Raw genomic sequence first — 288,358 nt, forward strand, 5'->3', positions numbered from 1 at the left:
CGACAATTTTATATTGTAATGTGGCCATCCCATGCTTCTTTTCTGCAAAATGGCGTGTGACTGGTTGGTCACTCTTGCCAGATTGTATTGCTGTCCTGTGCTGCGCCATGCGGGTCTTAAACTGGCACTCAGTTTTGCCAACATAATATAACCCGCATGGGCAGATGATGACATAGACCACATATTTCGATGAGCAGGTCAACGGCCATTTAATTGGTATGCGCTTGCCAGAGTGTGGATGCAAGATCGTGTCTCCTATAGCCATGTAGTTACACGTTACGCATCCTAAGCAGCGGAAGCACCGACCGGAACACGTTGTTAAGCCACGACAGTTTCCACCCCATAGCCACCGTCAAGGGATTACCATACTCCCAGTTTATCAGAGTGTGCAGGGCTACTAGTGAGGTAGAGGAGAGAGAACGTCAGTTGGAACTAATGGTTACAAAATTCCTGCAAAGAGGGTATCCCCACAAGGAACTTATGTGTGCCAAAGCTAGGGCACAGGCACAAAACAGAAAAGATCTATTAGGGGGACGACAGGAGGATCGAAACACCAAAATGATACCTTGGGTGCAGGAATACAATACCAAAAGTAACCGGGTCAAGCAGTGAGCTAAGATCCTATGGCCCATTCTTACCACTGACAAGGAGTTGCCTTTTACTCAGACCCGATTGGTCCCCAGTTACACCAGAAGCACCAATATCAAAGATCTAGTGGTGAAAATGGATATAAGCAGATTTAAAAATCCCCAGGCACAACACTTTCTAAGTAGAAAGAATGGGTGCTTCCGCTGCTTAGGATGCGTAACGTGTAACTACATGGCTATAGGAGACACGATCTTGCATCCACACTCTGGCAAGGGCATACCAATTAAATGGCCATTGACCTGCTCGTCGAAATATGTTGTCTATGTCATCATCTGCCCATGCGGGTTATATTATGTTGGCAAAACTGAGTGCCAGTTTAAGACCCGCATTGCGCAGCACAGGACAGCAATACGGGCAGCAATACAATCTGGCAAGAGTGACCAACCAGTCGCACGCCATTTTGCAGAAAAGAAGCATGGGATGGCCACATTACAATATAAAATTGTCGATCAGGTCCCGGTGAACATCAGAGGGGGCAACAGAGCGAAGAAACTACTGCAAACGGAGTCTCGGTGGATATTCCGCCTAGACACAATACACCCCAGAGGGTTAAATGACTCCCTGGGGCTAATCCATTTTCTGTAGAGATGGGCAGCATGTCAGTGTTTGAAGGATCTCAGTGTTGGTTATATACATAATATTTATTACTGTTAAATGGGGATATATGAAAATAACCATTAAAGCCTGACTTAGTATAATAGCAGCATAGGTGCCACATGGGCAGAGCAGCTCCCTCCAGAGCATAGGACAGTGGGGACAACACAACAACTTCTAGAAACCCCTGTTTTTTAACAGTGATCCGTATATTTCTCTCTTTTTTGCATATAGTCCCGAGATATTTCTCGGACCTAATATTTAAAGCCATCTATTTGAGTATACTGGTTGCAAGTGTTAGTCTGTCTAAGCCCATGTCTATTGAGATGTGGGTGTTTATGTTTTTTCAATGTATTTTTATAGCCTTTTGCTTGGCTCTATGCCAATATGCAAAAGGTATTTTTCACGTTTTTTTAGAAAGCATTGTCACTTTAAGTAAAGTATAATTCTGTGCATATAGGCACAGTCATCCAGTCACGAAGTTTTGAAATGCACCATGTTTGTGATAACCTCATAAAACAATATTTTAGCGGTCTGAATATGTTTAATGCACGCAATAGCGTTTTTTTATATTTATATGTTCTATATTCAAAGGTTCTCCCCAGGTGCGTTCCTGAAGCCCGTGGTAGCCATGACAACAGCCGGGTGCCGGCTCTGACGTAGCCGCCGGAAGTGACGCGCCGTAGAGGAAGTCGGGGCCGGAGCACGCTGGGCAGGATGCCAGCCACGGAGGACGGGGGAGGAGACGCATGGGGTAAGTGTATTTAATGTGTGCAGTGTATCCACTTGTTGTATCCTGACGAAGGGGGCTAGACGTCCGAAACGTAGATTAAAAGTTTGTACTAAGTACAATCGTTTGGAGTCCCTGAGTGCCGCCGCCGCCGAGGAGGTTATACAAGTGGAGATTCCACCACGGAGGGCACCAGGGCAGGACACCCCAAGTGAGGGGCAACAGAGTGCCGGGAGTGAGACTGTGTGTGTGTGTGTGTGTGTGTGTATATATATATATATGTATATCAGTCCAGACGGCGGCACTCAGCAGAAATAAGGTAAATTCAACCAGGTAGATAATCAATCAACGTTTCGAACTTTAACTGCCAGAAGATTGCAGCAGAGCAATGTGGTTAAGTCGGATGTCGCTTTGCTGCAATCTTCTGGCAGTGAACAGTTTTTGGGTACACGTCCAGGCTGCTTTAAATGCCTTAATTGTGTAACCTGTAGATCTCTGATCACAGGTGACTCATTTTGTCACCCGTCCAGTGGCAAACGTTATTTCATTAGGCATCGCTTGACTTGCACGACACGATACATTGTGTATTTGATCTCTTGCCCCTGCTCCATGTACTATATTGGAAAAACTGACAGAACCCTTAGAGAACGCATGGCCTCTCATCGTTATTCTATTAAATTAGCACTCGAGAAAGGTGCCAGCGACCAACCGGTGGCCAGGCACTTTCTCGAGGCGCGTCACACTATGCCAGCACTTCGTTATATGATCATTGATCACATTCCGGCTTCTGATCGTAGAGGCAACCGCTCGCTTCAATTGCTGAAATGCGAGGCACAATGGATTCAACGCCTCAACACTATTGCTCCCCGTGGCCTCAATGAGTTCAGGGGTTTGCACTGTTTTCTGTGAAATTTATGGTACCACACATTAGACCTATTTATGATATGCCATGACATTAGCATCTTCCACATTGATAGCGTTGATACTTGCTTCTATATAGCTATTGATTTCTTTGTTATTTTCTTGTCATTTATTTGCGACTGGTAATAGGTAGTTTTCTCTCAGCTTAGCTCTATTGATGCTACCTTTAATAAAATTATGATAAATTATGATATATCATAATGCTAAGGCTTTGCTATGCCATATACAGTCGACTCTGTCTATTTACCGCTGTTTTTAAAAAATTTCTATCTTTATGGTGTATTTTTTCACTTAATGTATTGTTTTTCACTTATCATGTAACTATAGCGATGCTTAAACAACATACTTTTCTTATGTATTATATACTTAAGTTACCATTGCCGTATGTATACGTCTTTGGCTGTGAATTGCATCATGTAGCTATGGTAACATTAGCCTCCCAGGCAGCCCATACGGGACACGCCGGCTGACACATTGTATGTGCGCCAGTGACGTAGGCGTGGCTGTGTGTCCGGCGGCGCCGTGATGGGAGGTGAGAACGAGGTGTCCATTATCTGGTGTGGTGTATAAATGTAAGTTTGTTTTTTATGTCTTGTTATATCCTGATGAAGAACTGATTAAAGTTCGAAACGTTGATTGATTATCTACCTGGTTGAATTTACCTTATTTCTGCTGAGTGCCGCCGTCTGGACTGCTGTATGTACCCCGTGGGGTTTTGGAAGGCACCGAAACAAGTACATTACTTGTCAAGGTAGTGCTGCTCCACTTCTGGACTATAATATATATATATATATATATATATATATATATATATATATGCACACATAGCTGCTTTGTTGATTTAAATACCATTCCTTGAAGATTTTCCCTGTGTTTTAAGTTTCCATTGCAGTAGAACCTTATTCCTTAGAGTGGATGGTTCTGCTGTCTGTTGCAGGTTCCCTAGTAGAGAGGTGGCGGGCTGGGATATAACCTCTTTGAAGATGTCTGGAAGAAGACTTACTACTTTTTATTATTCTAAAGAAAAAAACAAGTTGTGTAGCTGAAATTCTATATCCTTAATGCATCCTCAGCTCTTGACTTGTCAAGCTGCCTTTTCATAGAACAATGCTGTTAAAATTGGGGGAAAAAGTCTTAACAAGTGTAAAACAAATGGAATAAGTTTATTTTTAGTAAGCCGGTTTCGGTAAGCTCATAATTGATGTTTAGAAGGCGGTATCATGTCCTCAGTTTCTACCTCTCAGCATAATTTGAGGCTATAACGTTTCGTCTTTCTATAGAATATTAAAAGACTGGACTGTCGACAAAGAGTCTCTTTTCCAAAATTAGCAGTGGAGCCCTTTCATACGTTCCAACACTACTGGTGTGTTACAGTCAAACCTGTATCATTAGGAATGCCCCTACAGAAGTAAGAATACAGTTAAGAAAAAGTTTAATTGCTAAGTGCAACCTCTGAAAGCCCATTGCTCATGTAAGGTCCACCAGTACAGAGGCCGCTAAGCCATCAGTAATACCTAGTGGTCACAAACTAGCACCAGGAATTTCCCGTTGTTGTCGCTAAGCCCGTTGGTCAATCAGCACCAGTCGGCAGTCTGCGTTGAGTTGGTCAGCCGGCAGTCATCCAGTAGGGCAATTTGTGTTCCCGCCACAGGCTGGTTTTCTTTAAGGACATCAGGAATGTTTGCCATTGTCTGACCGGTTCCCCGGCTACTTCTTTGACTGTACGATCCACTGCTGTTCTTAGGAGACACTGCCTGCCCGCGATACACCTGCGCCTGGTGTTCACAGACACCAAACTTACTAAGAAGAATGAAGACATCTCTGCGGAAAGCCTTGGTGAAAATAGCATACAGGAAAGGGTTGGCGCAGGAATTAAGTGGGTAGAACAGCACCAGCAAAATCTTGGAGTTAGACACCGTGATAAGGGGTTTGTTCATAATGGCGGACAATGCGTAGAAGGAAATTGGCGCCATGCAGAGGAAGTCGGTGAAGATCAGGACTGCCATACGCTTAGCGATCTTGGTGTCTTTGTCTCCAGATTTGTAGTGAGGATTTCTGACCGTAACATAGATCTTAATGTAGCATGCGCAGATTATAATAAACGCGATGATGTTGAGCATCAAAACCAAGATGATGTATGCCTGGGAGAGCGTCGTTTCTGTGTCCATCGGTAGGCAAATGCTGACTTTGATGTAGCTGCTTATTCCAACCAGCGGCAAAAGAGCGAGAAAAAAGCAAAAGACCCAACCACCCAACATGATGAACGAGGCGTGCCTGAGACGGATTTTGCGGTCCAGGCGCATGGCGAATGTAATGGCGTACCAGCGCTCTAGAGTTATGATAGTCAGGGTATACACCGACAGTTCGCTGGCGAACACGGTGAAGAATCCTGCTGTGTTGCACCCCGGCCCTGTCTGCCAGTTAATGGCGTAGTTGTAGTACTCGGAGCGGGTGTGGAGGTCCTCGGAGGCTATGAGGAGAAGGTAGATGCCCATACAGAAATCGGCAAAGGCTAAGTTGCACATGAGGAAACGAGGCACTGTGAGTTTGTAATGGCTGGTGATGAGGATGAACAGGACAAAAGCGTTCCCCAGTATGGACAAGAGGTTGACGAACCACACCACAATGCGCAGGAAGTTGTAGCCCATGATGTCCTCACAAGGGTTGAACTCATCAGGCTCCGGCGTGCAAACCAGTTTCTCGCTGACGCCGCAGAGGACATAGTCGTAGTAGCTGTCAAAGGCGGGGGTGTATTGTTCCTGCACGTTCTTTATCTCCCGCCCGAAGCCCACTTCTTCGTCACCCTGTTCCTCAAAGAAAACGGAAAAGTGGCTGCTGCTGAGAAAGTCGGTGGACTTGGAATTCTCCGCCTCGGGATCTCCGTCCATGTAATCCTGGTAGTAGGGTCCTATCCCTACAACGGTTCTCAGAGAGCGCTTCTTGTGGGAGTTCTGTATATAGGACTGATTGCACATGATAGGTTCCAGATCGCTGTGGGGGGGGGGGGAGATTGAACAGAAAATGAATTAAATTGCACAGCAATAGGGACAGCACAAATGCAAAGCAGTATCATGATTCAGTGACGTGCTGGGGATTATACTGGGCAAAAGTGCACTCAGAAGACATGGGGCCTGATTCAGAGTTGATCGTAAAAGCAAAATCTTTCTCACTGGGCAAAAACCATGTTTAACTGCAAAAGGCCAGCGCTAATTCACATGGGTGTCCATTAAAACAGGTGCCCCTCTGGATTTTTAGAAGGTCAGTATTGACCCCCACTGCAAACTAATCTACAATGCCATAGCTGCCTTCTCTGGTGGTTATGAAAAGTTTGGTCAAACTTTACATACTCCTTGTGTTTATTGTCATTGCCGGAGTTCAATCTATGGAAATGTTTTTGGCATGTGTCAGTCGGTGCCGGTGGTTACTGACCTTTTCTTTTTGGTCCAGTTTGTGAAGGCACAGCAGTGGCTGGGGTAAGACAGTTCCGCCATCTCCAGGTGGACGAAGGTGTTTAAAGGGGGCAGTTTCTTCAGGTACCATGTGCTTCGGGCCTGAAGATGCTTCAGGTATTCCAGGCCTTTGGTGGGAAGGGAAGCCACTGCTGTCTTTGAGATGTCCCTGAGGAAACATGATGACATTGTTATGCCCCGTACATCAGGAATGACTACGATCTACAAGTTAAACCATGGGGCAGATGTATTAAGCCTTAACAAGAGATAAATGCAAGGGTGACCAAGAGAGATAAACGTCCAGCCAATCACCTCCTTACTGACTTTTTTCAAACACAGCCTGGAACATGGCAGTTAGGATGTGATTGGCTGGATGTTTATCTCCCTTTATCTCCTTGCATTTAATACAACTGCCCCCATGGGTGGTAGATGTATCACAAGATGAGACGTTGCCACTAGCACCCAATCAGTTCCTATCATTTTATAGAATGTGCTAGACAAATGAAAGCTGCAAGCTGATTTGTCACAATCTCATTTCATTACAGAATCTAAATCCGTAATTAAGGAAGTAAATGGGTGAACACCCAGGACTTGCTCTCAGATTGTAATGCAATTTTACAACGAAGGAAATGCAGACAATGCATTTAAATAACCAAATGTATTTTCTATTGACTCATGCTTGCCCTTAGACACTAACAATACATACACAGTAGTCATTTAAATCAGTGGTCCACGGCAATGTTTGAGGGAGCAAAGGCCCTTTCCTTCAGCATTGCCGTGCACCAATGTTCCATCTGCTGCAGATTTCATCTGAAGACACTTACAATGTGGTGGGGCCACTAAGAACACCAAAAAACACTTCTTCGTGGAGGCCGGCCAGACGCTCGTTGTTGTGTAAGTCCCTGAGAGAGGGAGAGAGAAGAGAAAACATTTGTTTCTTGGATCTGAGGACTTGTTGTGGTTAAAGCACTAACTCCGCAGCGGGGGGATGTACTTAGAAACCAAGCAGGGTGTTACCACTGGCTGTCTTCTCCTTAAACTCGTTAAAACCTATGCAGGCATGTAGCATTAGGATACAGGTCACGTGTTACAGACTTAATTGGTGCAAAAAAAAAAAAAAACCACAACCAGATTCTGCCAAGTTCTCCAAGTTCCCTCTGCTGCGTGATACATAGTACCAGCCTGGCGTGGAAGAGGTTACCCGGATTTGCAGACAGAAGAGAATTGCTTTAGCGTGGGAAGAAGGAAACTTAAAAAAAACAAAACCCCATCAGCCTGGCAAGTGCACGCCTCGATCAATTCCCTGCCTTTAACAAGCCACCTACACCCTCGCTCCTTCCTGGGTTTGACTCTCAAAGATTTGGAGTCTGCAGAAAAATCCAAATGTTCTCAGGCTGAGAAAACAGAACAGAGATTTTGGGGTCTCGTCGACACTATTATTATAATTCCCGGTATAGCTGGCGGGTTTGGTTGCTGTTTGCACAACCTAAAATAGTAAAAAAGTTTTTTGGGTTGATACACAGGGACGTATCTGTGCAGAACAGAAAAGGTCAGGAGTTCCCTGGAGCTCGGGCCGTACTCGAATGTCTGACAGGCAATGTCTAGGTATATGTTGACACCATATGGTCAACATATCTGTTGAAAAGGTTGCCAACTGTCAAGGCTTGAAAGGTCGACATGAGGTTTTGGGGGAATTTTTTTTCATACTTCACCATCCATATGGATTGGGCCTGCGTCTGGATCATGTATGAAACGGTCTACCGGGGTTGACCATCCCAGGTCCTTGAACTTGCTCGCTAAGCTTTTCTTGTGACTTAAAACCAGGATTGACAATCCGGATTAGGGGCCTAATTCAGCCTGGATTGCTAATTCGAAAATTTGCAAATTAAAGCGTACCATACAAATGTGCGAGGGGAATTAGCGGCTGAAAATGTTTATGGATCGTAAAAGCAATGTGGCCCAGACTTTGACTGACAGGAAGCTGGCGTTATTGGGGAGGGTGTGTGATGTCAGCAATAATCACGCCTACACTGTCTCGGTCGCAGATTAGTGGCAGCCTCAGACTTACTCACAATTGCAGAGACAGTAAGAACTCTTCAGTGTTCCGGGAATTGTGCATGGATTTGCATTCGCAGTTCTCTCGCAATTTAACAAGGAGTGTCTGCTCTTTTTGTATCGGTGTCATATTTCCCTTCGCAGTCTACTGCAAAGTCTCACATTAACGATCCATGCTGAATTAGACCCTAGGTCTTAAAGGTGCAACCTGTGTCTTAATGACCTGCGTCGCTTCGAAGAAAGAAATTGATTGGCCGGTGGCAGTAGCACCTTTTTTTTTTTTTTTCAGCCGACATGTGCCAACAGGCGTTTTTTTCATGCCCTGCCATCCAATAGCAATAGGGCGTGGGGGGAGAATTAAACAGTGCCCAAAGCATGGCGAGAACCCCCTTACAGAGTTTTTTTACGGGGTTATTACTCCTGTGTGTGGATGCGCGGAGAAGGGCGGAGGGCCCTGTGTCTTACAGGGCTATCTAATAACGCTCTATGTTGCTGCAGATGCCTGTTGGCCTGTAATCTCTCTCACACATTTTAAGCAGAGATCAAAAAGACAACCTGGCTCACTCTAATGGGGTGAGGAGGCGCAGTAGGGGAAAAGACTGTTCTGCCTATACCGCCTCCTCCCTGATGTCTTACAAGAGGGGGTTGGCTGGGCCTTGTGGTTCCACAGCAGCTAGCATGCTGCAAGTTCCCTGCTAGTTTGGAACAAGAACATAATCAGGCAGCAACAGCAGCTCCGGTCTTGTAAGGAGCAGTGTCTAACTGGGCATTTTAGAGATGGATGCTTAAGGCCAGTTTTCCAGCCTGTGTGATCAGCGTCTGTTTGTTCAGTGCTGCGCGGCGTGCAGCGGGGGTCAGTACAGGCATTAACTGCAGACAGGGAACGTGCAATAAACGAAAACAAGATCTAATCCCGGTAATCTCTCCATTACCTGCTTCTGCACACACGCAGATTAGGGGGAATCCGAGGAGCAGGCGCTTCCATAAACACTGCGAATCCACGCAGCAATTACACGGGCGCAGAATAACAGCCATGTTTATTTGCCCCGCGTGAGGACAAGTGTTTGGTTTCTGTTATTACAGAGTCTTGTTCTCACACTCATCTGCTTTAGAATCTTCGCTGCATCGGATCTGACGAGTCAGGATGGAACGTTGGCGGGCACCCATGGCACAGTGGCCAAACGGGCTCATGTCTAGGCACTGTCCCAGGTCACTGGGATAGGACCCTGGGGTCATTGTTAGTGACTTACAAATACTTTTATTACATTTATCAATTGATGAAAAGCCTTATTCTGTTTTCTGTGCAGGGTAAATACTGGTTACTTTTGCATGTAGCCCATGAACGTTAAACCGCTGTATTTTTAGGCTGCAATTTAGATTTCAGTTTGAACACAGCCCATCCAAATCTAACTCTCTGCACATCCATTGCGGCTGCCCCGTCTGCAGTGCAGCATGGTCTTATAACCAGACGCCGCCCTGCGAATACCAATACGCACCCCCCTCGCACGTTGTGTACGTTTGCAGGGGATTCATTCGCAGACCATCGAATGATGTGGAAGGCCCAGGCACATCTAAGGTTACTCTGAGGTAACCTTAGATCTGCATGGACATTTGGAAGGAAGTGGGCGGGCAGCTGACATCCGGTGCCCACGTTACCGGGAGATTTCCATGGGAACGCCCTGCATTTTCATGGGAATGCCCATTCGAATGATGTGGGTGTTCCTATGGGTGTGACTATCTGCCGCCCCCCCCCCCCCCCCATCCGACAATCTGTTCGTGTGGCCATAGGCACGTGGCGTATGTACATATGCCGAACATCGGCCCCATGCAATTGAGCAGCCGCTATGAATGGACCTAAATAAAGTCCTATGTGTACTCTCACTTATTACTTACAAATCAGAATCAGGAGCATTGTGTGGGCTGGGGTTACATAGTATATGATATGCTGGACGTCAGAATACCGGTGGTTAAAAAACAACGTCGGCATTCTGTTACGGAGAATCCCAACAGGGGCTCCATATGTACCCTAACACTCTCTCCCTAACCCCCTTGCAGAAGCCTAATACCCCTCCTCCCAGCAGCCTAACCTTTACTGACCCTTCTGGTGCCTGATCCTAACACCCGTACCCGCCACCTAAACCCCACAGCCTAACCCTAATTCCACCTTCTAAGATCCCAAACCTACCCCCCCCCCCCTCCCGCAGCCTAACCCAGCCACCTAAAGTTGGGGAGACTCTTGACCCTTAGTGTTCTGCAGTTAGCATGTCTGGCAGTCCTCGTTGCTGTACCGAGGAAAATCTATTAGGACTTTTGTATTTTCCAATAAATGCTGAAGCACAAATTGCGCCAAGTCTTGGCAACATTTCTCAAACAAAACTGCAAAACTTCCAGCAAGTCCAACAGCGATACACAAGGGTTATATTGTCTCGCTATGCCAAGGATTCAATATAAAAGTTAACCTTTGTATTTGCCATTTTAAGACTACTTAGAAGAGTTTTAATACAGTCCTGGAGCGCAGCAGCCTAGAAGCAGCCCTGTCAGCCAAACGTGTGGCCCCTGGTTCTCCTGTTGGACGACATTCATTTGTAATAGTTTTCAGACCGCAAACACAGTTATGTCAGAAATGCTCCCCTCTTTGAATAGATTTGGAAAGAGCTATTAGAGATGTCTGCAAGGCTCATGCTTGTAGCTCCGAGTTCTAAAGGACTTTATAGTCAGTGTAAGCACGGTAGAAAGGCGTGCCCACAGGGTACATTGTACGGCTGAAACGTGGCACCTTAGCCAGAACAGAAGTATCCGTTCCACTGAGGGCCTGATGCAGGGACTGGGTATGGGAAGACTGAGCATCCCAATGCTGAGGATCGCAACACCTCGTAGGTAAGTATCATAACCCTACCCCCCGAACCCTCCATCCTTAGAGCCTAAACCATACCCCTCCCTCTGTAGTGCCTAACCTAAACCATACCCCCATAGCGCCCAACCCAAACCATGCCTCCGTAGTGCCTAACTCAAACCATACCTCATTAGTGCCTATCCCGAACCATGCCTTATTAGTGCCTCCGTAGTGCCTAACCCAAACTGTGCCTCCATAGTGCCTAAACCATAACCCTCATTTCATAACCCTCATTTCATAGTGCCCAACCCAATCCATGCCTCCATAGTGCCTAACCCAACCATGCCCCCTTAGTGCCTAACCCAAACCATGCCGTCTTCATGACTAACCCAAACCGTGACCCCATAGTGCCAAACCCAACGCCTCCTTAGTGCCCAACCCAAACCATGCCCCCTTAGTGCCTAACCCAAACCAAGCCCCCTTAGAGCCTAACCCAAACCATGCCCCCTTAGTGCCTAACCCAAACTATGCCCCCTTAGTGCCTAACCCAAACCATGCCCCCTTAGTGCCTAACCCAAACCATCCCCCATTACAGCCTAAACCATAACCCTCCCTCCATAGTGCCCAACCCAAACCATGCCCCCTTAGTGCCTAACACAAACCATGCCTCCTTAGTGCCTAACCCTAACCATGTCCCCTTAGTGCCTAACCCAAACTATGCCCCTTAGGGCCTAACCCAAACCATGCCCCCTTAGTGCCAAACCCAACGCCTCCTTAGTGCCCAACCCAAACCATGCCCCCTTAGTGCCTAACCCAAACCAAGCCCCCTTACAGCCTAACCTAAACCATGCCCCCTTAGTGCCTAACCCAAACCATGCCCCCTTAGTGCCTAACCCAAACCATGCCCCATTACAGCCTAAACCATAACCCTCCCTCCATAGTGCCCAACCCAAACCATGCCCCCTTAGTGCCTAACCCAAACCATGCCCCCCTTAGCGCCTAACCCAAACCATGCCCCCTTAGTGACTAACCCAAACCATGCCCCCTTAGTGCCTAACCCAAACCATCCCCCATTACAGCCTAAACCATAACCCTCCCTCCATAGTGCCCAACCCAAACCATGCCCCCTTAGTGCCTAACCCAAACTATGCCCCTTAGTGCCTAACCCAAACCATGCCCCCTTAGTGCCAAACCCAACGCCTCCTTAGTGCCCAACCCAAACCATGCCCCCTTAGTGCCTAACCCAAACTATGCCCCTTAGTGCCTAACCCAAACCATGCCCCCTTAGTGCCAAACCCAACGCCTCCTTAGTGCCCAACCCAAACCATGCCCCCTTAGTGCCTAACCCAAACCAAGCCCCCTTAGAGCCTAACCCAAACCATGCCCCCTTAGTGCCTAACCCAAACCATGCCCCCTTAGTGCCTAACCCAAACCATGCCCCCTTAGTGCCTAACCCAAACCATCCCCCATTACAGCCTAAACCATAACCCTCCCTCCATAGTGCCCAACCCAAACCATGCCCCCTTAGTGCCTAACCCAAACCATGCCCCCCTTAGTGCCTAACCCAAACCATGCCCCCTTAGTGCCTAACCCAAACCATGCCCCCTTAGTGCCTAACCCAAACCATCCCCCATTACAGCCTAAACCATAACCCTCCCTCCATAGTGCCCAACCCAAACCATGCCCCCTTAGTGCCTAACCCAAACCAAGCCCCCTTAGAGCCTAACCCAAACCATGCCCCCTTAGTGCCTAACCCAAACCATGCCCCCTTAGTGCCTAACCCAAACCATCCCCCATTACAGCCTAAACCATAACCCTCCCTCCATAGTGCCCAACCCAAACCATGCCCCCTTAGTGCCTAACCCAAACCATGCCCCCCTTAGTGCCTAACCCAAACCATGCCCCCTTAGTGCCTAACCCAAACCATGCCCCCTTAGTGCCTTACCCAAACCATCCCCCATTACAGCCTAAACCATAACCCTCCCTCCATAGTGCACAACCCAAACCATGCCCCCTTAGTGCCTAACACAAACCATGCCTCCTTAGTGCCTAACCCTAACCATGTCCCCTTAGTGCCTAACCCAAACTATGCCCCTTAGTGCCTAACCCAAACCATGCCCCCTTAGTGCCTAACCCAAACCATCCCCCATTACAGCCTAAACCATAACCCTCCCTACATAGTGCCCAACCCAACCCATGCCCCCGTACAGCCTAAACTATAACCCTCCCTCCATAGAGCCTAACCAAAACCATGCCCCCTTAGTGCCTAACCCAAACCATGCCCCCTTAGTGCCTAACCCAAACCATGCCCCCTTAGTGCCTAACCCAAACCATGCCCCCTTAGTGCCTTACCCAAACCATCCCCCATTACAGCCTAAACCATAACCCTCCCTCCATAGTGCACAACCCAAACCATGCCCCCTTAGTGCCTAACACAAACCATGCCTCCTTAGTGCCTAACCCTAACCATGTCCCCTTAGTGCCTAACCCAAACTATGCCCCTTAGTGCCTAACCCAAACCATGCCCCCTTAGTGCCTAACCCAAACCATCCCCCATTACAGCCTAAACCATAACCCTCCCTACATAGTGCCCAACCCAACCCATGCCCCCGTACAGCCTAAACTATAACCCTCCCTCCATAGTGCCTAACCCAAACCATGCCCCCTTAGTGCCTAACCCAAACCATGCCCCCTTAGTGCCTTACCCAAACCATCCCCCATTACAGCCTAAACCATAACCCTCCCTCCATAGTGCACAACCCAAACCATGCCCCCTTAGTGCCTAACACAAACCATGCCTCCTTAGTGCCTAACCCTAACCATGTCCCCTTAGTGCCTAACCCAAACCATGCCCCCTTAGTGACTAACCCAAACCATGCCCCCTTAGTGCCTAACCCAAACCATCCCCCATTACAGCCTAAACCATAACCCTCCCTCCATAGTGCCCAACCCAAACCATGCCCCCTTAGTGCCTAACCCAAACTATGCCCCTTAGTGCCTAACCCAAACCATGCCCCCTTAGTGCCAAACCCAACGCCTCCTTAGTGCCCAACCCAAACCATGCCCCCTTAGTGCCTAACCCAAACTATGCCCCTTAGTGCCTAACCCAAACCATGCCCCCTTAGTGCCAAACCCAACGCCTCCTTAGTGCCCAACCCAAACCATGCCCCCTTAGTGCCTAACCCAAACCAAGCCCCCTTAGAGCCTAACCCAAACCATGCCCCCTTAGTGCCTAACCCAAACCATGCCCCCTTAGTGCCTAACCCAAACCATGCCCCCTTAGTGCCTAACCCAAACCATCCCCCATTACAGCCTAAACCATAACCCTCCCTCCATAGTGCCCAACCCAAACCATGCCCCCTTAGTGCCTAACCCAAACCATGCCCCCCTTAGTGCCTAACCCAAACCATGCCCCCTTAGTGCCTAACCCAAACCATGCCCCCTTAGTGCCTAACCCAAACCATCCCCCATTACAGCCTAAACCATAACCCTCCCTCCATAGTGCCCAACCCAAACCATGCCCCCTTAGTGCCTAACCCAAACCAAGCCCCCTTAGAGCCTAACCCAAACCATGCCCCCTTAGTGCCTAACCCAAACCATGCCCCCTTAGTGCCTAACCCAAACCATCCCCCATTACAGCCTAAACCATAACCCTCCCTCCATAGTGCCCAACCCAAACCATGCCCCCTTAGTGCCTAACCCAAACCATGCCCCCCTTAGTGCCTAACCCAAACCATGCCCCCTTAGTGCCTAACCCAAACCATGCCCCCTTAGTGCCTTACCCAAACCATCCCCCATTACAGCCTAAACCATAACCCTCCCTCCATAGTGCACAACCCAAACCATGCCCCCTTAGTGCCTAACACAAACCATGCCTCCTTAGTGCCTAACCCTAACCATGTCCCCTTAGTGCCTAACCCAAACTATGCCCCTTAGTGCCTAACCCAAACCATGCCCCCTTAGTGCCTAACCCAAACCATCCCCCATTACAGCCTAAACCATAACCCTCCCTACATAGTGCCCAACCCAACCCATGCCCCCGTACAGCCTAAACTATAACCCTCCCTCCATAGAGCCTAACCAAAACTATGCCCCCATTTTGCCTAACCCTAACCATGCCCCCTTAATGCCTAACCCTCCCTACCTGTATCCTAACCATGCCCACTTAGTTCCTAACCCTTACCACCCCCCTTAGTGTCTAACCCAAACCATGCCTCTGTAGTGCCTAAAATGTAACCTCCCACCGTCCCCTGCAACCTAACCCTCCCCCTTAGTGCCTAACCATCCCCTTGGTGCCTAACTATACCCCTTTAGAGCCTAACCCCCCCACTGCCTAACCTTAACACTCCCCCCTGCAGTCTAATACTTACCCTCCACCAACAGTTTAACCCTAACCCACCCTGTTGTGCCTTAACCTAACTTCACCCCCCACAGCCTAACCTGTTCAGGATGCCAACAGTCAGGATTCCGGTGGCAGCATTGTGAACAGTATCGGGATTACTGCATAGGTCTCCTGGCCAGTTCCATGATCCCGGTGGCAGTATTTCAAATACCAGCGCTGGGGTGTGGGGCAGGATAGGGCTGCGGCGGGGGCACAGGTAGGATTCCATTACTAGTGTATATAAATACTGTATACATACATACAGTATGTGAATGGGACACGTCAATCACTTACCACCAGGATGGACAGTAATGAATGCGTGTAATGCTGCCTTGCTCAGTAGATGGGAGTGATTTTCTGTAACATCTTGATGTATGTATTGGATTCTTATTGAGGATGACAGCAGGAGCAGTAGACAGCTGTTCTGTGGATGGGGTCTTATCCCCTTACCGACGCAGCCTGTTTTTGCCTTCCTGACGGAGGCCTTTTTTTCAAATCTGACATGTATCACTTTATGTGGGGATAACTTTTTATTGCTTTTACTTATCCCAGTGATTTTGAGATTGTTTTCTCGTGACACATTGTACTTTAAGTTAGTGGTAAATTTTGGTCGATACAGTCTGTTTTTTTTTTGTGAAAAATACCAAAATGTCGTAAAAAAATTGAACATTTTGCAATTTGCAAAATGTTAAATTTTCTGCTTGTGAGACAAATAATCATACCACTCAAAATAGTTAATAACTAACATAGACCATATGTATACTTTATTATTACATCATTATTTCAACCTGCTTTTCATTTTTTTGGACACTAGGGGGCAGCAGAGTCAAAATTATACACATAACACAGTAAACGCTGCTTTTGGCTGTTCACGTTTGAACAGCCAATCGCAGCGATCGCTGAGGGGGGGGGGGCATCGGTGCCCCCCCTGGGCAATGAGGGAAGATGTCTGCTGTCAAGGACAGCAGACATCGTCCCTCTGTCACCGCGTCTATAGACGCGGTGACAGTTTAAAAACATGACGTACATTTATGCCATGTGTCGGGAAGTACATCCCGACCATGACGTAAATGTACGTCAAATGTCGGGAAGGGGTTAATGGATTTTCAATAGAATATTCTGTCCCCACAGGGAAGTTATTATGCCACTGAATGTAGTTATAGAATGAATGTTCCCTCTCTGCTGCCCACAATTCATGGCTCCATATAAGATGTGATGGTCTGTCAGTGCTTTAAGTATGGTTCATTAACAGTGGCGTTTTTTACCTATGGGGTGCTACTGTAGTGAAGCCAGATGCAGTCTGTGAGACTGCATTGGCTTCACTGTGACTGGCAGTGACTTCCTATTGGAAGTCCAAACTGCCAGTCACCCAACTCAGTCCCATTGGGAGGTGTTCCCTCCCTCCGGGGCTGCCCCATTGGCGTCTATGGGCTGTAGCAGCAGCAGCTTATAGAACCAGGGGCATGTGCATGCTCAGTACCTAGGTTGGTACTGCACATGCGCCGATCCCAGTGCCTGTCATCTGTATTGTACAGGCGCCGGGATCGGGATTTAAGTGCAGAACAGCCCATAGAAGATCGGGGCCAGCGCATGCGCAGTACAGAGGTCAGTTCTGCGCATGCCCTGGTGCATGTGCATGTGCATGATAAAGTAGAGTAGCAGCATTAAATTGTGACTATCCCAACAATATGAAAATATTATTGTCATATAAACAAAACAGAATGTTAGCCAAGTGACCATAAAATATACAGGAGCTGAATCCACCAACAATTATAATGCGTAGTCATGGAAAGCACAAATATGGAATAATTCAAATATAACATAGTACGAGCATAGTAGATACAGAAATATTTACTTAGATTATAGTAGCACATAAAAAAAAAAACAGTCCGGCAAGCAGAGGATCCCTTGAGAAAGCAAAGTCAACTCAGATTAATCTGGCCAATATTCAGGACCGAGAAATGGCTTGACTGGGATAGGGATGGCATATCCAGGCACTCGGGGACACTCAGAAGTGTATCCAGGAAAATCAGAGTGTGAGATCCGAAAACGTGCAGCCGCAGCCAGGGAAAATGGAGGAATCCTTGAATAGAGCATAGCTTCAACTAAGCATGTAGATTTAGAATAACAGGAGCCCTCAGATCCAAATAGTACCCTCGCAGAGAGCCCAGCCAGGGCATGATCAAACGGAAACCCTGCAGGGGCCACAGACTCATAGCATAGTGGCAGATTCTTCTCATCCCCAGCAGTAGACTCATCCAGAGCAAAGGAGGTAGAGGGGGAGATCCCAGGCTGCACACCATCAAACTTATCATTTGTCGAGCACTTGAATAGGAAATACCACGGCATCTCAGATATAAATAGGTTTCTCTCAGAGCACACATCCAGGGTATGCAGAGACATAGAAACCGTGGGGGCTACAGCAATACGGCAGTCAGATATGGAGTCTTCAGACATCTCAACACAGTTCACACCGTTACAGTAGGGAGAAAGAATATCACTTTGCACATCCGCAAGCCTGCCGACAAGCCTGTCTGCAGTGGCATTAACTGGTAGAATCTGATATAGCTAGGCCTCCATATGTACTCGCGACACACACTCACTTGGCAGAGGGGGTCAGAGGTGCAGGAGTTTCAATAGAAGCTGACGACAGCTAGCACGTCACCAGCTGTGAAGGACAGACAGGTAGCTGCAATTCACCCCACACCACCTCCTCACAATGACAATCAGCAGGCCATGCTAAAAATACTGCTGAGACACATATAAGAGCCGATAGTCCCAGGGATCCTAGCGGCCCTCAGTAAGTAATACAGTCCAGACAAAGTTTAAGTAGGTCAAGATGACACTGGCTCCCCCCTGGCGGACCGCGGCAGCGAGTCTCTGCTGAGAACGCTTCCCACTCTCCCGCTATAAACTCAGGGAGATTACCAGCGCGCCTCACCCCGTTCAGCAGGAATAGGTCGCCACGCAGCAGGGTACCCCATATGATACGGAGAAGCAGGATAATCCATACACGTCCCTCCCGGGCATGCAGCAAGATGGCGCCCACCCAGGCCTTCAACTGACAACAGCGCGGCAGCTACCGCCGCAAATATCAGGATATCGCCTGCAACAGAATCACCACAAGTCACCCGAGGTGGTCTCAGTAGCTTCCTACACCTCTGTGCAAGGTTTGTGCAAGGCGAGCGCTCTCAGGATGGCAATACAGGATTTAGTTGTAAGGGAGCAACGGAGTTTAGCGGCCTCTACTTGTCCGTTGTAGCCACGCCCCCCCCAGGAGCCGCCACTGTTCATTAAATTGTGTATTTCCCCACAAATATCTGCTTCCGTGGGTTAGCTGCAATGTATGATTGACCGCGCCATATACCACGGGGGGGGTGAGCGCAATGAAGCTCCTTGTGGGCTTGGTGGCTGCGCACGCCACAGGATATATTCTCCCTCTGTGGGGGTTGTGGATGAGGGATAATAGCCCCGGTCAGTCAGGATCCCACTGTCAGGCATATAAACAGTCAGGATTCTGACGTTGGAGTACTGACTGTTGGAATACCTGCTGCCGGGTCGTCATCCGGTACCTGATTATTTAGGAGCCCCCATCCCTGTGGTATTTCATTGATACATGCCACCAACGTGATCACACCAAGATCTCATAGCAAATGCGATCAATGATAAATGGGCCTCTTACTGTGCTTCACCTAATGCTTAACGCCAGGTGGCAGTGCCAGCATTGGATGAGAGCAGGCGATAATACAGTAATAATGCCTGGAATGCCAGGTGCCAGCATTGAATGGAGCAGGAGCTGATAAGTAATAATGCCCAGAATGCCAAGTGGCAGTGCCAGCTTTGGATGGAGCAGGAGCTGATAAGTAATGCCCGGAATGCCAGGTGGCAGTGCCAGCATTGGAAGAGAGCATGAGAAAATTCAGTAATAATGCACAGAATGCCAGGTGGCAGTGCCAGCATTGGATGGAGCAGGAGCTGATACAGTAATAATGCCCGGGATGCCAGGTGATAGTGCCAGCATTGGATGAGAGCAGAATATAATACAGTAATAATGCCCGGGATGCCAGGTGATAGTGCCAGCATTGGATGAGAGCAGAATATAATACAGTAATAATGCACGGGATGCCAGGTGGCAGTGCCAGCATTGGATGAGAGCAGGTGATAATACAGTAATAATGCATGAGATGCCAGGTGGCAGTGCCAGCATTGGAAGAGAGCAGGAGCTGATACAGTAATAATGCATGAGATGCCAGGTGGCAGTGCCAGCATTGGAAGAGAGCAGGTGATAATACAGTAATAATGCCCAGGATGCCAGGTGGCAGTGCCAGCATTGGATGAGAGCCGGAGCTGATACAATAATAATGCCCAGAATGCCAGGTGGCAGTGCCAGCGTTGGATGGAGCAGGAGCTGATAAGTAATGCCCGGAATGCCAGGGGGCAGTGCCAGCATTGGAAGAGAGCATGAGAAAATTCAGTAATAATGCACGGGATGCCAGGTGGCAGTGCCAGCATTGGATGGAGCAGGTGCTGATACAGTAATAATGCCCAAGATGCCAGGTGGCAGTGCCAGCATTGGATGAGAGCAGGTGATAATACAGTAATAATGCATGAGATGCCAGGTGGCAGTGCCATCATTGGAAGAGAGCAGGAGCTGATACAGTAATAATGCACAGAATGCCAGGTGGTAGTGCCAGCATTGGATGGAGCAGGAGCTGATACAGTAATAATGCCCGGGATGCCAGGTGATAGTGCCAGCATTGGATGAGAGCAGAATATAATACAGTAATAATGCCCGGGATGCCAGGTGATAGTGCCAGCATTGGATGAGAGCAGAATATAATACAGTAATAATGCACGGGATGCCAGGTGGCAGTGCCAGCATTGGATGGAGCAGGAGCTGATACAGTAATAATGCCCGAGATGCCAGGTGGCAGTGCCAGCATTGGATGAGAGCAGGTGATAATTCAGTAATAATGCCCAGGATGCCAGGTGGCAGTGCCAGCATTGGATGAGAGCAGGAGCTGATACAGTAATAATGCCCGGAATACCTAGATGACGAAGACTGGGAAGAGATCCGCGATAACGCCGCCAAAAGTTCAATGTGCGTTCGGATCAAAGAAAACATATATAAACTCCTATTCCGCTGGTACTATGTGCCCTCACGACTGCATAAGATGTTCCCTGATTCTTCAGATAGATGCTGGAGAGGCTGCCCGCTAGAGGGTAGCTTCCTCCACATCTGGTGGACATGTCCGAGGCTAGCAATCATTTGGAAAGAAGTAGGAACCCTACTCTCAAAAATGTTCGGTATAGACGTCCCCTTAGATCCTAAATACTTTCTCCTCCCGCTAAACATCCCTACACTTTCAAGACACCAGAATAAGTTACTCCGACATGTCTCCTCAGCAATGACATGCCAAATTGCAGTAGACTGGAAAAACCCCAGCCCGGCCCCATTCCAGGCGATACTTTCCCGTGTCTGGTACGTCTATAAAATGGAATATATGACGGCACTAATACGCAATTCATTAAAATCCTTTCATAAGGTTTGGTCACCATGGCTAGATTCTCAAGACTCTCCCCCCCCCCCCCCCCCCCCGTATGAGCTATAAGCAAGATGGCCCGTCCGTCCCCCCTAACCCCCCCCTCCCCCCTTACTCCCCCCCCCCCACCCCCCGCCTCTTACTCTCCTTTCTTTCCTCTTCTGTCAGGGTCCCCTGACCCCTGTTATACCAAAAAGTTAAAAAGCACAATGATATAACAGAATCTCTTAGAAATCCGCATCATTTTATCATTCCATGTTTACAAAAGGTTCTCTGTTACTTCTACATGTCTCTATATGTGTTTTTCCCAATAAAGTGTGTTTTAAAAAAAAAAAAAAAAATGCCCGGAATACCAGGTGGCAGTGCCAGCAATGGATGAGAGCAGGAGCTGATACAGTAATAATGCCCGGGATGCCAGGTGGAAGTGCCAGCAGTGGATGAGAGCAGGAGCTGATACAGTAATAATGCCCGGGATGCCATTTGGCAGTGCCAGCAGTGGATGAGAGCAGGAGCTGATACAGTAATAATGCCCGGGATGGCAGTGCCAGCAGTGGATGAGAGCATGAGATAATACAGTAATAATGCCTGGGATGCCAGGTGGCAGTGCCAGCAGTGGATGAGAGCAGCAGCTGATACCTGTAATAATGCCCAGGATGCCAGGTGGCAGTGCCAGCATTGGATGGAGCAGGAGCTGATACAGTAATAATGCCCGAGATGCCAGGTGGCAGTGCCAGCATTGGATGAGAGCAGGTGATAATTCAGTAATAATGCCCAGGATGCCAGGTGGCAGTGCCAGCAATGGATGAGAGCAGGAGCTGATACAGTAATAATGCCTGGGATGCCAGGTGGAAGTGCCAGCAGTGGATGAGAGCAGGAGCTGATACAGTAATAATGCCCGGGATGGCAGTGCCAGCAGTGGATGAGAGCATGAGATAATACAGTAATAATGCCCAGGATGCCAGGTGGCAGTGCCAGCAGTGGATGAGAGCAGGAGCTGATATAGTAATAATGCCCGGGATGGCAGTGCCAGCAGTGGATGAGAGCATGAGATAATACAGTAATAATGCCTGGGATGCCAGGTGGCAGTGCCAGCAGTGGATGAGAGCAGCAGCTGATACCTGTAATAATGCCCAGGATGCCAGGTGGAAGTGCCAGCAGGATTGTGAGCATGAGCTGATACAGTAATAATGCCCGGGATGCCAGGTGGCAGTGCCAGCAGTGGATGAGAGCATGAGATAATACAGTTATAATGCCCGTGATGCCAGGTAGCAGTGCCAGCAGTGGATGACAGCATGAGATGATACAGTAATAATGCCCGGGATACCAGGTGGAAGTGCCAGCAGTGGATGAGAGCATGAGATACTACAGAAATAATGCCTGGGATGCCAGGTGGCAGTGCCAGCAGTGGATAAGAGCATGAGATAATACAGTAATAATGCACGGGATGCCAGGTGGCAGTACCAGCAGTGGATGAGAGCATGAGATAATACAGTAATAATGCCCGTGATGCCAGGTGGCAGTGCCAGCAGTGGATGAGAGCTGCAGCTGATACAGTAATAATGCCCGGGATGCCAGGTGGCAGTAGTGGACCCGGTCCCTTCCCCTACAGTAATGCAGATGACTGGACTTACACTGTAGTCAGGTGGGTACCATTGAATGCATAACCCTGGATCTCAGTGAAGCCATTGTTGTACAGTTTCCTGATGGGAGAGAGAAAGACAGAACTCTATGAGATTATATTTATCCTAGACTACTTATACAGAGCATTACATTATTACGTAGTTTGAGATGAAGAACCCACTTAGAGAAGAAGAATAATGTACTGATGTAACATTGCCACATCCTCCTCTGAGTTATGTTGGAAGGGATGCACCAGGTACAACGCATCTTGCCTGGTATCATACCCCAGAGATTTGCCAATAAATATGATTAGAATAATACATTGAAGATGTTCTGTGTGTATTGTGATCTCTTTTATGGTTAGATCTTCCCAACTCTGCAGAGATCCCTGGAACTTCAGCGTCTCATAGGATCAACCATCAATGATTTCAAATCATCTAGGATCTAAGGGCCTAATTCAGACCTGATCACTGAACAACTTTGTTCTCCAAATGGGTAAAACCATGCTGCACTGCAGGTGGTGCAGATGTAACAGGTACAGAGACAGTTAGATTTGGGGGAGTTAATTTGTTTCTGTGCAGAGTAAATACTGGCTGCTTTTTTTAGCACTGCAATATAGATTTCTATGTGATCACACCCCACCCAAATGTAACCCTGTCTGCACATGTTGCATCTGCTCCACCTGCAGTGCAGCATGGATTTGCCAATTTTGAGAACAAATTGGCCCTGTGATCAAATCTGAATTAGGCCCTATGACCAATGGGGAATCATTTTACCATCGATCGGGTAGACCCAAATGGTTTTCCTTCATCGATGGCACAAAGGTACAAACTGTTAGATATGCCCAATCCAATATACACACCCCCTTGCCCTGGGCCCCACATGTCATAAGTGCCCCGGACCCCCGTAATCCCTGGTTGTCCCAGCCTATCATGCAGACATCTCGCAGCAGGAAGCACTCACAGTGTCAGGAAATCGTTCCCCAGTCCTTGGAAGGCGTAGGCCGGCACTAAGGCCATGTTCGGGTTGTCAGCAATCTCACTGCATAGAGACAAGGCGATGGTTGTATGGCGGATCTGACAATATATCATTACTAAGCAGTACCAGTAACTATCTATATTGGGTTATTAACGGATTATAACATACAACACAGGCCACAGGCAGATAGTCACATGAAAATACAAATATTAGAGCCAGGTGATACAAAATCATGGCTTAAACACACAGAAATAACTTACAATACAGAAATACAGATGGAGCGTGGCCCATCTTTGCAGGGGATGGCGGAAGATTCGTCAGCCGCCATCCCCTGCCAGCCGCCGTAAGGGGATGCGCGCGCGTCCCCTTACAAAGGTGGTCCCCGCCGCCTCCCCGATGGTCGCCCCAGGTCCCCGCCGCCTTGCCGCACCCCCCCCCCCCCCCTAACCCTGTCCGTCTCCATGAAGCGGAGACGGACAGGGTTCCCGTCCCCCCGCCGACGGGAAACTGGGACGCACGTGTGTGTGAGACGCACGCGCGTCCCAGTCTCTATCGCCGGCGCTCATCAGTGCAAGGGATCTGCCGAGCGCCGGCCAAAGATGGGACACGCTCCATCTGTATGCATAGTGATGGTGGCAGCAGGCAATGCAAGGCAATAGCACAAATCCATTGACTGTAGCTCATTAATTATCATTGTAACACTGCATGGGTCATATGATTGATTACCACCATGGGTCAATCTGTGTGGAGTTTATATGTCCCCATGTTTGTCTAGGTTTCTACTAAATTCTCTGGTTTTCTCAGTTGACAAACATTATTGCATGGGAGGTAACATAGGGGCGCCTGTTGATCATTGATTGCAATTGCAGAATGCGATCACATCGCCGAAATAATCTGTCAGTCATGGCCATTTCCAGGGAGGGTTCTGTTGGCGGGAAATGCAAAGTGTAGACGACCATAGGTTACAATGTGATGGCGGTAGCTGAGGACACTACTCTCCGGAATGCGTCTCTTTACAGCACAGGTTCTCAAAGTCGGTCCTCACAGTGCATGATTTGCAGGTCTCCTCACAGAATCAAGTAATAACTAACTCTACCTATGGATCTTTTAAAATGTTTCAGTCAGCAATGTGTGCAGCTGTCGGGTGACCTGGAAAACGCGAACTGTGTGGGGTCCTGAGGACCGAGTTTGAGAACCACTGCATTACACACATTGGGAAACCTGGCCGCATCACACCAACTAACAAATGGAGATGAATGAAATAAAGATGGCGATGAAGCGAGAACCGCTTTATCGGAACTCACTGACTGTTTCTGGCTGTTGTTTCTGTTCTGCGCACATTTCTGCTGCGCTGAAAGTGTGTGACGCATCTGAGCATTTGTAACCGGAAACTAACTTTTGGCAGAGTATAGGAGGAGATCCCTCATGCTACTCTGAAGTCATGGGTTCTGTTCTAAATGTAAAAACATTTTAAAATATAGATTAATTTATAAATATAGTATAACTCAAAATATAGCAATGTACATTTATAGCACATACCATACCCAAGTGAGGCAGTGACTATAGAGGTAAAAATTCTCCCAAATAATTAAGATTAGTCGATCAACGAAATCTGAATAAAACCAGTTTATTGTAATCACAGGGGTATTGTGAGGGCAAAGCAACTACGGGGTTATTTAGACTTGATCGCTCTGCTAATTTGCAGAGCCCCGCTGTCAGTTAGCCGCCGCCCAGCCAGAACGAAACCCAGCCCTGTGCAAGGCTTATGAATAGTTACAAATCCATTCGCAACTCACTTGCCATCTAATGAGTTTCCCCGTAGGTGCAGTCTGTGCGTAACCCAGAACCTACTCGGCGGCTGCGATAGAAACCGGCTGACCGGGGCCAGAGCTAATGGGCCCCATACATCAGCAATCACAATTTATGGATTTTCAGATATTGGGATATTTTGGCCAGATAAATGGATTTTCAGATCTATCCGACTTTGCCCACACATTACAGTTTCTTTCAGTGATCGGCAGATTTTTCCATCTAAAGATTGCATCTTCATATCTGGAAATTGCCCCAATCGATTGTCATTTCAGCTGTTCATAATGTAAATAGATGAAGAAAACGAATTGGGAATGCCCACACATCTAAAAAAGATCTGCAGATAATACCAGATTATTAAACATGTTTAAAAACCTGATTAAGCAATCGATTGGCGATTGTGATTGGGATTGCCAAAAGGGGGAGCCCACACATCTAAAATTAATTGTGGCAATCATCTCCATATCTGAAAATTGTCACAATTAATTGCTGATGTATGGGGCCCTTAACGTCACATACCCTCTTAAAAATTCTTGGGCACGCCTGCATTTTCCCTGAAACTCACAGATATCGTCCGCTTACCACCCCCAACTGCCGGCTTCCTGTCAATCAACTTGTGAACGGCTTGCAATTAAAAAAGTCTTCTGATGAAACCGGTAATTTGCTATACCGGAGAAACGCATCAAGAGCCTCCTATTTAAACCACTGACACTTTGGGGCACCTTTATACCTGCTTTTGAAGCCACCACCAGCTGCTCCCTAGTCTGATTGCACCCAATTAATTGCTTGCTACCACAACCCTGCAAACCGTCTGATCCAGATTGCCGGGTGATACGAGCGGGTGCTGAGGCACATCAAGCTCTGCTCCACAACATTCTGAGCCAGAGCTCCGGGAGTACAAGCTGAGGTAAGGTTACCTGCGGATGGCAGGTTACAGCCCATACACACTGCTATGAGGGCGTGCTTTCCGTGCTGTACTAGCACGGATCACATTGCATTGCATGTGCATCCGTTGTGCATGCAATGCGATGCAATGTGATGAAACCTAAGTACAAAAAGTATGTGCTTGCACATACTTTTTGTACTTAGGTTTCTTCACATTGCATTGCATTGCATGCACAACGGATGCACATGCAATGCAATGTGATCCGTGCTAGTACAGCACGCCCACAGAGCAGCGTGTATGGGCTGCTTTAGCCTCCAGCTCCTGTACAGCCCCTCTCCCTCAGCAACTGTCCCCTTCTCCCCTCTTGGCCATTGCCGCCCCAAGGACACTGGGGGAACGTAACTATACCAGCGGCATTGCACATCAATACTGTGGACCTACAAATTGGGAAATCTCCTGGTGTGTGTGCACATCAGACCTTGGAGGCAATTTTATCGCACATTGGATTAGTTGTGTTGCTTTGCACCAATTTGAACAGGACATTAACCTACAAGGGATATCTGAAACCGTGGTTATTACTGGTGAGAATTGGCTTCATTATTGACACTAAGGAGGAAATTTACCAAAATGGATTCGTAAAAAATAGGTGTATTCGTAGGCAGAAATACACCTATTTTTTACACATTTGTATTTTCGGGATTTACAATCCCGAAAATACAACATTTCGTATTCCTAATGAATGCGCTCGCCACGCTTCGGGCTCGGTGGCTCGCTGCGCTCGCCACACTATTCTATTCTCAACTCCACGCCGACGTGGATAGTGGGGGTATGAAAAGGACGTAGGACGCGTACCGCCGACCCTCGCGGGCTCGCTGCGCTCGCCACGCTTCGGGTTCACGTTGATCGTGGGGTGGCGTTAACAATTGTGGGGGCCATTTCACACTTCAGGGTGCCTATTTGGCCTCTGTGGGCCATTTAACATTGTTTCCTATGGAAAAATCGGGTCAATTGAGACATTGAAAAGGAAAATCGGGTCAATTGAGACATTTAACATTGTTCCCTATGGGAAATCGCGGGCATCGCGTCGGTCGCGTCGCACCTGATTTTTTAGTGCATTCAATGCCCGCGATGGGCGCCGTGATAAGTAAAGAGTACCAAACTTTAATACATCCAAAGCCCATATATACTGATACTTACCTATCTTCATCTCGTAGGTAGCCCTGGTCCTGATGTCCTGGTCTTCTGGTCCTGTGTCGTCTTCTGGCTCCATGTCGATCGTCGCCATTGCCGTCCGGGTCTGACGAAATCCATGGAGGAAGCTGTGGAAGGAAACTATACTCACCTGTCCCAGGACGACGGCTCCTGATTGGCCGCTGGGCGGCCAATAACGGCATTCGGGGGCGGAGCCGTACGATGTACACACAGTACCGTGCGGCTCAGCTGTTCGTCTGGTTCGGCTTCTCGGTTTGTTTTTTTGCCAAGACCCCCTGGACTACGTCGCCCTGGGACAGGTGAGTATAGTTTCCTTCCACAGCTTCCTCCATGGATTTCGTCGGACCCGGACGGCAACGGCGACAGCGACGGTCGACATGGAGCCAGAAGACGACACAGGACCAGAAGACCAGGACATCAGGACCAGGGCTACCTACGGGATGAAGATAGGTAAGTATCAGTATATATGGGCTTTGGATGTATTAAAGTTTGGTACTCTTTACTTATCACGGCGCCCATCGCGGGCATTGAATGCACTAAAAAATCGGGTGCGACGCGACGTCGTAGGCAGTCATAGGGGAAATACTAATACGAAAAACTAGGTTTTTCATATTGGTAAATTTCCCCCTAAGTTTCTAAAAGCAACATATGAAATATTATCTCCAATGCTTTTTTGATCAATGTGCCCAACAGATGTCAGTGTTGATTAATATGATATATTTTATAGAGATTATATCTATGTGTTGTTATTAATAAATGTTATACCTTATTATAGTGTGACAACTGCGCTCTCTTTTGTTTAAAATTAAAAAAGACACCCCCGGATTTTATGCTTATGGGTCCTGAGCATGCAGACTACAAAAATGCAATAGCAATCAACTACAGAACCCTTTTAGGAAGGAATATGACATTTTTCTGCTATCCCATAATGTAACAAACTAAGAAGTATTTTGGCAGCAATGTGCCATGTACCACAGACTGATGGGTTTACTCACACAAAGACATTAACTGCCAGAGAGTGCACTCGGCTTAGATCCGGGAAAATGGACAGTCCCGTGTTTAGTATCAATCTGTAACAAAGAAATGAGAGAAGCGAATCATCATCACCATCAGCACAATGCTGCACCCATATGGTAGATTGTGCCCTCGGCAGCCAGACAGTATCAGTGGGGGATGGAATGAGATACCGTATCATGTTCTCTTGATACATTCACTCCTGAAATTGATAAAGCTGCCTGAGCGCAGCGAAATGCGTCTTTAAGGAGCCCAGAGAGGAGGATCAGCAGTTGAGGACCTGTAGGGCGCTACACCGATACCATCAGCCCGCCGCCTGACTGATATTTATCTGCGGCATTCAGGTCCCCACTGCATACACAGACAACCGGCTGGGAAGTGAGTCCAGCAGCCGCTGTCTGCACCAGTAGCTTGTGGTACTTATGCCAGCTGATTGATAGTGATTTGCGGCATTCAAGCCTATACTGTGCACGCAGGCAGCCGGCGGGGAAGCAAGTGTGTCAGCCGCTGTGTGCACTGGATATCTACGCTGTCCACACCAGCACACAGAAAGGCTGGGCTGGCTACTAATTCAGTGGAGCACAGAGTCCAGAGTCGGGCCACTGGCTACTGCAGCACTCGGACCAAAAGGGTGTTAAAATATATCAGGCACCTACTTGATACATCCATCGGGCAAATTTGCACCTGCCCGGGTGAGTGGAGGAGACAATACCAAGTACCATCAAGGAATCCCTGTGATATATACGGTGTGGGTCCGTCCTGAAAGCCCCAATTCCACCTGGAAATATCTATAAAATCTTGCTTACAACAAATCTGTGCGAGACTGTAACACCTGCCCACACCTGGCAATTTTTCCATCCAATCAGGAACTGGTAATTATCAATACCTCTCATGCTAATGCAGTGAAATGGCTTTTTAGAATTATTTTATTGAATTGTTGCATGCATGCAAATTACTGTTTTTTATTGTAATTGTATTTACTGTGTTTTTTGTGTGTTTTTTTGGTTTAATAAATTGATTTAGCGTACAGAAGGCGCCCACTGGTCCTTTGTTCTCTTTGTCTACCTTAAGTGAGGGCGGCATCCCTCTACCAGAAGGCAGCCATCTGTACGCAGCACAGTACACCTGTCCCTAGCGCTCAAATTTTTCTCTGGTACTTTCATGTTCTCTTGATACCCTGCTGAGAATTGTTGCGTTCTGCATCTATTGTTGCTCTAATACATAGAGAGAGATGAGAATGGCCTTGGTGACATCTACTCACAAGTAATCCAACATCGGGAGGTCATCAAAGGCTTCCGCTTCTATACAATTCAAGCTCATGAGACTGCGGATTTCTCTGCAACGGAAATAAAACAACATCATGTACAGAAGTGTCGGGGATTCAGCAGTCAATGCGGTTCTTTCGGTATATCTGCCCTCAGTATTAAGAAGGCAGATATACAGTATAAGACACACAGGTAGGCACGTGGCACCAGACAGACGTTCAGCCCTTACCGCAGTATGGACCAGATGCACTTCAAACAGCGATAAAATGGAGAGTAATAAACAGCCAGCCAGCCAATCAGCTCCTAGGTGTCATGTTACAGGCTGGGTTTGAAAAATGTCAGGTTGGTCGTTTATCACTCTCCACTTTATCACTTTTGGAGCTTGATCCATCTGGCCCCCTGTCACCTGGTGCACACACTCCCTCAAGGGAAACACTGAGTATTAAGTGGGTTATACACTATATGGTGTATTGGACCAACATATGAGGCACATCATCTAGTGCAGTGGTGGGCAACAGGCGGCCCGCAAAATGCTCATGACTGGCCCGCCGCTCAAACCTGTAGCACAATGACAAGTGGCCCGACGGGCTGAGCCACTTGTCATTGCGCCTAATCTGTGCTGCCGTGGCCGCCCGCTGATGAGGGAAATTTCATCCCTCCCCCTGTGAAACGCGCTGCGACCTTGAGATGCTAGGCGGCGGGCGGGGCCGAGCCAAAGAGCTAGTCTCCTGACTCCATATGAGACGCTGTTCGGCTTGCGGGGCGGTGCTGTGTGGCTTTGCTTGACGGTTTTGTGCTGGCTCTGCCCCAACCCCCCACATTGTGCAGCACACAGGGAAGATGAACAACAACCACCATTCCTGGACGGTTGTCCCTGGCTAACTTTTCCTCAGCGGTGGAGCACCTAGAAGACCAGGTCAAGAAGTGCGTATACTACTGTACAGTATATGCAGGTAATTAATTGCATATTGTGTAGTGGGGATCGAGGGCAGTTGTGTTAATGTAGAATTGCTGCTTCGTCCTGGGGGAGAGGGAATGTAAAATGGAGGTAGTTTTGCATCCCCTCTCACCCAGGATCCAGCAGCAATTTTACATTAACACATCTACTCCCGACCCCCACAGCACAAGAGGCAATTTACTGCATGTTGCCCACCCCTGATATTAAGACTAGGATTTGTACTTCCAATGGTGTAGTTCTGCTTTGAGACAGGCACTCATGCACCTCAGTGCTTCCAATTTATTAATTGAAGAAATATAGTTTCCTGCTGTAAAGTGTGAAATAATTCTTCATTTTTTAAAAGCAGAAGTATTGCTTTTGAAAAGGCTTTTCATAAGCACATTGGTTACACTGTGACTTACATTTATACAATTATTTCAGCTCAGTAGGAGGCACAGTATTGGCAAGAAATTACATTTTCAAATTCAGCTTCTGTCAGTTTGTTTTTTTTCAATAACCCACTCATGATTATTTTACTAGTGTCGGTACTAAGAAACATTCTACTTTTATTAGAAATTAGGCAAAATTCACCTATTATAGACCTGATCTATAGTTCAGATTGGATACATCACCCACATCATAACTAACAATATTTTAGCACATAATGATGCATGTTCCATCTGTTCCATCTATTCATTGCTTTGTAAATTACCTTATGTTGGGAATCACTGCATCGCCGACGGACGCCTCCCCCATAGGTTTCTATGGGAGATGTGAAGCTGCCTTATGTATCAACACCGAGCAGCCTGGCTTCACATCCCTGGGCTATCGCGATTCTGATATGGCGACAGCCCATTGTAGCCTATGGGATCGCACTGCTGCTGGGGCAGTGCAGTCACCAGGATCGGCGAGGGAGCAGTGTTAACTGAGCATGCGCAGACCCCCTGGCTTCCGGCTGAGTGCATCGCAGGGATGGGTTTCTTTCGGAGCCCTGTCCCTGCTCCTCAGGGATGATGAATCCCAGCGCTAGGATCGCATTTTACAATGTGATCCTGGGCAGTAATATTCCGCAATATTCTGCAGGGGGGGTTAGGGTTAGGCTGCAGAGTGGGAGGTCTAGGTTTTGGTAGATTGATACACGGGTTAGGGTCAGGCTGCAGGGGGGGATTAGGGTTAGGCACTTAATATGGGGGGGTTAGGTTCAGGCTGCAGGTGGGGTTAGGTTCAGACTGCAGAGTGGGGGTTTAGGTAACAGGATACAGGGGTTAGGCACTAGCAGGCAGGGTTTGGATGAGGCTGCAGGGGGTGAGGGTTAAGCACTTACAATGGGGGGCTAGGGTTAGGCTGCAGAGTGGGGGGTCTAGGTAGCAGGATACAGAGTTTAGGCACTAGCAGGCAGGTTAGGGTCAGGGGGGGGGGGGGGTAGGCTGCTTAAAGGGAGGGTTAGCTTGTGTCACAACATTCAAGTATTTCAGTGTTACCTGCTTGTAAAATCCTGCTGGTTTCAGACAGCTCTGTGTAGTTTGACACACAGACAGGAGCTGCCAGAGTATATGTTCACACCAGCTCCAGCGTTCCTGTGTCTTGTCCTTTACTAGACTCCTGATTATTGTGTTTGACCTTGGCTTGTTCCTGACCACTCTTTTACGTTAACTCCTTGTGTACCGCCACCATGTTCCCTGTGTATGACCTGGCCTGACTCTGACCATTCTCCTTCTTGATCCTTGGTACCTGACCTGTGTTATCCGGTGTTTGATCTCAGCTTGTCCAGTGACCATTCTGCAGCTTCATCCCAGTGTACTGTGAACTGTGCCTTCCTGTGTATGACCCAGCCTGAACTTGGACTTCCTTTGCCTTATCCTTTGGTACCTGCCTTGTCCATCTGATCTCGACCCGGCCAGCCGACCACGCTTCCATATTCCACAAGCTACCACCACTCATACGGGGAACCTGACCAGGGGGCCGCGACCGACGTGTCGGGTGCCGCCGAAGCCCATATGCCACTTGGAGGGGTCACTGGCAGAAAACCCCCGGCACGGTTAGACTCCGCGCCCCCTGTGTCAGGTCTAGCCAATCCCTGAGTGGTAGTGCACCCAAGTTTGTGACAGCTTGGTAACTCAGCCCATGTCAGGATTCCCTGTATCGGGATGCCGGTAACCCCACAGAAGACATATTTGTATGTATGCTGTGAACCAGTGACATCACTGAGAGTGCAGCTTATCAAGTCACTAGGAGCCAGTGACATCATTGATATTGCAGCTTATCAGGTCACTAGGAACCAGTGACATCACTGAGAGTGCAGCTTATCCAATTACGACAAACCAGTGACATCACTGAAAGTGCAGCCTATCCAATCACTAGGAGACAGTGACATGACTGAGATTGCAGTTTACCAGGTCACTAGGAGCCAGTGACATCATTGAGCGCAGCCTATCAAGTCACTAGGAGCCAGTGACATCAATGAGCGCGGCCTATCCAATCACTAGGAGCCAGTGACATCATTGATATTGCAGCTTATCGGGTCACTAGGAACCAGTGACATCACTGAGATTACAGTCTATCCAGTCACTAGAAACCAGTAACATAAGTTTCATTCTCTGGTTCCTAGTGAATTGAATGGATGAATATTGCTTCCTGTGACACAATGCTGCCATCCCCTCCTTTAGAGGTGATGGGACACTTACTGGCTTCTCCAAATACAGTATGTATTTGCTTAAACCTACGCTATTACACAACTCACCATAACTATACAAACACAGGGTTAATCAAGGATCAAACCACCACCATGCACCGCACATAACCCACTCCATATGTGTGCGGTATCTAATTCCTATCAGTATGATGTCACTAGGCGTAGCACAATACAGGATTTGGCTGACCCTCAGCTCAGACTGAAAGTGGCAGCAGGTTTAGGGCTGGACACACAACAATGTAAGATGAGCGTAAGTCTAGGTCTGGAGATGTCTCAGCTTTCGCCATGTACGGAACTCTTTTGGTATCTCATGTCTGTCCTGGGAGGGTCCCTAGAGACGGACATGCTAAGACTCAGGGGCATACATCTGTAACTATCTCCACAGACCAATCAATGCTCAGATGTCACATTGGTGAATTTCCAGACAGTCTGAACCAGAGCAGGTGCGTCGCATGAGAATAAGTGCAGGACAATGGTAATATGTTACATAATAAATAACATATCCAAGAACTACGGGCCTGGTTCAGAGGTGGATCATTTTGTGCATGTGCGAAAACTCCAGAAAGCCGCTAGGGTGCATATGTTCCTCCAGCTGTTCTAGAAGGTGCTAAATACAGTAAATAAGAAGTAGAATCTGATTGGTTGCTATGGGCAACTGTCATGGGTGAGGGACTGGGTGGTTTCGTGTGGAGCTCAGGAACCACTCTAGGACTCGCAGATGTGGGGTTGAAACGAGCTGGTTTAATAACCGATGGTTTCATAAATGATACAAATAAGATAACGTCTCTTTATAAGGAGGAAAGACACTCAAGTACTTCTTTGAGCCAGTGATTACTAAAGTCTTTAACAAAAATGAAAAAGTCCACCGGACCGGGGTTATCCCCTTGGGAGGTGGAGGCCAGGAATAATGGGATGGAGTGAAAGAGCTGAGGCGATGAGAAAGTCCAAGCTAGGATACAGCAAGTTACTCCAGGAGGCTGTGAAGGGGAGGACTGCGGTGACTCAACGGCTGTACAACCGAACCGGAATCTGACCCAAACAAGCAGGATAGCCACGGAGAATCGGTGGTACAAACGTGACGCTTGTAAAGTGGGCACGCCGGGAGGTCAGGGCCGGCGAGGCGGACTGAGGCTGGAGTTCCCGGACTGGAAGATTGCAATGCAGGACGCACGGAGCCAGACAAGTCAGAAGTCTAAAGCTGTGACGACTCTTTGTACTGACGCTGGTCTGCACTGGACAGCCTCCCTAAATCCTCAGGGAGTTGCTGCCATTGGCTGGACCAGCCCAGAGGGGCGGAATGCTGTACACTGGCGAAAAGGGCTATTTGCCCTGAACCAAGATGGCGGCACCGGCCTCCCGCCGGCACCGGAGTAGATCCTGCTGCGGAAGCCCCCGGCCTCTCCCGAGTCTCCTGCCGCCGACCGCATGCTGCCCATCACCCGCCGCCACACAGCAGAGCCGCCGGCGGGCACAGAGGGGTGAGTACTGCACCCGCTGTGTCCCGTCGCGGCTGCTGCTGACAGCAACATCACATCTTCAATAAAACTCCCATCTTAGTAATTTTAACCCTCCAAGTGAGCAGCCAGGTGTCACAAACTGAAGTCCTGTTACTACCAACTCTGGAATTGGCTCGACCTGACACAGGGATGCGGAGACACGTCGGTCGCGGCCCCCTGGTCAGGTTTTCCTTGTGAGTTGGAAGTAGCTTGTGGAATATGGAGCATAGTCGTCAAGCCAGGTCGGTAACAGGTGAGCAGATACGGTACCAAGGGATGCAGCAACGAATGGTCAGAGTCAGGCCGGGTCATACACAGGAAGGCACAGTTCACAGTACACTGGGATGAGACTGAAGAAGGGTCACTGGACAAGCTGAGATCAAACACCGGATAACACAGGTCAGGTACCGAAGGATAAAGCAGGAGAATGGTCAGGAACAAGCCAAGGTCAAATACGATAGTCAGGAATCTAGTAATGGACAAGGCACAGGAACACTGAAGCTGGTGTGAAAATATACTCTGGCAAAGTCTGTCTGCCAGAGGCTGCCTTTTATAGGAAGCACAATTAGCTGGATACTCACAGGTGCCTCAATCAATGAGGGCTGAGCATGGTCAGCTTACACAGAACTTCCTTGCAGCAGAGATTCACCCAGGTGCTGCAATTAATTAGCAGAGCTCAGATCACACAGAACTTTTTTGCAGCATGGAGCAGAGCTGAACTGACAGGAGAAGTCACAAACCAGGTAAGCACCAAACAATAACTGAATGTTGTGACACCAGGTCTGCGAGGTGGGGAGGGGGGTGACGTAGGGAAAGGGGGTTGGACTGGGCTGTGGTGGCCGCAATCGCATTGCTTTACCCATGCCCTGAGTTTCTATAATGACGCAATTCAGCCGGAATCGCATCATCGGCGCTGAGAACATCCATTTTACTTGTGGCAGCTGGGCAGGGGGGCCCTGAAAAATGGGTATACTTACCTGTCTTTCTAGTGGGAGGGAGGGTACCCCGATTTGTTAGAAGACTTCCGGCCATTCTAGGAAAGTAGTATTATTTGGAGACCGCCTGCAATAAAGCTGGTGGCGCACAACCAAGGTCGCGCCTGGGTGTCACAGGGAGGTGTTGTGACTGTTTGCACACTGAGGCCAAGTCATGAGCGTGTTACGGGAGTGTCAGGGGTGCAGGAGCGTGTCAGCAAGCTCATTGCCGACAGTGTGTATCAGATGTGACCTGCAGAGCTCACACTTCCGTGTCCGGGCACGCGCTGAGCCGGTAAGCAGTGTGTAATGTATCAGATGTGACCTGCAGAGCTTACACTTTATAGATGTATGTACAGAGAACTCGTCTGTTGTGGCCTTCTCTATAGAGCAGAAACCTCGCTTACTGCCAGATTTGCCTGAGCTCATTCCAAGCTGGAAGCTGAGAAGTGTTTGGAACTTCTGGTTTTCTATAATTGCCCCACACGCCGCCAGGTTAGTGCCTGATACACATAACCCCTCTGCCGCAGATTTATTTTCATCGTCTTCTCTTACACAAAGTTTTCACAGCCCAGCAGCTTGGAATAACATAGTCTGGCAATTAAGTGAAACGACTGGGAGTGCACCGAGCCTCTGGTCTGCCGAGATTTCTGTGTGTGAAGAACTTTAGGGCGGCTGTTCCGGGCTCAGACATCTGCTGTAGGACTACAAATAACAGCATTACCTACTGGCCTCTGATATAGGATTAGCAGTGCTAGGTGTGTACTTTAGGGCTATGCAGTTAGTTCAGATCTGGGTTTTCATCTGTATATTTGTACAGGATCTATCTGGTATATTACGGATGGTGTAATGGTTAGCATTACTGCCTCACAGCACTAAGGTCATGGGTTCGATTACCACCATGGCCCTAACTGTGTGGAGTTTGTATATTCTCCCCATAATTGCGTGGGTTTCCTCCTGGTACCCCGATTTCTTACCACAATCCAAAAAATATACTGGTAGGTTAATTGGCTCCCAACAAAATGAACCCTAGAATGTCTGTGTGCGTGTACATGTGGTAGGGAATATAGATTATGAGCTCCACTGGGGCAGGGACTCAGGTGTATATTCTCTGGAAAGCGCTGTGGAATATGTGTGAGCTATATAAGAAACTGACAATAAATAAATATTTTCGGTGTACTGTTGGTCTGTGTACTGGGCAGAATCCCCCACATGGAGCGCCACCATCTGTATTAATGCACCTTTATAAGTCCAGGTCAGGCGTTAACTTAATGCCTTTAGGTGTTATTTTCCTCCTCAATTCTCTACCTCTTGTTTGATCACTATCTGACCTTTCCCATATGAAAGGATTATATATTTGAATTGTTTAAAACTGGGGTTGCTAATCATTTCTAATATCCTTTGCATGTATGTTTTATATCTGATTCAGTGCTTTTATATATTGTGCTTTAATAAACTGTTTTTTTGCATGTATTGCCCCCTTTCTGGTGCCTACCCTAACCTCCTCATTCTGTTGGTTGTACTGTTTGCTCCCTGCCCTGACCTCCTCATTATGTTACTTATACTGTTCGCTGCCTGTCCTTCCCTCCTCATGCTATTGGTTATACTGTTTGCTCCCTGCCCTGACCTCCTAATTCTGTTGGTTATACTGTTTGCTCCCTGCCCTGACCTCCTCATTCTGTTGGTTATACTGTTTGCTCCCTGCCTTGCCCTGACCTCCTCCTTCTGTTGGTTATACTGTTTTCTCCCTACCCTGACCTCCTCCTTCTGTTGGTTATACTGTTTGCTCCCTGTCCTGACCTCCTTATTCTGTTACTAATACTGTTCGCTGCCTGCCCGACCTCCTCATTCTGTTGGTTATACTGTTTGCTCCCTGCCCTGACCTCCTCATTCTGTTGGTTATACTGTTTGCTCCCTGCCCTGACCTCCTCATTCTGTTGGTTATACTGTTTGCTGCCTGTCCTTCCCTCCTCATTCTGTTGGTTATACTGTTTTCTCCCTGCCCTGACCTCCTCCTTCTGTTGGTTATACTGTTTGCTCCCTGCCCTGACCTCCTTATTCTGTTACTAATACTGTTCGCTGCCTGCCCGACCTCCTCATTCTGTTGGTTATACTGTTTGCTCCCTGCCCTGACCTCCTTATTCTGTTACTAATACTGTTCGCTGCCTGCCCGACCTCCTCATTCTGTTGGTTATACTGTTTGCTGCCTGTCCTTCCCTCCTCATTCTGTTGGTTATACTGTTTGCTCGCTGCCCTGATCTCCTCGTTCTGTTGTAAACAAGAGAAGAAATGTACACTCTCTTTTTGGGGGCACAACTTTTACTGAATATTTATTCAAACTTAACTCTTAATTATATAGAAATAAAGCATAAAAATGACATACAAAGACATACCAACATACACACATAGAACAAATGGGTGACACTTATAAGATGTCACAAATACCCTCACTCAAAGTTGGAGGCGTGTGTTGTTAGTTTTATAGATTTTTAGAAAAACATCACTTTTAATTTTTGTACATTCAAAACATGGACACCAATAAGCATAAAACGTACACAGTGATCGTGCATAGTGTATCTTGAATTAATTGTATCATTACTCCAGTGTACAGAGGTTATCCAATGGTGCCATATTTTTTCGTATTTCATTATTGTGTTCCTACTTAAGTATACATATTTTTCAGGTCTAACAGTATAGTTAACCGAGGCCTTCCAGCTTTTAATATCCGGGCACTTGCTTGACATCTGTCACGATCCGGTTATCACAACAAACTTATTTACCGTCCAGATGCCTGAGAAGACTGGCGCTGTGCTCCAGACATGGTTTCCACTTGCGCCATGTCCGCGCTGCCCGAACTGTACAGCATCTGCAATTACCCGGTGTCGTGGTCTCAGCGATTGCGCTTCAATCCCTGCCTATCACTCCCGATGTTCAGCTTCAGCCTCCTGCGGCTTCCATGCCACCGCCATTACAGTAGCTCAGACCATGTGTCAAACAAACAAAGCCATGTCTTTCCTGTCACATGTTCCAGTTCCAGCCAATCCTGGCCATCTCTCAGTCTGGCTCAGTGCCCCACCTTACCACTTCCACTGCTCCCTATAAATAGGCTGGGTGAAGTCAGATCAGGGCCAGTGCTACTGATCTCATCCTGTTGGTGTGTTCTGTCTCCAAGCTGTGTTGCAGGTTCCAGTCCCTGAGGATTTCACTTCTTCCAGGTTGTGACATCTGCTGCAAGCAGCTGCCTGGCTTCAACATCAGTGCTCTGTCATCGTTCATCTCCAACATCGATGCTCTGACATCGTTCATCATCGTTCCTCTGCAACATCGGTGCTCTGTCATCGTTCCTCTGCAACATCGGTGCTCTGTCATCGTTCCTCTGCAACATCGGTGCTCTGACATCGTTCCTCTGCAACATTGGTGCGCTGTCATCGTTCCTTCTCATCATCGGTGTGCTGTCATCGTTCTTTCTCATCATTGGTGCTCCGTCATCGATTCCTTCTCATCATCGGTGCTGCCTCATCCTTTCCTTCTCACCATCGGTTCTCCGTCATCGAAACACCAAGTTCATCATTTGGGCTCTTCATCCTTCCACGTCACCATTGCTGTCATCCCATCACAGCTGATCACACAGGGACTTTCTACATCGATATCCATCACCATCGATAAATCACATCAATTGCTGCCATCATCGATGTTGTATCATTGACTCTCTGTGCTTTTCCGTGACTGTCCAAGAAGTGCCCATTACCTTCAATACCTTCATCCCGTGACCATCCTCCTTGGTATCCAGCTTCTCACAGTGGTCAGTATCCTTTACCATTTGCATTGCATACTATACTGTGGACTCCATCTGTGTTGTTACACAGCTCCTCATATACAATATGTCCTGGACTTCATTAGTGCGTTCAGCACTGCATCAGTTTCCTTCCATCTACATTATGTTATTGGACTTCATCAGTGCATACACACTGCAGCTAAATACCAATCTCACTATTGTCATTTATGCTATGCTTCTGCCTGTGATCTTCTGTGATACCATTCCTCAAACTTACCAGTTGTTTATTTGCTATAGTCAATAAATACTTTTGCTTTTATCCCAAGTGGTCACGTCTGCTACTGTCTGAGGGTCCCTGGCATGCACCACACCCTCATCAAGGCTCCTAGGTTCTCGTATCAGCCAAGCCCTACACCTGTGGATACTTCCAGCCGAGAGCTAACCACAGGCGTGACAACATCCATGTTCTGGCCACGATGACCTTGGCCAGCGAGCACATATTTATAACCTACAATTTATCCTCCGCTTTAAACCTACTGTCTCCCACTATTCCAAGGATGCAGCATTTTAAGGTCAGTTCTTCTTTAGCTATACCTGTGTCTATCATTATCTGTATAATTTCCCCACAAAATTCGGCCACCACCACCCGGGTCGTTGTTACATTTAGGGCATATATTTGATGTTCTACCAGCGAACTTTACCATCCTCGTCATAGACAGATATGACCTATGAAATATAAACAATTGCACTTGTTTAGTACGTAGGGAGTTTGTAGCATTTAATATATATGACCTAGCTGTATCCCAGTCAGGGTGTGGTATAGGGTGCCGACAGTCGGGATCCCGACTGGCCGGACCCAGACAGCATGGTGAGCGCAACAAAGCCCCTTGAGGGCTCGCTATACTCGCCACCTATTCTATTCTCCCTCTATGGGGGTCGTGGACCCCCACGAGGGAGAATAGCCCGTGGCTGTCGGCCCCCGTGTATTGGGGTTTTGACTGTCGGGATCCCGACGTCAGGTAAATGACTGTCGGGACCCTGTCCGGCACCCCCCAGTCATCCTCCCCCTATTGTTTGCATATTTAGTGCAATAGCATTGTGCGCTGGTATCTCCCCATTTCCCTACCCTCTTATACAACCCTCCTCATTCTGTTGGTACTATTTGCTGCCTTCCCTGACATCCACGTTATGTTGGTTATAGTGTTTGCTCCCTGCCCTGACCTCCTCATTCTGTTGGTACTATTTGCTGCCTTCCCTGACATCCACGTTATGTTGCTTATACTGCTTGCTCCCTACCCTGACCTCATTCTGTTGGTTATACTGTTTGCTCCCTGCCCTGACCTCCTCATTCTGTTGGTACTATTTGCTGCCTTCCCTGACATCCACGTTATGTTGGTTATATTGCTTGCTCCCTGCCCTGACCTCATTCTGGTGGTTATACTGTTTGCTCCCTGCCCTGCCCTGACCTCATTCTGTTGGTTATACTGTTTGCTGCCAGCCCTGACCACTTGCCTGACCACAGATTTCTCCTCAGTCTGACCCTAGTATGCTTAGTGAAACGGCAAATCTCATATACTGCTGCCAATGTCCTGCCTTTCCAACCAACCATATGCCATTCCTTACCCAAGGTGCCGCCATGGTGGGGTGCCATCAGGGAAGTTCAAAATTTCTTACAACGATTTCTGGGGAACTCCTGACACCATTTCCACCACGTGACATTTTGCGGTTTGCCGCACTCTTGCATGCCTCCGGATTTTGCTTTGTGCAGGTGGTGTGTTCATATATGTAGTACCCCTTTTCCACCAAAACCCAGCTCAGACCCCATTTACACCACATTTGACCCAAATGGCAGAGGCATGACAAAAATTATAATTGTTTTTTTAATTCTAATTAGTAATGTTTAAATAGTACACCTGCATTCTTTCTGTGTGTGGCACTAAAAGTCTCAGCAGTGTAGTACCTCTCATTACATGTAGTAGTTAGGGTGTGCAGCCTGGGGCCCTCCCTTTTATATCTTGTTGCATGTTTACGCCAGACCTACAAAGTATAAATGCAATCCCAGCTTCCTCTGCTCCACTATGACTAAACTGAAGGAGCGTTTGTCTGGGTTTATGGGCCCCGGCATCCGGGAACTGGATCGCACAATGCCTCGTCTCCCATACAAGAGCCCTTGAGAAGCTCGTGTTTGTAGCGCTCAACAACAGGACGTCTCCCCGATAAACAAATGAGGGGTTGTTTGTTTGAGAATGAAGAACCAGATGGGGAGGCTGCTGCGTGATCTGAACGTATCTGTCTCAGGTGCTTCTTCTTATACATCCCGTAATTCCCTTACTGACCTATATTCCCGTGCATTATCCTTCCGGCAGACAAGATACAAGTTCGTGACACTGCAGCCAATTATAGATACTACGTTATTAATGAGGCACAGGCACAGCTTGAGGAAAAAAAAGTCTGTTTTATCCGAGATACAATGCTCTGCTCATTGGTTTTGCGGTGTCTTAATAATCTGCGGTATAATATAAGCCATGGGTCTTCATACTGTGGCCCTCCAGATGTTGTGAAACTACAGTTTTAACACTCCCTTATAGCAAAACTGTGGCAAGGCTTGCTGGGATTTGTAGTTTCACAACATCTGGAGGGCCACAGTTTTAAGACCCATGATATAAGCCTTCTCAACTACAGTAGGTGTGCTCTGTGTGGGGTAAATTTTTTAATTTACTTAAATGAGAGTTCTTTTGCAGATGTGATCAGATTCTTACTATTATCTTTAAAAAGTTATCTGCTTTCTTCTGGGGTTGTGTGTCTCTGTTCTGCAGTGTCTGTGTGTCTCTGTTCTGCAGTGTCTGTGTGTCTCTGTTCTGCAGTGTCTGTGTGTCTCTGTTCTGCAGTGTCTGTGTGTCTCTGTTCTGCAGTGTCTGTGTGTCTCTGTTCTGCAGTGTCTGTGTGTCTCTGTTCTGCAGGGCCTGGGTGCAGGGGCGTAACTATAGCACCGCAGCCCCCGCCACCGCGGGGGGGGGGGCGCTGTGCATGTGGGGGCGCCGGGGGCTGCGGTGCTATAGTTACCCCCCCAATCCCCCGCAGACTTACGTATCTCGCTGGTCCCGGCGGCTCCGTTCTTCTGATGAGGACCACCACTGTCTGCTGTATGGGGGCGGCCATTTTGTGGTGGTCCTCAGCAGAAGAACGGAGCCGCCGGGACCAGCGCAGCGCGATAGGTAAGACTGCGGGGGAGGGGGTTAGCATAGGCGGCGGGGCGGCCGGGGGGGGGGGGTATGGGCGCCCCCCCCCCTAACGGCGGGGGGGCGCCCAAAACGTAGCTACGCCACTGCCTGGGTGTCTCTGTTCTGCAGTGTCTGTGTGTCTCTGTTCTGCAGGGCCTGGGTGTCTCTGTTCTGCGGCGTCTGGGTGTCTCTGTTCTGCAGTGTCTGTGTGTCTCTGTTCTGCAGGGCCTGGGTGTCTCTGTTCTGCGGTGTCTGGGTGTCTCTGTTCTGCAGTGTCTGGGTGTCTCTGTTCTGCAGTGTCTGTGTGTCTCTGTTCTGCAGGGCCTGGGTGTCTCTGTTCTGCAGGGCCTGGGTGTCTCTGTTCTGCGGTGTCTGGGTGTCTCTGTTCTGCAGTGTCTGGGTGTCTCTGTTCTGCAGTGTCTGTGTGTCTCTGTTCTGCAGGGCCTGGGTGTCTCTGTTCTGCGGTGTCTGGGTGCATAGGCGTGCGCAGCACATTTTATTAGGGGGTGCACCGTCAAAGGATTGTGCCTAACACCGCCAATCAGGAATGTCTTCCATCATCTATTTTATTGGCACTCGCTACGATATAAAAAGTCTCTCAGCCACACCAAAATCTCCTGCATATTTCAGTTTTAATCTTCTTACAGTCATAAACATATATGGATGATCTAGATATGTAGTGATATGACAATGGTCTAGTTCAATTAACAATGCAAACACACATATAATTGATTAATGGGCGCTTCTTCAAATGAAATACAGTTCAAAAAAGCAAAAGTCTTTGGTTAAGGGTATTCTTAAGGGTGGGGCACAGCATTAGGGGGTGCCTGTGCACCTCTAACACTCAAGGTGCGCATACCTATGTCTGTCTGTATCTGCTGTCCTGGGTCTGGGTGCCTCTGTTGTGCAGGGTCTGGGTGCCTCTGTTGTGCAGGGTCTGGGTGCCTCTGTTGTGCAGGGTCTGGGTGCCTCTGTTGTGCAGGGTCTGGGTGTTTCTGTTGTGCAGGGTCTGGGTGCCTCTGTTGTGCAGGGTCTGGGTGTTTCTGTTGTGCAGGGTCTGAGTGTTTCTGTTGTGACGGGTCTGGGTGCCTCTGTTGTGCAGGGTCTGGGTGCCTCTGTTGTGCAGGGTCTGGGTGCCTCTGTTGTGCAGGGTCTGGGTGCCTCTGTTGTGCAGGGTCTGGATGTTTCTGTTGTGCAGGGTCTGAGTGTTTCTGTTCTGCTGAAACTGATTGTCTCTGCTGTCCCGGATCTATGTGTTTCTGTTCTGCTGGGTCTGTGTATCTAAGCCCATTTTGGATTCTCTGTATCAGGATGCTGGAGTTGGTATTTTGACATTTGGTATTGGAGGTATAGTACAGGAATGTAGGGATCTCTTCAGGTATCAGCTATATCTGCTACAGTCCCTTCTTCATACATACCGGCGTTACCTGATACCATATTTGCAGCTCACCCCCCCCCCCCCCCCCCCAAAATGGGTGTTTTGGGGGAAATAGTTGCAAATACGGCTTGATAAATGGACCTCTTATCTGTCTGAAAAATGGACTTGCTAGCAAATCTGAATGGAGGCTTATAAGAGTACTTCCCACTAGGGGGAGCTTCAATCAGCGAAAAAGAAGGCGAGAAATGGTCTGCAACAGTAACGTACAATATGGTGCGATTTGGCACAGATAACAATACTGTACAATAGGGTTGGTGTACTAGGGTTAGGGTATAGGAGTTGGGGTATTAGGGTTAGGGTATAAGAGTTGGGGTACTAGGGTTAGGGTATAAAGGTTGGTGTACTAGGGTTAGGGTATAAGAGTTGGGGTACTAGGGTTAGGGTATTAGGGTTAGGGTATTAGGGTTGGGGTACTATGTTTACGGTATCAGGTTGGGGTATTAGGGTTAGGGTATAAGAGTTGGGGTACTAGGGTTAGGGTATAAAGGTTGGTGTACTAGGGTTAGGGTATAAGAGTTGGGGTACTAGGGTTAGGGTATAAAGGTTGGTGTACTAGGCTTAGGGTATTGCGGTTAGGGTATTAGGGTTGGGGTACTATGTTTACGGTATCAGGTTGGGGTATTAAGGTTGGAGTACTAGGATTAGGGTTCGTGTACTAGGATTACGGTTGGGGTACTAGGGTTAGGGTACCAGGGTAGGGTATTTGGGTTAGGGTACTAGGGTTGGAGTATTAGGGTTGGAGTACCTGGGTAGGGTATTTGGTTTGGAGTACTAGGGTTAAGGTATTAGGGTTGGGGTACTAGGGTTAGGGTACTATGTTAGGGTATTTGGGTTGGAGTACTAGAGCTAGGGTATTAGGGTTGGGGTATTACGGTTGGAGTACTAGGGTAGGGTATTTGGGTTGGGGTAGTTGGGTTAGGGTATTAGGGTTAGGTACTAGGGTTAGGGTATTTGGGTTGGAGTACTAGGGTAGGGTATTTGGGTTGGAGTACTAGGGTTAGGGTATTAGGGTTGGGGTACTAGGATTAGAGTTGGGGTACTAGGGTTAGGGTATTTGGGTTGGAGTACTAGGGTAGGGTATTTAGGTTGGAGTACTAGGGTTAGGGTATTTGGGTTGGGGTACTAGGGTTAGGGTACCAGGATTAACGTTGGGGTAGGATTAGCGTTACTTACATTTGGCTGATCATATGGAGTCCCTGAAAGGCTCCAGCTTCCAGCTTCTGAAGCTCAGTGTCTAATGTTATGAATCTATAGAGAAGAGACAAGCAGGAACATCACTATGTGTATATACAGTATATGTATGTATATATATATATATATATATATATATATATATATATATATATATATACAAAAAGAATCAGGGTGCGCTAAGGTAAATCATACAACTGATAGTAATTCAAAAGTACAAATAGTTAATAAAAATGCCACAAGAATGGCTAAAAATAGATAACATGCAAAGTTACACCATTATATCACACAATATGTTTACAATCTGAAGATAGGACCAACGCGTTTCGTCAACCACGTGACTTCATCAGGGGCGTTTGATATGTTGATTGAAAACTCGTGCGAAAGCACTTCTTAGAGCGGCAAATGTTAGAATATCCCAAACAAGCGGCAATTGTCAGAACATCCCAAACATGAATTGTACAGATGTATATATATCGCCAAAACACTCAAAGTGTTGGTGGAAATAGACAAAAAACAGGTAACTCCCCAGATATTCTGTATCTCCACACCTTTGTAAACTGGTGTTAACATCAAGGATCAACCAGAAAATAGGGCAGGATGACCAAGGTGCTCACTCTAGTGTATCCAAATTCAGCATTATATCCATTATCCATTCAGCATTTGGATACACTAGAGTGAGCACCTTGGTCATCCTGCCCTATTTTCTGGTTGATCCTTGATGTTAACACCAGTTTACAAAGGTGTGGAGATACAGAATATCTGGGGAGTTACCTGTTTTTTGTCTATTTCCACCAACACTTTGAGTGTTTTGGCGATATATATACATCTGTACAATTCATGTTTGGGATGTTCTGACAATTGCCGCTTGTTTGGGATATTCTAACATTTGCCGCTCTAAGAAGTGCTTTCGCACGAGTTTTCAATCAACATATCAAACGCCCCTGATGAAGTCACGTGGTTGACGAAACGCGTTGGGCCTATCTTCAGATTGTAAACATATTGTGTGATATAATGGTGTAACTTTGCATGTTATCTATTTTTAGCCATTCTTGTGGCATTTTTATTAAATATTTGTACTTTTGAATTACTATCAGTTGTATGATTTACCTTAGCGCACCCTGATTCTTTTTGTATTTCTATCTGTCCTGGGTTCCAGCTAACAGAGGACCTTCAGAGGTGCTGCTTTGGGCTATTAGGGCGCGGTGTTAGGTACCTTTTGTCTTTTCATATATATATATATATATATATATATATATATATATATATATATATATATATATATATATATATATATATATGTTCGGTACAAGTGAGCCGGCACTCCAACTTGTGAGCAACTGCCCCGGGTGCCTACAGTGAATAGTGGATACTGTAGAAATAACTGAGTCACTCCAGGGGACTTAGAATAATAATGAATAAGTATTTTATGCAATGCAAGTACTCATATGCAAAAAGGTCGACGTTTCAATACATTAAGTATTTTCCTCAAGACAGCATATGGGTAATAACCCGCACGGCGGCGGGAGTACAATATAATAAAGCGCACGGAGGCGCACAGTCATATATATACATACCAGCGTTTTCTTTAGACACCTAATCTGCTGTCGTTGTTTTATTTGTCACGCCCATTTATTCCCCTCTTTTAATCTCACGCCCATTTTACCCCTTTTTTTATATCACGGATTGCATATATTTTATTTGCGTGCCATTTTATTATTCCCTATTTTGTTCCACCTGTTTTTACCCTGCCCTCTGCCGTCATACAAGTTTGTCTCCATTATAAGAGCGCCCCTCACCCCGTTAAGCAGACGCCATTTAATTCGCACTGCTCTCGCCCAACTACACCCTGATGTGTCCTGTACTGTGATTCTGAAGGATGCCAGGGGGGGTCCCGACAGTCATTTACCCGACGTCGGGATGTTAAAACACTGACAGACTGGTTTCCACGGCCACTGGCTATTCTCCCTTGTGGGGGTCCACGACCCCCATAGAGGGAGAATAGAATAGGTGGCGAGCACAGCCAGCCCGCAAGGGGCTTTGTTGCGCTCGCCATGCTGTCTGAGTCCAGCCAGTCGGGATCCCGATGTCGGACTAATGACTGTCGGGATCCCGACTGTCAGAACCCTATACCACACCCGATTCTGAAAAGCAGATGTGCGAGCAGGCGGATGCCACATTCAGGGAGCTGCTTGAGAAGACAAAGAGCAGAGGATGTGTGCTGCAGCCTGCCGCCCACTCGAGAGAAGATGAACCGCTGTGCTGTGCATGGAGCCGGAGCCTGCTGCCCACAGGAGAGACGACGAGCTGCTGGGCTGTGCTGGGAGCCGGAGCCTACCGCCCACAGGAGCGAAGAGAAGCCGCTGCGCTGTGTATGGAGCCGGAGCCTACCGCCCACAGGAGCGAAGAGAAGCCGCTGCCCTATGCATGGAGCCGGAGCCTACCGCCCACAGGAGCGAAGAGAAGCCGCTGCGCTGTGTATGGAGCCGGAGCCTACCACCCACAGGAGCGAAGAGAAGCCGCTGCCCTGTGCATGGAGCCGGAGCCTACCGCCCACAGGAGAGAAGAGGAGCCGCTGCATTGTGCAGGGAGCCGGCAGCCGCTGACCTACCAGGGTGATCCGTCTGTCTCACACACACTTGGGAGACTTGTGTGTGAAGGAGTTGGGGGGGGGGGGTTTGCCTGTATACAGTCATTAGGTCGACACTATTAAGTTTGACATTCATTAAGGGCTTAGGTCAACATGGAAAAGGTCGACACAAGCATTAGGTCGACAGTGGGAAGGTCAATAGTTAAAGTGTTGACACGGTTTTTCTGAGCCGACTTGTGCTGACGGGTGGTATTTCATGCCCTACCTTCCACTAGGGCGTGGAGGGAGAATATAATAGTGTGCTGAGTGCAGCAAGGCACCGAGCCTGAAGCATGGCGAGCACACGCAGGGCACTTTTTGAGGGTCCATGTCGACTATTGTATGTCAACACTAGGGGCAAAGAAAGTCAAAAGGTCAACCTTCCCATTGTTGACCTAATGCATGTGTCGACCTTTTGACCCTGACAACCTTAACCATGTTGACCTTTTCCAAGTGTCGACCTAAGCCCTGTTGAACTTCAGTGGTCGACCCAATGACCCATACGCGTTTTGCCGGTGTGCTTACATTCTATGGGCAGTATTCAATGGGGATAATTCGCCCTGTTTCACGGCAAATTTGTGCTATTTTCTCGTTGGAAGGTGATTTTTTGGGTCAGAAAAGCGAATCACCATATTCAACGTGCACTTCTCGCCGTCTTTCTAAGTGATTTTCGCCGTGTGTCGCCGTGTAGCAAATCGCCATCTTTTCATGGTGAAGTGGAAAGTGAACTTTTAAAATAAAGTTGTTGTTGTTTTACATTTGGTGTAAAAAAAACAGGAATTTTATTCTGTGAAGGGGCATGCTATTTTTATTCATGTGCTTATAGCACATGAATATATATTTAATTAAAAAAAATATATATTTTTTTACACAGAACAGCCAGCAGGGGGCCGGGAGCCGATAGCCGCTCATTAGATATTCATATATTCACTGCACCCGATTATTACATATGCACAATCGGGTGCAGTGAATACCTGGTCCCCTGCTGGCACTCCCGGGGGGCAGCCTGTGCTGCCTGGCTCCCAGGGAGCCCACCTCCCCCGCACATACATTCTGGGGCAGGCAGGGAGACTTCCATCTCCCTGCCTGCCACCGTCCTCAGGCTCACCGCAGGGGTTCACACTTGCCGTCAGGGGCAGCGAGCCCCTGCGACGTTGAATTGGGGGGACAGCGAGGCTCCGGAACACGGCGGGCAGTGGCGACTGTGCAGCGAATCCTAAACACCTGCACGCCGTGAATATTCTCATTGAATACGGCCCTATGTGGGAGGTGTGCCTATACTCTATTACACAAGTTCTCAAACTCGGTCCTCAGGACCCCTCACAGTGCATGTTTTTCAGGTCTCCTCACAGAATAACAAGTAAGATAATTAGCTCCACCTGTGGATCTTTTAAAATGTGTCAGTGAGTACTGAGTGCACCTGTGCACCTGCCAGGTGACCTGGAAAACGTGAGTTGTGCGGGGTCCTGGGGACCGAGTTTGAGAACCCCTGCTCTAATGCATTTTATTATTTTTAAAGTTTATCCTTTTATTTATTTCATTAAATAAGCCATTCATTAAAAAAAAAAAAATCACTACCCGACACCCAGGTGAATAAAATGACAAGAAATTTACCAATTTTACATGACTATTAAAAGGCGTGAAACTTATCACCAAACATTTGAATACGAAGACCATTGAAAATCACTGTGAAGTAAAAGATGTTTAAAAAATGTCAACTTTTAAAAGACAGGGAAGAATTGAATAGCAAACTAATATCACGACATATAAAAGTTGTGAAAAAAAGGGAGAATAGGCGTGAAAAAAAAGAACAGACCAACATTTGAATACCCTCCTACATATGCAATAATCAGGCAATAATGCCCTGCTGTAATTACTGCACATGCATGCTACATGCATGAACAAATGCAGGAGTACAAATTGTGTTATTTATTAAACCTTATTTATTTTATAAGGGAATCTGCTGATCCTATTTATGAACATGAGGTAAAGTACCAGCCAATTTGCTCCTAACTGCCATGTTTCAGGCTAATAGGGACAAATGAAAAATGGGTACATCTACCTGGGTAGTATATACAGTCAGGGGCGGATCCAGGATAAAATGACAGGGGGGGCACCATGATAAAAAAGGGTTTGGGTGGGGGAGGGGCGTGTAAGTAGTGCCAGTGTACATGCTAAGAGAGCAGCAGGAGAGAGTGGGAATGGAATTAAAAATAGGTCCTGGCATTTAAAGTACGCAGGCCCACCATTGCGACAAAAGTGAAGGATGTAGTTGTGCGCGCGCCGAAGGCGCGCTCCAGAAAAGGGGGTGTGGCCGCTCAACAGGGGGCATGTCCTTGAGTGTAGTGTACAACACCATATACAACTTCTACACATTATGCAACAAAATACTAGACCCTATTATACTTGCCCCTTACACATGATGCCAAATGGAATGAGCAAAAATTGACATAATGCCACATGGATTGAGCCAAAATTCAAATAATGCCACATGGATTGAGCCAAAATTTACATAATAACACACACGGATTGAGCCAAAATTCACATAATGCCAAATGGATTGTGTCAAAATTTACATAATGCTACACGGATTGGAAAAAATTCACATAATGCCACACGGATTGAGCCAAATGCATAAAATGCCATACGGATTGAGCCAAAATTCACATAATGCCACATGGATTGAGCCAAAATTTACATAATGCTACACGGATTGGAAAAAATTCACATAATGCCACACGGATTGAGCCAAAATTCTCATAATGCCACATGGATTGAGCCAAAATTCACATAATGCCACACGGATTGAGACAAAATTCACATAATGCCACATGGATTGAGCCAGAATTCACATAATGCCACACAGATTAAGCCAAAATTCACAATACACTTCATAAACAGGGATATTGTCCACCAAAGGCGCGCATTAAACATTTACACCATAATGTCCATTACACGTTAAGTTACACGCCATTATGTCCATTATGTGTTATGCCAAACACCATAATGCCTATTAAAAATTATGCTACATAAGTGCTGCTTCTCTACATGCTCATTGCCAAGGGTTCCATGCTCATTGCCAGAGGTTCCATGCTCGTTGCCATGTGGGATTACATGCTCATTGCCAAGGGGGAATACATGCTCGTGGTAAATGGGGGACAGCCGCCGCCAGGCAGAAGTGATAGCCACTGACAGTGGCAGAGCCTGGCTGTATTCAGAGCACTGCAGGTCCCGGCTATTTGAAATAATACCCCTTTCACACCAGAAAATGCATTCCCAGGTTGGCCCCTTTTACACCAGCCTAGTCCCTGCATTTTCTGGTGTGAGGGGGAGAGAAAACCACCCCTCCCCCCTTTAACCAGTTATCTCATTTAACCGGCTATATCTTCGGAACCAACTGACCCATTTACATGAGACAAGTATTATATTGAAGAACTTTTGAGTGGGCTTTAAATGATTTTGGTCCAGTGAAACTGGAACGTTTGGTTCCAGAGTAATCTGCCCTCAAAATCATGAACAGCCATGAAATTACATTTCAAAAATAAAAAAATCGGTTTACACGCAATATCTCTAGAGCCGATTGACCGATTTGGACCAGTCTGGTATCATATTGAAGGCGCGGCGATTTGGAATTGAATGATATCAACCTCAAGCTTCTGTAATGCCAGGGCGAGAACTGGCAGCCGTCGGAACCGGGTGGGGGTCGGAATTGACGGGTCCCATATTATCCTATGGGGAAAAAACGTTACAGGTTTGCAAGGCGATATCTCCGGTTCCCGGGGGGCTAGAGACACGGGGCTGGGCTCGTTGGAAAGCCCTGGTCCTCAGCTACAAAATATATGACAGGGGGGGCATGTGCCCGGGTGCCCCCCCCCCCCCTGAATCCGCCACTGTATACAGTATTTGGGTAATTTTAGGGTATTTTAAAAAAGTGCAACCAGACCGATTACACCCACCTGAAAGTCTAAACACACTTATCCCTGTCTTTAGCACCCCAATATATCTGTCCCATATACCTTGTACCCCACTTTCCGGCATTTTGCCCTCTTTCACCCCAAAACATTATTGGCCAAATGATTGAAAACATCTAAGTGTCTAATTCGTCTTTCGGATCAGCGTGATGTTCATTGATGGCGGTGCTGATGTCAACCTATTTCATGTGTCGACTTAAGCAATGCCGACCTGCAGTGGTCGACACAATGTATGTCGAACTAATGACCATATCCCGTCAGAAGAGTATTTCTCTGTAAACATCACTAAATATATTAAGCTGATCCAAATGGAATTAATTTAGTTCATCAAGCCAGGGCATAAAAGCAGGGTTTCTGCTAAAAGGCTTCATATAGCAATTGATTTGCAGCTCCTGCGTCTGCACACAGCTCCCGGATCACTAATGACAGGAGACAATGTATCAGTAATCTAAAGCAAATCAAGCGTCTTCCCAGGCCGGGATCTGAATGCGGCGCTCTGCTAAAAGGCTCCATACATTATTCCACAAATAACAATTTATCTGCCGAGTCCACGGAGCTCTTTGGTTTATCAATAAATAGATAATCTCTGTTATATGCAACTAACTGAAACATCTATTGCAATAAGCCGCGTTTCTTTATGCCGAATTTCTTACGGCTCAGTCGGCTCCGGATCCCATAAATAGCATATTGTACTAAAAAGCAGATCCTGGACATTCTCAGCTGTTATTTTTATTTTCTTTCAGATACAGAATAATTCATGCGCTCCTCTGAAATGTATACACAGCAGTACAGTGAGGACAGTTAGCAGCTCCGTAACCTAGAGAATTACAATTGCATAGAAGCATGAATTAGACCCTTCGTACACAGGCGCTGTGTTAAAATACAGATGGGTCCACTTGCATCTAGCCTCCCTGCGCATGAAACGACTCTTCTAGGGCCTTATTCTACTTCACTCTTTCTGACAAAATCCTTCTTAGATGGACAAAACCATGTGCACTGCAGGGGAGCATATGCAAAATGTGCAGAGAGAGTTAGATTTGGGTGGGGTTTTACTGCAAAGTGAGATCTATATTGAAGTGTAAAAATAAAGCAGCCAGTATTTTCCCTGCACAGAAACAAAATTACTCACCCAAATCTAATTCTCTCTGCACATGTTACATCTGCCCCCCTGCAGTGCACATGGTTTTGTCCATCTAAGAAGTATTTTGTCAGAAAGAGTGAACCAAAATAAGGCCCATAATCACGACTCCGTAGCACTGAGCGTCTTTTTTGTGTGACTTTACCATTAAGCTGCGGATTATTTGCGTAATACTGAGAATAGGACGCACAAGCAGCTTTTGTTGATTGAAATGATATGCAGCTGTGTGCAACGGTGGCTGTATCTGCTACATGCAATAAAGCTGCGGTCTGCATGCGCGATTGCAAGTGTGCATTGGTTCGGACCCAGGGACATACATGCTGCACGTATGATCTTCATGTCGGACCGCCTCCCGATGGCAGGGAGCGGCGATCACATGCATCCTGCCACCTCGTATCACAGTTACTCCTGCCTAGGGAGTCATAGTCAGTATATTGGTACTCATTCTGATTGATTCGTTCGGTTACACATTCGCACATAGCCGTGCGGACGGACTGCACATGGACACGGGCAACGTAGGCACGCCCATAACACTGTCGAACCCGTTCGTTCGAATATATACACAAAGGGTATGGCGTGTTAACGCGTTTACACGGATCCTAGCCTGTCCGTTCGGACATCCAGCGGGCGGGCGAGCAGGCGGCCAAGCAAACAGGCTCTACGGGTGTTTCACACACCACAGCACATATTCGCTCGGAAGTCATTTTCAACCCATTAACCAATTAGTCTCAAATAATGCTGTTTATTGGATTCCATTAACTAATTGCCTTCCCCAATTCCACTACATGCATCTTTCTTGTGTTCTGAATGTGCCACTTTCCTATAGGTGCCCATACACGCTGCGATTATCGCATGCGTTTTGTACTTTTAAAGTACAAAACGCATTGCATGTGCGATAATCGCACCATGTACCTTCAGGGATGCGATGCGCGTCCCGGCAGGTACAATATTGTAAAGCACAAAAAGTATCTGCAGGCAGTACTGTTCGTGCTTCATTGCATCGCATCACATCAGTACAGGAGTACATGCGATGCGATGTCCATTAGTACCTATGAACTTTTAAAAAAATGGCTAAAATCGCATCGCACCCGCAAAATACAGTACATCACATCGCATCCTCCTACAAGTGCCAAAATCGCACGGCACAAGTACAAAACGCACAGCACACATATCGGTGCGTGTATGGGCACCTTAAGTACTTGTGTTTACTATTATCCCAACATGACATGCACACTTGTGTGTTAAGGTTGCAGATTTTGAAATGGCACATGAGAGCAGTTAATAATGCTGGTGCAATTGTGGGTAAAAACAATAAAATATATAAGAGACATGAATGCAGAGAAGTGTAAATGGTTAAACTGGAAAAGTGCTTTCCATGTGGCTGCCACATAGTTAGTTAATTGATTAATGAGAGAAACTTGTACACTGCATGGGTGTGTATTGTGTGCAGGTAAATGTAGTTTATCAATTGTGCATGTTGATCGCCCGCGTGAGACTTTTTTTACGGAGCAAATGATTTTGAACTTGATCAGTCCGAGCGCTCGCACAGTGGAGCCACCACCCCAGTATACGCCCTGGTTACCGCCCAGTTTGGCCCAGTTTTGTGGCCATGCCCATCAATACGCCCACATTACGCCTACTCTGCAAGAGTTCGTTCACTAGCCCATTTCTACTCGTAAGGTCACGAGCATGCACGGCTGGCCAAACCTGCACGTGCGCCTTGCGAGTGGTACTCATGCGCAGTGAGCTAAGAAACGCTCTGCGTACGAATGTGTGCGATTATGTAAAGATTACTTACATTCGGGATATGTTGGGAAGACTTGAGAATGCCGCTTTGGGAATGACGAGGATCCTGGTCTCCACGAGCTTCCTGAGAACACAACATGACATTAGTCAGCACGGTTGTCTATAGGGAATTATAACTCTCAGCATGTTACTGATGGAGACATCTTGTTGCGGTACTGCGCTGTGTAAGACATAACGCATGCACTGTACATTTCACAATTCATTGGACATGCACAGCTGGCAAATATCACTCCGCTGGGGTTGTGGGGACGGTGTAGTGGTTAGCGTTGCTGATTCCTAGCACTGAGGTCATGAGTTTGATTCCCACTATGGCCCTATATGTGTGGAGTTTGTATATTCTCCCCGTGCTTGTGTGGGTTTGCTCTGGGTACTCCGGTTTTCTCCCACACTGGTAGGTTATCTATACATATGTGTTTAAGGCAGGTTAGGTGTGCCAAGTGGTTCTTATCCATCAAACATGGACATCGTTATAGAGTGCCTCCTTGTGTCCAGCCACGTACATTTGTAGTGGTGAATCCGGTGGATCATGTGGAAGGGCAGTACAGAAAGGGCTCTATGTTCAGCTAAATAATCTGTGTATAGGATGGTCAGCCAATGATGACTGAGGTTTCTCTGCTCCAGTCGACACCAGGGGTGAGATTTAATAGGATGAGATATTCAGAAAGTGAGAGATTTGGGAAGAAATCTCCAGTTTTTTAAAGTGGAAATCATTTACACTGCAAAACCAGTTTGATTTTGAAGTGTAGATGATTGCCGCTTTAAAAAAACTTTCTTCCAAAATCTCTCACTTTCTGAATATCTCATCCTATTAAATCTCACCCCAGTATCCCAACTGCCATCAGAACACCGGCGCTGGACATTCGAAAGATATCAAAATGCAGATGGCAAATAATCGACAGCCCCATAATGATACAAAGTCAAACATGAAGAGACCAGTGGTAGCTTGTGCTTGGTGGACATGTAAAGGGCCACCAGCTACGTGGATCAGCCTTGCAGATTCCACCAGGGAAACATCACCTAATTGAAGCAGTTATACAAACCCTCCGAGTTCTAGCTTCAGGAAAAGAAAGCTGAGAACCAGGATAAACACAGCCCAGGAAATTCCAGCTGCATTACCACACAGATCCCAATTCAGCTGATGTAAATAAGGAAGGTATGGACATAAATGCTTCAAGGTGGCTAGCAATATGTGGCAAAGCAGCACCTGTATTGTCTGCCAGGCACTGACCAGATGGTGAGACCAAGATGTGAGAATGGGAGCCAAAAACAGGCACAGACGCTAGAACGCTCACAGACATCTTGTCCTGGGACCCCAAGTGTCAGGTGTCAATGTGACATTGTACTTGGACCACAGGTGTCAGTGTGACATTGTACTGGGACCCTGAGTGTTAGTGTGTCATTGTTCTGGGAGCCAGAGTGTCAGTGTGTCATTGTTCTGGGACCCCGAGTGTCAGTGTGTCATTGTTCTGGGACCCCGAGTGTCAGTGTGTCATTGTTCTGGGACCCCGAGTGTCAGTGTATCATTGTTCTGGGACCCCAGGTGTCAGTGTATCATTGTACTGGGACCCCAGGTGTCAGTGTGTCATTGTTCTGGGACCCCGAGTGTCAGTATATCATTGTTCTGGGACCCAGAGTGTCAGTGTGTCATTGTTCTGGGACCCAGAGTGTCAGTGTGTCATTGTTCTGGGACCCCGAGTGTCAATATATCATTGTACTGGGACCCCAGGTGTCAATGTGACATTGTACTGGGACTCCGAGTGTCAGTGTGTCATTGTTCTGGAACCCCGAGTGTCAGTGTGTCATTGTTCTGAGACACCAGGTGTCAGTATGTCACTGTGCTGGGACCCCAAGTGTCAGTGTGTCATTGTACTGGGACCCCAGGTGTCAGTATATCATTGTTCTGGGACCCCAGGTGTCAGTGTGTCATTGTTCTGGGACCCCAGGTGTCAGTGTGTAATTGTTCTGGGACCCCGAGTGTCAGTGTGTCATTGTTCTGGGACACCAGGTGTCAGTGTGTCACTGTGCTGGGACCCCAAGTGTCAGAGTGTCATTGTACTGGTGCCCCGAGTGTCAGTGTGTCATTGTTCTGGGACCCCGAGTGTCAGTGTGTCATTGTACTGGGACCCCAGGAGTCAGTGTATCATTGTCTTGGGACCCCGGGTGTTTGTGTGTCATTGTTCTGGGACCCCAGGTGTCAGTTTGTCAATGTGCTGGGACCCCAGGTGTCAGCATTTCATTGTGCTTAGACCCCAGAGGTCAGTGTATCATTGTTCTGGGACCCCAGAGGTCAGTGTGTCATTGTGCTGGGACCTCAGAGGTCAGTGTATCATTGTTCTGGGACCCCAGGTGTCAGTGTGTCATTGTTCTGAGACACCAGGTGTCAGTGTGTCACTGTGCTGGGACCCCAAGTGTCAGTGTGTCATTGTTATGGGACACCAGGTGTCAGTATTTCATTGTTCTGGGACCCCAGCTGTCAGTGTGTCATTGTACTGAGACCCCAGGTGTCAGTGTGTCATTGTTCTGGGACCCCAGGTGTCAGTGTGTCATTGTTCTGGGACCCCAGGTGTCAGTGTGTCATTGTTCTGAGACACCAGGTGTCAGTGTATCACTGTGCTGGGACCTCAAGTGTCAGTGTGTCATTGTTATGGGACCCCAGGTGTCAGTGTGTCATTGTTCTGGGACCCCAGAGGTCAGTATATCATTGTTCTGGGACCCCAGGTGTCAGTGTGTTATTGTTCTGGGACCCCAGGTGTCAGTGTGTCATTGTTCTGGGGGTATGGATCATTAGGTCACCAACATTATGGTAGACAAGCATTAGGTTGACACCCTTGGGTCGACATGCACTTAGGTCGACATGAGTTAAGGTCGACATGAGTTAAGGTCGACATGGGTAAGGTCGACAGGGTCATTAGGTTGACATGGGTAAGGTCGACATTAAAAAAGTTGTCTTTTTTTTAACCGGACTGTCAACACAGTTAACATAAACACTAAAACGTAGCACTGCGTCATCGCGTCTACGAAATACTGCCTGTCGGCACATTTTTGCTCAAAAAACCCCATGTCGACCTAATGACCTTGTCGACCTTACCTATGTCGACCTAATGACCCTGTTGACCTAATGACCCTGTTGACCTAACCCATGTTGACCTTAAGTCATGTCGACCTAAATGCATGTCGACCTAATGGTGTCAACCTAATGCTTGTCTACCATAATTGCTGGTGACCCAATGAACGGATCCCGTCCTGGGAACCCAGGTGTCAGTGTATCATTGTTCTGGGAACCCAGGTGTCAGTGTGTCATTGTTATGGGACCCCAGGTGTCAGTGTGTCATTGTTCTGGGAACCCAGGTGTCAGTGTGTCATTGTTCTGGGAACCCAGGTGTCAGTGTGTCATTGTTATGGGAACCCAGGGGTCAGTGTATCATTGTCCTGGGAACCCAGGTGTCAGTGTGTCATTGTACTGGGACCGCAAGTGTGGCCCCCCACAAGGGAAAATAGCGTGTTTAAGTTGACTCCGACTGTGAGGTTCCTGACAGTCAAGGTTCCGATGTCAGAGAAACGAACGCCGGAATCCTAACTGACAATAAATCATCCAGCACCCCCCATCGTGCCCATAATCAGCAAATGTCCCACTGTATGAATGTGATCGCCGTTATGTAACAGGGACGGAGAATAAAAAAATGTGATGTGTCCAAACCTTCAACGCTTATTCTAAATTTTGGGGGGGACATTTCAGAACATTTTCTGCAATAATTCAACATATGGAACATTTCTCTCTAACATTTAGAAGTTGCTTGTACTCTCTCTGTCCCAATATTTGAGGCTGAGCAACACATTTTTCCCAACAGTCCAGAATGAAAATTGCTTTCTACTGACACATTCTGTTTTCTAGAACATTCCAGAGTTTCCAAAAAAGCTCCATATCCCGACATTGAAGGATAAAACATAGAAAGGTCCCTGTTTGGCAGTTCACGAGTTAACTTCATCTTTCCTCGCAGTAGACACTCAGAAAAGTAAACACTCCACTAATAGCTGCAGAAGCACTTACTGCCAACCGCTTAGAAAACGCCAGTTTTGTTGCGGGAGAGAGAGAGAGAGAGAGAAAAAAAAAGAAGCTTTTGAAAATTTCTTTTTGCTTTCCGCCAGGACTCCAGCTACAAAAACAGAGCAATGGGTCCAGGTATAAAATGCAGCAGCGCTGCCAATATGGCCAGTAAAGAAGAACAACACAGAACCACTCAGTGCAAGAACACAGGCAGCTCCCAAATATCGGCAAGGATAAAGGAGCAGGAATGTGTCTCAATGAGAGTCCTAGGTGCTTAGCGGGAGAACACTAAGCACCACAGTGGCGACGTAGAAAAGGTCTATGAACCATATACTCTGGTAAAGAAAGGAAAACAACAGAAGCATTTAAAATAAAATAAAACAGGGTGAAACAAAAATCCCAAACGACTGTAGGAAGGGATCAGCTTGTGATCTATGTCTAGGGCAGGATGTCTGTATATATAGTGCGGGTGTTCCACCATGACAATGGTCTTATTCAGGGCTCGGGGCCTGCCGAGGTACAATGAGCAGCCAGCCATGCAGTCCAATCAGGGCAACTCTGACAAAGTTAAATAAACACCTCATAGACGAAGTAAGAATCTCCGGGAAAGGGAAATTTCAGCAGCCACAGATATTTCCCTCCACTTACAATAATCAGGCAGATAGAATATACAAATATACTGTAATGTGCTAAACATCATAGAGGGGTATATAGAAGGGACTGGGCATAAGAGGGATATATAGCAGGGACTGGGCATAGAAGGGACATACAGCAGGGACTGGGAATGAGCGGGACATACAGCAGGGACTGGGCATGAGAGAGACATAGAGCAGGGACTGGGCATGAGAGGGCCTTATCGCAGGGACTGGGCATGAGAGGGACATATAGAAGGGACTGGGCATAAGAGGGATATATAGCAGGCACTGGGCATAGAAGGAACATAGAGCAGCAGTGACTGGGCATGAGTGGGACATACAGCAGGGACTGGGCATGAGAGGGATATAGAGAAGGGACTGGGCATGAGAGGGCCATGTTGCAGGGACTGGGCATGAGAGAGACATAGAGCAGGGACTGGGCAAAATAGGGACATAGGCCAAGAGCATGGATCAGGCATTAGCGGGACATATAGCAGGGACTCGGTATGAGAGGACCATAGAGCAGGGACTGGGCGTGAGAGGGACATAGTGCAGGGACTGCGTGTGAGCGGGACATATAACAGGGACTCGGCATGAGTGGGACATAGAGCAAGGACTGGGCATGAGCGGGACATATAACAGGGACTGGGCATGAGCGGGACATAACTGGGACTGGGCATGAGCGGGACATATGACAGGGACTCGGCATGAGTGGGACATAGAGCAGGGACTGGGCATGAGCGGGACATATAACAGGGACTTGGCATGAGTGGGACATAGAGCGGGGACTGGGCATGAGCGGGACATATAACAGGGATTGGGCATGAGAGGGACATAGAGCAGGGATTGGGCATGAGTGGGACATAGAGCAGGGACTGGGCATGAGAGGGACATATAACAGGGACTCGGCATGAGTGGGACATAGAGCAGGGACTGGGCATGAGCGGGACATATAACAGGGACTTGGCATGAGTGGGACATAGAGCGGGGACTGGGCATGAGCGGGACATATAACAGGGATTGGGCATGAGAGGGACATAGAGCAGGGATTGGGCATGAGTGGGACATAGAGCAGGGACTGGGCATGAGTGGGACATAGAGCGGGGACTGGGCATGAGCGGGACATATAACAGGGATTGGGCATGAGAGGGACATAGAGCAGGGATTGGGCATGAGTGGGACATAGAGCAGGGACTGGGCATGAGAGGGATATTGAGCAGGGACTGGGCATGAGAGAGACATAGAACAGGGACTGGGCATTGGTGGGACATAGAGCAGGGACTGGGCATTGGTGGGACATAGAGCAAGGAGTGGATATGAGAGGTACATAGAGCAGGGATTTGGGCATGAGCGGGACATATAACAGGGACTCGGTATGAGAGGAACATAGAGCAGGGACTGGCATGAGAGGGACATAGAGCAGGGACTGGCATGAGAGGGACATAGAGCAGGGACTGGCATGAGCGGGACATATAACAGGGACTGGGCATGAGAGGGACATAGAGCAGGGACTGGCATGAGAGGGACATAGACCAGGGACTGGCCAATATGATTTATTTACAGTCTCTTATATAGAGCAGCAGATTCCGTTGCACTTTAGAATTATAAACAGAGATAAAACAAACTGGGTAACAACAGACAGACATGGAGGTTGGAGGGCCCTGCTGCAAGCTTACGACATAGGAGGGAAACACAAGGGCAGGCACCAGTAATAGCATAGATTGAAGGTCCAGAAGGGAAGCTATATAATACATAAGTGCCTCAGAGGGTTATGCGTATGGAATTTAAATATGATAGGCTTGCCTGAAGATGTGCGTTTTCAGAGAACGCTTGAAAGTTTGGAGGCCAGTGAAGAGTGTTATTGTGCGTGGAAGGGCATTTTATAGGATGGGAGAAGCCCGATGAAAGTCCTGTAATAGTGAATGGGAGTTGGTGATCCGTGCAGAAGAGAGACGCAGATCTTGGGGGTTATTCTTGTTCATTTGGTCCTCCGTGTTATGCATTTACCTTCCACATCTTTCGATGGTCGGTTAAACATTCATTCGCAGCCTGTGCGGGCGAACCCGCGCTGCGAAGGGGGGGGGGCGGACGTGAGGTTTGGTGGACTTGCAAGGCTGCTAATTTGCAGCCTTGCGAATAAACCAGAATAACCCCCCTTGTGCAGAGCGAAGTGGTCAATATGGGAGATATTTTGTCATAAGTAAAGAGATATATGCTGGTGCAGTATGGTTAATATGCAAGTAGAAGTGTTTTATATTGAATACGGTAAAACACAGGTAACCAATGGAGGGACTGGCAGAGCGGATCAGCAGACGATGAGAGTCTTGCTAGGAAGATCAGCCTAGCAGCAGCATTTCAAATGGATTGCAGTGGCGAGTGTCTGTTCTTGGGAAGACCAGTAAGGAGACTATTGCAATAATCAATGCGGGATATAATGAGTGCATGGATAAGAGATTTAGTAGTGTCTTGTGTGAGATACTGTAGGGTCGTATTTTGGATATGTTTTTTAGATGCATGTAACATGATTTGGAGACAGATTGAATGTGGGGAACAAAGGACAGTTCAGAGTCGAGGATGACCCCTAGGCAACGAGCTTGTGGGGTAGGGTAGATTGTCGAGTTGTCACCAGTGATGGAGATCTCAGGATAGTAACTGTTCTTAGATGGTGGGAATATAAGTAATTCCGTTTTGGAAATATTGAGTTTGAGGTGGCGAGAAGACATCCAAGATGAGATGGCAGAGAGGCATTCAGAGACTAGGCCCAAAATCACTAGTGAAAACTCTGGGGTTAATAGATAGTTTGAGTATCATCCGCATATAAATTATACTGAAATCTGAAAGAGTTGATGAGTTTGCCAAGAGAAGAAGTATAGATTGAGAAAAGCAGAGGACCTAAGACTGAGCCTTGCGGAACTCCGACTGACAGAGGTACTGAAGAGGAAGTAGAGTCAGAGAAGCGAACACTGAAAGAGCGATCACATGTGAACCAGGAAAGGGCTGTATCATTAAGACCTAGGGAGTGCAGTGTTTGTATGAAAAGAGTATGATCAACAGTGTCAAATGTAGCAGAAAGAAAAAATAAGTAGTGAGTAATGGCCTTTAGACTTGGCAGTTACCATATCATTCATCACTTTAGTCAGTGCTGTGGAGTGTTGGGAACGAAAGCCTGACTGAAGTGGGTCTAATAGGGTGTGACAGTTAAGAAAGTGTGTGAGGCAAGAGTAGACAAGTCTCTCCAGTAGCTTGGAGAGGAATGGGAGCTGAGACATAGGACGGTAGTTAGAGAGAGTTAGGGTCATAATTATGTTTTTCAGAATGGGAGTAATCACTGTATGTTTGAGCAGAGAAGGAAAAGTACCAGTAGCAAGAGAGAGATTGCAGATTTTAGTTAAGGTTGGGACAAGCACAGGAGATAGAGTTTTAATGACTTGTGCAGGTATAGGATCAAGAGGAGAGGCATGAGAGGGACAAAGAGCAGGGACTAAGCATGAGAGGGACATAGAGCAGGGACACACAGCAGGGACTGGACATGAGATGGACATAGAGCAGGGACTGGGCATGAGAGGGACATATAGCAGGGACTGGACATGAGAGGGACGTAGAGCAGGGACTGGGCATGAGAGGGACTCAGCATGATCAGAACATACAGCAGGGATTAGGCATGAGAGGGACATAGAGCAGGGACTGGGCATGAGAGGGACATAGAGCAGGGACTGGGCATGAGAAGGACATAGAGCAGGGACTGGGCATGAGATGGACACAGAGCAGGGACTAGGCATGAGAGGGACACAGAGCAGGGACTGGGCATGAGAGGGACACAGAGCAGTGACTGGGCATGAGAGGGACATTTAGCAGGGACTGGGCATGAGAAGGACACAGAGCAGGGACTGGACATGGGAGGGACATAGACCAGGGACTGGACATTAGATGGAAATCGAGCAGGGACTGGCATGAGAGGGACATAGAGCAGGGACTGGGCATGAGAGGGACATAGAGCAGGGACTGGGCATCAGAGGGACATAGAGCAGGGACTGGCATGAGAGGGACATAGAGCAGTGACTGGGCATGAGAGGGACATATAGCGGGGACTGGCGTGAGAGGGACATATATCAGGAGCAGGCACTGGCATGAGAGGGACATATAGCAGGGACTGGGCATGAGAGGGACAGAGCAGGGTCTGGCATGAGAGGGACATAGAGCAGGGTCTGGCATGAGGGGGACATAGAGCAAGGACTGGCGAGGGAGGGACATATATCAGGAGCAGGCACTGGCATGAGAGGGACATATAACAGGAGTAGGCACTGGCATGAGAGGGACATAGAGCAGGCACTGGCATGAGAGGGACATATAGCAGGAGCTGGGACTGGCATAAGAGGGCTTCCAATGGATTGGTTGTGACTGCAGCTGTACATAATGGGTGCCACAGTCCCTGCACAGTCAGACGCGCGGCTGTGCACCAGGGAAAGGGCTGATGGTGGCATTAGTGTATTGTCGCAGGGACACCTATGGCAAATGAGTCTACAGTGGCCAGAGCAGCATGCAACTCAGAATAAGCGCCTAAAGCTGTATACACAAGGACAACCAGTAAATAGGCCGATGATTGGGACCCCGCACCATGCTAGATTGCCGGTATACACTAATTGATGTAATAAATGGTGGAACACTACTGTGGTGCATCCTCCATTATACCACACCAGGCCTGCACAGCCATTAGGAAGATGTCACATGTGTCCGGAAGCAGCACTGGATCATGGGACGAGCCAGATTAAGCCTTCAGGGGGCCCGGGGCACTTTAGAAACGGGGACCCCCTCCTACTTGTCATTACTGGCTGCAAACTGCATGGGAGAATATTACACTGTCAAAACACAGAGTAAAAGCAGTATAAACTTGGTCAATGGTCAACTGTAGGGGGAAGGGGATTAATATAAACACACATATATATATATATATATATATATATATATATATATATATATATATAAAAATACCACATGAAAAGCCTCTGTCTGTCCCTCTGTACCTTACTCCATTACTCAGTAGGAGCCCTGACAGGCTCAGCGCTGCCTCTGATTAAAAACCCTCCCATGACAAAGCAGCTGCTGCTGCTATCCTTCATGGGCCTGAGAAGCATATGATGAGCTCCACCAAGCAGAGCTCAGCACAAGCCTCTCAGCCTCTGACCTCTTGCGCAAAGTGTTATGGGACTTAGTCAACTGACAGTAATGCATTGCACACTTGTGCAGACAGTGTGCCTTGACTCCTGATGCTCAGCACCATTAATCATTGTCACATTGACAGATAGGTGAAGCTGCAGCACTACCCCACTCCCATGTACAAAACAAAACAAAATTATTATTTTTTTGAAAAATACACGCCAATCACAGGGGGCCCCTAGATAGACGGGGGCCCAGGGGTACTGACCCCCTGTGCCCCCATTATAATCTGGCCCTGATCATGGGTACACGTTAGACAGCCTGATTTGTTGCCCAGATCTGACCAATCATGCCGATATCACAGGGTTGCCTACCTGACCCTCTCCTTCAGGGAGAAAATGCTCTGTTCCTGGGGATTGGGATCATTGGGTCGACCTAAAGATGGTTGACAGTCATTGGGTTGACACCATTGGATCAACATACTGGAAGGTCGACAGGTGTCTAGGTCAACATGGCACAATGTTAACAGGTGTCAAGGTCGACATGGGACAAGGTCGAGAGGTGTCTAGGTCGACATGGGTTAGGGCGACAGTCAAAAGGTCGACATGGGTTTTTTCACTCTTTTTTTACCCGACTGTCGACACAGTCAACATGGACAGTTTTAAGTGCACCACATCCCCTTGCATGGCTCGCTATTTTATTCTCCCACCACACCCTAGTGGATGGTAGGGCATGAAATACCGCCTGTCGGCACATGTCAGTTTAAAAAACTGTGAAAAACCCCATGTCGACCTTTTGACTGTCAACCTAACCCATGTCGACCTAACACTTGTGTTAGACACCTGTCGACCTTGTCCCATGCCGACCCAGACACGTGTCGACCTTGTGCCATATCGAACTAGACACCTGTCGACCTTCAAGTATGTCGACCCAATGGTGTCGACCAAATGACTGTCGACAATTTGAAATCTCTCGTACTGAATCTCCCATTATGAATCTCTGGCACAAATCTCTCTGTGTGTAGGGCCCAAGTGTTTAATTGTCATGTGTGTTTCATAGACTTCTGAGCCCAAATAAAGTACTGCATAAATGAGTCAGTGGGCTTCGGTAAGCGACCACTTTGTAGAAAACACTATGGGGGAAATTTACTAATATGGATTCGTAGAAAAAAGGTGTATTCGTAGGGAGAAATATACCTTTTTTTACGAATTTGTATTTTCGGGATTTACTATCCCGAAAATACAACAATTCGTAGTCCTAAAGATGGAACATTCGTATTTGTATTTACAAATACGAATGTCTACACCATCGATAGGATACGACAGGAATCACCATTCAAAAGAATGGTGGTTCCTGATTTACTAAGCAGCCGTATAGAAAATACGGCTGCTTTTGTCCACGAAAATACGGCAGAAAAATAGAACATCATTTTCCTGTCGTATTCTCGTTTTAGCCTGCACGGATCAGTCAGATCCGTGCAGGCTGCGGTGTAAAAAAAAAATAACAATAAAAAAATTTAAAAAAAAACGGCGTGGGGTCCCCCCCCACAGCCGAAACCAGCACCAGGCTGACGGAGCCTGGAGCCGGTAATTAAAAATCAGGGAACCCGACAAATAGGGGTTCCCTGATTTTTAACAACCAGCCCCAGGCTCCTGCTCTGGGGCTGGTTCCCAAAATACGGGGGACAAAATGACTGGGGGTCCCCCGTATTTTAAGAACCAGCCCCAGGCAAAACCAGCCAGCAGGGTAATGCCACAGCCGGGGGGAGACTTTTTATGCAAGTCCCCCCGGCCAAAGCATTCATCCCTACCAACCAGTCAGCCTGGCCAGGGGCCCTGGGGGAGTGGGGACCCCCCCAATGAAGGGGTCCCCCCCTCCAGGACTTACCTGACCAGGCTGAAGCCTGGTACTGTCCCCGATGCCCCTGGGTGGTGGGCATCGGGCTGATTATGGTGTAAAAAAAAAAGATAAAACTATTGTTTTTTACTGTGGCACTACAAGTGCCAGCAAGCCTCCCCAGCAAGCTGGGACTTGGAGAACCACAAGTCCCAGCCTGCTGGGCATTAAAGGGCCCGCTGGCACTTGTAGTTCCACAGTTAAAAAAATAGTACACAAAACACACTGACACACATTTTAAATAAAAGTTTAATACACACATCACAAACACACTGATACTTACCTATCTTGATCCCATCGGTAGGTCGCTGGCTTCGGTGTCGGCGGCTCCGGTGTCGGCGGCTCCAGTGTCGGCAGCTCCGGGTCGGCGGCTCCGAGGTCGGCGTCCTGTCTGAAGAAAATCCATGTTGGACCTGTGGAAGTAAATCCTACTCACCAGGTCCTCCATGGATGGTCTTCTGTCTTCTCTCTTCTTTTCCAGGACTTATTTCTTTATCTTCTGTCTTCTGTCTTCTTCTTTCTTCACGCTGCCGCCGGGACTTTCAGAGTTGGAGAGATGTTGCCTCCTCGACGTCTGGACTAAGAATGAATTCTAGCCAATCAGGAGCCGACTTTACTGGCTCCTGATTGGCCACTAGGTGGCTCCTGATTGGCCGACACCGGAGCCAGCGACCTACCGACGGGATCAAGATAGGTAAGTATCAGTGTGTTTGTGATGTGTGTATTAAACTTTTATTTAAAATGTGTGTCAGTGTGTTTTGTGTACTATTTTTTTAACTGTGGAACTACAAGTGCCAGCGGGCCCTTTAATGCCCAGCAGGCTGGGACTTGTGGTTCTCCAAGTCCCAGCTTGCTGGGGAGGCTTGCTGGCACTTGTAGTGCCACAGTAAAAAACAATAGTTTTATTTTTTTTTTTTACACCATAATCAGCCCGATGCCCACCACCCAGGGGCATCGGGGACAGTACCAGGCTTCAGCCTGGTCAGGTAAGTCCTGGAGGGGGGGACCCCTTCATTGGGGGGGTCCCCACTCCCCCAGGGCCCCTGGCCAGGCTGACTGGTTGGTAGGGATGAATGCTTTGGCCGGGGGGACTTGCATAAAAAGTCTCCCCCCGGCTGTGGCATTACCCTGCTGGCTGGTTTTGCCTGGGGCTGGTTCTTAAAATACGGGGGACCCCCAGTCATTTTGTCCCCCGTATTTTGGGAACCAGCCCCAGAGCAGGAGCCTGGGGCTGGTTGTTAAAAATCAGGGAACCCCTATTTGTCGGGTTCCCTGATTTTTAATTACCGGCTCCAGGCTCCGTCAGCCTGGTGCTGGTTTCGGCTGTGGGGAGGGACCCCACGTCGTTTTTTTTTTCCATTTATTTATTTTTAAAAAAAATTTTTTACACCTTGCAGCCTGCACGGATCTGACTGATCTGTGCAGACTGCTACAAATAATTCGTATTAGCAGCCGTATATACGGCCGCTAATACGAATGGTTACACCATCGGAGGGTTACAAAGCAGTCGTATATGACTGCTTTGTAATTTCCCCTCCGGAACACGACTTTGCATACGACTGAAACAGTCGTATGCAGCCGTAGGGGAAATACCAATACGAAAAACTAGGTTTTTCATATTGGTAAATGTCCCCCTATATCCCCAGCTCTTGTTTACCATATAGATGTGTCACTGGTTCATGTATGAGATCATCAACTGACTGCTGCCATCTGATGGTAGCAAGAGGTATTGCTCGTAGTGCTGAATTCTGTATTGGATGGGTGTGCTTATAAAGATTGTATGTTGCCCGTAGCAACCAATGCATCTTTCCATCACTTAGGGAATAACCCCAAGTAGGTATCTTTTCTTCACACTGGAAATCTTCCTACAATTCACATTCTTGCCTTATATAGTCACACTGCGTCTGCAGGGAACATGTGAATTCCGAGTAGCAGAAGGCTGGGTTGGTGAAAAATCAAATTTGCTTAGGGGAGTCTTCAGTCAGCTCCAGGCCTCTAATAGTTGAGCTGCCAGCATTTATCATACTGTAGACTCCAGGGGACTACATACCGGTACTTAGGATGCCACCGGTCATAACACAGACAACAACATACTGATAGTGGAAACCTTGACAGGGGCTGTAACGGCACCCTAACCCTCTCTCCTATGCCCCTAACCCTCCCTTGTTTTAGCCTATTGCGTAAGATGATCTTAGTATACGGGAAGGAGGGAATGACAGAGGAAGAATTCCCAGAACTATAAAGAGGGCAGGCAGTGTGCATGGTGGGGAGGCCTGTAGAGAGTCTATTGAAGGGGAGAGGGGAAAGAGAAAGCTAGTAAAGAATTCAAATGGGTCCTGGGGTGAAACTAATCACAATATTAGAGCCATATCTAAAAATAAACATAAATTAAAATGCTTACTGGCTAATGCAAGATGCTTAGTGAGTAAAATCGGGGAGCTAGAAACGGTGATCAGTAGGGACGACTACGACATCATTAGTATTACAGAAACATGGTGTAATGAGTCGCATGACTGGGCATTAAACATGGAGGGATATACACTCTACAGGAAAGACAGGGAAAATAGAAGGGGCGGGGGTGTGTGCCTATATGTAAATAATAACTTAACATCATGTGAGAAAAATATGAGCACAGACCTGGAAGAAGACAACTCGGAGACAGTGTGGGCAGAGATAACCGACAATAATAAAAAAACAAAAAACAAATTTATAATAGGGGTATGCTATAGACCACCAAATATAAACGAAAGGGAAGAGTCTCTTCTTTTAAACCAAATCAAACAAGCATCAAATCAGGGTCAGGTATTAATTATGAGGGATTTTAATTTACCCGACATTGATTGGGAAAATGAAACAGGTAAATCAGCAAAAAGCAATGGGTTCTTAAGCTTACTTAAAGACCAGTTTATTACACAAACGGTAGAAACTCCAACTCGTGATGAGGCGCTCTTGGACTTAGTATTAACAAATAACACAGACTTAGTTTCAAACACAAAAGTAATTGAACAATTAGGGAACAGTGATCACAATATGGTTTCACTGGAAATCAACTTCAGTAAATTACATCAAAAAGGATCTGCAAAAATACTAAACTTCAGAAAAGCGAACTTTGAATTATTCAGGGAAGCCCTAACAGGAATTGGGTGGGAAATGGTTATGGAGGGAAAAAATGCAGAGGAAATGTGGGATACTCTAAAAAAGGTGCTTGATTCACTAACTATTGAATACATTCCTAAAGTAACTTATAGTGTGTACACACGGTTCGATATGGCTTCCGATGTTGACGATATCGTCAACATCGGAAGCCATATCGCATACATATCGCATACTGATTGTATGCATTGTAAGGGCTTCCTAGCCCGATGCGCGCTCCCGTTTAAGGAGAGATCGGAGGGGAGATAGAGTGGGCAGCACACTCTATCTAGCACAAATCGCAAGCATATCGCATGCATCGTATGTGCCTTGCGATATGCTTAAGATGCGATGTGCTATACGATTTCCAGGGCCCTGTCAGTCATCCTGTTGTTAAGTCAAAATCACTTAGTCAAAATCTTAAGCAAATCTTAAGGCACATAGGAAATCGTATAGTAAATCAAATAGGAAATCGCATAGCAAATTGTATGGTAAAAAGTCAAAATCTTAAGCATATCTTAAGGCATATCTTAAGGAGTAGAGAAAAAAAGGGAAAAGTAAAAATCGGACAAAACATCGAATCGTACATCGGATCGCACAGAACATCGAACCGTGTGTACACACTCTAAAGGTAAATTCAACAAAAAAAAGCCACCATGCTTGGACAAAGAAGTAAGGTCAGCTATCAACAATAAAACCAGAGCCTTTAAATTCTATAAAAATAACTTGAATGAGGAGGCGTTCGCAAAATACAAAGAATCAAACAAAACTTGTAAAGGGGTTATCAAAGCAGCTAAAATATTATATGAAGAGTGCATAGCCACTGAAAGCAAAACCAACCCAAAGAAGTTTTTTAATTACATAAATAGTAAACGTTTAATTAAGGAAAACATAGGCCCACTAACTGATACTAGTGGAAAAATTGTTACTGAGGACAAGGGAAAAGCAAAACTGTTAAATGAGTTCTTCTCATCAGTATTTACTAAGAGAGAGCAGACTGTGGAACGAACATTTACCACAAACGGGACAAATAAGCCAGATCTCATTGTGGAGTTCACGCCGAAGGAAATAATACTGAGGCTAAGCAAACTCAAAACAAATAAATCACCAGGGCCAGATGGGATTCATCCGAGGGTATTAATGGAATTAAGGGATGAACTAGCTATCTTTAGCAAGTCACTATTGTCAGGTATAGTACCAAAAGATTGGAGAATAGCAGAGGTAGTGCCAATATTCAAAAAAGGAAAAAAGGAAGATCCTGCTAATTACAGACCCGTTAGTTTAACATCAATTGTGGGTAAACTATTTGAAGGATTTTTAAGGGATGGTATCCAGGAATATTTAGATCATCACAGTCTACTCAGTGCTAACCAACATGGGTTCGTGAAAAATCATTCATGCCAAACTAATCTACTAGGGTTCTATGAAGAGGTTAGCAAAAACCTCGATAATGGAAATGCTGTAGATGTGATTTTTCTAGATTTCGCTAAAGCATATGATACTGTCCCACACAAGAGATTGATTAATAAAATGGAGAACCTAGGATTGGGTGAAAATATCTGCAGATGGGTAGGGAATTGGCTATGTAATAGAGAACAAAGAGTGGTTGTGAATGGTGCCGTATCAGATATGATACCGGTACTAAGTGGAGTGCCCCAGGGTTCGGTTTTGGGGCCCATTTTGTTTAACATTTTTATTAACGATATTGGGATAGGGTTACTCCGCAATGTATCCATCTTTGCGGATGATACAAAACTTAGAAAAGTCATCAAATCATCAGAAGATGCTTCAAAATGATCTTGCAATTCTAGATGAGTGGGCAAAAAAATGGAAGATGAGGTTCAATGTAGATAAATGTAAGGTTATGCACCTTGGGAGACACAACCAGTGTGCAAGTTACAACCTTAGCGGAGAGCAGTGACGTGCGGTGAGTTCAGTGGCTGGTGAGGCACTGGCTAGTATCCGAGCCAGAGTTTGCGGGGGTCATCTTGGACTTAAGCTCCATACACACTGGACGATTAGGGGGGTCTTTAAAGATGCACAGGAGCACACATTGTTATTGATATTGAGCGTACACACTAGACTTTAAAATATTGTTTTCAAAGATATAGCGTAGAGGGCGATACCTTCTGAGCAATATCTTTTAATTGTTTTGTCTAGGGTGTATGGGGTATTATAAGTAGATATTGGATCATTTTAACAACATATAGCCCAAGTGCATACCATGTTATAAATGTTACTTATACAGGCGTATCTATCTATCTCTCTCTCTATCTCTCTCTATATCTCTATATATCTCTCTATCTCTCTCTCTCTCTCTCTCCATCTCTCTATCTCTCTATCTCTATCTAGAATTTCAGAAAACAACCAAGGGGCTGAAACATATGCTGCAGAACAGAGAATGGTACCTCCTTTTACAAACAATTTAAGGAGAACTCTGTTTTGTACTGTAGCATGTTATATTCTCCAGTAGCTACAAATGGGTAGGACACAAGCAGTACAACCTAGGAGGATTAGCAGGGCAGCCACGACCAAGCTGATATTTGGCTATGAGTGGCGATTACCCCAGAAGTCCCAGAGGCCTGCTGGGGGAAGCTACTCCACTGTGCCCAGTGGCTGTTGAGGTGCCCAGGGCATTTAAGGCAGAGGCCATTATGCCAGCACCGCACCTCTGTCTGGGCCTATGCCACATGTGTAGGATATATATATATATATATATATATATATACACATCTATATATATATATATATATCTATATAGATATATATATATAGATATATATATCTATATAGATATATATATAGCTTTTCCCACTGCCACCTTTTAATAAAATATAATTAATGACCCCCTTCAATAAAATGACCTCTCCCTGCGGGAGCACAGTCAGGCAGCTTCACACCTGCCTCACACCTGCCTCCAGCACCTCGGCATCGCAGACACTGTCACCTGCTATCTCTCACCGGCGCCTGCAGCAGCAGCAGCACAGGAGCAAGCATCACTGTAGCCCGAGGGTACAGCCACAGGTGCATGCCCTCGGGACAAGACTACTTTTCTTCCTAAGCAGCGCTGCTTGCTCCTGTACTGCTGGTGATTACTAGAAGAAGATGCCGGTGCATCAAAGATCAAAGATAGTGATTGAGAAGGGGGGAGAGACAGGGAGTGTAATGGAGAGGAAGGAGGAGAGAGGGAGTGAGAGGTAGTGTTAGGAAGAGACAGGGAATGAGTGAGAGAGAGAGAGAGAGAGAGAGAGAGAGAGAAGGTTTCAGGTTGAGAGGGGAGGGGGTATAGAGGAAGGAAAAGAGAGTGGGTGAGTGAGTAGAGGGGAGGAAGGGTAGGGGGAATGTGGAGAGGCTGGAGATTAGTGGCTTGAATGGGTTGCGACAGGCATATTCCCCCCCCCACCCCCCCTCTCAACAGGTCCCCACCCTCCCTCTCACCGGCCATCAGCGCTGAGTCTCCCTGTTCAGCAGCACTTCGTTTTCACATTGACAGCTCATTCTCTCCCGTGCGCAGCTCCAGCAGCTTTTCCTAGCAGAGCGTCTCCTGTCCTGTCAGCATCACAGACAGCCCCCGCTCTTCATTGTGCAGCATCTCCTGCTAGAGGCACATGCAGCTCCGTCTTTTCCGGATGCTGCTCTACTGTGCCCCAGCTCTCCTGTGTGCTGGGAATCTTTCCAGCAGCGCAGCTTACCGCTCTCCTGTGCGCCGGGTCTCCACTGCTGAATGGAGACCCGGGACAGCGGCGCATTCATCGTCCGCACCACATAGTAAAAAATTTAGAAAATTTACGCCACTGCCTGCAGCCATGTCACTTTCTATGTGGCTGCGCCTGTTGTAATTGCCGGGTCGGTCCTGAGTGGAGGTCCGGCACACTAGCAGTAGTCGGGTGGCGGGGAAACTCAGCTGCCTGTCCTCCCGGGGAAGACGAAGGGGAGTGGGTAAGTGGCTGCAGATTGCTCATTGTGGTTGGATGCTGTAGGATCATCTGATGCCCAGTCACATTTGCCTCAGTGACAGGGGCGTCCTTTCATAAAGGCAAAAAGCACTTCCCTGTCATTGAGGCATTGGTATGGGTGCCGCTTTTACAGCTTTTTTAATGGGCTTTTACAGCCTGGTGCTCGGCCCTGCCCCCTCCCCGCCCCCTCACTCTGGACCTTTTACATTGAGAGCCGGAGGCATAGCTCTCGATGCCTCGGACACCAAAAGAAAAAAAAACATTATGTAGTAAAAATGATTAAAATAATATAAAGCAAATACTTATAACACAGAATATGTGTCATAAGTATTTTCTTTGTATTTTTTAGTTATTTTAACCATTTATGACAGGGGAGGCTCTGCCTCCCCTGCCTCCCCTGACTGCACGTCCCTGGCGGAGAGGAACTGGGTAATTCCATACTTGAAAAGGATCTAGGAGTCCAAATAGACAGCAAACTGGGATGTAGTGCCCATTGTAATGTAGCTACAAAAAAGGCCAACAAAAGTATGGCATGTATTAAGAGGGGAATGGAAACTAAGGACTCATGGGTAATTATGCCACTATATAAAGCATTGGTGAGACCTCACCTCGAGTACAGAGTACAGTTCTGGGCCCCACACTATAAAAAGGACATCATAAAATTAGAAAAAGTCCAAAGGCGAGCAACAAAGCTTATTAGGGGAATGGAGAATTTAAGCTACGGGGAGAGATTAAGCAATTTGGGACTATTTACATTAGAAAAGAGACATTTAAGGGGGGACATGCTCAACATGTACAAGTATATCAAGGGCCAATATAAGGAACTGTCACACACCCTCTTTTCTACTAGAAAGGAATCTAGGACACGAGGAAATGAGTATAGATTAGAAGAAAAAAGATTTCATTCAGCTAGTAGAAAGAATTTCTTTACGGTCAGAACAGTCAAACTCTGGAACTCTCTTCCCAGAGAGGTGGTAATGGCTGGCTCATTCAAGGCTGGTTCAAGGCAAAGTTGGACAAACATTTACTGGAGAAAAACATCCATGGGTACAAATAAGAAATATAATTTGTCTGTAAAATACCAGAACCTACCAAATCAGCAATGGATATCTATACCAGGTTAAACTAGATGGACGCAAGTCTTTTTTCAGCCTTACCTACTATGTAACTATGTATGTGTCGTATGCAGGACTACCAGTACAAGCAAGCCCTTAATATACAGGTATTTTGGAGCACTTCTACAGGTATTCATTCTACAGTATCTAGATAGTCAGTTAATAGGTGGACACGCAAAAGGTCAACAATGACAAAATGACGACATGCAAAAGCCCAGGGCTGACCTGACCTTTTATAGCATCAGTTAGCTGGTCATCTGATCTCCATGCTTCTCCAGGTGAGGAGAAAGGAAAAGCTATTAATAATTAGATGTTCCCCATCAGCACAGATAACACGTGTGGGTAGAACATGTTACCATTAATGTTTCTGTGTTATCACTACTAATGCATCCGTGTTACTAAGTGCAGCGCTCCATTAAGCAGCATCTGTCACCAGCGGAATACTGAGCCCCTTCTGATGCCATGCATTAGTATGAACACAGATGTGCTGCACGCAACATGCAACTCACCTCCAAGGTCACAGTATACAGTGCAGAGAGGGGACACAGTATACGGTGCAGAGATGGGAGAGGGGACAGTGCATAGGGTACTGAGATGGGAGAGAGGGCACAGCATACAGTGCAGAGATGGGAAAGGGGGGCACTGCATATGGTGCAGATATTGGAGAGGGGGACACTGCACACAGTGCAGAGATTGGAGAGGGGGCACTTCATATGGTGCAGAGATTGGAGAGGGGGACACTGCACACAGTGCAGAGATTGGAGAGGGGGCACTGCATATGGTGCAGATATTGGAGAGGGGGACACTGCATACAGTGCAGAGGTGGGAGAGGGGACACTGCATACAGTGCAGAGATGGGAGAGGGCACACTGCATATGGTGCAGAAAGGGGACACTGCATACAGTACAGAGATGGGAAAGGGGACACTATATACAGTGCACAGATGGGAGAGGGTACAGTTCAGAGATGGGAGAGGGAACACTGCATACAGTGCAGAGATGGGAGAGGGTACAGTTCAGAGATGGGAGAGGGAACACTGCATACAGTGCCGAGATGGGAGAGGGGACACTGTATACAGTGCAAAGATGGGAGAAGGGGGACGCTGCATACAGTGCAGAGATGGGAGAAGGGGGAGACTGCATATGGCACAGAGATGGGAGGGGACACTGCACACAGTGCAGAGATCAGAGAGGGGGCACTGTATACGGTGCGGAGATGGGCGAGGGGGCATCCCTTCCCTGGGCTGAATGCATACAGTGACAGTGAGGGGCGGCATTCCCTGTTGTGGGGCCCATAGATGGGATGTAAGATAATACAGTAAATATACATTCCTGGTGATCCCGCAGGGACTGGTGAACCGGGGCTTCCAAGTGCTAACTATGTGCATGCTGCAAGCTGCTGTGCTCCAGGGATACGAGCCAAATATTCTGACATGCCACAGACACCCATTACCTCACACTGCATCCACACTATGCCGAGTACAGTGTGGTGCAGTGCACTGTCACATGACCAGCACTACCATTAGGTGACGATTCACACATCCGCTCGCATGCTAGTGCGGGGATTCAATCGGCTGGCCGTTTACCTGCTGGCCGAATATACACATCTTATTGGTCACTTAGGGCCTTATTCTAGTTGAATCAGGCCCATTCGTCAGTTTATCAATGGAGTTACTGACAACGCCTCCTTCTTGTGTAAGTAACGAGGAGCCTGTGAGGCTTCTCAGTACTTTCTTCCCATGCCTTTATTTATTAACCAGCTCCCACACATTACTGCACTATACACTAATACTGCTGTAATGTGTATTCCCGAGGCCAGCGACATGCAGCACAGATGAGAGAGTGTGAACGTTATAGGTGGGTGTTACTGGAATCTTCTGAGGAAGGAAAAGAGGATTTCAAAGCATCTGTTAACGCTGTCAATGAGACAAGATCCATAGTGACTGCTTTATAAATTAAGACATCCGAAGAGAAATGTTAAAGTCTGCAGTGAATTCATTTGAGATCTGGCGCTGAGCAGAAAAAGACTGAATGAGCCTCAGCGCCAGATGATGTGTCCCAGGAATGCCACCAGGATTGGCTTCTAGTCACTTAGGGCCTTATTCTAGTTCACTCTTTGTGACAAAATCCTTCTTAGATGACAAAACATGTGCACTGCAGGGGGCAGATGTAAAATGTGCAGAGAGAGTATGATTGGGTTTTTTGGGAGTTATTTTGTTTCTGTGCAGGGTAATAGATCTCACTTTGAAGTAAAACCCCACCCAAATCTAATTCTCTCTGCACAAGTAACATCTGCCCCACCTGCAGTGCACATGGTTTTGTCCATCTAAGAAGGATTTTGTCAGAAATAGTAAACTAGAATTTATCAATATGCAGCGATTAAGTGTGATGATTTTTTTTTTGTATTACCGCCAATCAGAGTCATTTCATAGGTATACGCGTCCCCTCGCGGGCTTTACAGGTGTCCGCGTCCCCTCGCCACGCTTCGGGCTCGGTGGCTCGCTGCGCTCGCCACACTTTCTATTCTCAACTCCACGCCGACGTGGATAGTGGGGGTATGAAAAGGTCGTAGGACGCATACCGCCACCCCTCGCGGGCTCGCCACGCTTCGGGTTGACGTTGATCGTGGGGTGGCGTTAACAATTGGGGGGCCATTTCACACTTCAGGGTGCCTATTTGGCCTCTGTGGGCCATTTAACATTGTTCCCTATGGAAAATCGGGTCAATTGGGACATTTAACATTGTTCCCTATGGGAAATCGCGGTCATCGCGTCGGTCGCATCGCATGCGATTTTTTGGTCGCATGCGATGCGCAGGGGTGTGGGCTATTGTAGGGACCACTGGAGATTTCTGAAGAGTTTGTATTATGCTGTGACACCTGGATGCTGCAATGCTGTAACCGTCCTTGCCGATGTGTACCTGGTATGCGGTTTACCTACGATTCATGGTCACAATAACAAAGCATTTTTTCATCTGTAATCGCAATTGTGAGATTACAGATTTGCCGCGGTGCCTCAATGCTTGTTACATAGGTTTCCCGAATCCCAATGCAAGGCAGAAGCTAAAGAGGCTCGGTGCTGGCTCCAATTCCGTGACATGTAAGGGCAGGTGATGGTGGCGGCTGTACCCCTGGAAGTACAGCAACGTGAGTATTCCATACAATGTATTGTGCGGCTGCAGATACGCTGCTCTGAACTGGCAGTCACCAATATGCGTACAGCCAACATGCCTGCATTGGCCGCTGCTGCTGTCTCAGAGCTTTTTCACACGGCCAATGTTTTCTTTTTTTCCATGAAGCAGATTTTGCTTTTGCAAGTTAACAAAAACAAGGTTCTTCCTGTCATCTGGAATTAGATGTGTTTTGCAGTTATCATTTGTACACCGCCCATCACATGACATCTGCAGAAATGGTTGCAGAGCAGGTTCACATCACATCATGTCACATGCAATAATGATAACTATGGCCGAGATCCACCAAAATCCTCAATATGTTTATTATCATTATTATTCTTGTTATTAATATTATTGCACACAAGGCTCAGTCCTAGGCCCTCTGCTCTCTTCTATCAGTACCACAAGGTTCATTCCTGGGTCCTCTGCTCTGCTCTATCAGCACCACAAGGATCAGTTCTAGGCCCTCTGCTCTGCTCTATCAGTACCACAAGGCTCAGTCCTAAGTCCTCTACTCTCCTCTATCAGTACCACAAGGTTCAGTCCTGGATCCTCTGCTCTCCTCTATCAGTACCACAAGGCTCAGTCCTAGGTCCTCTGCTCTTCTCTATCAGTACCACAAGGCTCAGTCCTACTAGGTCCTCTGCTCTTCTCTATCAGTACCACAAGGTTCAGTCCTAGGCCCTCTGCTCTCTTCTATCAGTACCATAAGTATCAGTCCTAGGTCCTCTGCTCTCCTCTATCAGTACCACAAGGCTCAGTCCTCGGTCCTTAGCACTCCTCTATCAGTACCACAAGGTTCAGTCCTAGGCCCTCTGCTCTCTTCTATCAGTACCATAAGTATCAGTCCTAGGTCCTCTGCTCTTCTCTATCAGTACCACAAGGCTCAGTCCTCGGTCCTTAGCACTCCTCTATCAGTACCACAAGGCTCAGTCCTAGGTCCTCTGCTCTCCTCTATCACTACCACAAGGATCAGTCCTCGGTCCTCAGCACTACTTTATCAGTACCACAAGGCTCAGTCCTAGGTCCTCTGCTCTCCTCTATCACTACCACAAGGCTCAGTCCTAGGTCCTCTGCTCTCCTCTATCACTACCACAAGGCTCAGTCCTAGGTCCTCATTTCTCCTCTATCAGTACCACAAGGCTCAGTCCTAAGTCCTCTTCTCTGCTCTATCAGTACCACAAGGAAAAGTCCAAGGTCCTCTACTCTCCTCTATCAGTACCACAAGGCTCAGTCCTAGGTCCTCTCCTCTATCAGTAGCACAAGGCTCAGTCCTAGGTATTCTGCTCTCTCCTATCAGTACCATAAGGATCAGTCCTAGGTCCTTGTCACGGCCGCTGCTAAGACGCGCCGCTCACCTGTTCATCTATGGTGGCCTGGCCTGCGGGCCATCCGTCCGGGTGCAGGACGGGGAGCACCGCGTCTGGGTCTCCCGGCCGCGACCATCTTCCTGGGGCCTGTGGCATGTGCATCCAGCACGGGAACCAGCCAAGGTGGTTTGTCTCCAATCCGTGCGCCGCCATGTTGTTGTAGTCAGCCAATGGTCCGGGTCCCCAGTTCAGCTCCTCCAATCAGGATCTGCCCTGGGGGATAAAGCAGAGCCCTCTGGGGCATACAATCGCCAGTGCTTTGTTGTCAATCCCTTGGGAGGAAGCTTCAGCCTGAGCTCCTGCCCTTGCTCTGTGAAGTCCTTGATTCCAGTGTTCCTTGCCTGCAGTCCACACCTGTATCCTGTATTCGTTATCTTTCAATCCGCACCTGTTACCTGGATCCTTGCATTTGCATTCTGCCTCCAGTCCTCACAGTTCAACACCTTTTTCCTGGACTTTGCAATTGCATCCTGCTTCCAGCTCTCTCAGGTTTGCTTCAGTCGTCTCCACTCCTGCTGTCGACCAGCTGCACCTGCTGCCAGCCCTCCGTGCCTGTTGACACATCTCCACTCCTGCTGTTGACCAGCTGCACCTGCTGCCAGCCCTCCGTGCCTGTTGACACATCTCCACTCCTGCTGCCTGTTGGCACATCTCCACTCCTGCTGTTGACCAGCTGCACCTGCTGCCAGCCCTCCGTGCCTGTTGACACATCTCCACTCCTGCTGCCTGTTGGCACATCTCCACTCCTGCTGTTGACCAGCTGCACCTGCTGCCAGCCCTCCGTGCCTGTTGACACATCTCCACTCCTGCTGTCCACCAGCTGCACCTGCTGCCAGCCCTCCGTGCCTGTTGACACACCTCCACTCCTGCTGTCGACCAGCTGCACCCGCTGTCGTTCATCCGTGCCTGTTGACAAGTCTCCACCCCTGTTGTCGACCAGCTGCACCCGCTGTCGGTCATCCGTGCCTGCTGACACTTCTCCACTCCAGCTGTCGGCCATCTGCACCTGCTGCCAGTCTTCGGTGTCCGTTGACACTTAACCTCCGCTGCCATTTGCCGTCCGCACCTACGGTCAGCCTCAGTATCCATCTCAGTAATCTGTCAGAGACTCTTGGACATTCCCTGTTATTGTGGACTTTCCCTTGTTGCCCAGCTATTCCACTGGGTTCTTCCTACTGCAGTTTCCCTAAATGGTCTTGCCTTCCAGTGTTGGTGCTACAATAAAGAGTTATATTAAACCTGCTGTTCTCCAGTCTCCTTGAAGCCGTGAACCCCCGACCTCCAGGTCTCAGACAGATCCACAAGGTACCCCTAGAGTGACAGTCCTCTACTTTCCTCTATCAGTACCACAAGGCTCATCACTGCATCCTCTTCTCAACTCTATCATTACCACAAGGCTCAGTCCTAGGTCCTCCACATAGTCTCTTCTATTATTACCACAAGGCTCCTGGGAATCAGCATAATGCATTATATGCTTAAGCCCGCCCCCAGAGACCTATTGGCCCGCGGCAGGCTTAAGCGTATACTGCATTATGCTGATTCCCGGGGCGCAGGGAGGTGTTGGTGATAGGCGCTTGCAATCCCCAGCGATCACCCTGACAACCTCCCCTGCACTCCTCCAGGTGGGGCAGATGAAAGAAAAATTTATCAATAAGGGCTATAAAGAGGGAGATTTTGAGGTATTCCTAGAAAGAGTAAAAAAATGGATAGACAAAATCTTTTAAAGGGTAAAAGGGAAAATAGGGGAAAACGTGATTTCTCATGTTCGTTTGTCACAACCTTCAATGACAAACATAAAAGCATAGAAAAAGTAATAAAGAACCATTGGCAAATTCTTTTGTCGGATCCAATCCTGAAAAAAATCCTCCCTGAAAAACCAGTGATGATCTATAAAAAAGCAGCCAATCTCAGTAAACATTTAGTGAGCAGTGCGAGGGCACCAAAAAGCGCTAGTTCAAATATAAAATCGCAGGGATTTTATCGCTGCGGGCTGTGTGTAGCCTGCGGAAATTGCACTGGTAGAGAAGGTAGCAAGATTGAAACCTTCACTTCTTGTGTGACGAAAAGAGAATACAAGATCAAAAGCTTTGCCACGTGTAATAGTAAAAATTTAATATATTTGATGCAATGTAAATGTGACCGACAGTACATAGGTAAAACCAGTAGGGCTTTAAAAATAAGGTTGGGAGAACACTTCCGCAACATAAAAAATGGTGTGGAGAACCATTGTATGTCGGCACATTTTTTTTTTTTTTTCCAAACAATTTATTTTATTTTAAGCATAGTTTTGTTATGAACATACATTCAACACGCATTGGTACTTATACAATGTAAGTCGAGTATGGGAAAGTGATTTTGAACATCACGGCTTTAACAAACATTTTACAATGCATTTATATAATATTCAGATCAATTAACATTCTGGCAAAAACCTTGAAATAAACTAAAATATCCTAACCTCTGCCATGTCTCTGTTTTTATTTTATATCAGACCACATACTTGAACCTTCAATACAACTACAGTATGTTTCCTAATTGTTGCTTCCTTCCTTTTGGAATTTGAGAAACTGCGCGGACCTGAATGATTTGTCCAAACCTATTCTATTCCTACCCCCCTCCCCCTCCCCCCCCCCCAACAAAGAACTGTCAGCTCAGTGGGACACTTTATACCGTTAATGATCTATGTAGATACCATGTTGTACCTTCAAATACTCTGTAGATCTGCGTACGCACCGTCTCATCTACATACTCGATATAGGTACCCCATTTTTTATAAAATTTCACAACTCCCTTTTCTATATCTATAAGTGCAGCTTTCCGGTCCATGTACAGGAGCTGCATTAGTGTCGTCCTCACAGCCGCCAAGAATGGCGGAGCTGATGATGTCCAGCATCTCAGTATAATCTTTTTGGCGACCGTGACGACAACAGTTAGGAAAGGGGTCAACTCTGTTTTTCTACCCTCCATATTCCAATTTGTGAAATTCACCAGCAACATGGCCAGTGGGTCTTTCTGCAGTCGTAGATGACATACCTCATTGATCATATTCATCACCTTGTCCCAAAATTTTCGTATCCTCCCACAGTCCCACATATTATGGTAGAAAGATGAGCACGTACTTTTACACTTTAAACACAGCCCTAAGTCGCCTGGTACAAAGTATTTTCTTTGTGACTGTGAAATGTATGCCCTATGTATGGTTTTTAAATGCACCTCCTGGAGCATGGCTGAGTGGAGTGTTTTTAGTGTTTGCTCCAATTTTTTCGTTATGACTGCGTGGGAGTCCACCTGGGGAATGTCTACAGCCCACTTGGCGGCAATTGCTGTCCAAGTAGCATCAAATGTCACTGGCAACAGGTCAGGATATAGGTATCTGAGCCTATATGGCCCTGTGGCACTAAGTACAAATACCGAGTGAAGTGGGTCTGGTGTGGTCGATTGAGGCATTGGTGTATGCATGGATTGGGCATAATGCCGGGCCTGGAGGTACATGAAGAATCCCTTATGGGGCAGTGAATATTTCTCTACTAAGTTCTGGAACGTGAGCAGGTTCCCCCCTGGGTCGAATATGTTTCGGATCGCTACTATACCTTTTGCTTTCCATCTTACAAAGCCTGAATCAAGAATGCCTGGCTGAAATTTGGGATTACCCCAGAATGGGGCGTATTTTGTACTCCTATGGTTCCGTCCCAGTTTCTTGTTGATAGCCTGCCATGAAAGATATGTATCTGTGAATAACACATTCTCTAGCACCCCTGCCGGTAGATCCGACCGTGGAGCATGCAGCAGGGCCGCGGGCGAGTAGGGGGCAAAGACATCCTCCTCCAGAGCCCTGTGTGTATAAGATTCCGTGCCTTGGAACCAGTCTAGGATATATCTCATAAAAACTGAGTGTGTGAACGCCTGTATATTGGGTATTCCCAACCCTCCTTCTGCCCTCCTGGAATAGAGTTTGTTCCTAGCAATTCTGGGTTTTTTCCCCTGCCATAAAAATTTAAAAAACCCTTTTGTGATTTTATCGATGTCTGATTTTGATAGCCGTATAGGTAGCATTTGGATGCAGTACGACAGCTTTGGGAAGATAATGGACTGCAATACAGCTGCTCTTCCCAGCAACGATAGGGGTAAGGTTTTCCATGCCTCAAGCTGCGTCATTACTTTGTCAATTATGGGTGTGAAATTAAACGAGTATAGTTTTGTTAAGCTATATGGGATATAGACCCCTAAGTACTGTATTGATTGGGTTTTGACCTTAAATTGGCTCAGTATTGGAGATATATTGTGGGACAGCTGCCTCCCTGCAACCTGCAAAATTTCTGATTTTTGTATATTTATTTTGTACCCCGCAAAGGACCCAAATTTAGATATTTTGTCCATTATGACTGGTAGGGACGATTGTAGGTTTGCCACAAAGAGCAACATATCGTCCGCGAACAGACAGATTTTTAAAGTGGTAGAGCCTATTCTAATGCCCTGAAAGGAGTCCGTATTTCGCAACAGTATGGCCAATGGTTCCAACGCTATGGCAAACAGCAGGGGCGACAATGGGCACCCCTGCCTAGTGCCCTTCTGTATGGTAAATGGGTCCGAAATGTGACCATTGCACGCCACCTGCGTCACTGGGCTCGTGTACAGATTCCTCACTAGAGCCACAAACGGCTCCGGGAAGCCAAACTGCCCGAGAGACTCGAACAGGTGATCCCAGGTGACCAGGTCAAACGCCTTTTCAGCATCCATTGATATTATACCGTGGTCCCCTGGGATACCCCGCCTTTCAAGGTGTTGTAATGCTGCTAGGACTTTCCTGACATTTATGACCGAATGTCTGCCATGTATGAAACCCGTCTGGTCAGGGTCAACTATTTTGGGTAGTGCATATTTCATTCTATCCGCTAAGATTTTTGTAAGTAGCTTATAGTCTACATTAAGAAGCGAGATGGGCCGATACGACCCCGGGTCTTCTGGGTCCCGTCCAGTCTTGGGGAGGACCTTCACTACCGCTGAGTTGAAGTGGGGGGGCAATCCCGATCCCGTCATCAGCTGATTAAACATTGCTGTCAGCGTGTCACTTATTTTGTCAACCAAAATTCTATAAAATTCCCCTGAATACCCATCAGGTCCCGGGGCTTTCAGTGGTTTAAGCTTTGAAATAGCTGCTTTGACTTCCTCTACGTCTATAGGGGCCATTAGGCTGTCCACGGTGGAAGCCGGTAATTGGGGTAGAGCAACTTCAGACCAAAATTGGTTCTTGTTAGTTTCGTCAATTGCCCCTTGTGTATATAATTTGTGGTAAAAGTTTTGGAATAAGTTTATAATATCTTTGCCTTTCCGTAATTTGGTCCCATCTGGGGCGTTTAGAACCGGAACAAATGCCGATGGGCGGGATCCCCTTATCAGATTAGATAGCAATTTGCCATTTTTATTGCCGTGCCGGTAAAATTGAAAGTTTGTATTTGCAATATATTGGGTGGTTTGGTTGTCTAGCAGGGAGTCAAAGTGCGTTTTTGCTTGCATATATGCAATTTTGTTATTGGGAGAGGGGGTGTTCTTATATTTAGCGTAAGCTGATGTCAAAGCAGATTGTGCTAATAACACATTAGCTGATCTATCTTTTTTTAGTTTCTTGACATAGGACATGATCTCCCCCCTCAACACAGCCTTCGCCGTCTGCCATAGCAGAACAGGATCTTGTTCATGACCCTTGTTGTCATGGGTGAACTCAGCCCATCTCGCCTCCAATGCCCGCCTAAATTTCTGGGACGCAGCCAGATAAGACGGGAACCTCCACTGTCTGTGGGACCCCACGTCGACAGATGTCGACAACGTACACCACACCACTGAGTGGTCGGAAATGCAAATGGGCATTATCTGGGCATCAATTAATTTTGGGAAAAGGGTTTCGGACGGCAGCAGGTAATCTATACGGGAGAGGGTCCCGTGTGCTGCTGACAAGCAGGTGTAGTCCCTCTCCGTAGGATGCAGGACTCTCCAGCAATCAATAAGGCCTAGTTGGGATGTTATTTGGGATATGCCTATAGATGGTCTTGGTAGGGGTCTCTTAGGAACTGATGACCTATCCATTGAGGGAAGTGCCACGATATTAAAATCTCCTCCCATCAATAAGCCGGAGGTAGCAAATGGGTAAAGACGCGTCAACAGTCTCCCTATGAATTTCTGGGAGTAATTATTAGGGGCATAAACATTGCAAACAACATACGTTTCTTGAAGCACGGAAATTTTTGTAATAACATATCTCCCTCCCGGGTCTGCATATATCTGCTCCACTACCGGCGTCAGACTTCTCTTTACTAGTATCGCCACTCCCCTTGCTCTAGAATTGTAGGAGGCAGATGCTGCCACCACATATCCCATCTGACCCAGTTTTGCATGCTCCACCTCGGTCAAATGCGTCTCCTGAAGGAGGGCGATGTCTGCATTCTGTTTCTTAAGGTATAGTAGGATTTTTTTGCGCTTAATGGGGGAATTGATCCCGCCCACGTTCCAAGAACAGATCTTAACCTGCGCCATTACTTAAGTTAAACTGGCTACCAACATGTATGATGTCCCTGAGCTGACCTCCCTCCCCCCCCTCCTTCCCACCCCCCCAACACCCCCCCAACACAAACATAACAACACAAAAGGAAGGTAAAACCTCCCTCAGAGGAACTGTTCCCCTGAAGCAAAGTATCGCTCACTCTAACAACTTTCGTAGCATTAAACAGAACTGGATTCTAACTACAACCACCTGTGAGCTCTTCAGGCAGCGCATCCGGGCTGGCACCCCTATTACAATACAAACATATAAGTACTTATCACGGGCAGCAAGCAAATAGACTGTCGTTACTCCATTTCAGTATGAGAGTCTCTCCTGGCTTTCGAATGTCCCAACCTGGGGGGTACATCTGTATTTGTATTTGCAAATAATATCGATGAATTTCCCCATGGCAGCGGACCTTCCATCAATATATCCCCTCCTCCCCTCTCCCCCCCGGTCCAATCAATGACATTGGGCAAAAGGTTGGAAAAAAGAGGAACCCCCCAAAAAGGGAAAGGGGGGGGGGGTGGCGGAGCAGGCATCTCTGCGGGGAGACCCCCTGTAAAATAATTGCATATAGCCTTCCCATTTGGGAGTCCCGTCACAGTCAGTCACGATGCTTTAAACCTGCACCCAATTAAACATTCATAAGGCTTAAGACTGCCTTGATGGTGATCCCAAACTTTCCCGAAGATAGGCCTGTGCGTCTCCTGGGGTAGAGAAGTCTCTGACAGATTCCCCCTCAAATAAGCGCAGTCTGGCGGGATACATCAAGGCGAACTTTTTGTTGTCCGCAATCAGCTTGGCGCAAATGGGGGAAAATTCCTTCCTGGCTCTAGTGACCTCCGCTGAGTAATCCTGAAATATGTGTAACCTGTGTGATTCCCACTGCAGGTTTTTGAGCTTCCTAGAGGCATTCCATATCAGTTCCTTATGCAAGTAATTGAGGCATCTGAAAATGGTCACTCTGGGTCTTGCATTTTGGTCTTTGCGGTCTGGGCCTATGCGGTGGGCCCGCTCAACCACCATGTCTGAACAATCTGCGGTTATTTGTAAAAGATCAGGCAGGGTGTTCCTTATAAATTGGTGAAGAGCAGCACCCTTCACCTGTTCCGGCAGCCCCACCAGCCTCAAATTGTTTCGTCTGGATCTGTTTTCCAGATCATCCACTTTGTTAGTTAGCATATGTACTGATTTTTGCAATGCAGCATTGTCTGCCTGCAGTTCACTAACATCGTGGAATATGACCCCCACCCTGGATTCAGTCTGGGCCACCCTTGTATTGAGTTGAGAAAGATGATCTTTCAGTTCATTTATGGAGCTTTTAAAGGTGCTTGCCTGTTGCTGGAACAGCGGCTCCATAGTGTCTCTGATAGCCTGCACCATGACTTGGTATGAGACAGTGTCTTGTGAAGCCTGTGAAGGCTGTGAAGAACTTGCCAGGGGGTCAAGCGGGCTGTCGGTGAGTGATGTACTGACCTTGTTGGTTCCCGGCTGGGGGGACTGGAGGGCGCACACGGAGACTGGCGGCGGGACGGGCGCGGTCGCCATCTTGGATTTTAGCTGTGTTCTGGCCACAGTTCCCCTTCGTTTTGTCATGGAGAAATATCTCTCCATACATCGGCGGGGGGCTCCGGAGGACCAAGGGGGGCTGTCCAGCGAGCTAGACCGCGGTGCGGTGAGTCTGGGGTGCTGCCCGATTCACCTGCCACGGAGCTGCTCTAACTCGCGTCCTCTCCCATGGAAGGCGGAACCGGAAGTCCAGTATGTCGGCACATTTTAAGCAGGTCCACCAATGCTCTATAAATGATATAGTAAGCTTCAAAGCTATTGAGCAAGTGAGAGGAAACTGGCGCAAAAGGAACACCGAAGTGTCCCTAGCGCAAGCAGAGATGCGCTGGATACATGAACTTAAAACTCTGAGTCCCCAAGGACTTAATGGGGACTTTGAGTTAAAATGGTTCATGTAAAAGAAATGCAAAAAAATCAATTTTTGCTAAAGTGTCGACTTGCTCTACATCTTTTCAACATAATGAGGTGCAAAAATCCTGTTGAACATCTGATATTGCCCACATATGAATACATCTGGCATTCTTTGTAGTGGACAGGACATGGTCTGCAGATAGATTGGAGGGATTTTTTCTTGTATAGACTGAAAGATTCTATGCGGTTTTATAGAAGCACACTGCCACTTTTAGAGAACCCTGCCGAGGGAGGGAGAGGGTTAGGAACATGAATTTTGGAATAAGGAGCGCTATAAAGGTGACCACGTGACCACCTCCACCTGAGCCTTGACAAAGATCTTTGAGCAGATCGAAACGCGTTGGGGGCAACAGGTGGACGTGGTCATCTACCAACTTTTTATCTTTTAATGTCTTTTGGAGCTATCGGCACCAACATCCAAGCGGGGATCTGGAGAGATTGCTTGCCCACCCCTCTCACGCTGAAAGAAATCTAGGAGTAAGTGGACTGTCCCGACACTGGAAGCCGGGTCCACTGCTGCAGTAGCATAAGACACCTCCTGCCTTACCCGGATATACGAGTGACCATCCAAAGCGTTTGAGAGAAAAAAACAGCAACGGGAGTAGAGGTACTTTTTTCATATATATCCCATATACCTACCCCGTCTTGAAACACTCTCTCTAAAACAGTGAGACACGCTTCCACGGGTTTCTGGTCAAATACCAACAAATGACAGAACCCGGTGATTTAATCTAGAGACGGGATTGTATACAATGAATAAAACCACCCCGTACTCTTAGAACAGCTTCTCTCTACCAGACTCTAACTTGGGTGTTGAATTCTACATTATCTGCCCAAATTTGAAGATTTGATATGGATATTTTGTCTTTTACTGTAAAGAAATTTTTTAAAGTGTGTTTGGATTTTTTTTTTATCTTGGGGCATATTGTATGCGGAAAATAAATATATTGTGATTTTTTTATGAAGATACAGCATTTGCACTTTTTCATCCACCTGAGCGCCCAGTATATAGATCATCTACCCCCTGTCTACATTGTTGTTTTGCACTGGCTGATTGAACCAGTAAGTTTGATCTAGATTTGTGGCTGCTGGGAAGGGTGCCTTTGAATAACCACACACCTTTTTTTGCAATTCCAATAGGAAGTCACTGCCAGTCACAGTGAAACCAGTGCAGACTGCATCTGGCTTCACTACAGTGCCGGATTTTACATGGGGGGCTGCAGCCCTGCAGCCCATAGGTAAAAACCGCCACTGGTCCTGGTGATGGTGTAAATGAACAGAGAAATGGTGTTCTAATCGCACATTTTTACTGATGTTTAAGTATTGGTACATACATATAGAGTATAACCAAATCAAGTTAAAATGAAAGCAATAACAATAAGAAAAGCAACGGAAAAAAAATGGGTTACATTTTAAATAAAAGTTAATGAGTTACTTCTTGACAGTGTTTAAATCAAAACACTGTGGAGAACCATCCAGTTATTTATACAGCACAAATATGCTGTGTTTGTGATCTGTGGGTTCCCTTGTCAACAAGTCTGAGAGGGAAGGAAGGAGGGGGGTAGTGAGTAAGTTTTTGACAGACCTTTGCCTTAGGTTGATAGGGGTCGAAAGGTCAACATACGCAATATGCCGGCATGGGAAATGTCAACATAGTAATTAAGGCTGAAAAAAGACGTTAGTCCATCGAGTTCAACCTATCTAACTTGTAACTACTGACTTGAATAAGTCATATCTATAGGATTCCCTTAGTGGCCAAAAATGCATCCAGTTTTGATTTAAATTCATTAACAGTAGTCACTGTAATCACCCCCACCGGCAATGAGTTCCAGAATGTTACTGCTCTAATGGTGAAGAATCCTCTTCTTTATTCAGTATGGAATTTCTTTTCCTCGAGCCTCAGTACATGCCCGTGTGTCCTAAGTATAGGCCTGTAAGTGACCAATCATCTCCCAGTTCCATATGATTCCCAATCCTGTATTTGAACATACTAATGATATCACCTCTCAACCTCCGTTTCTCCAGGGAAAACATATTCAGCCTGGTTAACCTATCTTTGTATTCTCGTGTTTCAAGACCTTTTACTGGCTTAGTCGCCCTTCTCTGTACCTGTTCCAATTCATTTATGTCCTTCCTAAGGTGCAGTGCTTAGAACTGAATACAGTATTCCAAGTGTGGTCTCACCAATGCCCTGTAAAGAGGCACTATCACATTGGCATCCCTTGAATCCATTCCCCGTTTAATGCATGCCCGTGTCCGGTTTGCTTTTGCTGCTGTACTTGAGCAGTGTGGACTATTACCCAATTTCTCATCTATGATGACCCCCAAGACCTTCTCTACAGCAGAATTTCCTATAATAACTCCACTTAGCCTATAAGTAGCTTGTTCATTTTTGTTCCCATAATGAATGACTTTATATTTATCAACGTTAAACTGCATTTTCCACCTTTCCAACTTATTTAAGTCACTTTGTAGTGTTTCCACATCCTCTCCTGAGTTAATTTCCTTTCCCAATTCCGTGTCATCAGCAAATATTGCAATTTTACTCACTATGTCACTTCCAATATGAATAAATATATTAAACAACATGAAAGTCTTGGCATACATTTTTCACAATTTTTGGTGTCTTTGTCGACATATGTCGGCATGGACACCGTATAAACGTCTCCTCTTGCTTCTGGACCCGGTGTCTCAATACGCTCAGCGCACTATTATGATCTAACTCTACGGACCTTATTCTGGTCCGTTTGCAGGCCCCCGTGGGGCATTCCAATGAGAATGATGGGCGTTCTCATGCTAATGCGGGCATGACAGACAGGCGGGGGATGGGCAGCTGAAATCACCCGATGTCAGCTGCCTGCCCACTTCCCCCTGCTCAGAGCAACCTTACATATGCGTGCACGCACCACATTTTTCGATGGTCGTCGACCATTGAAAGATGTGGGAGAGTCCCAGTGGCATGCGAATGGATGTTTATGTAAAACATCCATTTGCAGCCAGTGGGAACGTCCACGCCTTGCGAATGGTGGGCCGGCGTACCACTATTCACAAGGCAGGATCTGGGTCACTCGCAAGGATGCCAATTTGCAGCCGAGCGAATGAACCAGAATAACCGCCTATGTCCACTTGGAGAGTAAAGTATGAAAAACCACCTATTTTGAAAAAAAAAAGTGAAAAACCTCATATCAACCTTTTTATGTCAACCTTTCTTATGTCGACCTATTGCACGTGTGGACCTTTTTCACATGTTGACCAATAGTGGTTGACAGGCAGCGGTGTACTGAGCACCAGACCAGCCCCCAGCCCCGTACTTACAGTATGTCTGTGTTGCGTGGCAGCGTGGGCACGGTGGAGCAGTGGCTGCAGGTGACGATGTAACTTGGCTTGTCTTCACATTTGCAGCTATCTGGGCAGCTGTCTCCAGAGCGGCACAGCAGCAGAAGTAGGGGCAGGAGGCAGCGAGACAGGCTGTGCAGCATCTCCAAGCCCGGGACTGCAGGTGTCAGTACAATGACAGCAGAATCAATAGATCCAGCACGGTGCCTTGCTTCTGATTGCTCCTACCGGGATAAAGGCACAATGTTAGCTCTTCATGAACAATTACTGTCTCATGTCACGTGTATAATGTATTTTATTGTTTCATTGATCATTTTCACCATTTCTGATGCAGTGATAATGTCCATGATCTATGACAGCTTGGTAATTGTTCTCATGTTATTCATCTCTGGTATACTCTCCAACTTCCCTAACTTATCCTCCCTGCTCTCTAATCGCTGCCTCCTCCTCTCTCTGCCTCCACCTCTCCCTGCACCCAAAGCCATGCAGAACCTCTCCTCTCTGTCCTGCTCTAACTTATCCTCCGTGCTCTCTAATCATAATCACTGCCTCCTCCTCTCTCTGCCTCCACCTCTCCCCGCACCCACACCCAAAGCCATGCGGAACCTCTGCTCTCTGTCCTGCCCTAACTCATCCTCCCTACTCTCTAATCGTAATCGTTGCCTCCTCCTCTCTCTGCCTCCACCTCTCCCGGCACCCAAAGCCATGCAGAACCTCTCCTCTCTGTCCTGCTCTAACTTATCCTCCGTGCTCTCTAATCATAATCACTGCCTCCTCCTCTCTCTGCCTCCACCTCTCCCTGCACCCACACCCAAAGCCATGCGGAACCTCTGCTCTCTGTCCTGCCCTAACTCATCCTCCCTACTCTCTAATCGTAATCGTTGCCTCCTCCTCTCTCTGCCTCCACCTCTCCCTGCATCCAAAGCCATGCAGAACCTCTCCTCTCTGTCCTGCTCTAACTTATCCTCCGTGCTCTCTAATCATAATCGCTGCCTCCTCCTCTCCCTGCACCCACACCCAAAGCCATGCGGAACCTCTCCTCTCTGTCCTGCCCGAACTCATCCTCCCTGCTCTCTAATCGCAATCGTTGCCTCCTCCTCTCTCTGCCTCCACCTCTCCCTGCACCCACACCCAAAGCCATGCGGAACCTCTCCTCTCTGTCCTGCCCTAACTCATCCTCCCTGCTCTCTAATCGTAATCGTTGCCTCCTCCTCTCTCTGCCTCCACCTCTCCCTGCACCCACACCCAAAGCAATGCAGAACCTCTCCTCTCTGTCCTGCCTGAACTCATCCTCCCTGCTCTCTAATCGCAATCGTTGCCTCCTCCTCTCTCTGCCTCCACCTCTCCCTGCACCCACACCCAAAGCCATGCGGAACCTCTGCTCTCTGTCCTGCCCTAACTCATCCTCCCTGCTCTCTAATCGTAATCGTTGCCTCCTCCTCTCTCTGCCTCCACCTCTCCCTGCACCCACACCCAAAGCCATGCAGAACCTCTCCTCTCTGTCCTGCCCGAACTCATCCTCCCTGCTATCTAATCGCAATCATTGCCTCCTCCTCTCTCTGCCTCCACCTCTCCCTGCACCCACACCCAAAGCCATGCGGAACCTCTCCTCTCTGTCCTGCCCTAACTCATCCTCCCTGCTCTCTAATCGTAATCGTTGCCTCCTCCTCTCTCTGCCTCCACCTCTCCCTGCACCCACACCCAAAGCAATGCAGAACCTCTCCTCTCTGTCCTGCCCGAACTCATCCTCCCTGCTCTCTAATCGTAATCGTTGCCTCCTCCTCTCTCTGCCTCCACCTCTCCCTGCACCCACACCCAAAGCCATGCGGAACCTCTCCTCTCTGTCCTGACCTAACTCATCCTCCCTGCTCTCTAATAGCTGCCTCCTCCTCTCCCTGCACCCCTCTCCCACACCCGTACCCATAGCCATGCATCCTCTCTGTCCTGTCCTATCTCAGCTGTTTCCTTCTACAGTTCCATTGTCTCTGCAGAACTGACACTAATCTCTGTCTCTACCTGCAATGGTGCATCCTTTTTACTGTAGCCTCCTTTCCACCGTCAGCTCCCCTCTCAGCCTCCCCAGCCTCCAACCGCATTCCTCGCCCAAAGATTTGCATCTTATTTCAAAGAAAAAACAGATTCCACCAGTCATGGCATCTGCACCCTACATCTTCCAACATTGCAAAAGTTCACCCTTTCCTCTACTGGATGTCACCCAGAACCTTATCACTCCTCTCATGATTACAGCTCTTTCTCTGCGGTATGTCACTTAGGTCCATCCTGCAATCTGTCGTCAAGACAGCATCATAACTTATTTTTCTGTTTTATCATTTATCTTCTGCTGTGCCTCCTCTGGCCCTCCAGTCCCTTCAGAATCCCGTAAATGGTACTTACCCTCACCTATAAATCCCTCTAAAACACCTGCTGTTCCCACATCTCTGACCATGTCAAGAATGACTTGTCTACTCCCAAGAATTACTCATCTACTCCATGACCTTCAACAGAGTGGAGTTCAGCTAGAACAGGGGTGTCAAACTCAAATTCATCGGGGGCCGCATCAGCAGTTTGGTCACCCTCAAAGGGCCGGTTGTATCTGTAGGACTATGTGACCACTCTTTATTATCATAAATTATTGTCACTGCATTCAATTATTACTGTTTTTTTGTAATAATGTAAGTAATAACTAGCAGGGAGATTGGCTGGGGGCCTGGGACAGGGCACAGTGACGTCAGATCGCCCAGCAGGTGACCTGGGCCTCTGGGTTCGCAGGACTCTCACTAGAGTTCTGGACTGGTGGTGACAGTGGGACAGATAATGATAATGACCCTGGACACAGGCAGCCGCACTGCAGATTTGTGGGCTCAGGCTGCGGCTGTGTGCTGCTGGCCTGGCTCTCTGCCTGCCCGGCCACGGACTCTGGACTGGACAGACTGGTCTGGACAACAAGAGACAACACAACTGTGCCCACCCCACTGCCGAACTTACAGTAAATACAGTATACTGAACCAACTGATGCCACTGCTGCGCAGCGGGCACCACAGGCAGGAGGCAGCTCACCGCCGGGCCGGCGTCCAAGTCCGACAGGCAGCCGCAGCAGCATGCACGTCACGGTGTCACTGGCACTGCTGTCAGGCGGGCGTGTGTCACACATGGCAGCGCCGTAGCCGCTGCCCGCAGGAGGAGCCAGGGAGGAGTCGGGCACGTCACACAGTGACACTAACAAGTCTGTGTCCACTCTCCTGCCTCCCTCCTCCTCCCAGCGAGCGCTGCGGCGGAGTGACTGTGTCACCCGGCTTCCTCACGTTGTTAGGTATGTCTCTCAGTCTCGAGTCATCATGTGAGTGTCACTGAATGTGATGTGACACTCACACTGTGATGGCTTCCCGCAGTAATGTAATCGGCGTCAGGCGGGGGTGGGTGACGGCGGCTGCGCGGCCCACATGACGAGGTCTGGCGGGCCGGATTTGGCCCGCGGGCCTTGTGTTTGACACCCGTGAGCTAGAAGAAAATATTTCTTTACGGTCAGAGCAGTCAAACTCTGGAACTCTCTTCCCGGAGAGGTGGTGTCGGCTGGCTCAATAAATACGTTGAAAACAAGTTTGGCCAAACATTTACTGGATAAAAACATCCATGGTTACAAATAAGAAATATAATCTGTCTTTGAAATATCAGAACCTACCAAATCGGCAATGGATAATCTATTCCAGGTTGAACTAGATGGACGCAAGTGTTTATTCAACCTTACCTACTATGTAACTATGTAACCTTCAACTTTCTTCTGCAGAACTTCCCCCAAGCCTCCTTCATCATTGGAACTCCTTGTTCAGTCTGACCAAACTCTTCCTAATCTATAAATCTTTCAAGCACTCCCTTGAAATCCACCTCGTCACATTATCCTACCCTCCCACCCTAACTGAACTTTCTCCTCACTCCATTGGTCCCAAACAGGTATGTTTAATGAGCAGGGCGAACACCATCACACTGCACCGGGAAATAAATGCTTTTGACAACATCACTGCTAAATTACCAAGAGCCTTGCTACTTTTTTTTTTTCAGCAAGGTTCTGTGCCTGAAGAAATGGGCAGAAATGCGAAACGCTCAATACTTTAGACATTTTTATTGATCTATTTGAAGACAGCAGCTCTAAGTACTTATTTCTGTATAAATAAATATCTTTAGAAGACATCAACTTGACTTAATCTTCCAAACCATCAATACCACTGGAATACAGATATGTCCACATACATCTTGGCTATTTTCCTCAATTTGGCACAACATGCAAAACACGGCTTAGCTGTTTTTGCACATGTAGCAAGTAGATGGATTCTAGAATTTTTTTTGCAGCAGTAGAATTTGTAGAGGGTGCGGCAGAAATAACTCCCATATTTCAAAGGGGGATTGAAAAAAATGGTACATGGTATCACCAAAAACTTTTTATTTCCCAAAGTTTTTTCACTTGACGGCTGATATTTGGAGCCGTTCTTGCAAGTTTTCCATCACTGTCACTAGCATATCGGGCGAAATTCCTTCAATTTCTTCTTGAACGGCCTCCTTTAGTGGATTCAAGGACCGAGGATGATGTTTGAAGACCTCTGCCTTGAGGTACCCCCACAGAAAAAAAGTCTGTGAGCAGCTGCTTAGGCCCCTCCTGAGGCAAGGGCCCGGGACAGCTGTACCCAGGGTACCCCCCTGTCAGTGGCCCTGCTGGTAGGTACAATGAGAACAATAGGTGTGCAGTGGTAGTAACAGGGGCGCACTGGCTGGTACAGTGATAACAATAGGTGTGCAGTGCTAGTAGCAGTGGTGCACTGGCCAGTCAGTAATATCAATAGGTGTGCAGTGCTAGTAGCAGTGAGGCACTGACCAGTACAGTGATAACAATAGGTGTGCAGTGCTAGTAGCAGTGACACCCTGGCAGGTACAGTGATAACAATAGATGTGCAGTGCTAGTAGCAGTGAGGCACGGGTGGTACAGTGAGAACAATAACTGTGCAGTGCTAGTAGCAGTGACACACTGGTTGGTATAGGGATAACTAATGGTGTGCAGTGTTAGTAGCAGTGACACACTGGCTGATACATTGAGAACAATAGGTGTGCAGTGTTAGTAGCAGTGAGGCACTGGCTGGATCAGTGATAACAATAGGTGTCCAGTGCTAGTAGCAGTGACACACTGGCCAGGACAGTGATAACAGTAGGTGTGCACTGATAGTAGTACTGAGGCACGGGCTGTTACAGTGATAACAATAGCTGTGCAGTGATAGTAGCAGTGACACACTGGCTGGTACAGTGATAACAATAGGAGTGCAGTGCTAGTAGCAGGGGAGCACTGGCTGGTAAATGAGAACAATAGGTGTGTAGTGCTAATAGCGGTGGCGCACTGGCTGGTATTGTGATATCAATAGGTGTGCAGTGCTAATATTAGTGGCACATTGGCTGGTACCATTTATTTATTTACAGTTTCTTATATAGCGCAGCAGATTCCGTTGCACTTTACAATTGTAAACAGAGATAAAACAAACTGGGTAACAACCGACAGACTTGGAGGTAGGAGGGCCCTGCTGCAAGCTTACAATCTATAGGGATATAGGAGGGAAACACAAGGACAGGCACCAGTAATATCATAGCTTGTAGCTCCAGAAGGGAAGCTATATAATAGGGATGGGTAATCATATAATGTTTAATCCGTAACATCGGATTTATGCTTTCAATGTTCGAAGTTTAACCCTGCAATGTTAAGGATCCAATGTTTCCTCAACATCGCTAGATTTCTCCCCCGATGTTTTTCTCAACCAGGCTGCCGATTTTGTCCTTAAGTTTAGTTAACTTAAGGACATCCGACCGACGCGATGCCCGCAATTTACCCCCAAATCGCGGGCATCGCGTCGGTCGCGGCCGTTATAAGGGCCCGCAACGCGACCGACGCAATGTCCGCAATTTCCCATAGACAGTAATGTTAAAATTACTGGACCCGATTTCCCATGTTAAATGTATGACAGTAATGTTAAATGATGTGCAAAATAAAATGACAATGTGAAATGGGCCATATTGGATATGTTTTAAAAAAAAATGTTTCATGGCCCCCCACCACCGTTAACGACACCCCGCTATTGACGCCAACCCGAAGAGTGGCGAGCGCAGCGAGCCCGCGAGGGGCGGCGGTACACGTCCTCAGACCTTTTCATACCCCTACTATCCACGTCGGCGTGGAGTTGAGAATAGAAAGTGTGGCGAGCGCAGCGAGCCACCGAGCCCGACGCGGGCTTCACAGGTGTCCGCGTCCCCTCGCCATGCTTCAGGCTCGCTGCGCTCGCCACACTTTCTATTCTCAACTCCACGCCGAAGTGGATAGTAGGGGTATGAAAAGGTCGGAGGACACGTACCGCCGACCCTCACGGGCTCGCTGCGCTCGCCACGCTTCGGGTTGGCGTCAATAGCGGGGTGGCTTTAACGGGGCCATGAAACTTTTTTTTTAAAACATATCCAATGTGAAATGGCCATATTGGCCCATTTCACATTGTCATTTTTTTATTTTGCACATCATTTTACATTGCTGTAATAATTTTAACATTGCTGTCTATGGGAAATCGGGTCCATCGCGTCTTTTAACATTACTGTCTATGGGAAATCGCGGACCGACGCGATGCCCGCGATTTTTCGGGCGCGATGAAAAAATTGTCAGCCCGGATAACTCACAAGTACCTTTTTTTTTTTTTTGTGTGGGTCACTGTGTGGTGCTGTCACTGCTTTCAGCAGCAAGCTCACTCCTTGTTTTATATCCATTAACAACTTAAAAACACATACAAAACAGTAACACACACCGGCCAGATGCACTAAACTTCTAAAGTGATAAAATAGAGAGTGATAACCACCAGCCAATCAGCTCCTACCTGCCATGTCACAGACTGTGTTTAAAAAATTTGAGGCAGGAGCTGATTAGTTGGTGGTTTATCACTCTCCATTTTATCACTTTTGAAGCTTAGTGCATCTGTGTGGTGATGATACAGACTTTAGTTGAGAGAGGAGAAGAGAGAGAGAGAAAAAGATTAACTAAAGAGGAAGTGAGAACATTAAAGCTACTGTATAGTATATTCCTATATTGCTACAAATATTAAGGTACAGTATGTTCTATTTTGCACTGTATGGACAGTTTCTTGTTATTTTCTATGTTCAACTTAAGTTATTAGCCTGTTGCTACTGTTAAAAATCAAGTTAAAAATGTTACTTCCTCATCTTTGCGGCCACCGCTTACGCTATGGAACTTACATAGCATATAGCGAGCCGCGAGGGTTATTTTCAGGGTCCACTCCACCATCTATTACCTTTAGTAATGTTGTGGCAAGCAAAGCACAGTGAGCCACCTTGCCCGAAACATGGTGGAGCAATCGTGAGGGGACAATCACGATTCACGTATCGGCTAACGTAACTGGCGTAAGCAGTGGCCGTAAAGACGTGGAAGTGCCTTAAAAATATTTAAAAATAACAGATTGTGAGCTGCTGTGAGTTGTTGCAATAAAGTGTTGCTAGTTAATGCTTCATTTTTTTCCCCTTCGTAACAAATTTTAGTTACCACATAACATGAATAAAATATCCAATGTGTGTGTAAACTCTAAGCCACCAATAAGATAAACTTAATAGAAGGATTATTTATCATTTCATAAGCTTATTAGTGTATTATATGCTTGAGTAGGCAGTTTATTAGAAAATATATAGAAACATCGGTTAACATCGGATTCAGAGTACCAATGTTTAAGTATATATGATGTTTTGTAACCAATGTTGAAAAACATCATTCAACTGATGTTTTCTTTCAATGTCCCATCTCTACTATATAATACATAAGTGCCTCAGAGGGTTATGCAAATGGAATTTAAATATGATAGGCTTGCCTGAAGAGGTGAGTTTTCAGGGAACGCTTGAAAGTTTGGAGGCTAGTAGAGAGTCTTATTGTGCGTGGAAGGGCATAACATAGGGTGGGAGCAGTCCAATGAATGTCCTGTAATAGTGAATGGGAGCTAGTGATCCATACAGAAGAGAGACAAAGAGCTTGTGCAGAGCAGAGTGGTTGAGATGGGAGATAATTTGAGATAAGTAAATAGATATATAGTATGCTGGTGCAGAATGGTTAATAGCTTTATATGCTAGCAGAAGGGTTTTATATTGAATACGGTAAAACACAGGTAACCAATAGAGGGACTGGCAGAGTGGATCAGCAGACGATGAGCGTCTTGCAAGGAAGATCAGCCTAGCAGCAGCATTTCAAATGGATTGCAGTGGTGAGAGTCAGTTCTTGGGAAGAGATTTATGCTGCTTTCCCACTGCTGAAACGGGTCATTACCCGTTTTTTTAAACGGGTTTTTAAACGGCAAGAGCAATAAAGACCCTTTCCCACTGCAGCTTTTAAACAGTAAATTACTGTTTAAAAGCCGTTTTTGGCACATTCACACTGCCGTTTAAAAACTTGTTTAACCCATAAAAAATATGAGGGGGGAGAAAGTCGGCTCCTGATTGGCCAGAATTCATTCTGAGCAGAGACGCAGTGGAAGAAGGATCTCTGCGTCACTAGTATACAGCGGGTACCAGCAGCCGGGAGCAGCGCGTCTTGAAGTGAAGATGCCGGGGTGGACGCCAGAGGACAGGTGAGTAGGATTTCTTTCCCCAGGTACCCCTTTGGATTACTACGGATCCAGGACCCCGGACTCTTCAGCCCCGGAGCCAAGCCACCGGACCCTGGGACCTACCTACGGGATCAAGCTAGGTAAGTATCAGTGTGTTTGTGTAATGTATGTATTAAACTTTTATTTTTTTATAATGTGTCAGTGTGTATTTATTTATTTATTTTTTTACTGTGGAAGTACAAGACCCAGAGGGCCCTTTAATGCACCCCAGGCTGGGACTTGTGGTTCTTCAAGTCCCAGCTTGCGGGGGAGGCTTGCTGGGACTCATAGTTCCACAGTTTAAAACAATAGGTTTTTCATCTATTTTTTTACACAATGATCAGCCCGGTGGCCACCGCACAGGGCCACCGGGGACAGCACCAGGCTTCAGCCTGGTCAGGTAAGTCCTGGAGGGGGGGACCCCTTTATTGGGGGGGTCCCCACTTTCCCAGGACCCCTAGCCAGGATGACTGGTCAGTAGGGTTAATGCTTTGGCCGCGGGACCTTATATAATAAGTGTCCCCCGGCTGTGGCATTACCCTGCTGGCTGGTTGTGCCTGGGGCTGGTTCTTAAAATACGGGGGACCCTACTCATTTTGTCCACCCCTTGAGCCTGGGGCTGGTTTTAAAAAATCAGCGAAGCCCTATTTGTCGGGTTTCCTGATTTTTTAATGCCAGCCCCGGCTCTTTCAGCCTGGTGCTGGTTACGGCAGTGGGGGGGACCCCACGCCGATTTTTTTTTTAACTAAATACCGTTTCAGAGGCATTCCCACTGCCTCAAAAACGGTATTTAACCGTGTAGGACTCTGCTTTTAAAACGGGTTGAAATACCGGTTATCTTTAACCGGTATTTCAACTCTGGCACTTTCCCGCTGCAGCCTTAAACGGTAAATTGCGCTGAAAAATCGTCAATTTACCGTTTTAGACCTGCAGTGGGAAAGGGGCATTAGTAGTAACCTATGTGAGATAGGGTTGTATTTTGGATATGTTTTTTAGATGCATGTAACATGATTTGGTGACAGATTGAATGAGAACAATGCAGTAGGTGTGCAGTGCTAGTAGCACTGACGCAGTAGCTGATACAGTGCTAACAATAGGTGTGCAGTGCTAGTAGCAATGACGCACTAGCCGGTACAGTGCTAACAATAGCTGTGCAGTGCTAGTATCAGTGACGCAGTAGCTGGTACAGTGCTAACAATAGGTGTGCAGTGCTAGTAGCAGTGACGCACTAGCTGGTACAGTGCTAACAATAGCTGTGCAGTGCTAGTAGCAGTGATGCACTGGCTGGTAAATGAGAACAATAGGTGTGTAGTGCTAATAGCAGTAGCACACTGGCGGTGCAGTGCTAATAATAGGTGCGCAGTGCTAGTAGCAGTGATGCAGTTTCTGTTACAGTGATAACAATAGGTATGTATAGCTAGTAACAGTGATGCACTGGCTGGTGCAGTGATAACAATAGGTGTACAGAGCTAGTAGCAGTGACGCACTGGCTGGTACATTGATAACAATAGGTGTACAGAGCTAGTAGCAGTGACGCACTGGCTGGTACATTGATAACAATAGGTGTGCAGTGCTATTAGCAGTGATGCATTGGTTGGTACAGTGATAACAATAGGTGTGCAGTGCTAGTAACAGTGATGCACTGGCTGGTGCAGTGATAACAATAGGTGTACAGAGCTAGTAGCAGTGACGCACTGGCTGGTACATTGATAACAATAGGTGTACAGAGCTAGTAGCAGTGATGCACTTGCTGGTACAGTGATAACAATAGGTGTGCAGTGCTAGTAATAGTGATGCAATGGCTGGTACAATGAGAACCATAGGTGTGCAGTGTTCAAAGAAAGTTTGCACTGCGCTCCACCTGGGAGAGGGGGTGGAAATAGAGGCGGGTGGGGTGGGGAGTGAGGGGGTAGGTATGGGTGGCAGGGGGTGTATGAAAACAGGGGTAGGTGGGGGGTGGATGGAAAATTTGGGTTGGAAAATGAGGAGGTAGTGCCGCTGGTTCAAGGGTGGTCCACACCCTCAGTGGTATACTGTAGCTTTAGTAGGTGAATAGCGCACTGTACGATATGTGTATGGAGTCTGTATGTGTGGTACAGCTTGTAAGAATGAAAAGAAGAAAGGAGATTAAAGTAAACTGCAATGACATTTATTGGATTTCTATAATCATATAGTCAATATCAGTCAGGATCCAGTTAACTTCACTGGACCACTGTCTCAACAGGAGGGTCAGCACAGTGTTACACTGGGGGGACCTCGAAAGGTCTAAGTTGATCCTTTAGGGATCCCTTTTTCCCATAGTTTTTTCACCTGGAACATATGGTCCCCTCCTGGTAAATGCAGCTGACCTCGCTGCAGTGTGGGGGGAGTTATGTCCAGTAAGCAAGTTCTGCTGTGTCTCTTTGATCTTATGTATATATATATATATATTATATTAATAGTTGTGCAGTGCTAGTAGCAGTGGCACACTGGCCGGTACAATGAGAACACTAGGGGGAAATTTACTAAGATGTGTATTCTACTTCACATGTGATGTTGCTATGGGCAACCAATCAGAATCTACTTCTTATTTATTTAGCACCCTCTGAAGCTAGTAGACTGGATCTGATTGGTTCCCCATAGCAACATCACATGTGGAGTAGAATACACATCTTAGTATATTTCCCCAGGGTGTGCAGTGCTTGTAGCAGTGAGGCACTGGCCAATGCAGTGATAACAATAGCTATGCAGTGCTAGTAGCAGTGACGGTCTGCCTGGTACAGTGATAACAATAGCTGCGCAGTGCTAGTAGCAGTGACGGTCTGCCTGGTACAGTGATAACAATAGCTGCGCAGTGCTAGTAGCAGTGACGGGCTGCCTGGTACAGTGATAACAATAGCTGCGCAGTGCTAGTAGCAGTGACGGACTGCCTGGTAACAGTGATAACAATAGCTGCGAGTGCTAGTAGCAGTGACGGGCTGCCTGGTAACAGTGATAACAATAGCTGCGCAGTGCTAGTAGCAGTGACGGGCTGCCTGGTACAGTGATAACAATAGCTGCGCAGTGCTAGTAGCAGTGACGGGCTGCCTGGTACAGTGATAACAATAGCTGCGCAGTGCTAGTAGCAGTGACGGGCTGCCTGGTACAGTGATAACAATAGCTGAGCAGTGCTAGTAGCAGTGACGGGCTGCCTGGTAACAGTGATAACAATAGCTGCGAGTGCTAGTAGCAGTGACGGGCTGCCTGGTAACAGTGATAACAATAGCTGCGCAGTGCTAGTAGCAGTGACGGGCTGCCTGGTACAGTGATAACAATAGCTGCGCAGTGCTAGTAGCAGTGACGGGCTGCCTGGTACAGTGATAACAATAGCTGCGCAGTGCTAGTAGCAGTGACGGGCTGCCTGGTACAGTGATAACAATAGCTGAGCAGTGCTAGTAGCAGTGACGGGCTGCCTGGTAACAGTGATAACAATAGCTGCGAGTGCTAGTAGCAGTGACGGGCTGCCTGGTTACAGTGATAACAATAGCTGCGCAGTGCTAGTAGCAGTGACGGGCTGCCTGGTACAGTGATAACAATAGCTGCGCAGTGCTAGTAGCAGTGACGGGCTGCCTGGTACAGTGATAACAATAGCTGCGCAGTGCTAGTAGCAGTGACGGGCTGCCTGGTACAGTGATAACAATAGCTGAGCAGTGCTAGTAGCAGTGACGGGCTGCCTGGTACAGTGATAACAATAGCTGCACAGTGCTAGTAGCAGAGACGGGCTGCCTGGTACAGTGATAACAATAGCTGCGCAGTGCTAGTAGCAGTGACGGGCTGCCTGGTACAGTGATAACAATAGCTGCGCAGTGCTAGTAGCAGTGACGGGCTGCCTGGTACAGTGATAACATTAGCTGCGAGTGCTAGTAGCAGTGACGGGCTGCCTGGTACAGTGATAACAATAGCTGCGCAGTGCTAGTAGCAGTGACGGGCTGCCTGGTACAGTGATAACAATAGCTGCGCAGTGCTAGTAGCAGTGACGGGCTGCCTGGTACAGTGATAACAATAGCTGAGCAGTGCTAGTAGCAGTGACGGACTGCCTGGTACAGTGATAACAATAGCTGTGCAGTGCTAGTAGCAGAGACGGGCTGCCTGGTACAGTGATAACAATAGCTGAGCAGTGCTAGTAGCAGTGACGGGCTGCCTGGTACAGTGATAACAATAGCTGCGCAGTGCTAGTAGCAGTGACGCACTGTCTGGTACAGTGAGAACAATAGTAAAACAACAGCTACTAGTGTAGTTATCATTTGGGTACTTGTGTAATAGCACGGCGCCAGCCTATGCTACATTTTCAGCATAGGCTAAGCTATGTTGTCAGCATAGCCCAACTGCTGCCTAGCGTAGTCAGCATAGCGTAGTCAGCGTAGCGTAGTCAGCGTAGTGTCCCTGCGGCAGCGTAGTCACCGTACTGTCCCCACGAGCTGCAGCTCTGTCCCCGGCAGTGTCCCTGGCAAGCCTACAGAGCGCCTCTCACACAGCGCCGGTAACCGACAGATCCCCTGTGCTGGCGGACGCCAGCGGAGAGGGGATCATGCGGGTGCCGGTGGAGAGGCGCTCCATCTGTCTGACACACACAAGTGTGTCAGACACTTGGCCGTCTCAGTAATTCTCGCAGCAGGGTACGGCAACCCTGCCCGTGTCCGCTTCAGGGAGACGGGGTTAGGGGTTCGGTAGCGCGTGCGTATCGTGCACAAAGGGGGGTGCGGCCACAAGTGTGTTTCATGCACAATAAAGGAGGCATTTGCCAGTGCTCCATGTTACATACTGGCAAATGCCACTTTATAGAATCAACTCCACGCCGACGTGGATAGTGGGGGTATGAACAGGTTGGGAGAATGCGTGACGGGTCCCCATGCGGGGCTCGCTGCTCTCGCCACACTTCGGGCTGGCATGGATAGTGGGTGGACATATCAGAAGTATATACAGAGACACCCTCTGCCAGTGGGCTCCTGTCCTGCCCCATAGAGTAGGGACAGTACGGATGGTGTAATGGTTAGTATTACTGCCTCACAGCACTGAGGTCATGGGTTTGATTCCCACCATGGCTCTAACTGTGCGGAGTTTGTATATTCTCCCCGTGCTTGCATGGGTTTCCTCCGAGTATTCCTGTTTCCTCCCACATTCCAAAAATATACTGGTAGGTTAATTGGCTCCCAACAAATTAACCCTAGAATGTCTGTGTGTGCGTGTACATGTGGTAGGGAATATAAATTGTAAGCTCCACTGGGGCAGGGACTGATGTGAATGTTCAAATATACTGTAAGCGCTGCGGAATATGTATGCGCTATATAAGAAACTGTTAATAAATAATAAATAAATAGAGGGGGCCCAGTGCCACTGACTACAGGCAGAACTTTAGGGCCCCAGTTTACAGTAACATATCTGGATTGATTTCTATGGGGTAGAAGGAAAGTTGGGGAGAACTTAGTTGCAGCACAGTTTCCAGCTTAGCTCCAAATCAGGCTCCGGTATCAGGGAGAGTGGCCCCAGTAATGCAGAAGCCATCTGTCAGGTGCAGCGCAGTGTGTCCCGGGGATGGCTAGGAAGAGGAATTCTCATCTCCTGACACATTCTCTTCTTATAGCCCATGTCCAGCACCAGAAGCAGAGCACCCGTCACCCAGCACCAGCCACACAGCACCAGATGCAGAGCGCCCATCACCAGATGCAGAGCGCCCGTCACCCAGCACCAGATGCGGAGCACATGCCACCCAGCACCAGATGCGGAGCACCTGCCACCCAGCACCAGATGCGAAGCACCATCCACACAGCACCAGATGCGGAGCACCTGTCACCCAGCACCAGATGCAAAGCACCCAGCACCAGGTGTATAGTGCCCACCACACAGCACCATATACAGAGCACCCAGCACCAGATGCAGAGCACTCTTCACCAGATGCGGAGCACCTGCCACCCAGCACCAGATGCAGAGCGCCCGTCACCCAGCACCAGATGCGGAGCACCAGCCACCCAGCACCAGACGCAGAGCACCCAGCACCAGACGCAGAGCACCCAGCACCAGATGCAGAGCACCTAGTTCTCTAACATCATACACCAGTACCTGTGTCCTATGTCCGGTACCTGTGTCAGGAGTCTGTGCCAGTTCCCTGTTGCCCAGCGCTGCCAGTGGCACCAGTCTCTGCTCATGGACCAGGTCAGGGGTGATGAGATGGTCTGCTGGGAGCTCTGGGTTGATGATCTGCTGCCTCAGCCTTACTGCAGCTACTTCAGGTTTCATTGCAGCTATTCAAGTGCTGCTTCAAAACTCAAGTTGCGTCTCCACACAAACAATTCTTCCCCCTGTGCCTGTGTGTTTGGAAAGGAAGGGGGGGTCCCAGAACAGCCAAACCCGCATCACTGAGACCACAAGGACTACTGAGATAATCACCAGTAGGAGCAGGGTGCCCTCTGCTGGTCATAGTGCTAACTGTGCCTAACAAGTGCTCATTAGCTGCATGCTGTAAGGAGAGGAACTCTCTAACCCAGGGGTTCCCAATCTTTTTCGAATCGCGGCACCCTAGAGTATCAGAATTTTTCCACGGCACCCTTAGTCCTAAATATATGTATATATAAAACTAAGTAGATTGTGTTTATATGTAATTCTTAGGTGCAGTTATGTGTTAAAGGGCAGGATTTGCTTCTGATTATACACATATTTTATGATTGGCAGCCACCAGCACTGGTTTTGTCCATAAATAATTGATCATAAATAATTTGAATTGGTTCTTGATAACCAACCCGTGGCACCCCTGCAAGTGTCCCGAGGCACCCCAGGGAGCCACGGCACACAGTTTGGGAACCACAGCTCTAACCATTAGCTAATAATGCTCATTCTGCATTTCGTTAATAGGTCAACAGTCAATAGGTGAACACCAAAGGGTCGACATTTTATTCCTTGGACAAAGCAAGCCATGCGAGTGTACGCACTTCACTTATACCCCTCCATACCACCAATGGCAGGTCGCCCCTGGGATTAAGACACAGGTCCATTCCAGAAGCGACCCCGGCATTTGTGGTCTGCAACCTCCCTATGTGACCCGGCTTATTGTCACATGGTGGCGGGTTAGACCGCACCATAACCCCGGGAACAACCCTGGTAGCTACCAGGGTTGAAATGCCAGGGCATGGTTTCCGGGATTTTGGCCCAGGACCCATTCACACCAACACTACACCCATGTTGTTCCCAGGGCCAACCTAAGAAAAAAGGCTGGTGGGAATGGGGTATATTTGGGGGTCCATGTCGACTGGTGTCGACATTGACACATCAACAAACAAAAAAACCCGGCATGTCAGCATTTTTGCATGTCAACCTTTTTCATGTTGATCATTGTGCAGTATCCCGATGACAGTATCTCACCTTCACTTTGTATAGTGGAGGTATGACGTGTATGAGAAATAAGCTGAGATCTCACACTAGGGCCTGAGTCTCCTCTATTATGTACATGGAGATATTCACTAATATACTACACAGATCATATTTATCTCCACACAGGAGGTTCCTCATTGGGCTCTCAGCAATGTATACCTGCTGTTTATGGGGTGTGCCCCAGGCCAGCCTACTCCATTGCCTGTGGTCCTGTCCACTAGTCGGCAGATTTTGTGGGTGATTCTGGATGGCTCAGTGCCCATTCTGAAGTTGGGGGCAGCTTTCCAAGCACCAGAGATGCCATACCTCCCAACTCGTGGGAATGTCCCCTTTTTGGGACGTTCCCGCGTCCCTCCTGGGATCAGCAGTGTCCCGTGGCGGGGTGGGGGTGGAGGGCAGTTGGGAGTCCCTCCTGTCACCCTCCTGTCACTATCTCCCCAACTCCACAGGCTGCAGAATAGACGCTGTGCATATGCGCACAGCATCTATTCTGCAGCCTGGGGGGCTGGGGACATAGCCAGCAGCTCAGAGAGCCGCTAGCCATGCCCCCACAGCGGCAAAAACAGGGCATGGCCTCAAGAAATAGGCCACACCCCAGTATCGCTAGGCCACATCCCAAAAAGTTAAGGCCCCATGTACACTAGGCAATTCACATTGGGGGGGGGGGGGGGGGAGGGGAGAGTGGTAGGTGGTCAGGAGGGATGCGGGACCATTTGTCTACAACAAGAAGATAGACAGCCATTAGGTCGACACCATTAGTTCGACAACTCAATAGGTCGACATGCTTTTAGGTCGACATACCATTAGGTCGCCATACCATTAGGTCGACATGTCATTAGGTCAACATGCCATTAGGTCGACAGTGTCTAGGTCGACAGTCAAAAGGTCAACATGGTTTTTTCCACTGTTTTTTGACCCAAATGTCGACACAGTCGACATGGACACAGTTTGAAGTGAACCGCAGCCCCTCGCATCGCTCGCTTCGCTCGCAATGCTTCGGGCACGGTGCCTCGCTGCGCTCGGCACACTATTATACTCTAACTCCACGCCCTAGTGGAAGGTAGGGCATGAAATACCGCCTGTCGGCACATGTCGGCTCAAAAAACAGTGAAAAAAACCATGTCGACCTTTTGACTGTCGACCTAGACACTGTCGACCTAATGGCAGTGTCGACCTAATGGCATGTTGACCTAATGACATGTCGACCTAATGGTATGTCAACCTAAAAGCATGTCGACCTATTGAGTTGTCGAACTAATGGTGTTGACCTAATGGCTGTCTATCTTCTTGTTGTAGACAAATAGTCCGGATACCGGTCAGGAGGCATGGGGTTGAGGCCGGCTCCAGGAGATTTACCTGCCCTTCTGGGTGGCTGGGGAGTGTCACCCGATTTTCAAGAGCCTTCTGGCCGATCAGACATGTGCAGTGTGTTTTTGTTTTACGTACAAATATGAATCAGGCCCAATGTACAGTACATACAGTATAACTTGTATGCTGGTGAAGCAGTTACCATGGCAACATTACCTCCAGTCCCCCAATTGGAGGTAGAATGGACCAATGGCCTGATTCTGGTTGGTTTGCAAAGGTAAACTCCTCCTTTAACGGACAAAACCATGTGCACTGCAGGTGGGGTAGATGTAACATGTGCAGAGGGAGTTACATTTGGGTGGGGTGTGCTCAAACTGAATCTAAATTACAGTGTAAAAATAAAGCAGCCAGTATTTACCCTGCACAGAAACAAAACAACTCACACATATCTAACTCTCTCTGCACATATTACATCAGCCCCACCTGCAGTGCAGCATGGTTTTGTCCATTAAAAGAGTTTGCTTTTGCAAACTAACCAGAATCTCCTCCAACCATTTTGTCCTTGGCAGGTAATTATAATACAAATAACCATTTATTTGGTTTTTAAAAGAAGCAATAACAGCTTTAGTAATGATAACAAAGTCAGGTTTCGCCTAGATTGTGCGCTGTGTGACGCACCAATCCAGGTGCATCTATAAAGTCCTTGGACAAGCTGTGAAATATTGGCAGCGTTATCCTTATTTTACTCCAGATACAGATCTGCAATTGGTACAAAGTCACTTGGAAAACAATAACATCACTCTTATGCGGGGTACACACCAGGACGACCCGCTCACGATGCACATCGTGAGCGGGTCGTCAGTGTCTCGTCCGACCCGCTCACGATGACGCGGGAGGGCACGACCCGCTCACGATGTGCACCGTGAGCGGGTCCGATCCGATGGCGACCCGCACCCGGTTCTATGGTCGTCATTGAGATCCTACCTGCAGCAGGTAGGATCTCAATAACGACCGACCGACCCGCGGGACCGCGCATCGGATCGGAATCGCTCCACACCAGGTCAGAAAAGGGCCCAATCAGCACACAATCTACATCCGATTGATCGGAATTGGATCTAGATTGTGCTGATCGGGCCCTAGTCGTCCTGGTGTGTACCTAGCATTACACTTCTTAGAATATTGATAGATTTTTTTTTTCTGAATGCACCGAAGATGCAAATGATTGTGTGACTTTACTGTGAAATATGTATACTGGGTAATAAAGTATTGTTTCACATTATTCCTCTGTGCAGGAGTCCAGCAAAGTCAGTTGTTGTCTGCCACCTCTGTTGTTTTAGGCCTCTCTGGATATGATTACACATGGGGCTACACGCATGATGTCAGTCCACATCCCCAGTGATGTCACACATCCTATGCCTTGGATAGGACTGCTGTCTGATGATGTGCGTTGCCTGAATGAATCACCAGCACAGGAACTGTTCATTATAATCTTCATGGATAGGCCCAAGCAAACATCTTCAAGTGTCAGATCTCCAATGCCAAACGCTGGCTAGAGTGGTGTACAGCCGCCATTAGACTCTGGTGCAATGGAAACGTGTTATCAGGACTGATGAATCACACCTCACCATTTGCCTAATGGATGAATCTGGGTTTGGTGGATGACAGGAGGGTGTACCAGTTGTAAAGATGGGGGAGATGGCCAGTGGCCTTGAGAGGTTCTACTTGGTTTAGCTTGGGCTGGGCAAAGCTGCTTATGTATCATCATGGAGGAAATGATGCGTGCTGAGCTCTGTAATACCATGTACTAGGGAGATCGCCAGGTGTGTGGGCTGATGGCATGTTACAGGCCGGCAAAGTCATGTGATAGAGGGGCAGATGGAAGGTGTGGGATTAGGGGGGAAAGGGTTCAACTAATGACAATGGGAAGACATGTTGTAGGGGGGCTGATGGCATGTTACGGTCCGGGAAGTCATGTGATTGAGGGGCTGATGGCATGTCACTGGCCATGGAAGGTGTGTGATTGGGGGATTGAGGGTTGAAATCATGACAATGGGAAGGCATGTGATAGGGTGGATGAGAGGAGCATGTTATGATGACCCAGGGAAGACATATGATTGGCGGGCTGATGGCATGTTATGACCCAGGGAAGACATGTGATAGGGGGGCTGATGGCATGTTACAGTCTGGGGAAGACATGTGATAGGGGGTTTGATGGCATGTCACTGGCCATGGATGATGGATGGTGTGTAATGGGGGGTGCATGTCATGAACCCAGGAAGGCATGTGATAAAGGGATGAGTGGAGCATGTTATGACCCAGGGTAGACATGTGATGGGGAATGAGAGGGGAACTGATGCACTTCGCCATTTAGTGCCGTGTGTTGCCCCAGGGTGCACAGCCGTACACGATTCAGAGTTTTACACATCCATGCTCTAGAGGGTGCCAGACGACTCACCGACAGACAGGATTCCGACACTCATTACCCCGACGGCGGAATCCCGACTGCTCCCTCGTGGGGGAGCGTGGCGAGCGCATCGAGCCCGCAAGGGGCTTCGTTTCGCTCCCCTCACTGTGCAGTTGGGATTCTGACGTTGGGCTAATGACTGTCGGAATCCCGACTGTCGGTGTGTTATACTAAATCCGCTCTACAGCGCCTGCATCAATCCACCTGAGAACATAGAATTTCCATCTACATGCCCCCGATTCCATCTTGTTCCATCTACATCTAAATTATTTATGATTTATATGGTCACGCCACGCTCATCTCTGTCCCCCTCTCTGAGCACAGGCAGATGTCTCTGTGTGCATGCAGAATGAGAGGTACAGCACTCTGTCTTACTGCAGTAAAGAAATATCCCCATTATGCCAATAGATGAAGTGTTTTAGCTAATAAAGGAATAGGAATAGCATATTGTTTGGAAACGCATCTGACATTACAGCAATTGGAGGGCCCTTCACTGCTATGCAAAGTCCTGATCAATTAGGAGCAGTCCTCAAGCTGTGCATTACAAGAATTATAATGTCTCTTCCACAGGCTTTCAGGAGACGTGTGCGTACAGTATATATACAGTAATCTATATTGATCAGATAAACAGTGCCCCCAGTTACACGGAGACGCGGTCATAGTGTCTGTAACAATCACATGGCAGAGTAATAAGGAGATAAATGGACAGGATGATACAGATGATGTAGTGACAATGTATCTACAGTATTTAATAGTCGCCAACTCTTCCTCAAGGAGGCTCCCTGACTAGTAGCAATCTCCCTAACTCTGTGACATAGTAGCAATCTTACTAACTCCGTGACATAGTAGCAATCTCCCTAACTCCCTTGACATAGTAGCAATCTCCCTAACTGCCTGACATAGTAGAAATCTCCCTAGCTCCCTGACATAGTAGAAATCTCCTTAATGTAGGGTACACACCAGTACGACCCGCTCACGATGCACATCGTGAGCGGGTCGTCAGTGTCTCGTCCGACCCGCTCACGGTGACACGGGGGGGGAGGGGGGGCACGACCCGCTCACGATGTGCACCGTGAGCGGGTCCGATCCGATGGCGACCCGCACCCGGCTGTATGGTCGTCATTGAGATCCTACCTGCAGCAGGTAGGATCTCAATAACGACCGACCCGCGGGACCGCGCATCGGGTCGGTATCGGTCCACACCAGGTCAGAAAAGGGCCCAATCAGCACACAATCTACATCCAATTGATCGGAATTGGATCTAGATTGTGGGGATCGGGCCCTAGTCGTCCTGGTGTGTACCCAGCATTACTCTCTGACATAGTAGAAATCTCCATAACTCTGTGACATAGTAGCAATATCCCTAACATATTAGTAATCTCCCTACCTCCCTGACATAGTAGCAATCTCCCTAACTCCCTGACATAGTAGAAATCTCCATAACTCTGTGACATCATAAGGGATCTAATACTCTCACACCCTTTCATTTAGATCATTTGATCGATGTCGCCCATTTAGATCACGTGATCAATATCGCCCAGTGTGTACGATCCTTTAGTATCATGTAACCTCTCAAAAATAATGTGCTGGGTGGAACACTTTACCCTTTTTTTTAACCCCCTCAGGAGTCAAATTTAGGAAAATCCCTTTTAGTGTATGGCAGCAAATAACTGTCACAGGGGGTGGGGGGAAGTTTGGGTTAGCCATAAAAAAGCAAGGGTTGGACACTAAACAGGAGGATTAGACACTAAAGTGATGGGGATAGGGTTCAGGGAGGGGGGGAGGGGTAGGCTGCAGGTATATAGAGTTATGGTGGATAGGGTTAAGTACCTCCCAAACGCTGGCAATGCCCCCACAGCGGCAAAAACGAAGGCACCTCAAAAATTACAAGCACACTCTGCACTGTCCCGTTTCCCCATCAGCCAATGTTGGGAGGTATGGGGTTAGAATAATTCCCTAAAAGGTGACTGTATCCTGACCCCTGGGATGCCGCTGACGGTCTTCTGACTGGCGGCATCCTAAGTGCCGGGATCCTAGCACAATCCCATTAATATATAGGATTATTGTTGTACCTTCGGGATGCAGTTTAAATCCCGGCGGTTGGGATCCTGGCATTCAAAATCCCGAACGGCGAAATCCCGACACTTTCTCCCCCCGTGGGTGTCCACGACACCCTCAGAGGGAGAATAAATTAGTGTGCCGAGTGCAGCGAGCCCGCAAGGGGGGGGGCGATCCACTCCCCCCCTTGTCGGGATTTTGGCGTTCGGAATTCCGGCGTCGGGATTTTGAACGCCGGGATCCCGACCGCCGGCTTTTCATGCCGAATCCGTACCTTCCTATGGAAGCTTCCTCCTGTAACAATGAATATTTGATCACCCTGAATATTATCTGTTTCGGTTGCGCAGATTGCTGTTCTCTTGAGGCACAAACACTTATTTGGCAGAAGCAAATGATCTTTGCTTTGGAGTTTTAGTACCTTACAGAGCCTGAGGTATTTTCTGGACTGTTTAGTATAAGGGAAGCGCTGGAATCCTGGGCAAGGAAGAATGAGCTATTACTACATAAGAGTGTGGAATGTGCAGCCCCCTGCACACGTGTCCTGCGCTCTCCTGAAGAGGGCCATTCTGGAGAAGGTAATAGTATGTCTAGTGAGGGAATTCAGTATAAGAACAATACAGCCCCACAACAGGTGCTCTCAGAAAGGATAAGGAGAGAAGATGATAATCAAATAGTGACCTAGCTCCCTCCAGTGGTGACAGTGCAAACTAACTCAGACCATCAATGTGAGGATGGCCATCAGTGTAACTTATTTATTAACAGTTATTTATATAGTGCGCACATATTCCCCAGCGCTTTCCAGAAAATATTTGAACATTCACATTGGTCCCTGCCCCAGTGGAGCTTAGTTATATTTATATAGCGCACTTTCACCAACAGGACTCAAGGCACTTTACAGACATCAATGCACATAATACATAGGATTTGGGAAGCACAGCAATATATGTCACACAGACATAAAAGAAAACACAGCAGACACAATGCAGGAATAGTGCAGGCATTTTGGGTGATAACTTCCATGGGTTGTATTTCCACCCTAAGCAGGTACCTGGTGAGTCAGCCATATTGGGCATACTGCATGAATTACCCTGGGTGGAATAGCTTACCCCTAGAAGAAATTACACAAAATGAAGTGATAGTGTAGAGTAGGGTTCCAATAAGACAGTCAGGTCCATGTGATATTCATCCCATCCAGAAGTGTACCAGATGAGGCAGCCATGTTGGGCGCACTAAGAAGGTTACACTGTGGGGGGTGAGCCATACAAGGATCCAATGCAGATATGGGAGGGCAGATGCCTGAGTAGTATATGATATACAGGGGGTTATTCTGCCATATTCGCAAGGCTGCAAATTCGCAGCCTTGCGAGTCTACCAAACTCTGCCTTGCAAATGGTGGCCTGGCCGCCACCCATTCGCAGTCTGTGTTTGCACACACTGGCTGTGAATGGATGTTAACATAAACATCCATTAGCAGGCTGTGGGGCAATACCACATCTTTCAATGGTTTCACCTATCGATGGTCATCCCTTTTCTTTGGCTGACTGGACCATGGGCCAATCAAAACCTGGGGCAGGGCTTCATGGGTGCTATGCTCTGTGTCGCATCACCTTGGAGAAAATAATTACAAAACAAATCCGGTTATGCTGTACCATCGATGGAGGGAAACACTCTGGTTCACCCCCATCGATGGCAAAACAAATCTACATCGTCCATAAACCGTCAATGATTATGAATCATTGATGGTTGATGATTTTGAGTATTGTATAAAACAAGCTGGGCAAGATGGGAGGTCTATTGAATATGGGATGTTGCCCATAGCAACCAATCAGATTCTACTTATTTATTTAGTACTTTCTACTAGATAATAGAGTCCTAAAATGTTATTATTTACTAGACACAGGAGTATATTTACTAAAGCGGTACTTATATGTTAGTTGGGTGCCCACTAAGCTATTTGCTCAGTTTTCCTCGTCTCCTCGCCACACTATATAAAATCAACTCCATGCTGACATGGATAGTGGGGGTATGAGCGTAGTAACTATAGTGGACGCCCAACTAACATATAAGTACCACTAAAGCTTCTAAAAATGAAAAGGGTGATGTTGCCCATAGCAACCAATCAGAATTTGTGTATTAATTTCTAGAATGCAATAGTGAAATGATGGACAAAATCTGCGGCCACCATGGTGATGCTCTGCGCTCCTCCCAGTGACGTTATTGCTCTGCGCTCCTCCCAGTGACGTTATTGCTCTGCACTCCTCCCAGTGACACTGTTGCTCTGCACTCTTCGCAGTGATGCTGTCGCTCTGTGCTCCTCACGGTGATGCTGTAGCTTTGTGCTCTTCGCAGTGACACTGTCGCTCTTCATGCGTTATGGGGTATGGGGAAGTTGACGCTCTGCTCTCCTAGTCCTCACTGTGACACTGTCACTCAGCGCTCCTCACGGTGACAGTCACATAACTCTGATGTCAGGCTGATCCTCACCCTCTGACAGCGGGAATGAAAGGGTTACTCTTCCTCCATATAGGCGGGACTCTAAACCCTAGCCGCCAATCCTGCCGCCCATTCCGTAGTCCCCGCCTATTACTTTGTCCCGTGCAGCGATTGGCCGAGTTGGCGGGAAATGTAGTTCGTCTTCCGTCAAGCCTCTGCTGCTGATAGACGTGCACGGACTACATTTCCCGGCATCCCCCGCATGCGAGCTGTGGCCGGGGCGCATTCATTGCTCTTCCTGAGTTGGGCGGCAGGTTTAAGTTGCCATAGCTGCAGCATTAGTGACAGTTACAGGAGCATGGATACCCCGCAGGTGAGGCGGCTTCCCAGGGAGCCTGGGACCAGGGAACGGGGGCATTAGAGGTTACCACATAGAGGGACTGCTCTGAGGACAGGTGGGACTGAGATGGGGATACTAAGGAGAGGTGGGGGACACTGAGGAGAGGTGGAACTGAGCGAGGGGGACACTGAGGAGAGGTGGGACTGAGCGAGGGGGACACTGAGGAGATGTGGGGGCACTGAGGACAGGTGGGACTGAGTAAGGGGGACACTAAAAAGTATGTGTGGTGGGGGGTGACTAAAAGGGTTATTATGGAGATGTGGAGAATGGGAGCAGTAAAACTGTGCAGTGGTGGAAGTACAGGGAGCGGTGACCCTGTGCAATGGTGAGGGTACAGGGAGCGGTGACCCTGTGCAGTGGTCAGGGTACAGGGAGCGGTGACCCTGTGCAGTGGTGGGGGTACAGGGAGCGGTGACTCTGTGCAGTGGTGGGGGTACAGGGAGCGGTGACCGTGTGCAGTGGTGGGGGTACAGGGAGCGGTGACCCTGTGCAATGGTGAGGGTACAGGGAGCGGTGACCCTGTGCAATGGTGAGGGTACAGGGAACGGTGACCCTGTGCAATGGTGAGGGTACAGGGAGCGGTGACCCTGTGCAATGGTGAGGGTACAGGGAGCGGTGACCCTGTGCAGTGGTGGGGGTACAGGGAGCGGTGACCCTGTGCAGTGGTGGGGGTACAGGGAGCGGTGACCCTGTGCAGTGGTGGGGGTACAGGGAGCGGTGACCCTGTGCAGTGGTGGGGGTACAGGGAGCGGTGACCCTGTGCAGTGGTGGGGGTACAGGGAGCGGTGACCCTGTGCAGTGGTGGGGGTACAGGGAGCGGTGACCCTGTGCAGTGGTGGGGGTACAGGGAACGGTGACCCTGTGCAGTGGTGGGGTTACAGGGAGCGGTGACCCTGTGCAGTGGTGGGGGTACAGGGAGCGGTGACCCTGTGCAGTGGTGGGGGTACAGGAAACGGTGACCCTGTGCAGTGGTGGGGGTACAGGAAGCGGTGAACCTGTGCAGTGGTGGGGGTACAGGAAGCGTTGACCCTGTGCAGTGGTGGGGTTACACGGAGCGGTGACCCTGTGCAGTGGTGGGGGTGCAGGGAGCGGAGATCCTGTGTAGTGGTGGGTGTACGGGGAGCAGAGGATGGGTATTGAGAGGTACTATGTTGGGGCAGAGTATGCAGGATGAGTACTGAGAGGCACTATGGTCACAGGATGGGTACTGAGAGGCACTATGCTTGGTCACAGGATTGATAATGAGGCACTATGTTGGGGCACAGTACTCAGGATGGATACTGAGAGGCACTATGTTGGGGCACTGTACTCAGGATGGGTACTGAGAGGCACTATGTTTGGGCATAGGATGGGTACTGAGAGCCACTATGTTGGGGCACAGTACACAGGATGGGTACTGAGAGGCACTGTTGGGGGACAGGATGAGTACTGGAAGGCACTGTGTTATGGGACAGGATGGGTACTGAGAGGCACTATGTTGGGGGACAGGATGGAACAGAGGGGCACTATGTTGGGGCTCAATATGACCGCACACTGATAGGAGCCGCTGCTGTGGGAGATGATGGGTACAGAGGGGCACTGTGTTGGGGCTCAATATGACCGCAAACTGATAGGAGCTGCTGCTATGGGAGAGGATGGGAAGCTGTGATTTGTGCCAGGCTGTATACACAATGTTGGCTCAGTAATGACATGTCCAATCCATTTGCTGTATATGAAGGTGAATGGCAGCTTTTACTGGTGCACTGCGTTCTGCTGTGTGCCCAGGTGATGAAGCGCTTGTGGCTTTCTAGCAGTAAATGAGGAACTGGGGGTTTGCAGGGTGTGATGTATCTGGCGTGACAGTAACTGCACACAGAGGAAGGAAGTTCTGCTTCTTCAGCCATTGCAGCAGCAGCATCCTGTCACCGGATTATTATTCTTATATTATAGATTGGTAAATAACAACGTGCCAGACAGCAATGACGAACAGGATATACTTATAACAGGTACAGACAGTAAATGCACCTAGGAGACAAAGCAGCGTTACATTCTTAGTATGTTTATTGAGAATAGGCAGGTGCGTAGACAAACATCACTGTAACGCAAGTAAAAATGAACCATATGAGAATGGAGAAGCTTCTCTTCAGAGTCTCCAAGGCTATCTGCTTTCTTTTTATCCCAAATAAACCTGCAGCATAAGAATAGGGCTGAGGAAAGGATTCCAGGTGGAGGGGGTTCTGCTGGGAGGGTCATCAACAGATAAAGTAGACTTGAAAGAATGTAGAAATTTGTCAAAATGTGGCACCTACAGGGGTGAAAAGGGTTAACATTTTCAGCCCGGCAAACCTTTGCCCAGTTAAAGCCACTCACATCAGTCAGTAATCCTTTAACAGGGCTCTCTCTCCTCATATCAAACTTTGGCTTTCTGTGGTGCACATGCTCCCTGAATTATTAACGGCCCATACACACTATGCGATGCTGGTTGCTGCGGCTATTTATAATTAACAATATCGTCCGTAAGTATTTGTGTGAATCTCAGAGGCAAGAATATTTTGTACCTTTTATTATTCTATATTGATATTTCTCTTTCGTCCATCCTGGTGACACAGCTCAACCTGCTGCAGGTAGGATCTCAGAAACGACCATTGTAGTGGGTGGGGGTCGCGATCGGATCGTGATCACATTAGGTGCATCGTAGGCGCCGTCAGCTCATGAGCAGGTCATACGTTCCTGTGACGACTTGCTCACGAGCACCATCGTCCTGGTGTGTACCGGGCATAACAGAGGACAGGGAGGAAGAGAAAAGTTTCCAGCCAGTAAGGGGAAGGCACCCTGATCCCATTTCAGGGCCTTTGCCAAGAAAAACCCGTACAAAAGCGAGGATAAGTCCTCTGCATGATGGGGTGGAGGCTCCCCGTTCTGGGTTCAGAGTGGGGGGTCGCCTCCTGAAGTTTCGGAACCAGTGGAACACCTCCACCATGGATCCTTGGGTTCTTTCCATCATTTCACAAGGGTACAGAATAAATCTCAGCCCCCCCCCCCCCCCCCGAGGTTTCTTCCAACACCCTTACCGAGGGAGGCTCGCCTGCGGCAAGCTCTTTTTGGGGCGGCAACGTCCCTTCTCGAGAAGGGGGTGGTGGTCCCGGTGCCTCAGGAAGAAAGAAAGAGAGGTTTTTATTCCATTCTCTTTTTGGTCCCCAAACCAGACAGGTCCTTCAGACCCATTCTAAATTTGAAATCTTTAAATCTGCATCTATGGGTGGACCATTTTAGCATGGAGTCTCTTCGATCTGTGCTGTTAAGAATAGAGTCGGGGGAATTTCTAGCATCAGTGGACATCCAGGATGCTTATCTACATGTGCCTATCTTAAAGGAACATCAGTCCCTACTGAGATTCGCGATAGGAGAGACTCCTTTACAGTTCCAGGCTCTTCCTTTTGGCCTGGCCACAGCACCGAGGGTATTCACAAAAGTGATGGCTGTCTTTGCAGTGGCCCTCAGACTAATAGGGATAGTAATCATCCCGTAACTGGATGACCTCCTGTTCAGGGCGGAGTCAGCGGAGAAATTACAGGAACATCTGGACATTGCGACACGGTTCTTCCAAGACCATGGGTTGTTGTTGAATCTTCCAAAGTCACATTTGACACCCACACAGAGACTTCAGTTTCTGGGGGTGATTTTGGACACAAATCTACATCATGTGTTTCTCCCAGAATCCAAAGCAGTGGACATTCGTCATTTGGTTCTCTTGATCTTACAGTCCCCGAACCCAATGGTTTGCAGGGAGTAAAACCGCTAGGCAAGATGGTGGCAACCTTCGAGACACTGCAGTTTGCAAGGTTTCACCAGAACATTTCAGTGGAACAGTCTCTTATGTTGGTCAAGAAATTCAAAGACCATGAAGCAGGAAAGGCTGTTACTGTCTCGAGAGACAAGGGAGTCCTTAATCTGGTGAACAGATCTGGAGTTGCTGCAACTGGGGCATTCCCTCCGCTCGTGGGATTGGTTGGTTGTCACGACCGATGCCAGTCTCAAGGGCTGGGGGGTGGTAGTTCTGCACCTGAGGTTGCAGGGTCTGTGGTCCAAAGAAGAATCCAGACTGCCGATCAACATCTTGGCGCTCAGGGTGGTTTGGAACACCCTTCTGCAGGCACTGCGCCTGAAAAAAAACTTTAAGCTGCTCAATAATAGTGACAAATAAAAATAAATAGAATATGAACGCTAATATTGTTGGATGAGTTTAAATGAAGAGGGAGGGAAAAGCTAAGTGAAGGAAAGTCGAAAAAAGCCCATGAAAAATAAAAGTGGTTAACATGTGTTTACAGCTCTTTTGAGCCTTGTGAATGTCCGTGGGAAACTGTGCTCTCCCTACCTCTACTGAACAGAGCATGGCTGCGGATAGAGACTTGATGATGCGGCTGTAAGCAGTGCCGCTCGTCTCATGTCTTGTCCGGTCTGCACTAATGATTTCACTAGGTCCAGCGTTTGCGGAGTTCTCCAACTGTCACAATGGTGGTGCATTGTAAATGGCAGGTGGACATCTTACCACATACGAAAAAAGCAACCAATTACAATGCCAATATTTTTTGGCAAATCTAAGGAGCAAGGTCTTTCATTTAGTATGTTCTCTGCTCAGGTGTTGTGGAAATGTTGTTTGTTTTCTCACCTCACCTGTGCAGATTGTAGGACCAGTATTCAATGCTCTTGATTCACCTCTTTTTTTCGGTGAACTGGGCTGTTGTTCAGCGAAACTGTGAATTTTTACTCCAAAAATGATATTCGCTGCATTCAATGCTCACTGTTCGCCAAAAGGGAACAGTGAATGCCGGCCAGTTCTCGGTTTCATGCTCGCTGCAACTTGCTAGTGTATTTCAATGGAGTTTTGACGTTAATTCGACGAGTATATTCAATACTAGAATTGAGAACTTCTTTCACTGTGATTTTCGGCGAGTTTCATCATTTTGCATTCAACATCTTTTTTTAGGTGAACTGTAATGTGTTCTTTTAAAATAAAGGTTTTCTATTTTTTAGGGGGGGGGGGATTTTTTTTTCAATTATTTGAAGGGTCTAATTGTATTTAAAAACTTGCAGCACATGAATATATTTGTACATTTTTTTTTTTTTCTTTGTTGGTATGTTTCACTACGGCAGTTACATAGTCACCGTAGTGTCTCTGTCAGAATCAGCGTAGTGTTCCCGCTGGCAGCGTAGTAAGTGTCCCTGTCAATATCAGCGTTGTGTTCCTGTAGTCAGCGTCCCTGACTGTATAAGCCAGAGTGGTACTTGTTTCCTAGCATGGCGCCCACGATTTTTATCTTATGGATCTTATGCATCTTATGGATGCATGAGATCCATAAAATGGATCTTATTGATCTCATCGCATTGTATATCAAGTATATAAGATTTTGGTTGTATTTATCGTATGTACAATATCGCATCGCATCCGATATATCGGATGCGATGCGATCTTTTTTTTTTTTTTTAATTGTATAGGATTCATATAAGATTTTTTATTGTAAAAGTACCCTTATGGGTACTTAAAATGTAAAATGAGCCCCCAATAACCATCGTTAACGCCACCGGCACTATCCACGCCAACCCGAAGCGTGGCGAGCGGCGGCAGTACGCGTCCTCCGACCTTTTCATACCCCCACTATCCACGTCGGTGTGGAGTTGATTTTATACAGTGTGGCAAGCGCAGCGAGGCGAGCCCCACGAGGGGACGTGGACTACATGTGAAGTAGTCCGCGTCCCCTCGCGGGGCTCGCCACGCTTCAGGCTCTGTGGCTCGCTGCGCTCGCCACACTGTATAAAATCAACTCCACACCGATGTGGATAGTGGGGGTATGAAAAGGTCGGAGGATGCGTACCGCTGCGCTCGCCACGCTTCGGGTTGGTGTTGATAGTGCCGGTGGCGTTAGCAATGGTTATTGGGGGCTCACGATTTTTATCTTATGGCATCTTATGGATCTCATGGATCTTATGCATCTTATGGATGCATAAGATCCATAAGATGCGATATTGTACATACAATTAAAAATCTTTTCAATTGTATGTGATCGCATAAGATTGTATGTCTTAATTAAGGCATACAATCTTATGCGATGGGCGCCGTGCTAGGAAACAAGTACCGCCGGAGTTTATGTAGTTAGCAGCCAGCATAGTCAGTATGTTCGCAGCTAGCTGGAGCTTACATAGTTCGTGTAGTCAGTCAGCATTGTGTCAGTTATGGCTGCCGAACCATAAACCATCTTCAACCTACCGCAGACAGAGGAGGAGTCACAGTTTTTCCAATGCCTCCACTTGCTGCCAGAGACACAGACGCATCCTATGCGGCTCAATGTAAAGGAGCTTATGTGACGCTGTCACATAAGAAGCTGTGGGAAGGTCGGTCGGTCTCTGGGCCTCACAATGGGTTCGCGGATGTCACCTGACATTTCTCACCCTTCTGCGGTTCATATTTTCGTGGGCGGAGGAGCTGACCAGCATTCAATTTTGTGAGCGCCACCTTAAGATTTTGAACAAAACCCCCCGTGATATATAACAATCTTATGTGGGAGGCGTGTACCCTCGATCTGATGTCCCAGCCCCAACTCCGGATTGGCAGACCTGCCAAAATCGTTGAGGTGGACGAAAGTTTGTTTGTCCAGCGTAAGAGCCACGTTGGTGCGTCCTACCACAGCAGTGGCTCTTTGGTGGTATATCGCATCAGACCGGTGAATGCTTCATCACACCATTGGCCAGCCATGAGGCCAGAACCCTAATGTCTGCGATCCAGACACACATCGAGCCAGGTACCACCATCTACTCAGACTGTTGGCGTGTGTACACAATGCAAGAATTGGAGCAGGCGGGGTACCACCACATGCGCGTCAACCACCTTTACAACTTTGTGGAACCAGACACTGTGGTCCATACCCATAATATTGAGAGGATCTGAGGCTCCTGTAAGTGGAGGAATAAGAGGCAGAGGGGCACTGCACGCCAGTACCTGGACTTGCAGGAATTCATATGGTGCAAACCCTAGGGGCGGAGGATGCTTTCATGTGCATATTACATGCACTGACTCTTGTCCCAACTGCAGACAAAGCTACCAATGCTGAGGATGACGCAGCTGCTTCGACATCAGTTGCATCTGGAGGGGCTGCTGTGTGTTTTACACCTTTCTGGGACATGTTTTTCTACAGTATTATTTAACATTGCTCATTGTTTTTCTTATTCATTCTTTATGTCAGTAAAATCCAGTTGACAGTTAACATGTATCATCATTATTGTTTCAGATGGATGACATGACAGGTGTGAATGTGTTCCAGAAACACCCCCACTATCCACGCCAGCCTGAAGCGTGGCAAGTGGACGCGGTACGCATCCTCCCAACCTGTTCATACCCCCACTATCCACGTCGGCGTGGAGTTGAATTTCTAACGTGTGGCGAGTGCAGCGAGCCACCGAGCCCGAAGTGTTGTGTAAAATGAGCCCGAAGCGTGGTGAGCGGACGCAAAATACACGTCAAGTAATCTCATTGCGCTCGCCACGCTTCGTGCTCGTTTTACGCGTATCCTCACGGGGCTCGCCATGCTTCGAGCTCGGTGCGCTCGCCACACTTTATAAAATCAACTTCACGCCGACGTGGATAGTTGGAGGTCTGGAGGACGCGCACCGCATCCCCTTGTCACGCTTCGGGCTGGCGTTGGGCTCGCTGTGCTTTGGGCTGGGGTGGATAGTGGGGGTTTGAAATGGAAGCATTTGCCAGTATGTAACATGGAGCACTGTCAATCCATCCTTTATTGTGCATGAGACGCACTTGTGCACCGCACCCACCCGCCAATTTATCTGTCAAAATCTGATGTGCCTGATGCACGTTCCCATGTGCATTGGGTCTAACCAAGAGATTGATCCTCCTGCGCATAGGATAAATCTCAAGTCAATCAGGTCCAACTTGTCCCTCAGACAAGTTGGACAAGTGTAAGTCTGAGGCTTCCACGGGCTAGAAGCGTTCAGCGCTGACGTAGGAGACGCACCCTAAAAATGCATGGGCACACTTGAATTTTTTTCCTTCAACCACCCTCAGACAACGCCATGTTTCTGACCTCAAAAACCGGCTTCATGTAAGTCAACCTGCGACTGGACTGCAATAGCCAATTGTTTTTCCGGTTGCAGTTAGCCGATAATCCTCCGATTTTGTGTTTTCTCTAATTAGCGATTCATGCTGAATAAACCCAATTGTTTCCACCTATTTCTAGCCTCTTTCCCTGCCGCAGTACCCCGTTGGCCCATGTAGGGGGCAATGTAGGACTGTCTGGTACTCTCCAGTCTCTGTTTTGCTATTAAGCAATATAGTATAGGCTGACCGTGTACGCTCTGATCGTTATGATGCTAGTTCTTCAGCACTGAAAACACAACCTGCCATAGAGCTCTCCCAGCAGACCTAGAGTAGTGTGTTATTCCCAGTGCCTAGGCGTGTCGCCATGAGACCTGTTTAATCCTTGACATTACTCTCAGTATCATCCTTTATTGCCTTCTCCGCAGTGCAGATCGATAGAAGTGACTTTGAAGTGCTCTGTGTAATAATATTTATTGTATTTAGGTCCTATAATATAGGTGACCGTCCAAGTCAAATCCTGTTGTCTTGTTCTAGTGACAGAGGAGCAGGAGAGGAGGACGCGGCTGGATGCAGCACTAAGCGGATTATAGGTGACACTTTCATATAGAAATCACCAGTATTATGTGTTATCTGAGACATCTCTGGCAAAGCATTGGAGGCTGCCCTCCCTGTGCCGTACTGTATCGCCCCCTCCCTGTGCCATACTGTATCGCCCCCTCCATGTGCCTTATTGTACTGGTATTGTATTGAATGGGTGTCTGACACTACGGAGCATTGCATTCTGTGCCATGATTTCATGGTACTATCGCGATGTACCAAGGGATAAGGTTGCTAGATCGACATACATTAGGTAGACCACTAAAGGTGGACAGGGCCTAGGTCAATACATGAAATAGGTTGACGTGGCTAAGATCGGAAGGTCGACATGAGCATTAGATTGACAATAGGAAGGTCAGTATTACATACCCTACATCAACAAGGGTGTGGAGGGAGAATATAATAGTGTGCTGAGCGCAGTGAGCCACCGTGCCCGAAGCATGGCGCGCGCACGCGGTACTCTGATACACCTTGACCGAAGCATGTTGAGAGCACGTGGTACACTGATACACTATTTCCAAAGCATGGCAAGCGCACGCGGTACATTGATACACCGTGCCCGAACATGGCGAGCGCACGCGGTACACTGATACATCGTGCCCGAACATGGCAAGCGCACGCGGTACACTGATACACCGTGCCCGAAGCATGTTGAGAGCACATGGTACACTGATACACTATTCCCAAAGCATGGCAAGCGCACGCGGTACACTGATACACCGTGCCCGAACATGGCAAGCGCACGCGGTACACTGATACACCGTGCCCGAACATGGCGAGCGCACGCGGTACACTGATACATCGTGCCCGAACATGGCAAGCGCACGCGGTACACTGATACACTATTCCCAAAGCAGGGCAAGCGCACGCGGTACACTGATACACCGTGCCCGAACATGGCGAGCGCACGCGATACACTGTGCCCGAACATGGCAAGCGCACGCGGTACACTGATACACCGAGCCCGAACATGGCGAGCGCACGCGGTACACTGATACATCGTGCCCGAACATGGCAAGCGCACGCGGTACACTGATACACTATTCCCAAAGCAGGGCAAGCGCACGCGGTACACTGATACACCGTGCCCGAACATGGCGAGCGCACGCGGTACACTGATACACCTTGCCCGAAGCATGTTGAGAGCACGTGGTACACTGATACACTATTTCCAAAGCATGGCAAGCGCACGCGGTACATTGATACACCGTGCCCGAACATGGCGAGCGCACGCGGTACACTGATACATCGTGCCCGAACATGGCAAGCGCACGCGGTACACTGATACACCGTGCCCGAAGCATGTTGAGAGCACATGGTACACTGATACACTATTCCCAAAGCATGGCAAGCGCACACGGTACACTGATACACTGTGCCCGAACATGGCAAGCGCACGCGGTACACTGATACATCGTGCCCGAACATGGCGAGCGCACGCGGTACACTGATACATCGTGCCCGAACATGGCAAGCGCACGCGGTACACTGATACACCGTGCCCGAACATGGCAAGCGCACGCGGTACACTGATACACCGTGCCCGAACATGGCAAGCGCACGCGGTACACTGATACATTGTCCATGTCAAATTATGTTGAAATTTGGTACAAAAGAAGTGAAACAACTCATGTTGACCTTTTGACCCTGCCGACCTCTAGTGGTTAACCTAATGCAGTGGTAGCCAACCCTAGCCCTCGAGAGCTACCAACAGTGCACATTTTCCAGACAACCTAGCTGCTGCACAGCTGCACTCATTAATCACTGACACATTTTAAAAGATACACAGATGGAGCTAATTAGCTCACTTGTGATTCTGTGAGGAGACCTGCAAAACATGCACTGTTGGTAGCTCTCGAGGACCAGGGTTGGCTACCCCAGATCTAATGTATGTTGACCTTCATAGTGTTGTCCCTATGACCCATACCTTTGTGCCATAGGGGGTTCATGATGTTACCCAAAAACTTCTGACCAGGGGGTAAGTGTTTTCAAGGAAGAGCGTTCTATTGAAGATGGGATGGTGCAACCAATCAGATTCTATCTATTTGCTTCTAGAAGGTACTACATAAATAAGACGTAGAATCTGATTGGTTGCTGAATAGCACTTCAATCTTAGTCAATTTGCCCCAAGGAGTTTTATATAAATAACTGATGCTTCCCCCCCCCCCCCTTCATTGTGGTCTCCATGCAAAACACATTTCCCATCTGCATCTTGTCCCATAGAGCCGTGCTTCATAACCTCAGCTGTCGAGGCACATACGCAGTCCAGATTTTACCGGATATCCATGCTTGAGCACAGGTGATTTAATGCCTCAGTTTTTTCGATTTTACTTCAGTCCAGGTAAGCAGCAGATATCCTTAAAACCTGGACTGTTGGTGTGTCCTGAAGCATGAGTTTTTTTATGGGCACTGATATGGATTATGGAGGAATTTCTGGCTGTAATTTATACGGTATTCAGACTGATCATAGATTGACTCTAGGTTGACAACTCATAATGTCGACCACTATTGGTTGACAGGATCCATAGGTCGTTGGGGTCAACACTGTCAAGAGGTCAAAATTAAAAAAAAATTCAAAATTTTGAGCCGACATGTGCAGACAGGCGGTATTTCATGCCCTACCATCCACTACAGCGTGGAGGGGGAATATAATAGTGTGCCGACCGCAGTGAGCCATGGGAGGGGACGCGGTACACTTAGACAGTGTCCATGTCGACATATACACCCAAACAACATGAAAAACTCATGTCAACCTTTGGATCCTGTCGACCATATGACTGTAGACCTAGACATTGTAGTTCTAATATACCATAACCAATTTGTACGTACTTTAGTGTGGTGAATTTCGAAGCTATTTTTAAATGGATTTTTCATTCCAGGAACAGAACGCCATTTACAGCCCTGCGCAAGTCAGGAACCGGGGGAGGAGGATTCCAGACAACTGGACAGCAGAGGTAACTTCAGTGGAGCTTCATTAACCCTTTGAGTGCCATCACCTCTGTGGGAGATATTCCAAATCTCTGCTAAAAATACCAGCGTCGCTCACAATCGTTATATAAATTGAAATAAAAAAATGTGTTAAAAAAAAGTATATTTCGTATATATAAGGTAATCTTACTGGTCATTATGATAAATAAAAATGTTTGGCAATTTTCATATCTTTTTTGACAAATCCACTTGGCACTCAAAGGGTTAACTCTAAAATAAAGGTACTTGTTTCCTAGCACGGCCACTCCGATTTCCATCGGGGTAGTCGTGTTTGAAAAATCGCGTCGGTCGCATCGCATGCGACCAAATCGCATGCGATGCGACCGACCCGATTTTTAAATTGAATCAAATGTGAATAGGGTCCCTGAGACCCGATTTTACATGGGAATATTTTACATTGAATCCATAGACCCCCAATTTTACACCCTGAACCCCACGCCACGATTGACGCGAACCCGAAGCGTGGTGAGCGCAGCGTGCCTGCGAGGGGCGGCGGTGCGCGTCCTCCAACCTTTTCATTCCCCTACTATCCACGTCGGCGTGGAGTTGAGAATATAAAGTGTGGCGAGCGCAGCGAGCCACCGAGCCCGAAGCGTGGCGAGCGGACGCATATAACTTCACAGGTATACGCGTCCCATCGCGGGGCTCGCCACGCTTCGGGCTCGGTGGCTCGCTGCGCTCTCCACACTTTATATTCTCCACGCCGACGTGGATAGTAGGGGAATGAAAAGGTCGGAGGACGCGCACCGCCGCCCCTCGCGCGCTCGCCACATTTCGGGTTCGCGTCAATTGTGGGGTGACGACGGGGCCATATATAATGTGAAATGGGTCATATTGGCCCATTTCACATTGTTTCCTATGTGAGATGGACTTAATCAAGTTCATCTCCTCTTGTGCTATTATAATGGCACAAGACCGACGCGATGCTCCCGATTTCAATGTTAAAAATTATTTTAACATTGAAGCCTATGGAAAAATCGCGGGCATCGTGTCGGGGGCAATGTTAATGGTCGCGACCAACGCAATGCCCGCGATTTCGCCTTTGCCGGCAAAATGGACCTGATTTCAAAGGAAATCGGGTCCATCGCGGGCATCGTGTACCTTAACTTTGAGGTACGCGATGCCCGCGATTGTGGCCGTGCTAGGAAACAAGTACCAAAATAAACCCACTGCTTCTGCCTCTCGTTCATAATCCTAATTCTGGGATATTTTAAATAAGATAATTGACCTATGGAAGACCCTTTCCTGCCACTTTGTTCTCTCCTATCTTATTATACTGTTGTTGCCGGAGCACCAGCAGTCGGGATTCCGACATCGGGATACGGACCATCTGTATCCCCCTGTCGGGGCGCCATACCACACACCCCCTAATAGGACTTACTGCTAACCTAATAGAATGGGGTAGGGAGGTTTCAGAAGCAAGCGGGATGTACAGCTTGCACAGTGGCTAATGAGTGTAAATGGCAATTGTCATGTTAAAATACCGTGCTGAGCCCTGGTCTACGTGCCCCTAAGTGTAAGTTGGAAAAAGGAGAGGAATATTCACAATAGAGAGTTAGGTTAGGAAGTTTTATTAACCTAAATAAAAGTGTAAAAGTATAATCACAATCTAAATAAGGGATTGCGTGATTAAGGGCCCACCCCACTGGATAAATACGCACTTTGGATAAAATCGCACTTTGCTTTTTAGCCTTAATTGTTACACAACAACTGTAAAAATGTTGTGTATGTCAACCTGTTTTCACTTGTTTTTAAATGTAAAATACTAAAATAAAGACTGAATGAAAAAAAAAAAAAAAAAGGGGACTTGGTTAATGTTGGCCAATAGACTGTAATAAAAAATTGCCCCAAGCAGCCATGTTTGCTACTGGCAGCCTTTTCTTCTGCAGCTCTTAACATTTACTTACTTGCTGGTGTTCTGCAGTAGAACATCCAGATAAATGGTAGAACCCTCAGCATGAGGAGTCTGCTGAACACACCATTTAGTAATTGGTCGTTGTGCAGTATAAGGTTCTGAGCTAACTACTGGAGGGATACAAATAACATCTCAGCAGTCAGTATACAGACACCAGCATCCCAACTGCCCTCAGAACACTGGCAAATAGATCAGGATGTCAGTGCTGGAATACAACCAGCTTCCCAAGCTGTAAATATGTGGCCAGGGAAGGTGGGGTTAGGTTTAGGCACTAGAAGGGGAATGTTGAGGATAGGCGGCGGGGTGCAGGGGTTAGGCACTAGTAGAAGAAGGGGAATGTCGGGGTTAGGTGGCGGGGTGCAGGGGTTATGGTGTGTACACACGGTTACAATCTCCCTGCGATTCTGACTATATATTCAGAATCGCATCGGTATCGCACGCAGATCGCATGGGTTTTAACCCTTGCGATCCCAATGCACGCTCCCGTATCGCTCGGCAGAAAGTCTTGGCTGCCTTGACTATATAGTCAAAATTGTATGTACATTGCATGCATGCAGTGCGATGCGATCTGATCGCATCACACGGCACTTGGCACCGTGTGTACACACCATTAGGTACTAATAGGGGTAGGGGAATGTCGGGGTTAGGTGGCGGGGTGCAGGGGTTAGGCACTAGTAGGGGAAGGGGAATGTTGGGGTTAGGTGGCGGGGTGCAGGGGTTAGGCACTGTTAGGGGAAGGGGAATGAGGGGGTTAGGTGGCGGGGTGCAGGGGTTAGGCACTGGTAGAGGAAGGGGAATGTCTGGGTTAGGCACTAGTAGGGGAAGGGGAATGTCTGGGTTAGGCGGCGTGCAGGGCTTAGGCACTAGTAGGGGAAGGGGAATGTTGGGGTAAGGCGGCGGGGTGCAGGGGTTAGGCACTGGTAGAGGAAGGGGAATGTTGGTGTTAGGTGACAGGGTGCAGGAGTTAGGCACTGGTAGAGGAAGGGGAATGTTGGGGTCAGGTGGCAGGGTGCAGGGGTTAAGCACTGGTAGGGGAATGTTGGGGTTAGGAGGCTGGGTGCAGGGGTTAGGCACTGGTAGAGGAAGGGGAATGTTGGGGTTAGGCGGCGGGGTGTAGGGTTTAGGCACTGGTAGGGGAATGTTGGGGTTAGGAGGCGGGGTGCAGGGGTAAGGCACTGGTAGAGGAAGGGGAATGTTGGGGTTAGGAGGCTGGGTGCTGGGGTTAGGCAGTGGTAGAGGAAGGGGAATATTGGGGTTAGGAGGCGGGGTGCAGGGGTAAGGCACTGGTAGAGGAAGGGGAATGTTGGGGTTAGGAGGCGGGGTGCAGGGGTTAGGCACTGGTAGAGGAAGGTGAATGTTGGGGTTAGGCGGCGGGGTGTAGGGTTTAGGCACTGGTAGAGGAAGGGGAATGTTGGGGTTAGGAGGCGGGGTGCAGGGGTAAGGCACTGGTAGAGGAAGGGGAATGTTGGGGTTAGGAGGCGGGGTGCATGGGTAAGGCACTGGTAGAGGAAGGGGAATGTTGAGGTTAGGAGGCGGGGTGCAGGGGTTAGGCACTGGTAGAGGAAGGGGAATGTTGGGGTTAGGAGGCGGGGTGCAGGGGTAAGGCACTGGTAGAGGAAGGGGAATGTTGGGGTTAGGAGGCGGGGTGCAGGGGTTAGGCACTAGACACGAGAATCAGATTCAAGCTGCTGGTTAGGTTTAGTGTGCTAGAGGGGAGGGTTAACAGTACAGAGGGTGTTGGGATTCCCTTCACTGGGATGCCGTTTTCGGTTTTCTGTTCACTGGCATCCTGACTGCCTGTCATCCATATGTATCCCGTACTGACAGTCCAGGTTTTCTAAAAATTTTGAATACAATGTGGTTAACTGTTAAAAGTGAGGTTATCCTGACACTCTGTCCTTCTGCTCTTGGAGCCCTATAAAACCCAGTTTGATTCCTTACTGCCAGCTGCTGAATCAGGTATCAGACGAATGCTGGTGAGAGTGTTCTGTAGAGCGAAGGGCCAAGCGGGGTGTACGTGGGGGGAGCACTCAGGCGCTCATTTTATTGCTGTTTCTGCTAAACAGTAATTATCTGACACTTGGAAGCTTTACACTGACATGGCTGCAATTAGTCCCTCAATTAAGAGTCTTCACGTGGTCTGCACTCGGCCCGTTCTCTGCTGCCGCTGCCAGCCACCAGCGCTCGTTCTAAATCCAATCAGACGGAAATATTACTGCATGCTGGATGCCCAGAACAGTAGGACAACCGGTGAAAATGTCCCTGTAATGGTTATTCCAATCCTAAATGATCCCTTGTTAAATGTTCTTCGCCCCGGCCATCCTGGATAGGGCTGTGCTATCAAATAGGGGAACAGACCTGAAATATTTCTTAATTGTCCAGAAAATGCTGAGTTCTACAGCTGGGAACTCTCACGACTGTTGGGTCTTCTGGCAAGCGCCTTCTCTTACCTGTGTCACGCATCTGCCCTACACTAAGATACTCTGCTTTATCTACCCCTACCTCTCCCATCTCGCTACGTACTGGTGCAGATATGTGATGACTGGTATGCCGTGACTTTGACACATGTGGCTGGGGTTATGTGTAGCAAATACCAGCAAACTTTGGCAGACAGTCAAAATGCCGACATTCATTATGCTGAAATATTTGAAATGTTGACCTGCCATAAAGTCAACATGGTTTTTTTGGGGTGTCTATGTCGACATAGGTAAAACCGTGAAAATCTAACTCTATGCCCACCTGGATCATAAATATATATATTTTTTTTAAATGGTAATTTCACTGCATCCCTGTACTGTGTGTGTGTGTGTGTGTGTGTGTGTGTGTATGTATATGTATATATGTGTATGTATATGTATATGTATATGTGTGTGTATATATATATACTAGGTGATTCATCGCGCCCTACGGGCGCTCTTCACACCGTCGTAAGGGGCTGCGCCCCCTTAATTTGTGAACGTTTGTATATGAGAAATATGGTTAGAATTGTATGAAAGATGCCCTGTATTGCAACTTAGGTGTCCGCGAATCGCGGGAGGGGGGGTCGCGGAGGGTGCCGCGAACTGCAGGAGGGGGGGGTGCCGCGAATTGCAGGAGGGGGGGTTGTGGGGGGGTGGATGCTGCGAATCGCGGGAGGGGAGGGATTGCAGAGAATCGCGGGAGGGGGGTCGCGGGGTGGGTTGCCGCAAATCGCGGGAGGGGGGTTACGGGGGCGGGGGTTGCGGCGAATCATGGTAGGGGGGGTCGCGGGGGGTGTGCCGTGAATCACGGGAGGGGGGGTCACGGGGTGGGGTGCCGAGAATCGCGGGGGGGGTGTGTGTGTGCCGTGAATCGCGGGAGTGGGGGTTGCGGGGGGGGGGGGGGGGTGGGGGGGTGTGACGCGAATCGCCACAAGAAATAATCAACACAGAAAGGTCAACACATGTAAATGTTGACATAAGTGTGGCACTTCATTGGTGTCCATGTCGACACATGAGAATGAATATGAAAACATTCAAAAAATGAAAAAAAAAAACTTCAAAAACTCATGTCAACCTTTTTCATTGTCGACCATAGCCATGTCAGTGTTTTCCATGTGCAATTTAATTCTGGAGCTGCCGCGAATCGCGGGGGGGGGTGCCGCGAATTGCGGGAGGGGGGGTCGCGGGGGTGGGTGCCGCGAATCGCGGGAGGGGGGGTTACGGGGCGGGGGTTGCGGCGAATCATGGGAGGGGGGTCACGGGGTGGGGTGCCGAGAATCGCGGGGGAGGTGTGTGTGCCGTGAATCGCGGGAGTGGGGGTTGTGAGGGGGGGGGTGGGGGGGGTGTGACGCAAATCGCCACAAGAAAAAATCAACACAGATAGGTCAACACATGTAAATGTTGACATAAGTGTGGCACTTCATTGGTGTCCATGTCGACACATGAGAATGAATATGAAAATATTCAAAAAAGACAAAAAAATTTCAAAAACTCATGTCAACCTTTTTCATTGTCGACCATAGCCATGTCAGTGTTTTCCATGTGCAATTTAATTCTGGAGCTGCCGCGAATCACGGGGAGGTGCCGCGAATTGCGGGAGGGGGGGACGCGGGGGTGGGTGCCGCGAATCGCGGGAGGGCGGGGTTCACAGGGGTTCCGGTGGGGGGTTGCCGCGAATTGCGGGAGGTGGGGGGTCACGGGGGGTGCCGCGAATCGCGGGAGGGGGGGGTTGCGGGGGGGTGTGACGCGAATCGCCACAAGAAAAAATCAACACAGAAAGGTCAACACATGTAAATGTTGACATAAGTGTGGCACTTCATTGGTGTCCATGTCGACACATGACAATGAATATGAAAAAATTAAAAAAATTAAAAATAAATCTTCAAAAACTCATGTCAACCTTTTTCATTGTCGACCATAGCCATGTCAGTGTTTTGCATGTGCCATTTAATCCTGGGGCTGCTGCGAATTGCGGGGGGGTGCCGCGAATCGCGGGAGGGGGGTCGCAGGGGGTGTGCCGCCAATCGTGCAAGGGGGGGTTCTTTTTGCCGCGAATCGCGGGAGGGAGGTCGCGGGGGGGGGGTGTTTTTTCCGCGAATCGGGGGGGGTGTCACGGGGGAGGGTTTGCCGCGATTCGCGGGAGGGGGGGTCGCGGGGTGGTGGTTATGCCGCGAATTGCGGGAGGGGTCGTGGGGGGGTTCTTTTTGCAGCGAATCGCGGGAGGGGGGGTCGCGGGGGTGTTTTTGCTGCGAATCGCGGTAGGGGGGGGAGCGGGTGTTTTTGCCGCGAATCGCGGGAGGGGGGGGCGCGCGGGGGGGAGGTTTTGCCGCAAATCGCGGGAGGGGGGCGCTCACCTGGTGGCTGTGGAGTAGCAGTGCTGGGCAACATGGGAAGGCAGTGGGTGTCTGGCACTGTCTGTGGGCTCACTGGGCTGGTTCTCTGTCACATACCTCCCAACATGACCCTCTCCAGGAGGGACACAATGCTCTGTTTCTAGACTTCCCCTTAATGTATGATTGCCATCACCTGTTTTAAACAGGTTAATTTCTCAGAAAGGTGTTCAGCACAGATGAAGGCAATCACACATTAAGAGGAAAGTCCAGGAACAGAGCGTTATAGACACAGACACCCACTTTGAGTGACAGATGTAGCCAAATATATATATATATATATATATATATATATATATATATTATATATTTCTCTATTATTTGAGTCTTGATGATAATGAATCTGTCCATGGTACATAATACATTGTTCCTCTGTGCCTGATGCAGTAACCCTACTCGCCCATGGAAGAATCGTCCAGCGACTCAGACTACTACCTGAGGACCCGAGCACGCAGACGAGGTCCCCTCCGGGCTACCCACACTCATGACCGCGCACGAGGAGCTGGGGACGTATCTGAGAAGATTCATAAATTGGCAAATACACTGCAGGTACCTGACTCCCCCTCCCCCAGCCAGTGACGTCTCTTAATGTCACCTGGCAGCGCGCCTGTCACTGCGCTCTGCAGTCACAGATTGGACGACTGTAGTAAGATAATGAAATGCCACCAAATGAGCTAAGATCCTAAAATGACATTTACTTTAATGGAAGGCAGATAAAATACAGTTTCTACATTTCTGCTCAGAGAAAACACTCTCTTCGGCCAAATGACTGCACATATCGTTCTGTTTACTCACCTGAGCTGCTGGCGTTTATGGCCTCATTTGCATTTAAAAGGAGAAAGGTATTGCAATAAAATCCTTTAAACGGCTGTGTGGTTCTAAAATGGATTATTCTTCTCTTAAGGACACCAGTCATAACCTGAAGCAAGTCGATGAGATGCTTGGCCAGTACCGGGAGTATAACTCTGATCAGACAGACGCCATTTCAGCAGTAAGTTACCAGGTGTCGTGTCTGTATAATATCGGGCTGATCGCTACGTGTCAGCCACACTGCGCACATTATAACTTCAACTACATGAGCACTTGGTAAACTGTGATCCTATATGTCCAACACCCTTGTGCTCCCTCCTGCTTTGGGTATAAAAGTTACTAGGTCAACATTCATTCGGTCGACAGGCCTTAGGTTGACACCCTCAAAAGGTTGACATGGGTCTCTGTCGACATTGGAGAAGGTTTTGAGCTAACGTGTGCCGACAGGCATTATTTCATGCCCTACCATTCACTAGGGTGCGGTGGGAGAATAAAATACAGATGGGGGCGCTTTCCTTACGACGACCGTCATCTGTAGGAATGTGCCGTCCACCAGAATGGTTGAGACGCTTGCGCGCCCCATTCTTGGCAATGGACCTGCAAGGCGCTCGTTCCGTCCACTGGATCACCATCCACCACAAACCTGTGGATGGTGATCTGGCGGCAGTGATGAACGGCTCCAAGCGCATTTGGGCACCATGTCCGGTGTCAATGTCGACATTCAGGACAAAAAAAGTGAAAAACACATGTCGACCTTTTGACTGTTGACCTAATGACTCTGTCGACCTAGACCCATGTTGACATTTGAGGGTGTCGACCTTCAGTGGTCGACCTAATGAATGTCAACCTTTATGTGGTTGACCCAGTGATCACCCCCCCTTATTTTCACGCACTATTCTAGCCGTGTTAATAAGCATCTGGGAATAAAAGGGCAAAGCGGACGGTTTACATGCCCAATTCTTCATTTGCCTGCAGTGTACAGGTGCTGTGATGTCATCACTGTCCCGTGGGATAAGGAGGGATGCCTCGCTACTGTAGGCCATCGGGGAAGCCAGCACCCGGAATTAGTAATACAGTTCTAGTGCAGTGAGCACGTGTCCCCTCCAATGAGTTTCAGGCCAGCACTTTGATGGGGGCGTTCCCCCCGCTCCCCTGTATAGTCACCCTCGTGCGCTCTGGGGCCCCGTCTTGTCAGTATTTGGATGGCTTTCACAGGCCTGACCTCCCTAGAGTAATTAAAGGGACCAGATAAGTGGTGAAAAATAAGCTTCCAATCTAAGCGCACACTGTGTAATTAGCTGCGGTAATTAGCTGCGTAGGAAGTCGGCTCCTTGTCAGACGAGGTGGTAATATAGTGTGGGGAACGCCGGAGCAGCTCTCGTTGCACTTTGTTAAGGTGCAGCAAATTACACAACTTGTTTGGGGGGAGAAATAATGGCTGTGACCTTTTATTTGTTTAGCTCCATAATTAATGCCTGAAGTTGGCTGTGTTTTGCTTAAAGGGGAATTAATTCGTTTAATTCATGTTTCATTAGGATGTGAGTGCGTATCATTTCTCTGTATAAGGTAGATAAAGTGCGTGGCTGTTCAGGCACTGGGAGTTAAATAGAAACAGAATTTGACGGCAGATCAGAACGAATTGGCCCATCTAGTCTGCCCCCCTTTTTTTTTTTTTTTTTAAACATGTTACCTCAAACCATATTTTATCCTTATTTTTTTTGTAAGGATATCAATATGCCTATCCGAAGCATGTTTAAATTGTACTACTGTATTTGCCTCTACCACCTCTGATGGGAACCTATTCAACTTATCCACTACCCTTTCTGTGAAGTAAATCTTTCTCAAATTTCCCCTGAATCTTCCTCCCTCTAGTTTCAGTGTGTGTCCTCTTGTTCTGCTGCTCCTCTTCCTGTGAAGAATGTCTCCCACCTGTAACTTGTTAAAGCCCTTGATATATTTGAAAGTTTCTATCATGTCCCCCCTTTCCCTTCTCTGCTCCAAAGTATACATATTAAGATTTTTTAGTCTTTTTCTGGTACGTTTTGTGATGTAGGCCACCATTTTAGTTGCCATTCTTTGTACAGTCTCTAATGGTATTTATATTCTTCTGGAGATATGGCCTCCAGAACTGAACACCGTACTCTAGATGAGGTCGTACCAATGACCTAAACAGTGGCATTATTACTTCTTTATTTCTACTGCTGTAACCAAGCATCTGACTTGCGTTCTTCATTGCTTTGTTACATTGCCTACCTGCTTTTAAGTCCCCTGAAATAGTGACACCTAGATCCCTCTCTTCCTCAGTAGTTTCCATTATAGTGCCATTTATACTATATTTAGTCTTTGGATTTTAGACCCAAGTGCATGATTTTGCATTTTTTGGCATTAAACTGTAGTTGCCATGCTCTTGACCATTCCTCTAATCTATCTAGATCATGGGTCTTCAAACTGTGGCCCTCCATATGTTGTGAAACTACAGGTTCCAACATGCATTGCCACATTTTTTCCTATAAGAGCATGCCAAAACTGTCAGAGCATGCTGGGACATGTAGTTCCACAACATCTGGAGGGCCACAGTTTGAAGACCCATGACCTAGATCATCAATCATTTGTTTTACACCTCCTGGTGTGTCTACCCTGTTGCATACCTTTGTGTCATCTGCAAAAAGGCACATTTTACCCTCAATTCCATTTGCAATATCACCAATAAAGATATTAAAAAGCACTGGTCCAAGTACAGATCCACTGCCCTGCAACCACACTCTTATCCATTTAACTATCTTAAAATCCAATCCCAAGCTTTCAAGTTTATTTAACAGTCTGCGATGTGGGACAGTGTCAAAAGCCTTACTAAAGTCTAGATAAGCTACATCTACAGCCCCACCTTGATCTATTACTTTAGTCACCCAGTCAAAAAAGTCAATAAGATTTGTTTGACATGATCTTCCCCCAGTAAACCCATGCTGTTCCGGATCCTGTAAATTTCTGGTTTTGAGATATTCTACAACTTTGTTTTAAGAGTGTTTCCATCAATTTCCCTACTACTGATGTAAGGCTCACTGGTCGATAGTTGCTTACCTCTTCCTTTCTTCCACTTTTGTGCAGTGGGACTACATTCGCTGTTTTCCAGTCCTCTGGGATTACTCCAGTAGCTAGTGACTGGTTAAATAATTCGGTTATTGGTTTTACCAGCTCCCCTTTAAGCTCTTTTAGTATCCTTGGATGTATCCCATCTGGCCCCATTGATTTATCCACTTTCAGTTTTGAGAGTTCTGTGAGGACTTTCTCTTATGTAAATGTACTTGTTTCTCCCTCAGTTTTCTGACTATACTTGCAACTTAACTGTGGCCCTTCCCCTCTCTTTCAGCAGTGAATACTGAGCAGAAATAATTAATATGATCTGCTGTTACATTGTCCCCCTCAAAAAGACTTCCACTCTCTGTCTTTAGTCTTATTATTCCACTTTTTGTTTTTCTCCTTTCACTTATATAAATCAAGTCCCCTTTATCCACTGACTGGGCCATTTTCTCTTCAGCCTGTGCTTTTGCACATCTGATTACCTTCTTAGCCTCCTTCTGTCTAACAAGATACACCTTTGTCCTCATTATTCTGCGTCTGCTTAAATTTCTTAAAGGCCAACTTTTTTGCTTTCACAATACTTGCTACATCTTTCGCAAACCACAATGGCTTTCTTTTCCTTGTGTTTTTCCTAACTCTTTTGACACAAAGTTCTGTTGCTTTCAGTATTGCACTTTAAAATTTTTCCCACTTCTCCTGCACTCCTTCCAAGTTCCTCCACTCTGCCAAAGAATCCCTTACAGAGTTCCCCATCTCTTTTTGAACCATACTGCTTGATGGTCACTGGATCCCCGGTTTTCACCCACATTTAAATCCGATATTCTGTCACCATTTGTAAGAATTAAGTCTAATATTGCGTCATTACGAGTGGGCTCCCTCACCAATTGCTGGAGGGATGCTCCTTGCAAGGAATTCAGAATGTCCCTACTTCTGGTGGAACTTGCAACAGGCAGCTCCCAGTTTACATCAGGTAGATTAGTCTCCCATGATTATCACCTCTGTTTTTAATGCCATTTTATTGATGTCCTGCAATAAGCTCTTGTCTAGTTCCTCTTCCTGACCTGGTGGTCTGTAGATCACCCCTATACGAAGAATCGCCTTCTCCCCTGTTTCTATGGTCACCCAAAGGGCCTCAGTTTTTTTTTTCTTCGATACTTTGTATTAAGGTAGTCTTTATGCTTTTTTTCACATATATTGCAACCCCTCCTCTGATTCTTCCCATTCTGTCCTTCCTAAATAAAGTATATCCTGGTATAGCTATGTCCCAGTCATGATTTTCATTGCACCATGTCTCTGTCAATGTCAATTAGTTCTGGGATTTTATTTCTTAGCTCCTAGCATTTGCACACATAGCTCTTAAAGTTGTGTTTGTGCTTCTCCTGCTGCTAGCTATGTTCATCTTTCTGCCCATAGCTATTCGGTTTTGATGACCATTATCTTCTGTTGCAGTGGATAGACTTCCTGTTCCATTTGCCTGCAGAGACAATACCTCTAGGTTGGGGGAGCAGATTTCTTCATTCTTATTTGGTTCACTGTCCCCCTCTGTTAGTTTAAATAGTTGCTGATGAAGCTTCCAAACTTCTCACTTGATATTCTCGTTCCCCTTGAAGATGGGTGCAGGCCATCACTTTTATATTAGGATCTGTCTTGCCACGTTACGTGACTGTTGCCGTCTCTCATTAACGCTAGGAATGGCCTGTTTCTGTTTTCAGGTGTAATGATTTGTACGAGCAATGTTTATAGGTTTCCTATTCAATCCCCCCACTATAGTCTTCCCCTCTGTCCTGTAACAACCCCACTGCTCCAGTGAATCCACCAATGAGGCTGATCCAGTGTTGCATGCAAGTCTGTTTTGTGGACAGATCTTGCAGTTTTAAACACTGCACATGTTCTATGCCACAGCTGGCCAAGCCACTCCTCAAGATCTACCAACGGTTCAGGTTTCCCAGATCATCTAGCAGAAGCACAGGTGTAGTCATTACTAACAGACACATTTCCCAGAGCATCTAGCAGGAGCATACGTGCAGTCATTACTAACTGACACATTTCACAGAGATATATATATAAGTCTCTAGAATACTTAATTTGCCAACATAACCGTATTTGCCAATATAAACCTATTTCCCCAGCACTAATTTATCATTTCTTCCTTACTCCCCCATCATCATTGTAATTATTCCCACAATTGCATATAATATCTGCAGAAATGTCAGCAAACCAGGCATGTTACTATATTCCTATGCACATCGTGAACCCTTAGTATTTTGCAACAGGATACCCGTCATGACAGCTATACAGCCCATCCCTTCCCAATATCGCAATTATCGGGACCAAGTTAGCTGTGTGCACACCGCATTATGCCCTGATTACACGCATCTCCCTAGTTACTATTATACAAACATCAGACTAACCTGACGTTTGCTCTTTTGTTTCCAACAAGGTTGCGCACCAATACAATACTTACACGTCAGAAAAGCATGACGTTTCCTTTGTCCACGGGATCTACACTCCAGCAAGCCTATACAGCTGAGAGTTGCGTCCCTGGGCACCCTTTTGATTGGCTATTTTCCGCGTCAATCCAATCAAGCCTTTTCCGGTTGGCTGACATCTTTGTCATAAGAAGGGCATCCCCTCCCTGTCCTCTACGCGTCAGTGAACAAGCCTAACAGCGAAACACGTGTCCTCTGACGCGCAGGACACACCCCCCTCAGGATACCCACAGACTGTGTCCTTCACGGACACCTCGCTCCGGCGCCCGGCTATCTCCCGCCTGCCGTTCCCGCTGCCGTTCTCGCTGCACCTGGGCAGTTAGGTAAAGCAGGCTACGCCTGCAAGCAATTGTCTTTATATAAAAACATTTATACGCCTGACTTTGTCTCCATAGCCCAGCTCAGGGTATTACATGTCCTGTGTAGCAGCGCTACTTATGGTATCTATTCAACGGCAGTTTTCTTATACCGGAGCCCTCCTAGTATAATACTGTTATGCATTAAGTATTTACAAGTTTAAACAGCGCAGCCCTTACAGGATTACCTTAAACATCTTGCTCAATCTTCATATGGCTAAAGGTCTCACTGGTGACATCAATATACTAATCGTGCCGTTCTGTGCATAACTTATCCATTTATTGAAAGGATTAATTGAACCTCTTGGGTCTTTTGATGTATAGTGAGTCTTTTTGATCTATGGTGTGTATGTTGAGTATTTACAGACAAATATCACGTTGCAAATTGCACTGTTGATCTGGCTTACGGCCAGGACCGATCAGATCCAATCTACAATTCTGCCATTGCAAAACTCTGACCCCCAGATTGGACTTAATTTGACCAGGTCCAATCTAGGTATTTACAGACATTACTAAAAGTACTTAACTGCAGGTGGCATTTCATACTACATGTGATACTGACAGGAGTTTTTTTGTGCTATATTTTATTTTCTCCACGGTACACACCTGCCAATACCACAGCGACAAGAATCTGCCAATTTGGCTAAAATGTCAGAATCTGTCACTTTTTTCTGTGTTTACTAAACAGTACCCTAACAAACCCCGGGGTGAACTGGGTGATCAGACCTACCAAAATTCTGACACCTAGAACACTAGCCACATCTCTGGACTGAGGGTACATTCACCATTTCACTTTGCTCTCAGCGGATACCTTTCCGCTCTCTTTTTCAGATATCTGCTGATCTGTCACCAACCCTTACTCCCTATCTTGGGCAAATTTATTATCACCCTGCAAGGCCCGTTGGTAACAGGGAGAATTATTTTGGCTGCGGGACCAACAGCAGAAGCAAATTTGAGCTCATTTTCCGCCAGCTAGGCTCTCATGCTATAATTATACGGCCATACCTCACTGGACCGCCTGGTACCACCCGAACCCAGAAGCTAAGCAGTGAAGGGCCGGCCGAGTACCTGTTTGGGGAACTCACAGGGAATAGTCGGTGCCGTAATCTATCATAACAGCAGAGGCTAACAGCTGTGAGAGTGACGCTTTCTTTAAACCTCATGTCCTTATCCTGCTTTCCGTCTAACATATTATGACTTATACTCTCCCTTTTCTCCCCTCTCTCTTTTCGGGTACTCCATTTATTTAATTTCATTTGAAAACTGAGGGGTGGTGTGTCCTGCGCCATCAGCACTGCTATTTCATACGCTGATGACAATCGGATGTCATAAGCATTATCCAACACAATTGTCATATTAAGAAATAGCTATATGAGTGACTTATTTTCGCCAAGTTTACTTGTAGACAATTACCTGACAGAGTCAGTATTATTTTGAATTACTGCTCGGAGGAGGAGGAGTCAATTGTACAAGTCTGTAATTTTTCAGCAGATGTATAACCCCTCTCATGCTAAACCTGTATTTTAGTGTTTTTCAGAAATTAAAAGTTACGTTTTAATAATAGACAACATATCAAACATTCATTATCAGTTACAAGTGTGCCCCAAAAAACCTTGTCGGGTTCCCTCTAAGTCATCTCCAGACTTTCCTTTTACATTTCACAGAGCATCTAGCAGGACCATACGTGCAGTCATTACTAACTGACACATTTCACAGACCATCTATCAGGAGCACAGGTGCAGTCATTAGTAACTGACACATTTTCCAGAGCATCTAGCAGGAGTTACAGGTGCAGTCATTACTAACTGACACATTTTCAAACATGTGCTGCATTCATTCCTCACCGGCACCTAGTACAGATCCACAGGTGGCCTGGAAAACACGGACTGTTGTCAGATCTTGAGGATTGGTTTGGCCACCCATTCTTTATGCTATTCATAGGGGGATCTGTCTGACTTCAGGTTATGGGCTTCTGCAAGTGTGCACAGATAATGAGGAACACGTGGCTACGCTGTTAGATACATGTGTACACGCACATCTTGTTCTGTAACGTGACCTAATTCATACGTTCTAAACGGAACATCTCTTCTGTGTAGCTGAAAGATAACCTGGAGCAGTCTATTGATCACCTGAGGAGCCAGCGACTGTCTCGCCTATCCGGGTGCAGGAGTGCGTCTCTCTCCAGCTTGTGCGCTGGGGACCTGGACACCACGGCAGGTCAGTCTCAGGATAGAAGCAGTCAGCTGGTTGTACTGTGGACGGGCAGCAGGGGAATGTTCCCATGGGCAGGATTTGTTAGGAACTAAACTAATTTTCTGTCTCAGTTACCGGAAACCGGCGGCGGCGGCAGCCAACCTCCCCTCTGAAGGACTTTACCGATATTGGGACCCAGAGACGGCGCCGGTCTCGCTCCGCCAGTGTGAGATTTCTGGATGAGGCGGGGAATCCTGAACAGGTAGGGATTCGTGTGTTGGGGAGGCACAGAAGTGCTGCGTGTGGCGGGTGACGTGCTCAGGGGTTCTCCTTCTGTTCTACAGCTTCATACGCTTCATCAGTCGCTGAGAGACCTGAGTTCTGACCAGCTGCGCCTCAATGATGACCTGAGCAGGGAGCTCACCCGCAGGAACAGGTACTGTAACTCTTCTAGGTTCTTTACATTGTGTGACCCTGCACATATAGTGCTGTATAAGTAGGACCAGGACTGTCTGCAGCCTGTACTTCAAGGTGTAGTTTTCTGGTATTCCTCGTACAGCCTTATTTAATTTGCTAGGATACACAGATTAGCCCCTCATGTTTAGTATTAGAGCACAGGTGGAGCCGGTGTGAATTACAGACGTGTTCTTACTTACTGCTTGTCTGTACGCCACATGGTGGGTTACACCCCGAGACTAGCAGCGTACAATAGTTTTCTTTATATTTTGCTTATCAGCATTGTACAGTCTTCAGAAAGCTTCACAGTGTCGTATAGATGACTGAGACTGCACAGGAATTAGTGTTAGACACCTACAAAGTCACAGGTAAAGCGCAACGGAGCTTGGCGAGAGGCCTTTGTATTGTAGTATTCACTCAGAGCTAGACACACACTGATGTATAAATGTCTCGTATCACACTGAGAAGTGCAAACTAGCAGTGTCCTTTTGTCGCTCCAGTTGTTTTATTTATGTGACTAAGATGAACATTGAGTGAGTACACACTCGGCTCGGCCAAGTTGCAAGGGACTCTCGCGCCAAGTGGGGTCTGCTTACCATGGCTCAAGCAATACTGTAGCAAAGAAAGGAAACCTTTGTAAATGTACTATCTTAGATATTGAAGTCCCAAAATTGCAAATATTGTTTACAAAGACATTTTGTGATCAATGTGTAAAATATAATATACATTCCAGCATGAGACGGCACTACTGCCTTTGGAACATTCGTTCCGCTGAGCGAGAACAGACATCCATGCGAATGAAGCCATGATATGATGTCCTTACACTAATTAAAACATTACATAAAATCCTGACCATTTGTGAGCATTTTTTTGTGTGAAAGTTTTGTGTGTTGTCATTTCTGACTTGGTAAAAGCCGGGCGCTGTGTCTGCTTCACCTCACAGAACTGATGCGGAGACCAAGCAAGCTCTGAAGGAACTAACCGTCCGTTATGATGAGACCCAGCGCCAGGAAACGGTGAGCATCACGGCTCCCGCAGACCTCCGGTCTCCCCAGAGTTCTGGCTATACGTTTATATGCCGGGGAGGGGAGGGGGTGGGTACCACAAATGTCCACGATCGCAGCTCATTGTAAACTGTCACATTTGGACTATTCCTTGACAAGACCCAGACGTATGTGAGGCACGTGGTTAATGCGCCATGCCTTGGGCTGTGCTGGGGATCTGTGTCTGCCGTATTGTGCTGTTCTGCCTTGTGGTCTCGTGTGCACAACTTCGCTGTAACCAATGAGGACTTTTGAGACCTCACACGGCCGATTTTGTGCCTCAGCGCCTCTAATATAATTACAGTGTTCTAGAAGATGAACAGATCCTCTGTAAATAATAATGTTGTATATAAATCTAGAAGAACCATGATGTGGCTCTGATGGCCTGTCCCAGTGCTCCACCAATAGGGGGGGTCTGTATGTTTTGCAACCATCTGTTTATGGTTAGGCTGACAGAACAGACCGGTCCCCTACAGTCTACCTACAGAAAGTCCAGCTGTGTTCTCACAGAGAAAGCTAGGACAACCCCCCCCCCCCCCCAGATCGCTGACTATCTATTTAATAACTGCCTATGGTATCCTTACCCTGGGTCAGTCCAGCACTGATTTGAAGGTTTTCTGTATTCACTGTAAATATGGTTTACGGTGATCAGATGTTGGTTTTATATCCTTCCTTATTTATATGGGGACACAAGTGATCTGAAAGCATTGTCCTTTAATATTGCTACGTTCTGTTTCAGTTCTTCCTTCTTCCTAAAGCTGTGCCTATCGGGAAGCCGGATTAATTTCCATTCTTACCACTGGTGTCTGTGTAACTGTCTGAACCCTTTATTCTCTTGCTCTGGTTTGAAGGTTTCGGAGCGGGTGGAGCGGCGGCTGCAGCAACTGGAGCGAGAGATGAGGACGGAGAGACAGCAGGTGGAGAGGCGACAGGACCATGCGGGCCAGGTGTCCACACAGCTGCAGGAGGTGAGCCCAGGTGTAACCTGGTAAGCCAAGTAAGGGCGGGTCCGGCAGTGTTTGACACCATCTGTAATACAAAATCCAACCAGATGTGTGATTGCCGTTTGCTGTCAATGAAGTGCACGTTCCACACTGGGCCTAATTCAGAAATGGAGTAGCTGCATGTGTGATTTGCTGTTGCTTTCAAGGATGCTACATTGATCACATCAGTCATCTCATTGACCCTCCTCGGGTTGCTTAGGATGGCTAAGGACTGTTCTGGATTCCAGGACCAGTAAATTTGCATTGGAAAGCACAGGCCATGGCACCATCAGAAAATGGGGACGACACACCAAGGATCCCCACTTAAAATCATCATGGACAGGATGGGAGGGGTGCTAAACTAAGCTGAAGGGCGTCACATTCTTGTCTGAGTATTGGGAGACGAGCTGTGATGCTGGATACTTAGCACACACAGATTTAGTTAATATTTACAATAAAGAAATGACTGCCTCTTAAAGGTGCCCATACACTAGTGTGATCAGATTGCGACAGATCGTTCCGATAAATCTGATGAAAAGTGTCAAATCGCATGTGATTCGGCTCTGACTCAAATCCGATGCACAGTCCTATGCGCATCAAAACGAAACCGGAAATCGCACTGCCTGCTTTATAGGTATCCCAGTACAACTACCAAATCAGAGCATTGAAGAGACTGCAGAAAGGACTGGGGGTGTGATCGATCAGCAAACGCAGGGCTAGGATTGGTGGTCCTAGATGCAGATTAGTACTAACAGGGCGATGAAAATCAAGAATTAGGAAGAACACACATAGAAGGTGTGGAAATTGGAAGTGGCTGATTAAGATGACCCCCATATAAGGGGGGGGGGGGGGACGGAGCACACAGGAGTTAGAGGGATCGTCTTTTAGATGTAACAATGAAGATTTCCAGAACCAAGGATTGGAACCAGGGCACGATAGACCCTGAAGGGAAAGCTGGTAATGGGAAGAAAATGGCAATGAAAATAAATTCTCCTTTCAGTGTTTAGAAACAAAGCACTAATTATAGTACAAATACAAGAGGCGGATACTGAATATGGCCACTTCTGCTGTAATGCCCGGAGGGGACTGGCACGGTGGCCTCCCGCTGCCTAGCTGTCCCTATTAGAGAAGGATTAAGAAGCTCAGCCAGGCAGAGGAGCCTGTCCTCTCAGCGGCAGTGGGTTTGGGGTCACACTTGGAGAGGGACAATGTTATGGGGCTGCAATCGTTCTGAAAGATTTGGTGACGGTAGATTTCTGTTAGGAAAGCGACTTTTGGTTATATGTGGGAGGGTGGCACGGGGAATATTTTACTATACACCAGATAGTCGCTGCTAATGTCTTTGTAGGAGATTTTTTTAGGATGTTGAAAACTAAAAAAAATAAAGTCCCTTTTTATGCACAGGCGGTGGCAAGATTCGGCTTTTGTTTTGGTCACTCAGCACAAAGTGGGAACAAAGGAACGCCGTAATACAGCGTTCAGTCACAGAACGGGCGACACTTTTATCCTGCAATTTTTTCCCCCCCTTCTCCTTCTATCAAATCTTCTTTCATTTGTCAAAATCTCTCACGCTCCGCTCGCTCCCTCAGTCCGAACGTTTTAATATTCAGATCCACATCCAGGCTTTTCTAATGGAAATACGCACACTTAAAAGAGAAAAGAAAGAAAGAGATTGTTGTTATTAAAGGTTTAAAGATGCCCCGGGGTAACTCCATTACCGTTCAGACTGTTCCTCCTGATTTAAAAACAGTTTAGGGCAATCGGGATCCCAGAGTGGGCATGAGCGGAACGCGGCGGCTTGTGGGGGATTTGTAGAAAAGAGCAAAGCTTAGCCTCGCTGGAGAGTGGATGAGGAGCTCTGGGAGAGCGTGTGTGGGCCGTAGCGGTTACGGTGCCCTCGCCCTGTCTCGCTGTGCGGGTGACTCACCATTCATGGTGTCACTTTCCTGCTCCATCGATCTGTCCCACATATACCTATATATAGAGCAGCTAGTTTGTAGCTTGTCTATGCTAAGGCTGCTTCCCTTCTGCTGAATTGGAATGTACGATGTGATCCGGCGTAAAATCTAATTATTTCCCTACCTAATTATATATAAAAGTGTAATTTTGTTTTATATACATGCGGACTGAGATCCAGTCAATTTACACTTAAGAAAAGGTATGGTGCTATCTGACCCTACAGAGTGAGTTCTTGTGAGTGTCGCTTGCTTGATTTGGCGTCTGTGCGTTCTCACCCAGGTTCATTGGATTCTTGGTCACGTTTCCTGCTTGCTTACTATCTGCTCTGTGTGGGTATAGACGACGTTCCCTGGACTACCTGTGTCTATGAAGGGTCTACCCTCTTTGTAACTCCTGGGAACCAGTCGTTTCAGCCCCTCGCCCTCAGAAACCATGTACCACGTCTCTATGCTCCTGAGTAGCGTACAGGGTTATATTGGGCACTGGCAAACTTGTGACTGCAGAAGATTGGCCATTTCATGATAATCACCCACAAGTGTTGGATGGGGATACCTTAGGTATATGTATTGGGTATGTAACATTCTATTAAAACCCCAACCAACACCACTATATATATTTATTTATAAACACCACTATCTGATTTGTCATTTTCGCTTCTGTAGAAGTGGAGTTTGTTCCGTATTCCCATCATCTAACGGATTAGGTATTGTCTACACTGTGTACCCCTGATGACCCTGTTGTGCCCTGAGGGGAAATGGAACTATACAATGTCAGTGCCGTGGTTTTTCAGTTAGCCTGGCCAAGCCACAGTGCTCCGCAGAAGGAAGGGTAAAATCCTCAGCCATATGTACAGTTGGGAGGATGGGTATCCCAGCATAGCCCTATTTGCAGGATGAAGATGAGTGCTATGTTACATGGGTCACCTGTACAGGTGTGCCTCCACTTGCTGCTAGCACCCTCTCTGCCTCCAGTATGAGGGCAGTTGAACCTTGCTGGGGTTTGTCACTGCACAGAGCTAACTCTAACGTCTCATCACACAGGCATTGAAAAAACGGGAAACTAAATCCGACGAAGTAGAGACTTCACAGAAGGACAAGCTGGGGAGACTGGAGAGTGAGAAAGCCCAGGTTTGTTATTACAGGTGTAATACCCCTTTTTATTGGGGTAAATGGGGTGAACCCCTTACCAGTGACCTGCAATTATTGATTGATCTGATGATTGTTCAGGCTGTACCATCTATGTCGCCCACATTGGCTGCAGTATGGTATTTCTGGGAGATTCGCAATTGTACACGGTGATAGTCTGTGCAATGTTCTCTGTGCCAGACCGGGTGCGATATCAGTGATTATAAAACCACTCCCAGGATGTGCAGCACAGGGGGTAGGCAGGCTGGTCCTGGCTATCTTATTCTTGGGATTATCACTGAGTACACTGGGAAGGTATGTTTACTAACGCATCTAAAAAATTAAGAGGTAAATAAAAGATAGGATGTGATTGGTTGCTATGGGCAACAGCACACTTTTTTATGTTTAGAAGCCTTAGTAAATGTGCCCCTTGTAATGGGTAAGATGTGGCCTACAGACCTCATGTCTCATATGTGTCTGACTGACCGCCCTTCTCTGTTGTCTGTATGTAGCTGAGGGAGGAGCTGGAGAGATATCGGAGGCGGCTGGATCAGACTGAGGGGAGCCGGGACACACTGCTGTGCCAGGTACGGACTGCTTGGACGCACTCTCTTCCTCACAATGAGGATAACTACACGTGGTCTACATGACAAAAGGTCGACACAAGCAAAAGGTCAAAATGGCAATGGTCGACACCTGAAAAAGTCGACATGAGTTTTTCACAATTTTTTTGCTCCATGTTTTACGATCCACATGGACAACAGTTGGGAAGAGTAAAGTGTTCCACGCTCAAATGTAGCGGTACGAGACACCATTCCTGAAGCACAGAGAGCGACGCGAGCTACATTAATTATGGCTCATGTTGAAATTGACACCAAAATTTTTTTAAATACTCATGTCCACCTTTTGCTTTTATCGACATTTAGTTTTTCATGTCAACCTTTTACCTGTCGACATTCTGGGGTTGACTGTTGACCCTATAATCCACACCCATATATGACTGCTCAAGGCATTTTCATACATACATTATAGATTTAGGGGGGTATTCTATCCCGGGTCATGACTGTCAGGACGTCCCAACAGTCGTAACCTTGGCCACGATAAACTGAGGTGGATCGTTGAGATACGGCTGTGATCTTGGCAATCCGCAGCTGTATTTGGCAAAACGGGCTCCACTGCTTTTAAAGTCTGGAACGTTCAGCCGAGATGCCTCTTCAATGCCGTCGGGAAAGACAGCATTGCATAGGCACCTGCTGCTATTTCCCTCATCGGAAATAGCGGCTGAGGATTGAATACCCCCATAATGTCCTTTTTAAAGAATATATTTTTGTCTATCTGATCATTAATGGGGCAAAGAAATCTGTTCATTGAAACATAGGTGGAAGATATGCGGAGTCAGCTCCTGAAGTTAGAGGAGGATCGAGGACACCTGCAGCACCAGGTTTCCCAGATCTCTATGCAGAATCAGCATGAAGTCCGCGAGGAGGATAGGAGAATCCGGGCAGGTAACATAGTGGGAATCGGAGTACGGGAGAGAAAAGACTCCATACGCCGAGCATGTAACACTTTCCCTGGGATGCGGTCATTTGGTCTACTGCATTATGGTCGACAGTCATTAGGTCGAATCCATTAGGTCGACATGCTAAAAGGTCGACATGACTCTAGGTCGACATGGGAAAAGGTCGACATGATTCTAGTTCGAAAGGTCATTAGTTCGACAGGTCATTAGTTCGACAAGGTCATTAGTTCGACATTGTCTATGTCGACATTCACAAGGTCGACATGGAGTTTTTCACTGTTTTTTGAGCCAACATGTGCGGACAGGCGGTATTTCATGCCCTACCATCCACTAGGGCGTGGTGGGAGAATAAAATAGTGTGCCGAGCGTAGCGCGAGCGCAGCGAGCGATGCGAGGGGATGCAGTGCACTTTAAACTGTGTCCATGTCAACTGTGTTGACATTCAGGTAAAAAAAACAGTGAAAAACCCCATGTCGACATAGACAATGTCGAACTAATGACCTTGTCGAACTAATGACCTATCGAACTAATGACCTTTCGACCTAGAATCATGTCGACCTTTTCCCATGTTGACCTAGAGTCATGTCGACCTTTTAGCATGTCGACCTAATGGATTCGACCTAATGACTTTCGACCATAATGCAATAGACCAAATGATCCCAACCCCTTTCCCTGGTAGCGGGTCCCCACTGACTGGCGCCTCTGTCTCCTAGCTGTGGAACGGTCTGAGCAGGGGAAGCAGGAGCTGGAACGCCAAATTGCTGAGCTGCGCTCTCAGATGGACAGGAACGCCATCGTGTCTGAGATAGAGGAACTGAAACGAAGCATTGACCACAAAGACCGAGAGAAAGTTCAGCTGGCTGAACACCTAGAAGTGCGTATTTAACTGCGTTACTGTGGCCAAAATAAGATATGATTTGGGGAATTTCTGGTACAGTAAGGAAAGACTAACATGACATCATCGATAAAGTAGCCCCAAGAGAACACGTATTTGGAGATAAAAGCGGCACTCTTATCACACGTGTAGCTATTCTGTTTTACATGTATTCTAAGTTTGCAGAAAGCGGATCACCTGTTGTGTAGTGGTAGAAATAGCTCAGTATTTACTGTGTGAGCCGTTACATGACGGACTGTTTTTGCGGCATCCTATTTGGGTATCTGGAGACCACTTGCATTTGGTGGCTCTCCATCTTTACTTCCAGTAAAAACCCTTTAGGATAGTGGTTACTACCATGGAACTTAGGGCCTTATTCTAGTTCACTCTTTCTGACAAAATCCTTCTTAGATGGACAAAACCATGTGCACTGCAGGTGGGGCAGATGTAACTTGTGCAGAGAGAATTAGATTTGGGTGGGGTTTTACTTCAAAGTGAGATCTATATTGCAGTTTAAAAATAAAGCAGCCAGTATTTACCCTGCACAGAAACAAAATAACTCACCCAAATCTAATTCTCTCTGCACATGTTACATCTGCCCCCCCTGCAGTGCACATGGTTTTGTCCATTTAAGAAGATTTTTGTCAGAGTGAACTAGAATAAGGCCCTTAGTTAGCTGCGGATTCTGTGCTGCTCCAGCTTGCTGCACCATTGTGATCTGGACGATGGCAAAAGATAGCTAGAGCTCACCCTATTGCTTTGAAAGATGATTGGGGAATGCTGATGTGGTCTCCAGAACCAGGAGTTTGTATCCCTTATGTGAAGAAATCCCAAGATAGCCTGTAATGTTTTGGTACCAAGAAAATCAGGTGTTGCCTTTGCTGGGAAACACGACATCCACAGTGCTAGAGCCCCCCAGCTGTTTCAAGTAAGGGTACATACTGTAGTCTTCATTGTCCTCCAGTGGCGGAAGGTAAGGGTTGGTAGAGTCCCCGCCTCTTGTTAAAATCTTTGACCGCCTCAGCTATGCGCCAGTCGGTATTTCAGATATGACTTGATGCTAAGAGGAGCATTGGCCATCTCCTTGTGCTGCACTCTATCATATAACCTGGGTAAAATAATGTCTCTGCTTTGGCCGTCTCTCTGCACCGTGCTCTCTCAAAAATCTGAAAAGGTGAGACCAGAGGCTCTTGGGGGATTATTTGGGTTCACTCTTTCCGACAAATTCCTTCGTAGATGGACAAAACCATGTGCACTGCAGGGGGGCAGATGTAAAATGTGCAGAGAGAATTAGATTTGGGTGAGTTATTTTGTTTCTGTGCAGGGAAAATACTGGCTGCTTTATTTCTACACTGCAATATAGATCTCACTTTAAAGTAAAACCCAACCCAAATCTATCTCTCTCTGCACATGTTACATCTGCCCCCTGCAGTGCACATGGTTTTGTCCATCTGAGAAGGAATTTGCATCTATGAGTGAACTAGAATAAGGCCCATAGTTTTCTCCGTCTAAGAACGAATTTGTCAGAGTGAACCAAAATAACCCCCTTGGTGCAAATACGGTTTATTAGCAACCCAAACTACAACCAAACTTGTCCTTGCTAAACCTGGAAATAACAAGATACAATAAAAACATTAGGTGAAGTTCAAAGGCGCTACGCCAGTGGTAGCCAACCCAAGCCCTCGAGAGCTACCAACAGTTCACATTTTCCAGACAACCTAGCTGTTGCACAGCTGCACTCATTAATCACTGACACGTTTTAAAAGATCCACAGATGGAGCTAATTAGCTCACTTGTGATTCTGTGAGGAGACCTGCAAAACATGCACTGTTGGTAGCTCTCGAGGACTAGGGTTGGCTACCCCAGCGCTACGCCATACTCTTTATGGACATGAGAGACATAACTGTTTTAAGTATATTTCTCCAGAGATCAAGTCCAATCACTCCGCAGGGAACTCTTATCCTCAGTGGGGAATAGACCTAGGAAGGAAAGAGACACATTACTGTTTTTTCTTTCCTTCCATACGTCCTCCCTATACTGTTGAAACCCCTGGGAGAGACTCTCTCCCCTTTGGCGATGTCGCACACCAAGTGAATGACCCCCATCCCTTTCATGATGGGAGGCAGGACTAAGTATTGGTCCATTGAGTGCAGCACTAACTTGTTTCCTTTTCCTCAAGTTGCTCGTATTACTGCAGAGACTGATTAAATAAAGTTTTCCTGTTTCTTTGATGCCTTTTTTAAATGTAGGTTTTGTCTGGAGACATGGAGAAGAGAGAACAACAGCAGCTGAAGATGTTAGATCAACTTAAGGACATCCAGAGCCGTTACGAGACTTGTGAGAGGGAGAGGAGACAGTTAGAAAGTCATAACTCTGAGCTGATGCAACAACTGGAGGAGGTGACCCAAGAGGCTGAGAGATGTCTGGGAGAACTCCGGCAGGCAGAGGTCCTGCGCCTGGAGGCTGAGAAGAAGAGAGAAGATATGAAATCCAAAGCTCAGGAGACCGTCAAACACTGGAGGATGAAATGTAAAAAGTTGGAGCAGGAAGTGGAAAAGAAAGCGGAGGCAGTGGGACTGAACTCAGAGCGCTGCTCACAGGTCAGACCTACTGTCATTGCGTGGTACATACATGTCCTCATACCAGTCTGTCTTCACAATCCAATCTTAGATTCAGATTACTGAGAATTGTCTTTACAGTTGTTTCAAACTTCTCTTTACTGTTTATAGGCAGGATGTATTAATATGCATCGCCGCCCGCGCGCCGCAATGCCAGCGCATATGTACTAACATATGCGGCTGGCATCGCGGTGCGGTGACGGAGGCCCCCCGCGATACCTGTACTGTGGTGTGCGGGGGGGTCTCCGTCATCTCCCTGCCGTCTGCTTCTCCCCTCACGCCAAGGACCGCTAAGCAGGCTGTTCCCAGTGCCTCCTCCTTCCCCCTGCAGCCAGAAGGACGTCCGGCTGCCTTGCTAGGGGGGAGGAGGGTTTTACCTTCCGGGAATCCAGGAGGACCTTTCAGGAAGGGGGGAAGGGGAGGCGAGGCGGCGGGGTTACGTCGGAGGTGGCGAGCAGCGAAAAGAAGCCCATAGGCTTCTATAAGGTGGCGATACCCTACAATGCGGTATCGGTGTGGCCGGGTTTTAATGCATAGGAAAATGTGGTAAAACCGGGGTTCTACCGCATTTTCAGTTTAATACATCTCGCCCTAGATCTTTTAAGATTACGATGATTGAGAATTAATTTTACTGTTTAGATCTTTTAAGATTAAGATGACTGGGAATTTTCCTTTACCGTTTCAATCTTTTAAGATCATGATAACTGCGCATTCTCTTTACCATTATTTCACTTTTCTGAATCTAACATTTTCTGCCACACTGGAGTATTCTGTAAACAAAAATTATTTCAAATGTTCTAATAATGACTGGGAACATATTACACTAGAATCTATTACGCAACTTACTGACAATATAAAACAGCCTTTCAAATATTTTTTTTTTCATAAATATTATAAGAAACCTTCTAAGCATAGTTTCTTTGCCTCACTTGCTAAGGGAAAAACATTTTTATACTTCTCCTTTTGGCAGAAATGGGCTCGTTTCTTGCAGTAATTACTCTGCAGCTTTGATTGAGATGAGAAAAATATTTAATTAAGCATCTGTATGAAAGTGATCATTTCTTGTGGGGTTAATTAAAGCACATCCACTCTTTTCTTATCCATATAAGAAGCGGAAGCTGTGGAGAGAAGCATGGTATAACATTACAGGAGACGGACAATGAGGCTATGTTCCCATTCCCCTCCTCTTCTGTAGACCTTGCCCCGGAGACATGGGGTATGCTCTGGCCCATACGCAGTACTCGCAGTTGGAGTACAGTTGCCGGATAGGTGTTGTAGTCACAAGTACGCCAGTAATGTCCTGATGCATGCTATGTCCTCACAGGTGATGAAGGAGAAGGATGAAATGAAGTGTCAGCTCCAGGCCACAGCACAACAAGCGGAAAGTCTGCGCAAGGAGCTGGCGGAGGTCCTGGGTAGACTTGCGCAGCAGGAAGAAGAGTTACATCTGAGACAAGTGCGACTTACTGAGGTCCACGGCCAGCAGCTGGAACTGGAGAGAGAACTGCGCGAGTCGCAGGAATTGGTCGGGCGGCTGCAGGGTATGCTGTTTCCTGCGCTGTATGACTTATTTTCTGTAGCGGAGATACATGGTTCTTCAGTTAGCTAAGAGGAAAGCACAGCAGCGGTCGTGGGCAGATTGTTCCCCATTTTAATTACTTTGATGTCTATTAGCGTTTCTGTAAATTTGCAGATCTATATATAACAGATAGTTGGTGATGCTGAGCGCTCTATTTATAAAGCATCGGAGAACCAAAATGCACAGAGAAATGCTCCTTTTTGATGGTCAATTTAACAAAAGGGTTAATGCTGGAGAAATCTGCGGTCTTTCCCACCTTAACCCATTTACCTGCATGTACATCTCCATAGACCTCTATAGGAATGGCCAAATCGGGCAGACAATGAAGCAAACTGACAACCATCAGTTTGCTTCAGTCAGGGTGGGAGAAGTCATGACCTACAGCGCCAGTGGTCATGTGGTATGGTGCCTATTGGTTATTGCCACCGCCGAATAAACAAATGCTGTAGTGTGGTTTACTGTAGTGTGGTTATTACATGTGTTCCGTTCTACATCCATATATAACAATATGGATCCACACCGGATATTCCTCGTTAGGAAATTAATGCTGCTGGTTGTGTTCATTGATATTCCGTGTTTTGGTTGAATTGTAGAGGAGCTGCAGAGACAGGTTGGTCTTCAGCAGCAGCTGCAGGAGGACCGCGAGAGGCTACAGGAAGACCTTCTATCCTCTGGCCGGGCCCAGGAGAAGTGCAATGAGAGGGTCCTGGAGCTGCAGGAATCTGTCCGAGATCTGAGTGCAGAGCGGGCCGAGCTGAGCAGCAAGTTGGCGCAGGAGGAGAAAGAGCTGCGCAAGAACCTGTGCGAGGCCCAGAAACAGGCAGAATTTGCCCGGGAGGAGCTGAATTCGGCTGGGAGGCAGCTGAAGATGGAGAGAGAGGTACACCAGCGGGAGCTGACTGACCTGCGCTCTGCCGCACAGACCGCCAAAAGCAAGCATGAACGCAACATCCAGGAGATGCTGACCCACTTCAGACAGGAGAGGGAGGAGCTAGAGGGCTACATCCGTACCCTGAAGGTGAACTTTATTTGCCGTGTGTATGGATAGAGGCAACTTGTGTATTCGGAACCGATGGCCAACCGTCTTAATTTAATATTGTGTGTTCCAGGCGGAGTTGATTGACAACAAATCCATTGTGAAGTCTGAACGGCATCGGGTGGAGAAGATGAAGGTAGAGTGTGATAAGCTATCAGAAGAGGTATTTCATGGAAGAGAGGACAGCGCCGCCTTAAGGTGCAAGTACCAACTGGCTGCACAGGACGCTGAAGAGAAGGTGAGAACCTGTACCAATCGTATATCTGATGTTACCTGTGACCTAATAGGGGTTTCCTTCTTGCTAGGGATATACATGTGGCTACAGTGGAACCAACATTAATAATAATATAGAGGAGACCCAAATACCTGCCCCATATCTGGCCCTGACTTATGTACCATATTATGCATACAATCAGCAGTTGTACATGGACGTGTAGTTCTCACACTGGCCACTTAGTGGCGCTTCAGCATTACTGAATCCCACAGCTTAACCAGGGAGTGCAGGATACTGTGGAGGTGGCCGTCATGCTGCTGCTAGATTCACAATGAGGAAAGGTTTCACAGTTTGTTGTCGGGATGGGAATATGATCTGTCAGTCCCTTGTGTGCAGTTGTGCTAAATGACATGGCACATAGTAGCATGTATGAGACAGGTCACAGTGCTGCTGTTAGCGCTGCACGGAACAGAGCGCAGGTGTTGCTTTGATCTGTTCCTCCCCGTATTGGGAGATGCTGGGAATCTCCATATCACAGGCGCTCCCCAGTCGATGATGGCAGGGAGTTCGGCGGGGGGTATTGTGTGTACCATGGCCTGGCTGCTAGGACAGGGAGAGGACATGCTCACAGATGCAGGGGGCGATTCATCAAACAGAGCACTATGTCACTTTATGCTGCCCTGTACCACTATGTGACTGTATGCTGCCCTATACCACTGTGTGCTACTCTGTGACTATATGCTGTCCTAAACCACTGTGTACATACAGTATGCTGCCCTGTTATACTGTATGCTGCTGTGTGCTGCCCTGTTATACTGTATGCTGCTGTGTGCTGCCCTGTTATACTGTATGCTGCTGTGTGCTGTCCTAATATACTGTTTGCTACTGTGTGCTGTCCTGTTATACTGTATGCTGCTGCTGTGTGCTGCCCTGTTATACTGTATGCTGCTGCTGTGTGCTGCCCTGTTATACTGTATGCTGCTGCTGTGTGCTGCCCTGTTATACTGTATGCTGCTGTGTGCTGCCCTGTTTTATACTGTATGCTGCTGTGTGCTGCCCTGTTATGCTGTGTGCTGCCCTGTTATACTGTATGCTGCTGTGTGCTGCCCTGTTATACTGTATGCTGCTGTGTGCTGCCCTGTTATACTGTATGCTGCTGTGTGATGCCCTGTTATACTGTATGCTGCTGTGTGCTGCCCTGTTATACTGTATGCTGCTGTGTGCTGCCCTGTTATACTGTATGCTGCGTGCTGCCCTGTTATACTGTGTGCCCCTGTTTGCTGTCCTGATATACTGTTTGCTACTGTGTGCTGTCCTGTTATACTGTTTGCTACTGTGTGCTGCCCTGTTATACTGTATGCTGCTGTGTGCTGCCCTGTTATACTGTATGCTGCTGTGTGCTGCCCTGTTATACTGTATGCTGCCCTGTTTTATACTGTATGCTGCTGTGTGCTGCCCTGTTTTATACTGTATGCTGCTGTGTGCTGCCCTGTTATACTGTATGCTGCTGTGTGCTGCCCTGTTATACTGTATGCTGCCCTGTTATACTGTATGCTGCTGTGTGCTGCCCTGTTATACTGTATGCTGATGTGTGCTGCCCTGTTATACTGTATGCTGCTCTGTTTTATACTGTATGCTGCTGTGTGCTGCCCTGTTATACTGTGTGCCCCTGTTTGCTGTCCTGATATACTGTTTGCTACTGTGTGCTGTCCTGTTATACTGTATGCTGCTGTGTGCTGCCCTGTTTTATACTGTATGCTGCTGTGTGCTGCCCTGTTATGCTGTGTGCTGCCCTGTTATACTGTATGCTGCTGTGTGCTGCCCTGTTATACTGTATGCTGCTGTGTGATGCCCTGTTATACTGTATGCTGCTGTGTGCTGCCCTGTTATACTGTATGCTGCTGTGTGCTGCCCTGTTATACTGTATGCTGCGTGCTGCCCTGTTATACTGTGTGCCCCTGTTTGCTGTCCTGATATACTGTTTGCTACTGTGTGCTGTCCTGTTATACTGTTTGCTACTGTGTGCTGCCCTGTTATACTGTATGCTGCTGTGTGCTGCCCTGTTATACTGTATGCTGCTGTGTGCTGCCCTGTTATACTGTATGCTGCCCTGTTTTATACTGTATGCTGCTGTGTGCTGCCCTGTTTTATACTGTATGCTGCTGTGTGCTGCCCTGTTATACTGTATGCTGCTGTGTGCTGCCCTGTTATACTGTATGCTGCCCTGTTATACTGTATGCTGCTGTGTGCTGCCCTGTTATACTGTATGCTGATGTGTGCTGCCCTGTTATACTGTATGCTGCTCTGTTTTATACTGTATGCTGCTGTGTGCTGCCCTGTTATACTGTGTGCCCCTGTTTGCTGTCCTGATATACTGTTTGCTACTGTGTGCTGTCCTGTTATACTGTATACTGTTATTGTGTGCTGCCCTGTTTTATACTGTATGCTGCTGTGTGCTGCCCTGTTATACTGTATGCTGCTGTGTACTGCCTTGTTATACTGTATGCTGCTGTTTGCTGCCCTGTTATACTGTATGCTGCTGTTTGCTGTCCTGTTTTATACTGTATGCTGCTGTGTGCTGTCCTGATATACTGTTTGCTACTGTGTGCTGTACTGTTATACTGTATACTGTTATTGTATGCTGCTGTGTGCTGCCCTGTCATACTGTATGCTGCTGACTTGTACTGCCCTGTCATACTGTATACTGTTACTATATGCTGCTGTGTGCTGCCCTGTCATACTGTATGCTGTTACTGTGTGGGCAGCCCTGTCATACTGTATGCTGCTCTGTAATATGATGGGTCTCCTATCACAGGACCAGCAGCTGAACTCCTTTGGGCAGAACATAAAGAAACTAGAAGACACCAATCAGATCCTGAAGGATAAGCTGAGCTCCCTGGAGACAGAGCAGGAAACCATCCTCTGTGCCATAGAGAGCGAGATCAACTCTGCCTGTCAGCTGCTATCCAGAACCGCCATGGAGAAACTCAAAGTACTTCCCAATATTCTGTCTCCCTGGCCTGTATCTGACAACACCCTAATGGCTGCTTGTTAGCAATGCACAGTTATTCTTTATACTGAGGCTGTTCTCTGTCATCTCCACCAGGCCGTGTCCACCATCACCCACCTGAAGAATGACCCTCACTATTGGCTGGCTGAGACCAAGGTAAGATGCTGGGGTGCTCCTCAGGGCCCAGCATGTGATGGGGAAATGTCCCACTAGGAGATCTGCCTACAACCAGCAGCTGTGTTGGCCACACATACAGCGGCAGCTGGGCGGGCTCACGCCAACATCCTCCCCTCCTATACCTGTCATTATCCCCCCTCCACCTAATACACAGCTCCCTTTCTCCTCCTCCTAATACACAGCCACCGATGGCTCTATCCTCTCCTCTCCTCCTAATACACAGATCCCCCTCCTCTCCTCCTAATACACAGATCCCCCTCCTCTCCTCCTAATACACAGATCCCCCTCCTCTCCTCCTAATACACAGATCCCCCTCCTCTCCGCCTAATACACAGATCCCCCTCCCCTCCTCCTAATACACAGATCCCCCTCCTCTCCTCCTAATACACAGACATCAGGTGACATACTGACCTCTCCTCTCCTCCTAATACACAGATCCCCCCCCCCTCTCCTCCTAATGCACAGGTATCGGGACACACGACGTCTCCCCTACTCCTAATACACTGACATCAGGACACACTGACCTCTCCCCTCCTCCTAATACACAGACATCAGGACACACTGACATCTCCCCTCCTCCTAATACACAGATCCTCCCCCTCCTCTCCTCCTAATACACAGGTATCAGGATACACTGACATCTCCCCTCCTCCTAATACACAGATCCTCTCCTCCTAATACACAGGTATCAGGACACACCGACTTCTCCCCTCCTCCTAATACACAGACATCAGGGGACACACTGATCTTTCCTCTCCTCCTAATATACAGATCCTCCTCCTTCTCCCCTCCTAATACACAGACATCCGGACACACTGACGTCTTCCCTCCTCCTAATACATAGACATCAGGACATCTGACCTCTCCCCTCCTCCTAATACACAGACTAGACATAAGGACCCTTCTACTCTTGGCTTGGCCTACACACCTAGATGTTAGAAGTAGTTGCACGCCTTGCAGCCAGATGGCTAGTTACCAGGAGTACAGGGTCTCTCTGTACTGTGTCCGGCCAGCAATTCCACTATTGTAACACTCTGGAACATTGTTACCTGCCAGAGAGTTAGAGCCAGAACAGAATCAGCACTTCTAATGGGGTCTGCAGCAGGGGCTGCATACAGCTGTCAGGAACTAAGTGATATTACCTGGGGGCCTGTATTCCAAGGTGGATGGAGGTCCAGCTCTGAGCAGACATGGGGATATGGCAGATTGTAGAGGAACCCATTACTCCTCGCTAATGGTGACCTGGCACCTAGTGTATACTGAGATTAGACAGTCCCAGATATGGGGGTATACCTTACCCAATATTTATGCCTGTGTCCATGTGATGTAGAGGAGGTAATAAGGGACTTCTGTGACCTCTTTGGACAGTGTCTGTTACTGCTGGTCTCATTCAGAGTTTCTCCCTCAGACAAAGCTGCACTGGCTGTGTGAGGAGGTGAAGGAGCGGGAAAGGAAGCTACGGAACCAGCACCAGCAGGTCCGGGAGCAGCTGAAGGAGCAGAAGGTGAAGGCCGAGACCCTATGTCAGCAGATCACAAAGCTGGAGCAGCAGGTAGACGATGGCCACAAGGAGAGGAAAGGTAGGTGTTCCAAGTCTGTTTGTCAGGGGGCGCTGCCTGGGGATGATATAAGGTCACATCGCTCTCTGTGGGCCGGTCATGTGAGGCGTTCCATTCGCCCCTCATAGTGATACTGGGAGCTCTCCTATAATAGTGCGGAGATGAATTGTTCTGCATCAGCAGATTTTGTTGTTGTATGATCTGTGTGAAACATGTGTTCCCTCTGGCCGCTGATAGAACGTGGATTGCTTAGTGAGCAGGAATAAAATTAATTTGCCTAATTCTTCCTATTTTTTTTTTTTGCATGGCTTTCAAGAAAATCGTAAATACTTTTTAATTTGACACTTATGGTAAACCGTTTTAATTAGAAACAGATCCCATTTATTTGGAGTGAATCAACTATTAGATTTACAGCGGGTGAGGATATGCACTGTTATTGTGACGCAGGAAAATAGTCTGCTTCAGGCCTTGGCAACAATAAGATCTGTGCTAAGGTGGAACCTAATGGAGTTTAGCTTTAAAAACACAAGTTTACATGGCAGTGATACCTACGGCATGTCACATGGGTCTTTAAGAGCCCGTGACATCACTGAGAGTGCAGCCTATCCAGTCACTAGGAACCAGTGATATTGCTGAGAGAGCAGCTTATCCAGCCACTAGGAGCCAGTGATGTCGCTGACCATGCAGCCTATCCAGTCATTAGGAACCAGTGATGTCGCTGAGAGAGCAGCTTATCCAGCCACTAGGAGCCAGTGACATCACTGAGAGTGCAGCCTATCCAGTCCCTAGGAACCAGTGACATCACTGAGAGTGCAGCCTATACAGTCCCTAGGGTACTTCTTTACTTTCACGGCGCCAGCATGGCGCCGCGCGTCAGAGTCCCCTTGCGGGGCTCGCTTCGCTCGCCCACGCTGCGGGCTCGGTGGCTCGCTACGCTCGCCACGCTAATTAAAATCAACTCCATGCCAACATGGATAGTGGAGGTATGAACTATCCATGTTGGCATGGCGTTAACTTCGTTTATTTTACTTAGTTTGTGGCGAGCGTAACGTGGAAGTAGCGCGGCGCCATGCTGGCGCCGTGAAAGTAAAGAAGTACCGTCCCTAGGAACCAGTGACATCACTGACATTGCATCCTATCCAGTCACTAGGAACCAGTGATATCGCTGAGAGAGCAGCCTATCCAGTCACTAGGAGCCAGTGACATCACTGAGAGAGCAGCCTATCCAGTCACTAGGAGCCAGTGACATCACTGAGAGCGCAGCCTATCCAGTCACTAGGAACCAGTGATATCGCTGAGAGAGCAGTTTATCCAATCACGACAAACAAGTGACATCACTGACCTTGCAGCCTATCCAGTCACTAGGAACCAGTAACATCACTGCGAGTGCAGCCTATCTAGTCACTACTGGCCAGTGACATCACTGATTACCAAGATGGCAGTTCTGCTGAAGATGAGATGTTGCCCATAGCAACCTATCAGATTATATTTATTATCTTCGAGAAGGTGTTAAATAAGGAAGAAGTAAAATGTGATCTTTAATAGAACTCCTATTGTCCCTCCACGCCCTAGTGGATGGTAGGGCATGAAATTCCACCTGTCCAAATGTTGACATTTTGACTGTCGACATAGCCAATGTTGACCTAATGCTTGCATCGACCTGAAGCCATGTCGACAATTTTTATGCATCGACCTAAGGCCTGTGGACCTTCAGTAGGCAACAGAGTGACCGTATCCCCCCCCGGTCTATGACTGTGTATTCCCTGTGTCATCCCCCGGTCTATGACTGTGTATTCCCTGTGTCATCCCCCCGGTCTATGACTGTATATTCCCTGTGTCATCCCCCTGGTCTATGACTGTGTATTCCCTGTGTCATCCCCCCGGTCTATGACTGTGTATTCCCTGTGTCATCCCCCCGGTCTATGACTGTGTATTCCCTGTGTCATCCCCCCGGTCTATGACTGTGTATTCCCTGTGTCATCCCCCCGGTCTATGACTGTGTATTCCCTGTGTCATCCCCCCGGTCTATGACTGTGTATTCCCTGTGTCATCCCCCCGGTCTATGACTGTGTATTCCCTGTGTCATCCCCCCGGTCTATGACTGTGTATTCCCTGTGTCATCCCCTCGGTCTATGACTGTGTATTCCCTGTGTCATCCCCCCGGTCTATGACTGTGTATTCCCTGTGTCATCCCCCCGGTCTATGACTGTGTATTCCCTGTGTCATCCCCCCGGTCTATGACTGTGTATTCCCTGTGTCATCCCCCCGGTCTATGACTGTGTATTTCCTGTGTCATCCCCCCGGTCTATGACTGTGTATTCCCTGTGTCATTCCAACAAACTTATTCAGCAACAACTTCCCGTACTTCTGCTCGATACTTCTGCCTAATGTCTTGTGTATCCGCTTGTGACTCTCTGCTGCTAATTTATCACATTATCCAATGGTAATGACCTAAGGCTGCTTTTTTGGTTTTAAGTAACGCATGGTCTGATAAAAGATGGATTGATCCGCATTATCCAGGTCACGATCATTTGCCATCTCCGCAGCAGCATTGATTGTACAATTAACCCTTTTGAGTGCCAACGTTGCTGTGAGAGATCCTCAAAATATCCGTTTAAAATGCCGGCGCCGCTCACAGCGACTGTTCTTTGTGTGGAAGCAATTTTTAACTAAACTTCAATTGATTGTCTTGGCTGTATGATATTTTGAGGATCGCTCACAGCAACGTTGGCACTCAAAGGGGTACTTGTGTATTATCTGGGCGCCCGATTTTTTTCATTGCACGTTAAAAAATTGTGTCGCATACAATCATATCGCATGCGTTGAGACGCGATTGGACCCGATTTTTAATCGTACAGGCACCCAGATGCCTGATTTCTATGTTAAATTTTTTTGATTGTACGCCCACCCTGATGGGTGATTACTATGTTAAATGGCCCCCCATTGTTAACGCCTCCCCACTATCAACGCCAACCCGAAGCGTGGTGACCTTTTCATACCCCCACTATCCACGTCGGTGTGGAGTTGATTTCATATAGTGTGGCGAGCCACCGAGCCCGAAGCGTGGCGAGCGGACGCGGAATACATGTGAAGTAATACGCGTCCCCTCGCGGGGCTCGTTGCGCTCGCCACACTATATAAAATCAACTCGACGTGGATAGTTGGGGTATGAAAAGGTCGGAGGACGCGTACCGCCGCCCCTCGCGGGCTCCCTGCACTCGCCACGCTTCGGGTTGGCGTTGATACTGGGGTGGCGTTAACAATGAGGGGGTGCATTTAACATTGTAATCAGACAATGTAATATCTGGTATAATCGCGTTGCATCGCATGCCACTAGTTAAGGCATGCGATGCGATATTAAAATTATACACTCCTCCAGGGAAAGGCTCAAAATCGGGTCGCATCGCATGCCTAAACTAGTGGCATGCGATGCGATATATCGGGCGCCCAGATAATACACAAGTACCCTCAAAGGATTGAAGATATTAAGAATTTATTTATCTCTATTGCTACTTTTTTGTTGTTGAATTTGTTAGGTTTGCACAACACCTTTTGGGAGCTGCTATATATTAGTGATAAATATTAAATTGCAATTGTTACTACTAATTACTTGTGGTGTAGAGTTTTTTATAATTACACTGTGGCTCTTTAGCTGGACTGGTTTTTTTTTTTAGTTTGTTTACTTCTTAACCCAAGATGCCCTGAAGCAATGGGTTTTATTACAAGATTGGACTGTAACCACCTCAAATATTTATATACAGTTTGAGTATCCCAAATCCTTATGACCACAAGCATTTTGGATAAGGGATTATTCTGTATTTCGGAATATCTTGTTTTTTTGTGCATACTCTTCCCCCTGGGGATCCACGGTGTCCCCTGGCATCAACAGCACCCATTGGATTAGTCTTCAGCAGCATCTCCCATCCCAAGGATGCATTGCAAATGTGCACGGACACCACCGGCGCAATGCATCCTTGATACCCGGGATGCGGCTGAAGACTGATCAGATGGCCGCCATGGACTCTGTGAGCTGGAACCAAGTGAGCTGGAAAACAAAATTTCGGTTTTGGAATATACGGATAAGGGATACTAAACTTGTACAAATAAAGGGAGTCTCTGCACCTGCTGGAGTACCACCCTTACACTAAATTAAACTGTTTAATATGGTTTCTCATATAAAATACTGAGGAGCAGATTTATTAAGCTCGGTGAAGTGATTAAGTGTCTGGTTTTTATCACCGGCAAATCAGCTCCTACCTGTCATTATTCAAACCAAGCCTGTAACTTTAACGGAGCTGATTGGCCGGTAATAAAAACCAGACCCTTATGTCGCTCAGTCAGATGACGGACAACCCATAGTGTTGTGCCTCAGTCCATGTACGGACTGTATGTCTGTAAGTAATGCCATTCACAGACCTACTGTACCGTCCCTGCAGCACGGCTGTGATGCCCATCTGTATAGAAACATAGAATTTGATGGCAGATAAGAACCACTTGGCCCATCTAGTCTGCCCCTTTTTTTAAACATGTTACCTCAAACCATATTTGATCCTTATTTTTATGTAAGTATATCAATATGCTTATCCCAAGCATGTATACCAACCTGTATACCAGCTGCAGTAACCGCCTACAATTACCTCAAAAGTGGGCCGACAAACTTAAATGCCCATCCAGTAGATCTATATAGGTATGTGTATGCGTAGCAGAATCAGCCGCTTGCTCGTCTAGCCTAAGCTCTCGGGTAAATGTCTCCATAATGGTTTTATCTGGAGTGGGCCGACTGGCAGGCAGTGAAGTATAAGAGACACTGCATTACAGTGCTAGATTTCACCAGTAGGTGTTTGTCTGCATTATACTCCTCTACTTAATGTAGTGTCAGTTCAGGTGAGGCTGGGTACACACCTGACCTATGTGCCAACCACGTGACGTGCCAACCTATCCAACAATTGAAGTGTTCTGCACACACGATAGGAGCATATGCACTTAGCGATCTACTGCCCACAGGATTGGATAGGGACGTCATTGGCGACGGTTCTTGTGATCAGTATATGGGTTAGTTGGTAGCCAATACAAGAAGACATCTGCCAGGCTGCACAGCTGACATGATCTATCTATGGACGGTGTTGACCTCAGATCTATCAGCAGTACACACCAGCCGCATCGTCACCTGTACGTGTGAAACATCGCATAGTGAGTACCCAGCCTTAATGTAAACCATGCAGTCTATATGCAATCAATACAATGACCATTTGGGATTCGTTGTCCTTTCACCCCCTTCGGGGTATTTTTTCATTCTATATAATGTAAGGTTCCTCATCTCTATGGGGGGGAATGCATAAGTTTTGTGCGCCGGCGGCCACTAGATTAGGGTCGACAGAGCAATTTAAGTTTTACTCCACTCAAGCGCAGACCTGCTAGCAATGCCATTACTGATGTGTTATTCCATCATTTTAGCAGGTCAGTATTGTTATATTTTGGGCTGTTTTGTCCTGTAGGTGGTAGAAGTATATATTTGTATAAATAAGTGTCGTTATTGGAGAATCCTCCCACTGTGGTTCTAACACACTTATTTATCAGATGATGTATATTCCGTCTTTATATACAGATGATATAAAGACGAACAAGCAGAAAAGATGGGTGTTATCATAGGGGCGATTCCGGGACTCCTCCTAGGGAATGCAGCGTGCTTGGGAACAGACCTCTTGTAACCTGTCAGCAGCTGATAGAGACTTCACTTGTCATCATCCGTTTTATTTATCTCCCAGCATTGAGTAATGTGGGGGCTGCAGATAATTCTATGTAAATCTGCTGTATATGTGACTTAAGTCATAAGTGCATAGCAGTGATCCAGGAGTAAGTCAGAGAGGCGGCCGCGGGGCCTGAGGTTATGTGCACGCAGAATGGTCTGCAGCCGGAACCAAGGTCGCAGCGTAATTGCACAAGTCCTCTGTCCCTGTCAGCGATCCGGAGCCTCCATTCTGCAGTCGGTAGCGATGGTTAGCTGTAAAACATGTCAGATCCTGTAATTATAATGCATTATCTAGCCCATACGGCAAATGTGGCCTCATAACACTCAATGTCATTTCCACCCCAGGGAGTCTGTAATGAAAAATCCAATTAGCCAAATAAAGAGCATAAAAGGGATAACTGGGCTAATGAGTGAGGGATCGGTACTTGTGTATTATAGCGGCGCCCATCACATCGCATGGGAAAAGGGATGCGATGGTATGCGATATTGTACAATGTCATACAATTTTTAAATTGTATGACATTGTATATGGCATACAATGCGATGCGATAAAAAATTGTATAAGCACCCTAATGGGTGCTTACAATGTTAAATGCACCCCCACGCCACCCCCCCCCACTATAAACGTGAACCCAAAGCGTGGCGAGCGGCGGCGGTACGCGTCCTCCGACCTTTTCATACCGCCGCCCCACGCGGGCTCGCTGCGCTCGCCACGCTTCGGGTTCACGTTTATAGTGGGGGGGGGGTGTGTCGTGGGGGTGCATTTAACATTGTAAGCACCCATTTGGGTGCTTAAAAGCTCCCTTTAGGGTGCTTATACAATGTTTCATCGCATAGGGGGCAAAAATCGCTTTGCATCGCATACCATCGGGTGCATGGCATGCGATGCGATAAAAACATTGCGCGATGAACATCGGGGGGCGCCGCTATAATACACAAGTACCGAGGGATCCACTCTGTCCACTCTCACTGCCTGACACCTGTACAAGGCGGAGAGGGATCTTGGGTCCGCTCTCACTGCCACCCCGTCACTGCTGAGTGTGGTGTGTGAAAATATCACATGACGCCTGTACAAGGCAGAGGTTACGGGTATTGGGTTTATAACAGGTCCTGGTATCCCGTGCTGATGACACCACTGTGTCAGTGATAATATAGCTCCCCCTGTGAGGTAACCTCACTGGTTCTGTACGCCGGGGCTTGGTGGGGTGTAAGACGACGTCAGGAAGCGTCACACAATGAATGCAGAACACAGGGCCTCTCCTGTCGGCATCTCAGGACTGTTCTCTTTATTCCCCTCTTGTTTGTTCCTTTTGTAAGTTCCCAATTAATGGCACATTGTACAGGAGGCCCTGGGGAGCTGTTGTGGGGTCATAAGAAATGGGGGGTTTGGGGAGAGAGGTCAGTTGCCCATCATGCACAGTGTTCCCATTATAACCTGCTCCTCTCCCTGGTTAGAAGCCGGAGGTCTGCCAGGACCAGATACATGTATTACAATGAGCAGATGTTCTCTGTAGGTGTACACTGCTCTATCTGGATCACAGGCCAAGCATTAGGCTGACATGGCAATGGTCAACATGATTTCTTTTCTTGTGTTTTTTTTTTTTTTTTTCCAGACAACTTGTTCATACATTATACTCCACCTGGACTACAATTAGGAACAGCAATCAATCTTTTCATGTGTCAACCTTTTCACTTTCGACCAATAGTGGTCAACCTACTTACTGTTGACCTAATAATGCACACCCGGTGTACAGTGCAATATCCGAATGATTGGCTGATCGTGTCTAGGTCGACGCAGGCAAAATGTTGACACACAGAAAGGTCAACATGAGGTTTTTTAGTAAAAAAATAAATATATATATATATATATATGTGCTATAATGTTTGTGGTATTAGCGCCAAACCCCATGAAAGTCTCCACCTCCTTTTCCCAAAAGTATTTCGGGTAATGTCACAACTTGGGAGTATTTTTGATACTCCACGTTCTTAATCATGCACTGTCCCTCCTCTCCAGGGTGGCTGCTCCTCTCCTGTGTGTTTACTATCCTGGAACACTTGAAAAATGATTCTGAAAAAAAGGGATGAGAGAGAGCGCCTCCTAGTGCAGTATCTTCTAAATGTGCGATACCCTTCACCGCATGTGAGATTTTCACCCCAACAAATGAAGGAGTACCGTAATAGGTGGTCCACCACCACTGTAATCTGAGCCTGTTTTACAATTCCCTCATGGACAGATGTTGTAGTCAGGGTTCCCAAAACTTCTAGGGGTTTTCTCCTCTATGAAACCTAGTACATCCCACCGTTTACTCCACAACGGTTTGATCTTTGTGTGCGTTCCAGCATGTGAAACGCGCACAAAGATCAAACCGTTGTGGAGTAAACGGTGGGATGTACTAGATTTCATAGAGGAGAAAACCCCTAGAAGTTTTGGGAACCCTGACTACAACATCTGTCCATGAGGACAGATTACAGTGGTGGTGGACCACCTATTACGGTACTCCTTCATTTGTTGGGGTGAAAATCTCACATGCGGTGAAGGGTATCACACATTTAGATAGAGATTCCACCGCGGAGGGCACCAGGGCAGGACACCCCAAGTGAGGGACAACAGAGTGCCGGGAGAATAAGTGTGTGTGTGTGTATATATGTGTATATGTATATATACATATATTTTATTGGGGGACTTTTTTGGAGTTTATCATCCACATGAATTCCAATTGGGAACTGTAAGAAACCTGAAGAATAGCGAGCCATGCAAGGGTAAGCGCTACACTATTTGGGGAGTCCCAATGCTTAGGTGTCCACATTGACCCCAACGAAATAGTGAAAACCTCATGTCCACCTTTTCATTGCCTCGTGTGACGTCTCTCCCTTCTGTGGCGTATACAGGCCCTCCAGTGGTGGCTCTCCCTGCTGTGGCGGTTGCAGGCCCTCTTGTGGCGGCTCTCCCCGCTGTGCCGGTTACAGGCCCTCTTGTAGCAGCTCTCCCCGCTGTGCCGGATACAGGGCCTTCTGTGGTGGCTCTCCCCGCTGTGCAGGTTGCAGGCCCTCCTCTGGCGGCTCTCTCCGCTGTGCCGGTTACAGGCCCTCCTCTGGCGGCTCTCTCTGCTGTGCCAGTTACAGGCCCTCCAGTGGTGGCTCTCCCCGCTGTGCCAGTTACAGGCCCTCCAGTGGCGGCTCTCTACGCTGTGCCAGTTACAGGCCCTCCAGTGGTGACTTTCTCCGCTGTGCCGGTTACAGGCCCTCTTGTGGCGGCTCTCCCCGCTGTGGCGGTTACAGGCCCTCTTGTGGCGGCTCTCCCCGCTGTGATGGTTATAGACCCTCCAGTGGTGGCTCTCCCCGCTGTGCTGGATACAGGCCCGGAGGCGGACCTCTCACTTTTCATCTTTCATATTAGACATTTTTGGACTATTAATACATTTTTGAATGGAACACAACTCTGTGACTGAGGCTGCACTAAATCTTCTGTGTTATTGGCCAAGTATTCTGCAGACCGTACATATTACCTGACTCATACATGGAACTACTCAAACCCAGGATTATTTCCTTCCCAAGTGCAGTATTTTATATCCATTCCTCAAGTACAGGGGAAATAAAATTATTTAATTTATGACCAGCAGCTTATTACAGTCATCAACATTTATATCGAGCCGGAACACTGCACAGAGCTAAGCTGGGAACACACACATTCGATCCTCGGCTGACCGGGTTAAATGCTCCTGATCACCCAAGCGGTCTGTATCCAGTCATGACCCCTGTTCAGTCAATGCTTCAGTGACGCAAGCGGCTCCTCCATGGGGACCGCGAGGTGACCTGTGTGACCTCCTGGTCCCGACTGTTGCAAGATCATTATTAGCAGCTATCCGCGAACGGTCCTGCATATACACATAGGCAGTGGCTCGGCCGCTCATCAGATATGGGGAGAACACGCTAAACATTGTATAGTTGTGCATCTAGCTCTACATCTATGTAAGTTATACAAATAAAAATGGGGGTCCTTTTACCAAAGGAAAAGGAAGGGCGCTAGTTGATTGGATGCTGTGCAAAAATCTGCCATCGCACAGGGAAGGTCAGTTCCCAAACACTATATAGCAAAAGAAAAAATTATTGTGGGGCGCTTAAAGGTTATTTATAAATAAAAAATCGATCAATTGGGTATTACAACATTTTATGTATTTATTTCATATTTACCTCATTTAGAAGAGAAAAAGAAGCATAAAATTGCTAGCATTAGGTATATAAAAGAATTAATAAAAATAACACTTTTGTACATATGATCTATGTGTTACAAGGGACAAGGACAATATACTGTAGTATACTTCTGGTGGAATCCCGTTTGTTCCTATATGGCTCCCTTGAGATAGAAGGAGGTAATCCTCAATAATGTCCACAAGAGAAACAGGGAATGGAAGAAAAGGAAAAAATAAAGAGCAAGAAAAAGGGGAGAAGAAGGGAATCCAGAAGCGGCCCTCCCTTCCAACGGCCACTCTAGTTTATTCCGGGGCACTCCCGGAAACCGCTGGCGTGCCACCCACAAATGCCCGGTGCTTGTCACTCCACTTGCGCTGGCTCCGTTGCATGGACAGCAATGCACAAGCGGGGTTGTTCGATAATCGCTCAGGCTGAATATCGGAAACTGATGGGAAAAAAAGCAGCCAAAATCTATCTTTCTCTGCACATGTTCCATCTGCTCCCCTGCAGTGCAGCATCATTTTACCCAGGTCCAAATGTAGTCTTTTTTTAAATTGCTCCCAACTTTGACTCCGGACCAAAAAGTGTCACCTAAGAGATTCAGGCCTTCTCTAGCGTCTCTATGCGGCGGCGGTGGAGAGGATATGAGCTGTAAAGCCTGACACCCTGTCAGATCTGTATATGGGATTTCTGGCTCTAGAATGCTAATAGGCACAAGACGCAGAACAAAAAAAAAACTAACAAAACCCAATGATTTGAAATCTCAGCCCCGGGGCGTTCAGAAATCTGTTCATGACAAACTGCAATTTGCAGCTTCTCCATTTCCCAGCTGGCTACATTGGAAATTCTTAAACGCATTTAAAATGTTTGTCCTTTGTTTCCCCGCGTACTACACCCTCCTGCTCTGTTTTCCATGCAGTAATGAGGAGTTTTTTTGGACCCAGCTGCTCTGGGAAGGGCACGGCCCAGAGACCTCAATGCCAGGGCATGTCTGTCTTGCATTAAACATTGTAAGTACATCTGATCCCTGCAATTTCAGACGGCTGACAAGCTGAACCCATTGAGTGCCTGTAGGGCCAGCGGCCTGATGCTGGAACCCATTCCCAGCTTGCCCGGCAAGGAAGAGGTTAACGGCATTCAGTTGTGGAGAGAACTGCGGTTTCTGAAAACCCTTCGCACGTCTGTCCCCAGTTTTTTAAAGTTGAGGGGGGAAAAAAAGCTGTTTGAGGGTCCTGGCCTGACTTTGTCTGTGTGTCCTGCAATGATCTCTGGGACATGACCTGAGCCCAAGTGTCTTACGTTCCGTTGAGTGTGAACATTTTTGAGTTTCCAGCCGGGGTGACTTGGGGTATGGCGACTGCTGAGCCTTCCTCTAGATTGCCTCTTCCGTCTTGTCTGTGGTTAATGCCACAGCACTTGAGTTCCCGTTATTGTCTATCATTACTGATAGGTCTGTCCAGATAGATGAAGCGCTAGTCTCCCTCATCTACAAAGTGCCTGCAAGCTGCTTGTAGTATTCTGCACTCTGTCACCTGCAGGAACACTCGCACTGTGCGCAGTGATAACATCTATATATTCCTGTGTCACAGATTTCATTGCTAGGATTCATCTCCTATGGAAAAGTTCCCCCCGTGGGCACATTATAATGGATGGATTCGGCCTGAGGCTGGGGCAAACCACATGGCAACTTCTGCTCATTAATAAATACATGTTCCGAGAGTTCAGACTCTTGGCGTGGAACCGATCATAATTTATGTTCCTGCCTTTTGCTGATCTCTCTTATAAAATACCTTATGTAGAGTGAATTTCCCATTTTTTAAAAGCTCAAAAAAAACAAAGCTTGTATAAAAAAAAAAAAAAATTGTCGGGATGATCTCGACTTTTGTGTCATTGGGAGCTTTCCGATGTTATGTGACACAAATGTATATGGTTACCTCTGAGCTATACAAGTGCTCGGCTCCTGCTGACCGGCTGCAGATCTGTCATAGAAGCTGATTTCGCTATATATGCTACTGTTTAGCTTTGGAGACTCTCTGCCGACCTTTTGTGCGCATGATGTCACCTTATAATGCCTCAGTCCTGCCCTTGGCAGCCACATAGATGCCACAGCTGTGGGGTTGTCCGGTCACAACTAAGATGTTGGGAAACGCTGAACTTTTCGCTCAAGAAGGTGCCAGTGTTTGGGCTGTTGAGACGCGAGGGATAGAAAGTTGTCCAAAACCCAATCTGTCTCTGAAGGTAAAGTCTTTCCATGGTCTGTGAGAATACTGATGTCTGATGAGCTTGCGGCGAGAGTGTTGCTTGTAGACTTTTTAACCCATGTACTGCTCCAGCTGATGGAGACGCACGAGGTGGGATACTAGCCATGAGAATTCCAGCTTTCATCGCGCTGATTGGTTAGTAGCCACGATGTCTGCAAAGAAAGGGTTTCACGGAAGTATAACGCTTGTGTACGCCAGGAAAGATGAGGAGTTTGTGGGATGCTGTATTTTGTTGCTCATTACTCTGCTGTATCTCAGGGACAAATGGGAGAGTGTAATATTTCTTGCAGGGATTGCGGCACCAGTGCAATATTAATATTTTATCTTCACACAAGTCCACCATGGTCCAAAACGTTCTGAGTAATTCCCCCGACCCAATTCTGCGAGATCTTAAGCCCACCTTTAATATCTACCCAGACCATTAATATGACGAGAACTCGGCTGGAGGGATGTGTGCTTATTACGGGGAGCGGTATATTGGGGCTGGTTCAGCTTTATCTGTAATTTTGCGAGAATTAGCAAACTACAGCTGCTATCTGCAGCGTGTGGGGGGTGCCCAGCACAGGGCAAGACCGTCCTGCATACTGGTTTTCTCCCAGTAATTTGACTCCTAATGGCCCCTACACACGTAGCGATATGCACGCATTTTCTGAGTGATATTACTTAATGCTCCTACATCGCCGTGTGTGTAGGGGCCATAATAGGGGATAGTGATGTGCGTTCCCGCGAGCCGATATCGCCAGGCGATTTAATATCCTGCATACTGTATAAAATCTATTTAGATCGCCGTTCCGGGCCAGTGTTCTCACTGGAGAATACTGGCCCTGATACATCGCTGCGCTGTGGTGAGCGATCTACATTGCTCAGATCGTTCAGCACAGTCTCGCCATGTGTAGGCCCCATAAATTTTGCACTGCATCCCTAACATGCGAGCACTTTGCTATTTTTCACACTGTGACTGCAGTTTAATGGGGCGTGTCCCCCGTCATCCGTGCAGGCGCAGATTCGCAAACTTTGCCAAATAGGGATGTGTGTAAATCTGCATCCCATGCTGAATCAGACCCCTTGTGCTTTCTTCCTGTCACAAGGCTCTGAAAGGCTCTCGTTTCCCATACGTAGCATTATCCAGTCTCCTTAGAACAGATTAATCCTGACCAATATGTGAGGATTTAGCTTCTGGGAATGTTACACTCTCCGCTCATTACTAGCGCTGCTGCAGCAACCTGGGGGGTAAAAGACCCAAATCTGCCTCGTTGCTGGGATATTTCCTACACACAGCCATATCAGTTCTCTCACACCTACAGGGTTAACACGGTAAACTCTGCTTAGATGGCCGTGTACATTGTAATTACCATTCTGGCAGATATATATGACACTGGTGACTCTGATTTATGTATACAGTATTTCTGCTCCTCAAGGCCTGTCTTTATTTGGGGTATATCACCGTGCGGCTGTGAGGACGCGGGATCTGTCACTTATGATATGTGAGGATAATGTTTCTGCACTCTGTCTGCATGGCTGGCTGTTCCGATAGCAGTATAGATAATGCAATAAGGGGACCAGTGGTTTGTGAACAATAAGAGCACACAGGGACACCTCGGGTAATCCATCACCTGCACTTTATAGCTGAGTGAAGCTTTGCTGGGGAACGAGGAGCTGCAGCCCGGCGTATCTGTGCGCACCATAACGAACCATCCTTCACTTCAGGTGAAATGAAGGTTTAATCTCTGTCACGCAGAAGTGTAAAAGATCTTCTGATTACTCCGGATTGGATTTACCCAAGATCCATTAATTGTTTAATGCGCTGACTCTCTGCTCATTGCTTGGGATCAGTGCCGGACTTTGTGCCAGGGAAAAGGGTCTTACATAAAGACCTGTGATATCGTCAGAGTCACAGGACCTGGGAGGTTTATTAAACTGGTGCACAGATGAATGATACAGGTGCTGTAACCACTAGCACACACCTATGACTGGTACAGGTGCTGTAATCCGTAGCTAATAACTAATCACGCACAAATATCTGGTACAAGTGCTGTAATCCGTAGCTTATAACTAATCACTCACAAATATCTGGTACAGGTGCAGTAATCCGTAGCTAATAACTAATCACTCACAAAAATCTGGTACAGGTGCTGTAATCTGTAGCTAATAACGAACAACGCACTTATATCTGGTACAGGTGCAGTAATCCGTAGCTAATAACTAATCACTCACAAATATCTGGTACAGGTGCTGTAATCCATGGCTAATAACGAATCACACACTAATATCTTGTGCAGTAATCTGTAGCTAATAACGAATATCACACTAATATCTTGTACAGGTGCAGTAATCTGTAGCTAATAACTAATCATGCACAGGTATCTGGTACAGGTGCAGTAATTTATAGCTAATAACTAATCATGCACAGGTATCTGGTACAGGTGCTGTAATCCATGGCTAATAACGAATCACACACTAATATCTGGTACAGATGCAATAATCCGTAGCTAATAACGAATCACGCACAGAGATCTGATACAGTTGCTTTAACCACTAGCTAATAACTAATCCGGTACAGGTGCAGTATTCCGTAGCTAATGGCTAACCACACACAGATATGTCATACAGGTGTGGTAACCACTAGTAAATAACTAATCACGCACAAATGACATACAGGAGCTGTAATCAGTAGCTAAAAACCACGCACAGATATCCGGTACAGGTGCGGTAATCCGTAGCTAATAACTAACCACGCACAGATATCTGGATGCTGTAATCCATAGCAGTACTTGTTTCCTAGCACGGCGCCCCCGATTTTGATCGAAGTGCATCTTATACAATCGCATCGCATGCAATATAGCGGCATGCGATGCGATTTTCAATTGTACAAGCACCCTAATGGGTGCTTACAATGTTGAATGCACCCCCATTGTCAACGCCACCCCCACTATCAACGCAAACCCGAAGCATGGCGAGCGCAGCAGTACGCGTCCTCTGACCTTTTCATACCCCCACTATCCACGTCGGCGTGGAGTTGATTTTAGATAGTGTGGCTAGCCACCGAGCCCGAAGCGTGGCGAGCGGACACGGATTCCGCTTCGGGCTTGTATTCCGCGTCCCCTCGCCACACTTCGGGCTCGGTGGCTCACCACACTATCTAAAATCAACTCCACGCCGACGTGGATAGTGGGGGTATGAAAAGGTCGGAGGACGCGTACCGCCGCCGCTTGCCACGCTTCGGGTTGGCGTTGATAGTGGGGGTGGCGTTGACAATGGGCGTGCATTTAACATTGTAAGCACCCATCAGGGTGCTTGTACAATTAAAAATCGCATCGCATGCCATTTGCTGGCATGCAATGCTATGCAATATTTCATTTTACAAGCACTCCTGTTAATTTAATGGGAATATCGCATCGCATCGCACACCACCAAATACCGTATGCGATGGGCGCCGTGCTAGGAAACAAGTACCTCCATAGCTAACCACTGTTCTGTGGCACACTAGTGTGCCTTAGAGAGGTCCACACCAGATTATAGCCACCATCAGTTCTACTGTTCTTCACTGGTCTCTTCCTAATCTAGTCCTGTCTCTGTATCCTGGGCATATGAGACTGCCCATTTCTGATATCAGTGGGTCCAGATCTGGTTACTGGCATCTCATCCTCAGTCATTTGCTAATTCTTTGTACAAGATGGTGTAAACTGTTGCGCTGTCTAAAAAGGCAAGAGGGGTTATTTTATCCTCTTCTTGGTCAACCGTCAGTCACCCGAGAGTTTAGATCAAAACAAGACAGGGAGAGACATGTTAGAGAAAGGTAATTACAGAATGTCCATACATGGTGTCCGATCTGTGATACTGACCTCAGGGCCGGTGCTAGGGTGTCCGGCGCCCTCCTGCAAACCATAAATTTTGCGCCCTTTCAGCAACCATCGAAAGATGTGGTAGGTACAAACATATAAGTGACTTTTAAGTCACTTACATATGCGTGCACGCTGGCAGGAAATGGGCGGGCAGCTGACATCCGGTGATGTCAGCTGCCAGTCCCCTGCTCCCGTGCCACCACCTCAATACCATGAGAACGCTCAGCATTCTCATCGGAACGCCCATGGAATGCTGGGAGTTCCCATATGGTAATCTCCGCCCCCTGCACGCCATCATGGGTGTGTGTACCCGGCGAACTGAAAGTTTGCCGTGGGTGCACGCACCCTACGTCTGCACATGCGCAGGCGCGCACCAACGGTCCTCCGTGCGAATGCACAGAGGAACAAATGGACTAGAATATAACCCAGCCCATTATTTAAGTCATACTTGCCTACCTGACCCTCTCCATGCGGGAGAACATGCTCTGTTCCTGGACTTCCCTGGTAATGTAGGATTGCCATCACCTGTGGGAAGCTAGGTAATTGATAAGAAAGGTGTCACCACAGGTGATGGCAATCCTACATTACCAGGGAAGTCCAGGAGCAGAGCATTTTCAGGTAGACAAGTATGATTTAAGTACATAATTTATCCGTCTAAATGAATATTAAAAAAATGTTATAACATGTATTATAAAAGACTCACTGCTGTTTCAATCTTGTGCAGACCAGTCCCTCCTCTTCTATCTGCGCAGGCAGGACCAGGACGCCATTACACCCCTCTCGTGACTGAGGGGGAAAGGAGGGGAGAGAAGGAGGAGATAGAGGGGGCGGAGTGTAGACACTGGCCACTCCACACACAGACCCAGAAGGCTCTGCAGTGCTGCTCATTTGATTGACAGCCTGGGGAGCAATGGGTAGGGGGCGGGGCTGCAGGCATTGTGTCAGTGAGTGAGGGGAGCTACTGGTGCCGCTGGCTGCCTGTCATAATATTTGACAGGCTGCGGCAGCCAGTAGCTAACTAGCAGTCAGTCAGTAGTATTATTAGTAGCCATCATTATTATTAAAATAAACATACTGAAGCAGCCGAGCCCGAGCGAGCGCGACGCACGCGCAGGCTGTACTAGGACTGGTGCAGGGGGGAAAGCCGGGCACCGCCGTGACCGTGAGTGACGTCACGTCACATGACCGCTCTTTGCTGGGGTTACACATAGGAGGCGGACTTGGAGGGTTTGTGTGCGCACACAGCGGGGCGCACCCGGCGCAGGGAGCAGCATCCATTACTGCTGTGACTGTGTCTGTATACTCATGTCTCCATATTACTGCCGCCCGCCCGGCGCTGTCAGACAAGCGCTGCGTGCAGGCAGTGAAGGCGAGGGGCCGGCTGAGGCAGCTTTAGCAGCAGAGCAGGGAGAGTGCGCCTTTTCACCATGGCGCCTCCCTGCTTTGCAGGAGCTGCTGAGCGGCCAGCGCCGGCCCTGACTGACCTGTCACCCCTGCCCTATGTGCACGTAAAGGTATCTTTAAAGTTCTCAGCTGGTCCCACTTTCCCAAATGAATAGGGCTTACGTTTCAGCTATGCCCTATATGCACATATAGGTATCTTTGGTCATCAGGCGTGGGTCTTCCCATTTACAGGTACACAGATCAGGTACTCCAATGTAATCCACTGGAAAAAGTTTATTCATCACACATAGATCCAGGGTAAAAATTCCACAACAGGTACATAACAGGTACAGACTCCTACTCTTGTTGTCCTGGGACCCTTTGCCATTATTCCATTCTGAGGCAGACCCATCTCAAACTCGAACACCCGGGTGAGTTGAGGTGGTGTGTAGGTGATCCCCAGTGACATACTTTTATTTCTGTGAATTTTATGTACCTGTTGTGGAATTTTTATCCTGGATCTATGTGTGATGAATAAACTTTTTCCTGTGGATTACATTGAAGTACCTGATCTGTGTACCTGTAATTGGGAAGACCCACGCCTGATGACCATTGATACCTATATGTGCATATAGGGCATAGCTGAAAGGTTGGCCCCCGGGCCGGACTTTGGACATGCCTGGCATAGGACATGAATAATATTTAGAAAAGATGAGTCACAGGGAGCTCAGTGAGTTGTTTTTTTATGTGGGGACCAATGTGATATTTGTTTCATGTGAGGGCCAGTGTATATTATAATTTATTTGTATTACCTGTGTGGGGTCCAGTGTGATTGTTTTTTTTTTCTTTTCATATGGGTGCTAATGATGTTTTTTTTTTCTGTAAGGGGCAATGCGTTTTTACTGCGTTTAAACCACACCAAGAGATTTCCTGCAGTTCTCGGTTAAAACAGGCGGTACTTTGTTTCCTAGCACGGCGCCAGCGATAAAAATTGTATCCATCGGGACCCGAAAAATCGCGTCCATCGCATGCAACCAAATCGCATGTGATGCGATTGACGCGATTTTTCAATTGGAATCAATGTAAAATGGTCCCTGAGACCCGATTTTATATTGGCCCTAATGTTAAATGCCCCCCCGACCCCAATTTTTATTGTTTCCCAACCCTGATGGGTCAAATGCCCCCCCATTGTTAACGCCACCCCACGATGAACGCCAACCCGAAGCATGGCGAGCGCAGCGGCACGCGTCCTCCGACCTTTTCATACCCCCACTATCCACGCTGGCGTGGAGTTATGTCATATAGTGTGGCGAGCACAGCAAGCCCCGCGAGGGGACGTACATTACTTCACAGATATTACGCGTCCCCTCGTGGGGCTCGCCACGCTTCGGGCTCGCTGCGCTCGCCACACTATATAAAATCAACTCAATGCTGACGTGGATAGTGGGGGTATGAAAAGGACGGAGGACGCGTACCGCCGCCCCTCGCTTCGGGTTGGCATTCATCGTGGGGTGGCGTTAACAATGGGGGGGGGGGGGGCATTTGTCATGTAAAATACCCATAAGGGTGGGTATACGATGAAAAATCGGGTCCATTGGCCCATTTAACATTGTTCCCTATGTAAAATCGCGTCCATCGGTCGCATCGCATGCCTTAACTTAAGGCATGCGATGGACGCGATTTTTTCATTGTCGGGGAAAAGGCTAAAAATAGCCCTAAAAAGGCACCACTGCTTTTACATAGAAGCCAGAGGTGGTTCTCTGTTCTGGGAGGAACTTGCCCATAGCCTTAATTATTGCATCTAGTTACAGAAGTATTGGGGGCATCCTAGGTGCCTCCACAAACTGGATATCCTATAGATGTATATATCACAAGTATAGGGGAACGTTGTCCTATAGAAATATATGTATAGGGTTCCTTTCCCAGATCCCATCTAAGACTCTGCCCTTCCACCCTCCCGAGTGCATTCAGCAATGCCAACATTCTATGGAGCTTTTATGCTAAAATGTCAACAGTAACAACAAAAAACAACTATTTATTCAGGTGCAAAGACAAAACCCGAGTAATAAACCAAATTAAGTATACTAGTAACACTGAACTAGATTAATGCACTACATCTTATTACACTGGTAACCACGAGTCTCAGCTAATGTAGTCAATGAGCTAGCGCTTGGGCAAGCCTGATTTGCACAGTACACCCCAGGCAGCCATACTACACTCCACAGTCTACTGAGTTATTACTGCGCATTCAACTCACAGAGCAAAGGGGGACATGGTCAGCGGGAGTACATCACTGGTAAAGGGATAACCTGATTAGGAAGGGGGACATGGTCAGCGGGAGTACATCACTGGTATAGGGAGAACCTGATTAGGAAAGGGAACATGGTCAGCGGGAGTACATCACTGGTATAGGGAGAACCTGATTAGGAAGGGGAACATGGTCAGCGGGAGTACATCTCTGGTTTGGGGAGAACCTGATTAGGAAGGGGAACATGGTCAGCGGGAGTACATCTCTGGTTTAGGGAGAACCTGACTAGGAAGGGGTACATGGTCAGCGGGAGTACATCACTGGTATAGGGAGAACCTGACTAGGAAGGGGGACATGGTCAGCGGGAGTACATCACTGGTATAGGGAGAACCTGATTAGGAAGGGGAACATGGTCAGCGGGAGTACATCACTGGTATAGGGAGAACCTGACTAGGAAGATGGACATGGTCAGCGGGAGTACATCTCTGGTTTGGGGAGAACCTGACTAGAAAGATGGACATGGTCAGCGGGAGTACATCTCTGGTTTGGGGAGAACCTGACTAGGAAGGGGGGCATGGTCAGTGGGATTACATCTCTGGTGTGGGGAGAACCTGACTAGGAAGGGGGGCATGGTCAGCGGGAGTTCATCTTTTGTATGGGGAGAACCTGACTAGGAAAGGGACATCTGCTTAGTGAAGCAGCGTCTCTGTATCTCTGGCTAGTTAAGTGTAGATCCTGTTCATTTGTTATTACATAAAAGACCATTGTAAATCTGGGACTATACAGCACAGTGACCATATACAGACCACTGTCTAACACACACAGATGGGACATAATCTATTATTGAACAGCTCATATCCTGGAGTCAGCACTGTAACCCAGAGCTGGAGAGCTGGCCCTGTGTTTGCTTACTGGGCTGATACTCTCCCTTCATGATGAGTCAGTGACTCTGGCAGAGCTTTGTACCAGCCGACATCAAACATAGCAGGTTCCAATTGGGTTACTTGGCACCCTGTGCAGCCGTGGAAGACATAGCATGCTCACTGCAACAACTGGCAGCCGCTTTATGCTTTCATTATGTGTGGTTTTTTTTTTTTTTGTACATCTGCCTTCCAAATCATACAAAGCCTTTCATCAAGTGTCCTCCATCTGTGCTGGGCTGTGTGGTCATGGGAGATGCAGGTCTTGGCGAAGGTCCACTAGTGACTGAGCTATGGCCCTGTGCTTCATCTGTAGTGATGGAACACTTCTATATACACCCCAATAAACGACCCCAACTTCTCTTGTGGTGATGTCCTGACCCCTCCACTGTGTAATGCAACCCTGTGTAATCTCCTGTTATACCCTGTGGCTAGATTCTACTCCCACCTGTACTTCTCACATTGGTACATCCTCACACCTCCTCAACTCCCAGCTGTGCTACTCATACCTCCCCTACTCCCACCTTAACTACTCATTCTGGTACACCCTCACACCTCCCCTACTTCCCACCTGTACTACACATACTGGGACACCTTCACACTTCTTTTACTCCCACCTGAACTTCTCACACCTCCCCTACTCCCACCTGTACTACTCACACTGGTACACCCTCACACCTCCCCTACTCCCACCTGTACTACTCACACTGGTACACCCTCACACCTCTCCTACCTGTACTACTCACACTGGTACACCCTCACACCTCCCCTACTACCACCTGAACTTCTCACACTGGTACACCCTCACACCTCCCCTATTCCCTCCTGTACTACTCACACTGGTACACCCTCACACCTCCCCTATTCCCTCCTGTACTACTCACACTGGTACACCCTCACACCTCCCCTATTCCCTCCTGTACTACTCACATTGGTACATCCTCACACCTCCTCAACTCCCAGCTGTGCTACTCACATCTCCCCTACTCCCACCTTTTATTACTCATTTTGGTACACCCTCACACCTCCCCTACTTCCCACCTGTACTACTCATACTGGGACACCTTCACACTTCTCCTACTCCCACCTGAACTTCTCACACCTCCCCTACTCCCACCTGTACTACTCACACTGGTACACCCTCACACCTCCCCTAATCCCACCTGTACTACTCACACTGGTACACCCTTACACCTCTCCTACCTGTACTACTCACACTGGTACACCCTCACACCTCCCCTACTCCCACCTGAACTTCTCACACTGGTACACCCTCGCACCTCCCCTACTACCACCTGAACTTCTCACACTGGTACACCCTCACACCTCCCCTATTCCCTCCTGTACTACTCACACTGGTACACCCTCACACCTCCCCTATTCCCTCCTGTACTACTCACACTGGTACACCCTCACACCTCCCCTATTCCCTCCTGTACTACTCAACACTGGTACACCCTCACATCTCCCTTTCTCCCATCTATACTGCTCACACTGGTACACCCTCACACCTCTCCTACTCCCACCTGTACTACTCACACTGGTACACCCTCACACATCCCCTACTCCCACCTGTACTACTCACACTGGTACACCATTACACCTCCCCTACTCCCACCTGAACTTCACACCTCCCCTACTCCCACCTGAACTTCTCACACTGGTACACCCTCACACCTCCCCTACTCCCACCTGTACTACTCACACTGGTACACCCTCACACCTCCCCAACTCCCTCCCATCTGTGCTACTCACAACTGCCCTACTCCCACCTGTACTACTCACACTGGTAACCCTCACACCTTCCCTACTCACACTGGTACACCCTCATACCTCCACTACTCCCACCAGTACTACTCACACTGGTACACCCTCATACCTCCACTACTCCCACCAGTACTACTCACACTGGTATACCCTCATATCGCCACTACTCCCACCTGTACTACTCACACTGGTACACCCTCACACCTCCCCTACTCCCACCTGTACTACTCACTCTGGTACACCCTTACACCTACCCTTCTCTGCTATATACTACTAGTGTGTTCTCTATTCCTTATCCTGCTGGCCCGGGACCGTTCTTTTTGAGGCTGCGTTGGCAATCGTTGATGTTTGTGCTGTAAATAGATCACACACCTGTTAATACCCGGAAAGATTGTACTTTGCTGGCGATACTGATTCTATGAATGTCAGAGTCCTCTAGAAGAGCCACCAGCAGCAAGGGCAACAGAGCATGTCAAAGTAACACGTGTTCTGAGTGCTGTAGTGTGTGGTTGTGTGTGTTGGGGAGCATGGTTTCATGTACATTGTTGAAATGGATAATACAAGAGTTTGGCCTGTTGGGCTAGCGTTCTTTGTAACAGTGAAATTGTATGGGTGAACTGAGTGTCAGCTCTTGGGTCCCGTGTCTCAGTATGGCCATCCCCGCCACTGGTGCACTCCATGCAGTTGGGTTAGCATTCTGTGCAATAGTGATATTGTATGTGATGTCCAGTAAGCTGTTAGCTCTTGTGTCTCAGCTCGGCCATCCCTGCGGGTCACTGGTGCACTCCAGGCTGCTGCTGTCTCACAAGTGCCAGCCTTTAGCCTTTCTCTGACCTTTGATCACTGTTCCAGCTCCATAAACTGCAGCTGAGCTGCCAATGGACCGTGTGGCTTTTAACTGCATTAACCAATGAAATCCCTCTGCCCTGTTGTGAAAGGAAAGTTCATGTTTTCCCGAGGAGAACTCTGCTTTCAATAAGACGTGGCTGGGCCGAGGGGAAGGACCTGATGAGTGATACTGACTCATAATTTTCTACTATAAAAATAATTGCAGCCTGCATGAGCTATTTACTTGACCCCTTCACTTCATTCCCTGCCAGGGACGTGTTCGCATTAAAGGTGTTTTGGATGTTTTTATTGAGCAGTTTCAGTCTTTGCGATCATACTTTCTGTCCGGGCAGATTACATATTTGTGTTCTTTGCATAGCAAAGCTCTGATATCAGCCAGAACATTGTATCTGTACATCGCTGTCCCATGATAGCAGATCATCCTGGGAGATAATTGTTCCCACCAGATGGTCCTCTCATGGTGCTTTGTCCTCACCAGACTCTGGACCCTTCCGATTAAATCTATTAACTGTGAAAGTCTGATCCATAGAGCTGGTGCAGTTTTCCATTAGGCAACTGATGTTGGTGTAGGACGCACCAGTCGGCATGCAGGGGCGCTGAAAGTGGGTGTCTCCAGGGGGTACATACGATATCCTGGTGGTCAGGATGTGGCAGTCAAATGGCTGATCCCGGCATCCCAATACAGAGAATCCCAACAAGGGCTCTGTACGTACCCTAATCCTAACCCTCCCTTGAAGCAGCCTGAACCTAATCTACATACCCCTACACCTAAATCTAACCCCCCTTCTAAGTGCCGAAGGGGCCCATTTATCAAGTACGATTTGCGGCTAAATCTGGTGTTTTCGGGGGTTAACCGCAAATATTAAGTATCACTGAAATGTATTAAAGGGGGACCGCAGCAGGATTCTCTGATCCCTGCTGCGATCCCCCCTGCAGCGCCGCAGGCCGCATCCCCCATAGGTTTCTATGGGGGATGCGAAGCTGCTTGATGTATCAACATCGGGCAGCCCGGCTTCGCACCCCTGGGCTATCGCCATTCTGATATGGCGATAGACCATTGTAGCCTATGGCTACACATCGCACTGTCCGAGTGGCAGTGCGGTCAGCGAGGTCGCGGGGGTCAGCGCATAGCTGCGCATGCGCAGACCCCCCGGCTACCGGCTCCGGGCATCGCACAGCAGGTCATACATTACAGTTATATGATCGCATTTTACAGTGTGATCCTGGGCGGTAATATTCTGCCCAGATCGCATTGTAAATGCGATCTTGATAAATGGGCCCCTAAACCTTATCCCTGCATCCCACAGCTTAACCCTGTCAGCTGTCAGTATTTCGGTGTCGCCATCCTGGTGTTCTGATGACAGTTGGGAAGTCGGTGTTGGTACTGTATACTGAACGCCGGGATGTTGACTGCATCCGGTCTCTAGTCCTTGAACATGTTGGACTGCACAGACGCACGTGGCATTTGTGGGAAGTCACAGATATTCGGACCCTGCCACGTTTTTCATTTGCGTGGGGCAAAGGAAATATTTTGCCATTAGTTATAATAGTTTCTGGTCATACAATATAATGGGAAGTCAGAGGGAAGGAGAATAAACCATTGCAGTTCCTCTCCTGGCTTCCTAGAGGTGTAGGGTCCTTTCCCAGTGCAGTCAGTGGATTATGCAGTGAAGGGGTTAAATAAGCTGCACACAAACTCTTACAACCTCTCCTGTGACTAATCCCACAAGCGGGATCTTGGGCCATATCAGATTCGTTATCTTGTGTTTCTTTAACATTAGGGAACTCCCAGTTTATGCCAGGCACTGCCAACTGTACTGATGGGCATGCATTCAACTCCTGTCACGGGATCAAGCCCTTGCTGCCTGCCTTCAGGCTACCCGCCATCGTGAGTTATATTTGTAGGTTGCAGATGACGCACCCACTTGTTTTCCATTATGCACATAATTATTATAATTTTTTTTATTGAATCCTTGACAGAGAACAGGGATGAGGTTACTGTGATCGCTGTTCTCTTCCTAGTTTCCAAGTTTAATGGCGACAGCAGGTGCACCCTGGGGACGACCCTATGGGCGCTGCTGACAGCGAGTAACATCCGCCTCACATTCCGGCACAGATGTCACATAAATCAATACATACCATTTAGATTTCATAAAGAACAGGTTACAGTATTGCACGTCGGCAGTTATACCGCATGTTAGGCCTCCGATAGTGCAGGATGCATTGGCTTCACGTGCTGTTGTCATGACCACAATATGTGCACGTCGACTGTTATACCGCCGTTAGGGTTCCGATAGTGCAGGATGCTTTGGCTTCACGTGCTGTTGTCATGACCACAATATGTGCACGTCGACTGTTATACCGCCGTTAGGGTTCCGATAGTGCAGGATGCTTTGGCTTCATATGCCGTTTTCATGACTACAGTATGTGCATGTCAGCTGTTATGCCGCCTGTTAGGCCTCCGATGGTGCATGATGCTTTGGCTTCATATGCCGTTGTCCTGACTACAGTATGTGCATGTCCACTGTTATATCCGCTTGTTAGGCCTCCGATAGTGCAGGATGCTTTGGCTTCATATGCCGTTGTCATGACTACAGACGGAGTAACATCCGCCTCACATTCCGGCACAGATGTCACATAAATCAATACATACCATTTAGATTTCATAAAGAACAGGTTACAGTATTGCACGTCGGCAGTTATACCGCATGTTAGGCCTCCGATAGTGCAGGATGCTTTGGCTTCATATGCCGTTTTCATGACTACAGTATGTGCATGTCAGCTGTTATGCCGCCTGTTAGGCCTCCGATGGTGCATGATGCTTTGGCTTCATATGCCGTTGTCCTGACTACAGTATGTGCATGTCCACTGTTATATCCGCTTGTTAGGCCTCCGATAGTGCAGGATGCTTTGGCTTCATATGCCGTTGTCATGACTACAGACGGAGTAACATCCGCCTCACATTCCGGCACAGATGTCACATAAATCAATACATACCATTTAGATTTCATAAAGAACAGGTTACAGTATTGCACGTCGGCAGTTATACCGCATGTTAGGCCTCCGATAGTGCAGGATGCTTTGGCTTCACGTGCTGTTGTCATGACCACAATATGTGCACGTCGACTGTTATACCGCCGTTAGGGTTCCGATAGTGCAGGATGCTTTGGCTTCACGTGCTGTTGTCATGACCACAATATGTGCACGTCGACTGTTATACCGCCGTTAGGGTTCCGATAGTGCAGGATGCTTTGGCTTCATATGCCGTTTTCATGACTACAGTATGTGCATGTCAGCTGTTATGCCGCCTGTTAGGCCTCCGATGGTGCATGATGCTTTGGCTTCATATGCCGTTGTCCTGACTACAGTATGTGCATGTCATCTGTTATACCGCCTTATAGGCCCCTGATAGTGCAGGATGCTTTGGCTTCATATGCCGTTGGTCCTGGGTTCTGCTGCAGAAAGTGGTACTTGTGTAATATCTGGGCGCCCGATTTTTTTCATCGCATGCCACTAGTTAAGGCATGCGATGGGACCCGATTTTCAGGCTTTTTAGACGTTCTTTGTACAATGTAAAAATCGGTCGCATCGCATGCATTAGAATGGCATGCGATGCGACGCGACCGACCGACCCACCCGATTTTTACATTGTACCCAATGTTAAATGGCCCCCCAGACCTGATTTTTAATTGTATACCCACCATGATGGTTAATTATTAGGTAAAATGCCCCCCCTATTGTTAACGCAACGCCACGATAAAAGCAAATCCGAAGTGTGGCGAGCGCAGCGGTACACGTCCTCCAACCTTTTCATACCCCCACTATCCACGTCGGCGTGGAGTTTATTTTATATAGTGTGGCGAGCGCAGCGAGTGAACGCGGAATACATGTGAAGTATTGCACGTCCCCTCGCGGGGCTCGCTGCACTCGCCACGCTTCGGGCTCGCCACACTATATAAGATAAACTCCATGCCGACGTGGATAGTGGGGGTATGAAAAGGTCGGAGGACACGTACTGCTGCCCCTCGCGGGCTCGCCATGCTTCGGGTTGCCGTTGATCGTGGGGTGGCATTAACAATGGGGGAGGGGGCATTTGACGTGGGTGTACAATAAAAAATCGGGTCTCGGGGGGCATTTAGCATAGGAATTACACATCTGGGTGCCTGTACAATTAAAAATCGGGTCCAATCACATCGCATCGCATGCGATGCAGCCGATTTTTGGTTGTACAATGACATAAGATTAAAAAATCGGGCGCCCAGATAATACACAAGTACCCAGAAAGCCTACAGGCTTTTGATTTCGGCACTTGGGCCGAGAAATCGCGTGAAATCGGACCAAAATCGCATGTGTTTGACATTTGATCCGATTCGGACCGGATCAGGAGGTCGGATGTACAGCATGTACGATCACGTCCAACCTCCTGCAGCGGGCGGGCAGCGGCGGCTCTTGAATGAGTGAAGGGGGTACCCTAAGTACCCGTGAGGAAGCAGTGAAGCTGCGGCGGTGATCATCAGCGTGCTGTCACTGTGTGCAGCGGGCGGGCAGCAGCGGCAATTACAACTTTAAAATAAAGTGTTAAATGACTGCTCGGCTATTGATTGGCTGAGATAGAGCACTCTCAGCCAATCAGCGGCCTCCTTCCGCAGCCGCTGATTTGGCTGAGAGTGCTGCATCTCAGCCAATCAAGAGCCGGAGAGTCATTTTACACTTTTTTTTTTAAGTTGTAATTGCCGCTGCCCGCCCGCTGCGCTGCTGGACACACTGATCACCGCTGCACACTGACAGCCTCCCCCACTGTCTTACCACCGGCACCCCCGCCGGCCACTCATTTGAGAGCTGCCGTCGCCCGCCCTGCAGCTCCCCGGGTTTTTTTTTTTTTTAACATGTGATAAATCGCATGCGATTTATCACATGTAAAAAACTGCACATCAAGTCCTCAATTGTATGTGAGCCTCCCAGGGTGCTGCCGGGCGGCTCGGAGGAGAATTGGGTCCGACTTGTCCTTAGGACAAGTCACCCTAATGTATGGAGGCCTTAACTGTGCTAGTAATTCACAATACCGAACATGTTGGCATTTGCAGTGTGTCGGCATTTGAAACACTGACATCCTAGAGTCAGATTGTGGGAATAGAGGTTAGGCACTAGGCGGAGTATTAGTGTTAATCATAAGTAGTGCAGGAACTGTGAGAGTAATCCTGGCGTCACCGGACTGACCATACTAGGGAAGTCACTGCTAGAACACCAGAGATCCAACTGAAGGTGTTAACGTTTTAACAGTATCGACATGGTGAATGTTGGTGTTTATTAATGTTGACATGACTATCATGTTGACATTCTCTTTGGCAAAATATAGCGCAGTTCCCGTGGAAATCTATTTGACACACTGCAGTAATTTTAATAAGATGGGAGTTCTATTGAAGATGGGATGTTGCCCCCTAGCAACCAATCAGATTCTGCTACTTTATTTAGCATCTTCTAGAAGATAATAAACATTGAACATCTTGGTAAATTTACCCCACTGAGTGCAGGTTACAAGTGTGAATACACGGTAGATGTAGTCCCGGGTAAGAGAGACCAGTATATAATCCGTAGCGATGGCAGGCTGTTCTTAATGACCCCCATATACTGCGGTGACTCCTCCCCCTAGAAGAAGTCTCGCTCCCCTGAACCGTCCCAGGAGGCAGGATCACATTTGCTTCTTCTGCATGCGATATATCGCATGCAATCCCCGCCAAGCCAGCCCGGATCCGCAAGCAATCATGCAGACTGCTTCTCCTACCGGGGCGACTCAGGGTCTGGTACGATGAGCACGGGACCGCTGTCATTCACCTGCAATTTGGGCTTTTCCTGCGATTGATCACCACAATCGCAGGAAAAGATTCCAAATTGCACCTGAATGGCAATGTACAGTATGGGGGGGCCTTTATACCTCCGGTCCCAGCGAGTCTTGTGATACTGTTAATCTGTGTGATAAGATTTCTGTCTCCACAGGGTAAATGTATTTACTTTGCTCTACAAGGATAAAGGTGTGAGAGTGATTTACAGTTCCCCAGAGGGTATATTAGATGATAACGAAATCAATTAAGTGCCCTCGGGAAAGTCAAATAAAGGGTTTTACACAGAGACTTACCCAGAATACAAAGAAGGATCCACTTTCTGTCTGTACTTACAGGGAACCGGTGCCCTACAGTATACATTCCCATAGCCCCAACATGTAACAAGGGGGTGATTCAGAGTGCTGAAATGCCGCCACGCTGAATGCCCTTGGTACCATGTGAGGGGATGTGTTTGCCAACGCATGCGTTCGCTAGCAGGAGAAATCATTTGATGATTGCCTACCATCGAATGATTTCTCCTGCCTTCGGAAATAAGTCTCAACTGAATTTTATTGCCTTCAGTGTCTGCCAAAGAGGGCGCTGACGTCCTGTGATGTTAGCCACTTGCCCCCCCCAACAAGCATTGGCCCACCTGTGGTTTAATGGGGACGCCTATAAAATACTGGGCATTCCCATGGGTGAGCCCAGGCCCTCCCTCCCCGCAACAAATGCCCCTATGAGTGTGTAACTCAACAAAGCCATTTGTTGCCGGGGTCTGCACACCATCAGAATGGACCGAATTCCAAGAATTTGCCCCCAAAGTACAGCATGAACTCTGTTCTGCTATTCCACCGCGTAGATTTACACTGTGAGCCGGAGGTGGATGCTAATGGCAACTCCGCTGCCTACAAAAGTCCGCGGAAGGCACGCAGTGTAAGAAGCTGCCCACTGCCGGCTTCTCTAATCTGAGCCCTGAAGATGCAGCATCGGATTAACTGCGTGAACATCGATGGACCTCTGAACATTGGAGTGACCTGAATTGTTTGCAGATGTGTGTGTGTGTGTGTGTAGTGCCCATGCATGTTTGCAGGCACGCTAGTCGCAGCAAATTGATGCGCATATCTGTACCTGTTCTATTTATGGTGAAAGGCCTGCATCTACAGCTATGACATCTGTGATTGGCTAATGTGACATCACTAACTCCGCCCTTGTGTTTGAATACACAACCGCTTCTGCTGTGCAAGACTGCAAAGCTGACACTCATAAGCTGCCCGTGCAGTTACAGAAGGGCAGTATATGTTTAGTAATTAAACACAGACAAGTTAATTTGTATAAATTATTCTGCTCCAGCCTTTCTCTCTCTCTCTCTCTCTCTCTCTCTCTCTGAAAAGAAAAAACCTAATAGGACAAGATGGCGCCAGCTGTAAATCCCCAACGTCTGCCTGAATGTGTCAGGTGGCGCTCATCCAGGAGATGCCCTGCGTCCTCTCCCGCTAGCAGATTAGATCACTTGCAGAGTCGGAGAATAATCCTCTGTTTGTATTTAATATATCAAAAGACACAAAGAACCTGGTGTCACCTTTCTTCTCTTTCACAAATCTTTAAAATGATAACAAAAAAGGTGCATTGTTTTATCCAGAGGGTATCGGTGTGCCCTGAACATTGTGTGCCAAATCACTTTGTGCTATTGTGCAAATCCTGGCCGTGCTCCAGGTACGCAGCGCCCAGCCCAGGTGTACCCCGGAGCCCCTCCTTGTTCTGTACTGCTCTATCTCTTGACTTCTGTTCAGACAGCGTCCCCCCTCCTGCTCCATTACCCGGAGCTGCGATATGTGGGCACTGATGGGTAATAGGACAGTGTGGCCGCAGTTGTGTTTGCGGACAGGGCTGCCCTGAGTCTGTATCCTGGCTGTGACCGCAGCTGACTGCAACTATGGCGCCGCTTAGCACGATGTGAATGGGCCCCAGTTAAGGTCCACTCAGTTATTTACCCATGTTACTTACTTCTCTTTAATAGCCCGTCCTCTTCTTCGGAGGAGTTCAGTGACCTCTGATCTCTTATCCAGGTGGGTGGTAGAATCACCTTGCAGGATCCATGTTTGGGAACATTAGGAAGTACCATTTCGGGGGAATTCATTGATCCCTCAAACTATTCAATTAGCCCTGAATGCCGGCATTACAGGGGCTTTTTACTTGCTTGCAGGAAAGCAAAAAGAATCCCCCTCATAAATTATCCATTTCCACGGAGGCAGCTGCTAAAACGTGGATCCAGGAACTTATCTCGGATCCAATGTGTTTTCAGGGAAAATAAATGGGGCGTTATTGAATTGCCTGAGGAAAATATCAGGCAAAAAGTCTCGGTAAAGCCTTTTTTTTTCTCCGAAAATCTTTCAGACAAAGGGCAGTATTCAATGAGAAAAATTTGCCGTGTTTTATGGCGAGTTTGTGCTTTTCTCGCGTTGGAATGAGACTTTTGCTCTCAAAAAGCGAGCAACCCTATTCAACGTGCACTTCTCGCCGTCTTTCTGAGTGATTTTCGCCGTGTCTCTCCGTATAGCAATTCTCCATCTTTTCATGGAGAAGTGGAATGTGAACTTTTTAAATAAAAGGTTTTTTGTTTTAATTTTTGGTGTAAAAAAATCAGGAATTTTATTCTGTGAAAGGGGCATGCTATTTTTCTTCATGTGCTTATAGCACATGAATATATATTTTAATTTAAAAAAAAAAAAAATTTTACACAGAGCAGCCAGCAGGGGGCCGGGAGCCGAGCCGCTCATTAGATATTCATATATTCACTGCACCCGATCATTACATATGCACGATCGTGTGTAGTGAATATACCCGGTCCCCTGCTGGCTCTGGGGGGGGGGGCAGCTTGTGCTGCCTGGGTCCCGGGGAGCCCACCTCCCCCCCACATACGTTCTGGGGCAGGCAGGGAGACTTCAATCTCCCTGCCTGCCACCGTCCCACGGCTCCCTGCCGCGGACGCTCGTCCGCTGCAGGGTTTAAGATTCACCGCGAGGGGCTGCTCGCCCCTCCGACATTGAATACGGAGAAAGCGAGTGGCAGCCAGCCCTCCGGAACACAGCGAGTGTGCAGCGAATCCTAAACAGGATTCGCTGCACACGGCGATATTTCTCATTGAATACTGCCCAAACTGTCCTTTTCCCCTAAATTGATTAAGGCTTATTTATGTAACTGGCAGCATATACCGCAGTGCTCTACAGCCAGGAGCAAACGCAACTAATACTAATACTGCGCCAGTTACAGTCTATGGGGGGAATTCAATTAGGAGTCGGAAATATTTTTTAAAAAACCACAGTGGCGAAGGGTTCTCCCACAGCCGAAAGGTTTTGCTATTCAATTTAAAAAAAAAAAAAGATAATAAGACTTTTACTGAGTTCGTTATTCGTATAAAAAACTAAATAGAATTTCCTGGCGTCTATGCAGCACCCTCACTCCGCAAGGACTAATTAAGCAATTTGGAAGTTTTCAGTTATCTTAATTAGCCTGTAATTAGTCCCATTCTACAGCGCTGTCTTCCTGAAGCATCAGGATCTGTTCTCCTGCAGCAACGGTGAGTATGAGAGTATATGTGTTGTAAGTGTGAACTACATCTCCCAGCAGCCCCCTCTCCAGTACAAAGATGGAGATGAAGCTGTAGGGTTTTCAAAGCTGAAAACCCTGCATGCATTCTTTTCATTGGATACCGCTGGTATCTGGAGCTCACCTACCCGCTTATACAGTATGTGTAATACTTTAGTCAGGTGCTCTTTGTAACTTCAGTTATAAGACTACCATATAGATTTCAAAACACACATACAGTACAGTATATCAGGCATGTCCAAATGATGGCCCTCCAGCTGTTGTCAACTACAAGACCCATCATGCCTTGCCACAGTTTTGCTATTAGGGAATGCTAAAACTATCACAAGGCATGCTGGGTTGCGGAGGGCTACAGTTTGGGCATGTCTGTCTTATATTATCTGCTTAATTTACCTAATTAGGTGTTTAATTAGCCAGGTCTCCTTTTCAGAGGAGCCTTATACTATCTGATACGATTCCCTATTAATTGCACTGTGTGGATCAGGGGCAGGTACTGTAAGCATAATGCATGGTCTGCGCGGCCGATCCACCCCTATGAATCGGTGCGTGAGGGCCGCTGGTGGCCACATTCGCACCAGCCCCATCCTTGCTGTAAGCCATCGCTCACCTCTGAATAGGCTGCATTCAATCCATATTCCCATAGCAAACCTCTCAGTACCCCCACTGCCAACTGGTTGCTAACAGGCAGGAGGGTTCTGGGAATTCTGGGACACAGACCATAACAGTGGCTGCCTGAGTGGCCACAACTCCCACTTCGCAGTAAGCGGACAGGACGATGCTATAGGAAGAAAGAGCTCCATATACATAACATTATTATTATTATATCATGGCATGAAGACTGAAGCAGACCTTAATACTACTTTCAGACCGCAAATGCCGTGTCGCACACGGGATTAGGACACGGGTCCCATCCCCAGAGCAACACGGCAATGCGGTCTGAAAGTTCCGACACCGACACGGCATATTGCCGAGTCGGTGACGTCACATGGGGCGGTGCTGTGCGGCGGCGCGTCATCGGGTGCTCGGGAGGAGGCAGTACTTGGAGCTGACAGTGCTGCCTCCTCCATACTGTGAACGGGACACGGGTCGCTCGACCCAGGCACCCGTTCACACTGCACTTGACACGGGTCATAGCCGTGTTCATCCCTGGTCATTACCAGGGTTGAACACCTGTGTTGCTCGACCCGTGGTGGCCTTTTCAGACCGCACCGTGACCCGTGTCTGAAAGCGGTATAAGAGGCTGCGATAAATGTTGATGTGGGAAATTGGGGGGGGGGGGCCGCCTTTTAAATACTCGCTCCAGGCTTTCCCACTGTAAGTAGCCCCAATATTGCGGTTGTCCGGTACCTGATGACCCATTACTGTGGTGATCGGATACCTCATTCATTACCAGAGAACAGAACCCGTGTGGTGCAGAATCTGTCTATGTAATAGTAATATAGTAACCTGTCTCAGCTGCAGTGAGACCAGCACCATTTTGCATAAGTGCTGGACACCTCCACAGTATGGGTGACCTTCACAGTACGGTACCTCCTGGGTTTCTGTGAATATAATCCTGCTGATCTTTCCAGGATCCGTTATCCGTCACTCCTTTCCAATTACAGCATTTGCCCTTTGGACTTTTCTGGATTTGGGTGGCGGGACGGTGCTGTGTGTTCCCCTTACTGCTGCCAGCTGTGTGTAGGGATGTGATTCATGCTGCTGTGTTACACACCTGTGTAGTAAAGCTGGCCATATATCTACAGATTTGTTGTCTGATCTGACTGGTTGGAGCAAAAACCTGGTAATGGATGAGAGCAAATGACAGTTGACCATTTGCTTTTAAATGCTGGAAAACTGCCAAAAACAGTCAGATACAGTATTACCAGGTTTTTGTTCCATCCAGCCAGATCTGACAATCAATCTGTAGATGTATGGCCAGCTTTACCCACCGGTGTCCATGGGAGGGTAGTGCACCTGTGCCCTGGGGGGGAGCGCACCTGCACCCGGGGGTGTGTGTGTGTGTAACGCAACCTTTACTCTGGGGCAGTGGTGTCAAACTCATGGCCCTCCAGCTGTTGTGGAACTACACACCCCAGCATGCCCTGCCACAGATTTTATATAGTGGATTGCTAAAACTGTGGCAGGGCATGCTGGGACGTGCAGTTCCACAACAGCTGGAGGGCTATGTGTTGGACACCACTGCTCTGGGGAGTAAGCTAGCACAATCAGGGTTCCCTCTCCTCTTGTGCTTTTCCCTCTATCATTTATACCATCATCCCTTACGGTTGATAGGTTGGCAATGACTAGATAGACATGCACGAAGTTAACTGACAAAATGTCTACATAACTATAGTCGACACATGAAAAGGTTAACGTGAGTTTTTCCTACTTTTAACATCCACGTGGGCTCCATGGTAAAATGTGCCGCAGTGGTAGCTAGCATGGTGGGTGGGCTGCTTCTGATTGGCTGAGTGTGAATGGCAAAGCTAATAGAAGTTACTTTGTGCATATATTATATGATTTCAGGGGCATTTGTTAATTTTTCTTTTTGCCATTTCCAGTTGTAGTCGATGATGGTGCAGCATTTATAGAAGTTTTATCCGGATAAATCGTGTGATGTAGGTGCTGCGGCATGCGGGTGTAAATACTGTTTTAGCACAAGGCTTTTTAAAGCTTCATATTTGGATCCTTATACGTCACGCTGCGTCGGTGGTTATGTGACACAGCAGTTTGTCAGAGGATGAATCATTGGATAATAAGGAGGAACAGGTCAGATCCAATGTTTGCAGATGTCACCTGTCCTAAGCACTGTTGTGCGGTTTCCCGCAGCCAATCGCATCGTCTGCCTCCGTCGTTGGGGTTACCGGTGTTCCACGGTGGTCTATGGTAGCGTGGCCTTTAATATCACAGTTGATTTTCCTTTAAAGCCACCTTTCCTTTAAAGATTTCTATACCGTCCAATGGGATACTGGGTTATACTATGGGGATAGAGATCCTCCGCAGGAGAGACAGGCACATTGAAGCTTGCAGTGTGGGTGCACTGGCTCCTCCCCTCTATCTCCCTCCACTAGTCAGTTTAGTTTAGAAAAATGTGCCTCAGGAGAGGCAGTGCTTTCTGGATGCTCCAGACTTTTTTTATTTAGTTTATTAGTTATGACCAGGCAGCTGTCCTAGTTCGAGGGTGTCAGGGGTAGGGTCAGTCCCCGACCTCTTAAGGTGCAGAGCTGACCCTGCTGCAGGATAATCTGTCCTGAGTGGGGCCTGTCACCGCACAGCATTGCGCTGTAGCGAGCAGGCCCCCCAGCTGCCGCACACCCCCTGACTGGTCCGAAGACGTCTGTGGTGAGTACAGGTTGGGGGTCCCACAAGGGGACACCCCAAACCGTTCCGTGCGGCAAGATGGCGGCGACAGTAGTGGCGGCCCTCTCGCAGGGACCGCGCGACCCCCTCGCAGGGACCGCGCGACCCCCCCTCATCACACTGGCATAGGGTGATGCTGCTGGACCACCCAGGGCGTTTTTTAAGCATTTTTGTGTAAAAAAGCGCTTCTTATGCCAGTTTAAACATACTGGAAGCGCCAGCTCCTTGTAAAGAGGGCGGGGCTTCGCTCAGAGCAGGACCAGGCTCTGCTGGGCGCGCCCTGTCTCTGCTTCCTGCTTCTTCACGCATCCAGAGGTCACCATTACAGCTCCTCAGCGGCGTGGTGGATTTGATCCTGTGCAGCAGCGGCAGAGACAGCAAGTTATAACAGCGCAGCAGCGTTGCTTAGCTGTGTTATTTACACTGTGTATGACATATCACTGTGTGTTTTGTGCGTTACCAGCTCACTCAAATCTGTGAGTTAAGGTTTAGGGTGTACTGGTCTCCTCATATTGCTCTGAGTCTATCCCACTGGCTAGTTAACCACTTGTACACACACCATAGTCTCGAATGCAGAGGTGTATTACACTTATACTGTGTAGAGTTACAGTACATCAAGTGTGGGTGTTGTGTGTGCGCTGCTGGGGGTGTCCTGTTGCTTCATCATAGTGAAAAAGTTAACATGCATGGTGTGCAGCACAAAGTTTATTCCAGCTTCACAGTCACAGGTTACCTGTGAGCCGTGTATGCTGCCACAGCCCAGTGGTGCAACCACTCAGGTCAGTGGGGTGCCCCCACAACTTGTGGATGGGTCACAAGCTGATAGTCAAGAGCCTGCCTGGGCCAACAGCATGGACTCTGTTGCTTCCCAGCTCTCTGCAAATACGCAGCAGATGCAGAGGGTGCAAAGGGAATTAGCCATGTTGTCTTCCAGGGTTGATATTCTCACCCCTCCCCCTGCTCAGCCTCCAAAGCGGCCTGCTCCTGCAATGGCCCCTGACTCTGATGATGATGACATCCTTGAAGTGGGAGATGGGGCAAATGAACAGGATACTGTTCAGGAGCAGTCTTTAGTTCATGGTTCTGAGGCTTTAATTAAGGCCATTAGTGAAGTGTTAGAGCTTTCTATGGAGGAACCCTCTGAGGGAGATTCCTTTTTCATGACCCAGAGAAAACAGCCGGTGTATTTCCCAGAACAGGCTGAATTAGAAAGTGCGTTTAAAGGTGCTTGGCAGAACCCTGAAAAGAGGTTCCAGCTTTCAAAGAGGTTCACAAATGCGTATCCCTTTTATCCTATTGGTAGGAAGAAGTGGGAGGAACCACCAGCGGTGGATTCCTCTGTTTCCCGCCTTTCAAAGAAGGTGCTGTTACCAGTTCCTGGGGTATCTACACTCCAGGATGGTGCAGATAGGAGACTTGAAGCAACACTCAAGTCTATGTTCACGGCCAGTGAGGCTTCACAACGCCCGGTATTGGCCAGTTGCTGGATGGCTAAGGCCATTTATACTTTGTCCACGCAGATCCAAGAAGGTTTGTTGGGGGAAATGTCCGTGGCTCAGATAGGTGAAAACCTGCGTCACATTCAGGACACGACACGGGTGCTTTGTGAGGCACAAAAGGAATTGGGCGCTATAAACGCGCGGAATTCTGCAATGGCCGTGTCGGCTAGGCAGGCTCTGTGGTTGCACCAGTGGGTGGCTGATGTGGATTCCAAGAAGAGTGTGGAAAGCATACCTTTCACAGGGGAGAGGCTCTTTGATAGTGAGCTGGACGACTGGATTTCTAAGGCTACTGCAGGGAAATCCACGTTCCTCCCATCAGCACCCACTCCGGCAAAACGCCCTTTCACTGGTCCCTCCCAGCAGTCCTTTCGTGGGTCCAAGTTCCGTCCTAAGGCCAGAGGCGCCTCTAATGCTAGCAGAGGCACTAGAGGGAAATTCAGGAAGCCAAACCCCTCAGGTCATCAGGACCGTTCCACCGCCCCTGCCGCTGCCAAGCCGGCAGCATGACGGGGTGCACCTCGAGGTGGGGGCCCAGCTGTTACACTTCAGCAAGGTGTGGGACGCCTCGTGCCTAGATTCCTGGGCCATGAGTCTTATTTCACTAGGTTACAGGCTGGAGTTTGCCAGGCCCCCTCCTCGACGCTACTTCAAGTCGGCCCTCCCAGCCTCAGTGGAGGATCAGTTGCTCCTTCAGGGAGCAATTCACAAGCTCCTCCTGTCCAAAGTAATCCTACCTGTACCAATACAGGAGCAAGGCCAGGGTTACTATTCAAACCTGTTCCTTGTCCCCAAACCGGACGGTTCAGTAAGGCCCATTTTGAATCTGAAGTCGCTGAACCCCTTTCTGCAGGTGTTCAAATTCAAAATGGAGTCGCTCAGGTCGGTGATTGCCTCCCTGGAAAAAGGGGAATTTCTGGCCTCTGTAGACGTCAAGGACGCCTATTTACACGTCCCAATTTGGCCTCCCCATCAAGTCTTTCTAAGATTTGCGGTGGGAAACAGCCATTACCAGTTTCAGGCGCTACCCTTCGGGCTGTCCACTGCCCTGCGCGTCTTTACCAAGCTCATGGCAGAAATGATGGTCCTTCTCAGGCTCCAGCCCTACCTGGACAATCTGCTGATCAAGGCAGGATCGGAGGAGGCCCTGAGAAGTGCGTTAAATCTGACTATGCAGGTGCTGAGAGACCACGGGTGGATTTTAAACATACCAAAATCCTTGTTGCTCCCGAGCCGGAGAATGGTGTTCCTGGGTATGACTCTGGACACGATGGAGCAGAAGGTTTTCCTGCCGGCCGAAAAGGCTTCAGCTTTACAGGAATTGGTAAGAGAGGTCCTATCAAACCCTTGGGTCTCGGTGCACCTCTGCCTGAGGCTCTTGGGCAAGATGGTTGCTTCATTCGAAGCCATCCAGTATGCCAGGTTCCACTCCAGGACTTTTCAGCTGGATATCCTCACGAAATGGTCAGGATCCCCCCGGCAAATACACAGGAGGATTTGCTTGTCTGCGCAGACCAAACTCTCCCTGCAGTGGTGGCTAGATTCGCCAAATCTATTGGCGGGTCGCTGCTTCCAGATACAAGACTGGCTTCTGATTACCACGGATGCCAGTCTCAGAGGCTGGGGAGCCGTGATACAGGGAGTCCGCCTGCAAGGCCGTTGGTCTCCGATGGAATCCATGCTGCATATAAACAACCTCACACTGAGGGCTGTTCACTATGCCCTATTACAGGCGGAGCCTATGCTGCAGGGCAGGGCGGTACAAGTCCAGTCGGACAATGCAACTACGGTTTCCTACATCAACCGCCAAGGAGGGACAAGGAGCATGCCCTGTATGAGGGAAACCACCAGGATATTCTCCTGGGCGGAACGCCATGTAGAAGCCCTCTCGGCTATCTTTATACGAGGAGTCAACAACTGGGAGGCGGATTTCCTCAGTCGTCACGATCTCCACCCCGGGGGAGTGGGGACTTCACCCTCAGGTGTTCCAGGACCTGGTAGATCTTTGGGGGCTCCCTCAGATCGACCTTATGGCCTCACGGTTGAACCACAAGCTGGACAGGTACTGTGCCCAGACCAGGGATCCAGGGGTAACCGCAGTAGATGCCCTGACTTGGACGTGGGATTTTCAGCTGGTGTACCTGTTCCCACCGCTCCCATTGCTGGCACGGCTGCTAAAGAGGATTCGACACCAGAGAGTAGAAGCCATTCTAGTGGCTCCAGACTGGCCTCGAAGGGCCTGGTACGAGGACATTCAGGCCATGCAGGTAGAAGACCCGTGGCATCTTCCTCTAAGAAAAGATCTTCTCCTCCAGGGACCGTTTGTCTTTCAGGACTTACCGCGGCTGCGTTTAACGGCCTGGAGGTTGAGCGGCAGATATTAGGCCTCAAGGGACTACATCCCTCTGTAATAACAACCATGATGCGTGCCAGGAAGCCAGTCACGGCTTCTCACTACCATGTGATATGGAAGAAGTACATAGCCTGGTGTGAGAAAAATGCTTTGCCACCAGCGGTATTTCGTCTTAACAATCTGTTAAGATTCCTTCAAGCCGGTTTGGACTTGGGCCTCCGGTTGGGGTCCTTGAAGGTACCGATCTCGGCTCTTTCAGTATTTTTTCAGAAGAAACTGGCGCTGTTGCCGGAGGTCCACACCTTCCTGCAAGGGGTGCTGAGGATTCAGCCTCCCTTTGTACCACCCACCGCGCCTTGGGACTTGGATGTGGTCCTCACCTTCCTTAAGTCCTCTTGGTTCGTTCCTTTGGAACAATCGGAGTTGAAACATCTTACTTGGAAGACTGTTTTCCTGCTGGCCTTAGCCTCAGCCAGGCGGGTGTCTGAGCTTGGGGCATTGTCTTGTAAAAGCCCTTACCTGGTATTCCACGAGGATAGGGCAGAGCTCAGGACCAGGCTGCAGTTTCTGCCAAAGGTTGTGTCCGCATTCCACCTGAACCAACCTATTGTGGTTCCTTCCAGCACGGTACATCCTGATATACCTCTCTCTTTGGATGTGGTACATACCCTCAAGGCGTATGTTAAACGTACGGCTAGAATCCGGAAGTCGGATAGTTTGTTTGTATTGTATGATGCGCAAAAGAAGGGCTCTCCTGCATCTACAAAGACCATAGCCCGGTGGATTCGATGCACGATACAACAGTCCTATGCATCCATTCCACTAGATCTGTTGGGACTTCTTGGGCGGCTGCCCGAGGGGTTTCGGCTCTGCAGCTGTGCAGGGCCGCAACTTGGTCAGGGAATAACACGTTTGTCAAGTTTTACAGATTTGACACTCTGGCCAGGGAGGATTCTCAGTTCGGACAAGCGGTTCTACAGCAGACTCCGCACGTTCCCGCCCGTTCTGGTAGCTTTGGGACCTCCCCATAGTATAACCCAGTATCCCATTGGACGGTAGAGAAAATAGGATTTTGGGTACCTACCGGTAAATCCTTTTCTCGTAGTCCATATGGGATACTGGGAGCCCGCCTCTGTGCGGCTTTCTGCTGTAACGACACGGTTACTAACACGGTTAGGGCTTGTTGCCTTGTTGTCATATATTGACCTTCTTCAATGATTATGGTGAACTCAAAAGTTGTTAGGATTCACCTCTTTTGTTATTTTATGTTTATTATTTTGGTTTGGGTGTGCTGTGAGAATCTCACCACGTTATCGTTCACATACCTCCTCATATAGCTCTCCTTCGGCACAGTTTTTCATTAACTGACTAGTGGAGGGAGATAGAGGGGAGGAGCCAGTGCACCCACACTGAAAGCTTTAATGTGCCTGTCTCTCCTGCGGAGGATCTCTATCCCCATAGTATAACCCAGTATCCCATATGGACTACGAGAAAAGGATTTACCGGTAGGTACCCAAAATCCTATTTTTTAGGCAGAAGATTAATATGAATTAATATTAGAGTCATTCTGTCTGGTAAATAACCTTGAAGGTCCGTGACGACGCGGCACTCGCTGACCGAACGATAAACCTGTGCCTGTACTACAGGATGGCTGGTTACAAGCGGTATCGCTGTTTTTGTTCTGTGCCGGGAACAGCAGCTATAAATAGGATTAATGAGCAGCGTGAATCAGTCTATTTACGTTTCAGTGGCAGCATCACATGCGCAATTCCACATCCCGACCACGTGTTTTATGTGGTTGAGTCACTATCTCCCCTGGCCGTTTGCCATGACATATCCCCTTTGCCATAGATGGCAGGCGGCTTGCTCTGGGCCTATAGTAAGCAGATTTCTTGAAGCCATCTTCTTGTTATCATGAATGGATTAAAGACAGAAGGAACAAGTTTATGACCATTGCTGCGTTGTAAAGTTCTGGGAGCAGAACATTAATGATAGATGTTGTACAGATCTGTATTACAGACTGAGGATGTCCATTGGCAGGAACTCCATGTTTCTAGGTGTCGGAAACACAACACAGGGCTCCAGGTCACAGCAGCGAGATCTGCCTTGTATCAGGCTCTGCAAGCTGACTGTACACCTCTTTCCTCCTCTTCACCTCGGAGCACTGTGACCCGGCAACGGTCCTGTCACCTCCTGTAATAACAGCCCAGGGATCCGCTGACCACGTCGTGCTGTACTGTGTCTGGGTGCAGCAGTCCTATCAGACCACCATCAAGTACACTGGCCGATATATTGTCCATGATATGCAAGATACCGATATTGTTAACTATATTTTGCACATATTGTCTAGTGTGTATACTCAATATTGCTAACAGTGAACACTCCCGGGCATTGTTATCAACCCGTTGTCTGTACATGCAGCTCATTGTTGATTACTTCGTCAATGATGCATGTACGTAGCGGGCGGTGGGTGACGACACTGACCGATATCATGTATGATATTGATCAGTGTGTATGCTCTATATATTGTTCGTCTGTGGCACCGCTGATATTATTAACAATATCAATGGCACCCGATGTGTACCCAGCATTACAGATGGAGCGAGCTCTATCTTTGCAGGGGCGGTTGGCTACCGCCAGGGGCGCGCACGCACGAGACGCCTGTGCGCCCTTTTGCAAACTGAGCCTGCCACCACCCCCGCTGGTCCCCCTCGCTTCACCGACCCCCCCCCCCCAAACTGGGCAGAGTCTCCCTGAAGCGGAGACGGGCAGGGAGATGCTGCCCAGCCACCGTGATACTGGGACGCACGTGCATGTGAGACGCACGCGCGTCCCAGTCTCTATCGCCGGTGCTCGCCAGTGCAAGGGATCTGGCGAGTGCCGGCCAAGGATGATGCCCACTCCATCTGTATACCAAACTGGAGCTTGTGCCGCAGGGGAAAAGCTTGGTGGGGGTTCCATGTACCCCTAGGGCAGAGCAGGGGAATCATTTCCCAGGGCTAACAGAGGGCATTTAACACCACATGGGCCCATACAATAATACATATTCTACCGTTATTGTTACACTGAGAAGATGGCAGTGGGCACCATTTATAATGGGCTTTCCACTTGGCATGCACGCGGTGTGCCCGCAGAGACTCACAGCCATGGTGTTACGTGGTATAAATCATGGTGCACAAAGGGCAATTTAATGGTTTGCAAGGGCAATAAATAATGTCCCACAAAAACTGACCTTTCCAACTTAAACACATTAATTCCATCCCAGTGGCCTCAGTGGGCAGATATTGTGCTGACAATACACCATTTGGATTCTTTTAGTGTGAGGTTTGGAGGGGGGCGGGGGATGCGTAGGGAGGTGAGTGTTGGCATCGATGTGAAACCAAACAGAAGCCGCGCTTTGGTTTAATTTCCTGCTACTCTCTCACCACCTGTATAAACTTTCCCGCGGTTAATCCAAAAGACTTACAGTGTTCCCCTTGAAGTCCCAGCTTTCTCCATCTGAAGGGGCCTCAACGGCAAGGACAGGATTTACATTCCCCCCGCTGCCAGCAGGAACCGGACTGTGTGAGAATAATATAAGAGCCCAGTCACATGTGGGAACAAGGAGCCGAATTCCCAGACAGAGGGAGCAATTCCAGCTCTCCAAACCTCCGCCCTGGCCGGTGGATGAGATACAGATGGGTCACAGCAGTAACTTAGAATCAAGCCGCTGATCAAATTCTCGTGTCGGTGACGAGATTACGACCTCGTCCTGTGCAGGGTTCTAGACGCTTTGATTAAGGCAATAGTTTGAGCGATTTGCCATGTAGCACCATAGCCACCCCGCAGCATGACAGGCGTTACAGTTTGCACGCTGGAGAATCCGTCGCGGTCTATGATGTAACGCATGGAATTTTCCCACAGCTATTGTCCAACACTAAGCTGTTATCTATACCCTTTGGCCCAAATTCAAGAGTCTTCCACTATTTTTACAATTTAATTAAATGTTATTTATTTTACGAATAACTGAAACCGGGTGTATTATTGAAAGGGATTCTGTTTGGTGATGTAGCGGGTCAGGACCTCCCCGAAAGGTTTATCTTTTCTGCTCCATTAGTTTTGTAACGTCAACAGCGTCCATCCTGGAGGCCGGGATTATTGGAGAATGTGTTACTTCATGGGCGATCAAAGGACCCTATACCAGTACCCCTCATCTCCATGTATATTGTGTTACATACCTGTGCTCAGAAATGCGGGACTCCTGCAATGACGTTCTCACTGTAGTGTCTTTGTTCATATGTAATGTGATTGACCTGCACCAAAAGCCATGGCAGAGCGTGATGTGTGGTTCATGAATCCATGCAAAGTATATAGGAGGTATAAGAATCCCATCAGGAGGGAACCGGAGAGGCCCCGATTACAGTTACAATCGTGTCATTCTGTTACAGCAGCTTCTCTATCACCTGGTAGAGAAGTTGGTGCCCCTACCCCAGTCCCTGAGACTGCCACGTGCTTCTCAGATTAGTCTATATTACAGCTTTAAACACATTAAATGGTGACAGAGGGGGTGAGCGAAGGCCCAGGGCTGAGAGGGGCCACTTTCCCTGTCAGATTTAAATATGTTCTACACCGGAGTGTAGTTACCATAGGTCCAGATGCTATGGGACCCAGAGCTGAGAGAGGCCACCTTCCCTGTCACAGTTATGTGTCATATACAGGGGTGTAACTACCATAAGTGCAGAGGGTATGGGGGCCAGAGCTGAGAGGGGCCACATTCCCTGCCACAGTTACGTGTTTATTTTTATTTATGTATATAAATATATTGTAATATAACTCGCTATTGTGTAGTACATAGGGCCCCTTACAAATGCTTACCTTGTGGCCTACAATATAGTTATTACCCTACTTATGACCAGCTTCTTGTAATGTGGTATAAAATGAACTGCAGGAAATTATAATGTTACATAATATGAACTGGGGGCACTGTAATGTGGTACGGTAGGCAGGGGAGGCACTATATTATGGCATACAGTACATGCAGAATGAACTAGGGGCACTGTAATGCAGATTCCTGTTGCATGTATATAAACTGCACATCAAGCGTTTCAGCCAGTGACCGCAATAGGACATTAGGGTTTGCAGAGCAATGTTTGGCTTGCTGGCATCACAATTGATGCAGACAGAACTGAACCTTATGTGATATTCCTTTTGGCATGCTTGGAACGTTCTGTCCTGTGAATTACATCAAATGGCGCTACTGCCGCCTGTCCAACACTGTTGCAATCAAGGGAGCAGTCCCAAGCAAAAGGGAAATCGCACTGATGGTTGTACACGCAGCCAGTAAGTAGGTGAGTGCTATGCCAAGCCTCCCTCACTTGGCAGATAAAACATTCCCTGCCTGATATCTCGCTGTGACACTTGTGCCAAGCCTTGCAGTTTCTGCGCTTATTATTTTCCTGACAGCCACCCCGTATCTCGCCGCTTCCTGCGCTCCCAGCAAAGCTGCACAAACTCATTTTACTGGAGCCAATTTAATGCAGATAAATCTCCCCGAACAGCAGAAATAGGAGAGAGAATGTCCCCAAACAGGACTCCGATTAGGTCTGGATGGTGAAATCACAGCAGGCATAGGGGAGGGGTGGAAGGGACACACGGAGCTTTGTTGTGTGGTTTAAAATGTGCAAGGAAAGAATCTTTTAATTCTTTTCAAAGCTCTTTCACCCTTGCATTGCCTGCGGGGTAATGCACATCCATGTGGCACTACCGTGTGCTGAAACGGGGCTGCCATGCTGCAGTGCCCGCACATTGTAATAGGCTGTACAGCGACATTACCATCACCAGTTATCGCTACCAAAAGACTCCGCAGCACCAGGCAATCTGCAGATCCTTTTGTTTAAATGGCGTGAGCAGGTGGTGGCTGGTAACAAAAGCTTACAATCTACGTAATAGGAGTGTTCTTAGGGCAGTGGCCATGTCACGTGCAACTTTAGGGTGGCCCTGAACATCAGGCCTTATTTCTCCATTTATTAGGTGCACCCAATGTCTGAGTCCTGTAAGGTATCTACAGGTGGTCCACACTTTAATTGCCAACTTGCAAGCTCTGTGTTATCCTTAAGGTCCAGTCTTATCCATTGGCTTTGGTTACCAGTATGGAAACATGCCAGTCGTTACTACAGTTAGAAGCCCATTGACCTAGGCTAAATGCACACATAGAAGAACATGATACACACAAAAGGTGCAATGGTTGTCCACAGTACAGTATCTTCCAATACAGTTATGTGGGAAATGAGCCTGATCTATGTTCCGTCTATACACCCTCTCATTGAACCTCTGTGTATCACCCAATTATGCCCTAATAGCCACAAATGGAGAGGCCACCTAGTTACGCAGGACTCTTACTCACTCATATATGCCAGCTTATGGCTCCGGAGCATGCACAGTGCTAGTTACATGGGCATACAGGCAGCTCGGCCAGATCGCGTCACTCCCACATACAATGATGGACGGTTTGAAACATTTAAAAGGATATTGGATATGCATTTATTACTTTTCCTGCTATACAGGGACCAGAATAGAGAATGACTGCAATGGTCTTGTTACTGCCGGTATAAGTACACTATTAACGCTTTTCCTGTGGTTTGCAGATGCTCTGGAAAAGAACCGCAGACGGGACGAGGAAATGTGGCTTCTTCAGGTGAGTGATGTGCACCCCCTGCGGCGTCTTGTGAGAGTATCACTTCTTCACATATGACCTTTTACATAGTCGTGTACACGGTTATGGTGGATAGGGCATTAACGTCACCTCTAATGTCGGGAATGTTAGGCTTTGGGTGAGGAGGTTATACACTATGGGATGGTTCGATGCTAGGAGGAGGGTTAGGCTACAGGGAGGGAAGTGGGTACTTGTTTCCTAGCACAGCGCCCGTCGCATTGCATACCATAAGGCATATGATGATATGCAATGCGATGTTACGCGATGGCAGCCGATGTTATACAATTTTAAATTGTATACCATCGCATTGTATGGCATATACAATGGTACATGATTTTAAATTTTATAAGCACCCTAATGGGTGTTTTCAATGTTAAATGTGCCCCCTATAAGATAAATAATTGTATAAGCACCGTGAAGGGTGCTTACAATGTTAAAGCACCCCTACTATCAACGCCAACCTGAAGCGCAGCGAGCCCGTGAGCGGCGGTACGCGTCCTCCGACCTTTTCATACCCCCACTATCCACGTCGGCGTGGAGTTGATTTTATATAGTGTGGCGAGCCACCGAGCCCGAAGCATGGCGAGGGGACGCGGAATACATGTGAAGTAATGCGCGTCCGCTCGCCACACTATATAAAATCAACTCCACGCTGACGTGGATAGTGGGTGTATGAAAAGGTCGGAGGACGCGTACCGCTGCGCTCGCCACGCTTCGGGTTGGCGTTCATAGTGGGGGTGCATTTAACATTGTAAGCACCCACTTAGGGTGCTTATACAATTAAAAATCATATAGGGGCTTATACAATTTAAAATCGCATCGCATGCCATATGCCCGCATGCGATGCGATGACATGCCATACAACTTACTATCGTGGGCGCCGTGCTAGGAAACAAGTACCGGGAAGTGAGACATTAGTGGGAAGTTATACACTAGGGGATGGTTAGGCTACAGGGAGAGAAGTTAGACACTAGCGGGACAGTTAGACTGCGTGCGGAAGTTATACACTACGGGATGGTTGATGGTAGGAGGGGAGGGTTAGGCTACAGGGAGGGAAGTCAGACACTAGCGGGAGAGTTAGGGATAGGCAACAGATGGGAAGGGTAAGGCTAGGAGTGGGGCCGGTTAGACGGTAAGGGGAGAGTTAGGCTATGGGTGGAGAGAATGGATCCTAGGGAGGTAGAATATGGGTGGGGAGGTTAGACACTAGGGAGAGGATTAGGGCAAGAGTGTGCAGGTTTGACTTGAGGGGAAGGCTTAGATTAGCAGATTGATTTGCCTGGATCCATCATGAGGTCACAGCTGGAGCTAGACCACCCACGATGTTTCATGACAACATTTTATTAGACGCAAGTGTTGATGGGGTCAATGTTAACATGCCAAGCATATTGACATAGTGAATGTGGACAAAACATACCCCAACCTGTCAGGTCCATATGCTCACGACTTGTCTGCATTCAGCAGACTATGTTAAGTCTTCAGAACTCGGAATGTTTGTAGAATTAGATTTACTTTCTGCCTGGCAGAGGATGCTGCGACTTACTCCGTAAGAGATCAGAGTGTCCCAACTTCTACTTTAAGGGTTGCATTGACCTTCCGTGTTATAGTATCGAGGAAATGAGTATCCTGGAGTTATTTTAATGTCCTGTAATTTAGGTACAATTATTCCAGGCACTGAATACTGGCGGCTACATGAAAATAGCTGCTTATTATCATTTATTACAAGGGTTGTATTGTAGTCTTGTCTGAAGATCAGCGGGAGAGAAGGGGATCGTCTTGTGGCTTTGGTTTCTGTCCATGTCTATCGCTGCAGAACGACAATGGCCTAGAACGTAGGGAATTCTCATTGAGCTCTGCAGTCACGATGATACCTCTAGTGTTGCCAATGCTGTATTACTGGGAGCAGGGGCAGCAATAGCCTGGATTTCCTTGCTCGAAGAAACCAATCTGCCCTGTTCTAAAGTGTCTCTGTGTTTCTTTCACAGGACCGGATTGTGGATCTGGAGCGGGTAAGTAGTCTGGATATCATCTGAGTGCACAATACTTAATATGTAAGAACTTTCTCCCCTCCAATCAGGGGAAATGAATGGAACAAGTACATTACATGTGTGCCTGCATTTCCCCTGCGCGGAAAAGGCTACTCTGACACCGCAGAACATTTCTATATGAGCAGAAACTCTACACTGCTGTGAAAGAGCCTTCTGTAATCGATACCCTGCAATATACTACTTCCACCCCAGCACTTGTGCAAACGAATGAGGCTGGGACAGCGGCCAGACACTGCTCGCAGCCGCACGGATCACTGTGTTAACACAACACAGATCCAAGAGCTGTTGTGGTGCTGATGCTGGTTTATGGTCAAATTGGTTCCCTCTATATTTTACATAAGTGGGGAGATAAATATTTGCATACACATCATATATTAAGTAATACAATATAGTCCCCGATGACCGCCCATTGCTGCCGGCTTGTTATACCACGTGTTGCTGAGTAAGTTAACTCTTTGGAAGTAGCTGTGCAGTTGTGTGCATCGGGTACAGAGGTTCTAGGATCTGCAATATGTTTCGGTGTAATAATGTGCACTCAGAAAATAGATGGAACAAGGGTAGGAACGCAAATTAGTCCTGGTCAGTTGCACAATTCTATGATGTAAAGGTAGGGATCGGCAGAAGCTCAGATGTCGGAAGGCCCTGTCCTGCTTAATAGTGTAACACAAGTCCTATTACTTGTGAGAGTTCTATTCAGTATTTTACGGAATATTATATGGAGATTACACGGTTCCGTCAAAGGTTTGTCCCTGGGAAGCCATTGCACCCAATGGCATCTGAAGATGACTTCCTTATGTAACTGGCAAGGACTGGCTTAGACATTTCTTTTGGAATGTGTGAGTGTACTTACTGTATAGTCCTGTATATGGTGTATGCCAGGCATGTCCAACCTGCGGCCCTCCAGATGTTGTGAAATTACACATCCCAGCATGCCTTGCCATAGTATTGCTATTAGGGAATGCGAAAACTATAGCAAGGCATGCTGGGATGTGTAGTTTCACAACATCTGGAGGGCCACAGGTTGGACATGCCTGGTGTATGCGAATCTCCTTCAATGACAAAGAGCTCACATTTAAATTGCACCCAGGGTCTGTCTCGGTTCTCAGTGTCATAACAACATCAGGGCTGGGATGTAATGAGACACTGTGTTAGCAGCCCCCCAAAATTTTGCTCAGTCAGATACTAGAATGTCCGACTTTTTCTTTTCGTAATGTAATGGGGAAAAAAAACCAGAACAATTACATTTTCAGCTTTTTTTTTCTGTTGACTGCATCTAACTAGATGCACAAGCAGCTTTTGCCTATGTCCTGTATGTAATTGCGACTATATATGCATAAAAAATGTTCTGTTACAGTGTTTCCCAGCCAAACAGTGTAACATTATTTGGTATGCAGACAAATTACATACATCATATAGACAAGAAACTTAATGTTCTACTGTTTGGTTGGGAAACACTGTAACGGAACATTTTTTATTTATTATAATCATCATTATTATTATTATTAATATGACTCAACAAGGGTTCTGCAGCACCTGCCAATACTTCAAAATAATACAGTACAGTCACAATTACATACAAAATATAGGCATATGATTTTAATCAGCAAAAGCTGCCTGTGCGTATAGTTAGCTTCCTGATGTGCAAACATTGAATGCAATGGGCAGGGGAATGACATGGGGGGGAGATTCTGTAAACTAAAAATGCGGTAAAACCCCCATTATCAGAGTTTTTACCGCATTTTGGGCACCGGATTACCGCAGCGGGGGGCATCGCCAGAAAAATGTGGCGATGCCCCATAGAAGCATATGGGCTTCTGTTGCGACTCATCGCCGCCCGCACCAACCCCCCCCCCCCCCCCCCTCGCCCACCTGTGTTTGGGCAGCACAGAGTTGTGCTGCACAGACCTGTGAGAGTCAGCGGGTCCCATCGGCTCTCCCCTCCCTACTCGCTGCACCTGGAAGAGGATCGTAGACAGGGAGGAGGGAGGGGAGAGCCGAAGGGACCCGCTGACTCTCACCGCAAAGGACAGCTCTTAATGCAAGAGCTGTCATTTGCTATAATTATCGCATATGTTAGTGCATATGTGATAATTATGTATGTGAAGGGGGCGGAGCTGGGCTGCGGATGTAAGAACATCCCGCCCATGTACAGTACGTGAGCTCTTTTTTGATAAGTCCAAGTATATTTTGCATTTTTACAGTTAAATATTTTTTTCTCTTTAATTTAGTTCTTGGAAGTTAATTTAAGTATTGCTGACTTATAACGCCTCCACACACATCAGCTCGTCTATGACGCCAGATTCAGGGCCCAGTATTGGTGTACACGGAGGGAGGTCACAGGCAAAGCTTCTGCAGATTTCGGAAGTGTAGATGAGCTGCCCTACAGTATAATGGTGCCACTAGTGCACTATGGCCCCTGAACCCAACAGGGCACTGCTGACTGAAGTCCCGACCCCCTCCATGCATAGGCGTTCACAGTGGGTGTATAATGTCCGCTACCCTCTCACCTGCCGCCTGCACGTCCACCTAGCTGCCAGCGGGTGCTGCAGATGGCATCCAAAGGCGTGCACATGCTAGTATCATGCACCACCCCTCACAAACTATCAGCTTATGTAGCCAAACAATGCCCCAATGGTGACCGGTCAGGCATGTATTACTGACCAGGTTAAACATAGATGTGTCCTATGGGGAAAATGGGGTTCCTTTGAATCCCCGATATCTCCGGGTCTGGTGGTCTGATCCACATAAAACCTCTTATCATATGAAAGCGAGAGATCTTTTGCTGGCGCCCGACCCTGACATTTTAGGATCCCCATTCGAAAATGGGAACGAACCTCCACAACAGTAGTGTTGGACATGCCCATGGGTGGTGCTAGACAGTAGACACACCCCTCCAGCAGTACAATGTGCTGCACACGCCTATGCCTCCATGTAAGTCCCCTGCAGGTCGTGGGGCCCCATAGCAGCTACATCTCCTGCACCCTCTGTAGTTCCACCACTGTATAGATGGGCCAAGTGGTTCTTATCGGATGTCATACAGGTGTAGCCGCACTCATCGTTGACGCGTCAATTGCCATGTGGTGGCCGTATCGCGGCAACAATCAGAGCATCTATATCTGTATTCTATGCATTTACCAGCTTCTGACTCTCTCTGTCGTGGGAATGTGCCCCGCTCGGTGGGCACTACCCTGCCCTAAAAAAATCCTAGAGTGAACACTACGAATTTTACCTGCTGCTCATATTCGGAAACAAAAACCTCCTTTTTTGTGAACTTGGACGCTAATACAAATACACTGCCCGACTGTAAAATGTCCGATATTTGTGTAAAAGTTTAACATTTCCCACAATCAGGCATACCTCACTCAAGACCTGTCACATCCCAGCCCAGAACTCTTAACCACTGAGTAACACCTGTCAGGAGTGAGACACGAGCCCCATGTGATGTGGGCCCTCGTGCAGTGCAATATCCAAATGTTTCATATCCTTCCCCGGAGGTAATCTTTAGAACATTAGTCTTGGGCGTTCCATCCTGAACATTTATGATGGATAAAGGTTGGCCTGGTCTTCTGATGATCTGTTCCCCAAGTCGAAGGAAAGTTCTGCCTGTGTATGGAGACACCACGATTTCTGTCTCGCACATGCAATAAGGCAACAACGTCTTTTTAATTCCTTTGTTCCTTGGCAGACAGGAAGCGGCTGACAGATGAAGTGTTAAGTTGCTGCGACACTTTGTATCTACTGTAACAAACTGTCTGACAAAAATCTGATCTGCTGAAAGGACAGAAAGAGCAGGGAATTATTAAAGTCTCCGGGTGCGCTGGTGACAGCTCTGTGATTGGGCGCTTTATCTCCCATCGCAGCTCTGTGTACTTGTGGTCAGTGAGGGAGCGGCTCTGTTATCATGCAAGACTGCACACAGTGCTGCACCGACATAGGCTCCGGCGCGCAGTGCTGGGGCCGCCCTCTGCTGCATATTTTGCCATCGGGCAGGATAACAAAGAAGATCTTTTTAAAATATCATTTTTTTAAACTACAAATTCTTTTCTCTAAACCAGGTTAATTGGTCAACCTCCAGAATATAGGAACTAATTTAAAAAAAAAAAACAGGTTGAATGCCAGTTTATTCTGGATTTGACTGGTGAATCATGCATGAGGTGTAGCTACAGGGCTCATTGCTGCATTACACAACATGAAGTGTCCCCGTGGGGTCATGGGTGTGTGCTATCACACCCCCAAACTTCATGACAGTCTTGGGTAAATTAAATATAAGGGCGTAGATCGTAAAACCATGAAGATTATCTGAGGAGGGCTGATTGTACCTGTGTATGCAGAATGTACAAGTGGCAGACCCTATGCAAGGAGAACTCTATGGGGGCAATCCAATGGTCAGCCATGTGTTACCGGCATCTGAGCCTGCACATCACACATTGTGCTGTACACCTGGCTCGGGGGAAATGTACAATGTCAGAATGTCAGCACTTGGAGGCAAACAGCAGAGTCTCTAGTCCTTAGCAACTATGACTGCCAGGTTCAGACATTCTGACCGCTTCTCTGGTCCTTAGCAACTATGACTGCCAGGTTCAGACATTCTGACCGCTTCTCTGGTCCTTAGCAACTATGACTGCCAGGTTCAGACATTCTGACCGCTTCTCTGGTCCTTAGCAACTATGACTGCCAGGTTCAGACATTCTGTCCGCTTCTCTGGTCCTTAGCAACTATGACTGCCAGGTTCAGACATTCTGACCGCTTCTCTGGTCCTTAGCAACTATGACTGCCAGGTGCTGGCATTCTGACCGTTTCTCTGGTCCTTCGCGTCCATGACTGCCAGGTTCAGACATTCTGACCGCTTCTCTGGTCCTTCGCGTCCATGGCTGCCAGGTGCTGGCATTCTGACAGTGTCTCCTGTCCTGCAGACATTCTGACCGTTTCTCCTGTCCTTAGCGCCCATGACTGCCAGGTACTGTCATTCTGACCATTTATCCTGTCCTTGGCGCCCATGACTGCCAGGTGCTGTCATTCTGACGGTTTCTCCTGTCCTTAGTGCCCATGGCTGCCAGGTGCTGTCATTCTGACAGTTTCTCCTGTCCTTAGCGCCCATGACTGCCAGGTGCTGTCATTCTGACCATTTCTCCTGTCCTTGGCGCCCATGACTGCCAGGTGCTGTCATTCTGACCATTTCTCCTGTCCTTGGCGCCCATGACTGCCAGGTGCTGTCATTCTGACCATTTCTCCTGTCCTTAGAACCCATGGCTGCCAGGTGCTGTCATTCTGACCATTTCTCCTGTCCTTAGTGCCCATGGCTGCTAGGTGCTGTCATTCTGACCGTTTCTCCAGACGTTGCATCCTACCACACAGAACTCTGATCCGCAGCACGTATCACCTGTACAAAGTGCTCTCTAGGTTTCTACTTATTCCAAATGTTTTACGGGCGCGGAACAATCTTCTCGGATGCACCACAGGATAGATAAACCTTATTTTTATATATAATTGTCCCGACAATGCACCTTTTATGGAGCATTGCTGCTTAGATATCATTTACTTGCATTGCATTACCCAGGACATTTGCTGTAAATCCTATAGCGGATCTGTTTGAATTGCAGCATATTCAGTGAAATTGGATTTCCAATGAACTGCGGATCCTATAGGCCTGAGATAATTGGTAATTTAGCAACCTGCCGGCATCCCTGGCACAGATACAGGAACCTCCCTGCAGTGGCACCTACTATTACCCAGAGCTTCATATACCGGGTTACAGATGCTCTATCCAGCAGCTCATCTACACGAGTATTCCTCAGATTCTGTGGTCCAGCTACTGTATCTATAGGAAGGGGCAGTAATTATCCTAATCCACTGTTACATGCTCCCTTTGACCCCATTCCTTATCCGAAATCTTTGTTAGATCCTCCCTTCTACTCCATCCGTTCCTACTCCTTCAGAATGTAAGCACTCACGAGCAGGGCCCTCTCCCCTCATGTGCTTTTCCTCTATTGTACTGTAAGTGGTTGTTTTCTTGTCTTGCTCACTGATTTATGTACTGTTAGGCGCTGCAAAACCCTTGTGGCGCCGTACAAATAACAGATAATAATGCTGCTTTATGATCTGACAGAGTACACGGATGGCTCTGGATCACCTTGAGTCTGTTCCGGAGAAGCTCAGCCTGTTGGACGACATGAAGGATCTCAGTGTGAGTATATAAGGGATACATAGATATATGCATATTATACATATTATTTTGTTGCTCCTTTAAGGTGAAATGCAGTGTATAAAATGGTTGAACCAGGGGTGGGAGGGGCAACATGTCAGGTACAATCTCTGCCCACAAGTACATAGGTTATAAATATAACCAACTATCAAGTGTTCTAGAATGGCACCCCAACTATCAGGTGGAGCAGAATGGCACCCCACTCCCACTGGCGTCTTCAGGGCAGAGCACTGGGCACCTGTCAGCATAGCTTCCCAGTTACCACCCCCCCTGCTGGGACAGGGCCCACAAATTGCACCCGAACACCAGCCACATATCAGACTGCCCCAGAAACATAGAACACATTTTGGGCCTAATTCAGGTTGGTTTGCAAAAGCAAACTCCTTTAATGGACAAAATCATGCTGCGCTGCAGATGGGGCTGATGTAACCTTTGCAGAGAGTTAGATTTGGGTGAGGTGTATTCAAACTGAAATATAGATTGCAGTGTAAGAATAAAGCAGCCAGTATTTACCCTGCACAGAAACAAAATAACTCACCGAAATGTAACTCTCTCTGCACAAGTTACATCTGCCCCACCAGTAATGCAAACCAACCTAGTTACCCCCCTTTGTTATTAATTGTTTTTAAATGTCTCCTGCCCCTAAATTATTAGCGAGTAGAACCAGAGATGGATGCAGGCAGAGATTTTGTATGGGGAAGAGGGGGAGATGGCCATTACTAGCCACTAGTTTAACATAACAGGGACAGTGCAAAACAGAGGTCAGTATGTAAATGTGGCCTCGGCCCGTCGTACAGAAGACCCCCACACAGTAGTGACATCACCTCATCTGCAGCATGGGTGTGGTACAGGGGTCCGACAGTCAGGATCCCGACAGTCTCTAGCCCGTCGTCGGACTCAGGCAGCATGATGAGCGCAACTAAACCCCTTGCGAGCACGGACCTATTCTATTCTTCCTCTATGGGGGTCATGGACACCCCCCATGTACTCATTGAACGCAACATATAAAGAGCGATTGGAGGTAAATGACGGCTGCTGTAAGTCACTGGCATTATTGCACGTGGCACATCTGGGGCAGATATTATATGGCTATTAAGACTGTGGTCAGTATAATATCCTTTCTAATGGTATGTTCTAATAATCTGGGAGATCGTTTCCTGCATTCCTGTAATGAGTACATAGCGTACTGATGTGGGGGAAGCTGATACTGCTATGTATAATCCAGTACAGCTAAGCATCCCCTCCGTATGGGACATCCCTCTATTTACCAGCCGGATGAGCAATAAGAACAGCAGCAACCTGCAAAAGCCAATGAGCACCTAACCACAGAAGGGGCGCTCCGGCCTAATACCCTGTCAGGGCACATGAAGGCTTTGTCACGGCTAACAAATGTTTACTCTACATTGAGGGAACCCAAGAATGTGGGAGTGTTACCTTTAATCTCTGAGAAACGGCCAGGAATGCGCATTCATAATGAATAGCCCCCCCGACCTCTCTATTCACAGATGTAAGCAATATTCCAGGGTAAGGGAACACGGGGGGAAATACTGTACGGAGCAACCTTGAGAAAATGATCTGAATGGAGCTGGCATGAATGAGTCCCATTATTTAGCCCTCCGTGTCAGTGCTCGGCTATAGTGCGGCTCAGGCCTAGAGCCACAATTGGGTCCTGTGGAGACTGCTGGGAACGCACGGACACAGCTATGAGAAATGCATTGTTCCATTCACTCACGTCTGACACTTTTTTTTTCATGGAATTAGCTCGCTCCATTTTGACATTTCTTCCATATTTGCCAGGCGGAGCGTTCTACAGAGAGCCGAGTAATTCTATAGGGGAATATAAGGGGAGCCACTCTTACTGGGGCGCTGAGATCTAATGAACGCGCGGTTCGTATGGGCTCCGCATATTGATAAGAAGAGCCTTTCGGCCATGCTTATGTTCTCTGGTATTAGTATCCTACGTAGGATTTGTTTTATCGCTAAAAATAATGGGATGAATAAAAGGCCTTTGTCCCATATGTTGGTATGTGAGCCGAATGATGGAAATAGGAAACAGGTGTGGCGTCATGGTTACGCTGTGGATCACAAAAGATGGGGGAAGCTTTGGCCAGATTTAGCCGTGACTTTCAGGGGATCACGCTCCGGCCTATATGCAGAGAATCCTTTTAATCATCTGTTTTATCATTGCTCAAATACAGCGTTGCGCACCGGCTGTTATTTGTACGCCAATGCCAGAAAACATAAATTGTGACCTTCTGTTGAGCCTGGTGTAGTATATGGGTCTCTGTATCCAGATGGAACGTTCTAGGGAGTGAGGCGGCTGTAGGAAGGGGCATGAGGGTGGCTGGGCAGTCGTGACCATGCTACAGGTGGCTTGTCGTGTGCAGATGGCTCCAGGTATTAGAAGTCGGTGTCATGCTGAGAAATCCAGATTGCTGATGATGAGGGCAGATCATTGTGTGAAACGCGTCAGCCGTGTATATCACACATACTTGCTAATTACTAAGCAGTAATGCACACAAACATCTTATGGCACCAGCACCCAGTCCGAGCAGGGAAATTCTTTTTCGAGGGCAATATCTTACAAACAGGAAATGGGTCACTCACGGAGGTTAGTCTGAGCCAGCACTCCGCTGGTACATCTAGGTTAGAGCAGATGCATATGTGTGGTAATGGGGTGCTGACACATAAGCTAAGGGTAATGATGGCATGTAGATACCGATCTGGGTTATGCTGCGCTGTTCATATGTAGAGTTCCCTGTGACTCCAGACTTATACTGAGGATTGGGCTGGTACCAGTGATGCCGGCTAGAAATAGATATGGTACAGATGCATTTGTCGTATGATATGTAGTATGGTCGAATATCCCTAGCACAGATGTAATTGCAGCCGACTGGCTCAGCCGCCACAGTCTCACAGCCATGGTGAAGTATATGAATTGTGAGTCCTAGAGATCTGACGTGTCCTGTGTTCTGTACAGGACTCACATCTACAGCGAGAGGTGATGGAGGCAAGGTACGCACAATACCGGGAGATCGTCGGCTCGCTGCAGCAACAGCTGGAAGACTCCAAATGCAGAATCCAGGAGTACAGGGTAATGTACAAGTCCCCGTTATATTATAGATACTGAGCGTGCATAACCTACAGTGGTGGATCCAGGTGGTGGGGGTGGATTATTAGGTTGACCCTAAAAGGTCATCAGGCATATACAAAATTGTCAGCCATCTGGATACCAGAAATTACTGTGCAGTGATGGAAAATGTCAATGAAGGAATCAAACCACAAACACCTCCTGCGTCTCTGCCTCAGCCCAACACATTATAGGCCAGAGATGTATATTGATACCCTGATAATAATATTGTTATAAACTCTGTGTGCTCTGTTTCCTTCCCAATGTACAGTGCTGTGAGCACCTTGTAGCACCCTATGTGCAGAAGGTGATAAGACACCTGACTGACGAGTTTCACCATCTGAGCACATAGTTTCTTCAGAAGCATGTGTCCATAACATTATACTCAGACTAGTGTTCATTCTAGCACCCGCCAACTTTGAAAACCCATGCAGTTCCTCTTCCCTGCCTGGGGTGTCTCTGTCTGCTGCAGTGCTTCTACCACAGTGTGGTCTGTATATAAGCACTGCTATGCAAACCAGACCTGTGCTAGAAACCGCACAGCAGACAGCGACACCCCAGGGAGGGAAGAGGAACTGCATGGGTTTTCAAAGTTGGTGGGTGCTAGAATGAACACTAACTCAGACTATTGTATTCTGGACAGTTGTAATGATGTGAATTAGTTGTTTCATCAGTGTATCATGGTTATTCTGGCATTTCAATGGGTAAAATACAGCAGAAAAACAAAACCTGTACACTTTAATCACAGCTCCTCCCCTCAGTATTGTAGTTGATAAGTCTACTATTACCTATTGACAGTGTATTTAGCATACAACCTATTGTATCTAGAATATATATGTCGAGTGTCAGTGTGTCTCCAAAACACTGACATCTGTTGGCAGCAAGTGAAGCTACATCTTACTAGCTTTCACAGCATTTGCTTTGAGCGGACTTACCAGTATGTTAATAAGAGCATACTCTGCATGTTCTACAAAGAAGCGAGTTACATGCTTATCTATTTACAATTGCTACAAGACATCGGTACTTTATCCAGCTGTGTTACCGTCTGCTCCAGCAACTTCTGTGCTCCTATTGATTTAGTAATGAATGAATGGACGGTCATCTCATACAGATGTGGCTACTTCTATTATATCAAAGTTCAAGGAAAAGCGTTTTGGGGCGTAGGGTTAGGGGATGCAGTTGAAATCCCGTCACTTTGTCCCTCTGTGGGTGGGTGGGTGTGTGTGTGTGTGTGTGTGTGTGTGTGTGTGTGTGTGTGTGTGTGTGTGTGTGTGTGTGTGTGTGTGGCTCGGGATTCCAGCGTTGGCATTTTGACTGCCGAGATTTCAAAACAATCCCGGCGTTCGATCTAATGTAACTGACTGTGTATTGTGGTCTGTTATCTGCAGGCACTGGATAGTGTAGTCAGGGGTGGTTTGTGGCCCCAGTTCTTGTGGACATACCTGAGGTTTCTTCAGCCCCACCTAGCATGTTGAGGTTCAGTAGATGGTGACTCTGATTGTGATAATAAAGGAATCTGGTAATGACGTGCATGTGATATAGTCTGAATAAAATTACGTGTTTTACCCCTAGAAATAAAGGTCTTCCTCAATGATGCCCTAGGAGTTGGGACATGATAGGGATCATATCTCTGTGACACGTGTCCTGCTTTCCCATCTGGTTTCTCTCAGATGGATCATGTTGGTACCTGCACACAGTCTCCTTTCTGTCTACACATTACCTTCTTCGGGCCTGCATTCCACTCCTGTCTGCCTACCACCTCCCACATCCACACCACCCCCTGCCTGCACAAGAACTCCTTTCTGCCTGCCTACCACATCCACACCACCTTCTTCGGCCTGCATTCCACCCCTTTCTGCCTACCTCCCACATCCACACCACCCTATGCCTACACAAGACTTCCTTTCTGCCTGCCTACTACCTCCCACATCCACACCACCTTCTTTGGCCTGCATTCCACCCCTGTCTGCCTGGCTACCACCTCCCACATCCATACCACCCCCTGCCTGCACACCACCCTCTTCGGCCTACATTCCACCCCATTCTGCCTACCACATCCACACCACCTCCAGTCTGCACACCACCCTATGCCTGTAGACCTACACAAGACCTCCTTTCTTTCTGCCTGCCTACCACCTCCCAAATCCACACCACCTTCTTCGGCCTGCATTCCACCCCTTTCTGCCTACCTACCACCTCCCACATCCACGCCACCCTCTGCCTACACAAGACCTCCTTTCTGCCTGCCTACCACATCCACACCGCCTCCTGCCTACACATCACCTTCTTCGGCCTGCATTCCACCCTTGTCTGCCTACACACCACTTTCTTCAGCCTGCATTCCGCTCCTGTCTACCTACCACCTCCCATATCCACACCACCCTCTTCAGCCTACATTCCACCACTGTCTGCCTGGCTACCACCTCCCACATCCACACCACCTTCTGTCTGCACACCACCCCCTGCCTACACAAGACCTCCTTTCTGCCTGCCTACCACCTCCCACACCACCTTCATCGGCCTGCATTCCACCCCTGTCGGCCTGCCTACCACCTCCCACATCCACACCACCCACTTTGGCCTACATTCCACCCCTGTCCACCTACCCCCTCCCACATCCACACCACCAACTTCGGCCTACATTCCACCTCTGTCCGCCTACCACCTTCCACATCACCTTCTGTCTGCACACCACCCTCTGCCTACACAAGACCTCCTTTCTGCCTGTCTACCACCTTCCACACCACCTTCTTCAGCCTGCATTCCACTCCTGTCTGCCTACCACCTCCCACATCCACACCACCTCCTGTCTGCACACTACCCTCTGCCTGGCTACCACCTCCCACATCCACACCACTTCCTACATCCACACCAACTCCTGTCTGCACACCACCCTCTGCCTACACACCACCTTTTTCAGCCTGCATTCCACCCCTGTCTGCCTACCACCTCCCACATCCACACCACCCACTTCGGCCTACATTCCACCCCTGTCCGCCTACCACCTTCCACATCCACACCACATTCTGTCTGCACACCACCCTCTGCCTACACAAGACCTCCTTTCTGCCTGCCTACCACCTCCCACATCCACACCACCTTCATCGGCCTGCATTCCACCCCTGTCTGCCTACCACCCCCTGCCTACACAACACCTCTTGTCTACACAAGACTTCCTTTCTGCCTGCCTACCACCCCTGTCTGCATACCACCTCCGCCTGCACCCTACCCTCTGGTGTTAATGTCCTACAGGAATCAATTACACGTCCCAATCTCGTAGTTCTCGTAAAAATTGTAGTTTGCTTGACTGTATCTTATGGGGGGGAAATGTATCAAACTTAAGAGCCCTAAAGTGAAGTTGCCCCTAGCAAACAATTAACTCCTACCTAGCAGTCTATAAAATGACAACAGCTGATTGGTTGCTATTGGAAACTATTCCACAAAGATTAATAATATTTAAAAAAAAAATGAATAGAAAAATTATCTAAAATCGAACAGTGTGTATGGGGCTTTATACCAACTTGTCAGAAGCTGCAAAATCGGTAGGAATATTGTCCAATGTGTACAGACCTTGAGGCTCCTAAATCCAAGTAGTTGCTGTCTCTTAGTTCTTCTCTCGCTTGTTTGAACTTAACTATTCATTCATCAATCACAAGTAGGAATCTAGAAGAGTGAAGTAGTGTGTGACTGTAGCACATACGCAGCACCACACACAACGCAGGACGATCGCTCCTGGCTGCTATGAAATAATTAACAAGAGTCGTGTTCCAGCGTGAGAGGAAAACACAACTGTTTCACAGATTCTCGTTTGCTCCTAAAGGCAATATCGCTTTGATCCAATTAACCCAGTGTGTACCGGACAGGGCCGGTGTTGTGTAAGGCTGAGGGAGGGGGGGGGGGGGGGGGGGGGGTTCTGTAAATCTTACATGGAAGAATAGACTCTGGCAACAGATATGAACCAAATGTTCCATCAAGTTGGCCCGTTAGGGTTCAGGTACCGGCGTTGGGTTTTTAGGGTTTGGTTTAGGGCGATACAAACATAGGATTTGAAGTTTGTTCCCCATCACACCCCTCTGGAAAGTTACCTAGAGATGGGCCGTATGCTGAAGTGCCTGATGCGGAGTGTCAGCTGTAAGCCCTGGGCCGCATGTTGGCTGCCTGGGTTCTCCAGGTCTCTTATAGCGGCGTCACAATCGGCCCATATGGTCTACGGGGCACATTTCGTATTTTACCAAAGTGTAGTTTTGTCCTTTTTTTTTTAAATTTTCCACATATTTGTTTTTAAAGGAAGAAAAATTAAAAGCAGATGTCCAAAGCGCTCGGTTAACGGCGCTCTCCTCATCTCTCCGGGCGAACAGCGGCTTCCTGTCCAGCTCCCTGCGCTCAGATTCTGGCTGTAAGTATCCAGTAACTGCCACAGGGCCCATTACATGGCAATGTTCCAGGCCATGGTATGGTAACAATTCAGGGTGTATATTCACATGGTAGAATGATAGAACCACTGGCCACCTCCTGCGGCACAGCCACCATTATCCAATCACATAAGTGACTCAAATGACGTCTGTCCTTGTTCTCCTCACGGATTAGAAAGGGTTCCCTGGTCCTTGTTGATATCTATGCATGAGACCTGTGAGGCCATAGTACAGCATCGAGCTATGCTTTTCAGATGCGGCCTTCAAGGAATCCTGACCGTGCATGTTTTCCAGATCATCTAGCTGGAGCATAGGAGCGTTTAATACAATAGATTTGCACATGGAGCTAATTTTTCCTGACAATACCTTGAAAACACGCACTGCTAGGTTTCCATGAGAACAATGTCTGAGACTCACTGATGTAGCCTATTACGGTGGCAGCAGACCCCAGTCCCAGTGGCTGGTATACCGTCACCTAATAGGAATAGCCAGTGCACAGCTCCCGTCCTCAATGATCTGATCAATCCTCCAATGGCAGCCGGATCCATAGGTGGTAATAAATCCTACTGTGGCATTATCCCATTGTCCACTGTTCCCACTGAAGCACGGTGGCAGTACATCCTTTCGTGGCAAGAGATCTACTCTATGGCCTTCAGGTGCACACAAGAAAAAGACGTATCAATGTGCATACTAAGGTCACGGCCCTCTCTACAGCCTCACACTGTGGAAATGTCGCCCGGATAGGGTGTACTGGAATCATACCACTAAACATCACAAAATAGTTTGATGTCAACTAAAGTTAAATACCAATAAAATAAGGGTCCTTTCAATAATGCGAGTGTCTCTCTCCCCCCCCCCTCCCCTGTAGTTACAGCTGTGAGTGTAACTCTCCCAGCAGTATACATCTGGACGCTGCACTGATTGTTCTTTGTAATATTGCTGGAACGGTCATATTCAATCACTCCATAGATTCTGAAGGGGATTGGGGGCTGGCCACTCCGGGACATTGATCTGTGTCCAATGTCACTTTTTCTGTGAGCTCTGGATCATCGTCCTGCTGGAATATAAATCCTTTCCCAGGCCTGTGCTCTCCTGCAGATGGTGGAGGGTTTTCCTCTAAGACCTCTCTAGCTCCCACGCCTTCAGTTGTGTCATGTCTTCATGCAATGTCCGTTCTGCTAAGCAGAGCCCTGCGCCTAAACTCTACACCAGTGGTCAGGGAACTCGGTCCTCATTACCCCACGCAGTGCATGTTTTACAGGTCTCCTCACAGAATCACAAGTAAAATAATTAACTCCACCTGCGGACCTTATACAATGTGTCTGAGTAATTAGTACACCTGTGCACCTGCTGGGTTACCAGCAAAACATGCACTGTGTGGGGTAATGAGGACCGGGTTCCGTGACCACTGCTCTACACTCCACTGTGTAGTTTGGGAGGGAAAGGGGATTGGGAGACCATACTGCATTTTTATGTGGGATACTGGGGGGAGGGGGGGGGGCAAGAGATCTATCCGGTGTTTAATGATACCAATTTTTAGGGGGCAGAAGTAACATGTGCAGAGAGAGTTACATTCGGGTGGGGTGTGTTCAAACTGAAATCTAAATTGCATTGTAAAAATAAAGCAGCCAGTTTTTACCCTGCACAAAACCGAAATAACTCGCACAAATCCAACTCTCTCTTTCTGCACCCGTTACATCTGCCCCACCTGCAGTGCAGCATGTTCTTGTCCAGTTCCATTATAGGAGGAGTTTGCTTTTGCAAACCAACCGGAAACAGTTCCATTAGTACAGGCATGTCCAAACTATGGCCCTCCAGATGTTGTGAAACTACAAGTCCCATCATGCCTTGCCACAGTTTTGCTATTAGGGAATGCTAAAACGATTGCAAGGCATGCTGGGATGTGTAGTTTCACAACAGCTGGAGGGCCATAGTTTGGACATGCCTGCCTTACTACATAGTTTATAATACAACAGTTTTTATCCTTTGGAAAAATAGGTTAATCAATTAGACTTTTGGAATCACTGAGAATCTAGAACTCAGCCAGATCACCCCCTGATGTAATGCACCAAGGTGGGAACACTGAGAGCCGCTATGTTTTGAGTTTAAATAAAGCAAGTCAATGAACTATGTGTAAACCCCATCTCCCGTCATTGTCTCCACTGCTGTGGATGACTGGGGCAGATATCACAACTTCCTTTCTCCTCCTAGCAGCGAGGTGACCCAGTGAAAAGGTCTGAATGACCCTGGTTCCTTAGTGGAGTGCAGATAATGACGTGAGGCCGCATTCCTGGATCTCTTCCCAGTAGTAGCATTGTTATTGTGTGTGTGTTGGGGGTTTATGCAGACGCTGTAGGTGGGCTGCGCATGTTGACTCTCTACAGTCCCTGAGGTCTCTGAGATACAAATTACATTATAAAGAGATAGGACAGTCCTCCTTTATAGCGGGGCGAGTTTAATGTTCTCCACCAAGAACGGAAACTAAAATCTATACATTAGATGAGAGTATGTAGAACAGGGGGTTAAAGGGCTGGGCTTTTCATGCGGGGCAGCTTGGGGGTCTGACCCATAGATGAGGTCACCAGCTACTTGAAGAGGGAGAACACAAGGATTACACCCTTATTATATAATCCAAACAGTACCCAGAATTTCCCTGAATTCATCTGGGGGTCGAGCTTTCGACTTTGTTGCTCCAACTCTATGGAACGTTCTTCCTTGCAAAGTGCGAGAAGCCCCCACTGTAGAATCCTCTAAAGACTAAAGACTTATCTAGTTACTCAGCATTTCACTGACATCCACTGTAAAGTTTGTTTTGTATTTCGAGCTGTAAAGACAATGGTAAAGTACTTTGAGTCCTATTGGGAGAAAAGCGCTATATAAATATCATTATTATTATGGTATGCAGCGCCCAGTACATGCCATAGACAGGCCTTAAGTTCTTTACACCATCGATGCTTTATGTCTGATGTATCTGATCTGAGTGTGCTTGTCTCCAGCTCCTGTGAGAAGAGGACGGTCACCAAGCTACGAGGGACCAAGCATCAGGCTGAGCGAGGCTGCATCCTGATCGCACGTGCGCAGTACTACCGACAATCGCCTTATTCCCCGCACTGACTGCAAGCTCTGCTGTCCAGTACAAGGGCTTCTTATGCATCTCACCAGAATCTCCAACATCAATATTTTGTTTTTTTATTAACATTTTTATATGCAAGTTTCAAAATCCACTGTCCTGGTCCATCCACTGGCCTCTGGAAGCCTTGCCTTAAATCCTACATCTGCCGGATAGTTCTATTCTGCTCTGTGACGCATGATGCTCTGCAGTGTAAGCCAAAGTCAGTGAGACATCCCTCCTCCACCAACGTAATACAGAGGGGATGAAGGGACCATACCGGCCTGTGGCTGATGGCCTAACTCAATCCGTTCCTCTTCACAAGTGTTAAACTAATGTTCAAAAATGATGTTTGTGCTTCCACCATAGGACGGTGTCTGGAATAAGGTCTTCCGTGCTCAGTGGTGCATGTGCCACCGGCTCCCATACATGCCTCTGGATGCCAAAAAGCCAGTAAATTTGCACCATGGTAAGACCATGCTGCACTGCAGGGGGGCAGATGCAGCATGTGCACAGGCAGGGCTCAAACTGAAATCTAAGTTGTAGTGTAAGAATAAGGGTGCCCGGCAGGTGTGCAGCCAGTGCACACCCCTCGCAGTGCAGATTGTTCCTTACTGATGACCCTACAGTCCTGTATCATGTGCCCATTGCAGAATTACTGAGTCCATTTGCAATGCTGCTTATTTAAAATATGAAATGTTTAAATTGTGAACTTAATTCTTATGTATGTCTGTAAATTATTTTTTTAACATTTAGCAACAAATCATTTAAAAAACAATATATATATATTATTCAGAATCTTCTGTTTTACGTGTACAATGTATTGATGGGATACAGACTAGCATAAAAAGCCAGTTATTCTAGAATTAATTGGAAAAAGGGTACTTGTTTCCTAGCACGGCGCCCATCGCATTGTATACCATAAGACTAAATATGGTATGCGATGCTGCGCAATAAAAAATTGTATGCCATACAATGCGATGGTATATGATTTTTTATTGTACAACCACCCAGAAGGGTCCTTACAATATTAAATGCCCCCCCACTATCAACGCCAACCTGAAGCTTGGCGAGCGCAGCGGTATGTGTCCTCCGACCTTTTCATACCCCCACTAGCCACGTCTGTGCGGAGTTTAATTTATATAGTGTGGCGAGCGCAGCTAGGCGAGCGGACGCGGAATATATGTAAAGTAATATGCATCGGCTCTCTGCGCTCGCCACACTATCTAAAATCAACTCCACGCCGACGTGGATAGTGGGGGTATAAAAAGGTCGGAGGACGCGTACCGCTGCCCCTCGCCACGCTTCGGGTTCATAGTAGGGGTGCATTTAACATTGTAAGCACCCATTAGGGTGCTTATACAATAAAAAAAAAATCGCATGGCATGCATCGTATGCGGCTATATGGCATGCAATTCGATGGCATAAAATGAAAAAATTGGGCGCTGTGCTAGGAAACAAGTACCGGAAAAAGACCTCACACTTTACCCAATGTGACAGACAGGTAGTAACTAGGGGGGATGTGCCTTGTAGCGATGAAACCAAACCACTGGGGGTATTAATCCAAGTACCAATCACCTTCTAATCACCTTCTAACTGATCAAACACATCCTGTAACATGGCAGCAGCTGATTGGTTGGTACTTCTGTAACGTAGCACTTAATAAATAAATATGAACAGTTTCTAATACAGCGCAGCAGGTTCCATTGTGCTTTACAGTTAGAAATTGGGATAAAACTAACTAGGTAGTTACAGATAGTCAAATGGTAGGAGGGCCCTGCTCGCAAGCTTACAATCTGCAGATACAGGTGCGATTGTACATAGGCATGCCACATATCAAGGCCATAACTACGGTGGTGCCGAGCGTGCCGCTGCACACAGCGATGCAGGGTAGGGGGCACTATTGGTGGCTCTTGCCAATTATCTGTTTGAATTACTTTAACTTGTAGCTTCCCTCCTATTTGAGGTCTGACATTACCTGACCGTCCGTCTCCTTCCCCTGCCCTTTCCTGACCGCCCGTCTCCTTCCCCCGCCCCTTCCTAATAAGAAACCTTTCCCTGTCCCATACTATATAACCCAAACTCACAATATTGTGCATTTTTACCCCAAAAATGGACGTCATTATTGCCCATTTAAAAATAATGAAAAACTTTGAAGTGCCTAATTAATCAGCAGAATTTCCCAGGGGTTCTCAACCAAATTCTGATGATTTTACCTTACAGTACTGATTTTCCCTAAGCTTATCGGTTCTGGTATAAATCATAGACTCATCATGGACCGTCATATGGTCGACAGGGTCTAAAGGTCGACAGATAAAAGGTCAACATGGTTAAAAGGTAGATACTGTATGAAAAAGGTCGACCTGAGTTTTTTATGTTTTAAGGGTTTCTATGTCGACATGGACACTAAGTGCTTCGGGCTCGGCACGCTATTTTATTCTCCGTTTACGCCCTAGTGCTGAAATACTGCCTGTCGGCACAGGTCGACTGAAAATTTAGGAAAAATATGGGTACTTGTGTAATATCTGGGCGCCCGATTTTTTTCATTGCATGCAATATAGTGGCAAACAATTCATGCGATGCAATTTTTCATTGTAAAGGCCCAATTTTTAATTGTACAGTCACCCATGGGTGATTTCATACCCCCACTATCCAACTACGCATGGAGTTGATTTTATATAGTGATTTTATACACGCTTCGGGCTCGGTGGCTCGCCACACTATATATAATATCAACTCCATGCGTAGTTGGATAGTGGGGGTATGAAATCACCCATGGGTGACTGTACAATTAAAAATTGGGCCTTTACAATGAAAAATCGCATCGCATGCCTTAAGTAGTGGCATGCAATGATAAAATCGGGCGCGCAGATAATACACAAGTACCAAAATATGCATGTCGACCTATTGACTGTCAGCTTTTTCCATGTCGTCATTTAGACCCTGTCAACCTATTGTGTCGGCTTTTTGACCCTGTTGACCTTTTTACGGTCGACCATATGACTGTCTATGAGGAGTCAGTCTATGACCAGTCCGGATACCAAGCTTATCACCTACTTAGAGGTGTCGAAGGGACATTCACGGTGAACCAATAGACAATTATCGCGATCGTGAGAAAAGCCCAGAAAATGCGATACTGCGGCTAATTGATCCCCGCTCCGGTGAATAACGGTCATCGCCTCTATCTGATGTATTCCTGGCAGAGAAGGAAAGTGACTCCCAGGTGCTGCAGCTCCTGGGAAGAGCCTCCTATTTCCCACCGATTCTATAGAGGTCAGAGTTGATCTATCTCGTGTGAACTGGTCTGTTCCGAGGATTACCTCTCCTAGTACCATGCCGTGCTGGGGTGCAATAACCTGGCCCCAAGCTCTACTTCATGTCTATCGGCTCAACGGGGTCTAATTATCCAATTCAGAATCCCTAATCCCTAATGCTATTCGGCGCTGTGTCCCGCTGCAGGGGGGTCTCCGTGCTTGCAGATTAGTAAAGAGTTTAATTTAAAGACTTTAATGAAAATGAGAAGGAGAAAGCTGGACAGCCCCCATATAATACACAGCGCAGCACCGGCTCAGGTGCTGTGCGGTGCACAGAGGAGACACAGTACGTAAGGCTATGAATGAACTGGATCATTGTGGACGTTCTCCAGCACGCCCACATCACAAGCGTGGTCTTAAATCTCTGAAACCAGGATTTACTTGTAAAGCGAATCTCCTATAAATAATTATTAGTCCAGACCATTAAGGCGTTTTCTCATTATTGCCCAAGAATTCCTTTGGGGAAATTAGGGCTGATTAGTACTGTATGCTAATGTGTCTGATCACTAATGCGGGGGCTCATTGAAGTTACATCACCAGCCACAATTGTCCTCATTAGCTGCATGCACACTAGACAGACCCAGGCCTCACGTGAAGCAATAAATACACGCCCACGGCATTCCCACCAATCAGAGTGGTCATGTGCACTCACATGGTCACCTCCCAGTACCCGCCGCCAAATGCCCTATTTCATAGAGAGACAGATCGGACAAGCTGTGCCTGGTTCAGAATAGGACGGACATACACATGTACTGTATGGGCACAATCGCTACCCTGTTGGCGAACATCGATCCGAGCACCTGACAATCATCCCTATGGCTCAAATAGCAAAATCAAACAAATAACATTTTGCTAATATTAGCACAGAAATGCTGCAGATTACCAGCATTGCATCAGTCATAGCCCTTTTCCTCTAGACTAAATATCCCGGGTTTTTGCACGGGAGCGCCCAAAAACCGAGATTTTAGGCAGGTGGGAATGCTCCCTGTAGAGATAACCCAGGTCGTGAGACCCGGCATTTCTACCCAGGTAGCGACCAGGGTTGAACCTGGGTCACTGTGTAGTGTAAATGGGTAACCGGGGTCGATGCAACCTGGGTGCCGTTCACTACACTACAGCCGGCGCTGGGAGATGCTCTCATCTCCCAGCGCCACCTCCTAATGACGTCACCCACCCGACATTATGCCGGGTCGGGACTCTAGTGTGAATGGGTTTGCAAGCCAGGTCGCACCCAGGTTGTAGCCGGGTACTAAATCCCGGGTGCGACCCGGCTTACAGATGGAAAGGGATGCAGTGTAAATCCCGGCTGTCGGGATCCCGGCGTTCAGAATCCCGACGCTGGAATTCGGATCGCCGAAATCCCGACACTTTCTCCCTCCGTGGGTGTCCACGACACCCCTGGAGGGAGAATAAATTAGCGTGCTGAGTGTAGCGAGGCACCAGGCCCGCTGCGTGGCGAGCGCAGCGAGCCCGCAAGGGGGGGCGATCCTTGTCGGGATTCCGGCGTCGGGATTCTGAACGCCGGGAATTAATACTGAATCCGATGGAAAAGGGGTATTAGTGACCCCATAAATAGCAGCAAGCTGCTGCCCACTGCTCCCAGGAATGCCCAATGACACAGGCACTGACTCACTTTCAACCCTAATGCTTCGTTTAGTAAAATCTCACAACTCCCCTACACATAGTAAGTAAAACTGACGGGTAAACTTAGAGGTAATTGACCACAAAAGACAACGGATCCTGATGGGAGAGAAGCAGACTCAATAAGGTTTCCAGAAACTGCAGTTTGATGGTACAATAACTGCACCCAGGGCCAGATTAAGAGAGGGGGGAGGGTAGTACTTCTGGGGCCCCCGTGGTTGGCATGAATTTAAAAAATATATATTTTTTGTGCATGGTAGTGGGGTAGTGCATTACTGGGCTGGGAGATGACTCAAGTCCCATGAGACTGCACAAGAGGGCAGAGGCTGAAAGGCTTGTGCTGAGCTCTGATTGGTGGAGCTCATCACATGCTTCTCAGGCCCAAGGAGGACTTACAGTGAATTTACCACCTCTCAGGTGGCTCCGTGTACACATCAGACTGTGCAGGTTCTCCCCTCACCACTGAAAGAACATGAGGGCAAGCACACTAGCTTCTCAAGGTGAAGTTGGACCATGAAAATCTCGACAGTGGACAAGACAAACTAGGAAATTACTTTGTGGCAGTTGATGGTCAAATTAACATCCAATGAGAATTTATAAAGATCCCTCAAGAAAAGCTGTCTGGTTTAGAAGAATACCCGAATCAAAGCTGAACAGTGGTCTGTTTCTGAATTTGACAACATAGACCACGTTCATTTTCTTCAGGGTAATTTCCTAGTGCTGGGGATACCCAACTAAGCTCTTTATCTCCCTAAATGGCCATCTAAATGCGGTTCAGTCTCCCCAGTAAGACCTTATTAGCTCTTGGGTATTATAGTGTAGTACTGCTGACACTAATGGACCTAAAGGCTAGCAGGGGCATCACATGACATGCCTGCTCTCTTCTGGACTGGTTGTATCATGGATAAAAGTAATTGGCTGGGGGAGTCGGGAACAGGTTCCAAAAATAAAAGTAAATTATTTGGAAGGAAGCTGAAGACCAACATCCTGGCCAGCAGCTTAAGGAGTGAAGCCGAAGAAATTGAAATATCCCTCCCAAAATGTCCACCACCAGGCAAACAAATGGGATTAAATATCACTAACTATCACTTGTGAGGCTATTAGTGATTAGCCTAGGCTGAAGGATACATAGAAGTATATACAGTAAACATCCATGAAACTAATATATACATTTTTTTAACGATAAATAAATGTATTGTCCCAGTCATGGCAGTACAGATCCTCACTGGCGCCCCCTAGGCTAGCGGCGCGTCTGATACTAAGGTGTCCTGTTTATTAGCACTCAGACATCAGAACCTTCCAGCAATTACTATTCTATCACCTACTGTGTGACTTGTAACCTGGTTACTACGTTCTTACTGTATGATCTGTAAATCATTCACCGTGGCTGGCGATTGTTCATGTGTCAGATCATCATTTGCCAGATGGGGCAAATACACTTCCACTTCATTATCTTACTGAACGTTGGTTTATTGGAGTATAAAGGGAAAGGCGGCCAATGGTGACAGACACCAGCACAGGACTAGTACACAGTATATAGGGGCAGTGACAGGGGTCAGATCAATTATCAAAATAATGGGAGAATTAATCTAAGTTATTTATGGCAAAAAGTCAGAAGATACAGAGTTCCCCAAACACTAAATCATTAAAGCAGGGATGGGGAACCTTCGGCCCTCCAGCTGTAGTGGAACTACACATCCCAACATGCCCTGCAACAGTTTTAGGATTGCCAAATAGCAAAACTGTAGCAAGGCATGCTGGGATGTATAGTTTAACAATAGCTGGAAGGCCGAAGGTTCCCCATCCCTGCATTAAAGGAAGGTCTATAAAGCTGGGAAACAGATACGATACCGACCAGCTCCTAACTGCCATTATCCAAATGCAGCGGATCCCAGAGCTCACAACAGCGATCAGGTCTGATGACTCAGAGCTATATATTCATTCTACACCAGTATATACGAGGGATGTGGATCAGTTGTCACCAGCAGGTTGTTAGACAGTCATTAGGTCGACACGTGTCTAGGTTGGCAGGGTCATTAGGTCAATATGGGTAAGGTCTAACCCATGTTGGCCTAAAGTCTTGTCAACCTTACTGCATGTCGACCTAAACTCATTTTGACCTAAAATCATGTCGACCGAGTGTTGTCGACTTAATGCTTGTTGACCTACTTGGTGGTGACCCAATGACTGTATACCTATACCAGCTGCGTACTGTGGCGCCCACACAGAGTGCCACGACCTGCATGACAGGTGCAGCAACGCCCAAACCTCTCTGTGCAGATCCCTGGGGAAAACCACCTTTATGTTAGAGCTGAGTATTCGTCAATGCAGAAGTAATGATCAGCGTCCCTCATCTATCAGTGAATGATGGCACCGGTAACATGGCAGTTAGGAGCAGATTGGCTGGTACTTTATCTCTCCTCATATCATAGTTAAAAAAAAAACATTTCAGGCTGTGCTTGAAAACTGACAGTTAGGTGCGGATCACGTGGTATTTTTTCTCTTTCCAAGTAAGTTCCTCCTTGGGGGGGGGAAGGAATACAGGTAGACAGAATACTGACGCAATGACTTACAGCCACAATACATTTAGGCTGCCGGGTAGGTAAGTTAGGGTTAGCCGCTAGGGGGTAGGCTGGGGGAAGGGAGCATTAGGGTGCCAGCATTTATATTCTGACCTCTGGCATCCTGTCTGCCAGTCATCCATATGTTTTCCGGAAGACATACTAAGCCTTCCACAGCGAGCAAGTAACAACCAACCAGTTCCCGTCATTTCTCATACGCAGCCTGTAACATGACATCCATGAACTGATTGGCTGGTACATTATCTCTCTCCCCAATGCTTAGTACATATTCCCCATAGTTCTATGAGCAATATGATGGCACAACACATACACCTGAAATATCACCAATATGGTACAGTATGTCCCAGCCATGGCGGTACAGATCCTCACTGGCGCCCCCTAGGCTAGCGGCGCGTCTGATACTAATGTGTCTTGTTTATTAGCACTCAGACATCAGCACCTTCCAGCAATTACTATTCTATCACCTACTGTGCGACTTGTAACCTGGTTACTACGTTCTTACTGTATGATCTGTAAATCATTCACCGTGGCTGGCGATTGTTCATGTGTCAGATCATCATTTGCCAGATGGGGCAAATACACTTTCACTCCATTATCTTATTGAACGTTGGTTTATTGGAGTATAAAGGGAAAGGCGGCCAATGGTGACGGACACCAGCACAGGACTAGTGCACTGTATATAGGGGCAGTGACAGGGGTCAGATCAATTAGATCAGGGGTTCTCAAACTCTGTTCCCACAGTTCACATTTTCCAGGTCACTCGACCGGTACATTCATTACTGACTGACAATTTGGCACTTGTTTTGCATGTGATAAATCGCCGGGTAGCATAGGGGAAGCCTGAGAGAGCTCTCAGCCAATCACTGACTGTCCGGCTTCCCCCACGCTACAGGGCCTCTGGTACCCATCGCTGCGTTTACAGCCCGGACCACTGCCTCCCCTGCCCAGCTCCCTACTTGCGGCGATCACTGCCCAGGTCAGTGAGTCCACAGCCTCGGGTTGGGATCATTTGGTCTACAGCATTATGGTCGACAGTCATTAGGTCGACATGGGTCCAGGACAACATGGGAAAAGGTCGACATGGTTCTAGGTCAAAAGGTCATTAGTTCGACAGGTCATTAGTTCGACATTGTCTAGGTCGACAGTCAAAAGGTGTCAACACAGTCGACATGGACACAGTTTAACGTGCACCGCATCCGCTCGCAATGCATCGGGAACACTATTTTATTCTACCACCACGCCCTAGTGGATGGTAGGGCATGAAATACCACCTGTCGGCACATGTTGGCTCAAGAAACAGTGAAAAACTCCATGTCGACCTTTTGACTGTAGACCTAGACAATGTCGGACTAATGACCTGTCGATCTAATGACCTTTTGACCTAGAACCAAGTCGACCTTTTCCCATGTCGACCTAATGCTGTAGACCAAATGACCGCATCCACACGGCCTCATCAGCCCGCCCCGCTTAGCTCCCTGCCTCCTATACGCTGCGTCCCGTGCCCGCCTCCAGGCTGCACATAAGATTTGGGAGGAGATTCTGAGGGCAGTGTGTGGTTCTTTTTAGGGCCACTCACAGCCGACAGGTATTGGCGCTTAGTATTGGGGTATAATAAAAAATTTTTTTTATAAATAATTGAAATATATTGTACCACCGCTGCTGCAGATGAAAAAAATTTGTTTAGCTGGAACTCAAGATGGGGAAAGAAAAAAACTTTAGGGAGTTTTTATCACCTTGCGCTGCCAGGTGGTTATATACTCTGAGAGAAATACCTCTGAACAAAATGAACACCGGACACACCTTATAGGTTTTTTACTGTAAGGGAAAAGGGGATATGGGGATAAACCAGTGCACTGGTGTAGATTTATAGATAGTAAAGTGTAGTATGTTCAAATCCACAGTATGGTCAGGATACAAATGCAAGTAAAAAAACTTGTTTTAATTAGAAATGTGGAGGTGCTCCCTAGAGAGTAAACATAGGGTATTTTGAAGAGAAGAGGGGAAAGACTCTCTTTTTGTTGGGGCACTCTTTGTAAAATTGTAAGAAAAAGTTTATAGATCAATTGTTTAAGGGTGACACGGAAGGTCCTCAAATATGCAAGGGTTGTAGGGTTAAGTAATACATTTTTGGCATGTGCAGGGAATTTACCCTGGTGTGAATTAAAGATTTAATAAAATTTAACTTTTAATTAGGATATCTTTAAAATAAGCACTAGACACGGACACACAAACAAATAACATAACGAAGTTGTGAAAAAGGTATTTTTATACTTATTACCCCAAAATTTACAAATGTCTATGGGATAGAGTCCCTCTGATATAACTTCTGGGGATGCGCTCTCTCTGACAATGATGAGTATCTTATCCCCACACACTGGGAATAATCACGCATACAGATCCTAAAATGCTGTGGCTGAGATGCCTATTGTAACTTTGAAACATTCAATACATAGTTGTTTGTAGAGATACTAATGTTGCAATTTCCCCAGTATAGGATCAAGTAAGTATATCCGTTGATATAGGTTGAAATATTTATATAGATTGCATAAAAAGAAAAAGGTTATTTAATAATTACAATAAACTAAAAATAAATGTACATTGTACAGTATAACAATTCTAAAATCAACACATAAAAGCTTATCAAGCACTAGTAATGTATGACATCACGTATGGTATGGTAGTCTCCATGAGTTGAGAAAAAAGAAATTTGGGGGGAGGGAGGGGGTGGGTGGGTTAGTATCAGCCAGTAAGCAATTAGTGGGGGTAAGCTTGTTAGACCAAACCAATATGGGAGTCAGTGAAAGTCTGGGCATGCGGTATCAATGCGGCCGGAGGCTTGGTGACCCACTTGGTTAGTGTGTCCGCTGGCGGGGTTTGCAGAGCTAAAGATTAGCCGGGCTTGCTGGATCCAATAGCGGGACGGGCAGGTGGCTGCGTCTTGGAGGCTGGGAAATACAGCCTACAGCTGATTATGCGGCAGCTGGGATCACGGAGATCAAGGACGTGATGTCACAAAAGCGGAAGTGACGGATGTCAACGCGTTTCGTTTCCAAGGTAACGAGAAACTTTTTCAAGATCCGCTATTGGATCCAGCAAGCCCGGCTAATCTTTAGCTCTGCAAACCCCGCCAGCGGACACACTAACCGAGTGGGTCACCAAGCCTCCGGCCGCATTGATACCGCATGCCCAGAGCTTCCCATTCGGGCTCCCGCTACTATCAGGAGGGTTGAGCCATCGGATCATCTGGCTCCCCAGCCTCAAAAAAACCAAACCCACAACCAACTTTAAAAAGGGTGAGATTATTGTTGCCATAAGACTGTGCTACTGCCATTGACTTTCCTATGCGTGTTCAGCTTACATGCTAAAAACGGCTTTTGTGCATACGCTTGGCGACTTTCACTGACTCCCATATTGGTTTGGTCTAACAAGCTTACCCCCACCAATTGCTTACTGGCTGCTACTAACCCACCCACCCCCTCCCTCCCCCCAAATTTCTTTTTTCTCAACTCACGGAGACTACCATACCATACGTGATGTCATACATTACTAGTGCTTGATAAGCTTTTAGGTGTTGATTTTAGAATTGTTATACTGTACAATGTACATTTATTTTTAGTTTATTGTAATTATTAAATAACCTTTTTCTTTTTATGCAATCTATATAAATATTTCAGCCTATAAAGGTGTGTCCGGTGTTCATTTTGTTCAGAGGTATTTCTCTCAGAGTATATATAACCACCTGGCAGCGCAAGGTGATAAAAACTCCCTGAAGTTTTTTTCTTTGCACATAAGATTTACCAAATCTTATGTGCAGCCGGTCCGACCTCCCGACCCCGACCCGATGTGCACGGGACCGTGCATCGGGTCGGATGGGATGACTGCACATACAATTTGGGCCGATTTCACTGCTCGATCCATCCGAATCGGGTGAAATCGGACCCAAATCACAGTGTATGAGGGCCTTTAGTCTCTGGCCACTCCTAGCTTGCAATGACTGGTGCCCAGTAGAAAAATCATTAGATGGTGAGAGGCTTACTAAGGATTTTGGACTTTTTAGCTGGGCTGCGAATTCTACACTGGGCGTACACAACCATTAGCACAGCAAGCACATTCATTCACAAGGCGGGTTTTTTCTATAGCGGCGATCAGGCCTGAATTACCCCTTCAGTCACACTAAGACATACAAGTGTCACATGTGAAATAAACCTGGTGCCTCCTCCTCTCACTGCAGTGTAAGTAAGGTGCATTTTCTAGCAGAAAGACGCAATAAAGACCCCCAACGCCTGTAGCGATAATGTATGAGGCCACAACTGCACTATATAGTACATATTGGCCCAGCCAGATTGCAGATCTTCTTGATGAGTTGTATGATCCAGTGTTGCTGGAATGCTGGCCTGGGCTCAGCGGGATGAGTGAGTGTAGCATGCATGCTCTGTATAGGACCAGTTACAGAGGTTGTGTGGGTGCTTTGTGCATATGATAAGGTGCCTGCAGAGGTTAGCTGTCAGGGGGGAGGTATGGAGACTAGAGGCAAGTCTTGGTGTGGAAGTGTTGTGCGAAGGGCGAGGAGTCTAAACTTCTGCATGAAGAATACATTGTAGGGGTGAAGACTATTGCAGTAATCAATACGGGAGAGACCATGAGTGCATGGATTGCAGTGTCGGTGCAATATATGGTGCATTCTGGGTAGGTTTTGGATATGTGGGCAAAAGGATTTGGAAACAGTGTGGGGAGCATGGGGCAGATCTGCAGTTAGCGAGGACACCTCGGCATATTAGACTGCGGTGTTACCAGCAGAGAGAGCTATCCGGACGGTAATGGAATTATTATTAGCTCCGTGTTTCTCGGATTAAGTTTGAGATGGCGTGAGGACATGCGGGGTAATATGGCAGAAAACAAGTCATTCCGTACAAGGCAGTGCCGGAAATGAGAAAGTGCCCCCAGAAGAGAGATATATATGTGTGTATGTGTGTGTATATATGTGGCAATCCTTCTGAGTGTAAACAAATGAAACATTTCCAAATCTAAACGGCACAAAATCATTTTCAGATAATAATATTATTACTCATCCACAATAGACCTGATGCTTTAGTAAACAGCTGACTCACAGAAGTATCTAGTATACACCACAGACCATATGGTTCTCTTACAATCCATAAATAGAAAGTACATCCGTGTAGCGCCTATGATGTTGGTCTAAGGAGGGCTGGAACAGTTGGGAAGACTTTGTCCCCATAAACAATATCTGCGATCGGAGGCTCTGTATAAATATCCCACAATAACCAAAGATTAGGGGATCTATAACACCACAAACAGAATCTGATTCAGCTTTTTTTTAGCAAAGCAAAAAAGCATGCAACTGGGCCATGCTGCACTGCAGGTGGGGCAGATACAACATGTGCAAAGAGAGTTAGATCTGTGTGGATTATTTTGTTATTGTGCAGGGTCAACACTGGCTGCTTTATTTTTAAACTGAAACTTAGGGTGCGATTTAATAGGATGAGAGATTCAGAAAATGAGAGATTTTGTGAGAAATCTCCAGTTCTTTTTAAAGCGGCAATCATTTACACTGCAAAATCAAACTGATTTTGCAGTGTAAATGATTGCCGCTTTAAAAAAAACTGGAGATTTCTCACAAAATCTCTCACTTTCTGAATCTCTCATCCTATTAAATCTCACCCTTAGATTTTAGTCTGAACACACTGCACCCAAATGTAACTCTCTCTGCACCTGTTACATCTGCCCCACCTGCAGTGCAGCATGGTTCTGCACAGTTGCCTGCTCTTTTTGCTTAGCTAACAAAGCGGAATCAAGCCATAGGCGGCAACATCCACCATAATTTACCTTAGCCTCATTAAAGCTGGGTAGACACTGAATGACGTGTGTAGCCAGCAACATCTAGCTTACTGTGGACCCAGCAGGGTACAAGCATCGACAGATACACTTGCCAACTGCAATGACTGCCGGCAGCAAGTGGATTGGGGGCCATGCTGCGGGATCCCTTCCTAGTGATCTCCTCGGTCTTCCTGAATCAGCGACATCGTGTGTACACACTGGAAGACATTCTGATTTTGTGGCTCCAACCTGTCAGAATCTGCTAAATCGCTCAGAATGTTGCCCAGTGTGTACCCAGATTTAGACAACATCCCTTCAAATGATCCATTTACAGGAGGACTGCTGCCATTGTGTGTACGCGCCATACAGAACAGCATAAGAGATGTGTTTCGTGTATGTTAACATCGAAGCAGGTACAGGAGAGAACTTTCTCTTTACAAACCATGATTATAAACCGACCAAATCAGCTGCAGACTATAGATCTTTATAACCGCGGGTTATTTACGCTAATGCTAACTATTTGAGATGAGTAACGCTGTCGGGTTATTATCTGAACATTATTTTATTTGTAGCTTCATGTGTTTATACATTCAGAAGGATTAGACCCGTGCATCTCCCCTGTAAACAAACCGCGCTAATTGCCTTCTGTGGAAATATTTATTTCCCACATATATACAGAGATTACATCACTGTGTCTACTCCATTGGTCTTCAAACTGCGGCCCTCCAGATGTTGTGAAACTACATGTCCCAGCATGCATTGCCACATGTTTTCAAATAAGAGCATGCCAAAACTGTCAGGGCATGCTGGGACATGTAGACCCACAACATCTGGAGGGCTGCAGTTTGAAGACCCATGGTCTACTCCTTGAACCTTATTCTGGTCTGTTTGCAAGGCCGGGTGCCTTTGCTCAGGGCCGATGATTTCGTTCTGAGCAGGTGCATGCGCTGGGTGTGTGTTTCCACGGCGAACAAACTTCCGAATGGAGGGTAGGGGTCGTTCTACAGCATATGGGAATGCCCAGCGTTTCATGGGTGTTCTCATGGTAATGGGCCAATCACCGGATGTCAGCTGCCGCCCACTTCCCTCCGAATGTGCATGCAGATCTGAAGTTGCTCTGAGCAACCTTAGGTCTGCGTGCACGTTCCACATTGTTCGATGGTCGGCGATTGGATGTTTATGTAAAACATCCATTCGCAACCAGTGCGAACATACGCGCCTTGAGAATGGTGGGCCGGCTTACCACCATTCGCAAGGCGGGATCTGGTTTACTCGGAAGCATGCGAATGAACCAGAATACCCCCCCCCCCTTCCTTGTGCTGCTAATCCCGGGACACTAGCAGCAGTTCATTCTTATCGGTGTTCTATAGAATGCGAGGTGCCTACAATGTCATCTTCAGTTACAGCCCAGTTATAACCCGTTCAGACTGTAAATGCTGAGTCGCATCCGGTATTGGGACACGGGACCACCACAGCATTTGCTGTCTGAAAGCTCCCGCATCAAACCATCTTATTGCTGGCTTTACCAGTATATAAACTTCTAATATCATGCAAGGCCATCAAACAAAACTTCACCAACACACACCTCTTCCCTTGTCTCAGACTATCTACCAACCCAGGCCCACTACTCCGCAAAGGGGTCTGCGCATCTCATCAACATGCATGATCTGCTCCCATCTCTGGTCGCTGCTGCACACAGACCCGCACCTTGGTAAACCCAAGGTTTCTGAAGGTCTCTATCATGTTCCACCTTTCCCTTCTCTGCTCAAAACTACACAAATAAAGATCTTTGGATCTTTCCTGATAAGTTCTGTGGGGTACTGTAGGCCATGCAGATGGTTGTGTGATTAGAGAAAGAGAGTAAAGACATGTTTCAGTGGATTGTATAGAAGGATGTTATTGGGTAGAAGATGTCAAAGGTGGATCCGGAACATGAGGAGCTGCCTGTAGAAGATGGAGCACTTGAAGCTTTGGAGACTAGAGGAAAGTCATGTTGTGCGTGGGAAGGGACTTCTACTGACAAAAGCAGGAGTGGGCAATAAGCGGCCCTCTGGCTGTTGAGGAACTACACATCGCTTGACTCAGTTGCAGCATGGTCAAATAGCAAAACTAAGGCAAGGCATGCTGGGATGTGTAGTTCCTCAACAGCTGGAGGGCCGCTTATTGCCTACCCCTGGACAAAAGGGTACTTTCTCATCTTTGTGGCCATGTTACGTTAGCCGGTACATGAATTGCAATTGTCCCCTTGCAGGCTTGCTTTGCTCGCCATGCTTGGGGCAACATTACTAACGGTAATAAATAGTGGCGGGGACACAGGAGGGTGGCGCGTACCATGAATTTAAACTTTGCGGCTCGCCGTATGTTACATAAGTTCCATAGTGTAAGTGGTGGCCGCAAAGATGAGGAAGTACCGACAAAAGTTTCTGCATCGCAACAGGCGGGGAAACGCGTCATCCAGCGTCACTTCGACTTCCGCAAACAAGTATTACCACGTGAGCCGGGGAGAACTGACGGAGCTGTGAGTCCCAGAGAGGAGCTGTACTATAGGGAAGACCAACAGCTGGGGACCCGCTTCAGGTCAGCGAACTCCCACCCCATAGTGGGAATTGAAGCGCTGCACTCGCTTGAAAGCACTCGCTTGGAAGCATAAGTATCACTCATTTTTATTCTTCAAGAAAACGCTGCTTTGCTTGATTGGCTGAGCACTTACAGTTTGGAGCAATTCTAAAGGCTATTAAGCCTGTATGTGTGAATGACTAACACGCTTGCTAAATATATCTAACAACAAAGTTCACCAAAGTGTTTCTTAAGATTTTTGGGACTGTTTAAACTTTTAAGTGGACATAACAGGAGAAAAACAAAGCCATCTAGCCTCAAAAACCATTATATGCCTTAGCATAAATCGGCAATCCCAGATTAATGATAATGGAACATTGATATTTCTCTACACGCTGCAGCCTAAAGAAAGAAGTCTTATTTCCTTCTTTCTTATTTTTATTATATATATTTTTCATCATTTTTTATGGTCAGAAATTATTGTGCACATTTTTTGGTAGCCCTACCGGCCGGTGGTATTGTTAAAATTGTATTATGTATTTTTAATACATTTGTACATTTTTGAATACTAAATAGTGTGGTCCATTAGCGCCGTTTACTTGGTGTGTATGTTTTTTGCGTTTTTGAGGGCTGAGTATCCCTTATAAACGGAAGCTGGGACCATTACTAGTGCCCTGCGCTTGGTTATACTTGTTTTGGATTGTATAGAAGGATGTTATTGGGTAGAAGATGTCAATGGTGGATCCGGAACATGAGGAGCTGCCTGTAGAAGATGGAGCACTTGAAGCTTTGGAGACTAGAGGAAAGTCATGTTGTGCGTGGGAAGGGACTTCTACTGACAAAAGCAGGAGTGGGCAATAAGCGGCCCTCTGGCTGTTGAGGAACTACACATCGCTTGACTCAGTTGCAGCATGGTCAAATAGCAAAACTAAGGCAAGGCATGCTGGGATGTGTAGTTCCTCAACAGCTGGAGGGCCGCTTATTGCCTACCCCTGGACAAAAGGGTACTTTCTCATCTTTGTGGCCATGTTACGTTAGCCGGTACATGAATTGCAATTGTCCCCTTGCAGGCTTGCTTTGCTCGCCATGCTTGGGGCAACATTACTAACGGTAATAAATAGTGGCGGGGACACAGGAGGGTGGCGCGTACCATGAATTTAAACTTTGCGGCTCGCCGTATGTTACATAAGTTCCATAGTGTAAGTGGTGGCCGCAAAGATGAGGAAGTACCGACAAAAGTTTCTGCATCGAGAACTGGGAGCAGATCGTGCATGTTGATGAGACCAGCAGACCACTTTGCAGAGTTGGGAGATATTCTGAGACAAGGGAAGAGGCGTGTGTTGGTGAAGTTTTGTTGATGGCCTTGCATGGTAGTACACGGTTATATACTGGTAAAACCAGGCAGCCAGTGTAAGGACTGACCACGAGGGGCAGCAGTAGTAAAGTAATTTAAATACATCTTAGGGGAGAAAGATCAGTAAGGAGGCTATGACAATGGGCAATGCGGAAGATAATGGGGGCAACTGAATTAGAAGCAGGACCTTACTCCTGTATGCGATCTTCTCCTAACTGAATCCATACCAATGAGTCCATGAATTAAAGTTTGGCAGTGCGAGATATGGGCGTGTCTTGGACACGTCTCTTACATGTATGTAGCAGGATATAAATGTAGATTGATGTGGAAAACAGAAGGCGATCTTCTGGCCAGGAAAGATTCCAGGCACTAGAAGTAGAGGTGCTACCAGAGCTTCTGGGTTTTTCTTGTCCCTTTTCTGGTCATTTAAATTAAAATCAGAGCAAATGTATAAAAATAGTTTTACAGACTGAGGTGTGATAATAACACAATTCCGGGTGATTGCAAGATGTGTGTCACATTCCGAGCGCTTCTAAAAACACACAGTTCGCCTTGCAAAATAAATACCACTGACGTTGTGCTACAGAGCAGGAGGATAAATGATCATTTTCCCCTAAACGTGCATTTTCCACATGTGGCTTTGTGGTTCAGTTGACTTGGAACCGATTGTAAGTATTTCCTTTGAGCATCTCAGTCATGCTATTGGCTGAGGGCTCTGCCATTCGATATTGCCCTAGCCTGTGCCTGCTCTGTCCTGCAGGTGCAGATGCTACAGATGTTCCCCCTTCATGATCCTTTTTCTGGACCATAATTCCCACTAGAAGCCAAGAGCAGAAAACACAGATTGTGAGACAACTGTAGAAAGGCAACAAGAAGACCCCTCTGCTCAGATTCTATCTCAGCTTGGTCTCACGGACAGACAGACAGAGATTAATGGGCTATCAAATGAGCTGACAATCTGCTTCACAAACCCACGAGATTAATGAGACTGTTCTGAAGGAAATCTAATCAAAACACATTTGCTCGTCCAAACCACAACAAGAAAATATGAGGAGAAACCTCACCAGGAACCTGACGCATTAAATATCCAACTGCAGTCAGGCGTTTTGGTTTATGGCTGTTAATAAGAAATGTTCCATAGACATGAATATATAAAATGAGTATATTTAAAAAAAACAGGAAAAAAAACATGTAGTTAATAAAGTATAGGGAGAGGAATCAGCAGCAGAAAGAAAAGGAGTAATACAGTAAGTACTTGTGTAGTTTCACGGTGGCAGCATCAGAATTGTGTTCCTGCAGCCAGCGTAGTCCGCTTGTGTCTATGACTGTGTGTACGTTCGCGACTTACCGGAGCTTACGCTAACAGCGCTTATTACATTGTGTGGGAACCATTTTTAACTTGCCTGATATGACAGGTGTGAATGTGTTCTTGAAACACCCCCACTATCTGCGGTACGCGTCCTCCCAACCTGTTCATACCCCCACTATCCATGTCGGTGTGGATTTCCTTTTATAAAGTGTGGCGAGCACAGTGAGCACCGCATGGGGACGCATAAGCCGAGCCCAAAGCGCGGCTAGCGTAGCGAACCCCGTGAGGGTCCACGGATTACTCGATGTTGGGGGTTTGAAATGGAGGCATTTGCAAGTATGTGATATGGAACACTGGCAAATGAGTCCTTTACAAATTACTGAGACGCACAAGTGTATGAGACGCTCCTGCGTCTCAGGCAGATGGGGCACCTCTCCACCGGCGCCCACATGCTCGCCTCTCCACCGGTGTCCGCCAGCACAGGGGAACTGGCAGTTACCGGCGTTATGTGAGAGGCGCTCACTAGGCTTGCCAGGGACAGAGGTGCAGCTCGCCGGAGACAGTACAGTGACTGCACTGCCTGATGGGGACACTATGCTGACTACGCAGGGCTGCCGCAGGGACACTACGCTAACTACGCTTGGCTGCCATTGGGGCTGCGCTGACAGCGTAGCGTAAGGTGCCGCCATGAAACTACACAAGTACCAAGTAATAATGCCACTTTTTTACTGTTTTTTTGAGCCGACATGTGCCGACAGACGGTATTTCATGCCCTTCCATCCACTAGGGCGTGGTGGGAGAATGAAATAGTGTGCCCAAAGTATTGCGAGCATAGCGAGTGATTTGAGGGGCTGCGGTTTACTTCCAACTGTGTCGACATTCGGGTAAAAAAAACAGTAAAAAAAACCATGTCGACCTTGCCACCTGTCGACCTTCACCCACGGCGACCATCACCCACGTCGACCTTCACCCATGTTGACCTAACGTGTCGACCCAACGGTGTAATGACAATACGATCCACACCCAATCTGAGGTGGTAGAGGCAAATACAGTAGGTCAATTTAAACATGCATGAGATAGGCATATTGATATCCTTACAAAGAAATAAGGATCAAATATGGTTTGAGGTAACATGTTTAAAAAAAGGGCAGACTAGATGGGCCAAGTGGTTCTTATCTGCCGTCAAATTCTATGTTTCTAATTGAATAAGTGAGTGGATGAAATGGTTACATTTACAGTTAAAGATACATTATTAGTATTTAAGAATTGAAGATACAGATAGTTTCCCCTCTCATTGTTACACGCGAGTGGGATCAACAGTCACACCCTCGATGTGAGTCCATTTGTAGGACCCATCAAAAACAGCCCCCGTTTTCTAATAATAACTGCTGGTCGTTATCAGTGAACCATAAACACTGATTGGAGGAGGCAAAAGTTCTTTCCAATAAGCAAAAATACCAGAAATCATTATGTACGCATAAGTACTGAAATAGATTTGTTATAATTATTAGATTTTGATCGAATTCTGATTATTTGCACAGTAACAAATGCTCTGTGTTGGTAGAAGACAGGGCTAACTACAAGTTATTCCCAGCGAGGGTGTGTGCACCTCCTGTAAAACCACAGGGATTATCTCTTATGATTGTTCTGGGCATGCCATTTCTAACAAAAAAATGGGTATGACCTGTAAGGTATAGGGCGGGCATTGTGTTTTCTCAGACTGGAATGTACAAGGGGTGCCAATTCATGACAGAGACACTGGCACAATTCCCGCAGATTACCAGCGGATTCACAGGATGATACCTGTGGAGACGGAGTTGGACGTGGGCCATCGTGGCATTGGGGGAGTCGGTGTGTACCCACATGAAGCACTGCTATTGTCAGTAGTGGCAGTACTGGGCGGCAAGAGGCTACGTACTGGGTGCCCACACTGTGCCAACTCTATACAGGCTCAGGATAATGTTTAAATTGGCAGAGCTCCTAGAGGTGAAATTACATATAATCTTGTCTTTCATCACCTCTCGTTCAGTGCCAGGTGCCAAAATTATTACAGGACTCAGCAGTTGCTGAATGTTTGCTTAGCATGATGGGACACAAAATCTACATAGATGTAAAGAAAGATAGATGTGAAATAGATTGCTATGAGACGGATACATATATGAGACGGAAGGGTAGTGCCCACATTCATCAAGTTCACATGGTCATAATGTCGACACTGAGCATGTTGGCATTCGTCATGTAGACAGTGATGAAGTGTTGACATGTTAGAATGTCACCATATCGTCCCTGGTGGCCCAGCGGTCACTGACCTTCTCCTGACAGCTGCAGTGGCGTCTTGCAAATCCCATTGGCCATATGGCCATCACTTTTGGGTCAGACATCCAATTATCTAGAGTTTCAGTAAGTATATATCCACTTATATGCAGTGCCTAACCCCCCCCCCCATTCAGCCTGATACTAGACCCTCCTCCATTCAATCTAATCCTAACCCCCCTCCATTCAGCCTAATCCTAACCCCCCTCCATTCAATCTAATCCTAACCCCCCTCCATTCAGCCTAATCCTAACCCCCCCCTCCATTCAGCCTAATCATAACCCCCTCCATTCATCCTAATCCTAACCCCCCTCCATTCAGCCTAATCCTAACCCCCCTCCATTCAGCCTAATCCTAACCCCCCCTCCATTCAGACTAATTCTAACCCCCCTCCATTCAGGCTAATACTAACCCCCCTCCATTCAGCCTAATCATAACCCCCTCCATTCAGCCTAATCCTAACCCCCCTCCATTCAGCCTAATCCTAACCCCCCTCCATTCAGCCTAATAACCCTCTCAATTCAGCCTAACCCTAACCCCCCTCCATTCAGCCTAATCCTAACCCCCCTTTGTGTTTATCCCTAACCCTGGCCTCTCCCTGCAGCATAAACCTAACACCCCCACAACATAGCCATAACCTCTTCATGCAGCCTAACCCTAATGTTGACATTCCAAGAATGTTGGCACATTGCTTGTCAACATTTTATCAATCTTAATGGTCAACGTTGTGGTGTATAAATGATGATTCTAAACATAGTCATTGTTGACCTTTTGACTATATCCTGAAAAAGATTGATATGAGGCAGATACTGTATATAGACAGACACAGGATAAATACAGATCTGAGATTTATAAACATAATAGAGATAGATGGAGCCGGCCTTGTTTCTACCGCCATCCACGTCGGCGGCCAGCTCCCACCAGGGGGCGCGCGTGCACGAGACGCCCGCGCGCTCCGTGGCAACAGAGCTCGGCGGGGGTCCCCGATGCCTCCAACGGTCCCCTTCGCCGCCCCAACCCCCCGAACTGGGCAGCGTCTCCCTAAAGCGGAGACGGGCTGGGAGATGCTGCCCAGCCGCCGCGATTCTGGAACACGGACACGTGTCCCAGTCTCTATCGCCGGCGCCGCCAGCGCAAGGGATCTGGCAAGCGCCGGGGATAGATAAGGCCAGCTCCATCTGTATACAGAAATATGGAAATTTTGTTTTGTGTATATATACAGATATAACATGTGTGAGATAGATATCAATATATAGAAACAATATGCCTGGATGTGATGGGGATACCGATTTTGTTTACTGTATACAGAATAACCCCTCCTTTTCAAGTGCCTGAGGGGTAATACTAAATTGATCAAGCAACATTGATTTTATATTGCTAAGTAAATATATACCAGTGAGATGTATTAGACCAGTGGTCGCCAACTTTATTTGGGGTGTGAGCTACTCAAGAAAAATTAAACTGCTTGAAGAACTACTAAAAATGTTTTTAGTGCTAATTTCTACTATGGTCCCTGTACCTGTCTGGCCAACTTCCAGCGGATCCCCTCTCCATCTCGCAGTGACTCCCAAGTACTTTCCCACTTATCTCTGTGGGAGTGTCAGCTGTTCTGCTGTCCCCCTCCAGTGGTGTGCATCTTCGTGGGTCCCCAGAGCAGCCTCCAGTCTGCTATGGGACAATGGGCCAGATGTACCAAGCTTGAAAAGTGATAAAATGGTGAATGATAAACAACCAGCCAATCCGCTCCTACCTGCCATGTCACAGGCTGGGTTTGAAAATTGACAGGTAGGAGCTGATTGGCAGGTGGTTTATCACTCTACATTTTATCACTTTTCAAGGCTAAGTACATCTCACCCAATGACACTGCAGATGCCAGTGGCTTCCGGGTTCTCTCTTCCTGCCTTGTGGTGGCTCTCGGATTCATGTCCTGATTTCAGGCGCTTAATATCCCAGCTGGCAGCAGTACTGTAGCTAGGCGAGCTACCCAAACTATGACCGTGTGCTACTGGTAGATCGCAAGCTACAGGTTGGAGACCACTGCAATAGACAATAAAGATAGACCAGCTGATAGGCCTGGTTTCAATCAGGTGAAAGTTTGCTTGCTGGGCAGAATATTGTAGCCCTTTTCACCCCCTTAGGAGTTAATACTAGAGATGTGCAGGTTCTGATTTACTCTGATTTCAAAGCAGGATCTTATTGGCTATCCCAAATCACTGTCAATTTGTTGACAGTTGATAGCCAATAAGATCCTGCTTGTAAATCAGAGCCTGCACATCTCTAGTTGATACCCAATAGTATTCCTGCTTAGTGGGTGGCTGCACATAACTGTCACAGTTTCTATATCACCCAGCAGGTCACATGTTTCATGTCATCTGACATTTGCACAATTGTCACATTTTCAAACAAAATAACGGTGATGAATTGTGATTGGCTGGCAGACATTTTACTACAGTACATATAGGTGTCCACATGATATGGCCATATAAGACCGATACGTTTAATATATATTAGGTACAACAAGCCCTGGTTCAATGCCCAGCTCAGACAACTCCGCCGAGCCAAAGAGGAGGACTACAACAGAGGTGACAGAGCACAATACAACCGAGCCAGGAACTCCCTAACAAGAGAAATCAGGCTAGCAAAAAAGCAGTTCTCTGACAAGCTGACAAATGACCTGTCCACTAATGACCCTTTAGCTGTGTGGAAAGGAATGCAATCTATAACCAGCTACAAGAAAACACCCAAACCCACCGCCATGTACAAAGACCTAGCTAATGAGCTGAACAACTTCTATTGCAGGTTTGAAAAAGTAGTCCACTGTGAACCAAACCATACTCTCTGTGCTACCCCAGTCACTCCAGGTCATCCAAGTAGAGGTGGAGGAGATGTTCAAGAGGGCCAAACCAAGGAAAGTGCCAGGTCCTTATGGGGTGTCACCATCTGCCCTGGGAGTATGCACGGGTCAACTTGCCCCCATATTCACCAGGATCTTCAACAAATCAATGGAGCTACGCAAGGTTCCCTCCTGCCTCAAAAGCTCCACTATTGTTCCGGTCCCCAAGAAATCAACTATTACAAATCTGAATGACTACCGGCCGATAGCTCTGACGTCTGTGATCATGAAAACATTTGAGCGCCTGGTACTGAACCACCTGAAAGCTGTGACTGGCCACCAGCTAGACCGCCTACCGATCTAATCGATGCGTTGAGGATGCAGTCAACCGGGCCTGCACTACATTCTGCAGCACCTGGATTTGCCTGGTACCTATGCAAGGGTCCTGTTTGTCAACTTCAGCTCGGCTTTCAACACAATCATCCCCAACATCCTCCACCTCAAACTACTCCGCCTAGGAGTCCCTGAAGCTACGTTTTCTTGGATTGTGGACTTTCTGAATGATAGAAAACAAGTTGTGAAAGCAGGGGAATTCGCCTCCCAAGTGCGGTCCATCAGCACAGGAGCCCCCCAGGGCTGTGTACTCTCACCCCTGCTCTTCTCCCTGTACACCAACGACTGCGCAATCAGTAAAGATAATCAAATTCGCAGATGACACTACCGTCATTGGTCTTTTCAGGGACAGGGACGAATCGGCCTACAGACAAGAAATGGACCGATTGGCCCGGTGGTGCAGCAGCAACCATCTAGAGCTCAAGCCTCTCAAAACCGTTGAGATGGAAGTGGAGTTTAAGAAGAAGGCTGTTGGTGTTCCTACGCTAACAATTTCTGACAGTGTGGTGTCACTTGTGGACTCCTTCAAGTTCCTAGGAACTTAAATGCGGGCCTAACACGGATACTATTGTTGGAAAAGCGCAGCAGAGGCTATTCTTCCTTAGGCAACTGAGGAAGTTCAACATCCCACAGAAGCTTCTGCTCCTCTTCTACTCCGCAATTGTGGAATCTGTACTGTGCTCCTCAATACCGGTTTTGTACAGCTCCGCCAGTGAGAGAGACAAATACAGACTCCAAAAGGTGGTCAGAACTGCTGAGACGATAATCGGGACGGACCTTCCCTCTGTCCAGGACCTGTACCTGTCCAGAGCAAAAAAGCAGGCAACAAAGATAGTCAAGGACCAACTAAATCCTGACCATGGCTTGTTTAACCTGCTGCCATCAGGTAGACTCTACAAGGCTATTCCCACCAGGTCCACCAGAAGCCTAAAAAGTTTCTTTCTTTAGGCGGTTCACCTGTTGACACGTGAACTCATGAACATCTCACTGTCTAGTCGCGCCATAACCCTTTGCACATAATCTAACACGGTGTCCCCTTGGAATAACTTTCTATATGACTGTACATGTTTCCCCACCTGTTTATATTGTTTATACTGTTTACTTGTTACCCACCTGGCTTCTGCACAGCAAACCGAAAACAAATTCCTAGTATACGCAAGTATACCTGGCCAATAAAGCTGATTCTGATCAATCATATTACAGATAATTGTATAATGTCAGTAAAATACTTTAATGAACCATCCCTGGTCTGTCTAGATTACTGGGGAAGTTTGGGGTCACTTAGAAATGTCCTTATTTCTGAAAGAAAAGCACTGTTTTTTTCAATGAAGATAACATTAAATTAATCAGAAAAACACTGTATACATTATTAATGTGGTAAATAACTATACTAGCTGCAAACGTCTGCTTTCTAAAGAAATATTTACATAGGTGCATAAAGGCCCATTTCCAGCAACCATCACTCCAGCGTGCAATGATACATTGTGTTTGCTAATCGCGTTAGAAGACTAATGGATTATTAGAAAACCCTTGTGTAGGTTAGCACATCTTAAAATGGGTTTGCTCATTAGAAAAGCTATAAAACTGGCCTTCCTTTGAGCTGGTTGAGCAGTACATTTGTAGGTTTGATTATACTCTCAAAATGGCCACAAAAAGAGAACTAATGTGAAACTCGGCAGTCTATTCTTGTTCTTCAAAATGAAGGCTACGCTGTGTACTACTCCCTTCAGAGAACAGCACAAATAGGCTCTTACTAGAGTAGAAAAAGAAGAGGGAGGCCCCGATGCACAACTGAGCAAAAAGACAAGTACATTAGTCTCTAGTTTCCGAAATGGACGCCTCACAGGTTCTCAACTTGCAGCTTCATTAATTGGCAACCGCAAAATGCCAACATCTACAATGAAGAGATGTTCAATGTAAAGAAAATGTAAAGAAAAAGCCATATCTGAGACTGGCCAATAAAAGTAAAAGGGCAAAAGAATACAGGACAAAGGAACATTGGTAAAAAGTGTGATTCACAGACAAATCGAGATTTGAGGTGCTTGGATCACACAGAAGAACATTTGTGAGTAGCAGGTGAAAAGATGCTGGAAGAGTGCCTGACGTCATCTGTCAAGCATGGTGGAGGTAATGTCATGGTCTGGGGCTGTTTTGGTGCTGGTAAAGTGGGAGATTTGTACAAGGTAAAAGGGATTTTAAAGAAGGAAGGCTATCACTCCATTTTGCAAGGCCATCATACTCTGTGGACAGCACTCGATCGGAGCCAATTTTCTCTTCCAACAGGACAATGACCCAAAGCACATCTCCAACTTAATCAACAACTATTTAGGGAAGAAGCAGGCAGCTGGTATTCTGCCTGTAATGGAGTGGCCAGCACAGTCACCAGATCTCAACCTCATTGAGCTGTTGTGGGAGCAGCTTGATCCGTATGTACCATACAGGAAGTGCCCCTCAAGCCAATCCAAGTTGTGGGAGGGACTTCAGGAAGTGTGGAGTGAAATTTCTTCAGATTACCTCATCAAATTAAAAGCTAGAATGCCAAAGGTCTGCAATGCTATAATGGCTGCAAATGAAGCATTCACTGACAAAAGCAAAGCTTGAAGGACAAAATCATTATTTCTAACCTTGCCAATGTCTTGACTATATGTTCTATTTATTTTGCAACTCATTTGATAAATGAAACACGAAATTGTCTGGCTGTGTAGTGTATATTTATCTGAAACACCAATATTTGGAGAATGGGTACTCGGCTCAGTCCTGGGCGAAAGAACACACCAGAAGGATGTAGATATAGTATAGATATACTCATCCTCTTACATAACGAGGCACGATAGAGCAGTGGTTGCACTATCCTGGATTTTGGGGGGGGGCACTGCCCAGTCACTATACAGGTACACTACGTAATAATCTTACCCTATACACAGAATTCATGGCTTTCTGGAGCGTAATGAATATTCCCCTCATGTTTCCAGTCTCTGACCTTTGCAAGTAATCACATGTTATGGTAATGAGCGAGTCCTGTAAGGCTATCACGCACATAAGCCGCATTCATGTTTTTTTTAAAGACTTCTGCGTATTCGTTAATATATTTATTTAATTTCACCAATGGCTACTTCATAAAAGTCCCTTCATCTACTCTCGGCAAAGTAAGGTCATATTATAATTCACCACCTGGTTGGGGTGTTCTATAAGATAATGGGGGGCTGCGGAGAAATCTGTGCTCCATCTTTCACAGACCTGACAGTACCTGAAGGCTGGAAAGGTAAAAAATGAAAAGCGCAGTGACAGGGTACAGATATCTGGTTATATAGAGGGACAGGGGCGGTGCAGTGACAGGGTACAGATATCTGGTTATATAGAGGGACAGGGGCGGTGCAGTGACAGGGTACATATATCTGGTTATATAGAGGGACAGGGGCGGTGCAGTGACAGGGTACAGATATCTGGTTATATAGAGGGACAGGGGCGGTGCAGTGACAGGGTACAGATATCTGGTTATATAGAGGGACAGAGGCGGTGCAGTGACAGGGCACAGATATCTGGTTATATAGAGGGACAGGGGTGGTGCAGTGACAGGGTACATATATCTGGTTATATAGAGGGACAGGGGCGGTGCAGTGACAGGGTACATATATCTGGTTATATAGAGGGACAGGGGCGGTGCAGTGACAGGGTACAGATATCTGGTTATATAGAGGGACAGGGGTGGTGCAGTGACAGGGTACATATATCTGGTTATATAGAGGGACAGGGGCGGTGCAGTGACAGGGTACATATATCTGGTTATATAGAGGGACAGGGGCGGTGCAGTGACAGGGTACAGATATCTGGTTATATAGAGGGACAGGGGCGGTGCAGTGACAGGGTACAGATATCTGGTTATATAGAGGGACAGGGGCGGTGCAGTGACAGGGCACAGATATCTGGTTATATAGAGGGACAGGGGCGGTGCAGTGACAGGGTACATATATCTGGTTATATAGAGGGACAGGGGCGGTGCAGTGACAGGGTACATATATCTGGTTATATAGAGGGACAGGGGCGGTGCAGTGACAGGGTACAGATATCTGGTTATATAGAGGGACAGGGGCGGTGCAGTGACAGGGTACAGATATCTGGTTATATAGAGGGACAGGGGCGGTGCAGTGACAGGGTACAGATATCTGGTTATATAGAGGGACAGGGGCGGTGCAGTGACAGGGTACAGATATCTGGTTATATAGAGGGACAGAGGCGGTGCAGTGACAGGGCACAGATATCTGGTTATATAGAGGGACAGGGGTGGTGCAGTGACAGGGTACATATATCTGGTTATATAGAGGGACAGGGGCGGTGCAGTGACAGGGTACATATATCTGGTTATATAGAGGGACAGGGGCGGTGCAGTGACAGGGTACAGATATCTGGTTATATAGAGGGACAGGGGTGGTGCAGTGACAGGGTACATATATCTGGTTATATAGAGGGACAGGGGCGGTGCAGTGACAGGGTACATATATCTGGTTATATAGAGGGACAGGGGCGGTGCAGTGACAGGGTACAGATATCTGGTTATATAGAGGGACAGGGGCGGTGCAGTGACAGGGTACAGATATCTGGTTATATAGAGGGACAGGGGCGGTGCAGTGACAGGGCACAGATATCTGGTTATATAGAGGGACAGGGGCGGTGCAGTGACAGGGTACATATATCTGGTTATATAGAGGGACAGGGGCGGTGCAGTGACAGGGTACATATATCTGGTTATATAGAGGGACAGGGGCGGTGCAGTGACAGGGTACAGATATCTGGTTATATAGAGGGACAGGGGCGGTGCAGTGACAGGGTACAGATATCTGGTTATATAGAGGGACAGGGGCGGTGCAGTGACAGGGTACAGATATCTGGTTATATAGAGGGACAGGGGCGGTGCAGTGACAGGGTACAGATATCTGGTTATATAGAGGGACAGGGGCGGTGCAGTGACAGGGTACAGATATCTGGTTATATAGAGGGACAGGGGCGGTGCAGTGACAGGGTACAGATATCTGGTTATATAGAGGGACAGGGGCGGTGCAGTGACAGGGTACAGATATCTGGTTATATAGAGGGACAGGGGCGGTGCAGTGACAGGGTACAGATATCTGGTTATATAGAGGGACAGGGGCGGTGCAGTGACAGGGTACAGATATCTGGTTATATAGAGGGACAGGGGCGGTGCAGTGACAGGGTACATATATCTGGTTATATAGAGGGACAGGGGCGGTGCAGTGACAGGGTACATATATCTGGTTATATAGAGGGACAGGGGCGGTGCAGTGACAGGGTACAGATATCTGGTTATATAGAGGGACAGGGGCGGTGCAGTGACAGGGTACAGATATCTGGTTATATAGAGGGACAGGGGCGGTGCAGTGACAGGGTACATATATCTGGTTATATAGAGGGACAGGGGCGGTGCAGTGACAGGGTACATATATCTGGTTATATAGAGGGACAGGGGCGGTGCAGTGACAGGGTACAGATATCTGGTTATATAGAGGGACAGGGGCGGTGCAGTGACAGGGTACAGATATCTGGTTATATAGAGGGACAGGGGCGGTGCAGTGACAGGGTACAGATATCTGGTTATATAGAGGGACAGGGGCGGTGCAGTGACAGGGTACATATATCTGGTTGTATAGAGGGACAGGGGCGGTGCAGTGACAGGGTACATATATCTGGTTATATAGAGGGACAGGGGCGGTGCAGTGACAGGGTACAGATATCTGGTTATATAGAGGGACAGAGGCGGTGCAGTGACAGGGTACATATATCTGGTTATATAGAGGGACAGGGGTGGTGCAGTGACAGGGTACAGATATCTGGTTATATAGAGGGACAGGGGCGGTGCAGTGACAGGGTACAGATATCTGGTTATATAGAGAGAAAGGGGCGGTGCAGTGACAGGGTACAGATATCTGGTTATATAGAGGGACAGGGGCGGTGCAGTGACAGGGTACAGAGGTCTGGTTATATAGAGGGACAGAGGCGGTGCGGTGACAGGGTACAGATATCTGGTTATATAGAGGTAAAGGGGCGGTGCAGTGACAGGGTACAGAGGTCTGGTTATATAGAGGGACAGGGGCGGTGCAGTGACAGGGTACATATATCTGGTTATATAGAGGGACAGGGGCGGTGCAGTGACAGGGTACATATATCTGGTTATATAGAGGGACAGGGGCGGTGCAGTGACAGGGTACAGATATCTGGTTATATAGAGGGACAGGGGCGGTGCAGTGACAGGGTACAGATATCTGGTTGTATAGAGGGACAGGGGCGGTGCAGTGACAGGGTACAGATATCTGGTTATATAGAGGGACAGGGGCGGTGCAGTGACAGGGTACAGATATCTGGTTATATAGAGGGACAGGGGCGGTGCAGTGACAGGGTACATATATCTGGTTGTATAGAGGGACAGGGGCGGTGCAGTGACAGGGTACATATATCTGGTTATATAGAGGGACAGGGGCGGTGCAGTGACAGGGTACAGATATCTGGTTATATAGAGGGACAGAGGCGGTGCAGTGACAGGGTACATATATCTGGTTATATAGAGGGACAGGGGTGGTGCAGTGACAGGGTACAGATATCTGGTTATATAGAGGGACAGGGGCGGTGCAGTGACAGGGTACAGATATCTGGTTATATAGAGAGAAAGGGGCGGTGCAGTGACAGGGTACAGATATCTGGTTATATAGAGGGACAGGGGCGGTGCAGTGACAGGGTACAGAGGTCTGGTTATATAGAGGGACAGAGGCGGTGCGGTGACAGGGTACAGATATCTGGTTATATAGAGGTAAAGGGGCGGTGCAGTGACAGGGTACAGAGGTCTGGTTATATAGAGGGACAGGGGCGGTGCAGTGACAGGGTACAGAGGTCTGGTTATATAGAGGTAAAGGGGCGGTGCAGTGACAGGGTATATATATCTGGTTATATAGAGGGACAGGTGTACTGTAGTGACAGGGTACAGATATCTGGTTATATAGAGGGACAGGGGCGGTGCAGTGACAGGGTACAGATATCTGGTTATATAGAGGGACAGGGGCGATGCAGTGACAGGGTACAGATATCAGGTTATATAGAGGGACAGGGGCGATACAGTGATAGGGTACAGAGGTCTGGTTATATAGAGGGACAGAGGCGGTGCAGTGACAGGGTACAGATATCTGGTTATATAGAGGGACAGGGGCGGTGCAGTGACAGGGTACAGATATCTGGTGATATAGAGGGACAAGGGTGGTGCAGTGACAGGGTACAGATATCTGGTTATATAGAGGTAAAGGGGCGTTGCAGTGACAGGGTACAGAGGTCTGGTTATATAGAGGGACAGGGGCGGTGCAGTGACAGGGTACAGAGGTCTGGTTATATAGAGGGACAGAGGCGGTTCAGTGACAGGGTACATATATCTGGTTATATAGAGGGACAGGTGTAATGCAGTGACAGGGTACAGATATCTGGTTATATAGAGGGACAGGGGCGGTGCAGTGACAGGGTACAGAGGTCTGGTTATATAGAGGGACAGGGGCGATGCAGTGACAGGGTACAGATATCTGGTTATATAGAGGGACAGAGGCGGTGCAGTGACAGGATACAGATATCTGGTTATATAGAGGGACAGGGACGGTGCAGTGACAGGGTACATATATCTGATTATATAGAGGGACAAGTGTAGTGTAGTGACAGGGTACAGATATCTGGTTATATAGAGGGACAGGGGTGGTGCAGTGACAGGGTACAGATATCTGGTTATATAGAGGGACAGGGGCGGTGCAGTGACAGGGTACAGATATCTGGTTATATAGAGGGACAGGGGTGGTGCAGTGACAGGGTACAGATATCTGGTTATATAGAGGGACAGAGGCGGTGCAGTGACAGGGTACATATATCTGGTTATATAGAGGGACAGGGGTGGTGCAGTGACAGGGTACAGAGGTCTGGTTATATAGAGGGACAGAGGCGGTGCAGTGACAGGGTACAGATATCTGGTTATATAGAGGGACAGGTGTACTGTAGTGACAGGGTACAGATATCTGGTTATATAGAGGGACAGGGGCGGTGCAGTGACAGGGTACAGAGGTCTGGTTATATAGAGGGACAGAGGCGGTGCAGTGACAGGGTACAGATGTCTGGTTATATAGAGGGACAGGGGCGGTGCAGTGACAGGGTACAGAGGTCTGGTTATATAGAGGGACGGAGGCGGTGCAGTGACAGGGTACAGAGGTCTGGTTATATAGAGGGACAGGGGGTACAGTGACAGGGCACATATATCTGGTTATATAAAGGGACAGGGGCGATGCAGTGACAGGGCACAGATATCTGGTTATATAGAGGGACAGGGGCAGTGTAGTGACAGGGTACAGATATCTGGTTATATAGAGGGACAGGGGCGGTGCAGTGACAGGGTACATATATCTGGTTATATAGAGGGACAGGGGCAGTGCAGTGACAGGGTACAGAGGTCTGGTTATATAGAGGGACAGAGGCGGTTCAGTGACAGGGTACAGAGGTCTGGTTATATAGAGGGACAGAGGCGGTGCAGTGACAGGGTACAGATATCTGGTTATATAGAGGTAAAGGGGCGGTGCAGTGATAGGGTACAGAGGTCTGGTTATATAGAGGGACAGAGGCGGTGCAGTGACAGGGTACAGAGGTCTGGTTATATAGAGGGACAGAGGCGGTGCAGTGACAGGGTACAGGTATCTGGTTATATAGAGGGACAGGGGTGGTGCAGTGACAGGGTACAGAGGTCTGGTTATATAGAGGGACAGAGGCGGTGCAGTGACAGGGTACATATATCTGGTTATATAGAGGGACAGGTGTACTGTAGTGACAGGGTACAGATATCAGGTTATATAGAGGGACAGGGGCGATACAGTGATAGGGTACAGAGGTCTGGTTATATAGAGGGACAGAGGCGGTGCAGTGACAGGGTACAGATATCTGGTTATATAGAGGGACAGGGGCGGTGCAGTGACAGGGTACAGATATCTGGTGATATAGAGGGACAAGGGTGGTGCAGTGACAGGGTACAGATATCTGGTTATATAGAGGGACAGGGGCGGTGCAGTGACAGGGTACAGATATCTGGTTATATAGAGGGACAGGGGCGGTGCAGTGACAGGGTACAGATATCTGGTTATATAGAGGGACAGGGGCGGTGCAGTGACAGGGTACATATATCTGGTTGTATAGATGGACAGGGGCGGTGCAGTGACAGGGTACATATATCTGGTTATATAGGGGGACAGGGGCGGTGCAGTGACAGGGTACAGATATCTGGTTATATAGAGGGACAGAGGCGGTGCAGTGACAGGGTACATATATCTGGTGATATAGAGGGACAGGGGTGGTGCAGTGACAGGGTACAGATATCTGGTTATATAGAGGGACAGGGGCGGTGCAGTGACAGGGTACAGATATCTGGTTATATAGAGGGACAGGGGTGGTGCAGTGACAGGGTACAGATATCTGGTTATATAGAGGGACAGAGGCGGTGCAGTGACAGGGTACAGATATCTGGTTATATAGAGGGACAGGGGCGGTGCAGTGACAGGGTACAGAGGTCTGGTTATATAGAGGGACAGAGGCGGTGCGGTGACAGGGTACAGATATCTGGTTATATAGAGGTAAAGGGGCGGTGCAGTGACAGGGTACAGAGGTCTGGTTATATAGAGGGACAGGGGCGGTGCAGTGACAGGGTACAGAGGTCTGGTTATATAGAGGTAAAGGGGCGGTGCAGTGACAGGGTATATATATCTGGTTATATAGAGGGACAGGTGTACTGTAGTGACAGGGTACAGATATCTGGTTATATAGAGGGACAGGGGCGGTGCAGTGACAGGGTACAGATATCTGGTTATATAGAGGGACAGGGGCGATGCAGTGACAGGGTACAGATATCAGGTTATATAGAGGGACAGGGGGCGATACAGTGATAGGGTACAGAGGTCTGGTTATATAGAGGGACAGAGGCGGTGCAGTGACAGGGTACAGATATCTGGTTATATAGAGGGACAGGGGCGGTGCAGTGACAGGGTACAGATATCTGGTGATATAGAGGGACAAGGGTGGTGCAGTGACAGGGTACAGATATCTGGTTATATAGAGGTAAAGGGGCGTTGCAGTGACAGGGTACAGAGGTCTGGTTATATAGAGGGACAGGGGCGGTGCAGTGACAGGGTACAGAGGTCTGGTTATATAGAGGGACAGAGGCGGTTCAGTGACAGGGTACATATATCTGGTTATATAGAGGGACAGGTGTAATGCAGTGACAGGGTACAGATATCTGGTTATATAGAGGGACAGGGGCGGTGCAGTGACAGGGTACAGAGGTCTGGTTATATAGAGGGACAGGGGCGATGCAGTGACAGGGTACAGATATCTGGTTATATAGAGGGACAGAGGCGGTGCAGTGACAGGATACAGATATATGGTTATATAGAGGGACAGGGGCGGTGCAGTGACAGGGTACATATATCTGATTATATAGAGGGACAAGTGTAGTGTAGTGACAGGGTACAGATATCTGGTTATATAGAGGGACAGGGGCGGTGCAGTGACAGGGTACAGAGGTCTGGTTATATAGAGGGACAGGGGCGGTGCAGTGACAGGGTACAGAGGTCTGGTTATATAGAGGTAAAGGGGCGGTGCAGTGACAGGGTATATATATCAGGTTATATAGAGGGACAGGGGCGATACAGTGATAGGGTACAGAGGTCTGGTTATATAGAGGGACAGAGGCGGTGCAGTGACAGGGTACAGATATCTGGTTATACAGAGGGATAGGGGCGGTGCAGTGACAGGGTACAGATATCTGGTGATATAGAGGGACAAGGGTGGTGCAGTGACAGGGTACAGATATCTGGTTATATAGAGGGACAGGGGCGGTGCAGTGACAGGGTACAGATATCTGTTTATATAGAGGGACAGAGGCGGTGCAGTGACAGGGCACAGATATCTGGTTATATAGAGGGACAGGGGCGGTGCAGTGACAGGGTACAGATATCTGGTTATATAGAGGGACAGGGGCGGTGCAGTGACAGGGTACATATATCTGGTTGTATAGAGGGACAGGGGCGGTGCAGTGACAGGGTACATATATCTGGTTATATAGAGGGACAGGGGCGGTGCAGTGACAGGGTACAGATATCTGGTTATATAGAGGGACAGAGGCGGTGCAGTGACAGGGTACATATATCTGGTTATATAGAGGGACAGGGGTGGTGCAGTGACAGGGTACAGATACAGTATCTGGTTATATAGAGGGACAGGGGCGGTGCAGTGACAGGGTACAGATATCTGGTTATATAGAGAGAAAGGGGCGGTGCAGTGACAGGGTACAGAGGTCTGGTTATATAGAGGGACAGGGGCAGTGCAGTGACAGGGTACAGAGGTCTGGTTATATAGAGGTAAAGGGGCGGTGCAGTGACAGGGTATATATATCTGGTTATATAGAGGGACAGGTGTACTGTAGTGACAGGGTACAGATATCTGGTTATATAGAGGGACAGGGGCGGTGCAGTGACAGGGTACAGATATCTGGTTATATAGAGGGACAGGGGCGATGCAGTGACAGGGTACAGATATCAGGTTATATAGAGGGACAGGGGCGATACAGTGATAGGGTACAGAGGTCTGGTTATATAGAGGGACAGGGGCGGTGCAGTGACAGGGTACAGATATCTGGTGATATAGAGGGACAAGGGTGGTGCAGTGACAGGGTACAGATATCTGGTTATATAGAGGTAAAGGGGCGTTGCAGTGACAGGGTACAGAGGTCTGGTTATATAGAGGGACAGGGGCGGTGCAGTGACAGGGTACAGAGGTCTGGTTATATAGAGGGACAGAGGCGGTTCAGTGACAGGGTACAGATATCTGGTTATATAGAGGGACAGGGGCGGTGCAGTGACAGGGTACATATATCTGGTTATATAGAGGGACAGGGGCGGTGCAGTGACAGGGTACATATATCTGGTTATATAGAGGGACAGGGGCGGTGCAGTGACAGGGTACAGATATCTGGTTATATAGAGGGACAGAGGCGGTTCAGTGACAGGGTACAGAGGTCTGGTTATATAGAGGGACAGAGGCGGTGCAGTGACAGGGTACAGATATCTGGTTATATAGAGGTAAAGGGGCGGTGCAGTGACAGGGTACAGAGGTCTGGTTATATAGAGGGACAGAGGCGGTGCAGTGACAGGGTACAGAGGTCTGGTTATATAGAGGTAAAGGGGCGGTGCAGTGACAGGGTATATATATCTGGTTATATAGAGGGACAGGTGTACTGTAGTGACAGGGTACAGATATCTGGTTATATAGAGGGACAAGGGCGGTGCAGTGACAGGGTACAGATATCTGGTTATATAGAGGGACAGGGGCGATGCAGTGACAGGGTACAGATATCAGGTTATATAGAGGGACAGGGGTGATCAGGGCCGGTGCTAGGGTGTCCGGCGCCCTCCTGCAAACCATACATTTTGCACCCTTTCACATAGCCATTGCAACAAGCTGCAGCCCGATTGTGGGAGCGTATGCAACATGCGATCCTATGGAGGATCTCTGGTGCATGTACATGTATGCATACACCATCTCAGTGCTGTGTCCGCAAAATGTTACAGGCACTAAAGGTGCCCATACACGCTGCGAGAATCTCATACGTTATGGGCTAGATGGCATCACACGGCATGCATGCAATGTGTGTGCGATGCGATCTGAAAGCAGTACAAAAAGTATGTGCAGCATTACACCCCTCGTGTGACTGAGGGGGAAAGGAGGGGAGAGTAGAAGGAGATGGAAGAAGAGGGGAGGAGATAGAGGGGGCGGAGTGTTGAGGACTGGCAGTGGCACTGGCACAGCACACTGAGAAAAGGGAAGGAAGGGGAGGTGGCACTGCTGCCTGTTCATCATTTGCTTGACAGCTGACAGGCGCAGGGAGCAATGGGTAGGGGGCGGATCCATGTCATCCAGGCATTCAGAGACAGCGCTACATGCCTCAGCGCAAGTGTCCGTGAGGAAGAGGGAGCAGGTCGCAGGAGGAGGACAGTGTGTGTGTGGTGCAGGGAGCTGCTCAGCCTCTTCATACTGCCGCCCGCGGTGCAGGGAGCAGCTCTTTATTCTGCTGCCTGCCTGCTGTCAGACAGGCGCTGTGGGCAGTGTGCAGGAGGCAGTGACAGTGAGGGCTGAGGCAGCTTTAGCAGAGCAGGGAGGGAGACAGCGCCTTTTCAGCATGGCGCCTCCCTGCTTTGCAGGAGCTGCTGAGTGGGTAGCGCCGGCCCTGGGGGTGATACAGTGATAGGGTACAGAGGTCTGGTTATATAGAGGGACAGAGGCGGTGCAGTGACAGGGTACAGATATCTGGTTATATAGAGGGACAGGGGCGGTGCAGTGACAGGGTACAGATATCTGGTGATATAGAGGGACAAGGGTGGTGCAGTGACAGGGTACAGATATCTGGTTATATAGAGGTAAAGGGGCGTTGCAGTGACAGGGTACAGAGGTCTGGTTATATAGAGGGACAGAGGCGGTTCAGTGACAGGGTACATATATCTGGTTATATAGAGGGACAGGTGTAATGCAGTGACAGGGTACAGATATCTGGTTATATAGAGGGACAGGGGCGGTGCAGTGACAGGGTACAGAGGTCTGGTTATATAGAGGGACAGGGGCGATGCAGTGACAGGGTACAGATATCTGGTTATATAGAGGGACAGAGGCGGTGCAGTGACAGGATACAGATATCTGGTTATATAGAGGGACAGGGGCGGTGCAGTGACAGGGTACATATATCTGATTATATAGAGGGACAAGTGTAGTGTAGTGACAGGGTACAGATATCTGGTTATATAGAGGGACAGGGGTGGTGCAGTGACAGGGTACAGATATCTGGTTATATAGAGGGACAGGGGCGGTGCAGTGACAGGGTACAGATATCTGGTTATATAGAGGGACAGGGGTGGTGCAGTGACAGGGTACAGATATCTGGTTATATAGAGGGACAGAGGCGGTGCAGTGACAGGGTACATATATCTGGTTATATAGAGGGACAGGGGTGGTGCAGTGACAGGGTACAGAGGTCTGGTTATATAGAGGGACAGAGGCGGTGCAGTGACAGGGTACAGATATCTGGTTATATAGAGGGACAGGTGTACTGTAGTGACAGGGTACAGATATCTGGTTATATAGAGGGACAGGGGCGGTGCAGTGACAGGGTACAGAGGTCTGGTTATATAGAGGGACAGAGGCGGTGCAGTGACAGGGTACAGATGTCTGGTTATATAGAGGGACAGGGGCGGTGCAGTGACAGGGTACAGAGGTCTGGTTATATAGAGGGACGGAGGCGGTGCAGTGACAGGGTACAGATATCTGGTTATATAGAGGGACAGGGGGTACAGTGACAGGGCACATATATCTGGTTATATAAAGGGACAGGGGCGATGCAGTGACAGGGCACAGATATCTGGTTATATAGAGGGACAGGGGCAGTGTAGTGACAGGGTACAGATATCTGGTTATATAGAGGGACAGGGGCGGTGCAGTGACAGGGTACATATATCTGGTTATATAGAGGGACAGGGGCAGTGCAGTGACAGGGTACAGAGGTCTGGTTATATAGAGGGACAGAGGCGGTTCAGTGACAGGGTACAGAGGTCTGGTTATATAGAGGGACAGAGGCGGTGCAGTGACAGGGTACAGATATCTGGTTATATAGAGGTAAAGGGGCGGTGCAGTGACAGGGTACAGAGGTCTGGTTATATAGAGGGACAGAGGCGGTGCAGTGACAGGGTACAGAGGTCTGGTTATATAGAGGGACAGAGGCGGTGCAGTGACAGGGTACAGGTGTGGTGCAGTGACAGGGTACAGAGGTCTGGTTATATAGAGGGACAGAGGCGGTGCAGTGACAGGGTACATATATCTGGTTATATAGAGGGACAGGTGTACTGTAGTGACAGGGTACAGATATCAGGTTATATAGAGGGACAGGGGCGATACAGTGATAGGGTACAGAGGTCTGGTTATATAGAGGGACAGAGGCGGTGCAGTGACAGGGTACAGATATCTGGTTATATAGAGGGACAGGGGCGGTGCAGTGACAGGGTACAGATATCTGGTGATATAGAGGGACAAGGGTGGTGCAGTGACAGGGTACAGATATCTGGTTATATAGAGGGACAGGGGCGGTGCAGTGACAGGGTACAGATATCTGGTTATATAGAGGGACAGAGGCGGTGCAGTGACAGGGCACAGATATCTGGTTATATAGAGGGACAGGGGCGGTGCAGTGACAGGGCACAGATATCTGGTTATATAGAGGGACAGGGGCGGTGCAGTGACAGGGTACAGATATCTGGTTATATAGAGGGACAGGGGCGGTGCAGTGACAGGGTACATATATCTGGTTGTATAGAGGGACAGGGGCGGTGCAGTGACAGGGTACATATATCTGGTTATATAGAGGGACAGGGGCGGTGCAGTGACAGGGTACAGATATCTGGTTATATAGAGGGACAGAGGCGGTGCAGTGACAGGGTACATATATCTGGTTATATAGAGGGACAGGGGTGGTGCAGTGACAGGGTACAGATATCTGGTTATATAGAGGGAAAGGGGCGGTGCAGTGACAGGGTACAGATATCTGGTTATATAGAGGGACAGGGGTGGTGCAGTGACAGGGTACAGATATCTGGTTATATAGAGGGACAGAGGCGGTGCAGTGACAGGGTACAGATATCTGGTTATATAGAGGGACAGGGGCGGTGCAGTGACAGGGTACAGAGGTCTGGTTATATAGAGGGACAGAGGCGGTGCGGTGACAGGGTACAGATATCTGGTTATATAGAGGTAAAGGGGCGGTGCAGTGACAGGGTACAGAGGTCTGGTTATATAGAGGGACAGGGGCGGTGCAGTGACAGGGTACAGAGGTCTGGTTATATAGAGGTAAAGGGGCGGTGCAGTGACAGGGTATATATATCTGGTTATATAGAGGGACAGGTGTACTGTAGTGACAGGGTACAGATATCTGGTTATATAGAGGGACAGGGGCGGTGCAGTGACAGGGTACAGATATCTGGTTATATAGAGGGACAGGGGCGATGCAGTGACAGGGTACAGATATCAGGTTATATAGAGGGACAGGGGGCGATACAGTGATAGGGTACAGAGGTCTGGTTATATAGAGGGACAGAGGCGGTGCAGTGACAGGGTACAGATATCTGGTTATATAGAGGGACAGGGGCGGTGCAGTGACAGGGTACAGATATCTGGTTATATAGAGGGACAGGGGTGGTGCAGTGACAGGGTACAGATATCTGGTTATATAGAGGGACAGAGGCGGTGCAGTGACAGGGTACAGATATCTGGTTATATAGAGGGACAGGGGCGGTGCAGTGACAGGGTACAGAGGTCTGGTTATATAGAGGGACAGAGGCGGTGCGGTGACAGGGTACAGATATCTGGTTATATAGAGGTAAAGGGGCGGTGCAGTGACAGGGTACAGAGGTCTGGTTATATAGAGGGACAGGGGCGGTGCAGTGACAGGGTACAGAGGTCTGGTTATATAGAGGTAAAGGGGCGGTGCAGTGACAGGGTATATATATCTGGTTATATAGAGGGACAGGTGTACTGTAGTGACAGGGTACAGATATCTGGTTATATAGAGGGACAGGGGCGGTGCAGTGACAGGGTACAGATATCTGGTTATATAGAGGGACAGGGGCGATGCAGTGACAGGGTACAGATATCAGGTTATATAGAGGGACAGGGGGCGATACAGTGATAGGGTACAGAGGTCTGGTTATATAGAGGGACAGAGGCGGTGCAGTGACAGGGTACAGATATCTGGTTATATAGAGGGACAGGGGCGGTGCAGTGACAGGGTACAGATATCTGGTGATATAGAGGGACAAGGGTGGTGCAGTGACAGGGTACAGATATCTGGTTATATAGAGGTAAAGGGGCGTTGCAGTGACAGGGTACAGAGGTCTGGTTATATAGAGGGACAGGGGCGGTGCAGTGACAGGGTACAGAGGTCTGGTTATATAGAGGGACAGAGGCGGTTCAGTGACAGGGTACATATATCTGGTTATATAGAGGGACAGGTGTAATGCAGTGACAGGGTACAGATATCTGGTTATATAGAGGGACAGGGGCGGTGCAGTGACAGGGTACAGAGGTCTGGTTATATAGAGGGACAGGGGCGATGCAGTGACAGGGTACAGATATCTGGTTATATAGAGGGACAGAGGCGGTGCAGTGACAGGATACAGATATATGGTTATATAGAGGGACAGGGGCGGTGCAGTGACAGGGTACATATATCTGATTATATAGAGGGACAAGTGTAGTGTAGTGACAGGGTACAGATATCTGGTTATATAGAGGGACAGGGGCGGTGCAGTGACAGGGTACAGAGGTCTGGTTATATAGAGGGACAGGGGCGGTGCAGTGACAGGGTACAGAGGTCTGGTTATATAGAGGTAAAGGGGCGGTGCAGTGACAGGGTATATATATCAGGTTATATAGAGGGACAGGGGCGATACAGTGATAGGGTACAGAGGTCTGGTTATATAGAGGGACAGAGGCGGTGCAGTGACAGGGTACAGATATCTGGTTATACAGAGGGATAGGGGCGGTGCAGTGACAGGGTACAGATATCTGGTGATATAGAGGGACAAGGGTGGTGCAGTGACAGGGTACAGATATCTGGTTATATAGAGGGACAGGGGCGGTGCAGTGACAGGGTACAGATATCTGTTTATATAGAGGGACAGAGGCGGTGCAGTGACAGGGCACAGATATCTGGTTATATAGAGGGACAGGGGCGGTGCAGTGACAGGGTACAGATATCTGGTTATATAGAGGGACAGGGGCGGTGCAGTGACAGGGTACATATATCTGGTTGTATAGAGGGACAGGGGCGGTGCAGTGACAGGGTACATATATCTGGTTATATAGAGGGACAGGGGCGGTGCAGTGACAGGGTACAGATATCTGGTTATATAGAGGGACAGAGGCGGTGCAGTGACAGGGTACATATATATGGTTATATAGAGGGACAGGGGTGGTGCAGTGACAGGGTACAGATACAGTATCTGGTTATATAGAGGGACAGGGGCGGTGCAGTGACAGGGTACAGATATCTGGTTATATAGAGAGAAAGGGGCGGTGCAGTGACAGGGTACAGAGGTCTGGTTATATAGAGGGACAGGGGCAGTGCAGTGACAGGGTACAGAGGTCTGGTTATATAGAGGTAAAGGGGCGGTGCAGTGACAGGGTATATATATCTGGTTATATAGAGGGACAGGTGTACTGTAGTGACAGGGTACAGATATCTGGTTATATAGAGGGACAGGGGCGGTGCAGTGACAGGGTACAGATATCTGGTTATATAGAGGGACAGGGGCGATGCAGTGACAGGGTACAGATATCAGGTTATATAGAGGGACAGGGGCGATACAGTGATAGGGTACAGAGGTCTGGTTATATAGAGGGACAGGGGCGGTGCAGTGACAGGGTACAGATATCTGGTGATATAGAGGGACAAGGGTGGTGCAGTGACAGGGTACAGATATCTGGTTATATAGAGGTAAAGGGGCGTTGCAGTGACAGGGTACAGAGGTCTGGTTATATAGAGGGACAGGGGCGGTGCAGTGACAGGGTACAGAGGTCTGGTTATATAGAGGGACAGAGGCGGTTCAGTGACAGGGTACAGATATCTGGTTATATAGAGGGACAGGGGCGGTGCAGTGACAGGGTACATATATCTGGTTATATAGAGGGACAGGGGCGGTGCAGTGACAGGGTACATATATCTGGTTATATAGAGGGACAGGGGCGGTGCAGTGACAGGGTACAGATATCTGGTTATATAGAGGGACAGAGGCGGTTCAGTGACAGGGTACAGAGGTCTGGTTATATAGAGGGACAGAGGCGGTGCAGTGACAGGGTACAGATATCTGGTTATATAGAGGTAAAGGGGCGGTGCAGTGACAGGGTACAGAGGTCTGGTTATATAGAGGGACAGAGGCGGTGCAGTGACAGGGTACAGAGGTCTGGTTATATAGAGGTAAAGGGGCGGTGCAGTGACAGGGTATATATATCTGGTTATATAGAGGGACAGGTGTACTGTAGTGACAGGGTACAGATATCTGGTTATATAGAGGGACAAGGGCGGTGCAGTGACAGGGTACAGATATCTGGTTATATAGAGGGACAGGGGCGATGCAGTGACAGGGTACAGATATCAGGTTATATAGAGGGACAGGGGTGATCAGGGCCGGTGCTAGGGTGTCCGGCGCCCTCCTGCAAACCATACATTTTGCACCCTTTCACATAGCCATTGCAACAAGCTGCAGCCCGATTGTGGGAGCGTATGCAACATGCGATCCTATGGAGGATCTCTGGTGCATGTACATGTATGCATACACCATCTCAGTGCTGTGTCCGCAAAATGTTACAGGCACTAAAGGTGCCCATACACGCTGCGAGAATCTCATACGTTATGGGCTAGATGGCATCACACGGCATGCATGCAATGTGTGTGCGATGCGATCTGAAAGCAGTACAAAAAGTATGTGCAGCATTACACCCCTCGTGTGACTGAGGGGGAAAGGAGGGGAGAGTAGAAGGAGATGGAAGAAGAGGGGAGGAGATAGAGGGGGCGGAGTGTTGAGGACTGGCAGTGGCACTGGCACAGCACACTGAGAAAAGGGAAGGAAGGGGAGGTGGCACTGCTGCCTGTTCATCATTTGCTTGACAGCTGACAGGCGCAGGGAGCAATGGGTAGGGGGCGGATCCATGTCATCCAGGCATTCAGAGACAGCGCTACATGCCTCAGCGCAAGTGTCCGTGAGGAAGAGGGAGCAGGTCGCAGGAGGAGGACAGTGTGTGTGTGGTGCAGGGAGCTGCTCAGCCTCTTCATACTGCCGCCCGCGGTGCAGGGAGCAGCTCTTTATTCTGCTGCCTGCCTGCTGTCAGACAGGCGCTGTGGGCAGTGTGCAGGAGGCAGTGACAGTGAGGGCTGAGGCAGCTTTAGCAGAGCAGGGAGGGAGACAGCGCCTTTTCAGCATGGCGCCTCCCTGCTTTGCAGGAGCTGCTGAGTGGGTAGCGCCGGCCCTGGGGGTGATACAGTGATAGGGTACAGAGGTCTGGTTATATAGAGGGACAGAGGCGGTGCAGTGACAGGGTACAGATATCTGGTTATATAGAGGGACAGGGGCGGTGCAGTGACAGGGTACAGATATCTGGTGATATAGAGGGACAAGGGTGGTGCAGTGACAGGGTACAGATATCTGGTTATATAGAGGTAAAGGGGCGTTGCAGTGACAGGGTACAGAGGTCTGGTTATATAGAGGGACAGAGGCGGTTCAGTGACAGGGTACATATATCTGGTTATATAGAGGGACAGGTGTAATGCAGTGACAGGGTACAGATATCTGGTTATATAGAGGGACAGGGGCGGTGCAGTGACAGGGTACAGAGGTCTGGTTATATAGAGGGACAGGGGCGATGCAGTGACAGGGTACAGATATCTGGTTATATAGAGGGACAGAGGCGGTGCAGTGACAGGATACAGATATCTGGTTATATAGAGGGACAGGGGCGGTGCAGTGACAGGGTACATATATCTGATTATATAGAGGGACAAGTGTAGTGTAGTGACAGGGTACAGATATCTGGTTATATAGAGGGACAGGGGTGGTGCAGTGACAGGGTACAGATATCTGGTTATATAGAGGGACAGGGGCGGTGCAGTGACAGGGTACAGATATCTGGTTATATAGAGGGACAGGGGTGGTGCAGTGACAGGGTACAGATATCTGGTTATATAGAGGGACAGAGGCGGTGCAGTGACAGGGTACATATATCTGGTTATATAGAGGGACAGGGGTGGTGCAGTGACAGGGTACAGAGGTCTGGTTATATAGAGGGACAGAGGCGGTGCAGTGACAGGGTACAGATATCTGGTTATATAGAGGGACAGGTGTACTGTAGTGACAGGGTACAGATATCTGGTTATATAGAGGGACAGGGGCGGTGCAGTGACAGGGTACAGAGGTCTGGTTATATAGAGGGACAGAGGCGGTGCAGTGACAGGGTACAGATGTCTGGTTATATAGAGGGACAGGGGCGGTGCAGTGACAGGGTACAGAGGTCTGGTTATATAGAGGGACGGAGGCGGTGCAGTGACAGGGTACAGATATCTGGTTATATAGAGGGACAGGGGGTACAGTGACAGGGCACATATATCTGGTTATATAAAGGGACAGGGGCGATGCAGTGACAGGGCACAGATATCTGGTTATATAGAGGGACAGGGGCAGTGTAGTGACAGGGTACAGATATCTGGTTATATAGAGGGACAGGGGCGGTGCAGTGACAGGGTACATATATCTGGTTATATAGAGGGACAGGGGCAGTGCAGTGACAGGGTACAGAGGTCTGGTTATATAGAGGGACAGAGGCGGTTCAGTGACAGGGTACAGAGGTCTGGTTATATAGAGGGACAGAGGCGGTGCAGTGACAGGGTACAGATATCTGGTTATATAGAGGTAAAGGGGCGGTGCAGTGACAGGGTACAGAGGTCTGGTTATATAGAGGGACAGAGGCGGTGCAGTGACAGGGTACAGAGGTCTGGTTATATAGAGGGACAGAGGCGGTGCAGTGACAGGGTACAGGTGTGGTGCAGTGACAGGGTACAGAGGTCTGGTTATATAGAGGGACAGAGGCGGTGCAGTGACAGGGTACATATATCTGGTTATATAGAGGGACAGGTGTACTGTAGTGACAGGGTACAGATATCAGGTTATATAGAGGGACAGGGGCGATACAGTGACAGGGTACAGAGGTCTGGTTATATAGAGGGACAGAGGCGGTGCAGTGACAGGGTACAGATATCTGGTTATATAGAGGGACAGGGGCGGTGCAGTGACAGGGTACAGATATCTGGTGATATAGAGGGACAAGGGTGGTGCAGTGACAGGGTACAGATATCTGGTTATATAGAGGGACAGGGGCGGTGCAGTGACAGGGTACAGATATCTGGTTATATAGAGGGACAGAGGCGGTGCAGTGACAGGGCACAGATATCTGGTTATATAGAGGGACAGGGGCGGTGCAGTGACAGGGCACAGATATCTGGTTATATAGAGGGACAGGGGCGGTGCAGTGACAGGGTACAGATATCTGGTTATATAGAGGGACAGGGGCGGTGCAGTGACAGGGTACATATATCTGGTTGTATAGAGGGACAGGGGCGGTGCAGTGACAGGGTACATATATCTGGTTATATAGAGGGACAGGGGCGGTGCAGTGACAGGGTACAGATATCTGGTTATATAGAGGGACAGAGGCGGTGCAGTGACAGGGTACATATATCTGGTTATATAGAGGGACAGGGGTGGTGCAGTGACAGGGTACAGATATCTGGTTATATAGAGGGAAAGGGGCGGTGCAGTGACAGGGTACAGATATCTGGTTATATAGAGGGACAGGGGTGGTGCAGTGACAGGGTACAGATATCTGGTTATATAGAGGGACAGAGGCGGTGCAGTGACAGGGTACAGATATCTGGTTATATAGAGGGACAGGGGCGGTGCAGTGACAGGGTACAGAGGTCTGGTTATATAGAGGGACAGAGGCGGTGCGGTGACAGGGTACAGATATCTGGTTATATAGAGGTAAAGGGGCGGTGCAGTGACAGGGTACAGAGGTCTGGTTATATAGAGGGACAGGGGCGGTGCAGTGACAGGGTACAGAGGTCTGGTTATATAGAGGTAAAGGGGCGGTGCAGTGACAGGGTATATATATCTGGTTATATAGAGGGACAGGTGTACTGTAGTGACAGGGTACAGATATCTGGTTATATAGAGGGACAGGGGCGGTGCAGTGACAGGGTACAGATATCTGGTTATATAGAGGGACAGGGGCGATGCAGTGACAGGGTACAGATATCAGGTTATATAGAGGGACAGGGGGCGATACAGTGATAGGGTACAGAGGTCTGGTTATATAGAGGGACAGAGGCGGTGCAGTGACAGGGTACAGATATCTGGTTATATAGAGGGACAGGGGCGGTGCAGTGACAGGGTACAGATATCTGGTTATATAGAGGGACAGGGGTGGTGCAGTGACAGGGTACAGATATCTGGTTATATAGAGGGACAGAGGCGGTGCAGTGACAGGGTACAGATATCTGGTTATATAGAGGGACAGGGGCGGTGCAGTGACAGGGTACAGAGGTCTGGTTATATAGAGGGACAGAGGCGGTGCGGTGACAGGGTACAGATATCTGGTTATATAGAGGTAAAGGGGCGGTGCAGTGACAGGGTACAGAGGTCTGGTTATATAGAGGGACAGGGGCGGTGCAGTGACAGGGTACAGAGGTCTGGTTATATAGAGGTAAAGGGGCGGTGCAGTGACAGGGTATATATATCTGGTTATATAGAGGGACAGGTGTACTGTAGTGACAGGGTACAGATATCTGGTTATATAGAGGGACAGGGGCGGTGCAGTGACAGGGTACAGATATCTGGTTATATAGAGGGACAGGGGCGATGCAGTGACAGGGTACAGATATCAGGTTATATAGAGGGACAGGGGGCGATACAGTGATAGGGTACAGAGGTCTGGTTATATAGAGGGACAGAGGCGGTGCAGTGACAGGGTACAGATATCTGGTTATATAGAGGGACAGGGGCGGTGCAGTGACAGGGTACAGATATCTGGTGATATAGAGGGACAAGGGTGGTGCAGTGACAGGGTACAGATATCTGGTTATATAGAGGTAAAGGGGCGTTGCAGTGACAGGGTACAGAGGTCTGGTTATATAGAGGGACAGGGGCGGTGCAGTGACAGGGTACAGAGGTCTGGTTATATAGAGGGACAGAGGCGGTTCAGTGACAGGGTACATATATCTGGTTATATAGAGGGACAGGTGTAATGCAGTGACAGGGTACAGATATCTGGTTATATAGAGGGACAGGGGCGGTGCAGTGACAGGGTACAGAGGTCTGGTTATATAGAGGGACAGGGGCGATGCAGTGACAGGGTACAGATATCTGGTTATATAGAGGGACAGAGGCGGTGCAGTGACAGGATACAGATATATGGTTATATAGAGGGACAGGGGCGGTGCAGTGACAGGGTACATATATCTGATTATATAGAGGGACAAGTGTAGTGTAGTGACAGGGTACAGATATCTGGTTATATAGAGGGACAGGGGCGGTGCAGTGACAGGGTACAGAGGTCTGGTTATATAGAGGGACAGGGGCGGTGCAGTGACAGGGTACAGAGGTCTGGTTATATAGAGGTAAAGGGGCGGTGCAGTGACAGGGTATATATATCAGGTTATATAGAGGGACAGGGGCGATACAGTGATAGGGTACAGAGGTCTGGTTATATAGAGGGACAGAGGCGGTGCAGTGACAGGGTACAGATATCTGGTTATACAGAGGGATAGGGGCGGTGCAGTGACAGGGTACAGATATCTGGTGATATAGAGGGACAAGGGTGGTGCAGTGACAGGGTACAGATATCTGGTTATATAGAGGGACAGGGGCGGTGCAGTGACAGGGTACAGATATCTGGTTATATAGAGGGACAGAGGCGGTGCAGTGACAGGGTACAGATATCTGGTTATATAGAGGGACAGGGGCGGTGCAGTGACAGGGTACAGAGGTCTGGTTATATAGAGGGACAGAGGCGGTGCGGTGACAGGGTACAGATATCTGGTTATATAGAGGTAAAGGGGCGGTGCAGTGACAGGGTACAGAGGTCTGGTTATATAGAGGGACAGGGGCGGTGCAGTGACAGGGTACAGAGGTCTGGTTATATAGAGGTAAAGGGGCGGTGCAGTGACAGGGTATATATATCTGGTTATATAGAGGGACAGGTGTACTGTAGTGACAGGGTACAGATATCTGGTTATATAGAGGGACAGGGGCGGTGCAGTGACAGGGTACAGATATCTGGTTATATAGAGGGACAGGGGCGATGCAGTGACAGGGTACAGATATCAGGTTATATAGAGGGACAGGGGGCGATACAGTGATAGGGTACAGAGGTCTGGTTATATAGAGGGACAGAGGCGGTGCAGTGACAGGGTACAGATATCTGGTTATATAGAGGGACAGGGGCGGTGCAGTGACAGGGTACAGATATCTGGTTATATAGAGGGACAGGGGTGGTGCAGTGACAGGGTACAGATATCTGGTTATATAGAGGGACAGAGGCGGTGCAGTGACAGGGTACAGATATCTGGTTATATAGAGGGACAGGGGCGGTGCAGTGACAGGGTACAGAGGTCTGGTTATATAGAGGGACAGAGGCGGTGCGGTGACAGGGTACAGATATCTGGTTATATAGAGGTAAAGGGGCGGTGCAGTGACAGGGTACAGAGGTCTGGTTATATAGAGGGACAGGGGCGGTGCAGTGACAGGGTACAGAGGTCTGGTTATATAGAGGTAAAGGGGCGGTGCAGTGACAGGGTATATATATCTGGTTATATAGAGGGACAGGTGTACTGTAGTGACAGGGTACAGATATCTGGTTATATAGAGGGACAGGGGCGGTGCAGTGACAGGGTACAGATATCTGGTTATATAGAGGGACAGGGGCGATGCAGTGACAGGGTACAGATATCAGGTTATATAGAGGGACAGGGGGCGATACAGTGATAGGGTACAGAGGTCTGGTTATATAGAGGGACAGAGGCGGTGCAGTGACAGGGTACAGATATCTGGTTATATAGAGGGACAGGGGCGGTGCAGTGACAGGGTACAGATATCTGGTGATATAGAGGGACAAGGGTGGTGCAGTGACAGGGTACAGATATCTGGTTATATAGAGGTAAAGGGGCGTTGCAGTGACAGGGTACAGAGGTCTGGTTATATAGAGGGACAGGGGCGGTGCAGTGACAGGGTACAGAGGTCTGGTTATATAGAGGGACAGAGGCGGTTCAGTGACAGGGTACATATATCTGGTTATATAGAGGGACAGGTGTAATGCAGTGACAGGGTACAGATATCTGGTTATATAGAGGGACAGGGGCGGTGCAGTGACAGGGTACAGAGGTCTGGTTATATAGAGGGACAGGGGCGATGCAGTGACAGGGTACAGATATCTGGTTATATAGAGGGACAGAGGCGGTGCAGTGACAGGATACAGATATATGGTTATATAGAGGGACAGGGGCGGTGCAGTGACAGGGTACATATATCTGATTATATAGAGGGACAAGTGTAGTGTAGTGACAGGGTACAGATATCTGGTTATATAGAGGGACAGGGGCGGTGCAGTGACAGGGTACAGAGGTCTGGTTATATAGAGGGACAGGGGCGGTGCAGTGACAGGGTACAGAGGTCTGGTTATATAGAGGTAAAGGGGCGGTGCAGTGACAGGGTATATATATCAGGTTATATAGAGGGACAGGGGCGATACAGTGATAGGGTACAGAGGTCTGGTTATATAGAGGGACAGAGGCGGTGCAGTGACAGGGTACAGATATCTGGTTATACAGAGGGATAGGGGCGGTGCAGTGACAGGGTACAGATATCTGGTGATATAGAGGGACAAGGGTGGTGCAGTGACAGGGTACAGATATCTGGTTATATAGAGGGACAGGGGCGGTGCAGTGACAGGGTACAGATATCTGTTTATATAGAGGGACAGAGGCGGTGCAGTGACAGGGCACAGATATCTGGTTATATAGAGGGACAGGGGCGGTGCAGTGACAGGGTACAGATATCTGGTTATATAGAGGGACAGGGGCGGTGCAGTGACAGGGTACATATATCTGGTTGTATAGAGGGACAGGGGCGGTGCAGTGACAGGGTACATATATCTGGTTATATAGAGGGACAGGGGCGGTGCAGTGACAGGGTACAGATATCTGGTTATATAGAGGGACAGAGGCGGTGCAGTGACAGGGTACATATATATGGTTATATAGAGGGACAGGGGTGGTGCAGTGACAGGGTACAGATACAGTATCTGGTTATATAGAGGGACAGGGGCGGTGCAGTGACAGGGTACAGATATCTGGTTATATAGAGAGAAAGGGGCGGTGCAGTGACAGGGTACAGAGGTCTGGTTATATAGAGGGACAGGGGCAGTGCAGTGACAGGGTACAGAGGTCTGGTTATATAGAGGTAAAGGGGCGGTGCAGTGACAGGGTATATATATCTGGTTATATAGAGGGACAGGTGTACTGTAGTGACAGGGTACAGATATCTGGTTATATAGAGGGACAGGGGCGGTGCAGTGACAGGGTACAGATATCTGGTTATATAGAGGGACAGGGGCGATGCAGTGACAGGGTACAGATATCAGGTTATATAGAGGGACAGGGGCGATACAGTGATAGGGTACAGAGGTCTGGTTATATAGAGGGACAGGGGCGGTGCAGTGACAGGGTACAGATATCTGGTGATATAGAGGGACAAGGGTGGTGCAGTGACAGGGTACAGATATCTGGTTATATAGAGGTAAAGGGGCGTTGCAGTGACAGGGTACAGAGGTCTGGTTATATAGAGGGACAGGGGCGGTGCAGTGACAGGGTACAGAGGTCTGGTTATATAGAGGGACAGAGGCGGTTCAGTGACAGGGTACAGATATCTGGTTATATAGAGGGACAGGGGCGGTGCAGTGACAGGGTACATATATCTGGTTATATAGAGGGACAGGGGCGGTGCAGTGACAGGGTACATATATCTGGTTATATAGAGGGACAGGGGCGGTGCAGTGACAGGGTACAGATATCTGGTTATATAGAGGGACAGAGGCGGTTCAGTGACAGGGTACAGAGGTCTGGTTATATAGAGGGACAGAGGCGGTGCAGTGACAGGGTACAGATATCTGGTTATATAGAGGTAAAGGGGCGGTGCAGTGACAGGGTACAGAGGTCTGGTTATATAGAGGGACAGAGGCGGTGCAGTGACAGGGTACAGAGGTCTGGTTATATAGAGGTAAAGGGGCGGTGCAGTGACAGGGTATATATATCTGGTTATATAGAGGGACAGGTGTACTGTAGTGACAGGGTACAGATATCTGGTTATATAGAGGGACAAGGGCGGTGCAGTGACAGGGTACAGATATCTGGTTATATAGAGGGACAGGGGCGATGCAGTGACAGGGTACAGATATCAGGTTATATAGAGGGACAGGGGTGATCAGGGCCGGTGCTAGGGTGTCCGGCGCCCTCCTGCAAACCATACATTTTGCACCCTTTCACATAGCCATTGCAACAAGCTGCAGCCCGATTGTGGGAGCGTATGCAACATGCGATCCTATGGAGGATCTCTGGTGCATGTACATGTATGCATACACCATCTCAGTGCTGTGTCCGCAAAATGTTACAGGCACTAAAGGTGCCCATACACGCTGCGAGAATCTCATACGTTATGGGCTAGATGGCATCACACGGCATGCATGCAATGTGTGTGCGATGCGATCTGAAAGCAGTACAAAAAGTATGTGCAGCATTACACCCCTCGTGTGACTGAGGGGGAAAGGAGGGGAGAGTAGAAGGAGATGGAAGAAGAGGGGAGGAGATAGAGGGGGCGGAGTGTTGAGGACTGGCAGTGGCACTGGCACAGCACACTGAGAAAAGGGAAGGAAGGGGAGGTGGCACTGCTGCCTGTTCATCATTTGCTTGACAGCTGACAGGCGCAGGGAGCAATGGGTAGGGGGCGGATCCATGTCATCCAGGCATTCAGAGACAGCGCTACATGCCTCAGCGCAAGTGTCCGTGAGGAAGAGGGAGCAGGTCGCAGGAGGAGGACAGTGTGTGTGTGGTGCAGGGAGCTGCTCAGCCTCTTCATACTGCCGCCCGCGGTGCAGGGAGCAGCTCTTTATTCTGCTGCCTGCCTGCTGTCAGACAGGCGCTGTGGGCAGTGTGCAGGAGGCAGTGACAGTGAGGGCTGAGGCAGCTTTAGCAGAGCAGGGAGGGAGACAGCGCCTTTTCAGCATGGCGCCTCCCTGCTTTGCAGGAGCTGCTGAGTGGGTAGCGCCGGCCCTGGGGGTGATACAGTGATAGGGTACAGAGGTCTGGTTATATAGAGGGACAGAGGCGGTGCAGTGACAGGGTACAGATATCTGGTTATATAGAGGGACAGGGGCGGTGCAGTGACAGGGTACAGATATCTGGTGATATAGAGGGACAAGGGTGGTGCAGTGACAGGGTACAGATATCTGGTTATATAGAGGTAAAGGGGCGTTGCAGTGACAGGGTACAGAGGTCTGGTTATATAGAGGGACAGAGGCGGTTCAGTGACAGGGTACATATATCTGGTTATATAGAGGGACAGGTGTAATGCAGTGACAGGGTACAGATATCTGGTTATATAGAGGGACAGGGGCGGTGCAGTGACAGGGTACAGAGGTCTGGTTATATAGAGGGACAGGGGCGATGCAGTGACAGGGTACAGATATCTGGTTATATAGAGGGACAGAGGCGGTGCAGTGACAGGATACAGATATCTGGTTATATAGAGGGACAGGGGCGGTGCAGTGACAGGGTACATATATCTGATTATATAGAGGGACAAGTGTAGTGTAGTGACAGGGTACAGATATCTGGTTATATAGAGGGACAGGGGTGGTGCAGTGACAGGGTACAGATATCTGGTTATATAGAGGGACAGGGGCGGTGCAGTGACAGGGTACAGATATCTGGTTATATAGAGGGACAGGGGTGGTGCAGTGACAGGGTACAGATATCTGGTTATATAGAGGGACAGAGGCGGTGCAGTGACAGGGTACATATATCTGGTTATATAGAGGGACAGGGGTGGTGCAGTGACAGGGTACAGAGGTCTGGTTATATAGAGGGACAGAGGCGGTGCAGTGACAGGGTACAGATATCTGGTTATATAGAGGGACAGGTGTACTGTAGTGACAGGGTACAGATATCTGGTTATATAGAGGGACAGGGGCGGTGCAGTGACAGGGTACAGAGGTCTGGTTATATAGAGGGACAGAGGCGGTGCAGTGACAGGGTACAGATGTCTGGTTATATAGAGGGACAGGGGCGGTGCAGTGACAGGGTACAGAGGTCTGGTTATATAGAGGGACGGAGGCGGTGCAGTGACAGGGTACAGATATCTGGTTATATAGAGGGACAGGGGGTACAGTGACAGGGCACATATATCTGGTTATATAAAGGGACAGGGGCGATGCAGTGACAGGGCACAGATATCTGGTTATATAGAGGGACAGGGGCAGTGTAGTGACAGGGTACAGATATCTGGTTATATAGAGGGACAGGGGCGGTGCAGTGACAGGGTACATATATCTGGTTATATAGAGGGACAGGGGCAGTGCAGTGACAGGGTACAGAGGTCTGGTTATATAGAGGGACAGAGGCGGTTCAGTGACAGGGTACAGAGGTCTGGTTATATAGAGGGACAGAGGCGGTGCAGTGACAGGGTACAGATATCTGGTTATATAGAGGTAAAGGGGCGGTGCAGTGACAGGGTACAGAGGTCTGGTTATATAGAGGGACAGAGGCGGTGCAGTGACAGGGTACAGAGGTCTGGTTATATAGAGGGACAGAGGCGGTGCAGTGACAGGGTACAGGTGTGGTGCAGTGACAGGGTACAGAGGTCTGGTTATATAGAGGGACAGAGGCGGTGCAGTGACAGGGTACATATATCTGGTTATATAGAGGGACAGGTGTACTGTAGTGACAGGGTACAGATATCAGGTTATATAGAGGGACAGGGGCGATACAGTGACAGGGTACAGAGGTCTGGTTATATAGAGGGACAGAGGCGGTGCAGTGACAGGGTACAGATATCTGGTTATATAGAGGGACAGGGGCGGTGCAGTGACAGGGTACAGATATCTGGTGATATAGAGGGACAAGGGTGGTGCAGTGACAGGGTACAGATATCTGGTTATATAGAGGGACAGGGGCGGTGCAGTGACAGGGTACAGATATCTGGTTATATAGAGGGACAGAGGCGGTGCAGTGACAGGGCACAGATATCTGGTTATATAGAGGGACAGGGGCGGTGCAGTGACAGGGCACAGATATCTGGTTATATAGAGGGACAGGGGCGGTGCAGTGACAGGGTACAGATATCTGGTTATATAGAGGGACAGGGGCGGTGCAGTGACAGGGTACATATATCTGGTTGTATAGAGGGACAGGGGCGGTGCAGTGACAGGGTACATATATCTGGTTATATAGAGGGACAGGGGCGGTGCAGTGACAGGGTACAGATATCTGGTTATATAGAGGGACAGAGGCGGTGCAGTGACAGGGTACATATATCTGGTTATATAGAGGGACAGGGGTGGTGCAGTGACAGGGTACAGATATCTGGTTATATAGAGGGAAAGGGGCGGTGCAGTGACAGGGTACAGATATCTGGTTATATAGAGGGACAGGGGTGGTGCAGTGACAGGGTACAGATATCTGGTTATATAGAGGGACAGAGGCGGTGCAGTGACAGGGTACAGATATCTGGTTATATAAAGGGACAGGGGCGGTGCAGTGACAGGGTACAGAGGTCTGGTTATATAGAGGGACAGAGGCGGTGCGGTGACAGGGTACAGATATCTGGTTATATAGAGGTAAAGGGGCGGTGCAGTGACAGGGTACAGAGGTCTGGTTATATAGAGGGACAGGGGCGGTGCAGTGACAGGGTACAGAGGTCTGGTTATATAGAGGTAAAGGGGCGGTGCAGTGACAGGGTATATATATCTGGTTATATAGAGGGACAGGTGTACTGTAGTGACAGGGTACAGATATCTGGTTATATAGAGGGACAGGGGCGGTGCAGTGACAGGGTACAGATATCTGGTTATATAGAGGGACAGGGGCGATGCAGTGACAGGGTACAGATATCAGGTTATATAGAGGGACAGGGGGCGATACAGTGATAGGGTACAGAGGTCTGGTTATATAGAGGGACAGAGGCGGTGCAGTGACAGGGTACAGATATCTGGTTATATAGAGGGACAGGGGCGGTGCAGTGACAGGGTACAGATATCTGGTTATATAGAGGGACAGGGGTGGTGCAGTGACAGGGTACAGATATCTGGTTATATAGAGGGACAGAGGCGGTGCAGTGACAGGGTACATATATCTGGTTATATAGAGGGACAGGGGTGGTGCAGTGACAGGGTACAGAGGTCTGGTTATATAGAGGGACAGAGGCGGTGCAGTGACAGGGTACAGATATCTGGTTATATAGAGGGACAGGTGTACTGTAGTGACAGGGTACAGATATCTGGTTATATAGAGGGACAGGGGCGGTGCAGTGACAGGGTACAGAGGTCTGGTTATATAGAGGGACAGAGGCGGTGCAGTGACAGGGTACAGATGTCTGGTTATATAGAGGGACAGGGGCGGTGCAGTGACAGGGTACAGAGGTCTGGTTATATAGAGGGACGGAGGCGGTGCAGTGACAGGGTACAGATATCTGGTTATATAGAGGGACAGGGGGTACAGTGACAGGGCACATATATCTGGTTATATAAAGGGACAGGGGCGATGCAGTGACAGGGCACAGATATCTGGTTATATAGAGGGACAGGGGCAGTGTAGTGACAGGGTACAGATATCTGGTTATATAGAGGGACAGGGGCGGTGCAGTGACAGGGTACATATATCTGGTTATATAGAGGGACAGGGGCAGTGCAGTGACAGGGTACAGAGGTCTGGTTATATAGAGGGACAGAGGCGGTTCAGTGACAGGGTACAGAGGTCTGGTTATATAGAGGGACAGAGGCGGTGCAGTGACAGGGTACAGATATCTGGTTATATAGAGGTAAAGGGGCGGTGCAGTGACAGGGTACAGAGGTCTGGTTATATAGAGGGACAGAGGCGGTGCAGTGACAGGGTACAGAGGTCTGGTTATATAGAGGGACAGAGGCGGTGCAGTGACAGGGTACAGGTGTGGTGCAGTGACAGGGTACAGAGGTCTGGTTATATAGAGGGACAGAGGCGGTGCAGTGACAGGGTACATATATCTGGTTATATAGAGGGACAGGTGTACTGTAGTGACAGGGTACAGATATCAGGTTATATAGAGGGACAGGGGCGATACAGTGATAGGGTACAGAGGTCTGGTTATATAGAGGGACAGAGGCGGTGCAGTGACAGGGTACAGATATCTGGTTATATAGAGGGACAGGGGCGGTGCAGTGACAGGGTACAGATATCTGGTGATATAGAGGGACAAGGGTGGTGCAGTGACAGGGTACAGATATCTGGTTATATAGAGGGACAGGGGCGGTGCAGTGACAGGGTACAGATATCTGGTTATATAGAGGGACAGAGGCGGTGCAGTGACAGGGCACAGATATCTGGTTATATAGAGGGACAGGGGCGGTGCAGTGACAGGGCACAGATATCTGGTTATATAGAGGGACAGGGGCGGTGCAGTGACAGGGTACAGATATCTGGTTATATAGAGGGACAGGGGCGGTGCAGTGACAGGGTACATATATCTGGTTGTATAGAGGGACAGGGGCGGTGCAGTGACAGGGTACATATATCTGGTTATATAGAGGGACAGGGGCGGTGCAGTGACAGGGTACAGATATCTGGTTATATAGAGGGACAGAGGCGGTGCAGTGACAGGGTACATATATCTGGTTATATAGAGGGACAGGGGTGGTGCAGTGACAGGGTACAGATATCTGGTTATATAGAGGGAAAGGGGCGGTGCAGTGACAGGGTACAGATATCTGGTTATATAGAGGGACAGGGGTGGTGCAGTGACAGGGTACAGATATCTGGTTATATAGAGGGACAGAGGCGGTGCAGTGACAGGGTACAGATATCTGGTTATATAGAGGGACAGGGGCGGTGCAGTGACAGGGTACAGAGGTCTGGTTATATAGAGGGACAGAGGCGGTGCGGTGACAGGGTACAGATATCTGGTTATATAGAGGTAAAGGGGCGGTGCAGTGACAGGGTACAGAGGTCTGGTTATATAGAGGGACAGGGGCGGTGCAGTGACAGGGTACAGAGGTCTGGTTATATAGAGGTAAAGGGGCGGTGCAGTGACAGGGTATATATATCTGGTTATATAGAGGGACAGGTGTACTGTAGTGACAGGGTACAGATATCTGGTTATATAGAGGGACAGGGGCGGTGCAGTGACAGGGTACAGATATCTGGTTATATAGAGGGACAGGGGCGATGCAGTGACAGGGTACAGATATCAGGTTATATAGAGGGACAGGGGGCGATACAGTGATAGGGTACAGAGGTCTGGTTATATAGAGGGACAGAGGCGGTGCAGTGACAGGGTACAGATATCTGGTTATATAGAGGGACAGGGGCGGTGCAGTGACAGGGTACAGATATCTGGTGATATAGAGGGACAAGGGTGGTGCAGTGACAGGGTACAGATATCTGGTTATATAGAGGTAAAGGGGCGTTGCAGTGACAGGGTACAGAGGTCTGGTTATATAGAGGGACAGGGGCGGTGCAGTGACAGGGTACAGAGGTCTGGTTATATAGAGGGACAGAGGCGGTTCAGTGACAGGGTACATATATCTGGTTATATAGAGGGACAGGTGTAATGCAGTGACAGGGTACAGATATCTGGTTATATAGAGGGACAGGGGCGGTGCAGTGACAGGGTACAGAGGTCTGGTTATATAGAGGGACAGGGGCGATGCAGTGACAGGGTACAGATATCTGGTTATATAGAGGGACAGAGGCGGTGCAGTGACAGGATACAGATATATGGTTATATAGAGGGACAGGGGCGGTGCAGTGACAGGGTACATATATCTGATTATATAGAGGGACAAGTGTAGTGTAGTGACAGGGTACAGATATCTGGTTATATAGAGGGACAGGGGCGGTGCAGTGACAGGGTACAGAGGTCTGGTTATATAGAGGGACAGGGGCGGTGCAGTGACAGGGTACAGAGCATACTTGCCTACCCTCCCGCATTTAGCGGGAGTCTCCCGTTTTTCCAATCATTCTCCCGCCTCCCGCAAATCCCTGGGGTTCTCCCGCTTTTTTGTCCCCTTTCCAATAAAAACGTAATGCGCATGCGCGAACGCGTCATTGTGGGGGCGGGGCCTAAATGCGCGACGCCGTGACGTAATTAGGAAGGCCACCGCGGGGCTGTGTGGGTAGCGCTGGCCTGAGCGTGCAGGAGCGGCACTGGCAGCGGCAGTGGACTGAGGCATTGGCAGACAGTGAGTCGGGCAGCGGGAGCCGGGAGCACACAAGAGTGTCACAGTCAGACTCGTCTCAGCTGTGTAAGGAGCAGCAGCCGCAGCAGCCAGTAAGTAAAAGCTTAAAGTTAACTGACTGTTTCTGACTGTAAGCTGCATTCCTCTCCCCCACTCACTACGCCTGCTTCTTATCGATCACCTCTCCCCCCACCACTGGTCCCCGACTGGCTTCCGTCCCAAGACATGCTCCACTCCTCCTGTCGTCATGCCCCATTAATTTTCTAGCTGCCTGCCGGCCTGCCTTCCTACAAGGGGCACTTAAAAGATATATATATATATATATATATATATATATATATATATGTATACGTGTGTGTGTGTATATGTGTATATATATATATATATATATATATATAAATCCCAAGGGGGTCCGGCACTCCACAGCTCAGATTCCAACGGCGGGTGCCCGCAATACACAGCAATACACAGCGTGTTATACAGTCCAACAAGAAAGCAGCACTCCAGCCAGTCAATGTGAAAAAAACTTTTAGTAAAACAAGTGGAAAAACTTTACGTTTCGACACAAGCGTTCCCATGACTACTGTTATGTGAAATAATAATGAACATGGGATAGCTTACTATAGTCATTCTGTCATTTCTGCTTTTTGGGCGGGCACGGTCTAAGCCACTATATCGCTAAACTTCTCAAATCAGTAGGACAGCTGTTGGCAAGAACATGTGGTTGACTACCGGAGCCGTCTATTTTGGTATGTTTAATAAGCATCACGGTCTGTGGCATGTGTATAATGGGTATCACGGTGTGTGGCATATGTATAATGGACATCACGGTGTGGCATATGTATAATGGACATCACGGTGTGTGGCATATATATATATATATATAATGGGCATCATGGTGTGGCATATGTATAATGGGTATCACGGTGTGTGGCATATGTATAATGGGTATCACGGTGTGTGGCATATGTAAAATAGAGCATCACGGTGTGTGGCATATGTATAATGGGCATCAAGGTGTGTGGCATATGTATAATGGGCATCACGGTCTGTGGCATATATATATAATGGGCATCACGGTGTTCTGCATATGTATAATGGGCATCATGGTGTCCGGCATACGTGTAATAGGCATCACAGTGTTTGGCATATGAATAATGGCCATCACGGTGTGTGGCATATGTATAATGGACATCACGGTGTGTGGCATATGTATAATGGACATCACGGTGTGTGGCATATATATATATATATATAATGGGCATCTTGGTGTGGCATATGTATAATGGGTATCACGGTGTGTGGCATATGTATAATGGGTATCACGGTGTGTGGCATATGTAAAATAGAGCATCACGGTGTGTGGCATATGTATAATGGGCATCAAGGTGTGTGGCATATGTATAATGGGCATCACGGTCTGTGGCATATATATATAATGGGCATCACGGTGTTCTGCATATGTATAATGGGCATCATGGTGTCCGGCATACGTGTAATGGGCATCACAGTGTTTGGCATATGAATAATGGCCATCACGGTGTGGGACATATGTGTAATGGGCATCACGGTGTGTGGCATATGTATAATGGAGCATCACGGTGTGTGGCATATGTATACTGGGCATCACGGTGTGTGGCATATGTATAATGGGCATCACGGTGTGTGACATATGTATAATGGACATCACGGTGTGTGACATATGTATAATGGGCATCACGGTGTGTGACATATGTATAATGGGCATCAGGGTGTGTGACATATGTATAATGGACATCACGGTGTGTGACATATGTATAATGGGCATCACGGTGTGTGGCATATGTATAATGGGCATCAGGGTGTGTGACATATGTATAATGGGCATCACGGTGTGTG

General features: G+C 47.8%; 2 protein-coding genes across 6 annotated transcripts; one reads left to right on the top strand and one right to left on the bottom strand.

Annotated features, from left to right (window-relative positions):
* Positions 1-3,552: 3,552 nt before the first annotated feature.
* TSHR (thyroid stimulating hormone receptor) lies at positions 3,553-106,512 on the bottom strand. Its single transcript, XM_083167867.1, is given in 13 exon segments — positions 3,553-4,803; positions 4,805-4,881; positions 4,884-5,884; positions 6,323-6,511; positions 7,167-7,244; positions 22,786-22,854; positions 23,738-23,815; positions 28,655-28,729; positions 29,935-30,009; positions 45,645-45,719; positions 55,199-55,270; positions 91,513-91,757; positions 106,263-106,512. Coding segments are annotated over 13 exon segments (2,547 nt in total). The 5' UTR covers positions 106,440-106,512; the 3' UTR covers positions 3,553-4,467.
* Positions 106,513-116,049: 9,537 nt separating this feature from the next.
* On the top strand, positions 116,050-227,961 carry CEP128 (centrosomal protein 128). Of its 5 annotated transcripts, none has more exons than XM_083167378.1 (28): positions 116,075-116,203; positions 118,160-118,215; positions 124,851-124,906; positions 127,793-127,867; positions 135,053-135,214; positions 135,570-135,656; positions 143,495-143,615; positions 143,723-143,853; positions 143,936-144,027; positions 144,991-145,063; positions 145,942-146,058; positions 149,073-149,159; positions 149,669-149,743; positions 150,535-150,661; positions 151,389-151,549; positions 153,799-154,149; positions 155,492-155,708; positions 156,340-156,764; positions 156,856-157,020; positions 159,812-159,988; positions 160,103-160,162; positions 161,592-161,763; positions 208,195-208,244; positions 210,248-210,271; positions 216,417-216,494; positions 219,493-219,606; positions 223,930-224,038; positions 227,051-227,961. In XM_083167378.1, the coding sequence occupies exons 5-28, from the start codon at positions 135,068-135,070 to the stop codon at positions 227,119-227,121; spliced, it is 3,231 nt and encodes a 1,076-aa protein (XP_083023504.1). In that variant the 5' UTR covers positions 116,075-116,203; positions 118,160-118,215; positions 124,851-124,906; positions 127,793-127,867; positions 135,053-135,067; the 3' UTR covers positions 227,122-227,961. The 5 variants fall into 5 exon arrangements, with proteins under 5 accessions (XP_083023503.1, XP_083023505.1, XP_083023504.1 ...); XM_083167381.1 differs by having other exon boundaries at positions 127,799-127,867; XM_083167377.1 differs by lacking the exon at positions 118,160-118,215 and having other exon boundaries at positions 116,050-116,203.
* Positions 227,962-288,358: the final 60,397 nt, after the last annotated feature.

This window comes from Crinia signifera, chromosome 12 (assembly GCF_055691185.1).
Source record: "Crinia signifera chromosome 12, ASM5569118v1, whole genome shotgun sequence".
In the NCBI taxonomy this organism is placed as follows: domain Eukaryota; kingdom Metazoa; phylum Chordata; class Amphibia; order Anura; family Myobatrachidae; genus Crinia; species Crinia signifera.

Bases quoted from the DNA above. Each gene is read 5' to 3' on its own strand.
- CEP128 (XM_083167377.1), top strand. From the start codon at position 135,068: ATGGAAGAATCGTCCAGCGACTCAGACTACTACCTGAGGACCCGAGCA. The intron at 155,709-156,339 runs GTATGCTGTTTC...GTTGAATTGTAG, and splicing joins ATTGGTCGGGCGGCTGCAGG to AGGAGCTGCAGAGACAGGTT. The intron at 160,163-161,591 runs GTAAGATGCTGG...TTTCTCCCTCAG, and splicing joins ATTGGCTGGCTGAGACCAAG to ACAAAGCTGCACTGGCTGTG.